Raw genomic sequence first — 243,793 nt, 5'->3', positions numbered from 1 at the left:
CCTGTATCCATGCTTCTCTATGCATAGTGTGTGTCATTGGGCAGAGCTAGTGCAGCTGGGTAATGCTGGCAGATTTGTAGGATCTCCACCAGTTTTCTCACTACCTAGATTAGCCTGGGAGAGGAGATAAAAGAAGCACCTGAGCAGACTGGTTGGAATAGAGCCCCAGGAGGGCCATCATCCGCTTTTGGCACAGAAGTAGCACTACTAGGGGTATGGCTACACTGGCGAGTTGCAGTGCTGGAAAGCCTCCACCAGCGCTGCAATTAGTAAGTGGCCACACCTGCAGGGCACTTCCAGCGCTGCAACTCCCTGGCTGCAGCGCTGGCTGTACACCTCACTCAGCATGGGGAATAAGGATTCCAGCGCTGGTGCTGCAGCGCTGGTCATCAAGTGTGGCCACACACCAGCACTGTGATTGGCCTCCAGGGTATAAGGATGTATCCCAGAATGCTTTTATAAATTACTCTTTGTTTTGTTATGCAGCCTCTCTTTGTTTTGTTATGAACGAGCTCCGCGCGGAGCTCCGTTGCCGCTGCTGCTTATCTAAAAAACAAACAGAGCTCCTGTTTGCTGTGATCATCTGTACCTGGCTGTAAACAATCAAATGAGAGGCAGGCAGGGAGCGAATGAAACAGCGGGGAGTTGTGTTGGCTGCAGGCTGTTTGCAATTAAGAGTTAAGACTAAGGGGTCAGAAACATGTTCTGATTTTTCAATGCAGGAAGCTAAACACACAGTGTTGGCTCCAAAAATCCCCTCTCTCTCTCCCCCCGCTCCCTGTCACACTAGACCCCATTCCACCCCCATCTTTTGAAAAGCACGTTGCGGCCACTTGAACACTGGGATAGCTGCCCATAATGCATCACTCCCAACAGCGCTGCAAATGCTGCCACACACCAGCGCTGGTAGCTGTGAGTGTGGCCACACACCAGCGCTAGCCCTGCACAGCTGGATGACCAGTGCTGCAAACCGTAAGTGTAGCCATACCCTAGATCAGAATTCTCTCTTGCAGCATCTAACTTCTTCCAGGAAGGAGGAACCAAGTATAGCACTTGATAGCAAGATTGGGTGTCTTTCCAAAAGATATGCTGTAATTCAACTACAAGCTGTTGAACTAGATTCTGGAGCTACTGGGTGAGATTTGTGGCTTGTGTTGTGCAGAAGCTCAGACCAGACAATTATAATGGTCCCTTGCGAGCCTTAATCTGTGAATTTGTGAACACAGAACTCCTCTCTACCATGTGAAGCAAGATAATTAGACTTAATCTATGGTGGCTTTATAGGGCAAGAATAAAGAAAACTTGTGTTTAAGCCCTAGAAAGGAATATATTGCCTTATTATTTTGCTAGACTACATGATGTTTTTAAAAAGTAAAATGTGAAGAAATACCATCCCAGCAGTCAGAGTTTAAGATTTTGCAGAGTAGCTGTCGTGTTAACATAGCTTTGCTTTTTGTGTTACTCTGCTGTTATAAATGTTTGGTTCAATTAACTAAATTCCTTCAAAGCAATTACCAGAATGACAACATTCACTCATTAAAGCATATTAAGATCTGTAGTGCCTATTTTTGCAGCTGGTAAATTTTGGCTCTTCAAAAGTTGATGCTGGACTTGCTCACGACGGGCACCAGAATGCATTGCTTAGATGGGGCAAGCAGGATGATTTTCATCTGGTTTTATCTACAGAGAAACAAGGAAGACAATATGATACAATCTTTCAAAAGACAGACTCGCTATTTTGCCATTTGTCTCCCAAAGTGGTAATAACAGAGGGAGAGCACTAAGAACTGGAAAGAATGATTACAGCTCCCTTGCTCTGTTGCAGCTTTAGCCTTTGTTGCTCTCTGTTACAAGAGCTCACTCCCTTATGACAGAGGAAAACAAATAACATGCTGTTCATTGTTGCTCTGGATGAAGCTTCACACTGCTGGAGACGTTCACAGTATCACAGAAATAAAAGATAGAAAAGATAAGTTCATAATTCTGCCATTGCAGGTTTGTTCCCAGCAGTATATTGATTCATTAGTGCCTTCTATAGCTGCATTTTACGTGAGGCAAGTAATGGCGCTTGTTTACTGTCCCTATGGGATACTGTTCCACAGGCTAGCAGACCTCACTATTAGCAAATTTCTCCCCCAATGTTCAGCCTACGTTTTCCTTTGCTTACTTTCATCTGATGACTCCTACGTGCCTGGCCCATCTTCAATTATTCCCCTGCCACGGGGCATACACCTTTCACACACAGGGGCGGCTCTACGTATTTTGCCGTCCCAAGCATGGCAGGCAGGCTGCCTTTGGCGGCTTGCCTGCAGGAGGTCCCCGGTCCCGTGGATTCGGCGGCTTGCCTGCAGGAGGTCTGCCGAAGCCGCGGGACCAGCGGACCCTCTGCAGGCATGCCACCGAAGGCACCCTGCCTGCCGCCCTCGCGGCGACCGGCAGGGCGCCCCCTACGGCTTGCCGCCCCAGGCACACGCTTGGCGTGCTGGTGCCTGGAGCCACCCCTGTTCACACACTTGTTGTTTGTGGTCATTTTGCCCCCTCGTTACTGTTTAGTGAAACTATAACTTTTAAAAAAATTCTTTCTGAGTCGATCCCTTCTGCTTCTTAAACACTTAATGGTATTTTTCTGTAGGAAAGAAAATATGTGACCAATACTCTTTTAGTGGAGCCCATCTTCCTTGAGGAAAAGGTGCTGAAGTAGGGCTGTAATAGTCACCACCAAAAAAAAAGGACATTTACCAACAGTTGCCACAAGCAGTATCTGAAATAAACCTGCATTGCTCTGTTTAGAATAGGGAATAACAAAAAGAACTGTAACTTAGATACTAAGGTGTGGTAACTTGTTTAATGCAACTCACTTTACTAATGCACATTGTACAACTGTTTCCACTTAGCATGCTTACTAAAGAGTATGAAATGTATATCATCATCATCATACTTGGCAATTACACAGTGTCTTTACTCACCAAAGCATTTTATACACAAACATACCTATTAGATAGGTAGGGCCTTCTTATGCCTTTTGAATATATGGGGAAACTGAGACAGACAAGTTAAATGACTTGCACTAAGTCACACAGTGAGTAAGAAACAGAACTGGGGCTAGAGAAGATTCCTGCTCTGTCATTGGGGCTGCACTGCCTTATTATCATACAGTCAGTCAGCTGATATTAACTCCTTTCTTCTGTCTTCTATCTTCTGACATGGAGCTCATCTGTCTCTTCCTGACAGATGTTTATGTGCTTGCCAGAAATATTATAGCCCTTGGCAAGCAGGGCTGGTTCTAGTGTTTTTGCCGCCCCAAGCAGCAAAAAAAAAAAAGCCACAATCAGCAGAACTTTGGCAGCAGCTCTACCGCCGCCGCTTCGTTTTCCAGTGGCAATTCGGCGGTAGGTCCTTCCCTGGGGACTGAGGGACCCGCTGCCAAAGAGCTGGATGTGCTGCCCCTCTCCGTTGGCCGTCCCAAGCACCTGCTTGCTGCGCTGGTGCCTGGAGCCGGCCCTGTTGGCGAGTGTATTGATTATGAAACAGGGCGGGGGACTGGTAACATTCTTTTTTTTTTAAGCTAATTTCACTAAAAAACATCAAGTTATTTCAAAATTTTCTGTAAAATTCTGTGTTGGATTTTGAGCCATTCTGTGTTCAGATTTTGTTACTGCTCCTTTTGCTCTCTCAGACCTTTTCTATGCTACTGTAGAATGATGACACTAAACTTGGAGGAGTGGTAGATATGCTGGAGGGTAGGGATAGGATACAGAGGGACTTAGACAAATTAGAGGACTGGCCCAAAAGAAACCTGATGAGGTTCAACAAGGACAAGTGCAGAGTCCTGCACTTAGGATGGAAGAATTCCATTCACTGTTACAGACTAGGGACCAAATGGCTAGGCAGCAGTTCTGCAGAAAAAGACCTAGGGGTTACAGTGGACGAGAAGCTGGATATGAGTCAACAGTGTGCCCTTGTTGCCAAGAAGGCAAACGGGATTTTGGGCTATATAAGTAGGGGCATTGCCAGCAGATCGAGGGATGTGATCATTCCCCTCTATTCGACATTGGTGAGGCCTCATCTGGAGTACTGTGTCCAGTTCTGGGCCCCACACTACAAGGAGGATGTGGATAAATTGGAAAGAGTCCAGCGGAGGAAACAAAAATGATTAGGGGGCTGGAGCACATGACTTATGAGGAGAGGCTGAGGGCACTGAGATTGTTTAGTCTGCAGAAGAGAAGAATGAGGGGGGATTTGATAGCTGCTTTCAACTACCTGAAAGGGGGTTCCAAAGAGGATGGATCTAGACTGTTTTCAGTGGTACCCGATGACAGAACAAGGAGTAATGGTCTCAAGTTGCAGTGGGGGAGGTTTAGGTTTGATATTAGGAAAAACTTTTTCACTCAGAGAGTGGTGAAGCACTGGAATGGGTTACCTAGGGAGGTGGTGGAATTTCCTTCCTTAGAGGTTTTTAAGGTCAGGCTTGACAAAGCCCTGGCTGGGATGATTTAGTTGGGGATTGGTCCTGCTTTGAGCAGGGGATTGGACTAGATGACCTCCTGAGGTCCCTTCCCACCCTGATATTGTATGATTCTAGGATTCTACTGGGGTAAGTCAACCTAAGTTATGCTACTCCAGCTACATGAATAACGTAGCTGGAATTGACGTACTCTAGGTTAATTTACTGCAGTGCCTACACCGCGCTGCATCAATGGGAGACGCTCTCATTCTGGTGGAGTACCGGAGTTGACCGGAGAGCGCTCTGCGGAGACCCACTAAATCGACTCCACTGCATCCATTGCAGCAGCGTCAATCCCCGTTAAGTGTAGCCAGGGCCTCAGATATAGCTCCCTTAAAAAGGGGTGTGTTATCTCAGCAATGGACTTTGCTCAACTTTTTCCTTGTTCCTCAGATTCAAGTTTCATTCAAGCACTGAATTCATCCAGGCTCCAGCTCAGTTATCCCATAGGATTTCCTCTGTTTGGAGCTTTCATCAGCAAGAGCTCTCCCAAGCATGGGCTATAGAACCTGCCATATGTTTTCATCACTCTCCAGGAGTGTTCAGCCCACACAAACCTGTCACATACAAGAGGGGTTGCAATATTTGTTCTGCATATTTTCAGAAAGGGAAGTAGGAAAGAGTTACCTGGGAGAGACACGCTTTAGGGATACGTCTATTTTCCTCCCCTGCTGGACTGGACTGAGCCCACTTCTCCATATGGTGCTCGCTCAACAGGGACAGGCTGGCAAACCTATAAGAGAACAGTTCAGCTCTTTCTTATTTGTTTCCCTCTGCATTTGCAAATTGCACACAACCGAAATAGAAGCCTGTTATTTCCTAGCTCCCAACCTACAGTATTTCAAAGTGCCCAAGAGAGTCTGACACTCAGCTCCTATCAACCTTTAATTGGGGTAGGTTGGCTTATTCCCTTAAGTGCTGTTGAAGCCATTTTTAGGAACAGTTGGCCTTCTCCCATCTCATTTTACTGTCACTCCTCTACCATTCCCAGCCCATAATCTAAACAGGACCTAGAGTGTTGGGGACTCTCTCAGTAACCAGTCAATGTTGTTCTGACTACAGGCAAGACAAGTGGGTGCAAGATGTCCCCTGCCCTGTAGATCTGCACACCACCCCTCCAGCATTTCTAGCTCTTGTCAGAAAGAGATCAGGTTTGGTTGAAGTAGCTTGTAAAGACATTTGCTCTTCATGTTTTGTTTAGGGAAAATTCTCCCTAGTTCTTTCTGATGGGAAATGTAAACTGGCAGTTACTGTAGTCTCAGAAATCCTGTGACTGCCAAGTCTGTCCTTAGCTCAATTGTGAATTTGCCTCTGAAAAGATACATACAGTCCAGTTTTGTTCTTTTGTTTTTCCAGTGCCACAACTAATCTCAATCCCATCTATGGGTGGCTGGTTTAGCCATAATACCAGAACCTGGATGTAATGGTGTTCTGACACCAAGTCTCAGCACTGCTGTGGAGACCCGCTAAATGAGCCTCTCATTATGTATTAAATAAATCATGGACCTGTCCCAGACGTGTAGATGAACATCCTGTGTATTTGCTGGTGTAATATGGCTCCAGAAAAGGTTTCAGTAGTAAACTACCATTAGCATTAAGTGTCATTTATTTTGCATTAGAAACCCACAGTGCCAAAGATAAACAATGAAGACCGAGTACTAGTAATAAAGTGCCCTGGCTTGCAAAGTGCTGAATGCTTCTAGCTTCCAATGAAATCAGTGGAATTCAGGGCACACAGCACCTAGCAGGTGATGCTCAGCACCTCACAGGATTGGGCCAAAGGTAACAGTTGTTAAGCAGAGCTGTGGAAAAAGCTTGACTACTTTAGGAATGGTTGAGAAAGTACAATATAGAGATGCATTATGTAAAGCAGGGGTTCCCAAACACAAAATTCTTATAAACATTGAAAGGGGAACATAATTAATAAAAGAACTTAGGGAGAAGTTTAAATGATTTCAGGGCAAATATCATGCAAAGAATCAAGAATACTCTGGGTCAGATCCTCATTTGGTGTACATCGGGATAGCTCCATTTTACCCAATTTACACCAATCTATACCATCTATATAAGAACTGTATATGATCCAGGCCTTCTTTTTCATTTGTGAAGCTAAATAAACCGTAATCTTCTTTTAATTCTCCGCAAAAAGAATATATGTTTTTAGGAGGTTGGCAGAGAGAAAAAAGCATTTTGTAACCCTATTTGTATTATGTATGTTAATTAGCAGGCAGGCTACCAATTCCTACAGGAAATGTGTTTACAGAGAGGAAGTCAGTTGGGAGAGAGAGAGAGAGACACCCACTTAACCTTTGGCACATATATTTCATCAGGCCAGCAAGAGGGAAGTACTGGAGCAAACAATATGCCCAATTAATTGGTTTGGAAACATTTCAAACAGCAAAAAGCTCACACAGATGTTGATCTGTTTCAGTGCTAAGAAAGTGTTGTGAATATTATTGATTCAGGGCAGGATTTTCAAAAGCACCTAAGTGCTTTAGAAGCACACTTCACTTAGGTGTTTTTGAAATCTCCCCTTCCTCCCCCTGAGTCAGCAGTGCTAAAGCAGCAAAAATATTTCTCATGACCAGTACATGACCAGTGAACAGGCATAAAATAGTCAATCTAAGTATTTCACAGATTTCCTCCTTTAGTAATTTAGACACTGAGAACTTGATGATGGAAAATGCTGAGCATCAGTTTGATCCAGCAAAGCATTAAGCACATGCTTAACTTTAAACATATGTGTAGTCCTACTACTGGAACTGCATTGCTGGATCATAGAATCATAGATATGTAGAACTTCTAGGGACCTCGATAGGTCATCTAGTCCAGTCCCTTGCACCGAGGCAGGACTAAGGATTATCTAGACTGTCCCTGACAAGCATTTGTCTAATCTGTTCTTAAAAATCTCCAATGAGAGTCCACAATGTCCCTAGGTAATTTGTCCCATTGCTTAATCTGGTCCTACAACATGCTTGCAACCCCTCCCAGCTTGGTATTGTCTGCAAACTTTGAGTGTACTCTCTAAGCCATTATCCAAATAATTTATGAATATATGGAATAGAACCAGACCCAGGACAGCTCCCTGCGAGACCTCATTTGATATGCCCTTCCTGCTTGATTGTGAACCATTGATAAATGGTGTAAGTAAACTTTTCCAACCAGATGTGCACTCACCTTATAGTAAATTTATCTAGACTATATTTCCCTAATTTGTTTATGAGAAGGTTATGTGAGACAGAATCAAAAGCCTTACTAAAGTTGAGCTATATCACATCTACTGCTTTCCCCTTAGCCACAAGGTTGTTACCCTGTCAAAGAAGGATTTTAAGTTGGTTTGCCATGATTTGTTCTTGATAAATACATGTTGAGTGTTTCTTATTTTCTTCTACATGCCTACAAATTGATTATTTGCTCCATTATCTTTCCAGATACCAAAGTTAAGCTGACTGGTCTATAATTCCCTGAGTTGTCCTTATTCCCCTTTTTATAGGCAGGTGCTATATTTGCCCCTTTCCAGTCCTCCATAAATTCTCAAAAAGATAATCACAATGACTCAGAGATCTCTTCAGCCAGTTCCTTAAGTATTGTGGGAGGTATTTCATCAGGCCCTGCCAACCTGAAGACATCTCACTTGTTTAAGTTAAGATTGTTCTTTACCTATTTGAGCCTCAAATCCTACAGTCTTCAGCACCTTGCAGGATTGATCCCTGACTATCTAACTATGAAAGAGCTAGAAAATTGCTGATCTTTTTTTCACAATTTAGGATCTCATTCTGTGAGGTGCTGAACATCTATAACTTCTGTTAGGTCAATGGCGATTACAGGTGCTCAGAGCTTTTCATGATTAGATCAGTGTGACCACCTGTACAATAAATGGGACCAAGATTTCAAAGGCACATGATCCCAACCTCCAACTTACACTGATATACCTGAGAACTGGAGTTAGCCCCAGGTGTTTGTGTGTGAAAAGAGGAAGAGCAATAAAACTCCAACCTACGGGTTCACTTTCTTCAGTCTGGGCACATTTTGTTCACAAAGGCAAGTGAAATAACCACAAAAAACGAAACTTCTCCCCCCACACCCCGCCAAAAAAGCTACTTTTCCTCATATTGCACAAAGATTGCAAGTGCTACAGCAATGTATTGTTTTAACTAACCTCATCCTGCTGCTTGATTCTTTTGTAGACATATTCAGGGAATGGTTTACGTGTAATGTATTTTCCGTCTCCTGCTGTGACATTGAAAACTCCATCTTTGTACACCACTTTGCCTCTTGAAATTGTCACAACTGGGAGCCCATGGCAGATCATTCCTTCAAATATATTGAAATTGTTGGCATGGTGATGTGTCTTTGCAGATATAGTCCTGTGTTTTCAAAACAAACAGAAACCCAAACAAATTACTATTATCCTTACATTCTACTCCAACATGAAGCACCAAGAAATGGAGGGGGAAAGAATTTAGCAGTATTATTAAACTGCAGCTTTGCACTATAGATCATGGAAGCAGCTGTAAAAATAGAATACAGCATTAACATTTTATTGAAAAGTAATTGCATTTCAAAAGAATAAAAAGGGGTTTCAAATGAAAGGGACTTTGCAGCCTTCAATGCAGAATTTTCCACTGCAAAGAAGTTAGTGTAAAAAAAAATCAGATCTTTATTTTTGGACTTCTCATAATTTAACAAATAAGTCTACGTTCAAAATCACAGCCTGGAAAAAATGTGTCTTTTCAACCAAAGTGAGCTCGCAACCCCTGGTTTGAAAAGTTTGGCTCTAGCAAGTGAGAGATTGAGAAGTATTAACAAGACAAGACCTTGGAGAATCAGAATATGGTAACGAATATTGGTCACTGCTAGACTGGCCTGGATTTGAACTGATGACCTAGAGCTCAACACCACATCCCTACGCTATGTTACTTTACTGGGGCTATGATAATACTACTTTGCACTTTTGTAGTATCATTCCTCCAAGGATATAAAGCAATTTATGTTAATTAAACATCACAATACTTCTTTGAGGTAGATGAGCATTATTATCTTCAGTTTATAGATGGGTAGACTAAGAGACAGAACTAAGGGTACAGCCAGTGATGAGTTGCCAAAATCTTAACAGCCGGTTCCCTATAAAAAGTTCTGATTTAAGGGATGTGCCACAGTATGTATTTTTTGTACCAATAGGGTTGCCATACATACGTAACATTTTTAAATTTTAAAAATTCCTCCTGGACAACGATTTAAGAACCAAAAAGCCTGATATGTCCAGGAAAATACGGACGTATGTTAACCCCACCTAAAGTTCTTTTTTTAAAAAGATGGGCCTCAACTAGAAATGAGCTCCGGTTCACATGTGTGGGTCCCTGCCACTCCCTGAGGGTGTGCTAGGGTGACCAGATGTTCCGATTTTATAGGGAAAGTCCCGATTTTGGGGTCTTTTTCTTATATAGGCTCCTATTACCCCCCCACCCCCTGTCCCGATTTTTCACACTTGCTGTCTGGCTGCAGACAGGGGCATGGGGCAGGGCTAGCTGGAGGCAGGAGGTGCGGGACTGGCTGCAGGCAGGGCAGGGGGTGTGGAGCTGGCTGGAGACAGGAGGCTGCGGGGGTGGCTGGAGGCGGAGGGTTGTGGGGCTGGCTGGAGGCAGGGCAGGGGCTGGCTGGAGGTGGGGCTGGCTGCATGCAGGGCAGGAGGGAACGGGGCTGGCTGGAGATGGGGGGTGGGGCTGGCTGGCTTCGGGCAGGGGGTGCAGCAGGGGCTGGCTGGCTTCGGGCAGGGGGTGTGGCAGGGGCTGGCTACAGGCAGGGGGTGCAAGGCTGGCTTCAGGCAAAACTGGGGGTGCAGGGCTGGCTGTGGGCAGGGCAGGGGGTGCAAGGCTGGCTGGCTTTGGGCAGGGCCACAGGGCGGGGTGCGGCAGGGGTTGGCTGGAGACAGGGCAGGGGGTGCAGCGGGGGCTGACTGCGGGCAGGAGGTGCGGGGCTGGCTGGAGACAGAGGATTGAAGGGCTGGCTGGCTTCGGGCAGAGGTGTGTGGCAGGGGTTGGCTGCAGGCAGGGCAGGGGGTGCGGCAGGGTCTGTCTGCAGGCAGCGGGTGCGGGGCTGGCTGCAGGCAGGGCAGGGGGTGCGGCAGGGGCTGGCTGCAGGCAGGGCAGGGGGTGCGACAGGGGCTGGCTGCAGGCAGGGCAGGGGGTGCGGCAGGGGCTGGCTGCGGGCAGAGTGGTGGGTACTCACGGGGAGAGACGCTCGGAGCAGCAGGACGCGGCCCAGGCCCAGCAGAGCAGCTGGGGACCCACCAGGCAGCAGCGAGAGCCCCAGGGCCAGGGGTTGGGGGAGCAGCAGCAACAGGGCCCGTGCCCAGGGCCAGGCAGCAGGCCACATGGCTCCTGCAGCGCAGTGCCTCCGGTGGCCAGAGAAGGAATTACATCACTTCCCGGCCAGAGCCCATCAAAGCCACAGCGCCCCCTCACAGGAAAGTGGGTTAACAACCAGTTCTAAAACGGCTTCAAAATTTAACAACCAGTTCACGTGAACCGGTTTGAACCATCTCCAGCTCACCACTGGGTACATCTACCCAGTGAGTGGTTGCAAATCTCAGAGGCCAGACCAACAGACTTGCGCTCACGCTATGGCACTAAAAATAGCTGCGTAACTGTTTGGGCTGGAGCTTGGGGTCTGAAGCTTAAGGAAGGGGAGGGGCTTCAAAGCCCAAACTCCAGCCCAAGCCACAATGCCTACAGAACTATTTTTAGTGCCATAGCCCAAGCCCAAGTCTGTCAATCAGGCCTGTGACACTTGCTGTATAGATGAACCCTAACACGGGGTCCCCAACACAGTGCCTGCAGGTGACATGGCGCCCACCAGGGCATCTAACTGTGCCCACGTACTGGCCGGCAGACAAGCATTCGCCGAAATGCCACCAACAAGCTGCATCATCCAGAGGCGTAGCTGCTGAAATGCGGCATTTTGAGGGCGATGCCTATTCATGTTGCTGCATTTCGGTGGATGCTCGTCCGCCGCCACAGTCCTCCATGGCGCGTCGTCTGGCACCTGCCAGATGAAAAAGTTTGGGGACCACTGCCCTAAGAGATGAAAGGATTATCTAAATGAGGAAATGGACCAGAATAACTCTTCTGTAATAGCTCCCTGTGTGGACATTCTATTCTGAAATAAAAATCACCATCTTCTGGAATAATTAGCATGATTTATGTATAGCTTATTCTGCAATAGCTATTTCCGTACTGACAAGCCCTAAGTGGCTACAGAGTCAGCAGAAGAGCTGAGATTAGAACTCAAATATCCTGGCTCTTTTCCCCTGGGCCTAACACATGGCCTCCCATTAAGTATAGGATTGGGAGTGTGATTTTTATTTAGTTATTTTCCATTTCCCCTCTGAGTTTTAGTTTTACTTGGGCATTTTGCCTTTTTATTTTTTACATTTACACTTACTGAACATGGTTTGGAAGTAGACAGAGATTTTCAGCCTTGGCCACTCATGTTGTACAAAAAAGTATTATGTATGTGAAAACACAGCCCTGAACATTATTTCAGAGGGCTTACTTTGTGAAAGAGAGTTTTCAAAGACAAAGCTAAGATGGTATTCCCTATGTTCATCAGTTTCCAGAAAGAGCAATACTAAAAAACTTAATACCTGACTGACTTTGAATAAGTGTTTTCTTGAGGGTTTACCATTTTCAATAGTGTTCATGCATCAAGTACTTTAAAGGATTAATTAGGCAAACAGATGCAGGAAAATCTTACTGATTGCACTACCACACTTTTCCGATTTTTTTGGAAGAACATGTAGTTGTCCTTTCATATTGATCTGTAAATCATGAAGACTTAGTGGACGTGATTGCTTTTAAGTGTTGTAGCAAATCTGTGGCAGCTGACTTTTCATTAGATACCTCACATGCGCTGTATTCTCAATGGCTGCTTTGCCCAAGGGAAAAGATGCTCCTTATTTAGCATGCTTTAAGTAGAAAACAGACACATACACATGCTTCAGTGTCAAGATCATCTTCTTGGTTATACGCATCTCCGAGATGGAAGAGATGGAAGGAAAAGCTCAAGAACATTCTCTCAATATTGATCAATCCCACCAAAAACGTTGAACCAGTTCACCCACCGGCGTTAGCAATAACTATAGACAGAGTGCGTCCCTGTAAGCAGCCTTCTGCGGTACCTTTATGGGTACAGCCGCCACAGTGGTGAGTAACAGTGCCCATGATGGAATTATCCTTAAGGATCATATCCTATCATACATTAGCCACTAAACTCTGGAAAGGTGTCAGAAAGATGTGGAAGCTAGCTAAAATCCTTAGCCTCCCTGATGAGTGTACTTCAGCATACTATAGCAGAGGCACACTAGGTGGGCATGTCACCAAACAAAAAGAGACACGCGAAATTCATAGGAGATGGCACAAGTAAGAAAGAAATCCAATGGCAGCGATAAAAATTTACTAGATAACATAATGGATTTTCTGGAGGCTGCCTTCCACAAAGCTCCTTTACAGCAGTGTAATACGAGTATTAATCTTCAGAAAGTACAGCACGATCTAAGTACAATCTCCTTAATAGCCCTTGATAAAATAAATTGATTGATTTAAAAAAAAACCCTCCACAGTTACGTATGACCTTTTGGAATCCCTGGTAATAGCCACAACAGTTGAAGTGTCCCAGGACATGCAAAAGTAGAAAGAATGACCGAACACCTGATTAAACAGAAGCATTGATTGACCCGGAGAGCGTGACAATACAATTTTGCATCAAAGTGTTTGTTGTTATCATTGACAAGATCATCACTGAGCAGCATTACCAGGAAGCTTCTGAAAGTTCCTGTATTTGCTTTGAATGATATTGACTGCTCAGCTAATGGCACTTGCATTTGAACTGTTCCTGCCAATTTTCAGTCTAAGTGCCCAAATCTGCCATCTTTACTGGGGCTGAAAATGGTACCGTTTTGAGCAATGGGATTTCTGGTGGATTAAGAAATTACAAAATGTAAGGAAGGTATAATCTGACTGAAAGCATCCAAGACCTGAACAAGTGAGTACATTGATGAATTTAAGTACTCCAACTTTGGTTACTAATTACATAGGTTCTTGGTCCAGGCTAGACACTATCAAATGCAGACTGAGATCAACCATAGTGGGACAGAATGAACACTGCCATTTGGTTTAGTAGGATTATTAAAGTCATCAGGCCTGGTTCTTCTCTTGCTCACATCACTGGAACTATACTGACTTCAGTAAAGCTACTTTGGATTTTGAGTGAGTGAGTGTGCATATATAGAGAAGAATAAGATATTCTGACAATATCATTGCACATGTGTTACACACACACAATTGTATGTGTCCTAGTTTTTTAAAGACACCTTTCACCATGGTATCTAATTGCTGGTATTTAATGTATGAAATGTTCAAAATTATGCTCACACTTCAAAGGGGTTAAGAACACCATGACATCACAAGTTGCTCTGCTAACACGTGTTTCTCTTTCTTATGTATAATAACAAACAGTCTCTTGGCAAAAAGTTGTTACCTTGTGTGGCTTTCCCCCATGTACAGCTGGGGCTGAAGATTGACAAAAAACGTGACAGATACAGGCTGCAGATTTTTTTTTAAATGAGTGCAGATTTGTCCACCAACATTAGATAAATGCATAGGCATTTAGTGCCCGATCCCGATCCCATTGAAGTCAACATAAAGGCTCCAATTGATTTCAGTGAGCTTTAGATTAAGCCCGGTAAAGCCTGACCCTGCAAGAAGCTCTGCTCCCATTGTCTTTGCAGGGCCAAATCACTACTTGTCCATGTTTCTTGGGCACTAAAAGGTGTCAGCGAAACAACAGCTGACAGTATGTGTGTTCGTATGCGCACATTGCTGTGCGCTCCCCACTGACCCTCCCATTTGGAATGTAACACTTAATTGCTTTTGTTTCACTGGGGTTTGGGTTGTCAAAATACACACACACAATACAACAGCCAATGAGAGCAATCAGGAGTGAGGGGGGAGTTTCAATCAACATGTATTGCACGTTCATGGGCAAAGCCTGAATTAAAAATAATAAAGGTCAGTGAGTACAACACTGCACATCTGCTACCCACACACATTTTCCCTAAGACTCTTCATTCAACTCTTAAGTACAGGAGGTACTAGGGTGCTGTGTGTGTTGGGGTCTGTAAGACGATGCCATGTAGCATAAATACCATAATATAACAGTTCTTTTCCTACTCAAGTGCTGTTTAATCAATACTTAAGTATAGGAGCTTAAAATAATACTAAATTGGTAGAAAATAAGTTACTGCTGCCTTGGGCTTCCAAGTAATTTTTATTACATCTTTTCCAGTATTTTTAATTGGTTTGTCCATTTGACACGTCTCTGCTCAGACTGCTTGCTGCTATGCAGAAAGCATTACAACTAGGAGACTCAGGTTTTTAAATACATACACAACTGAGAATTATGCACCACACTTTTTCTGCAAAAATAACTAGTGAATCCTGCAGAAATAGGCCAAAGATTTCAATGTGAAATGGACCCTTAAAATGAAAGTCTTGGCCAGACTGGTGGAGTGTTGGAAATGGAACCTGTGTCAAGTGCAATAGCTACTGGCTCACTGAGCTGTCACTCTGAATCCACTAGATTCTTATAACCTGAGGAAGAAAAGCAAAGCAAAGCAAAACACTCAGCATGCACCAAAACCACCCAACTTGCTGTTACTGTGCAATGACACAGAAGGGCTAATGCAGCTGATTTTCTAGGTTTTTTTAACTGCCTCACATCACCATTGGTAATCTTTCAGAGAGATGTCAGAATCTCCCCTGCGGGCCTTCTCCGCCAGGCTCCACTCCCAATTCTCCATAGTTATGAATCAGCACTTGTCCAGTTCTTTCCACTAGTAACATCCAGTGCTTTAAAACTGCAGCCCCGTTGCTTCCTACCAGGGGGACTGGACTGAGGCATGTTAGTGACACTAATGATTTTGTTTCAAATGGGCCAGCATCTAACATTTATTAATAAATAAGAATGCAGCTATTATGAAATTTCAAATCATTGCCAAAATGCAACAAAGCTCATGAGGCTGCCTGTGCATAATATTTCAAATGGTTGAAGGCTGTCAGCTAGCTTCATTTTTCCAGTAGGCTGTGTGTGCCCTCTTCAGGACTTTTGGTGAAACATGTAAAGATGCTACTAGTGAGAATTAGCATCACCTGTATACTTAGGTGATGCCTACACTACAGACCTTACAGCAGAACAGCTATACCTCTACAGCTGCTCCACTATAAGGTGTCCCATGTAGCCACTCTATACCAGGGGGAGAGAGCATAATTACACCACCCATCAATGAGCAGCAGTAGCCATGTTGGTGGGAGAACGGCTCCTGCTGACGTAGCACTGTCCACACCGGCGTGTCTGTCAGTGAAACTTATGTCAGTCATGGGATGGTGGGGGGAGTCTATTTCACATTCCTGACTGACAGATGTTTTACCGACAAAAGTGCTAGTGTAGACATAGCTTTAGTAATGTATTCGTCTCACAAACCACTTTATGGGTTCAATCCTGCTCCTGTTACACTCAAAGGCAAATCTCCCAATCCCATGCAACAGGTCAGGATCAGATCTTAAACAAAAAATGAATTTTCTGAACGTAAAATTCATCTGTCCAAAGAAGGAAGCAGAGCCTTCCAGACTGAAAAGATACCCACAGAAAAATGGCACCTTTGTAGTTGGAGGTGAAAGCTGTTGTGGCAAAGAACTTATAACATACACTCACCAGTGGGTTACACTAACTTAACTGGTTGGGGCAGGGGCAGGGGCAGAATGAGGCCTGGGCTCCACCCTCTTTGGACTAGGCACTAGCCTAGAGCAGCCCTCGCACTTTCCTTGAGTTCAAGGACTAGGATTGTGCTAGGGTCCTTCGCAGGGAAGCCAGGGATGCTGGTTTCCTGTTCCTGCCTTCTTGCACTGGTGGGAGGCTGAACTTAGCTAGCATGGATCATAGTTACACAGAGGTCTCAGTGTGGTTAGTGTCATGTACTACTTGTATAGAGTTGGTTGCCTGGCTGCTACTAGCAGGTCAGGCTCCTGTATCAGATATACATGGATTACAAAGCTTCCTTCTCAGAGATACACTCCAGATGTGTTCACTATAAGGTCTTTTAATGCTCTGCCGGGTATGGCTAAGGTTAGCTTAAATACGGCATTTGACACCCAGCGCCACCTTGTGATTGAACTGTATAATAGAGCTTAGCACTCCATTAGTTAGTTTTACTCTTCAGACACAGGGGTATTTAGTATAATGTACAAACCTTGCTGTTTTTCTATCAGGTCAGCAGTCCAGAAAAACATTTATAGTCTGTCTAGACATCAAAGACGTCTGATTAGATACAGTACTGTAAGTGCCAAATAACCTGTGAATAATTTATGTGCAGACAGTGCTGTTAAAATAAGACCTACCCTCACCCCACCCTGGGGACTTATTGCAATACAAAATGCTTTCACATTTCTTTTCCCACATAAAAGGCTGGATGAACAGGATTTAATTACTCAGACCATACCTTGTAGCTTTTGGGTCCCAAATAATGATGTCAGCATCAGAACCCACAGCAATTCTTCCCTTCCTCGGGTAAAGGTTAAAGATTTTAGCTGCATTTGTGCTGGTAACAGCTACAAATCTGTTTTCATCCATTTTACCGCAGTGCTGCAAAACAGTACATGGAAGCAAACACACTCATTTTGTCTGGAAGGAATTAAATAAATTCCTGTAATCAAAAACACATGGCTGAGTGGTGTAGCGGTCTCAGCTAACACCACACCAATCTTTTCAATAACTATCTGTGCTGTGTTGATGAGTTTAAATGAAACATGAATATAATACCACTGACACACACATTGTAATGTTCATTAGCTGAGTTTGATACAATAATTTTCTTTTAACTTTCCAAAAGTGGTACTTCAAAGAGTAGCTGCCTATGGATCTGATCCCAAAGCCACCAAGGGCAAGTCATGCCTGACTAATCTAATTGCCTTCTATGATGAGATAACCGGCTCTGTGGATGAGGGGAAAGCAGTGGATGTGCTATTTCTGGACTTTAGCAAAGCTTTTGATACAGTCTCCCACAGTATTCTTGCCAGCAAGTTAAAGAAGTATGGGCTGGATGAATGGACGGTAAGGTGGATAGAAAACTGGCTAGATGGTCGGGCTCAACGGGTAGTGATCAATGGTTCCATGTCTAGTTGGCAGCCGGTATCAAGTGGGGTGCCCCAAGGGTCGGTGCTGGGGCCGGTTTTATTCAATATCTTAATTAACGATCTGGAGGATGGTGTGGACTGCACCCTTAGCAAGTTTGCAGATGACACTAAACTGGGAGGAGTGGTTGATACGCTGGAGGGTAGGGATAGGATACAGAGGGACCTAGACAAATTAGAGGATTGGGCCAAAAGAAATATGATGAGGTTCAACAAGGACAAGTGCAGAGTCCTGCACTTAGGACGGAAGAATCCCATGCACTGCTACAGACTAGGGACCGAATGGTTGGGCAGCAGTACTGCAGAAAAGGACCTAGGGGTTACGGTGGACGAAAAGCTGAATATGAGTCAACAGTGTGCCCTTGTTGCCAAGAAGGCTAATGGCATTTTGGATTGTATAAGTAGGGGCATTCCAGCAGATCGAGGGATGTGATCATTCCCCTCTATTCAGCACTGGTGAGGCCTCATCTGGAGTACTGTGTCCAGTTTTGGGCCCCACACTACAAGAAGGATGTGGATAAATTGGAGAGAGTCCAGCGAAGGGCAACAAAAATGATTAGGGGGCTGGAACACATGACTTATGAGGAGAGGCTGAGGGAACTGGGATTGTTTAGCCTGCAGAAGAGAAGAATGAGGGGGGATTTGCTAGCTGCTTTCAACTACCTGAAAGGGGGTTCCAAAGAGGATGGATCTAGACTGTTCTCAGTGGTAGAAGATGACAGAACAAGGAGTAATGGTCTCAAGTTGCAGAGGGGGAGGTTTAGGTTGGATATTAGGAAAAACTTTTTCACTAGTAGGGTGGTGAAGAACTGGAATGGGTTACCTAGGGAGGTGGTGGAATCTCCTTCCTTAGAGGTTTTTAAGGTCAGGCTTGACAAAGCCCTGGCTGGGATGATTTAGTTGGGGATTGGTCCTGCTTTGAGCAGGGGGTTGGACTAGATGACCTCCTGAGGTCCCTTCCAACCCTGAGATTCTATGATTCTATGAAATCAATGGAAAGACCCCATTGACATCAGGTGATTTTAGATTAGGCTCTATAATCCTTCTAAATTTCACCAGTAGCTGCCACATGCTCCAGATAGCTCTGGTAAGTATTAAGATGCAAGAGAATAATCATTATAACAAGGTGGACATTAAGATGGTCTGTGAATAGGTAACAAGGAGGCAAGGCAATACTGAATTGTGCAACACAGAAAGGTGGTCTGCAAATCTCTTCCCTACTGGTATTACTCAGTAAACATTTTGGATTAAATGGTATAGAACAGTGGTGGGCAAACTACAGCCTGCGGGCCGGATCCAGCCCACCAGCCATTTTAATCCGGCCCTCGAGCTCCCGCTGGGGAGTGAGGTCTGGAGCTTGCCCCGCTTTGGCACTTGAGCAGGGTCAGGGGCCACTCCTAGCGGGTCCTAGAAGCAGCTGCATGTCCCCCCTCTGGCTCTGTCCCCCGCACAGCTCCCATTGGCTGGGAACCACAGGGTGGTTCAGGGGTGGTGCCTGTGGATGCCGCCTGGCCGCACCTGCATGTAGAAGCCAGAGCAGGGACATGCCACTGCTTCCAGGAGCTGCTCGAGTTAAGCGCCACCCAGAGCCTACACCCTGAACACCTCCCTGTGTGCCCCAACCCCCTTCCCCAGCCCTGAGCCCCTTCCCACCCTCCAAATCTCTCAGTCCCTGCCTGGAGCGCCCTACTACACCCCAAACCCCTCATCCCCAGCCCCACCCCAGAGCCTGCACCCCCAGCCGGAGCCCTCACCTCGCCCCCCCGCCACCTTCTCTGCCCCAGCCCGGAGCTCCCTCCCACACCCCGAACTCCTCATTTATAGGCCCACCACGGAATCCACAGCCCCCACCCCCTCCCGCACCCCAACCCCAATTTTGTGAGCATTCACGGCCCGCCATACAATTTCTATACCCAGATATGGCCCTCGGGCCAAAAAGTTTGCTCACCCCTGGTCTACAATAAAGATTTATGGTGGGGAGAGAAATGAAAGGAAAGAAATTGTGATAGCCTTAATTGCACTGGTGCTCTGGAAGGAGAAAGTTTTAACTATAAAAAAAATCACCATACAATTCTACAAGTATGAAAAGAGAGAGATTTAATGACTAAGTCCCATTTGGTGATCTTTCCTGAAAAGTTACTTTGACCAAGGTGTTTCACTTTCAAAAGCAGCAAATGGTATGTGTGTTTAATGACTCACTTGCATAGGAAATCTGGAGGCAAATTCTGTCCTGATTTACACCCTTGGGAATTCCCCTGACATTACACAGACTGTAAATCAGGACAGAATACCACCCAGTGTGTAACATGCATATTTGCTTTGCATCCCAAGTACAGGTTTATAAAATAGATCACAATCAATAGAGAGAGATGGGTGGGCACTTCTTAAGTGATAAATTAATATATTTTGAATGTACATTACCAGCAAGAAATTCAGATTCACCAGGTAAAAGGAGTTCAATTCAAAATTCAATTAAACCAATGTTCTCTAGAGCCTTTAATAGTACTGAATTGGTCAGAGTGTTCTACATTCCAGTGCCAACTCACCCAGCACGTGGTAGATAATCAACACTTCTGAAAACCAGGTCACTTATTTAGATTTCTAGCTTTAGTCATAAAAGTTTGAAAAATGTGACTGCTAGCTTTCAGCTTTTGTTTATAGTCCAAAGGGCCTGATCCTGAGAGGTGCAGAGCACCTCCTTTGAGGCACTGGATTCTGGAGTCAATAGGAATTGAAAATGTGTTACCAAAAATTGCATTTGGGTCCTTGCCGCTTCATCTAACCAGGTGCCGTAATAGCTACTCTAAGGGATCTGGAAAGCTAGTATTTTTAAGAAGTTACATTAGCTTTTGTTGGGGGTATAGGTGAATTTTTCTGCTCCAACATCAGCTTAATCATGAGAAAAAATACTCACCACTCCTTTTTCCCATATGACAGACATCCTGTCCTCTACACCATTCACTCCATTAGGGATCTTAGTGAAATCATCCTTCCCCAGAGCTTTCTGGCAGATGTCAAAGGTGCAGTTGTCAGTCCCTGTCACAGTTAGGTCATCACTATAAAGAAACAAGATATGCCATGAAGTGAAATATGCCACCACACTCTTATGGACATGAGAGCTTGTGGGAAGACTGACTGACCATGCCCAGCTATCCATCCTGAAAGAACAGCTAGCCCTGCAAATCTGAGTTCAGTTCCTGCCCCCATGAAGAGTAACTGCTTCCAAATAGAGACATCCAGTCCTCCTCTGCAATGAAGTTCTCTCCTACCACACCCCAGGGGAGACATCCAACTTTTCTATGCTTTGTTTTAGAAATTTCAAAGGCCTTCCGTGTGCAGGTAGCATCCCCACTTTGCCTCAACCAAAGGGACCGGATCTGCCCTCATGCTAATTTTACACCGGTGTTATTGGAGTTCAACGGTGTTATTCCTAATAAGCACCAGTGTCAATGAGAAGAGAATCAGGCCCCACATCTTGGACAGATGACTAGGGAGGAGTATAAAAATATTGCTCCTTCATGCAGAAGCATAATCAGGAAGGCCAAAGCACAACTGGAGTTGCAGCTAGTAAAGGATATGAAGGGCAACAAGAAGGGTTTCTACAGGTATGTTAGCAACAAGAAGGTGGTCAGGGAAAGTATGGGACCTTTACTGAATGGGGGAGGAAACTGAGCAACAGATGATGTGGAAAAAGCTGAAACACTCAATGCTTTTTTTGCCTCGGTCTTCACAGACAAGGTCAGCTCCCAGACTGCTGCATTGGGCAGCACAGTATCGGGAGGAGATGAGCAGCCCTCAATAGTGAAAGAACAGGTTAAGGACTATTTAGAAAAGCTGGACATGCACAAGTCCATGGGGCCAGATGCAATGCATCCGAGGGTGCTGAGGGAGTTGGCTGATGTGATTGCAGAGCCATTGGCCATTATCTTTGAAAACTCATGGCAGTCAGGGGAGGTCCTGGATGGTTGTAAAAAGGCAAATATAGTGCCCATATTTAAAAAGAGGAAGGAGAATCCAGGAAACTACAGACCAGTCAGCCTCACCTCAGTCCCTGGAAAAATCATGCAGCAGGTCCTCAAGGAATCCATTTTGAAGCACTTGTTGGAGAGCAAGGTGATCAGGAACAGTCAACATGGAGTCACCAAGGGGAAGTCAGGCCTGACCAACCTGATTGCCTCCTGAGATAACTGGGTCTGTGGATATGGGTAAAGCAGGGGAAGTGATATACCTTGACTTTAGCAAAACTTTTGATATGTTCTCCCACAGTATTCTTGCCATCAAGTTAAAGAAGTACGGATTGGATGAATGGACTATAAGGTGGATAGAAAACTGGCTAGATCATCAGGCTCAACGGGTAGTGATCAACTTCTCGATGTCTAGTTGGCAGCCAGTATCAAGTGGGGTGCCCCAAGAGTCGGTCCTGGGGCCGGGTTTGTTCAACATCTTCATTAATGATCTGGATGATGGGATGGTTTGCACCCTCAACAAGTTCACAGATGACACTAAGCTGGGGGGAGAGGTAGATAAGCTGAAGGGTAGGGATGGGGTCCAGAGTGACCTAGGCAAATTAGAGGATTGGGCCAAAAGAAATCCGATGAAGTTCAACAAGGACAAGTACAGTGTTCTGCACTTAGGATGGAAGAATCCCATGCACTGCTACAGGCTGGGGACTGACTGGCTAAGCAACAGTTCTGCAGAAAAGGACCTGGGCATTACAGTAGATGAAAAGCTGGATATGAGTCAACAGTGTGCCCTTGTTGCCAAGAAGGCTAATGGCATATTGGGCTGCATTAGCAGGACTGTTGCCAGCAGATTGAGGAAAGTAATTATTCCCCTCACCACTGATGAGGCCACATCTGGAGTACTGTGTCCAGTTTTGTGCTCCCCACTACAGAAATGATATGGACAAATTGGAGACAGGGCAATGAAAATGATTAGGGGTCTGGGACACATGACTTACAAGGAGAGGCTGCGGGAACTGGGGTTATTTACTCTGCAGAAGAGAAGAATGAGGGCGATTTTGATAGCAGCCTTCAACTACCTGAAGAGGGGTTCCAAAGAGGATGGAGCTCAGCTGTTTTCAGTGGTGGCAGATGATAGAACAAGGAGCAGTGGTTTCAAGTTGCAGTGAGGGAAGTCTAGGTTGGATATTAGGAAAAACTATTTCACTAGGAAGGTGGTGAAATGGGCTACCTAGAGAGGTGGTGGAATCTCCATCCTTAGAGGTTTTTAAGGCCCAGCTGACAAAGCCCTGGCTAGGATGATTTAGTTGGGGTTGGACTAGATGACCTCCTGAGGTCTCGTCCAATCCTAATCTTCTATGACCTGCAGATGCTGCAGAATGACAAATGTATCCCTTTCTTTAGATTTGACTTATTTTGTTGTTTCAGGTTTCAGAGTGGTAGCTCTGTTAGTCTGTATCAGCAAAAACAACAAGGAGTCCTTGTGACACCATAGAGACTAACAAATTTATTTGAGCATAAGCTTTCAGGGGCTAAAATTTGTTAGTCTCTAAGGTGCCACAAGGACTCCTCATTGTTTTTGTTGTTTCAGTCACCAATAAAGTCTCAGCTTAAGATTTCTCCTCATGGTTGGTTTCCTAAGGGTTCCTGCAGGACCCCCCAGTCTCTGCCCCTACTTCCTTCTGAGTAGATGGTCATGCTGCTGGAGTGAACTAGCCCTAACTGGCACCATGAGTCAGCAGAATTTACTCAGCAGTTTGATGCAGGGTTCAAACTCCTGCTAATCAAAAGGGTCAGCCAAGGAGCCGGGCATCCCAAAGTGTGGTTACAGATCCTGCCATCTGATTACACCTTTTCTGCCAACGTGCAGCCTTGCTGCCCCATCACTCATTTGCTAGCAACTTTATTTATTTATTTGAATACAGAAAGTGCTGTAGCTGTGACCCATTAATAAATCATCTAATGGGTCTCATACACAATACAGCAGGACTTGTCAACTGCTTTTTTGTCTGCTTACTTGACCAGTAAGTTCATGAGGAAATCAGGTGTTGAAGGGTCTGGCCTCAGTGGCGGTCCCATGACATATCCTGCGGCGTGATGCCATTCTTTATGCCAGTAGTGAGTGCCATCTGTACCAAGACTAGCAGCAATAGGCTCCCCATATACTACCTTCCCTGAAAAACAAACATCGGAATTAATATCATCAGTAAAAAGTATTTAAGGCAACAAATACTGTAAAATGCTGGTTTTGTAGTTTCTTTTCCCTGCTCTTCCTAAAGATGGTGGATTTAAGTTTGAAAAAAACATTTGTAGTCTCTGTCATCTTAAACTAGACACTAATGTACAGTAGACTACAACATGTAAACTGTAATACAGCATCTCCATTATGAATAAGTTATTGATCATCCTCTGATATGTTTTCTTATGTTGCTTGGGAAAGCTTTTTCAATTATATTTCTGTCAGACATACCATTATTGATTTTTTATATTGTTTGCTTAGTGTGTAGAAGACATTTCAAAAGGAACATAATCCCGGGTTACATTAAATTATATCTGAGGTCTGGAAGTTTCTTCATAGTGGGATAAATATATTTGGAATGATTGTTCTTCTTGGCATTACAAAATGTGTCAATTATGTAGTGGTATAGGGATAGAGAGAGAGAGACCTTCCAAGTTTACATTTTTAACTGTCTGAACTACAATTGTGTAACAGGTAATCAAGAGAACAAAACTAACTTGGAGTCATTTTGGAGAGATGTTGAGCTAAAAGAGCTAATAAAATTTCTGGTCAACCACAGGGACATTTTTAATCACTGTAACTTTATAAGCCTTTTAAAACAAACAAACAAAAAAAAAACCCCCAAGCCTCACAGGAAAATTCTACCCAGATGCATCATATGAAATTTCAGGGGGAATGTCTGTGGGAAGGTGGTAGTGTTGGAGTTTGAAAATAAAATGATTACTAAAAGCTGCTAGCATCAACCTTAATTACAGAGTGGCTAGATCATCACACAATCAATGGAAAAATAAAATTATAACAAGCATTATCAAAAACATAGATGATGATAGATAATTTTAAATCACTTTCACTGGTATTATCACTGCACATTCACTGATAAGGCCCTCGTTCTGGTGACCCTCTATAACAGAATATTGAAATCAAAGATGCAGTATATCTGGAGTCTGTAACATTACAGCCGGTTCACTGAAATCGGGCTGCCCAAAATATCATAATGGTTCCAGGTGTGACTGGCTAGTTTCCCTGGTGGGTGAGAATTTTATTCTGTTCTGCAGCAGCCTTACAGCCTGTTTAAAGGAATAAACAGTAATCTTTTTATGTATCTATATACAGCCTTTACAAGCATAAACTAATTAACCCTCTCCATACCCTTCTGAAGGAGATAAATATATTTTACTATCCCTATTTTATAAATGGGGTAAAGCAGACAAAAATGGCTAAGCAACTCTCCCAAGACCACTGAAGTTTTCAGCATCAGTGCCAGGATTGAACTCAATAGTTGCTGGCACAATACTATACTTGCCCTTTTCGTGGGGTGACTGGTGTCCCGCTACTGTGGAATTAATGAACCTTCATGGGTGCACCTACAAAGCTTGATGGAAACTTGATGAACTATAAATGTTTCTGTGGTGGAGAGCTATCTGCAAGCTTTCATATGAGCCATAGTAAAACATGGCTGCAAGGTTTGAACATGTGAGGTTCATAAACACTGGTCCTCTGTTTGGTTCAATGTTTTCTTTGTACATGGGAATGGCACAACACATCTACAGCCAGACTGAAGGATGTAGGATTTGTTTATTAGCAGGCTTGTGTGCCTCGATTCCCATCTGCAAAATGGGGATAATAGCACTGTCCTGTCTCAGAAAGGGAGTGGGGGGAGAAATACAATAAAGGTTTTGAGGTGCTCAGATACTGCCTACCATAAGGAGAGCTGGTCAGGAATTATTTGGATGTAATAATTTTTACACACACACACACACACACACGGAAAATCACTATGTATCAAAGCCAAAACTCTTGTGGGGAAAGGTTTTTCAGGTCCAGGATGGAAATTCTGTTCAAAGCCACAGAGATACAAAGCCGAGGGGTTTGGGACAGACCTGGGATTTGGGGGACTCGGGCTCAGAACAGGGAACTTGAACTCCAGACTACCATGTCCCACGTGAGTGTCCTACCCACCAGCCTATGGTTTTCTTTTCTCTCTTCCCACCTCTCCTCCCGCCATGATGCAGAATGGGGAAAAAATGGTGGGACAGAAAAGCCCAGCTCTAATCATAAACACGTGTACTATATAAGTATACATAAGTATGATAGATACATAGATTCATGCTGTGATGACTGTCAAAGAGCTTAGACCCATATTGATGAAGCTACACCACAGAGTAAATTGATACATTACTACAAACAGGTTACAGTATCCATACAGACAATTGCATGGCTCAGTTTCTATCATTTTTCTCTGGGCCACAAGATTGTTGGGAAAGTTCCCACCTCACGGGTGTGAGTTGTTATCCAGTGCTCACAGCACTACGCAGTATGAGGGAAGGATGTTGCACTGTGACAAGTGCTACCTCAATTTAAGGTCTCCTCTGGAGGGCAACTTCTGTTTGTGGCTCTCCCAGTGGAAATTAACTGTCCCCTCACACCTTCTGAAAGGGATAAGGCATGGCCTCACCAACAAGCTAGATCTCAATAAACCAGATTTGGATGTCTGTGTGACTGTTTTATTTGCACACAGACAGTCACTGCATTACCAGTAATTCATGTAATTCATTTATTTGTGAATGTCTGTGAGATGACACAAAAAAATCTCATTCATTCAATGTCAAAATAATCTAGTGCCACCAGTTCACAGGGGCTGAAGTTTTCAGATGTGCAAGCAGTGCCTTTCTTTGGTGCTTGGCATTCTTTTTAAGTTATATTCTCAGCAGGTGTTGTGCCATTCCTCAATTGCTTTGTGAAGATTAGGTATACAAAAATGCTGTATGACCATTTTTAAGTTTCGATCAATCCCGATATGCCTGCAGCTATTGGTGTAGGGCTTCTAGTTTTGTTCTCCAGCTACATTAGTTACCAGATGGTTTCAGCATCTTTGAGGACACAAATATTAGTCATCTTCTCCCATTGTCTCAGTTTGCTTTGCTTTGTCACATACTGGTGAATGTTATTTTTCTCATTATTACTTGGTCTTTAACTTGCAGAGTTTTAAGCTTCCAATCCCATTTATCTAATTGTATTATGGAGTTAGGCAAAGAGAGGAGGAGAAAGATACAAAGAAAAGAAGATGGGAACCCCAGGACTCTCTTCCAAGATCTAAGCAGTAGATCCTTTGTATTATACCCATTTATTTTCAAACTTTAAAGGATGGGATTCTGCACTGCCTTCTAAGAGGCACAGCACAAAATTCACAGCCATGGTTCGGGGGATTTGAGTTTAGGCCACATGTGTGCTCTCCCTATTCTGGGCCGCCACATGTATTTTGCCGCCCCAAGCACGGCAGTCAGGCGCCTTTTGGCAGTGCGCTTGCGGGAGGTCCGCCGGTAACGCAGATTCGGTGGCATACCTGCGGGAGGTCCGCCAGTCCCGCGCCTTCGGCGTACCTGCCGCCAAATTGCCACCGAAGCCGCGGGACCGGCGGACCTCCCGCAGGCATGCCGCCAAAGGCAGCCTGACTGCCACCCTCACGGCAATCGGCACACCGCCCCCGCGGCATGGTGCCCCAGGCACGCACTTGCTGCTCTGGTGCCTGGAGCTGACCCTGGCCGCAGGGGCCCAACAGACCTCCGATGGAACAGACATTTTTGAGAGTTTGCTGAGGTTACAACAGCCTGTCTTCAGCTACCTGTAGGGGCAGCTCCACCTACACTTTCAACCTGCAACACTCCTCTCCCACACTCACCATGCCTCCTACCCTGGGTCTTGTGGTGGCAATGCTTACGCAAAGCCTGTGCCAGGAGGAATCTCCCCTGCTGGAGCTGGCGCAGCAGCAGAGGAGAGAATTCCTTCCAAAGTGAACTTCACTGTGAATTACCATGAAAAAAGCCTGAAAAAATGACACTGTGGGGTTCTATGAGTGTCTGCCAATAGTTCCATATCTCGTTTACAAGTGCATAGATGTTTTCAATTCTCAGCCCAGCACACTCTGGGATGCATGAGTCAAGCTGGTTCTTTCTGGCTCATGTATCATCACTCATGATGAAGTTTCTGCAATCAGAACATAACCCGAGGTGCTCCCATGAGTGGGAAGCAGCATAAACCTGCAGATTCATTTCAGTAATGGCCTTGAGTCTAGCGTGTTGCAGCTTCACCAGGTTAAATTTGGACATTTTTGCTGATTTTACTACCGGTATTTCTTGCATTTCATTCTGACCACGACTCACTGAATTTAGTGGTAAAATAATATTAGAACCTGCCTTAAACCAACAAGCAAGAACATTCTGAGGGAAGGCTCTATTAGCTCAACCTGCTTGTGCCTATAGACACTATCCTGGGGTAGTGCAGTGACAGATCAGACCCATAATACCTTTGCATTTGTCACATTTTCTTGTATTTAATGAAAAATACTAAGCAGGAATCAAGCCCCTTCCGGTCTTTTTGACTGCTTTTGCTGTACTTTAAAGTCTGTTCTGTTTGAAAATAGCTGTGGTTCTTAGTTGTCTCTTCATTAAACATTTAGCTGGGCTGGCACTGGCTGCTTCCACATGAATTGGTCCATCACTAAGCGCACTGTCTGCTTCAGATTTATTGTCAAACTCTCTGCAGATCAAGGAGAGGTATAATCTTGAGACCCATCAACTGAAATCATGTCACACTGGAAGATTTTATCCTTGCATGTTGTTTATTGGGATACAATTTTCAGAAGCATGTAAGTGACTTAGGACCCTAAATCCCATTTTCAGAAATGAGATTTACCCATCTGCAATTCAGAGGCTAATCTGACCTGTCAATGGAACCTTAGCTGGAATGGTCTTCAAGGGCTTTATTCTGTATGTTGAAGACCATTCCAGCAATCCTCTTACTCTACAGTGACATTCTGTTTATAATTTGGTCAATTTTGGTATGTTGTTTTTGGATCAATCTTTTAAAAATCCAGGGGGCTGGATTTTTTAATTGGTTAAAATCCACTCTCAGGCCCTATCTACGCTAGAAAGTTTTGTGCTTTAGCTATAGTGGTACTCCTCCCGCCCCCATAAAACATGGACACAGTTATACCAGAAACAAAGTGCTTACTGAATATTGGTATAGCTATTCTGTAGGGGAAGCAGAACAAGCTATACAAATAACCTTTATACCAGTACCCATGCTGGGGCTTTTACTGGTATAAACTATTTCAGTCAAAAAACCCACACACCCAACTGAAGTAAAAGTTTTTCCGGTAAAACTTTTAAGTGTAGGCCAGACTTCATTTCTCTCCTGTAAACCTGGAGCAACTCAATGAAGTAATTCCAGATTTCTCCAGGACAGCAGGAAGCAGAATGCGATCAATTTGTTCTTTGTGCCTAGTCACCAGTAATCCTACATGGACTCCAGGACATACAAGATCTCCTTCATGTTATATGTAAGTGTTACAGGTTCTGCCAGCATTACAGAATTCTGTATTGACACAGCATAGTGCAAAACACCTTTTTCCCCATCATCAGGCCTTTACATTTGCTTGTCAAAATTTCTGCTTTCACCTGGATATTATGACTGATTTTGCAGTTTCTTGTATTTGATTCTGACACCACTTCACTGAATGAATTTACAAAGGCATACAGCAAGCTGGATTCCACATTACTACCAAGAGTGTCACCTAGTGGACAAATCTAGTTTAGCACAGTATTGATAATCTTTGCTGCTAAATAAGATACAGGTAAAAGTTTCTTTTACATATTTGAATCAATAAGACAGAATCTTATTAGAATACCATAATACATTGGCTATCTCTAGTATGTCTATACTTCAAAACAGGATGTGGGTAAACATTACTTTAATCCTAAATGTAACAATATTACTGTGCACTTCTATGGAACCTTCCATCTATTATCTCAAAACACTTTAAAGAATTTAATCAAGCCTAAAAGGTAGACCAGTATCCAAAATGTATAGACAGGGAAACTGAGGCATACATGGATCAAGTTGGATCAAGAGGGAAGCCAAGTGGGATCTGAAAAGGCTGGTAATCCATAAGGATTTGGGCCCCTTCCATTGAGGTTAGAGCTGTGTGAATAGCTGATTTTTCAGTTTCCTGGCAGGTCAGAAACTATGGAAAAATAATTTCATTCAGGTGAAACAAAAACCAAAATCCTTCAACATTTTTGGTGAATCCAAAAGGTTGGAAAAGTTTCACATCCTGTTGACTGACATGTTTTGGTTTGTTTTGGTTTGAGGCATTTTTTGAACGTTGTTTAAATGTGAAGAAAATGTGAAGAAAATGACAGGGGAGACAGAAAAGACGGTTACTCACCGTAGTAACTGTTGTTCTTCAAGATGTGTACCTTAAGGAACAAGGACTCACGGTCTCCTCCTTGAAGGTGCACCTGGCAGCCGTGTCCGCCTTTCGTCCATCCATAGAAGGTCGATCCATCTTCTCGAACCAGATGGTTTCCCGCTTCCTTAAGGGCCTGGACCGGTTGTACCCGCCGATACGACGTCCTACCCCGGCCTGGGATTTGAACCTGGTTCTGGCCAGGCTTATGGGAGCCCCCTTTGAGCCCTTGGCCACGTGCTCCCTGCTCTACCTCTCGTGGAAGACGGCTTTCCTTGTCGCTATAACGTCGGCAAGACGGGTGTTCGAGCTCCGTGCCCTCACGGTTGGTCCGCCGTATACTGTCTTCCACGCAGACAAGGTGCAGCTTCGACCACACCCGGCCTTCCTCCCTAAGGTGGTGTCGGCCTTCCACCTCAACCAGGAGATCTTCCTTCCGGTCTTCTTCCCGAAGCCGCACGCCTCCCCTCGGGAGCAACAGCTTCATACCCTGGACGTCCGCAGGGCTCTCGCTTTTTATATCGAGCGGACGAAGCCCTTCCGGCGTTCGACCCAGCTGTTCGTAGCGGTTGCCGATCGCATGAAAGGCGAGCCGGTCTCCTCTCAAAGGATTTCCTCCTGGGTGACGGCATGTATCCGGACATGCTACGAGCTTGCTCGCGTGCCTGCATGCCGCCTCACTGCTCACTCGACGAGAGCGCAGGCCTCGTCTGCCGCCTTCCTGGCCCATACTCCTATCCAGGACATCTGTAGAGCGGCCACCTGGTCTTCTGTACACACCTTCGCTTCCCACTACGCGTTGGTGCAGCAATCTAGAGACGATGCAGCCTTCGGATCAGCAGTCCTACACTCTGCCACGTCTCACTCCGACCCCACCGCCTAGGTAAGGCTTGGGAATCACCTAACTGGAATGCATAGGAGCAATCACTCGAAGAAGAAAAGACGGTTACTCACCGTAGTAACTGTTGTTCTTCGAGATGTGTTGCTCCTATCCATTCCAGACCCGCCCTCCTTCCCCACTGTCGGAGTAGCCGGCAAGAAGGAACTGAGGAGCGGACGGGCCAGCTGGGGTATATATCCAGCGCCATGGCGGCGCCACTCCAGGGGGCGCCCAGCCGGCCCGCCGGAGTTGCTAGGGTAAAAATGTTCCGAAGAGCCGTGCACGCGCGGCGCACACACCTAACTGGAATGCATAGGAGCAATCACTCGAAGAAGAACCCCCCTTTATCCCAGTGGGGAGAGCGCTCACCTGGGATGTGGTGCCTCAAGTTGGGCATCCAAAATTAGTGGGCACTTTATCAAATACTGGCGTTATCCAGCCTGTTTGTGACATCCCTCGACTTGATTAAAAACCAAGTGCACTAATAATTCAGAACATCAGTGCAAGGGCCAGACTAAAGCTTTTGTACACAAGGGCAGCATGGAGTTAATGTCCAGGCTACCCTCAAATGCTCCTGTTTCCTGCTATTGGAATTCCTCATATACCAAATAGATAGTGAAAATTAAAGAGATATTTTCCTCTTGCAATTAAACAAACTTTTATTTTTATTAAAGCAGCAGCTGACTCAGAATTTCACTGTAGTTTTATATCTCTGTGCTATGACATAGTGACCAACTGTGTATGTCTAACACACAGAGGACAAGTACACCCAACCTCTATATACTGCTCAGAACTATTGTATTTCTCTCCCCTCCAGCAGCAGCTTACAATGCCCCTATCCACCTCCCAACTATCATCCCCACCCTCAGCCCCCTGACAGGAACCCCAACTGAGGAGCCAGCTAAGACACCTTCCTGCAACCATCCTTCAACAAGCATAACCATTACTCTCATGCCCTGGACCAAGCATGAATATGCAGGAGGGCAGTTACCTTCTCTTCGTGCATTAGCTATCACCTTCGCTGCAGATTTGCTCATTACATGAACGACATAAAGAGGGCAGTTCACTGCGTTTGCTATGGTGATTGCTCTCATTGTGGCTTCTGCTTCCACCTCTTCGGGACGACTCAGTTCATGTCCCTCAGGGCCAGTTATCCCCAGTGCTAACATCTTCTTTGCACCCTACAGACCACACAAGAATACATATATGTTAGCATTGCTTTAATTAGCAGTGTCAATTATATAAGTGCAGCAGTGGTTTAGCCAACTTAGCTGTCAGCTGATCTGGGTTCTAATCCAGACGCTGCAACCGATTTGCTGTGTGACACTGAATAATTCACTTAGGATGGGATTTTCAAGAGCACTCAGCACTGCCCTACTTCTGCTCCCATTGAAGTCAAAGGTCAGACTCCAATATTTAGGGGTGTGATTTCAAAAATGCCTAAGTGACTTAGAAGCACAAGTGCCACTGGCTTTCAAAGATGCTTAGGTGCTTTTGAAAAGCCCACCCTGAACATCTATGTGCCCGAGTGGACCAATCAGTAGCACAGATACTTACCCACATTATAAAGATATTTAACCACCTGTGTAAAGTACTTTGAGGTCTAGGGATGAAAAGGGGCTAGATGAGCATATAGTATTATAATTTGCATTGTATTACAAGAGTTTAAACACTCACTGGCTTGTAGTTTAGTGACAAATGCATTCCTTATTGAGGGACTCTGGAGACTATTCAACTATTCTAGTCAAAGATACTTCAAGAAACTCTGAAAACACTAACCAGCATGGGCAGGAATCTAAGTCATAGCGTGGTGCTTAAGTGAAGACACTGAAGTTACACACCAGCACTAGAGTAAGCCGAAGCTACATATAGATACAGGGATCTTGAGACTTGTGCTCACCCAGTGCAGATCCCTCTGTGTGCCTACCTCCATTACTCATAAATGAACTGGGTAAAACACGCATGGGGAATGGCCATGTCTGAGGAGACCCGGAGTTAAGTACTATCCTCATCATGCCACTGAGGCACTTAGCCAAGTGTTCCTCCCACTGACCTCACTCCTGCTCTTCTGTACTCACTCTTCTTGGCAGCTGTGCGGTAATGCTCTCATTATAGAAGGATCATTTCCCGCCCACCACATACTCCTGGGCCTACTCAGCGCTTTTCACTTTATGCAAATAAGCACAACCCACTAACTACTTAAGGGAGCTAAACTACGTATACAATAAATAAACACAACATTAGCCTTCATGTTCATGCACATTATTTGACATGCCTACAAGAAATTCAGAAACATTAAGGGCCTCATTTAAAGCTCACCAAAGTCAACAGAAGGACTCTGATTTCAAAGGTGTCTGAGTCAGACCCTAAAAAGAATTTGATTTACTGTGCACTGGAGTAGGCTACTTGGCATCATCCAGCACCTATCTGTTAAGGGTAGTTAGCATGAGCGACTCCATTTTGTAAGTTCCCCTATTTTGTATCCATCATTAACTAAAAGTGAGCACATCACATACATGGCTCCCAAGGGCAGCATTAAAGAAAGATAAAGTCAGAAACAGAAAGAGGATAGGAACACAGCTGCAACAACATAATTAAGGAAAAATTCTAGTATGCAAGGTAACAGCTGGACTGTGCACTAGCCAGCATGAGGACAGTGATTAACTGTAATAGGCTAAAGATAAGAAAATGGCTTGTTTATTGGTTAAGGCTTCCGATTCACAAGGGTAGCATGCACTCCTAAAAGGTATATAACTTCTATGTAATCTGCAGCCTGGGTCTCTCCCTGACTAGCAGGGGGACACCACGTTCGAATGTTGTTTGAACCTTGCGCAATAAAACTTTGTTATTTGGACACTCTGTAAATCTTTGGGTTTTGTGCCTCAGCCTAGAAACGAACAGTGTGTGGCCTACAGGTATCATTCGCAACACTATCCAAAACCAATTGGACCCAATGGTTAGGACACTAGCTTAGCATTCAGGACACCTGGATTTAATTCCCTGCTCCAGCACAGAGACTTTGGGCAAGTCACTTATCCCCATTTTACTTATGGGGAATTGAGGTTAACAGCACTTCCTTACATTACAGTAAAGATAGGAAGGCAGCCTGGTAGTGTGGGAATGGGAGACACATCAGTACCTTTGACTTCCAAATTTTAAATCATTGCATCCAACACCTACCTCTGCAATCAAATCCCCGTTCTCTGCATGGACCTGAGCAATTGCTCCAATTTGCTTACACTGGGAAAAAGCTGCATATAGTTCACTATTTCCAATCATATACAGATCTTTATAGGCCATAAACATCTTGAAGGAGTTGACCCCTTTGTCTTCAGCAAGAATTCTCATTTCTTCCTTGACCTGAAAGAAAAACAAATGTCAACAATTCCCACAATGCAGCTGTGAAAAATAGAATAGTTATCTTTTCCACTTCTATCAGCCTTGCTAAACTGCCATGAGGAGATGAGGATAATGAACAACCCAATGATATTTTATTTGCCCATCAAGAAAAAATTTACTCAGTCCAAGCAAGCATGGAAAGTAAAATGTTTATATAGCTCCTTTAATATCAAAGTGCTTCACAAACTACACACACACAGATGTCCAAGACACAAAGGATTTTCAAAGACTGGACATTTTTACCAAAGAAATTGGTGCAAAAAGCCTGGAATTTGTGGAAAGAGTCCCGCACCATATGCTGATTAATATTCAATTTCTCTTTCTCAAAAGGTTAGAGAGTGGAGTAGGTCTGGGCAAGTTTTGATCCAGGAGTTTAGATCCTTCAGACCAGATGCTAAACCAGCTGGGTCCCTTTCTGGGAATTAACCTCTGGCATACTCAAAGAGTAAGGAAAATCTGGAATGACTGATAAGGAAAAGGTTTCTGCTGTTTAGGGCTGTGACCTGGGGGCTACGTAATATTCAGTCATTTGCTTTTACAAAGTTGTGACCAATGCATGAAGTGCTCAGTGCACAGACTCCCATGCCTGGGTGTTACAGGACTACTGTCTTAGTGTGTAATTTGGGGAGTTAAAATGGGAACTAGAAAGAACCATATTCTGGTATTTAATATTAGTATCATTAATAGAGCACCTCACATTCTATATGAGCCCAAAGAACGGGTCTCGTTCTGAGAAATGCAAAATTCCTGAAGTCCCATTGAAATCAGTGGAAATTTTAGGTGATCATCAGGGTCTTAGTACTTCTCTTGGTCAGGCCCAGTATGGGCAAGAATGAATGAGGTTTTCCTGGATCTCTCAGTCAAATTGACAGCCCCAATTGTGTTCAGTTTGTGAGATCTAACAAAATCACAACACTACAGGGCAATACTACTGCAGGCCTTTGCAAATACAGGTAAGTATTAATACATTTTACTTATGTTAGCATGTTACACTTTACATCTGAAATCTAGTCATGAATAATTCAACTTAACAAATCAATATAGCGTCAACACACTATTGTATCTACCTTGCTGCTCCACCATGTAACTGCCACATGCAGTGCGTAATCACAGCAGACTTTAGGATCTGCCCAGCTCCTCCACGTGTCATAGGCTTCAACAAGGGAACAGCCTTTCTGAGGTATTGCAAAGTCAATGATCATAGTGGTGCCTCCTGCTAGAGCAGCCTGAAATCACAGGAGTTGCAGTTATTTAGCCATCGGTGATGAAAGGTTCCTCTCACTTCTCCTCCTTCTCCATGATGTTGCTACATCTTGTATATCTTCAAAATCAATTTTTCCTCTCTATGCCCACCTTTGTCCATGCATTGAAAATCTATATGCAATTTAAGACTCATCTTGTATGAAATCTGAGTATAGAGTGCGATGGTGTAGAGACCTACCTGATTTCCATCAAGTAGGACATTAACTTTCTGCTTAGGTGTGTCACAGATGTAAAGGGCCAAGTAACGAAGCAGGGCTGACGACTGAGGTCAGAAGGAACACAGGAAACTAAGACTAAGCAAATTAGATAGTTACACAGGCCCCAAACTGCACTAAAGATTTGAGTCTGCAGCATTCGTGCATCATTGAATGTCTCTAACCAGCTGGTACATGAAACAGGGAGAAGAGTGCCAGAACCACTGTAGGCACATAAATCAAAGTGGATATGCTTTTCCAGGGTCCAGTGAGTTGGCAAAATAAATCCAAATATCAGAACAATGGAGGCAGAAAGGATGCCTTTGAATTATGGTACCTCCAATACAGAACAGCATCAGTTTAAAAACTTGAGCCTTGTGGGACACCAAAATTACTTTTAAAGTATTTTTAAAATGTATTTATCAATTGAAAAGGGGGATAACCAAGGGAAGTAGCAAAACTCACAGATGATGCAAAGTTAGCTAGGTAAGTCATGACTAGAGAGGACTGTGAGGGACCTCAGAAAGACTTAATAAAAGGTAGGTGATGGGCTTCACAATGGCAAATTAAATTCAGTATTGAGGAATGTAGAATAATGCAGACTGGAAGACACACATTGCTGGGTTCTTCCTTAACTGTAACCACTCAGTAAAAGCCTTCAATGGAATTCAATGGAAACCTCTGTTCAAAACAGCAATTATAATGCTTTTTATATAAATCAGCAGTACAGTCCCACCTGGAATACTAGGTTCAGTTTTGGTCACCCTATCTAAAAAAGACAGCAGAAATAGAAGGGATTCAGAGAGCGGCAACAAAAATAATTAGGAAAGGCTCCTGTATATAAAATGATTGAAAAGACTGGGACCATTTATTTTAGATAGGGAAAGACTAAGACGGACATGAAGTGCAGGGGAAACAAATCAAGTGCGCTTATTTATCCTCTCGTACATAGTGCACAAATAAGGAAACATTCACTCAACAAATTTAGGATTGATACAGGAAACATTTTTAAACAGTCCACATTTAACCTCTGGAACTCATTGCCACAAGATATCAACTGCAAAAGCATGGCTGTATTCCAGAAAGGATTAGATGATATTTCAATAAAACATCTTTTTACATGAAAAAAACCCACCTTTTTTTTGGTGGGGACACAAAAACTCACACTTCAAATATAAATCAATCACTATCTGCATGGCGTTAGGAAGGAACTTGCCTTCTAAGGAGGATTATTCATTAATTGTCCACTGTGGGGTTTCTTGCACTTTTCTTTGAAGCATCTTGTAGTAGGTCACTGTGAGAAATAGGATACTGGACTAAATAAAGCACCAATCTGCTCCAGCCTGTCAATGCTCTTATTATTTAAGCTTGATCAGCCAGAAGCTCTCCTTCCCTGTATAGTATCCCTTTGCACAGCTGTTAAGCCCAGGTCAGATCAAAATTCACTGAGGTTCACATTAACATTGCAATACTCTTTTCCTATTTCCATCTCACTCAGCCTATTACTGCGTCTTCGCCTTTCCTAAACCTGTTTGCTGAAGCCACCAGAATTTACCATAGATCTATTTCTTCTTTCAACTTCACAGTCCCTTCTTTGTTTTCCAAAACAATTTAATATTCTACCTACCACTATCTGGATGCCAGAATTGGAGAAATTTTTGCCACAACAGCTTTTCTGTTTCCCTTTGTGTATTTTAAAGCAATGCTCTTAAGAGAGCAGTCAGGAGACTTTTGAACGTTCCATCGGTTTGGATTTTGCAAATCACTGTTGTCAATGTCAGTGCAACTTTTCACACACATTTGCATTCACTTTATTGTGAGATTTTATTTTGAAATAAAAACAGCTCCTCTCTCATAATACAAAATACAATCAAACCTTGTTGGTAAGCACTTTAAAAAAAATAGGTATTTCCACCTCCTTACCCTGTCTGCCAATCTTTTTTTCCTTGACATCTGCAACTACAGATATGCAGTGCTTTTATTTGTTAAACTGGAAGGACAAAATTCAATCCCCTAGCTAATCATTTACACTACATTTCACAATGATTCTGATATAAATGTGGCCCTGTGATCCTTCTTGCTAAAGTATGTGTTTAATGATGCCTTAGGGCAGCAGTTTTTTATATTTTCCATACTGGAATCCCATGTTACAACAGAAGCAACAAAAAAAAAGTCCATCTTGCCAAGTGTCCTGTCTCCAACAGTGTCCCATACCAGAGCTTTGGGTGAGTGTACAGAACAGGGCAATTATGGAATGATCCACCTATCTTCCACTCCCAGTTTATGACAGTCAGAGGTTTACGGTCACCCCAAGCATAGGGGTCCATCCCTGAGCATCTTGGTGTAGCCCTGGCAAATTAAGACACTGTATATTTCACACTGCTATACTGTTTATTGACGATCCCTCTTATATTTTATCCATTAAAACAGGTTCTTCCCCAAATTGGGCTACACAGAAGTTTCTCTGTCTCTTTCTCTATTGGACCTACATTACATATTTCTTAATTCCTATGTGTAAATATGATCTAACTGCCTGGTTACCTCTATCATACATGTGGGATCTTTCCATTTCATCTAAACATAAAGAAAGGGAAGATGATCAAGGACTATAGCTGTGCAAGTAACAGATTTTTCAGTTTCCTGACAGTTCCAAAAAATCTAAAATAAATTGGATTGACCAGGACCAAAGTCACAATTGTTTGAAATTTTCAGTTTCAAAAAAGTTGGAAAAAATTCATTTTGGGTAAACAAAAACATTTTGTTCGACCTGAAATGTTTTGTTTAATTTTTGAGCAAAGGAAATGAAGGGCTAGATTCCAAAAGAATCCCCTTATGACCTTTAGCAGTGGTTAGGGAACTCACCTGTGATGTGCGAGACATGAATTCAAATCCCTTCTCTGGAAGAGGGACTTAAACCCAAGTCTGCGCACTCCTAGGTGAATGCCCTAACCACCAGTCAATAGCATATTCTAGGGTGTGTTGCTCAGTCTCTCCTGTTGGAGTTATTGCACTTTGAATAAAATACTCTGGGGAAGAGAGAAAGAAAATGACTCTATAGCCTGGGTGGTTACTGCTGGGCTAAAAATGTTATGTAGGGTGGCACCACCAGTGTCAATCGAACCACTCTACCCCACAATTATTTAAAACGAACAATTGCAATTTAGCCTTATATAATGCTGAACAATTTCCTGCAATATTTAAATGTTGTTGTACAATCAAGCATTTATTCTTGCTGTATTTGATCCTGGAGTGAAGCAGTGGTTCAGGGTCAAGAAACTTGGTTCCATTTCCATCTCTGCTACATACTTACTGTGTGGGGATGATTGGCAAGTCACTCTGTCTCTGTGCCCCAGTTTTCCTGTCTGTAAAATGAGGATAGTAATACTTCTCTAGCTTGCTGGGAGGCTAGGAAAATTAATATTTAAGTGCTGTTGAGAGCCTCTTATAAAAAGCCATGCAAAATAAGATATGTAAAATGATATATTCTATTCAAAACCAATGTCAAAAGTATCACATGGTTGCAATGTGAGGCATTCAGGAAATGCCAAAATTGTTGCATGTGCATTCTCCACTCTGCCTGCTTGTGCATATGCTTTAAACATGGCCTGCAATTCCATGATCACATGGGTACTTCTGCAGGATCCTGCCTCGTTCTAGGTTTTGAAGCCTATCTACGCATATTATCTTATTCTTGCAATTCAATATCTTTTACACATTTCACTAAAAGAAAAGTCATGAATCCTTAAAAAACAGATGTAAAGGAATAGTATCTCTCACTATATCACAAAAGTACCACTGACAGCTAGTGAAAAAACGTGTATGTAAGTTGCATGGGGCAGGGACAATCTTTTTGTTGTGTGTTTTTACAGCACCTACCATATTAATTATTGTTATTATGTGGCTTTCAGAGCATTACTGTATATTTCACAGCTGTTAGATTAGCCTTATGAAATACAACATATTACAGTAGAGGATAATTTTATTAGAACAAATAGAAATGTGGCATGCAAATGACAAAGCAAGTTGGATGATGGCTGAGTTACTGCTGATGTCATAGTCTTATGTCCTGATCAGGTAACACTTACAATTAGGTATTGAGATTACTCAAAGAGGAGAGCATTTTGTCCAGTACTATGTGATTGTGCCCCTAGTACCTAACAAAGCTTTCCATATTGGTTTTGAAATCAAGCCAAGTTTAAAACCCCTAAAACATGGTGTGTGGGGATGGGTGTGCGGGTGTAGCAAACAGAAATGCACAATAGAAGATGTAGGTGAAGACAGGGCTGGCTCTAGGTTTTTTGCCGCCCCAAGAAAAAAAAATGTGGCTGCCCACCTCTCAGCCCTGGGCTCCCCCTCGCACTCTCCCTGCTGCCCCAGCCCTCGGCTTACCCCCCACACACACACCCCCTGCCGCCCCAGCACTGAGCTTCCCCCTTCTCCCCCCCACCAGTGCCCTCCCCCCACCCCTCTGCCGCCCCAGCCCTGGGCTCTCCGCTTCCCCCCCCAACCAGTGCCCCCCACACACACCTCCTGCTGCCCCAGCCCATGGCTCTCCCCCACCCACCTGCACCGTCCTTCTGCCACAGCCCTGGGTCACTGGTAACTTGCTCCCAGGGCGGGTTATTCAGCAGGAATTTTGGATGTGCACAGAACACAGACAGGATTGGGTCCCATATGGTTACAGAGCTGCAGTAAAGTGGAACAATGTTCAGCTTGTGTGATTGGAGGATATCTGGATGTATATTATAAGACTGTCTACATAAATGAGGAAAAGTTGAGGTGCCTTTATTATTCTTTTGTTCCACTCTTTCTTTCTATGGGGAATTTGCCAATGCAATATCACTGTCTTCCTTTTAAACAAACAAATAAAATAAAGGCAATGGCTGTTGAAAATAGCAATTCCAGTCCTAATAACCACTGAGAAGCATTTCTTGCTCAATTTTATCCTACTTTTTCTACAGCAAGTTACAGTGGATCAGTATATTTGATTTGGGAGAAATGAAGTAACAGCTGCCCAAACTGAGCTTGAGCACTCCTGAATTTTGAGGTGTTCAAATCTGGAAGGCAGGTGCTGAGTGTGTTTGTGTGGGGGTGGGGGGCTGTGGGCTACGCGGGGGAGCACAGCAGCATGTATGCAGCAGCGTGTCTGGCGCTGCGCAGAGCCAGACAAGCTGGTCTGAGTGGCACGGTAAGGGGGCTGGGGGGTTGGAGAAAGGGTAGAAGGTTCCGGGGGGCAGTCAAGGGGACAGGGAGTGGGGGGTTGGATGGGTCAGGGGTTCAGGGGGGCAGTCAGGGGACAGGCAGCGGTTGGATAGGCATGGGAGTCCCAGGGGTTTGTCAGAGACAGGTGGGGTGTGGGGTCCTAGGGGGGGGTCTCAGGAGGGGGCAGTTGGGGACAAGGAGAAGAGAGGCTTAGATAGGGGCTGGGGTCCCAAGGGGCAGTTAGGGGCAGGGGTCCCAGGAGGGAGCAATCAGGGGACAAGGAGCAGCGGCGCTTAGCTAGGGGGTGGGGTCCCAGGAGGGGGTGATCAGGGGACAGGGAGCAGGTGGGGTTGGATGGGTTGAGGTTTCTGTGGGGGGCAGTCGGAGGGAGTGGATGGTGGCAGGGTGAGGTTACCATCCCTCCCCATGGAGTGTCCTGTTTTCTGAATGTTAAAATATGGTATCCCTACCATTCATAGCACTCACAGCACGCTGCCGCATGAAGTCCCCCCTCCTTCCTTTCCAGTTGGTAGTGGCCAAGGGAATGCTGGGAAATGTAGTTCTTTCCCTGCTCCAGGGCTGGCTCTATAGGCAGGGCGCTAACCAAGGAACTACAGCTCCCAGAGCCCCCTGTTGGTTCTCAGCTTCCCTGCCGCCCCTGCAAATGGGCTGCCCCAAGCAGGTGCTTGCTTTGCTGGTGCCTAGAGCCGCCCCTGGGTGAAGAAGCCTATCTGTGCCACACTAATAACACAAAACAGCCTTAAAGCCTACATTGGTGGCCACTGGAAGGTCATCTCAGTGAAAGTGAATCTTCCAATGGCGCAGGACCTCCTACACTGGAATATCTTCCCGTGGTCAGTAGAGGGGGCATGGCAGAACAAGAGGTACGGCCACAGCGTCCCACACCCTAGCTGCTATCAGCACTCTTGAGCTCCTAAGAGCTGGCATAAGTTACAGCAGACTTTGATCTGTTCTAATTTAGGTTAGGGAACTGTCATGGTACACAGCTGTGCCTGGACTGTGGAGAGAGCAAAGCTGTCTCAAAGCCACTTTTGCACTCTCCCTCCCAAGTTGTGTTGTGCTTACCTTAATCACAGCCAAGGATCTGACCCAGAGAAGATAGGACAACATACTATATACAATTTTAACAAACAAAAATCATGTTAAAATCTTAGAGAGACAAGGTGTGTGAGGTAATATCCTGGGACCTACATGGCTAGAACTATACTGCATTCAATGTACGTTAAAACCTTGATATTCATCAGAACTTCAACCAAGCCTGTACAGGTTAAAAGATGCACAATTCAGTGATTCCAAGGACATCACAAAACACTTGCACTCTGTTCTTAATTTAGAACCTCTTGATATATATGTGTTTATAGCCTCACAATCAGAGTTAACTGTGTAGCACCTTTTATATGTCTATGTCCAGAGAAGTTGCTAGACTTTATGCATCTGGAGAGTTTTCATGTTTCTTAGCAACACAGGTTTGTTCTACTGGAATAATGTCTTGTGCCTATTGTAGTACATTTAAATAGACATTTAGAGCCAAATTTTATTTTTCATTTTTATGTGAAATATTTATATTTACAAAATAAATAATTTGTTTGGATTATTCCAGAGACAGCATCTTTTACTATTGATTCTAATCTGAATAAATACCATTGCATGAATCAATTATAGACATGAAGTAGCTACATACAGGGCCCATTCTTTCAACACTTGAATAAGAGGAAAGTTCAGGCCCAAAGTAAACTTCCTAGAAAAGTTAGGTAACATGCATTAACCTTTCCAAGTTACCTAGCACAAACAGTGCAATACCACTCCCACTGCCAAAGTTTCCATAATGATCAATTATAACAGGTTCATAACAGAGCTTCCCAATTTAACTCACTCAGGAAATCATGATTTCTCTGATTTAAGATTTAGGTTTAAGATTAAAATTTAGGAATTCAAGGCTGCTCTGTCAGTTGATAAACTGGAGAAACTATAGAGTGATATGCGCTAAATGGCTAGCACTGAACCTACACTGAATTAGATGAGTATAAAGTCTAATCCAGAAAGGTAAATCCGATGTTCCTAATGCAACAAAGGCAGAAGTAAACAGGATCACCATTATAAAGATTTCTGTGTCCACATTAAAAGGAGGATCTCTTAAGAACATGAGGGCTCTTCTTGACTACTCTCTGGTCACAGATAATCATGTCAGAAAGACAGACAAAGGTTCAACCCTTTTCTGGGTAGTCAACCAAGCAGTTCTGTCTCCTGCACTAATACAGATCCATGGGTTCCTCCATCCCATTTCTAAAAGTAGCCTATTCCAGATGCTTAAAAGGAAGTAAAACCAAATGAAATCTATTATGCAGCTGGCAAACTGCGCATATTCTGCCATAGGGGGAAGTTTTTCTTGATCCAGCTGGTGATCAGCTTATGCTAAGACACAAGGATTGACGGTTCTTTTTATCCAATCTACTGTGTATGGGCATAAGCAACTAACACAAGAATTTTAATGTGCTTCCCAGCTGCTTCCAGGTCCTCTCAGAGCTCCTGATCTCTCTCTTTCTCTCAGCTGTCTGCTTGTCTGGCCTTTATAGCCTCAAATGTGATTCAGCCCTCTTGGCTGCCTGAGCCTGTGCACTTCATCTGTTCACCTGCTGTCAGTATTTCATCACTATGTGACTATATGTCTTGGATGTGTGACTAAACATGCCATTTGTATCACCAGTGGAGCACTTGTGTGGTGTATTCTTGTTATCATCACTACCCAATATCAAAAAATTGCATGTTAAACGGATTAAGAACTAACTGACAGATCTCAAAAAGTAATGGTTTATGGGGAATCATCATCGAATGGGGGTATTGCTAATGGGTTCTTCAGGGACTGACTTTAGGCACAATGCTAGTCAATATTTTTGGCAATGATCTAGAGGTAAATATAAAATCAGGGCTGATAAAGTTTGGGAGAGTTGTGAATAATGATGATGACAGGACAGTTATATAGAACAATCTGGCTCTCTTGGTAAGCTGGGCTCATTCAGAAAAAAGTCATGGAACAAAGAATGCAGGCCATGACTGCAGAGTAGGGGACTATCTCCTGGAAAACACTTACTCTGGAAAGGATTTAGGGGACATATTGGACAAAAAATGGAACCAGGAGCTCTTACTGCGATGTTCTGGCAAAAAGGGGCTAATGCAATGCTAGGATGTATAAAGAGGGGAATAGTGAGTAGGAGGAAAGAGGTGATTTTACCTCTGCATAGGGCAGAGACTGATACTAGAATGCTGCATAGAGTTCTGGTGTCCACATTTTAAAAAGGATGTTGAAAAACTGGAGGGTGTGCAGTGAAAATGACTCTGAGGCTGGAGAGAATGTCTGACAGCAAGAGACTTAAGGGGCTCAATCTATTTAATTTATCAAAAGGATCAAGATATGATTTGATTACAGTGCATAAACACAGGCAGGGGCGGCTCTAGCCATTTTGCCACCCCAAGCACGGCAGCACGCTGCGGGGGGCGCTCTGGCCAGTCACCGGTCCTGCAGCTCCAGTGGACCTCCCGCAGACGTGCCTGCGGATGCTCCACCAAAGCCGCGGGACCCTCCACAGGCATGTCTGCTGGAGGTTCACTGGAGCCACCTCTGAAGGTTGCTCCAGTCCTTATTCAGGCAAAAAAACTTCCCTTTACTTCAGTGGGAGCCTTGTCAGGGTAAGATCTGAAGGATAAAACTCCATTGTCTGTTTTCCTCCACATTGTGGCAGTCAAGTTGTGGCAGAGCGCCCCCCGCAGCATGCCGCCCCAAGCACGCGCTTGGCGTGCTGGGGCCTGGAGCCGCCCCTGAACACAGGGAAAAAATACCAGGTACTAAAGGGCTCTTTAATCTAATGGAAAAACACATAAGAAGATTCACTGACTTGGAAGTTAAACCTGGACAAATTCATATGAGAAATAAGGCACAAAATTTATTTATTTTAACGGTGAGGGTGATTAACAATTGGAACAAACTTGCAAGGCAAGTGGTGGATTGTCCATCCATTGAAGTCTTAAAATAAAGATTTTTTGGAAGGGAGTCAAATGCAGGTTTATTGGGGTCAATAAAGGGATAATGGGATGAAGTTATATGCTATTCAGGAGCTCAGACTAGATGATTTCATGGTCCCTTCTGGACTTAAAACCTAGAAATTTATGGCATGCTTCATTAGCAAGTGAACAGCTGCATAACATAACCATTGAACTTCAAGGGCAGCCTCAGTATAGCCCTCTACTCTGGAGGGAAAGAAGAGCATAAATCCCCATAACCTGATCCTCATAACCCCGCATAAATCCCCACAACCTGATCCTCATTTGACAGGAAAAGGCATAATCACTTAGCCATCCATAGATTGGTAAAGGTGTTTTTGGTTCTAGTTGTTATCCATAAGTTGAGCTGAATCTACCAGGTACCAAAGTTTGGGTGACTCATTGATGAATAAAAGACAGATGCCCTCAACTGGAACAAGGTCATAGTCTTTGCTACCTCTTCAAAGTGTTTCCTTCTGCCAGCCAGAATGATCTAGGTTTCCCACAGATGAAGCCTGAACCACAACCCTGAGCTTTTCATTCACACCTAAAAATTCACCCATTCAAAGTATATTGTGGTGAACAAGTTTATAGACAGGAACATTTGTGGTAACAGCAAGCCATAAGTTTTGGAGAATATTCACAGATAGCGAATGTTGTATATATTAACATGAATATTTAGAGCATAAACCTGATTCAAAGAGTTTTGCTTTTCCAATCAGGAAACAGAAACATGCCATGAGATTCATGCGTCCCAGGGAAACTAACAACTTGAATTTTCAATTTCTAATATCCAGTACACACAAAAAGCTGCTCATTGAACAATTTACAAACCAAGAGTTATTTTTGGCAATTATTTGTATAATGACGGTTTTGAGAAAAATGTAATCAGCTCCTAGACAGCTTACAGATATAAAGTATTAAATTCATATAATAGATTCACTGCTAATTATTCTCTCAGATCTACCAGCTACCCATCACAGAGCTTGGATTTTGCAAAACTCCTATGATTAAGTTTAAAATGCTCTTTCAGTTGTCAACTTTAATAAATATTCATGAATATAGAGATCAAATATTTTAGTGTCTTTTAAAACTATGTTTTAAATCTACCTTAAAACAGGAAACATGACATGTTTGACATACAAGTTACTTTACTATGCTAGAAAATCGCTTTGCAGTAAATTTAAAATCCATCTATTTTAACAATTGACAATGGCCTAGGTGCATGTTAAGAAAAAGCACTCTAATAATGATGAAAAATGCAATGTAAGAATCCCTATACAATATGTTGTACTCTCAATATTAACTCCAGTGTATATTGGTAACTTAAGAGTAACACTCATTACAAGACTGTTGTAATTATCCCAAAAAACAAACGTTACAAACTCTGAAATTCAGAGTTAAGGTTAAACATAAAAGAAATCCAAATAAGTTAAAGTATGGAAATGCATAGTTGAGACACCCAACGAACTTTAACTCTGCTCTGTGGTGAAAACACAGGGTCGGTAGGAAATGAAAATCTGATCTATGTTTAAAAATCAGGTAAATCTAATCTGTGTTCATGGATACTAAAATGCCTTAAATCATAATGGTATGGTTATTGCATGACATCACTACATAGCAGAACTAAAGTTTAATTTAACTTATTTCAATTACTGGATATATTTTACAATGTAACATACATGAAATATGAATTTAACCTAGACTTAATTTAACTCAGTCCTCCTTATGAGGGTACACTATTGTGTTCTCTTTTCTACAAATAGCAATTCTGCCTTTCGAGGACTGGATAGTTCAGGGGATTGGTAATGGGATACAGACTCAGTTCTGGGACATCAGTTTGACTCCAGTGGAGGCTGCTGATGGGCCAAATTTATTGGCAGGGCAGAGTGAGGAATGGTGAGCAGCTGCAGTGCTGTAGCTGCTCTGGGGACAGAGAACTTCAGTCTCCAGGGCACGATATCAGCAAGTTACATAAGGAATTAAATTGATTCACTAATTTCAATAAATTCTAACATGTACAAATACTTCACTACACTAGAGCTGCTCATGTAATTCACCTGGCTTGCAAAGGTGAAGCAAACAGAACCCAAGCACAAAACTAAGGAAAATGAGGACATCACTATAGCTATAAACTGGAGGACAGCTATAAACTGGTAGCTATAAACTGGATCCAGACTGGACCTTCCTCGGTAGAGAGAGACAGAGGTAGTAAAACATGGAAGAGAAAACCCTCCTCCTTCCTGTGCTAACCCTCTAAAAAGGGAGACAAGGTGTTCAGGAGATGACTTCTCTCCTAGAGCAAGAGAGTTGAATAGGTGGTAATGAATTTTCCTCCTGGTAAAGACAAGACAGACAGATTGATTTACCTTTGTTCCCTGGTAGAAGTCATCTTTGGACTGGGTGCCCATGAAGGGGAACTGCATATGTGTGTGGGTATCAATCCCCCCAGGCAGCACCAGTCTGTTGCAAGCATCTATAACTTGGAGCCCAGCAGGTGCCTCAAGCTGCAGGTGTGGTCCCACTGCCCGCACTATTCCATCCTCCACATACACATCAGCCAGCTGCGAGCAGTCATCATTCACCACTGTCCCCCCTTTGATCAAAATCCTCTGAAGTAGGGGAGCCATGGCTTTTGCTGCAGGCTCCTTGCAAATGTGCCCAGCAGTGGAGCCTGAGTTCTGAAGACAGCAGGAGAAGCTGTGGCACTATTAGGCATCAGGCTCAGGCTTCTCTTCTGCAGGAATACAGCCCTAGCAGGAATACAGACTGGGAGAACAAGAACACTCTGCATGCATTCCTTTGGAATGAAGCAGACAGATTCCTGGTGGTTCCTCTAAAACTGATCCCAGCAGTTCCTCCTGAAAGGTGCTTTGCTGCCCACTCTCCCTCACCAGTCCACTTCTCTCAGCATGTCAAGTTATTTACATGTGGCTCCCAAACATAAGTGACATACTGGTATTTATATCTCTATCAGAGGACTCTCCTCCTGCACTACTAACTCCTCCCACTGCCCCCAGTTTAGCATCTAACATCTGCTGATCACTGCTCTGACCCTGTCAGAGAAGGCAGGGGGTTCACCAATTTCTTTTAAAATATTTAAATAGTAACTGTGGGGCCACATTTTCAGAATAGCTCAGCTCCTGTTTAGGCAACTAATGGGCCACATTTTCAAGAGTGCTGAGCCTTGAAGCTTCATCTATGATGCTTATAGCCAGATTTTCAGAAGTGAGCAGTGGACAACATGGTGAACTATTTTGCAAACCTGGCCACTTATTTTGCTGTCTAAACGGGAGCTGAGCTCTTTAAAAAGCTAGTGTTTAGTGCTGGGGTGATGGCTCTGGAGTCTGTCTTTACTCAGATCAGGGACAGCACAAGCAGCAGCAGTGCAGGCTTCACTTCCACCCACATGGTAGGCTTCAGCTAGATTAAGGCAAACCTGGGCCCCAGGCAAAGTAACAATTAGGGTCACCTCACCACTGCACAGGGCTCCCTTCCAAACCTAACTTGCTCTGGCTGCTCCTCTTTAAGAAGGGACCTCCTCATTCCCTATAGGGTCGTGAGGGACTGGCATTCCCACAGAGCCCATTTCTTGGTGAGTGTGGGGGAAGGCCTTCAACCTCACAAATCCCTATGCTCTGGGAAAACTCTTTCACCCCCATGCAAGGACTACTGCTTACATGGTGGAGTAGCTATCTAAAGTTTTTCTGTTTGACTGTGGAAAGCCCTCACAGAACTGTCTGGATGGTGGAGGGCCCCTCTCCTCATATTGCCTGAAGGAGGCCTGCTTCCCCACCTCCCCACCCCAAACCCATCCTTCTTGTCCCACAAAAAGATCAGGTGGTGGCAAAGTGGTACCAAGCTGCCTCCTTGCCATTCTTCCCCCAAGGTACTTGCCATGTGTGGGAGACTTTTACTGGGAGCAGGGCAGTCAGGATTCCTCCTCTTCTCCCCTTTTGGAATGGCAGCTTCCAGTGGAGGGACTTCACTTAAACGGAAGGAGTTCCATTCTCCTGGATTCAAAATGTGAAAGGCTTGTTAGGAAGGCATAAAACTAGGGAGGAAAGGGAAAGTTACAGCTTCATGCTGGAGGTGGAGGATAGTTAACACCTCACAGAATCAGGTCCTAAAGGAAGAAGGGGAATGATTTACAAATAACGCAGACATTTTTCAATATCTGTCCAACAAGAAAAATAAAGGGAGTTCGGCCAGTGAGGAAGCAAAGACAACCTTGTAAAATAGCTGTTTATAAAGCACACATTAGAACACTTGGATCATTTTAACACAACACAAATACCCTCTCCTGCTAATATGTTTCCTAGGGTGTCAAGGTAACTAGCTAAGAACTTAAACCACTGAGAATTATTTTTCAGTTATCAATGAGAAGTGCAGAGGTGACTTGACAAATAGAATAATGCACCTTGAACCAACAACCCACATTTATATCTAACTCCCCACAATAATAAGGAACTAGCTACAAGCTGAGTCCTGACAAAGAGTGGGAGTACTGCAGATGGGGTGAGTCCTTCATGCCAGTTCCACCGGGCCCAGACAATCTGTCTGCCAGTTAGAAAGGGATTTGATCTCCCTCAAACATAGAGGACTGTAGCATGGTACCTGCAGGATAAGGCACTGGCTTTCAATGATGCACACTTCTAAGTGCCTAAGTCACTTAGGTGCTTTTGAAAGTTTTACCCTTGGAGCTAAATATATTGCTGGCATATATCGAAGCTCTGTCCATTTATTTAGTTCACATAGACAAACAAGAAAATCTTGTACCAGCAACATTTACGTAAACTTGGTAAATGTTTGATATGGTCAGAGTGCAAAAGCACCTTGTTGGATTGGCCTGAATTACCCCCACAGGATAGAAATACCTCCCACTGGAGCCCCTGGGAAGAGAAATCATCATCATCTCCTGTTCCTGATGTCTTTCTCCTAGGGTGGGATTTTTATTAAGCATCTTTGCCTTCCAGTGGGATCTTGTTCTCCTACGTCCTTTGAAAATCCTACCCCAAAAGATTTTTCCAAACTTCCCTTCACTCAATTTAAAAATTGTCTTTATTATATAATCAGTACCTGACCCTTTACTGCATAAAAGAGTTTTTTGTTGAGCAATGTTTGCTCATACACTCTTACATAATTCAGTGATTTGAGAGACGGTGTCAAAATAATTTGTGCCCTAGCATTTTTACTTCTCTGGAGCCACAGAAATATTGACAAGGTAGACACAATGGAAGGAAAGATTTAAAAGCCTAACTTGAAACATACTAATGGTTTCGTGGTCAGGAACAAAGTAAGTATTCTCAGGAAACTAACTAGATTCTCTTGCCTGACAAATACAGAGAAATGTTAATAGGCAGAGAGATTATGCATTTTAGAGACCATCTTAATTGCATGATCTCAAAAGCAAAGGCAAACCCAACCTAGATCTATTTCTTACCAACATGGAGTCAGTTGCTGTACAACATTCAAGGTAGTCTGAGGAATGAGTTTATATTCATGCAACATTCTACATAGTCTAAGGAATGGGTTACCTAGGGAGGTGGTGGAATCTTAGAGGTTTTTAAGGCCCAGCTTGACAAAGCCCGGGCTGGGATGATTTAGTTGGGGTTGGTCCTGCTTTGAGCAGAGGGTTGGACTAGATGACCTCCTGAGATCTCTTCCAACCCTAATCTTCTATGAGATGTGAGTGTGAGACTGCAAGAATGTAGTTTTGTAGGATTTAATAAATCTAGTGAACATAGAACAGCCTCAAAGCCACCTTAAATTAAGGTGCAACATATTTCAATTCCTCTGAAAGAGATATATGCTCTCAGAATCCACTGATTTGCTCCATCACAGCTTATCTTTCAGATCTTGCTCTTATTTAAAATTTGGTGGCAGATTATACTCTCCAGGCAAGAGGGTTTCTGAGCCAACACCCAGGAATTAGTCAGTGGCTAACCATACTTCATCGATATAAGGGCTAGGGAGGTGCACTATAGGGATCCCATGGTGCCAACTGGCAGAGGATTTTACAGGGATCTGCTGGGTTGGATATCTGCATAATATTTCACTGAAGGGTGGCATGCAATGTCTTTCCAGGAGCCGATAGCCCACTGTTCATCCTAATCATTGCAGTGGATAATAATTAAGTTTTGTGTCTATACTAAAAGATATATGTTCTTAACGGCTTGCCGTCAAAGCAAGTCACCAGAAAGTGACATGCCTCAGCAATGTTCCTTTTAGGCAGGAGGTAACAGATCGTTATCTCTGGTCATTTGTGTACTGTACAAATATTTGCATATGAGTTACAGGTGAAATAAAAGATTTTGAAATCTACAGGCAGAAAAACAGCAGGGGGTTGTTGTTTATTCAGAAAGGCAAAAAAGGCAAGGAAACTCAGGATCCTTCACCTAGGCACAGACAAAGCCTTCTCAGGCTAAGGGCAGGGAGTAAGGAGGTGCTCACAAGCTTGAGTACCCCTGAGAAGCATCATATTAAGTCTTCACCACACATTTCAACCTGATAATGGCCAGCCTCCCCACTACCCCATTAATCACCTTTGTCTACTTCCATTATTATGCCTATTTCCATAATGCCCCCTATTCATGGAAAACCCTCCCACACTCCCAGTGCATCATGCTCCTCTCATTCTCATCATCCAACTCAAGTAGATCCTGGAATTTGGGGAGGAGCGGGCAGCTGCACTTTCTTGCACATGCAAGGAGGTAGGCAAAAGGATTCCGTCTGACCTGAGGTCTGAAGAGCTGGGATTTAGAGAAAACATATAGAAAGGAGTGAAGGTGAGAAGAGATGTGATACACGCTATAAATCTATTTTAATTGTTAAAAACTAGGGCTGTCGATTAATTGCAGTTAATTCATGCGATTAACAAAAAAAATCGCAATTAATTGTAGTTTTAATAGCACTGTTAAACAATATCAATTGAAATTTATTAAATATTTTTGGATTTTTTCTACATTTTCAAATATTTGATTTCAATTTACAGACAAAAATACAAAATGTACAGTGCTCACTTTAGAGCCTACAAGTCCACTCAGTCCTACTTCTTGTCCAGCCAAACAGGTGACATTGTAAACAAGAAGCAGGCAGCATTATCTCCTGCAAATGTAAACAAACTTGTTTGTCTGAGTGATTGGCTGAACAAGAGGTAGGACTGAGTGGACTTGTAGGCTCTAAAGTTTTACATTGTTTTGTTTTGAGTGCAGTTACAAATATAGAATTATGTACAAAAAAGTAAGTTCAACTTCCATGATAAAGAGATTGTACCATAGTACTTGAATTAGATAAAAAATTGTATTTTTCAATTCGTTTATATTTTTATTACAAATATTTGCACTGTAAAAAAGAAAGTGAGCACTGTACATTTTGTATTGTGTTGTAATTGAAATCAATATATTTGAAACTGTAGAAAACATCCAAAAATATTTAAATAAATAGAATTCTATTAACAGAGTAATTAATCATGCCATTAATTGTGGTTCATTTTTTTAATCATGCGATTAATTGCGATTAATTTTTCTAATTGCTTGACAGACCTCTTAAAAACCATCGTTATAGTAAGTCAGGTACTGATTTCTGTTCTTGCAAATTTAGTCTTTTCCTCCCTTAGTCATAACTATGCTAGTCATTAGGAACTGCATTGGAATAAAATGAGGGCAGAATCTGACCCAGGAAATCTACAGTCAAAATCTATCCCAGTAAATAAATAAATAAATAAAAAGCTAAGAGTAGCAGAACTAACATGGCTAATAAGGGAAGCAAGAAGCAGAGTCAGAAAGATATAGAATCAAATTGGGACACTGGAAATATAAAAACAAAACAAGCATAAAAAAGGGAAAAAACTAATTTCACAAATCGAAGGAACTGGTCTCATCAGTAATAGATACAATAAAAGCTCATTCACTCTGAGCACCTGCTGTGGGCTATTTGTGTGTCTTCTAGATTTGCTGTGAATTTGGTCCTCAGACAAAGTATTTGTGCATAGTATTTCTCCAGGTGCACAGAAAGATCACCTTGGTTACATATGTACATAGGCAGTGTGATAGAGCATTGCGGAGAAAAATAACTTTTGACTATATTACATATCTATGACAGCCATTTCTTACCTGTATCATTCTCTTTAGCTTTCACCTTTCAGTCTTAAATACATTTTCTCGTTATTTCAGTGCATGTGCACTATAAAAATATTAGTGCTCATGAAAAGGTGCCACACTATTTTATTTGAATCAGCAGCCAAAGGTGAAATCTCTGTTCTAATACTAATACTAATTCTAATTCTAATTCTAATTCTAATTCTAATACTAATACTCTGTTCTAATACTATTCCTTTTAAAAATTATATCTTCTTTCTTCCTTTTGATCTCTGAAACTACTCAGGAAAACAAAAGTCTCTCACTTGTTTGGTGAGAGGATAAAATTTAACTTTTTTTTAAAATTGGATTTTTAACTAAAGTTTGCTGAGCAGCCAGTAGCAGCCATATCATGGGTGCTTCCTTGGAGAATAAGCCACAATTGGTGAGGGCGGGGGGAATCACAGAGATTATCTGCACTGGAATTTTTTTCTTGTTGCTTACAGGCTCAGTCCTGCTCCTGTTTAAGTCAATGGGAATTTGGCCATATATTTCCATGGGATTGGACTTTATTATGGAACAACTTGTATGATCTACTAAGACAACTCCTATATTTCTAAATTTAAAACTGATAACAGAAGATACATTTTTACACAATGATCTTTTGGAACCTAGTACCACAGGATGTTCTTCTGGCAAAGACCTTATTAGGATTTTTTTTTAAAAAGATTGGATGAACAAGAATATCTAGTTATACGAAGTAGGATAAAAACTTAAGGGATGTCAACTCATTAACTAATGTTATTGTCTTTTTATAACTGCCCATTATAGAAGTTTTTACCCCTTCTCAAACATCTGGCAGTGGCTGTTGGTGGAGGCAAGATACTGGTGTCTGTCTATATTATATAAACAGTATACATATATAAACACACACACACACACACACACACACGATATAGTAAACATTTAAAACCTGACCTCTACAACCCCTTTCCAACCTGAAAAGGCACTCCATTGGTTTACTATAACAACATGGAAGAAAAGATAAGCAAACTTGCCAAATCCTTTCCATTATATCACATTTTCTGACCCTTAATCTCTAGGGTTGCTATCCCCACCTCACCTGCCTCTTGGGGAAAGGCAGATAACCAGAGCTGCTGCATGTACTGAAGGACAACCTGGTTCCTCAGTACAGTGAGTAAACTCTGCTTCTCCTTTCATTGGATTGAGTGCTTTGGTTTGTAGCGAGCTGGTTGAGGAGCAACTGATCCTACACCCTATTCCTAGTGCTTGGAGTGTAGGGGATTGAGCGTACTAGTGCTGCAACAAGCAAGGAAGAAAGGTACCAAGAGCCTGATAGGATCCACTGCATGAAAAACAAACAATGAGAAGATATTATGCTCTTTTGGTCATCCACTATTTAGTGGCAAGGAATTCCTCCCACCAAGAACAAGAAAACAGTTTAACTCAAGAGTCAAAATTCTGGGCTCCCAGCTGTTATGGAAAAGCAAGACTTGCCAGATCTGCAGGCTGTTTCTTGAAGGGCAGTCAGAGAAAGTGGACACATTTTTAGAGTATTCCTGGAAATGGGATGTGTGCGCGTGCAGGGGGTTCATGCACTAAATTATCACCATGAAAATACAGTGACTAAACTCAGTCTTGATTGAAAATAGAGTATATGGGACTAAACCGTCAATTAGACAAAGGTCATCTAGCATCACTCTTTATAGGAGGGCTTGATCTCAAAACCGTGACCTTTTCCCTAGATCCATCCATTGACAGAAGGAATATAAGAACGGCCATACTGGGTCAGACCAAAGGTCTATCTAGCCAGTATCCTGTCTTCTGGCATTGGCCACTGCCAGGTGCCCCCAAGGGAATGAACAGAACAGGTAATCATCAAGTGATCCAGCCCCTGTTGCCCCTACCCAACTTCTGGCAAAACCGAGGCTAGGGACACCATTCCTTCTCTAGTCTCCTTCTCTGGCCTGCCACAGGACCATGTTGGAGAAGATGCTATTAGAAGGTAAGTATTCCATTTGCAGAGAGTTGCACATTTGGCTCTTCCTCCCCATTATTGTTTATACCACGGTAGTATTAGAATCCAATCCATTTCCTTGGATGGAACTAGATACGTTCATGGGGGATAGGTCCATCAATGGCTATTAGCCATGATGGGCAGGGATGGTGTCGCTAGCCAACAACTCAGGCTCAACCTGGCTAAAAACAGAGCTCTTACTTGTCCCCACAAGACTTTCCCATGACCTCCTTTCTTGATCACTGCCACTCAGGCTTGTAACCTGGGTGTTATCGTCTATTACGACTTATTTAGGTCTTCACATCCAGGCTATGTCTAAGTTTTGCAGACTTTTTCTGCACAACAGCTCTAAGATACAGCCTTTCCTATCCATCAACAGAGCTAGAATTCTTGTCCAGGTTCTTCTCATAATCTCACATGTTGGCTACTGCAACATCTTTCTCGCTGACCTTGACAAATGCAATCTTGTTCCACTGATAGCCATTCAGAATGCTGCTGCAAAGATATTTTTCCTAGTCCATCACTTTGACCATGTCACCCCCTCTCTTTGCATCCCTTCACTGACTCCCTCTTCTCTATCACTTCAAACATAAGCTACTCTTGTTCTTTCAAGGCCCTATTCCCAGTCTGTCTATTCTCTCAGTCACAGTATTGAAAAGTTGACCCTACTTCCGATCAGCCCACGTCAGCCTCCATCGCCCATTTGTTCAATTCTCCAGCACGCATCTCTGTGCTTTCTCCCATGCAGCTCCTCACATTTACAAGAAGTTCTCCACAACATACACAAAACAAATTCCTCCTGAAAAAACTCTACTTTGCTGTGAGACCTACAAAAAAAAAAACCAACCTTGAGAGGCTGAGACCATTGCCTCTTATGTTGACCAATACGGTCTGTTTCCTTGTACTCTATCTGTCTGCATCCACCTGTTAGCTCTTGGTTTATATTTAGACTGTAAGCTCTTCGGGGCAGGACCTGACTTGCCCCTCCGTGTTTTTACAGTACCTAGACACAATTGGATCCTGGTCCATAACAGGGACTCCTAGGTGGCACCATCACCAGTAGTCCTTCCCCTTACCCCATCTTCTGAAGTTGGGTCAAGCATCTGCCATCTTAATCTGCCCAAAAGCAGCAGTAAGGTCCACCTGCTTACCATCTTCTTTGATGCTATCAATCCATTGCTTCCTCCGCTTTACTCAGGATCTCTCTTTCCTACCATCCTCTCCTGCCATGCTCCATGTGTGTTCAACTCAGCCAAGTTAACAGGACAATACTGATCAGGGAAGAAATCAATATATGGGAAAGGAAATTGGTATATGATGAATTTGTGGTAAATGCTACTAGTAACACAATTCTTAGAATTAGGAAAGGTTCCATAGTTGATTAAGTATACACATATTTTAAACTGATACTGTCCGAACTGAATTTAAAGACATGCAGGAGAGAGATCCAAATGTCAGACTAAGTGTCAAAAGTGTTTGGTGTAATTAGAAACCTAGGATCTGTGACACTACCTCCTACTCATGACATGTTATTTAAGCAAAACATGCAGCATCTCAAAATCCTTATGTTTCATTTCCACTGTCATTACCCATGTTTGACCCAGATAAGCATGTATTTGATCAAACAGCTGCTGTCCACGCCACATGTCACCTAGAAGACATTTACGAGGAATGACTGAAAGTACCTCTGCTGATGGTGTATCAAGACACCCAAACATGGAAAGTCATGCAAATTGCCTGTTGTTCTCAGAGAGGGTATCAGTGGATCTGTAAGTGTACTGTGTTTGAGGTAACAACCCTACTATGTGGCCTGGTGGAAGGGTACCAACAGAACCTAGTGAAAGTCAACACGACATCCAGTGCAACTAACCAAATTGAAATCTCCTATGGTGCTGGTGACCTACAATGGAGAGGCACAATATTGTGTAGTAACTAATCACAAAGATTTTTATTATTCTCAAATTAAGTGTGTGGTCACAACTCCAAACTTGTTTTAAGCCCAAAGTACATATGATTATTGGGACATACGACAATCTCTCCTATATCTGGATTTCAAAACAAGACTTACTACTGATTCAGATTCTCAAGATCTACTCAGAAAAGTACCCCAATCCTTCATGCAGATACACCATCATTAGATTTACAGCTTAAACAGAAAGGGGAAAAAAAATCACATTTAATTGAAATTAGTAATACCACAGATCAAACAGAATAAACGCTGAATAAGTTATTTGATGGAACAGATGAAGTATTGACCATGCTTGTAGGGATGGAAATTGGTTAGAAGGGGTGGATTGTTGTCCACACTATCCTCACTAGGGCATTATTTATGCCTTATGTTACATGGGAGGAAAGATTAGGACATTAAGTCAAGAAATGCCTAGGAACAAGCCACATTCAGTCCAACCTATTTCCATTCCCCTTCTAGCCAGTTAGTTCACCAGCAGCATCCACAGCCACTGTAGAGTATTTATGAAGAAATGCATTACATAAACTCACATCAAGTACCAGAACCTCCATATGCTTTGTATGTCATTAACAGCCCATAGAAACAGTATGTCAAACGCCCAAGCTTCAGTACAAAGAAGCAGCCAGCCCCTAATAAGTATAGGACACTTACGTATAACAAGTAAGTTTTAAGTTATGTTTGTACTGAATTATAGTGTTTGCTGTGTATTAATGTGTGAGATGGGGTTATTTTTCCATAATATTCACCCCATCAAAGGTGTGTGTGGGGGGACTTGAAGACAATTATTTCACTTAATAATTTGAGAGGATTTATTGTTGTGATTAATCACATTGATTATACTCAATGTGTTAGCTATATAAGCAAAGTAAGGATATAATGCAAGGCATACAGGCTGAGGGCTGTAATATTTCAGCTTACCCATACTAGGCCTAAGCACTAGACACACAAGTAGGTGACCCAGGAATAATCCTGTACCAGTCAAGTTACAAGATTACTTTAAAGAATGTGCAAATGGGTAATTCTGAGATCCAGAAAGGACACGCTAGAAAAAACTAGGTTAGACCAGAAAAGGAGAGTGAGACTGGTCATGGAAGAATAGGGTTATTGGAGAGAGAAATAAAGATTGTCAACATTACTTAATTATTGGATCAGAAACGATTGACTGAGCAGAAAAAATTATTAGTAACCTATTTTGTAACTGTTGTTCTTCAAGATGTGTTGCATATGGTCATTCCACTTCTGGGGTAAGAGCTCCCAGTGCACTAGCTTTGGAGATTTTTTCCCTTAGCAGTACCTGTTGGGGTAGTGTATATGTCCTCTGATGCCTCGTACTGCTGAACAAACTGATATAAAGGAGAAGGAAAGTGGGGCATGAATGGGCACATATAGAAGAATAACAGTTACAGAACAGATCAGTAACTGTTTTTAATTTGAGTGATTGCACATGCCAATTTAATTTCAGGTGACTCATAAGTAGTTCAATTAGGAAGTAGAATTGGAGTCTCCCTGAATAATGATACAGGCCAAATCTGGAATGGTCTGTATTCTGTTGAAAGATGGTATGAGGAGATGCAAAAGTATGTATTGATGGCCAAGTTGCAGATCTACAAATGTCCTCCATAGGTACTTGAGCTAAAAAAGCTGTAGAAGCTGCTTGTGATGTTATTGAGTCTGCTTGGTGGAGATACATTGGTTATGTTGTAGCACAAATGCATGAAGGAGGAACTCCATGACAAGATTCTTTAAGGTGACACTGGAAGACCCTTCATCCTGTCTGCGACTGCAATGAACAGTTGAGAGGATGACCTAAATGGCTTAGTCCAGTCCAAATAAAAAGCTAACACTTTCTTGACATCCAGCATATGGAGTTTCTTCTCATTCTTATGAGCATGAAGTTTAGGAAAGAAAGCTGGTAAGTATATGGCCTGATTGATATGGAAAAGAAAAACCATTTTGGTGAGAAATTTTGGATGAGAGCATATCTTGTCTTGTAAATGACTTCATATGGGGGAGGTTGGAGGGGTATGGGGTGTCCTGATACCAGGGATCTCAATTTTCTTATTATCTTTGCAGAGGTAATTGCCACCAGCAAAGCTACCTTCATTGAAAGATGAAGCAAGAAGCAGGTAGCCAGTGGTTCATATTAGCCAATTAGCTTTGTTAAGGCCGGGTTTAAGTCCCAAGGGGATATAATCAGCTTAGACCCTTCAAGAACCTGAATGACACGGGACTGGAGAAAAGTGAATGATTATCAATCAGAGGGTGAAAAGTGGACATAGCTGCTAGGTGAACCCTGCTGGAACTAACAGAAAGATCATGTTCTTTTGGCTACAACAAATAGTCCAGAACATGCTGTATAAAAGCTAAGAGGCGAAACACCTTTTTGCTGAGTTCGTAAAGAGAATTGTTTCCATTTCAACAGGTAAATGCATCTAGTAGAAGGTTTTCTGCTATTCATGAGGATGCTTTGCATATCCTCTGAACAGACCTCCTCCTGAGACATTAACCATGGAACATCCAGGCTGGAAGATGAACAACTGGGTTGAGAGGAAGAAGGTGACCATGGTCCTCTGAAATCAGGTCTGGTTTTGGTAATGTCAATAGAGATCTAGTTGAGAGGCTCAGCAGAGTGGAAAACCAATGCTGACAAGGTCATGCTGGTGCTAGGAGGATCATGCAAGCGTGATGCTGCTTGACTTTTAACACCGATCTGGGAATGAGTGGAACCAGAGGGTAAGCATACATGAGTTTGTGTCTCCAGGGCAACAGGAAAGCATCCATTAAGACCCTGGACTGTGACCTGCTCTTGAACAAAATTGCTGACACCTTCAGTTGTGAAAAGTAACAAACAGTTCTGTGTACGGATGGGGAACTCCCTACCAGCACCAGACTTAAAAAATGAGTCTCTATGTGGCTGGAGAGACTACTCATGATGACTGGTGAAAAATCTGCTCAAGTAGTTTGTAAGACTATTCTGGACCCCCAGAAGGTGGGAGGCTGAGATGAGTCACATTGGGGATGCAAAACTCCCAAAGCAGCATCTTGGCACAGACGACCTGATCTGGCCCCTCTGTCTGTTGCTGCCACGTTGTCCAAAGGAACTAGTAAATTCTCTCCCTTGATACGGGGGAGGAAAGCATGACAAGCTAGATGAATGGCTCTCAACTGTTTCACATTTATTGGGAGAGCTAAATCTTAGCCAGTCCAGAGACCTTGAGTCTGTAGATTCTCCAGGTGGGCTAATGAACCAAGGACGGAAGTGTCTGTAATCCGAGTCAATGAGGGTTGTGGGGGAACGAAGGGAACTCCCACACATGTTAGTTGGTCCATCCACCAGTTCAAAGAGGCTAAGACTCCTGTGATCACTGGAACCAATATGTCCATTGGTTCGCAAATCTAGGAATAAATACACTGAGCTTAATGAACTCTGCAACTTCTTCAGATGAAGCTTGGCATGCTGAACCACATATGTACATGAGGCCATGTACTCCAAAAGTCTGTCAGTTCTTTACAGATGTGGTTGGATGAGCCTTTAGGTGAGATGGCCAACAGCCTGGAATCTGGTCTATGGAAAGGAAAGCCCTGGCCACTGTAGAACCCATGACAGTTCCTATAAACCATTTTTTGAAAAAGGGAGAACATTGCTGATCAATGGGGAAAAGTCAATCCCAATTGTATGAAGATGGACTGACTTCTGGGCCACACTGAATTCTGCCTGGTACCCAGACCAACCTCTCACCAACCAGTTGTCAAGGTATGGAAACGCTTGTACTCCTGTTTTCCTTAGGAATGCAGCCACCACTGCCAGAATCAGGAAGTAATGTGAATAAAATCCTTTTTCCCAGTGGAGAGGATCCTCCTCTATAGCTCCCAAATGTAGAAGAGACTGGACCTCCAGGAGGAGGGCAGCCTCATGAGAGTGGTCCCTGGAAAGGGAGAAGGGAGGAACTGAAATAAACTGAAGGGTGCATTCCAGTTCCAAACTGCTTAGACTACACGGATCAGTGAAAATATGGCCCCAAGCGTATCAGTGGAATGAACAGTCGAAAAAAACATGCATACTGGTAAAACAGCCCTCAACATGGCAATCAAACCAACTGGCATTTCTGGTCTGCCTAGAAACACTGACAGATGAAAATTAAGAAGGGGTAGGTCTCCTCCTATGAAGGCCTTCACCTTCCTCATAGACTGATCAGGCTGCCTGGGTGTAAAGGAGTGATACCACTGATATGTCTGAGGGCACAATGGTTTATTTTTAGGGAGAGAAGTACAAATCCCTAATAACTTCAATTAGAGTCTTAACGAATTAGATTCTAGTCAGTCTATTGAGAAGAGGGACAGACCTTCAAAAGATCCTTAACAGTCTGTTGGAGCTCAAGCAGCAGACCCAATGATTGAAACCACGAACACCAATGCATCATAATGGCAAACACCATGGCTGTGGCTGCTGAATCCACCCTATCCAATGCTGCTTGGAGAGAGATTCTAGCAGCCAGCTTACCTTCCTCCAAAAGAGCTTGAAACTTCTGCCTCACCTCCTCTAGCAGTTTGTCCATGACATTATTCCACAGGGAGAAATCGTACTTTGACAGCAAAGTGCTTGCTGGTTCAAGATATGAAAATGCAGGCCAGCACTAGACTAAACCTTTCTACTGAAAAGGTCAAGACTTTTTGCTTTTTTTGATTTGGGGTTGATGCGGGCTGACCCAAGCTTCCCCTCTTTTTCACTGTCAACAAAACCAACAAGCCAGGGGAGGAAGAGTATAAAAATGCTCATGACATGAGAAGGAATGTGGTACCTCCGTTTGGCTCCGTTGGCAGCAGAGATGAAGGGTCTGCCATAGTACATTTGTGGGCTTCAGTGTGGCCTTATTTACAGACAAATGGGAAGGTACGGCCTATGCCAGTTTGTCCACCTATCTATAGGAGGAATCTTGTACTAAGTTCACTTGACAGTCCAAAGAGGAAGCCAGGTCCTGGTATGTCCTGTAGTCATCTTGCAAAGGAGAGGGCACCCTAGACGTCAACACCTCATATGGTGATGAGGTGGAGGCTTCCACTGGTAGTTGAGGAGGAGTCTTGAACTCCTTTCACAGGAGGCTTTGGCAATCAAGTTTGGCCTTGCTCAGTATCGAAATTGGTAATGGGAGCAACTTTTTGAGTCTCTTCTCAAGAGCTATGGCAATGTCTGCTTGGGGATCTGAAGGGAGGAAGAACCAATGAGGACCTGAGATGGGAGGAAACCCCCAGCAGTTCCAATAATGCCACTAGTAGGCCATGGGGCCCCAACTCCTACCAACTCATTATTCTGAGTCTCCGGACCAGTGTGAACCCTCTGATTCTTACCATAAGTCCTCAATAAAAGTGAATGATTCCTTCTATCCAATAATGAGGGGCACAGGAACCTACTTCTGACTCCAAGAAAGAGCCCAAGTCTCCTGAAAACAGAAGCACCCACTTGGTAGTGAGGTCTGGCACTGAGTCTCCAGAGACTTAGGCACCGTGAAGAGCATGCCTGGCTTGCCTCTTGACAGTGGCAGGCAAAACATTGGGTTGACTGAAGCAGGCCATGGTACCAGTGGATGCAGCACACTTGCAGGCTGCATATCCACTGGCCCCGAGTGACTCCTGCATCGCTGGGGAATCTGGAACTAAAAGGCACAAGAAATCTTGCATCACAGTGTAAGCCTCCAGTATTCTTGGCATGAAGAGGGTCCCCTGGTGCTGCTTTTGTTGCATCAGAAGGGTTGGTACCAAGGGTCGTGGCAGTGGTTGGCCTCAATGACACCAACCTTGGAGCAGGAGTCCATGACCCTGCCTGTGGTTATTGGCACCAGGAAGTGCCTCCTCTCTGAGGAGACACACTTCCCTGTCTGCTTAGTGGAGACCTCAACCTTTTGGAGGATGAGTCCTCTTCAAAACACCCTGATGATGTTTCTTTCTTGGCACGTAGGAAGGAAAGAGGCTCCAGGATTCAGTAATGTCTGGAGGAACACTCCTTACTCAAATCGACGTGCTTAGTATTGACACCAAACAGGAATGCTCTGAAGTTGGACGAAGGGCAGCCTCCATGAGAAAGTGATGAAGCCTTGTCTCTATCTTTCTTGATTCAGGGCTTAAAGTTCCTGGAGATCTGACACCTGTCCCAGATGTAACCACACTGAGGCACTTTAAACATGAGAATGGCTGTCACTTACCAGCATGGATTTCCTGCAGCTGGTGCAAGCAATGCTTAAAGCCCAGAGACTGAGGCATTTCCCCAGTAGTGGGCATCACGAGTGGAAACACACATCTATTAACTATACTATGAAAACTAGAACATACTACAAAAATGAGTACCAACTATATACAAAAAACAATTTTCCTGAGGGGGGGGCGGTGGGGGAAAATTGCAGAAGCTAAAATGCTCCGACTACCAACCACTGCCGGTAAGAAGGGACTGAGGGAGGTAGGGGAGTGGCTCCACCCCTTATACCATTGCAGAGCAGCTTGAGGCAGCAAAGGGGGCGTGTGCTGCCCTAATGGGTACCACTAAGGGAAAAATCTCTCACACTGGTGCAGTGGGTGTGCACACACCTGAAGTGAAGTGAAATGAAATGGACTTGTGCAATCACTCAAAGAGCCTGTGGATTAAGTCCCAGTTGCAATAAGGATTTAACACTCATTGATGAAAATAATCAATATGAATTTCCCAGAATTAGCACTAAGATTAGCAGTTTGAACAAGCATAAACTTTGCCTGGGAGTTCTGATTTGGTTAGCACAGTAGTAAACAAAACACAATAATAATTACAACTCTAAGGAAGTTGTTTTATTTTCAGGGTGCTCTACCGGAATTAATTTTGGAGCAGGCATGGGTCAAAAATATTCACTTGCATTCATGCAAATGGTGGACTTGTAACTGGAAACTAGATAAGTGAAATAGTTGTGCTACAGAGAGACTCAAGCAATCAACCTTATATTTAGGTCTGCGTGATAGATGATGAAAGAGAAAATGTGGTATGTGAAAGGAACAAATTACATCTACATGTGAACTCTTTCTACATTTAGAAACTTTGTCATGCATAGAAAATAGAAACCTCTTATAAAAATTGTGCAGTCTTCAGAGCTGGTAGATGAACGTGATGTCATATTTAAAAGAAAATTAAATATAAGTAAAAGGTTTATTTGACAGCAACTATTCATCTTTAGCATTTCCTTCAGATGTCTCAATATTCCAGAAAAGACAAATAAAAAACCACTTAATTATATATTTCCAGCCGTTCAGACAGATGTGTAGAGGTACAGTTGTCTGCTCAGAGTGCTAATGATACTGTTTGTATTCCCAGTAACAGTGAGCTAGATAGCTACCCTTAAATTATGTTGCATTAAAAGCATTGTAACAGATTGTAAATAAAATCTATATTTTCAATGGCCAATGTCCCAATTCCCAATCAAATCCTACTCCCACGTTTTCTGTCTAATTGTTCTCCTTGAGAACAACTGACCATTGTACTTCACACTCCTCCCCTAACGAATCTCTATATGCAAACCTATAGACTTTAATAGACTCAATACTGTTCATTTCTTGTTTGTATGTGTAGGTCTGACATGTTTTGTACTAATGCTTGATAGGAAGACTGTACCTCAGTTATTCAAACAATTTCAGAACCACTTTCCAATGTCATTGATACAGTCAGGGTTTTTTAAAACAAATATTAAAATACTAATTTACATCAGAACATGGAGCGAAGATTTTACTTGGTTCATATGTATTTTAGGGCCAGTTTTTGCTGCACCTTATTCATGCTGCATAGTAACTTGCTCCTCAAGTAGTCTCGCTAAAATCAACAGCATATGGATTGGTCAATGAGAATAAGGGCTGCAAAATCTGGAGCTAATGATTTGTACCCTAGTACCTTTGGCACAACTGCATTTAATACTTGCACTTGGGAACTGAAGAATGACTAATTTCAAAATGAGTTTTCAACACCTGTACTGCACACAGGTTCCCCAAAGCTCAAATCTGCAGGATCATACCCAAAGCTGGATATATATCTGTTACCTCTTGAGAATAAAGTCAATGTATAGGTTGTAAAATTTTGCTTCATTTTCTCAGGTTGCTGTCTGTGAATGAAGCGAGCGAGTGAGAGATGTCTACTTTGCAATCAATTCAATTTTTCTCATTTAGATGTGTTTGTACTCCATAGATGAGGGTTTTTAAAAAAATAAACAAAAAATAAAAACAAGTAGATCTTTGGTTTATCTTTAAAAAGTACCTCAAAACATAACAAAAATTCATTTTAATTTTGATACATATTAAAACATCTTAGTCAGTTCTGCCTGACAGCATAACATGACAGAAATGCACAAGACTTTAAACATGCTTTAAAATGACATTCAGCAAAGTATTTAAAATTTAATAAATAGCATACAGTCACACACAAATACATTTTTCATACTGAATCATTAAGCCTACTCAAAACAGACTGGCAAAGAATAAATAAGACAGTAGTTGACAATTTTTTTTTTGTTTTTGTTTTTAAAAGATGTAGATTCCTGCTATCACACTAGTTGCCACACTTACTTGCTTATCACAAAATTGGTAATTATAAACAATTTTTTTCACTGATCTGTTTTGCTCCAACTTGTAATATTACCAAAAAAAAAAAATTAAATGGATATACCGAAGGGGATTTTTTTTTTTTGAACAACCAGTCTGAAACCAAGTAAACCAATTTTTTTTTTTTAAATACAATGAATAAATAGGGATTTAGTAAAGGAAATTCAATTGTAACAAAATGCAACTCCCCAAGAAAAGAGCCATGGAAATATATAGCAATTTCAGTATTAGAGAATAAAGTGATAGTGCTTGTGCACTAAGCTCATTAGAGACCTCAATATGATTTTAGTGCAAATCCCTTGAATCCAAATAAGTTTTATACCTATATTACTAGGGAAAAGATCTATTACCAGTTGGAACATATCCTGTTTAGTATTTGTACCTATAGCAGACATTTTTAAGAATGCATATTGTAACATCTTCAGCTATTTGGTTTTTTGTCCTCAAACTGAGATAACGAATGACCTGGGATTTTATAGCCTACTTAGTTGTACCATATTGGATTGCAATTTATTAAATGTTGGATTCCAATGTTATAAAGACTATAAAAGGGCTTTTGCCATCAGTTTATCTAATTATACCTAAATTTCATACATCACTGCATTTTGAACTTTTGAAAGACAAGTGTTATGGTGAAAGTCTCTCCCTTTGAAAAAGTTCACATGATGTAATTCAAGAATATTTAGACAAAATGTTATATAAACCTCAAAAGGAAAAATACACATTTTTACATTAACAATCCTTACCAGCATTTAGTATATTAAGTTACAAGTATGTTGGCAATAATACAGTGGATTCAATTTCCAAAGGAAAAATTCTGTACAAATTAACCTGTTAATATGGGGTAAACAAACAGGCAGTCAATAAGTCTTGAGTAGCCATGTTTCTACTGTGAACTACAGTACCAGGAAAAACTTATTTGAAACTAACTGGATGAGCACTGGTTACTTAAAGAGTAATTCATTTATACTGGATAGATTTATTCTGAGTCATTAAAACGTTCACTTTAGTAGTCCAGAGTTACCCAGTATAAGAAATGTTTATTCAACCACACAGGCAAAAACATGTTACTCACATGATTTTGCCCTGGACTTTTTAAAACTAGAATCTAGTTTTCTTAACTACAAAGTACAAAACAATGACTGATATTGCTCCAACTTGCATACAATTTCCCCTATTCAATCCGTACCTAACAAAGTAACAATGCCTCATCATCACTAGTTTCATTTTTCAGTGCTGCTTCTAAGCAAGTGTCGGGTATCTGGGCAGTGTGTACAATACCGCAGCGCTCACATGGGCCATCTCGTTTACATGACCTTACTCCGTGATGCATTGCACTGTAAGGCTGCCTAAGCTCTTGTCCTTGATCTGAGGAGAGATCAAGCAGGGGTCTTGAACAGTCATTAATATCAAAGTCTGATGCTACATCAGAAACTGGAATTAACATTTCAACATCGTCATCTTCATCTCTTCCACTAACACTATTATCAAGCTGTCTCAAAGGACTTTGGTTCTGATTTACTGAGCTTGATCTCCCTAAAGTAAAGCGTACCCAACGTAATCCTTGAGTCATACGACTTAGTGCACTAGTGAGCTGGTGGCGTGCTGGACTTGCACTTGGGGGTTCTACACTTGTCATTTCTCTTCCATTATCTGTATTACTGCCACTGGTATTCTGAGCTGAGGAACTTCCACATGCTCCTACTGTTGCTTCTATTGCTGTTGCAGGTGGAATTTTTTGAGGCAAAGTGGCAGCAACACCACCCACTGCTCCTGCTGTGTCTCTTCTTTCATTTTCTGTGTCTGTGTCATCAGATTCGACTGAAAATAGACTTCTGTGAGTATTATTTCTTTCAGCTTCTCTACTAGTACTCTGACTGGCAACAACATCATCTCCATCAGCTGAGACTACTGCCAGTGATCCAGAATGACGGGACCTTGCAAAATTAAAAATTCGATTCCAAATGTTACTTGACCTGCCAGCAATCGGAAGTCTGATTGAGGTAAATCCAAGCTGAGATCGCACCGCTAGTCTCAGGTTTTCCAAAACTGAAGCCTGAAAAAAAAGACACACAAATTAGTCACTGAGAGCTGATAGTGTGCCAGAAAAGGAGGATGATACAGCTCCTGCCCAAAAGGAGCACACAACATAAATGAGAGATGTTAGCATACAGGCTCGTTTGTCAGCCTGAGATAGAATTTTGGGTTTGACTTTTTGGTACTTTTATATCTTATACTAATATGTATGAAGAACAATGAACAAAGACACTACGTGTTGCATTTCCCACAACCAGGTGGGGCTTTTCGTACAGTGGATAGAATTAAGGGATAGAGCAGCTAAAATGTTATTGGGCATGGTGGGAATGCAATATATGAGCACACACTTGACAACTGCCTCAACTCCTTATCTCAAAGGCAACCAGTCAGGAGGGGGTTAAACACTAAAAGACTAGAGAAATACCTGCCCCTGACCAGAGCACAACCTCACTCCTTACACCTCCCATGGGGTACAAAAGGGGTGGGATGAAGAACACCACTCACAACCCTCCAGAACAGAACATGACCATAAGTTATAAGGGGTGTGACTAGGGGCATGCATTGCAGGTACAGTAACTCCTCACTTAAAGTTGGATAACTGCTCTTTACACCAACCCAACAGCAGGTGTGCGAGTTAATGGGGTAAAATTATGTAGCGGGACTACACGGGGATGTCCATTGTCTCCTTTACTTTTTGCACCAGCCATGGAGCTTTTTGCAGATGATAAAGAACAATAAATCTATCACAGGAATAAAACTTGAATGAATACAGCAGAAAATAGCTTTATAGGCAGATTATGTATTCTACCAAAAACAAATATTTCCCTAAAATTAATATCTAAAGAAGTCCAGGACTTTGGGAAAGTCTGGATTTAAAAGTAAATTATGCCAAATCTGAAATGCTAGCTATACGTTTGCCAGACTCTGAAAAGTCATTCCTCCAGAAAGCATTTGGGTACAAATGGGCAACAAACTCTATAAGATGCCTAGGAATCCAAATATCAAACTATCTAGAAGAGCTCTATGATTTAAATGTCAAAGCACTACTTCAGCATATCAAAAATGATCTGGAGTACCAGGGATAGTACACAATTTCTTGACTGGCAAGAATAGCCACAGTTAAAATGAACATTTTGCCAAGGATATCTTTCTTGTTTCAAAATCTTCCTGCCCGGCTAATCGTGAGTGAACAGGTACCCATACCCTTTGAATGGCACAAAATATTTCCTCTCCATCTCTTTAACTGTGGGTGGTAGAGAGACGGGTGCTTGCCACAATGCTTTAGTAGCATTGTGGATGGCCTTAATGAGGTGCCAAGTCACCCTCAAGGGATCTTTAAACACCAAAATGTCGACCCAGGGTTCGGACTCCTTCAACACCTCCTTTACCTGCATGCCCAAATTTTCAGCCACTCTTCTGATTAACTCCTGGTGGGCTCTCTTGTCCATGACCGGCAACATGGTAGATATGCCCGCCACCGGGGAGGATGAGGAAGATCCCCATGGGGGCTCTGGGCTTTCCTGACCCTCTGGCTCGCAGGGATCCCTTTGCGCTGAAACACCCTGCATGGCGCTGCGGTCTCGGTGCCTGCCTGCGTGCCAATCTCCTATCCCCAGAGAGGTTCCCGGGCTACAGATGTTGAAGATGGAGGGGCCAGCGCCTCTAAAAGCACTGACAAGGATCTGACCCTGGCCCCAGTGGTAGGCCCACTGGGTCCAGAAGGGCCACTGAGCCACTGCCTGACACTGTGGTGGCCATGGCTGCCCCTCCTCTTGTCTGGAGCAGTGCCAGCTTCACCTAGAGGCGAATGACTCCACCTCTGAGTCCCATGAGGACTCCATCTGGAGCGGTGCTGAAGTGAGGGTGAGCAGTGCCGCATCATTGCTGGCTTGCCCCTGGAGGGCACGGTACCTCTTTGCAATGCTGATGCTGGTGGTGGCGCCAGACAGGGGATTGTGCCGCCATTGCTATGAGGTCCCTAGCCGCCTCAAAAGGTGTCCGGTGTGGAGAGAAGATCAAAGTCCTTCTCCTGAGGCACCTGCACTGAGAAGTCCACTAGAACCAGACTCGACAGACTTCCCAGTGAGGCCAGAGTCGATGGTGTCAGCTGAGTCGGAGCTGAACGAGGGTGTCCTGGCATGTGATGCACCCCTCTGGTGCTTCCTCATTTCACTGCTATAGTAGGAGAGCAACCTCTGTTGGTCTTCTTCCTTTTGTGCGGCACCAGTGAATGGGGGCACTCGCACTGGAGGTCATCTTCGGTGCCAGGGAGTGGCAATGCTGTGGATCCCTGGAGTCAGAGTCCTTGGTGCCATGGCTTCTCTTACCAAGGCCAGTGTACTCGTCATTGAAGTGCTAGACACATGGTCAGATGCCACCTGTGGTGCCTAGGGATGAAGGGCTGACTCCATGTGGAGCAATTTTAGCCTAAAGTCCCTCTCCTTTTTAGTTCTTTGGTGGAAGCCTCTACAGATCTTGCACTTCTCAGTCTGACTGGCTTCCCGCTAACACTTTAAACAGGTGTCCTGTGGGTCCTCCCTTTGGCATAGGCTTCAGACAGGACCCACATGGCTTGAACCCTTGGGGCTGTGGTTGAAACCCCCAACTGAAACTTAACTAACAAAGAACTACCTCAAATTAACTACGTTTTTAACTATTTACAGAAACACTAGAAAGAGTCTCCACTAGGGGAATCGCTTGCCATAGCAAGAGTTGATCCACCGACCGTCACTGGTGGTAAGAAAGAACTGAAGAGATGGTGGGTCAGCAGGGACCTATATACATTGCCATGAAGGCGTGACTCCTGAGGGCTTCACAGCCGATCTGACGGGTACCACTAGGGAAAAAACCTTTCGACGACTGTGCACGCGGCACGGGCACACCTATTTGGACTCGACATGAGCAAGCACTCAAAAACCATCATAATTCTGACTTTTCCCAATCTCTGAGTGATTGACTTTTCAACCTTAATGTTCTTTGTATGGAATATATATACACAACATCCACCACTGCACCTACCAGTTGTAACTTTTACTATTGCAAGATATTGGCATTCCTTTAAAAAAAATTCCTTTAAAAAAAATCAACTTCTTTGCAAAATGATTCAGTTGTGCGTCGTCACCATCTCTTATGATGGAGAGTTGTCCAATATTTAAAAGTAATTGTGGTACAAAAATATTAATGTGGCTGAAGAAAGTGATAAACCTCAAAACCCTTAACATGGTAGTTAGAAAGCAAAGTTTGTAAAAATTTAAATTGGATGGCCTGCTACTTGGGGATAATCAGAAACACCTTACCTGGTTTGGTGAACAAACAGGAAAATCTTCAACTGGTGGAATTAAGCCTTGAGCAATTAACTGTCCATAAGATGGAGGAGCTTCTCTTCTTAACAACTCGGCCTCAACCCTTGACAACTGTGTTTCAAATGATCTTTCAAGAAGAATAAAAAGTTATATAGTACATAAACAGATAGCATGTGTTCATAGATAGGGGTTAGACCAAGGGTGGGCAAACTTTTTTGGCCTGAGGGCCACATCTGGATGGGGAAACTGCATGCAGGGCCATGAATGTAGGGCTGGGGTAGGGGATTGGGGTGCGGGAGGGAATGTGGCGTGTGGGAGTGGCAGGGCTGGCTCCAGGGTTTTTGCCGCCCCAAGCGGCCGGGGGGGAGGGGGGGGGAGAAGGGGGGGAGAGAGGCCACGATCGCGATCAGTTGCAGCTCCACCGTGACACTTTCTTCTTCGGCGGCAATTCGGCAGCAGGTCCTTCCCTCCGAGAGGGACCCGCTGCCAAATTGCCACCAAAGACCCCGACGTGCCACCCCTTCCCCTTGGCTGCCCCAAGCACCTGCTTATTGAGCTGGTGCCTGTAGCCGGCCCTGGGGAGAGGCTCAGACGGCAGGGGGTTGGGGTGCAGGAGACGTTCGGGGTGCAGGCTCCAGCCCGGCGCCGCTTACCTGGAGCTGTGCTGGAGTGACAGTGGCGCGCAGCGGGGCTAAGATGGGCTCCCTTGGGGGGCGGGGGAGGAGAGGAGGGGAAAGGGGCAGAAGACTCTGCACGCTGCCCTCCTCTGTAGGTACCTCCCCCGAAGCTCCCATTAACTGCGGTTTTCCATTCCTGGCCAATGGGAGCTGTGGAGGGCAATGCCTGGAGGCGAGGGCAGCGCGTGGAGCCCTCTTCCCCGCTTCCCCCAGGGGCCACAAGGATGTGGTGCTGGCCACTTCCAGAAGCGTCACGGGCTGGATCCAAAGCCCCGAGGGGCCGGATCCAGCCCGTGGGCTGTAGTTTGCCCACCCCTGGGTTAGACCATATCAAGATTCATGTTATTTATGGTAGCAGAATTTTAAATTCAGTTTCATTACATGATTACACAATTCCAGTGCTACTCTCAGTATAGGACCGGTGACAAAAGCAGCATTCTAATTCATATTAAAATAAAGACAATTAAACACACTAGTCAGTGAGAGGCAGACACACTAAGAAAAAGAAGAGTGAGAAACCCTGGCACACGACAGTCCAAAACAGAACAAGCCGAACACACAGAAATGCTGCCAGTCAATCATGGCAACAATATTTAATTTTAATTTCCTTCAGAATGAGACCAGAGCCTGAAAATTAGCACCTTTTCATTTTTTTCTATTGGGCAACTAAATCAGATGTTTTAGCTGCCCACAAGCAATTGATCAAAATTATTCTTACCCATCATCCCCACCATCACTGCCAATAAGAACTTCAAAAATATAGGAGGGAAGAACACCTTTAGAAGTTACACAATACTAATAAGACCATTCTTATTGATATATGCTTATGTTAAATTGTTTACTGTATAAATTATATAATTACAATACTTTATCTTAACTTTGGGAGCATGTGCTACTTACCTTCGTTCAAACATCCTCAGTGAGTACAGCTTACAAGTACAGCCCAGTGCAATGACAAGCAGCAATCCACAGATAAGGCTCCCAATGACAGCTGCTGTTATTACTCTGGTGGGTACAATGACCGGGCAATTCTCTTCATCACTACCATCACCACAGTCATCTTGAGAATCACATACCCAGCTCTCAAATACACAGCGATTATTTTTACAGTGAAAATTTCCAGGTTGGCAAAAAAAGCAATTCTTCTCATCTGAGCCATTAGGGCAATGATTCTGATAGTTGCAGCGATCTGAACGAGGATAGCAAACACCATTTCGAGAGCAGGGAAACTCTTCTTTTTGGCACATGCTACAATTGGTTTCATCCCTTCCATTTGGGCAATGCCAATAGCCATCACAGCGCTGTTGCTCTGTGTAGCAACCCCAGTTCCCACCACATGGAATTTCCCATGGCAAACAGAAGCCATCCACTTGATATGTAGCATTAAATCCTCTTGCGGCATTTACTTTGTCAGCACAAAAATGCACTCTTATCTGCCCGGAAGAAGAAACAACTGTAAGGGGTGCATGAGAGTCAAATGCAGTTAACACACGCAAAAGCTTGCGTGGATTTTCCTCTAATCCATCATATATTTTGACATAGTCTCCATAACCAGCACCATCAAGTTTAAAGTCAGTGAAGCGCAAAATTACTTTGCGATGATCACCAGTGTCTATTAGCCAGGTGCAGTTGCTTCCAGGAGGATAAAAGTCTGGGTAATTGGGAGAATTGAAAGTACCATAAAAATATTTTAACCACTGCCCGCATGTTGGCACATCACAGTCTACTTCATCTCCTAAGTCAAGACAATCAATGTTTCCATCACATTTTAAAGATTCTGGAAGGCAAGTGTAAACTTTGGTGAAGCGAGAAAGACATTGAAACTGGTTGTAAGCACAAGGTTGAAAGGAAGAAGCTGTTGGAAGATTAGCTATGGCACAGATTTCTTCATCAGAGTTGTCTCCACATTCATCCATGTTATTACATTTCCAAGTTTCTGGAATGCATTTTCCATTAGCACAATGAAACTGGTTACAATCACATCTTGGTTCATCAGATTTTCCTGAAAACACACATTTAACAATTTGTAAATATAGGTAACTTCTATTAGACTCCAGTATTTTCCGGTCATCATTGCATATTAATTATAAATACCATGTGGTTACAGAGTACCGTACAACTATTTAGGTCTCTGTAAATCATTGCAACCCCAAATACATCCAAATATAATACAGTATTTTAAACAGCAAATTCTGCCAATATGACAGCTTGAGCTGGATTCTCAGCTTCTGTAAATCAATGGAGCTCCACTGAAGTCAACAGAGCCATGACAATTTACAACAGTAGAAAATCTGTCCCCCCTTGTCTGCACAAAGATGCACAAAATGATTAGATAACAAGGGTTAGATAAAAATCAATTCCCCCTCCCACCCAAACCATAAGATTGTCATGCCCTAGTAACTCTTAGGGAACAGGCTCTTTTTCACTAGAGCAGCAGGCTTCACTCCCCTTCACAGCATGTTGCATGCTTCCCAGCTCCTGCTCTGCAACCAGGAATCCACAGGACGGAGGAGGAGCTGGGAGCCATTATACCCCTCATCAACCCCTTCACAGGACCAAGAGGAAGACCACTCTCTTTGGCTGCTCCTACTCTTCTCCTGCCCACCCTCAAACAGATAGGAAGGCAGAGCCCAGCAGCAGGCAGGCAGAAAAGAAAACAAAAATATATAGCCAGGAAGCTGGAGATAGCAGGGGGTGGGCCTGATACCTGACAGGTATGCCTAGATCTTGATAGCCTCAGGAGGTACTAAAACCAGCATCAAGGTATTTAATACTGTATTCAGTATTAAGACCTATCCTGCGAGCCACACACTGTACTGGCCACTACTGTCTTCCAGAGCCATCTTTAGTTGCAATAACATTTCTCATCAAGGATTAATTTATTAAGAATCCACCTATACTCTGCTGTAAAGCATGGTTTGAGAACACTTATAATCTGGTTCTGTAATCAGGTTGGGACAAAAACATTAGAACCATGTTTAAATAAATGTGAACAGGTTTTTTAAAAAAAAGTTTTTGCCAAACCATGTTATAAGCTACGTTAGTTGGATCTGAAAGAATTCAAATGTGAAATCGCGGAACTATTAACTATGGTTTGTAACCTGTCCTTTAAATCAGCTTCTGTACCCAATGATTGGAAGATAGTTAATGTAACGTCAATATTTAAAAAGGGCTGAAGAGGTGATCCCGGCAATTACAGACCAGTAAGTCTAACATCAGTACCAGATCAACCACCAAATTAGTTGACACGATAGTAAAGAATAAAATGGTCAGACACATAGAACAATATAAATTGTTGGGCAAAAGTCAACTTGGTTTCTGTAAAGCGAAATCATGTCTTACTAATCCATTAGAGTTCTTTGAAGGGATCAACAAACATATGGACAAGGGGGATCCAGTGGATATAGTGTACTTAGATTTCCAGAAAGCCTTTGACAAGGTGTGATGTTATGAGTGTAATATAATATTTCATTGAAAGGTGACAGGGCCAGAAAGAGTTAATTAACTCACGGACTGACCTGACCCATGGGTGAACCTTAGGAACTGGCTAGGAAGATATGTAAATGAATAGAGCTTTGAAATGCAAGTCTGCATTGTTAGAGGTAGAAGGGTATATGTTTGCTCAGGTCTTGTGATGTAAGCAAACATGTCTTGTCTATTGCTATAGTTTTAATTCAAAGTCAAAAAAGGAATATTAACGTTTAGGAAGATACTTGAGTGAAATAGTATTATTATCTATTATTGTCTATGTGTCTCTTTGAAGATTGTGGTAACCTGTATCTGAACAGTTTAATGGGTAAATTACTCTGTGCTAATTACCAGGATGTTTGGGAGAAGGAGTTAAGCCTATTGTTTTCTTGGGCCGAAAGGCTGCTGGAAATGTATAAGAACCCCGGGATATGATCCTACTTCATCTCAGATCTGCTTTGGGTTTCAAGAGGGGGTACCCTTAAGCCACAAGGATTGAGATCCCCAGTCATTGGCTGGACTCACCCTGAATATGGACATTGGACTGTAACCTATGGACTATTTCTAAAAGGACTTTTGGCAACTACAAGCTCACCTTTGCTATGTATCTGAACCTCAAGAATTGAATTCAAGTCTGTCTGTATATTAATCTTTTAACCAACACTCACTCTCTTTTCTTTTTAAATAAAGTTTAGCTTAGTTAATAAGAATTGACTATAGCGTGTATTTTGGGTAAGATCTAAGTTGTAATTGAACCTGGGTATGTGGCTGATCCTTTGGGATTGGAAGAACCTTTTCTTTTATATGATGAGATAAGATTTTCAGGAATCTTCATCATATCTGACAGGTGTGTCTGAATGGAGGCCTGAGGCTGGGTACTTTAAGGGAACTGCGTTGTTTGGAATTCTGAGTAACCAGTGAGGTACTACAGAAGCTGTTTTGTGCTCATTGGTAAATCTAAGTATTGGAATAAACACCAGCGTATGGGGTTTGTCTGCCCTGTTTGGTTTGCAGTTCACCTTGATTGAGTGACCTCAGCTGGCTCCCACGGGCAGTACCGTCACACAAGGTCCCTCACCAAAATCTCTTATATAAATTATGTTGTCATGGAAAGATCCTTTCATGGACCGAGAACTGGTTAAAAGACATAGAACGAAGGGTAGGAATAAATGGTACATTTTCAGAATGGGGAGGGGTAACTAGTGGTGTTCCCCAAAGGTCAGTCCTAGGACCAATCCTATTCAACTTATTCATAAATGATGTGGAGAAAGGGGTAAAAAGTGAGGTGGCAAAGCTTGCAGATGATACTAAACTGCTCAAGATAGTTAAGACCAAAGCAGACTGTGAGACCTCCAAAAAGATTTCACAAAACTAAGTGATTGGGCAACAAAAAGGCAAATGAAATTTCATGTGGATAAATGTAATGCACATTGGTAAAAATAACCCCAACTATACATACAATATGATGGGGGATAATTTAGGTACAATGAATCAGGAAAGATCTTGGAGTCATCGTGGATAGTTCTCTGAAGACGTACACACAGTGTGCAGCGGCAGTCAAAAAAGCAAATAGGATGTTAAGAATCATTTAAAAAGGGATAGAGAATAAGATGGAGAATATCTTATTGCCCTTGTATAAATCCATGGTACGCCCATATCTTGAATATTGTGTACAGATGTGGTGGTCTCATCTCAAAAAAAGATATGCCGGCATTAGAAAATGTTCAGAGAAGGGCAACTAAAATGATTAGGGGTTTGGAACGGGAGAGATTTAAGAGGCTAGGACTTTTCAGCTTGGAAAAGAGGAGACTAAGAGGGGATATGATAGAGGTATATAAAATCATGAGTGGTGTGGAGAAAGTGAATAAGGAAAAGTTATTTACTTGTACCTATAATATAAGAACTAGGGGCGACCAAATGAAATTAATGAGCAGCCGGTTTAAAACAAAAGGAAGTTCTTCTTCACGCAACCTGTGGAACTCCTTGCCTGAGGATGTTGTGAAGGCTAGGACTATAACAGGGTTTAAAAGAGAACTACATAAATTCATGGAGGTTAAGTCCATTCATGGCTATTAGCCAGGATGGGTTAGGAATGTTGTCCCTAGCCTCTGTTTGTCAGAGGATGGAGATGGATGGCAGGAGAGAGATCACTTAATCATTACCTGTTAGGTTCCCTCCCTCTGGGGCACGTGACATTGGCCACTGTCGGTAGACAGGATACTGGGCTGGATGGACCTTTGGTCTGACCCAGCATGGCCGTTCTTATGACCCATATTTATAAAGCTCCCAGGTACTGTTTAAAAGTTGTATGACGGATGGACTCTGTACAGCACATCCTCAGGAACTTAGCTTGATGAACACAGCTTTAAACAGTATTAGTAGACACAAGGTATTTAAAAGAAAGAAATAGAGAGGCTGTATTCTCCAATGGTTAGGGCACAGGACTATGACTCAGGAGATGTAGGTTGTATTTCCAGCTCCACTAATGATCTGCTGAGTGACTGTGGGCCAAGTCACTTCTCTGTTCCTCTCCTTCAACCTAAACATCTAATACTATCCTGCAAAAGATCAATTAAATATGAAGTTTATCATCTAAGCAATTAAAAAGGAAAGGAACAGAGTTAAAGGATGACACAGCACCTCTGGCATTTTAAAATCTAAAGGCTTTTTAAAAAAAAATACACAGAAAAATAAAAAGCAAACAAGTCATAAACCCAGTGAGCACTGCCAAAGAGTGCTTAACTGACAAACAGATAGGCATGTAGTGAGAGCAGGGCACAGAAGGGATATGAAATCAGACAGTGATTGCTCTTTAGAAAATGCTGATCTTGTTAGGGCAGCAACTAAAGGAAAATTAGATTTGTTATTAGTGACACTGCCTTGTTTCACTGATAAAATACCGTTTATTAGCACATCAAAATATTTAACTAAATGAACAGATTGACTTTTTTTTTTAAAAAGCCTTTTCACTGGCAATAAATATAAACAACTGCAAATTAGCAGCTTGTTGTCTCTGTACAACCCCAACCATTACAGCACAACTACAGTTTGGAGTTACCAAGGTGTGTGTGTTTGAGAATTTGAGATAAATTCCCAAAGAACCTAATGAAGGCCATGTGACCTAGATAGATAGATAGATAGCCAGCCAGCCAGCCAGCCAGCCCTGGTCCTGCAATTGGATCGATGTGGATGAACTGTTGGGCCTGCACTGATCATATTGCAAGATTGCAAACAGTTTCCTTTAGTAATAACTAAAGAAAGTTTTTTTTAAATCCTCAGTATTCTGAATACATAAATGGAAAACGGTTAGTTGAGCAACAAGACAGAATACAGTTTCTGAGAGTTACTGGCGCTGAAAGAGGCAAGAATTAAAAGTACTACCATAATAATGAAGGCAGAAGTGATTTATATCTAAGCTTCGACTTTCACATGCTTTTAAACTTTTTGGAAAAAGTTACCCATTTGGATGAAAAAGTTTTTCTGCTATTCCTTAAAAGAACAACAATTCTAATTACACAAAGCATTATGGCTAAGGACAGTTATAACTGTTGTGCCTTTAAATCAAGCTCCTCAGGACACAGACCTTGTTACTGGTTTGGCATGTTTACCTAACATACAGCACCACATTCACTATTGGATAACTTTAAATACAAGAGCATTTAATCCTTTTAAAATTTATTTGTATTAACATAGCACCTAGAGATGGACCAGGACCCACCGTCCTAGGTGCTGTATAAACAGAACAAAAAGACAGTCCCAGCCCCAAAGAGCTTACAATCTAAATACAACATAAGAGACAACAGATGGATACAAACAAGGGAGTACAAGGGAACAATGAGACAATATTAGGCAGCATGACAGACAGTGGCATCAGTGCATCCACGGCCAAACATTTCTCTAAGTTTTTCGTAGGCATGGAATCATAGAAACGTAGAGCTAGAAGGAACCCTAAGATGTCATCTAATGTCCATGCCTCTGCACTGAGACAGGATTAAATAAACCAAGACCATCACCAACATGTGTTTGTCTAACCTATTCTTAAAAACCTTCAGTGAATGGATTTCCACAATCTCCCTAGTTAACCCGTTCCTAGGGAAGTAGTGGAATCACAGCAAAGGAGAGTTTTAAGGATGGATCTGAAGGACAATAAGGTAGATTTGTGGATGTTTACCAGAAGCATTTCCCAAATGTGAAGGGCAGCATGGGAAAATGAATGAAGATGCCAGTTTGGAAATTTAACAAGTGGGCAACAGAAACTTGTATCGTGGGCCAACCATAGGCCAGAGACAACATCTCAATATGATGAAACAAGATAGGTAGGGTGGGAGTCAGGCAGTGAATGGCGTTGACAGTGAAGACAAGCAGCTTGTATTTGATAATTTTTAGTTATTGAGGCTGCCAGCCAAGTAAAATGCTCACTGGCGATTCATGTTTTATACTATTGTGTGTTTTAATGCTACTGGAAGCTGTAATGAAAACAGATGTTTGAGTGAGCTTAGAAAGGGTTTGGGTGGTGCGGAGTCAAGTATAACAGCCAGAACTAGAGCAGACAAACCAGAATGAGTGAACAGAAGAACAGCAGAGATCCCAGGGGATTCAAAGCATCTAGTAAGCCATATATGGATTAACTAGGAACAAATCATGCCAAACCAGCTTGATTTCCTTCTTTGACAAGGTAAGTAGTTTGGTGGATAGGGGAAACATGGTGGACATAATATACCTGAACTTTAGCAAAGCTTCTGAAAGTCCCACACGACATTTTCATAAGTAAGTTGGAGATATGCGGGCTTGGTAGAACTACCATTAAGCGGATACATAATTGGTTAAACTATCGCAAACAAAGAGTTAGCTATTAATGGAATGATGTCAGATTGGAGGGATGTCTCAAGTGGGGTTTCACAGGGATATGTTCTGGGTCCGGTGTTACTTAACTTCTTTATTACCTGGAGGTAGGAAGAGAGAACATACTGATCACATTTGCAGACAAGACAAAGCTGGGGCAGGGGGGAGGATGCCAACACTTTGGAGAATAGAGATAAAATTAAAAAGGGTCTTGACAAATTGGAGAACTGGACTATAGACGACAAAATTAAATTAAAAGACAAATGTAAGGCGCTACACTCAGGGAAGAAAAACCAAATGCACAAACACAGAATGGGGGAAAACTGGCTTGTCAGCAGTACTGCTGAGAAGGATCTGGGAGTTGTGATGGATCACAACCTCAACACGAGTCTACGATGCAATGCTGTCGCAAAAAACCAAATGCAATTTGGGTTTCATTAACAGCGGCATAGCATGCAAGTCATGGGAGATGATAGTACTTCTGTATTTGGCACTGGTTAGGCCTCAGCTGGAGTACGGTGTCCAATGCTGGACACCAATGTACAGAAAGGATGTAGAGAAACTGGAAAGGATCCAGAGGTGAGCGATAAAGATGATCAAAGGGATGGAATGCAAGCCATATGAGCCAACTGGGTAGGTTTAGTTTGGAAGTGAGGCAATTAAGGGGCAGACATGATAGTGATCTTGAAATACTTGAAAGACTGCCATAAAAAAGATGGAGAAAAATTCTCTCTTGCCACAGAGGGCACGACAAGAGACAATGGGTCAAACTACAGCATAGCAGATTTAGATTAAATTTTAGGAAAAAACTTCCTAACAGTAAGAACAGTAGGACAATGGAACAAACTGTCTAGGGAGGTCATGGAATCTCCTTCACTGGAGGTTGGATAGCCATCTGTCTTGGATGGTCCAGACAATAAATCCTGCATCTTGGTCAGGGGCTACATTAGATGACCCTTACAGCCCCTTCTAGCCCTATGGGTTTATGATTCTATGATACACAGACAGAACTGAGAGGGGAGTAGCAGACATGAACCAAGGAATATAAGAGATGGGGGCTATGACAGTGCTCTTTGGTCTAGCCGACAAATGTATAAGAAACCGTTAGCCACCTTTCTATAACTGTTGTTCTTAGAGATGTGTTGCACACATCCATTCCACTCTAGGTGTGCAAGTGCTTTGTGCACAGATGTCAGAATGTTTTTTCCCCTCAGTGGTACCTGTAGGGACAGCTTGAGAGCCCTGTGTTGCCACGTGCCACTGCATGCTGGTATAAGAGGGCGGATCCACCTGCCAACACTCCCTTTGTACTGGACATACTCTGATAGAGAGGGGAAGGCTGGCGAGTCATGGAATGGATATGTGCAACGTATCTTAATGAACTATAGTTATGGTAAGATAGGTAACCATTTCTTTTTTGAGTGATGGCACATGTCAGTTCCACTGTAGGCGACTCAACTATACAGCTACAGAGGGGGGTTTGGAGTCCATCTGAACAGTGATTGTAAAACCACCTGTCTGAAGCTGGCAACGTCTTTGAACTGCCAGGTAATAGTGTAATGAGAAGTGAAGGTGTTGGCTGAAGACCAATTTGCTGTTTTACAAATGTCTGCAATTGGTACTCAAACCAGGAAAGCTGCAGAAGCTGCTGGTGCTCTAGTGGAATGCACCAGTATTTTAGCTGCTGGGGTCGTGTTAGTTAGTTGGTAGCATAAATGAATGCAGGAAGAGATCCAGAACATTCTCTAGAAAGAAACTGTATTGCCCTTAACTCTGTCCACAACTGTGACAAACACCTGCGTAGAAGTCTGGAATTATTTAGTACACTCTAGGTAGAAAGTTAATGCTCTTTTCACATTGAATGAGTGAAGCCTTTCTTCATGCATATGTGATGGGGTTTGGGAAAAAATGTGGGCAAACAGATGAGATTACTTCTGTAAGGATTTTTGGGTGCAGCCTGAGATAAACCTTATCCTTATAAAAAAAATTGTAGGTGTGGGTAAAGAAGAGCAAGTCACAAGGGCTTCAAAGGAGGGTCCCACTAGACTTGCCAGGACTTAGCTGAGATCCATAGGAGGGATGGGGTCCCACACTTGAGGTTATAATCTGGCCAGGCCCTTCAGGAATTGAGTAAAATGTGGTTGGAGAAAAGGGGCTCATTAGCCACCCATATACAGAAAGCTGAGATAGCAGTCAAATGCACCCTTACAGAACTAACTGATTCTGTTTTAGTCCAGCACAACAGGAAGGGATGCTTGCTGAGAAGATACACCTTTCTCATGAGACCAAATGGAGAAGCACTTATATTTAGCCAGGTAAGTGATCCTAGTTGAGAGTTTTCCACTATTTAGAAGTACCTCTTTGACATTCTGTGAGCAAAACCTTTCAAAGGCCATCAGTCAAAGGATCCATACTGTGAGATGAAGAGCATGGAGGCTAGAGTGCAGAATGTGGCTGTCGTCTTGGGAAATTATGTCTGGATCCAACGGGAGGGATAGGAGGTGGCTCTATCAACAGTGTCAGTAGGGGTGGGTACCAATATTGACAGGGCCACACTGGTGCTATAAAGATGAGATGAGCATGATTCTTCTTTTTTTATGGATTCTACTCTGAGGAGCAAAGGAATTGGAGGGAAGGTATATAGAAGGCAATTCTCCCAAGACAGGATAAAGGCATCTACTAGGGAGCCTGGGCTGAGACTACCACTTTGGGAATCCACCCCAAGTTGGAAGATGGCCCATGCTATGTCTGGGCATAATGATCATTTGTGTTGATCAGTGAAGGATCAGCTTAGTTGATCTGCCATTGTATTCTGTTTCCCCAGAAGGTAAGTATCATAGAATCTCAGGGTTGGAAGGGACCTCAGGAGGTCATCTAGTCCAACCCCCTGCTCAAAGCAGGACAAAACCCAACTAAATCATCCCAGCCAGGGCTTTGTCAAGCCTGACCTTAAAAACCTCTAAGGAAGGAGATTCCACCACCTCCCTAGGTAACCCATTCCAGTGCTTCACCACCCTACTAGTGAAAAAGTTTTTCCTAATGTCCAACCTAAACCTCCCCCTCTGCAACTTGAGACCATTACTCCTTGTTCTGTCATCTTCTACTATTGAGAACAGTCTAGATCCATCCTCTTTGGAACCTCCTTTCAGGTAGTTGAAAGCAGCTATCAAATCCTCCCTCATTCTTCTCTTCTGCAGGCTAAACAATCTCAGTTCCCTCAGCCTCTCCTCATAAGTCATGTGCTCCAGCCCCCTAATCATTTTTGTTGCCCTCCGCTGGACTCTCTCCAATTTATCCACATCCTTCTTGTAGTGTGGGGCCCAAAACTGGACACAGTACTCCAAATGAGGCCTCACCAGTGCTGAATAGAGGGGAATGATCACGTCCCTCGATCTGCTGGAAATGCCCCTACTTATACAACCCAAAATGCCATTAGCCTTCTTGGCAACAAGGGCACACTGTTGACTCATATTCAGCTTTTCATCCACCGTAACCCCTAGGTCCCTTTCTGCAGAACTGCTGCCCAGCCATTCGGTCCCTAGTCTGTAGCAGTGCATGGGATTCTTCCGTCCTAAGTGCAGGACTCTGCACTTGTCCTTGTTGAACCTCATCATGTTTCTTTTGGCCCAATCCTCTAATTTGTCTAGGTCCCTCTGTATCCTATCCCTACCCTCCAGCGTATCAACCACTCCTCCCAGTTTAGTGTCGTCTGCAAACTTGCTAAGGGTGCAGTCCACACCATCCTCCAGATCGTTAATGAAGATATTGAACAAAACTGGCCCCAGCACCGACCCTTGGGGCACTCCACTTGATACCGGCTGCCAATTAGACATGGAACCATTGATCACTACCCGTTGAGCCCGACCATTTAGTCAGTTTTCTATCCACCTTACCGTCCATTCATCCAGCCCATACTTCTTTAACTTGCTGGCAAGAATACTGTGGGAGACTGTATCAAAAGCTTTGCTAAAGTCCAGAAATAGCACATCTACTGCTTTCCCCTCATCCACAGAGCCGGTTATCTCATCATAGAAGACAATTAGGTTAGTCAGGCATGACTTGCCCTTGGTGAATCCATGCTGACTGTTCCTGATCACTTTCCCCTCCTTTAAGTGGTTCACAATTGATTCCTTGAGGACCTGCTCCATGATTTTTCCAGGGACTGAGGTGAGACTGACTGGCCTGTAGTTCCCTGGATCTTCCTTCTTCCCTTTTTTAAAGATGGGCACTACATTAGCTTTTTTCCAGTCATCCGGGACCTCCCCCGATCGCCATGATTTTTCAAAGATAATGGCCAATGGCTCTGCAATCTCATCGGCCAACTCCTTTAGCACCCTCGGATGCAGTGCATCCGGCCCCATGGACTTGTTCTCGTCCAGCTTTTCTAAATAGTCCCGAACTATTTCTTTCTCCACAGAGAGCTGGTCACCTCCTCCCCATACCGTGCTGCAGAGTGCAGCTGTTTGGGAGCTGACCTTGTCTGTGAAGACAGAGGTAAAAAAAAACCATTGAGTACAATAGCTTTTTCCACATCCTCTGTCACTAGGTTCCCTCCCTCATTCAGTAAGGGGCCCACACTTTCCTTGACTTTCTTCTTGTTGCTAACATACCTGAAGAAACCCTTCTTGTTACTCCTAACATCTCCGGCTAGCTGCAACTCCAAGTGTGATTTGGCCTTCCTAATTTCACTCCTGCATGCCTGAGCAATACTTTTATACTCCTCCCTGGTTATTTGTCCAATCTTCCACTTCTTGTAAGCTTTTTTTTGTGTGTTTAAGACGAGCAAGGATTTCACTGTTAAGCCAAGCTGGTCGCCTGCCATATTTACTTTTCTTCCTACACATCGGGATGGTTTGTTCCTGCAACCTCAATAAGGATTCTTTAAAATACAGCCAGCTTTCCTCGACTCCTTTCCCCGTCATGTTATTCTCTCAGGGGACCTTGCCCATCAGTTCCCTGAGGGAGTCGAAGTCTGCTTTTCTGAAGTCCAGAGTCTCTACCTCAATATAACGCGACCTGATATAACAGGAATTTGGATATAACACGGTAAAGCAGTGCTCTGGTGGGGCAGGGCTGTGCACTCCGGCGGATCAAAGTTCAATATAACGCGGTTTCACCTATAACACAGTAAGATTTTTTGGCTCCCGAGGACAGCGTTATATCGGGGTAGAGATGTAGCTTTAAGGTGAATTGAGTGGGCTACAGAAGAGTCCTGACAGAGTTAGTTTGATTGCGCTCCTCTTTGCCTGTTTAGGTAAAACATGGTCGCTGAGTTGTCTATCAGAATCAATAGATCTTTTCCCCACTATGTGGGGGAGGAAGATTGAGTAGTGTAACCCTAAGGATTAATCTGCTGGCCTGTATAAATATATCTTTCTTATAAATTTGACTATTTGATGTAACAGGCTTATAGATTTATATTAAAAATAAGTTTGGCTGTAATGCAAGAGACCTACCTACAGACCAAAACCCTGTATGTTAAGCTAATGCGAAGTTAACACATTTTGCGACTCTTATCCAGAAGAGTAAAATTAGACAAAACACCCACGCAGATGTCTAGAGACTTTTGCCTGAACCAATAACAATGGAGGGTGGAAAAAAGGGGATTTTTGCCCACAAATCTAACAAGTACACCACAAATGCGTACATACCTGACATCCATACGCACATACATACTTGCCTATGGGGTAAGCGTACCCTAACATTTCTGTGGGGGGGAAGGATGAAATGTGGGCATAAGAGGAAGGATTTCCGACCAATGCCCTATAAAAAGGCGAGGCAGCTCGCCATTAAAAGGCAATCTACTCCTGTCTACTCTTCATTGCCTCCACCTTCAACTACGTATCGATGCTACCCATCTATGACGACTATTAACTATTAATAGGCCTGTCAAACAGATAGTAAGGGTTAAGAAGTTCACCTAGCCTAGCTGACACTTGACCAGGGGAACCAATGGGGGGGACAGGATGTTTCAAAAGGAAGGAGGGAAGTTCCCTTTGTCTTGGTCAGTTTCAGTTTTGGCCGGAGTGGAAAAGATCAAGGAACTAGCCTCTTATCAGAGTAGTGAGTATTAGAAACGAATAAATAGGTTTATATTTATTTTCTTTGGTGACTTTGTCTTTATGCAATTAGAGGAATAATCAAATTGGGGATTCTTTTGTGTACTAAGTTTTTGCCCGGGGAACATCCTCTGTGTTTTGAATCTGTTGTCTGTGAGAGTAGCTGGTATGCTAATCTCTCCCAAAGGATTTAAAAAGTAGTACCTTTTTTTTTTTTTTTTTAAGTACATCAGAAGCAGGAAGCCTGCTAAACAACCAGTGGGGCAATGGACGATCGAGATGCTAAAGGAGAACTTAAGGACAATAATGCCAGTGTGGAGAAACTAAATGAGTTCTTTGCATCAGTCATTCACGGTTGAAGATGTGAGAGAGATTCCCAAATATGAGCCATTCTTTTTAGGTGACAAATCTGAGGAACTGTCCCAGATTAGGGTGTCATTACAGGTGTTTTGGAACAAACTGATAAATTAAACAGTAATAAATCACCAGGACTAGATGGTATTCACCCAAGAGTTCTGAAGGAACTCAAATGTGAAATTGCAGAAATACTACAACTGTGGTTTGGTAACCCATAATTTATATCAGCTTCTGTACCAAATGACTGGAGGATAGCTAACGTGATGTGATTTTTTAAAAAAGGGCTTCAGAGGAGACTCTGGCAATTACAGGCCGGTAAACCTGACTTCAGAACCAGGAAAAATGGTTGAAACTATAATAAAGAACAAAATTGTCAGACACATAGATAAACATAATTTGTTGGGGGAATAGTCAACATGGTTTCTGTAAAGGGAAATCATGCCTCGCCCAATCTATAAAATTCTTTGAGAGGGTCAACAAGCATGTGGACAAGGGAGATCCAGTGGATAGAGTGTATTTAGATTTTGAGAAAGCCTTTGACAAAGTCCCTCACCTAATGCTCGTAAGCAAAGTAAGCAGTCATGGGATAAGAGGGAGGGTTCTCTCATGGACTGATAACTGGTTAAAAGATAGGAAACAAAAGGTAGGAATAAATGGTCACTTTTCAGAATGGAGAGAGGTAAATAGTGGTGTCCCCCTGGGGTCTGTACTGGGACCAGTCCTATTCAACATATTCATAAATTATCTGGAAAAAGGGGTAAACAGTGAGGTGACAAAATCTGCAGATAATACAAAACTACTCAAGATAGTAAAGTCCCAGGTAGACTGCAAAGAGCTACAAAAGGATCTCTCAAAACTGGGTGACTGGGCAACAAGATGGCAGATGAAATTTAATGTTGATAAATGCAAAGTAATGCACATTGAAAAACATAACCCTAACTCTATATATAAAATGATGGGGTCTAAATTAGCTGTTACCACTCAAGAAAGATCTTGGGAGTCATTGTGGATAGTTCTCTGAAAACATCCACTCAATGTGCAGCAGCAGTCAAAAAAGCTAACAGAATGCCGAGCATCATTAAGAAATAGATAGATAAGACAGAAAATATATTGACTCTATATAAATCCATGGTACACCCACATCTTGAATACTGCGTGCAGATATGGTTGCCCCATCTCAAAAAAGATGAGAATTAGAAAAGGTTCAGAAAAGGACAACAAAAATAATTAGGGGTATGGAACGGCTGCTGTATGAGGAGAGATTAATAAGACTGGACTTTTCAGCTTGGAAAAGAGATGATTAAGGGCAGATATGATAAAGGTCTATAAAATCATGAATGGTGTGGCGAAAGTAAATAAGGAAGTGTTATTTACTTCTCATAACACAAGAACCAGAGGCCACCAAATGAAATTAATAGGCAGCAGGTTTAAAACAAACATAACGAGATTTTTTCACACACTCACAGTCAACCTGTGGAACTCCTTCCCAAAGGATGTTGTGAAGCGCAAGACTAACAGGGTTCAAAAAAGAACTAGGTAAGTCCATGGATGATAGGTCCATCAATGGCTATTAGCCAGGATGGGCAGGAATGATGTCCCTAGCCTGTTTGCCAGAAGCTGGGATGGGCGACAGGGGATGGATCACTTGATGATTACCTGTTCTGTTCATTCCCTCTGGGTTAACCTGTCATTGGCCACTTTCAGAAGAAAGGATACTGGGCTAGATGGACCTTTGGTCTGACCCAGTATGGCCGTTCTTATGTTCTTAATAAAGTTTGCAACCAAACAAGTCTAGCCTTTTTGAGTCCTTGATTTTAGGGGTGGAGGCTTGTCATCTGTCTTTCCCACTTGTTGGCAGCCGCCATCATAAAGGAATCCGGGAGAGGATTAGTTTAAAAATACTCATACCTGTTAGAGAGGATGAAGTATCTCCTCTCAGCTTGTTTTGCTGTGGGAGTCAGTGTCTGCCAAAGAATCTTGACTGGGTCCACAACTTCCTTGTTGATTGGCAGAGGTGGCCGACACTAGGATGTCTACCAACTTGTGAGAACTCACATACCTCTTCTGTCTGGGTGCCAAGAACTGAGGCCACTCATTGGGAGGTCTTGGTGGTCCTTGTGGTCTTCTGGAGGAGGTGACTCTCCCACTCAGTCAATAGCTTCATCTGGTGAAGAAGAGGATGCAACCAGCATCTGAGGTGGCAGCAACTTCATAATCTGTGATGGAGAATCTACTCGACAAGGGGCTGATTGGCCGGGGTCTGTCACACTACTGGCCACTGGAGAGTGATGTTCTTAGTACCTGGTCCCTATATCAACATCAGGTACTAGGGAATGACGTTTCTGGTGCCATCACATCTGATGCGCTCCCCATGAGTGTCAAGATGAGGTCCTGGCTGCAGGACAGACATCCCATGGAGCCCAGAGTGGCCACCAGTATGGACCTGAGACCCATCCCTGTCTGGGCCATTGCCCCTTCAGAAAAGGCCACTGTTGGTGTTGCAGCATTGTTCATGATCCTGATGATCTTAAAGGAGAGTAAGCGCTGTGTCCCAGCCTTGGATGAGGAATCAGAGGCTTCTGATGATGGAGGCTCTGATGCAAGTGGTACCAGAGAAAGGTATCCTAAACCTGGAAATGGTGGTACTGGAGAAACCATGGGAGGTATCCCTTTTGATAAAATTGGTTTGAGAAGAGATCTAAGTAGCAGTACTGTGGGTTCTCTGTGAGGTGAGGAGGAACCAGTTGGACAGTTTCAAATGCGAACTGATACTAAGAGGCTAAGCAAGACTCTTGCAGATATATATGTATAACACCCCAGACTGCTGGCCCCTCAAATGTTTCTCGGGGACTGGCACAGGCTCCAAAGGCAGCAAACCCCTCTTAGGAGGTGAGGCTTCTGGAGAAGTTGTGAGCCTCACCCTGAGTAGAGTCCTCACCTCTGTCTTAAATCAGTACAGAGGTAGATGAATGAGACGCTGAGCCAGAGGAAGTTCTGGGTCTCTTCTTTCGTACTGGAGAACTATGAGCCTGGTGGAGCATGCCATACCAATGCTGAAGTACTTGAAGCACTCTCTCAATGTGATGACTTGGCTGGGGGGAGCGTCAAAGTGCTGCTTCCGTAGGCAAGCACTTAAGCCTCACTGCTCTATCCTTTTTTGAATGGGGTTTGACACCCTTGCCAATGTAACACTTGTCACTAACGTGGCCCACACCCAAGCACTTCTAAGTGAATGAGGACTACTGACTGGCACAGGCTTTGAACGTGTCCCACAGGACTTAAATCCTAGGGAGCGAGGCATCATTCCAGTACTGAGCCTGGTACCAAAAGGAAAGAATTGGTCCCAAAAAACACAAACAAAAACCTGGCATTAACTTACTTGAAAAACTAACTAACAAACAATAATTAATTTCAACTATTTACAATGAGTGAGGGATGTACCTGAGTAAACAAGTCTGAGACTGCTCCAACAATTGTTACTGGAGATATCAAGGCACTGAGGAGGGTTAGGAGCAGCTCCACCCTCTTATACCAGCGCGCAGTGTTGTGCAGCGACAGGGGTGACACGTGAGTCACCCCGACAGGCACTACTGAAGGAAGAAAATCTCCAACATCTGTGCATAAGGCGCGCACACACCTACAGTGGAACTGACATGTGCCATCACTCAAAGAGGAACATGTTGAAGCTGGACATGTTTAGATTAGAAATAATGTGTAAGTTTTTAACATTGAGGGTAATTAATCACAGAAAAATCTTAAGGGCTGTTGTGGAGTCTCCATCACTGGAAATTCTTAACTCAAGGCTGGATGTTACTCTAAAAAATATGCTCTAGTTTGAACAGGAATTAAGTCACACAAGTCCTATGATTTGTGTTATACAAGAGGTTAAGACTTGATGATCACAAGGGCCCCTTCTGGGCTTATGATCTATGAATTACCAAACTCGCCAAGAAGGGTGCTCATTAACACTGGTTTTAATGGTGGCCTAAATACATTTCCTCATCAGCTGATTTTGTGATATAGACACTCCAACTCCATTCCTATACAGATTAATGATCAGATACTGTTATTGAACTAGCTAACTGACCCAAATCAAGTAGACTCCTCATTCCCTGCTGCAATATCTAATTCTAGCATGCACTAATTTAGTTTATATCTGGGTACCTGAAGTATTGTACTGAGGTGTACTTTTCCCTTTTGTAAGTCAGGGCTTGTCTACATTACCTGCTGGATCGACGGGCAGCGATCAATCAAATGGGGGTCGATTTATCACATCTAGTCTAGATGTGATCAATCGACCGCCAAGTGCTCTCCTGTCGACTCCAGTATTCCACCAGGGCGAGAGGCACAGGCAGAGTCGACGGGAGAGCGTCAGCCATTGACTTACCGCAATGAAGACTCCACTGTAAGTAGATCTAAGTACGCTGACTTTAGCTACGTCATTCAGGTAGCTGAAGTTCCGTAACTTAGATCGATCCCCCCTCCTAGTGTAGACTAGGCCTAAGTAAGCCACCACAGGTCCTATAGGTCTGTTGACATGACAAGATACCATTACTACTTATTTTCAGACTGTTTGATTTTTTATTTTGTCATCATTTCTCTACTCATGATTAGGTATCATACTACATGGCACACAACTAATAATTTTTAGTCATGATTATGCACTATACACTTCTATTAATAAGAGATTTCATATTAAGAAACATACATGGGTACTTTTAGTGCTGCACACAATTATCAGATGTCAGTTATCTAGATGAAGTTTGTATTCTTTAGCCACTGCAGAAGTACAAACTAAGGGCCTAATGTTGCAACCTTTACTCATGGCAAATATATCCATTTAAGTTAATCACATCTTATACTGTGTTTTCTACCGATCATCTGGAAAGAAACAACATATTGACCGTTGTCTCAGCTATACCGTAGACTTGATTCAGTGAAGTGACAGCTCTGATTCCCTCTGCAATAGCTACTTAAATGTACACAACGGCTGGTATGTTTGAATGCTCAGAGGAAACTGTGTTTGTGTTTCAAGATCTCCCTGTACAAACAGCAGGGTTCACACAGAGACAAGATCTGTGCGCGTCTCCCAGTCCTTCCTTCTGCAGGGGACACTTGAGGACTGCTTTAGTCAACTGAAGCAGCTACCGTACTAAATTTAAAGTTGAACATCTTCAAAACAATGCCACAAGTTGAAAGGAAACTAATAGCTCAGGACCAAAATTTAGATTTATGTAAAGACTGGGTCTAACAACATAAATTAGTACAAATATTTTAAATTAAAAAATGCCTGAAAACAGTTTTAGCTTTAAGCATTCCTTGAAGTGTTTGCAACTCAAACACTACAGCAATGCACTGGTGCAAAAACAATTTAAAATCAAGGTAAACTAAGTACAACTGGATTATTTGTATTGTCTAAAGTGAGTAAAATGCATTAAGTTAAAAAGCAGCATAAATCATGAGAGGTTAGGTCTGTATATCCATCCATGCAATACAGGATTGTTTTATTTCCTCAGGAGTAAAATCAAGGGTGTGCAGGACACAAGGCATGATAGTCTGAAGTACTTATTTTCCTGTTAAGTTTGCTGTATCCTTCTCATTGCTTAGAGTTAATTCTATTTTGCTTCAGCTTCTCTGAAAGAATTACTCTAACACCATGTCATCATACAAAATGTACATCAGATGATAGCCTCTCTTGCCCTTCTTTTAAAGGCAGAGAGCAACCTGGCAATCTACTCTCTGTCCTGCTACCAGCTTCTCTTTCTCTCCAATGGAAAAAGTGGCAGCTCAAGAATTGCCCTCCAGACTGGGCAAGGAGTCCTGTCTATTACCTACACACTCTGTCTATTACCTACTGATGTAGGAGCAGGATTTTATAATGTCCCATAAGAATTAATGTATGATTTGATTTCATCCTGTCAGCCATCCTTTCTGAATAGCAGAAAGGAATGACAGACCAGAACAATCCTTACGACTGATTATGGTCACCTTTTTGTTTTAGGATAAGTTATAACGTCTACTATGGTTTCCTGTATGTATTACAAACTAGGCACTCTAGTTAAAGATACATTTCTTTGTTTTAAGGCTTTAGTAAGTAAGAGACAGGACCTTGTATTGTATCTATGTTAAGGAGATTAGAGGAATGTTGAGGGCCTGAAGCCCCAATGTGAATTGTTTTAGTTATAAGATTTAGCAAGGCTTGATTTACAATGTATTCTGCTAAATATACAATACTGCGGTCTGTATACCTTTGAAGGTTTCTGTAAGAGATTGTTTGTGTGAATGATGAATGCATGCATCAGGAAAAGATAAGGTGTGAAAGCCATCACAAATGTCCAGATGGTCAAGAAAAAGTGAGAGACTTGGAAAGACCAGGAGACAATCAGAAAATATCCATTGTATCTAATGCTAAACATGTTAGCAGCATTGACGACCTCAGAGGTGAGGCAGGCACCCCAGAAGGCGAGACAACAAATAGAGGATAACGATGGGAAGCCTAACAATAACCATCAAATGATAACACCACTTAAGGACTAATGATTACAGGATGACATTGCAAAATGCATGGACTCAAATAGGAATTTACAACTATAAAGCTGGGGTGTTTCGCCATGGAACTCTGGGTTCAGCCTTGGAGCATCGGATTGCGACTGAGAAGAGCCCAGCTCCACACTCGTGCTCAATCTAACTGGCCATTAGATTGACTCGAGCCACAACAGACTGGTAACTATAAATATCACTGCAGGTGTAGGGTGTGGGTGTGTGTGGATGTGTGTGTGTAGCATATACTAACGGTTGTATTTTCAATAAATGCTGCGTATTTGCCTTCCTCTATAAAGATCCTGTGTGCTTTGTATGAGCGTAACACTAAGGATTATCTAATAGGTCATATGCACAGAGAATAATTTATCAGAAAGAGATTAAATGTGTGCATTTTCGCATGCACAACTGTTAACCTAGTACCAAGTTTGGAGGTGGACTAAGTACTCAATTATACCAAGTCTGAAATTCATATTTACAGCCATTTGAGATACAAAATAAAAACATTTAAAACTAGGTATCTAACAAAGTACTTCCTTCCTCTTCGCACAGACACTTAAGCAACACAAACAAGTGAAACAATTTACTTAAAAACTACTAAAAGTACTCAATTTTGAGTTTGAGAATTTCATTTTTTATTTTTTTTAAATGATGGGTAGCTAAACAGGCTGTTTTATAATGGAGCTCTTTTCAACCTCATTCACTTTGTTCATTACCATAAACTCTAGGTCTGCAGTTATATTTTAAAGTTCCCCAGCATACTCAAATACTTCAGGCAACGTATATTTCTCTTCCATCACAATGCACCATTACTTGAGCGTATAAGATACCATACTTTTTATGCTGCTGAAAGGAACTGTGCAGGTCTTAAAACCTAGACTAGAAGAAACTTTAATGTAATGAGTAGGGCTGTCAAACAATTAAAAAAACTAATCGCTATTAATTGCACTGTTAAACAATAAAAGAATACCATTTATTTAAATATTTTTAATGTTTTCTACATTTTCAAATATACTGATTTCAATTACAACAGAGAATACAAAGTGTATAGCGCTCACTTTATTTTTTATTACAAATATTTGCACTGTAAAAAAAGAAATAGTATTTTTCAATTCACCTACTACAAGTACTGCAGTGCAAACTCTATCATGAAAGTTGAACTTACAAATGTAGAATTATGTACAAAAAACCCTGCATTCAAAAATAAAACAATGTAAAACTTTACAGCCTACAAGTCCAATCAGTCCGACTTCTTGTTCAGTCAACTGCTCGGACAAGCAAGTTGGTTTACATTTGAAGAAAATAATGCTGCCTGCTTCTTGTTTACAAGGTCACCTGAAATGTGAACAGGCATTTGCATGGCACTGTTGTAGCCAGTGTCGCAAGATACTTAAGTGCCAGATGCGCTAAAGATTGATACTTCAACCATCATTCCAGAGGACATACGTTCATGCCAATGACAGGTTCTGCTCAATAATGATCCAAAGCAGTGTGGACCGATGCATATTCATTTTAATCATTTGAGTTAGATGCAAGCAGCAGGCTGATTTTCTTTTTGGATGGTCTGGGTTCTGTAGTTTCCACATCAGAGTGTTACTCTTTTTAGACTTCTGAAAGCATTCTCCACACTGTGTCATTCAGATTTTGGAAGGCACTTCAGATTCTTAAATCTTGGGTCAAGTGCTGTCGCTATCTCACATTGATATCTTTGCATTTTGTCAAATTTGCAGTGAAAGTGTTCTTAAAATGAACAACATGTACTGGGTCATTATCTGAGACTGCTACAACAGGAAATATATGACAGAATGTGGGTAAAACATAACAAGAGACATACAATTCTCCCCCAAGGAGTTCAGTCACAAATTTAATTAATGCATTTTTTTTTTAAATGAGCATCATCAGCATGGAAGCATTTCCTCTAAAATGATGGACGAAGCATGAAGAGGCATATTAATCTTTAGCGCATTTGGCACATAAATATCTTGTGACGCCAGCTACAACAGTGCCATGCGAACGCCTGTTCTCACTTTCAGGTGACACTGCTAATTAAGAAGTGGACAGAATTATGTCCCATAAATGTAAACAAACGTGTTTCTCTTAGTGATTGGCTGAACAAGAAGTAGGACTGAGTGGACTTGGCAGCTCTAAAGTTTTACACTGTTTTGTTTTTGGGTGCAGTTTAACAAAAAACCTACATTTGTAAGTTGCACTTTCATGATAAAGAGATCGCACTACAGTACTTGTATGAGGTGAATTGAAAATACTATTTCTTTTATCATTTTTACAGTGCAAATCAAAAATATAAAGTGAGCATTTGACACCTTGTAATCTGTGTTTTAACTGAAATCAATATATTTAAAAAGGTAGAAAAACATCCAAAAATATGTAATAAATTTCAATTGGTGCTCTGTTGTTTAACAGTGTGATTAATCGCAATTAATTTTTTAAAGTTAATCACGTGAGTTAACTGTGATTAATCGACAGTCTTAGTAATAAGAAAACATATCAATGGTCCTTATTTGAAACATACCAGCAAAGTAGGCCAATCTGAAGCCTTTCCTAGAGATAGTGTCATCCGAATGAAATCTGATCCAAACATGGTCTTGTGAAGAGATGTATGGTGATGGAATGGAGGAGCCACATGCTCTATAACCTTCCACATTCTTGTAGGTTCCTATTGTTAACCAATCCGAACTGCATCGTCGTGATCCCTGAACATCAAAATCTTGAAAACTGCAAAAGATACAAAGAGTCAAACTTTGCTAATGAAGTGGCCATTTTACAAGTTATTTGAGAAATTATTGCTGTTTACTGGTCTGAAGTTGAAAAAAGTAAAAAAAATGGTCAGTAAGGTCTTATTGCCTTTCTGCAGACAGAATTTTACTTTGTAATGATGTAACAGAGATGGTCTTTCCCTCACCAGGATCCTAGAAATTCACATGCTTGTAATTCCCCATCCATTCCAAGCTGTTAGGCTATTGCCCCTGAGACTTAGCAACTTCTGTTTGAGACAGAATTTTAGTTTTCATTTTAAAAAAGGTTTTAACTCTTCTGGTTGCAAAGATACTTTTTATAGGACTAATCTCTAATGATTTTGAAATCATATCAAGAGATTTTACTTAAACCAAGTCTCAACATTGTTTCAGTTAAAGCAACTTCCTATGGTTGGGCTTACTATTGTAGATGGAGCCAAACTGTATGAGAATTATGATTTAAACATGATTTGGCCCGGTCCACACTAGCTGACTGAACTGTGCTAGATCCTAACTACACAAAAATATAGGTGAGTCACGAGACTCGATTATCATGGAGTGGCATGGCTCCCATCCATACATATCTTTGTGCCTGGGTAAAAGTAGGCCAGTGCAGAGAACGAAGCACTAGACCGGAAATGGCATGGCTAATAAAACGCAGTACATTGATAGAAGAAAACTAGCACTGATGTCTAACAAATCTTATAAACCTAGCTTAGAATAAAGATTTTAGGAAACATTTTTGTGGTTGAACAGTTGCATCCACTGTACCCTGCAATTTCATGGCATGCCACTGTAAAAAAAGATTTGGGTAGAAATAAAAGCTCTGAACTGAAACAATTTTTAAAAAAGACTACATTCTTAGCCAAGTGTTTATTTTGATAGAACCCTCCTTTCTTCCTGGGTCAGCAAGTCTGCACTGGGAACAAACAAAATCTGCAGCTAAAGCAGTTTCATAATCAGCACTGTGGACTGTATACAGTCCCAGTTCTAACTTGTAACTTGACGTTAAAACAAATTTTGATTTCCCTGGAAATTATGGAGGGGTGGGGAGGGTGTGAACTGAGAAGTACCTGAATATATGGTATAGAAGACAGGACATTATTTCCTCTATAAACGTACAAGATATATGAAATAGATACCAAAAAAATAAAAGTAAACCTTGACAATTTGTAATGGTTGCCTGTGATTATTTTAGATTTCTATAAGATGAAATCTATCAACATTGCAGCATTCTGGAATTTCCCATGTACCTTTAAAAAAACCTTGACAAAACAGATGGAGTGTAGTGCTACAGAGAAATTAAAAGCAAATTGAAGTAGTAAGAAATCATGACCACTATTATGAACTTTGGTTTAAAAAGACTAAGCCAAAAGAAATTTTTAATGGAAAAGCTGCAGCAACTCTGTCTCTTCAGCACCAGTGACTACATTAAAACGATCAAGTTTTCCATTATAACTTACCACTGAATGCAGGCATTCTATTTGACATTTATAAAATTAGCATTCTGTTTATTCCTTCTTTTGAGCACTTACATATAGAGCCCTGCGCGGATACAAAATTTGTATTTGCATCTGATCTGCAATCCGCGAAAATGATCCGTGGATATCCGCATCTGGATACCTGAGGATATAAAGTGGCTATTTGTGGATTTGCAGGGCTCTACTTACATAAACCCTGAATAACTGTTACTTGTACATCCAAAACTCCTACCCACTTTCTATGAGAATTTTTCATCAGACTTTCTGAAGTGCCAAGACCCAGACCTTGAGCCATGTTTCAGGTCTTCAGAAGCACTAAGATCCCATTCATGTATCTAAATTAAGTGACCAAATTTTTAAAAACAACTCAGCATTCAGTAGTCCCTGCTTTCAAAGGTAGCTGCTAGGTACTGCACTCTTGAAAATCTGGGCCTTTGAGAACATTGAGATTGCAGAATTGGGCCAAGGTGACAAATGCTACAAGCCAAAGTAGAAGTAAAATAGCTGTAGAAAAATATAAAGACAGATCTTGGGGTTAACAGTACAAGTATCAAATTTTGAATAGAGGAGGCTGAGAAATATGTAATCCATAGTTAGCAATATGCAATTAATGACTATTCAATACACCAGGGTGGTACAATAGCAAAATTACCTTATAGTGATGATTTCCCCTGGGTTTGCATGGATATACCAGCTACAGTTGATTTTGGCAGGATATTCAAAAGGCCAGCCTGGACTCGTGATTACCCCACTTGGTGCTCTAATTTGTTCTGGACTATCTCCACAAGCTGAAAGATATTGAAAGCAATCTGACTAACTACACATTTCAAAAACTGGCAAAACAAAATCAATCAAGGTTTACCAGAAAATAAAATAAAAAAATTCTACTGTCAGATTAAAATCATTGTATCAGTAGAAAGCAATGACATTAAGCCTGGATAACAACAACAACCAGTATGGCCCATGAAGGGCATAGGTCAGAATACTTATTCAGAAAGAGGAGTTTCCTGGCATTAAGCATTTTTGACTTCCAGTGCATGCTCAACTATTAATCCCAACATTGGCAAACTTCCTCCATGCCCTTGGTCTTGCTACAAGCAACATATGCCTGCATTTCCCCATCTGTAAAATGGGGATATCACTATCTAGCTGGTAACGGTTGTTACTTGGATTACCCCCATAGGGGACTTTGGTGCAGAGTATGCCATTTTCTCAAATTCGCACTAAAAGATTGGAAAGAGTCTACCTCAACCCTTTTAAAAGGGCACCACCACACTCCTCCCTCCTTTGCTCAGAGTTTCTCTTCAATATGAGAACTAGAACATCCCCGAAAATCTGTCTCCTGATGTGCATGGGGTATGCTTTAAGAAAGCAATACTGGCTAAAATGAGGTATACAGTAATTTGGTATTGCATTCTTTCAGTAAAATTAAACTATGGTACTCAGACACATGCTGATAGGTGTATTAGGAAAGAGTGCAATAATGAAAAAAAATTAATAAATAGCTGAAATTCACCTTTGTGTGGAGAGCCAGCACAAAGCCTGTCCACCAATTAAACCATATTTTGAGGAGTAAGTTGAATTTAAGTAGTCTGCACAGCAGTGAATTTTCCTCATGATAGCAAGTGCTTTGAAAGCAAAGTACTGATTGTGCTCAATATTAGAGTCAGCGTTTAAGGTTGGAAGGGTTTACCAGATCATCCAGTCTGACAGCCTATATATCACATATCAGTAACACACATGAAACCCAACAAATGAAATTAGGCCAAAATATTACAGCCCATAGGAGATAAGACTATTAAGTGCCATAGACAGAGAATAGAGGGGACTGAAGTGCACCAATGCTTGAGGCCACTGTGATGGCAGAGAAATGATTAAGTTTGATAATTCTGGTGAGCAATCTGACCCACAAACTGCAGAGGAAGGTTTGGGGGGGGGGGGGGAGAGAGAACACACACACAAGAACACTGCCAACCAGACCTGGGAGGAAATTCCTTCCCAAATCCACATATTGTGATCAGTTAGACCCTGAGCATGTGAGCAAGAACCAGCCAGACAACCACCTGAGAGAGAGAATGCTCAGTGCCACCTCAGAGTCCTGACCCACCCTGCCCAATGTCCCATCTCCAGCAGCGGTCATCTCTCATTCTCTGATGCTCCAGAAAAAGGAGACCAGCCTCCCCTTGACCGCTCCAAAGGCCTTTTGGGGGGATCCATTCCTGACCTCTGCAGGTGGTCACTTGTCAAAAGCTTCCTGTTTAATTGCATTTACTTCTGGGACTCATTCCACCTCTGGACTGCAGTGACTACATAAAACATTTCAGCTTTGCTCTCATGATCCAGGTAGCCACTATACATAATTATACCCCATAATTTAGTCGTGTTTTTCTCTATACCAATTTTGCTAACTTTTGCAATGTTATTGCAAATCTTGCTACACTGTTTTTTCTTTAAGCCCTAGACAAAGCCATTTGAGCATTTCAGAACCTCGGCTTTCGTTTTCAACGGTTCATTATTCTCCTGGATGCAAAGCTGGTTCAAAAAGCAGAAGGCACATGGAGAATTTATTACTCTTAAAATCTCTCAATTTTTCAGACAATTTTTTGTTTTTTGAACGTTTGGGATTGGCAATATTACTATAATTTCACCCCATACATTCCCACACACTAGAGGTTTATAATTAAATAGATGAGTTATATAGAGGTGCCATACTTATGGTACACATTGTAAGATTGGTGAAAAAAGCAAATATCAAAATAAAGAAATGTCTTTTTATTCATTATTCAATAAATTGTTCACTTAGTAAAAGTTAATTGGTTTAGTTTCCAGTAAACCCCATAGGTGGTGCTCTTACCCCATTATACTTTAGAAATGCAGTTAACATTCCATTTGCTAACACTGAAATACACACAGTTTGTGTTCGATACTCATGTTACTGACAAGAATCAGACTCAATGAATAGCAAGACAAATTTTTAAAAGTTTACTATTTTCCTTGAATATCCTATTAACACGAACAAAAAACCACAGAGTAAGAGATAAAAAAATGCATCTAAAGCATTTTAAATGAAACGTTATTCTTGACAAGTACTTCATTGTTGACAAAATACAGATCATAACTAAAAGTAGTATATTTCAAGCGAAATACACACAATTAGAAAATCCATCTGGTTTTGCATGTTTCCAACCTGACATATAAAACTTTGCTATATAATGCATTTCAAGAAACATTTAAATTTGCTTACATATATAATATCAGGGCAAGTGAAACACTATTAGAACCTCAAAATAGCCACCAAAACATCTGTCATCAAATTTATGAAGCTGAACTTTCTAAAACCCTACATTCATTACAAGATGTACTAAGACATTCATTAAGAAAAGGTTGTCCCAAAAAACAGGCAATAGCTGTAGATCTAAGAAACTAAGTCTTACAACCTCTTCCCATTTGCGATACAATGTTCCCCCGTACCAAACTCCCCAACCACCCACAATCAACCTCTCCCAGCCATTTGCTAAAGAAATTAAATTGTAACAGTAAGTCATCTGTGCAAATGATGGCACCAAAAACAATTTTCACTTGTTATGCAAGCTTAAAAAAAACAAAAAACACATCTACATGAAAATTCTGTTAGTTTAGTATGATCAGTAAGAAAGTTGTAGTATTTATTAGCTATATAACCAACAAATTCCACAGACCAGTATTAGTATAAGGCCTTGTAACATGGCAAAATATTGTTTCAATGCCTTAAAAGCATGTACATTGAAGCATGTTATGACTACTGTGCATGAGTAGGGCCCTACCAAATTCACGGCCATGGAAAACACGTCACGGACCATGAAATCTGGTTTTATGTGCTCTTCCCTATACAACACAGATTTCATGGGAAAGACCTGTGTTTCTCAAATTGAGGGTCCTGACCCAAGAGAGGTGCAAAGGGGGGGGGGGTCGTAAGGTTATTTTAAGGGGGCCACTGTATTGCCACCCTTACTTCTGTGCTGTCTTCAGAGCTGAGCAACCGGAAAGCAGCAGCCGTTGGCCGGGTGCCCAGCTCTGAAGGCAGCACCCCATTAGCAGCAGTGTAGAAGTAAGGGTGACAATACCATACCATGCCACGCTTACTTCTGTGTTGCTGCTTTCAGAGCTGGGCGGTTGGAGAGTGGCGGCTCCCAGCCAGCAGCCGCTACTTTCCAACTACCCAGCCCTTAAGGCAGTGCCGTCGCCAGCAGCAGTGCAAAAGTAAGGGTAACAGAACTGTAAACACCCCCCCCACACATAGTAACCTTGCGACCCCCCTCCCCCACACACAGAGCTCCTTTTTGGATCACGAGCCCTACAATTACAACACCATGAAATTTCAGATTTAAATAGATGAAATAATGAAATTTATGATTTTTAAAATCCTATGAACGTGAAATTGACCAAAATGGACTGTGAATTTGACAGGGATTAATGCGATCTTGGATGCATAAAGAGGGGAATCTCAATTAAAACATACGAATGGCCATACTAGGTCAAGAGCAACGGTCCACCTAGTCCAGCATCCTGTCTTCTGACAGTGGCCAATGCCAAATTAATCAGAGCGAATGAACAGAACAGAGCAATAATCGAGTGATCCATCCTATGTCGCCCAGTCCCAGCATCTGGCAGTCAAAGGCTTAGGGTATATGTCTACATTGCAATTAAAAACCCACGGCTCATGCTAAAGGGCTGTTTAACAACAGTTTAGATGTTTGGGCTTGAGGCTGGGCTCCAGGACCCTGAGAGGTGGGAGGGTCCTAGAGCCAAGGCTCCAGCCCAAGCCTGAATGTTTACACTGGAATTAAACCATCCCTCAGCCAAAGTCAGCTGGCACAGACCAGCTGCGGGAGTCTAACTGCAGTGTAGACATATCCTTAAGGATATCAGAGTATGCAGCTGTGTCCCTGACCATCTTGGCTAATAACCATTGATAGACATATCCTCCATGAACTTATCTAATTATTTTTTAAAACCCACTTAAACTTTTGACCTTCGACAAGTTCCACAGGTTGACTGTGTTGTGTGAAGTACTTCCTTTTGTTTGTTTTAAACCTGCTTTCTATTAATTTAATTGGCTGACCTTCTGTTTATTGTGTTATGTGAGGGGGTAAAAACTTCCTTATTTACTTTCTCCACACCATTCATGAGATGTTTATAAAATCATATCTCCCCTTAGTCCTCTCTTTTCCAAGATGAACAGTCCCAGTCTTTTACCCTCTCCTCATATGGAAACTGTTCCATACCCTTAATTATTTTTGTTCCCATTTTCTGTACCTTTTCCCATTTTAAGTGGGGTTTTTTTCAGATGCAGTATTGAAGGAGTGAGCGTACCATGGCTTTATATAATAGCATTATATTATCTATCCTTTTCCTAATGGTTCCTAACATTCTCTTCGTTTTCTTGACTGCCACTGAACATTGAGCAGATGTTTTTGGAGAACAAGCCATAATGATCCTATGCTTTCTTTCTTGAGTGGTTACAGTTAATTTAGAGCCCATCATTTTGTATATATAGTTGGGCTTATGTATTACTTTGCATTTATCAATACAGAATTTCATCTGCTAATTTGTTGCCTAGTCACCCAATTTGGTGAGATCCCTTTGTAATTCTTCATAGTTTGCTTTGGACTTAACTATCTTGAGTAATTTTGTCTGCAAAACTTCGCCACCTCACTGTTCACCTTTTTCCAGATCATTTATGAATGTACCTTGAACAGCAATGGCGCTGGTACAGATCCTTGGGGAACACAGCTAGTTACCCCTCTCCACTGTGAAAACTATCATTTATTCCTACCCTCTGTTTCTTTGCTTTTACCCAGTTACCGATCCATGAGAGAATCTTCCCTCTTATCCCAGGACTGCTTACTTTGCTTAAGAATCTTTGGGTGGGATCTTGTCAACTGATTTATGAAAGTCCAGGTACACTATACCCCTTGTCCACATTTGTTGACCCCTCAAAGAATTCGAATAGATTGGTGAAGCATACTTTCCTTTTACAAAAGTCATGTTGACTCTTTCCCCAACAAATCATGTTCAGCTGGGTGTATGATGATTCTGTTCTTTACTAATGTTCTCTACATTTTGCACTGATGAGACTGCTGCTAGAATACTGTGTCCAGTTCTGGTATCCACAATTCAAGAAGGATATTGATAAAATGGAGCGGATTCAGATTAAAAAAACTATTAGAATAATTTAAGAATTGGAAAACATACCTTATAGCGGTAGACTTAAAGAGCTCAATCTATATGAGGGACAAATGCTGGATATCGGGACCTTCAATAAAGGTTTAACAAGATCCAATGGCTGAAGCTAGACAAATTTAGACTAGAAATACAGCTTACATTTTTAACAGGGTAATTAACCATTGGAACAATTGACCAAGGGTTGTGGTGGATTCCACATCACAGGCAATTTTAAAACCAAATTCGATGTTTTTCCTAAAACATATGCTCTAGGAATGATTTTGGGGGAGTTCTAGGGAGCCTGCATTATACAGAAGATCAGATGAGATTATCACAATGGTCCCCCCTTCCAGCTTCGGAATCTCTGAATAGATCTATGAATCTATTCTCAAGAACAAATGTAAACAAAACTTTCAAAGCAGCAGAGAGGGCTGTGAAGTCAGGATTATTAACTGTACAATGGGTGTGCTTCAAAAAAAAAAAAAAAACCTACCATTCTGAAAGGGAATAAAGATTATAAAAATCTCTTCTTACAATGGAGAATTTCACTAGGGAAAAAATAATTTTTCAAAGTGATACACAATTTTAAGGGCAGCTACTGTACCAAAGATAGATATTAAATGGCAGGAACATCAAAGACGCGCTCTTTTTTTTAAACACAAATAACTAAATTCTAAATATTATACTTTTGGGTAGAAAAAAAGGCATATTAAATTCTCTTAAAGAAAATATTTTAATAAATACTTTACTGCGGCCTTGGTGATGACAATAAGGGTCTTTACAAGAGCTCCTATAACAGACAGACTGGATCTTTCCTGCTCCTCAGCCCCTTTTCTGTGAGCATCTATGACTGCTGCTAATGGTAGTTACCCCAGAGCAGGATCTGTGGAAGAGCATTACTTCATTTATCCACACTTCAAAGTTAATTTGGATTAAGGCAGAGTGTGAATTTAAAAAGCAACAGCTGTTACTGAATAACTCCAGATATAGACGAGCCCTGAACACCTCTTTATGTGGCTATGAACATGTGAATGAGAGTGAAGTAAAGAAGTGTAACTGAATTAACAAAACAGTTACATTTAGTACACACAGTGCAGAAAATAAATTGGTAAGAGGGAATATTTTTTTCCCATAACAGCTTTTCAGTTTTAGATGACTTTAGATGTTATTTGTAACTACACTGGACACAAAGTTTTCGTACAAATGCAATTTTCAGGTTGACACTGCCCCCCCCTTTAAGTAAGTGACTGTGTGGCTTAAAGGATGGTAAAAAAAACAAGGGTTTAGGATTATAGGAAAAGGAACCAGCTTTCTGGGCATTTGTGTGAATTAAGAAAAAAACTGCAGGAGGGAATGAGCTGAGCAAGATACGGGACAAGAAAAGGAGAGATACTGGCAACTGTATTAGGTCATGGTTACAGGGGGCAATATATTATAAAATATATGTAAGCGCATGAGGTTACACTTGTCCCATATAGCTGTCGATACATTGCCATAGAAGTTGGATAGCTTTTTTCAGGTTCCCTTATCCCAGTGGTTCCCAACATTTGTGTGTAGTTTCCCTTCCTTATAACCCATTAGTAGATGGCTGTCCTCCACCCCACCACCCCTAGCACCTTTACTACCACCTTTCATTTTTCCTGTCATTTATCTCCTGCTGTTCCTCCCCCGCCCTTCTTGTAAATATAAGGCTACCTTCTGCTTAGGTTGAAGGTGCCCCACGGGCCACAATGTGCTCTGATGACTGAAGTAATTTGCCGTAAGACAAGCTGGATAGGATAGGCTGCTGCCATAGTCTGCATCCCTGCACATATGGACTACTGCTATGGCTAGCTTTAAGAACACATAATAGGGTCAAGCAGCTTTCCCCATTTCCACAACCAGCATCCTCTGCTCCATGCCTCCCCCACACCCCCAATCCATAGAAGTCTACCATCTCCCCAGGTCAGGAAACATCACTTTAAACCATTAGTAGAGTGCCTGGGGTGAACGAAGAAGAGAAGCAAAGAAAGAGTTCCTGGAAACATCATGATACATTAGCTTTCCAAGAACCAATATCAAAATAGTAAAGAAAAACAAAGCTAAACTTACCTAGCAAGAACTAGAGAAGTAAACTTACCTGATGTAACAATGAGCAACATTTCAGGGAAAACAGATATCACAAGAGCAAGGGATAGCAGATTATGGATTTATCTTTATAATAATAGAAGGAGTTTAGTTAAAAAGATAAAAGTATTAGCTACAAGTGTGAACCAGGAGAAGATCAAATACGTTTGTATTATACTAGACACAGTAAGGCTATGGATGCAGCTGAGTAAGAAATGTGAAGGGATTTAAAGTGTTTTATAGCAAAAACAGAACAAAGGACCAAGACTGTGGTAGAGTTCAAGTAAAAAATTGGGAGGATGTCAGTGCCCACCCCCCCGTTTTTTTTTGGGGGGGGGGGGGAAGAATCATCAGAAATTGTTGACTCAGATTTAATAGGATTGTTAAAGGGGGAAAGGAGCCAGAAAAGTGTCTTTAGGAAGATATTTACCAGCCTCTAGAACAGGCTGAAAAAACTTCAGCTGAAATGCTGGAGGAGACAGCTAAAACACTGGCCACCATCTGCACTGCAAAACTGACAATGTTCTCAAACAATGTTTATAAACAAGGCACATTGAGAGTGATTTAAAAAAAAACACTTTTTTTTAAAAAACACCAATACAGAGAGGTGTTAAAACTGTACAAGTTGAGATTTGGGTTTTGTAAAAACGATAAAGTAAATTCAATTTCACAATAAAGATGGGTCCTGTTATGTAAAGCCTTCGCTCAATCCTGTAGAATGAGATAGTAAAATTTGTAACTTTTCAATCATCACTAGTATGATCATTAAGTTCTGTAACCTTTTGCAAACTTTGTAACTTTAGTTATTGTTAGCATAGCCTTTTAAATTTTGTAACTTTTGCAAGCTTTGTAACCTTTTCAGTTACCACTTGTATAAACCTCCAAGCTTTGCAATATTCCATCAGGCAATCAGAGAGAGTGTGAACAATGGAGTGTGTGGGACTGGGTGGAGAGGAACAGCAAGGAGAAAAGAGCCTGGAGCCAGGTGTGTCTGATGTAATCTGCCCTGAGAAGGCAATCATGGGGTACTGTAAAGAAAAGAAGAACCTGGTATGCATGAAAGGAACGAGGCCTGGGAATGCTTCTCAGTGACAGACACAGAAGAGAAACTCGGTGTACGTGACAGAAGCCGCCCAGTTCCAATAAAAGGAAGAAGGCATGCACACAAGCCCCCAGCTTCTTGACCTGCTCGCTAGCTCAGAGTCGTGATTGCAGACGGACACACCAGATCTACTATGCTTCGGCTTCTCAGCTTCCTCTGCTGTCTCCGGTAACTCTCCGCCTGTGTGAGTGTGTGGGAGCATGAGGGTATGAATGCAATGAATGTGTGCGTGCATGAATAAGTTCCATCCCTTTTCTGTTTAATCTGATAGCGGCATTTAATAAAACCAATACAAGTGTAACCGTGGGTTGGTTTCTGGGGAAATTGAGGTATCAGGTCTGTAAAGGGTCACCATTATCAGCTTGCATCACATGCATTTGACTAAGTGAGTATTCACCCACGAAAGCTCCAATACGTTTGTTAGTCTATAAGGTGTCACAGAACTCTTTGCTGCTTTTACAGATCCAGACTAACATGGCTACCCCTCTGATAATTATCAGCTTGCAATCTAGACAATTTAAAAAAAAAATTGTACGGAATTTTGTAGGGACTACATCTACCCCTTTCCTATTTGTGTGCTTCTATAATGACATTTATAATTTAAAAAAATATATTTCTCTCACATGTTGCCATGTGAACGACTCACACAAATGTGGTGAGGGGGGAACTGAGTCATCACTCAGGAAATAAGATAGCAATATTAACTATATTGTACAAAATAAATTTTCAAAGGCAGCATATGAACAAGTTGAAATACTGAAAAAAAATACTCCCCAGTCTTTCAGTAAGTACTTATTTACCAAAGGTGTTATTTACTGAAGAAATGCCCCTTGAAGAATTCCAGACTGGCACGTCTCTCCCCCACCTGGATATTTTTGAAGGTCCAAACACTGGTTACACTAATGGCTGCTGACACGCAAAAAAAATGCTCATACAAGAACACAATATGATTCTTTTAATACTATGCTGAAAAAGCTATGCTCATTTATATTAAGGAGCAAGTGCTAGTCTGACATACATAACCTGTTATAACAAAAACACCAGGGATCATGGTATTTTATGCTATTAAAGCATGGCTTAGTAACAGTTTTAGAATACCAGCATCAGAAGTCTACAGATAAGTCAAGACAGCCATTTCATTCTAAACCCCTCTTCAATCATAACTTTCTGAAAAAAAGTTTCATACTTGTTTTTTTTCAATGTCAAGTTTAAAGTTGAATTTGAAAAGATCAAAGGGCAAAAGCCTTTGTCCACTGGTTGCAAGTGTTTTTAAACAAGTTTTCTGGCTCTAAGGAAGCTGCTTTGTCTTTTTCAAATTTCCTAATAAAATTACTTTGTTTTGACTCACTGGAACAATAGATTTGGGGGGAGAAGTTTTGAAAATACAATCGTAGTTGTTTGAAAGGCAGATATTGTACATGTGCAGTATGTCCTTATCCTCACTGATTTAAGTGCATACTTCAAGCATCTGCAGTATAAGGCACGGACCATTTAAAAACAGGGTACAGATGGATCAATTGGCAGTTTTCGTCTCTTCAGAACTTATTCTTTAACGCACCTCCACCCTTTTCCTTTTAATCATTACATTATATTGCAAAACAATCTGAGATTAATGTGCAGAAAGCATGTCAATGGCAAGGAAACTAAAAAAAGAATCGCAATGAAAAATCTCCATCATGCACATTTAGGAGAAAGAAGGTAATAGGTAAAGTAAACTATTTATTTATTGTTTCCAGCTGGGAATACACATATTTGGAAACTGACATTTACAAAAATTAAGAACCATATTGCTCTCTTACTCCTCAGGGGCTGGCGGCCCCTTAGGGCAGGGGCGGGCAAACTTTTTGGCCTGAGGGCTGCATCGGGTTTTGTAAATTGTATGGAGGGCCGGTTAAGGGAGGGGGGTCGTGGGCCGGCCCCACCTCCTATATGCCCCCCTCCCCGGGACTCCTGCCCCATCCAACCCCCTCGTTCCCTGAACAGCCCCTCTGGGACCCCTGCCCCATCCCCCCCCTCCGCTTCCTGTCCTCTGACCACCCTTGGACCTCCACCGTCCCATCCAACCCCTCCTCTCATTCCTGACAGCCCCCCTGGCACTCCTACCCCATCTAACCACCCCATATCCCTGTCCCCTGACTGCCCCTGGAACCCCTGCCTCTGACTATCCCATCCAAACCCCCCTTCCTGTCTGTCCCCCCCGGGACCCCTACCCCCATTCAACCCCTGTTCCCTCCCCCCCAACCACCCCGAACCCTATCCACACCCCCACCCCCAACCACCACCCTGAATTCCCCTTCCCTTTATCCAACCCCTCCTGCTCCATGCCCCCTTACCACACTGCCTGGAGCACCAGTAGCTGGCAGCACTACAGCCGCGCCGCCCAGCTGAAGCCGGGTCACGCCGCCGCCGCTGCCGCCACCACCACAGCCCAAGTAGCTCACAGCCCTGCCACCCAGAGCATTGTGCCGGTGGCGGAGCAAGTGAGCTGAGACTGTGGGGGAGGGAGGACAGCGGGGGAGGGAGGACAGTGGGGGCTAGCCGTAGTTTGCTCACCTCTGCCTTAGGGTATGTCTATACTGCAATTAAACATCCATGGCTGGCCCATGCAGCTGACTTGGGCTGTCTAATTGTGGGGTAGATGTTTGGGCTCAGCATGCAGCCCAAGCACTGGGATCCTCCCATCTCACAGAGTCCGATAGCCCATGCTCCAACCCTAGCCCCAAACATCTACCCCACAATTAGACAGCCCCTTAACCCAAGCCCAAGTCAGCTGGCACATGAGGGTTTTTAATTGCAGTGTAGACGTACCCTTACAGTCTGCACTAACACCACGGAGACAGTTGTGTTATTCCCTTTTCCTAGCACAGCTCAGATCACCCTCTGCATTGGCTCAGCTGTGCTGGTCAGATTGTTAGGGGACTGACCCAAGACTCCACCACTTTCTACCCATCCACACATGAAAATGGGTAGCAGCAGGTGCTTTCTCCCCCTGAATTGTGACACATGATGCAGGTTGTCACAAGAAGAAAAGGGATGAGGTCCTGGATTTCTTCTCCTGGAAGTTAACAAAAAATTGTGGCATGAGAATTCACATTTTGTGAGGCTGGGTCCACTCCATTTTCAACAATGACTATACACAAGAGCTGTAAACATCTGTGCTATTTATTATTAATACAAATGCCGTAAACATGCATGGCACTTTCCTACTTTGCACACCAATTCTGAGGAAATTGATGATGATGCAGCAGCACTAGGACAGACAGCAAAAGTCTACTATAATTTGAACTTGACAAGTCATCACCTGACAAGCAATAGAAATAAAATAAGTAGTATGATGGAGAGGGTCAACTGATCAGAAACTTACCTAAAGAAAAGTGTATTTTCATATAAAATTAGAAGTTTAATCACATGACACTATACCGCAATTAAAAAAAACAACAACCAAAAACCCACCAAGGAATAGTGTTTTCAAATTTTGTAAACTCTTTCACTTAGCAAAACCTGAGTTTACATCCTGGCCTCCATTCTCAAAAGACAATTTGGAAAAGGTGCTGGTTCCCAGGAACATATGGGAGTTTCCCCATGAGATTATAGGAGCTAGATCTCTTCACCCTCAATTTTACTAGGCTCTGAGAATGCTTTTTGAAGTCTCCCATAAGCCACTTGTGATGGGGTGTGCATACCCCACACTAGACAAGAAAGGTTTAATCCTGTACTATGGGCAGAGGAAGTCCCGTCCCTCAGACCCTGCTAGGCATGCTCCAACTAATGTGTTAGTATAAAGGAGAGCAGTTTACCTCAGTCTGGACTGGCCACTGATGAGAAAGCGTGCTCAGTGGACACTCCAGGCCAGGAGTAGCTACAGCCCCTGACAGTGGGAACCAAAGAACTCAGGTACCAGACCGGAGACCTGCTACCTATAGTTGACTAGTGGGAATTCGACTTTCAGGGATCTACCCGGAGACTGGACGATAGCTTCTAGAACCACAGTAGGAAGTGGCCCAGGGAGGCAGAGTGAATGGTATCTCCCACCCATATAAAGTCAGTTGTGTTGTGGTTGGAACTTGGCTGACTGGGTGATGAATGTACTTGCCCCAGAGAGCTGATGGCAGCCCCTGACTCTGGCCACTTCCCTGTGCAGCCCTGCACCCAAGGGCTGCTATATTGACTCTGGCAACTAGGCTGCGTAGCCCTGAACCCCAGGGCAGCCACTTTGACTCTTACCATTGAGCCGCACTGTTTTGAGTCCCAGGACAGTCTGGTAGACTGTAACTATGGTGCCACCACAACCCCACTCTACGTCAAAGGGGGATGGGGTATGCATACACTGCACCACCACTGCTTTGGGCAGATGTGCCAGAAAGTGTGGGATAGATACCAAGAAGGCACTGTAATGGAAACTGTGCAGTACTGCGAAGAGATGGTTGCAAGGTAAAACTGCACCCCGAACAGCCAATTTGCACTACTGGTCCTTACATAGCTGTTATCTTATCTGTATGTTTACCAGTGGCTTAATTCTCTAGAGTACAAATATCTTAAATATACTTATAAGCCATGCAAAACTCTGCCCACAGCCCACCTGACAGCTTTTCAATCTATTAGCCTTTTATGAAGATTGAATGAAGATTACTTGAGAGTCACCTAGTCCTTTGTGGACATTTGTCCACACCACAAACACACAATTCAGCATGAATGGTAGTTACTCCTCAGGAAAGACCCAAGAACTATAATAATTAGATGGCTGCAGGCAGGATTGTGGTATAGTATATTGGCAAAGGAGTGTAGCAACCCTTTAGCACTGCTTGTCCACACTATGGTCTGTATTATACCAGCATCTATCAGTTCCTCAATTTCATGAGCTGCAAATTTTTCTTTTTTTTATTTTTTTATTAAAGAAACTGTGCAGTCAAGTGAACAGTAGTTTCAGGTACTGTGTCAATCTAATCAAGCAAAATGTATAACTTCTGGATTTGTTATTCTTTGATAGCAAGAGTGTCCAAAATTACATTTCAATAAATTTCATTTCACAAAACTTTGCTATGGAAAGAAAATATCAATTCAACTTAAACCAACTTTACTCTTAGTTCAATGTTTGTATGGAAAAATAATTAAGCAGTCCACTTAGAAAAGCATAATCTGTTCATGAGCATGCAGGTATCAATTTTATCTTATGAGAATTTTTCCATGTTCCAGTTGCTTCATTCCTTATTACATGCTGCAAAAGGCAGTAATAATTTTTATAGCCAAATATCTCTTCTTAAGATACCAGGTGGCTTTCAATATTTACCATTTAAGTCATGCATGAAATTTAAACATTACAAAAAATGACTTACCAGTTGACACTCCTGAAATATGCACATTTTCAGAATGTTCTGCAAGAGCACCATTTCCTAAAATTAAACATAATGAATAAACTAATTTCCAAGATAAAATTTGTAAAAATTCTTCAGATACCCTTCTATAGAAAAGAGAAAGAACAAAACTGAGCTGCTTTGATTAATATTCAATATTTGAGATCCTAGGCTTCTTCTACAACACCACCTTTGAGAGAGATTAGAAAAACACAACTATTGTACAATTATGAGGAAAACAAAGCACTTTTATCAGTCTGTATGGAGTGGTTGAATAAACTAGAAAATTAGGGAGGGAGAACTCGGTAAGTTTTTGGGTTTTGAGAACTTCCAGTACATTAAAAAAAGGATTTGGATTTCCTACAACACTTTTACTTTATTTCAATCGTTTTGTTTTTTCAGGGGAAGTTAGTTTAATGAGCCTTTTTTTTTTTTTAAACAGAGAAACAAAAAGGAAAGCAATTGCTATGCAAACAAAGACATCCATGAGAGATAACGTTGCTAATGAATGCTGCCTGCTCATCTATCCAAGAAGATAAATTTCGATCTAACCAGTGACTAGACACCAATGTGCACTGCAAATTAAATGTGCCATGCAAAGACTGTATGAAAAAATTGTATTAAAAACTAAGGGACAAGAAAAAAGGATATTTTTATTGCCAGCCACTGCTCTGCTACATTATGTTACAAATTTAAGTTAATGTTTCTCTGACAGAATTTGTTCCTCTCCATGTTGGGTTTTTTTGCATTTGTTCATTTCATCCCATTTTATGTACATATTTTTTTTTTTGTTTCTACTCCTCTGTTTCTTCGTGCATTTCTCCCCGTGGCACATCAACTTTCACTCTCCCTTTCTTTCCGCTACAATTTTTGTTAACCTTTACAACTGTTTTTGGAGCCTTCTAATAATCAAACATGCCTATGAAGCAGCCCATTTACCGTATGTGAAGTTGCAGATCATGCAAGACAGCTGTTCTGATGAATGGTGTGCACTGATCAGATAAAGGAACCTATAGCTTGAACCAAACCAGTAAAAAAGTTTTGCAGCCACGACCAGGACTCAACACCAAAAAGATCTGGCTGAGTTCTTAATTCAGAACCTATGTTGGGGGGAGGAGTGGAAGGGGAGGGGAAGAGATGGGCAGACGGGTTCTTCTAGTCATCTACTGGAAAATATATAATAAAGTAACAAGACAAAGTATGAGGAGAAAGTATGTGTTTCTGAAGATTCTAACACAAATTGGAAAGCCTATGGCCAAGAACACATCTCAGTGCTCAACAGCTGTGTTTAGGAGTTACAAAAAAAATGCTTCCTGTGTGATAGCAAAGGAACACCAAAGATGGAGACTATTCTTTCACTCACTTCCCAAGAAAACTGTACAATCATGTATTAATAACTAGAGCTGGGATGAAAAAAAAAACACTGAAAAAAAGACAATTTCTAAGTTGTTTCCATTTCTCAGTATTTGAAAAGGATTCATTTTCCATTTTTTTCCCTAAGGTTTGTGAATTCTATTGAAAAGGATACTGAAATTTCAATATGATTTTTATATATTAATAACATTTGTAATATTTTTCAAGGAACACTAGCAAAATCCAAAGATCTCTAAACTGAGTGTGTTTGGATTTTTTTTAAAGAAACCACATTCCAACAAATTTTTTTTCGAAATTTTCAAAAACTTCATTAATGATGAATAGTTTCAGTCCAGTTAAACAAATAGGATTTCCAAAATTGGAAGGAATACCTATACCCAGTGATGAGCTGCCAAAATCATAACAACCGGTTCCCCCCTCACCCCAGGAAGGATCATCCCCCCCCCCCCAACTCCTGCCCCAACCAACCCCCCGCGTGCCTTGATGCCCCATCCACCCCCGGGACCCCTGCCCCATCCACCCCCCCTTCCCTGTACCCTGAGTACTCTCCGCCGCCCCATCCAACCCCTCCTCTCATTCCTGATGGCCCCCCAGGACCCCTGCCCCATCCAACCACCCCTTCTGTCTGTCCCCTGACTGCCCCTGGAACCCTTGCCCCTGACTGCCTCCCACCGCCCCGTCCAACCCCTGATCCTTTCTGACTGCCCCACCAGGACCCTTGCCCCTATTCAATCCCCCTGTTCCCTGCCCTCTGACCCCCCACCCCCAAACTCCCCTACCCTCTCTCCAACACGCCCTCCCTGCCCCCTTACCGCGCTGCCTGGCAGCTACAGTCCGCCTGCTGCTGGAGCCGGGAGCCCAAGGACGCGGGGCCGAGACAGGAGTCGCACGGCTGGAGCCGGAGGATGTGGCGGGAGCCCGGCGGCCAGAGCCAGGCGGCTGGCAGGGCGGAGCCAGGGAGGGCCGCGGCCAGAGCTGGAGCCGGGCAGCCGGGGCCGCCGCCAAGCCCAGACCTGCGCTGCCAGAGCAGCAAAACAGCAGGGACGGCTGGAGCCACGGGGCCAGGCCGGGCCGGAGCTGGGGGGCCATGTCCAGAGCCGGGCATCCGGATAGGTGGGGGCACGGCAGGGCCGGGGGGGATGCGGCCGGGGGGGGATGCGCCCGGGAACGCGGGGCCGGGGCCGGTGAGGGTCGGGGCCGGGCGGGGAGGCCGCGGCCGGAGAGGGTAAGGGACGCGGGCCCGGGGAGGGTCGGGCGGGGATCCGCGGCCGGGTGGCCGGGCAGGGTCGCAGCCGGGGACGCGGGGCCGGAGGACGCAGGGCCAGGTGGCGCGGCCGGTGCCGGTGCCCGGGGAGGGCCGGGAACACGGGGCCGGGCAGGGTCGCGGCCGGGAACACGAGGCCGGGGCCGGGGGGTGCCACGGGGCCGGGGGGGGGGGTGCCGCGGCCGGGGAGGGTCGCGGCCGGGAACGCAGGGCTGGGGACGGGGGGGGGAGGGGGGACGCGGGGTCGGGGGGGGTCGCGGGACGGGCCGCGGCTGGAGACTGGCCGGGGCACACGGCCCCCCCTAGTTTCCTACCTCAGCGTTGTCTTCCTGGGGCGGGGAAGCCTGCTTGCTTCTCAGCCCTCCCAGGCTTCCCGCGCGAACAGCTGATTCGCGGGAAGCAGGGTGGGAGGAGAAGCAAGGAGGAGCATTCATGGCAGGAGGTGGCGGCAGAATCATAGATTATTAGGGTTGGAAGGGACCTCAAGAGATCATCTAGTCCAACCCCCTGCTCAAAGCAGGACCAATCCCCAAATGGCCCCCTCAAGGATTGAACTCACAACCCTGGGTTTAGCAGGCCAATGCTCAAACCACTGTGCTATCCCCCACCCTGAGGTGAGCTGGGGCCGGGCTGCAGGGAGCGCTTGTTAAATTTAAATGCCCTTTTAGAACCAGTTTGTCCCACGGGGAACAACCGGTTCTAAAAGGGCTTCTAAATTTAACAACTGGTTCGCGGGAACCGGTGCGAACCGGCTGCAGCTCACCACTGCCTATACCCATTATCCAAAAATTAAACCCACAATTAATTCTCTCAATTGTGTCAAGTATCAGAGGAGTAGCCGTGTTAGTCTGGATCTTTAAAAGCGGCAAAGAGTATTCACCCACGAAAGCTCATGCTCCGATACATTTGTTAATCTATAAGGTGCCACAGAACTCTTTGCCGCAATTAATTCTTTATTGACCACGCTACAAGAAAGTTTAAAAAATAGCCTTATATGACCTATCAAATTTAAAGCTGCCTCCATTTTACATAGAGGGAAATCTAGATATTCACATTAAAATAAATGAGGCGCAAGAATTTCTTGTAAAGTTTTCAATAACAGTTGGCTTTTCTGAGCCTGTACTGTAAGCAGCACTCTTGCTTTAAAGTAATGTTACACCTCTACCCCGATATAACACGAATTCGGATATAACGTGGTAAAGCAGTGGGCAGCCGTGGGCCCTTTAAAGTGCCGCCCAAGCCCTGCTGCTTTACCGCGTTATATCCAAATTCGTGTGAAGCCCTGGGCCTTTTAAATCCCTGCTCAAGCCCCGCTGCCGGAGATCCGGCAGTGATTTAAAGGGCCCGGGGCTCCCCGCAGTGGCTGGGGCTCCAGGCACTTTAAATCACCGCCGGGGAAGCCGGTTCAGTCCAGCACAGCGTACCAGCTCTTGCCAGTACGCCGTACCAGACCGGACCCAATAGAATGGTCTCATCTATAAGGCGGTGAGATTTTTTGGTTCCCAAGGACTGCGTTATATCAGAGTAGAGGTGTATTTGTGACATGGTGGTATGGTGGCCCCAAGGGAGCACAAACCAACTTTGTCCTCTTCTTCTACTGGTTTAACAATCATTAGAAAAGCATTATTATTAAATAATTAAACCTTTTGTTTTCAATTACAGTGAATTGCAGTAGGGATTATTCAATGTTTTCATTAGTGTTTTTAAGTAGAGGTAACAAGCATTCTAAATTAAATTCGTAAATGTTATTAAATTTGGAGGCAAAGTGAACAGTTGAACAGATGAAAAGGAATGAATTTATAGAGGTTAGAAATATGGACAGAAAAACTGAAAGGTATTTGTCTGAACTGAAACAAGCCCATACATCCAAAACTCATATTCAGCGGACAGGAAAGACTTCAGACGCAGCAATATCCAGAAGATCTAGACAATAAATGAGCTTGTTTTTCCAATGAGATTGAAAAAGGAAGAAAACCAAAGTAATATACAGGAACATGATATTACAGACTAAGAAGGTAATAGTTCTGATGAAACCACATCTACAATATCAAAAGCTATTGAAAAGCTGGAAGGAATTTAGAGAACAACAGAATTCTAAAAAAATGTAGTGAGAATGATTTAAGATTAAGAAAGCTATTTATTGCTTACTTAGACTGTAAGCAATAAATAGCTTACAGAAGTGGAAATGTATAATCCTTAAAATAGCTGTGCACACCAAGAATGGATAGGATTTGTTAGGACCACACAATAGGGCATAAATTGGAAGTAATGAGGTTAGACCAGGGTTCTCAACCTATATGCGGTCCACAGTATGTTATGTGGGCCGCTTCCAATACTACCTGTATGGCCGTGAGGATGTCACATGGGGCACAGCTGTGCGCTGATTGGGCCACAAGTCGCCCATGGGCTGCAGGCTGAGAACCACTGGTTCAAGAGAAAACACCATAAACTAAAATAATATCCAAAACAGGGCCGCCTTTCTAACATCTTCCACTCTAAATGAGTCCTTCAGCCCACCAGTCTAACATCTGATATTAACAGAGATCACATTTATCTAACAGGCCACCCTCCAAACACCAACACAGGGAAGATCAGGATCTCATTTGGAAGTGGGGGAAAATGTAGTTGTCCAGTGGGTCTGAGTAATGGACTCAAAAGGTAGGTATTTTGCTATTATTTTCCTCGCCATATTCCCGTTTACACATTATATGAAATACCAATCTTGTGGACCTGACCAGGATACTAGACACTTCCTTTTTATTCGGAACTAAGTAAAATGTGTACACTTACACCAGATGCCATTTAGGGTTCGTTACTCCCAAAAGCTTAATTAAATCTTTTCAGCAGAGTTCCTTATATGACCTTAACTACGATGTCAGAATGGCTCTGCCATAAAGTTAATCCACTGCAAAAATCAAGATATTTGATAATAAAATGGTAATTTTCACTAAAAATTAGAATACTAAACATCTTTTTAGATTCCTGAAATTCTAGACATTAATTAAAATGGAATTTGAGTAAAAGGGCAGTTATTTGATCAATGAGGTTTCTCATGTTTAGCATTTTTTATTTTTCAGTTTTAAAGAAATACACTCAAAGTTCTCTCCCTTTTAAATCCAATAAAATATTAATTAAAAGTATCACCATCTAAAAATAGATGCGTTTCAGATTAAACAAATCTAGAGGTAAAATTTGCCTGAACCAGTTATACGGAGTTGGATATTTTAGATTTTTGATTAATAGTGTTTCTTTCTGATGTGCTAAAGAAAGTTTTGGTGTATGTGTTTTACGCGTTTACCTTACATGCCACAGAGTAGAGTTTGTTTTCAAGAAAATTCACATCTTAGAAGAATACCTGTGTCGTCAGATGTTGGCTGCGTGTGTGTTCTCTCTGTGCGCTGCACTGGCTCTGGCCAGATAGCCTGTACAGCAGGTTCCAATCGAACTACCCAGTAACCACAGACCCGTTCAGTAGCGAAAGCACCTGGCCAGGTTTATTGTTAACGAAGCACAGGTCCTAGTATCCCGTAGACTCTACGAGACCACATGTATACCCATCACAATGGACCAACTAAGTGGGACTTTCCACTGCCCCTTAGACCAGCCAAAGACATTCCTCTGAGACTCCATTTTATACACCGATACAAACAAGTTACGTATTTCCCCTCTGACGTGGTTAGCTGCCACCCTCTAACATGGTAAGCTACTTCCCTCTACCTTGTACATGTTGGTTTGATCAAAACATATCTGTCCATCACACTGTCATCCTGACCTTATCTTTCAGAGGTCAATGTGTTCCTCTTATCTTTGGGGAATGTGTTATCTGGGTGTTCTGGTACCATCCTTCAGGAACATGTTTGCATGAGTGTCCTGTGCAAAGCACTTCTCAAGAATGTGTGTGGTTCTGCAATACCAGCCCTATTTTTGCCAAATTCTGTGAGCATGCATGCAGGCAGAGCCTGACTTCTGCTCACAGCCCGTCTCTTGCTAATTGTGCTTTATATTAGGAAGGCGTGACCACTACTTTAGTTCAGGCCTCAGGCCTCACACTGGGCCTCTGATACAAGGGCTGACGTCTCAGGCTCCCTTTCTACTACAACTTGTTTGAGGAGCTTACTAAAATTGAAAGAACTGTTTGGATGACAGACCAGGAATACACGGCATCTCTGGTGTACGTGGTTCATAATACATTTTACACATGGGTCAGACCTTTGTAATTCCATTAAAGTAATATAAAAGCAGCTGTTTAAGAGGAAATAAAACTAAAACGAGCCTTGGCCAAACATGTAGTTGAAGGACAAGTGCAGATCCAGACAGCAACCAAACTTTTTTTTAAAAAAATCTCAAGCTAGAATAAGCCTGCATTGAAAAAATTTGTTAACTTTAGATTAAAATCCTTTGTAGTAATGATGTGTAAACTTAAGTTTTGAATCCATTTCTAAGTAAGTTTTTCACTTCAAGAATGGGGGAAGGGGAGAATTAATGTCTATTACACTCGTTTCTCAACAAATGTAGTGATTCATCAGCTGCGATGAAAACCGCCAGTTAGTCGGAAAAATGAGTAAGTTCTACACAGAGTCTGCACCAGGACAATCTCCACTAGAATATATTCTGTTTTAGAACAACTACTTCAAAGTATTTTCCAAGGTTCAAAACACAGTTGTGATCACTTTTACTAGGTCACCAATTTTGGCTGACCAATTAAGATTAATTTCCTGCTACTTTGAAACCCCAAAATGATGATTTTTTATTTTCTAATTTGGTTTCTATGTCCCTTAGCATCTCAGCTCAGAGAGAGAGAGAGAAAATTATATAAAACTCTTCCTACCAGCAGACAGAAAATTGGGGGGGGGGGAGGAGGGAGGCAAGAAAGTATGCAGTGTCACTTCATAACAGCCTAGTCAAAGAAACAAAAAAGCCCATATGCTCCCCACCCCCAAGTGTTGGAAGGGAACAAATATATGGGGAAAAAGCCATGTAGAATAGGGAGTAGTTACTACTTGGGATATTTTCCTCACCCAATTCCAAAAGGCATGGAACCATGTAGGAAAAAAAGGTCAGGATAAGAGATGGGGGTAAAGTTGGGAGGAGTCACAGTAAATAGAATGGCTCCACCTACCAGACTGTAGATATACCAGTCTGTGGAAAGTTTATGATGCTTGATGTTTAATTCATTAATGCTTGTAAAGCACCTCAAAATCCTTTGATGAAAGGATATAAAATGCAAGTACTTTACTCCTACGGGAATTCTGCGTCACTGCACATGCACAGAATTTATGTCCCCCAGAGATTTGTTTGCTTCCCCGCAGAAAAATGACTTTCTAACAGGGAAGCAATGGGAAGCCACAAGAGCGGTCATTTGACCCTCCCTAGCAATACGTTTCAGGTCCCCAGAGCTGCCAGCAGAGAGGTAAATCACTGTGGGGCAAGAGGTGGGACTGTGGAAGACCCAGCTGGTGGCTCCAACTTTGAGCCAGGCTCAGCTGCTAGTCACAGCTGGGCTGGGGAGGATGGGACTTCCTCTTCCCCTGCACAGCATCAGGGGCCATGTCAGACCCACCCCCAGATTTCTCCCCCAGCTGCAGGAAGCTCTGCAAACTCCCTGCCCCGCCCCCTTCGCCCAACCTTCCTGCCTGCTTCCTGCGCCCCTCCCCTCCCCTCTTCCTGTGCCCATCACTCCTCAGCTGCAGGGGGAGGGATCCTTGTACAGGGATCCCCCATCTGCCCAACCCCCATGCATCCAGACCCCCTCATACCCAGGTCCTCTTGCCAAGCCTCACGCCCCTGCACTCTGAACACCCCCCCTCCTTGCACCTGGACCACCCTGATGAGCCACAAGTACCCGGATCTGAGCCCCAACCAGCTGCACCTGGATCCCCATCCCACTGAGCCCCACTCCTGCAGCATCTGGACCTCCCCACTGAGCCCCCCACACCTAGACCCCCCCGCTGAGACCCAACCACGTTCACCTCAACCCCCGCTGCACAGTCCTATTACTGTTGCACCCAGAACCCCCAAAACGACCCTGTGACTCCAGACCCCTCCCCACACCTGTATCCCCCACTAAGCTGCCCACACCCAGATTGTCCCACACAGAATCTTCTCAACCCACACCTGCATCCCCCCACATTAAGCCCCTCCACACTTGGATCCTGCCTTGCTGAGTCTGTCTGCCCACATAGAGGGGCAGGGCCCTGGGGTATTTCTGGGGCAGGCCAGGTCCTGGTGCTGTGTGAGGGTTGGGTGCAGCCTCACTGCTGAGTCTGTGTTTAGTATGGGGGAAGGGGGAAGCTGCACAGTGATCTCCCACCTCTGAGCACCCAGTGGCCTCTGCTCCCCAATACTATGCTGGAGCCTCCACATTTATTTGACAAATAAAATGTGCAGAATTTTAAAATATTGTGTGCAGAATTTTTAATTTTTTGGCACAGAATGCCCTCAGTAGCAATACTTGGACACACACTTACAGAGTGCAGAGATGAGGCACACTGAGGTCACCTTGGAGGCAGACAGAGTTGTGACCCATGCTTTTAATTTCACAGTTTTTAGTTCTGACCAACATCCTGTCTAACTGGATAGTGAATGTGGCTTACTCCTGAGATGGGAAGAAAGAATGCCTCGCCCAAATGATTAGCCAATAGTGATTCTTAGAAAGTACTAAACTCTGAACATGTAGTGCTGAAATGGTCTGCTCCTCTGATTTTTGCCCAAATTAGTCAGTTGTCCAAATAGGATGGACATACACTTTTCTGGGAAGAAAGAAATGCCACGGCACAGGTTAAAAGTACAGGAAGCTAGAGATTATCTAAAGTGGTCTGATGTAGGCAAAGTTCAGTGCAGACTAAAAACAAGAGAAATTTCTGATGAACAAGGTGAACAAAGATACAAAAATAAGCATCTTGAAGACTGATTGCATACAATTTTTCTTTGACTAATTCTGCCTTCATTTTCTATCAGAAGCTAGTCTTGCATAGACCAGTATTTCTATCATTATCAATCTGGGGCTAACAACAGTTGCAGTTTGGAATTTTAAGATTAACAACCACCAATTGTGCCTCAGTGTTGAAGAGTGAAATGCCAAACATCACCTTAATTGCAACCTCCTATTGTATTCAGTCAGATTGGACATTATCATATTGCATTTATGTAAATCCTAATTTTAAAGTGTTCAATATTTTACGGTGCACACAAACTAAAACACGTTCGTAATATATACATACACTGCCTGGGAATACTTTACTGATTCAATTAAATTAAATTTAGGGAAAATGTGTAAAAGCGCACACACACACACACACACACACATGGATGGACTGAAGAAATGCAAAGCCTGTTTTAAAGAGGAATCATCTGATTGCTGAAATTAAAAAGGTCTTTATCCAAGTACAAAATATGAAGATTTAACTGTGCTATATTTTTGCAATCAGACCCAGTAATTATTCCCCTCCTCAAAATTTTTGCAGACATGTTTTCTCACAAGCAGAAGCCTTCCATGTCAAAATTAAGTCTGGGCCATTATTTTTAATAGCCAGATAATGAAACCTAAAATAGAGGTTTATAAATTGAAGACCTGCCATGGAAAAACTGCTGTAAAAATGATAACTATAGCTAATTTAGCAAAAGCTAAAATGTAATATGCTAGCATTATGCCATAGCACCAGACTGGATGGAAGCACTTCTGTTGAACACACAACTATCAGGGATAAGGTGTCAAATGAACAGCTCTTATATAACAAACATTTCCAAATATGCTTTACCACACTATGTGCACTTCAATTTGCTGTAATTTTCAGCACAATACATTGTATGAGCCATTCTGGTTGGTTTCCTTCAGCTGCTTTCCAACCCTTGTCTATCTTTGTAACCTGACAAACATTGACTCAGCAAGAAGTGTGTGGCCACCCCTTTTGCAGGTCTGCTCAGCCATAATGCAGATACACATTCACTTGTTTATTATCAGAAAAGTCTTACCAAAGCCAACACACAAAATTTAACCAGACTGCATCTTGAAAAAAAAAATAGGTTATTTAAGAACCTAAATTGTACATGTATTCTTTTGTTACTTTATGGTTAAACAAAATACTTCTCCCACATATTTTTGCCATTATAACAACTGTTTGCAATCTTTATTTAAACTATAACTCCTAAGCAGAGAGGATAGAAAGTGAATCTGACATAGGAGACAGGCATTAAATTAAACATGTACCTACTGGTAGAGATTCACTTTGATTTAGAAGAATCGCAATAGTTTGAAAAAAATCTTACTTCCAAACGTGGTAAATTAAAATAAGTTTTGTTTTGGTTTTTTTTTAAAATGATCTTCAAATGGTCTAAGTATCACTGTTCATATATGCATGGCAACGTTATAGGCATTCTTTATCAGATTCAAATCTGGAAGACTGTCTTAATATGTAAAAAATCATCATTTAATATTATACTTCAAGGTGCGTACAAGCCATGATCTTGCTGACTACACACTTGCCTACCCGTACACTGAATGAGGCAGGGGCACAATCATCAACCCTGAATACTGAAGGCCTAAATCTGCTCTCCATTACACCAATGTACAGTCAGAGTAAATGCATTTGCTTAGAGAAACTAACACTGCAGTAACTGCAAAATAAGGTTTAAATCATCAAGTGATCCATTCCCTGTCACTCTGACCTGAAGTGAGATGTTCAGCCTCTGTACCCATCTAATGGTTGACTTGTCAGATAAGAGCAGAGATAATGGTGCAAATAAGTGCCAGTTGTAGTGGTGTAAACTGGACAGGACTAAACAGCTTATTACACATTTACTATAAAAAAAACTGTCAGAAGGGTAACCATTTTCACTCAACTCCCAACTCGGATCAGATTTATAATGAGACCTAAAGAGATTCCAAATCCCATTATTATCCAATACCCTATTCTGGAGAGTGTTGTAAGGATTCAAAAAGGTTCATGTCAAATAAATATTCTTAACAAACCAGGCAAAGAAACTAAAGTCTTTGCCTGACCTGAATAGGGGCAATTTACGTTAAAGATCTGTTGCTCATTTTAAAACTATTCCTGTACACAAAAGACAGCAGTCAAATTATGGAGATCTGATCTGAGACTTAGTAGCAAAACATAACTAAACCTACAGGATAAACAGTTTTGTTCACAACCGACTATCCAACCTTAATGTGGTGGGGTTCAGCAGAAGTAAGATTATAATTAGAGCCCTACCAAATACAAAGCCATGAAAAACATGTCACAGAAGAATCATAGAAGATTAAGGTTGGAAGAGACCCCCGTAGGTCATCTAGTCCAACCCCCTGCTCAAAGCAGGACCAATCCCAAAAAAATCATCCCAGCCAGGGCTGTGTCAAGTCAGGCCGTAAAAACCTCTAAGGATGGTGATTCTACCACCCCCTTACGTAACCCATTCCAGTGCTTCACCACCTGCCTAGTGAAATAGTTTTTCCTAATATCCAACCTAGACCTCCCCCACTGAAACTTGAGACCATTGCTACTTGTTCTGTCATCTGCCACCACTGAGAACGGCCCCGTGGACTTGTGCATGTCCAGCTTTTCTAAATCATACAACTGAAAGGGACCTCGAGAGGTCATCTAGTCCAGTCCCCTGCACTCGTGGCAGGATTAATTATCTAGACCATTCCTGACAGGTGTTTGTACAACCTGCTCTTAAAAGTCTCTAATGATGAAGACTCCACAACCTAGGCAATTTATTCCAGTGCTTAACCACCCTGACAGTTAGGAAGTTTTTCCTAATGTCCACTTTAAACCTCCTTTGCTGCAATTTAAGCCCATTGCTTCTTGTCCTATCCTCAGAGGTTAAGAACAATTTTTCTTCCTCCTCCTTGTAACAACCTTTTACATACCTGAAAACTGTTATGTCCCCTCTCAGTCTTCTCTTTTCCAGACTAAACAAACCCATTTTTTTCCAATCTTCCCTTAAAGATAATGTTCTCTAGACCTTTAATCATTTTTGGAGAGAGTCCAGAGAAGAGCAACAATTTGTCCACATCCTTCCTGAAATGTCGCACCCAGAACTGGACACAATATTCCAGTTGAGGCCTACTCAGAGCGAAAGAATTACTTCTTGTGTCTTGCTTACAACGCTCCTGCTAACATATCCCAGAATGACATTCGCTTTTTTTTTGCAACAGCATTATACTGTTGACTCATATTTAATTTGTGGTCCACTATGACCCCCAGATCCCTTTCCACAGTACTCTTTCCTAGGCAGCCATTTCCCATTTTGTATGTGTAAAACTGATAGTTCCTTCCTAAATGGAGTACTTCGCATTTGTCCTTATTGAATTTCATCCTATTTACTTCAAACTATTTCTCTATTTTGTCCAGATCCCAACTCTGCAGGCAGCAGCACAGAAGTAAGGGTGGCAATACCACACCACACCATCCTTACTTCTGTGCTGCTGGTGGCTCTGCCTTCGGAGGTGGGCTCCTGGCCAGCAGCTGCCACTCTCCAGCTGTCCAGCTCTGTAGACAGCACCGCCACGAGCAGCAGTGCAGAAGTAAGCGTAGCAGTATCGCAACCACCCTCTATAATAACCACCTTTTACTTACACACACACACACACACACACACACACACACACACACACACACACACACACACTCACTCTCTCTCTCCACAACTCCTTTTTGGGTCAGGACCTCTACAATTAAATCTGAAAATTCATGGTGTTGTAAATAGCTGAAATCATGAACTTTACTATTTTAAAAATCCTATGACCAAGAAATTGACCAAAATGGACCATGAATTTGGTAGGGCCCTAATTATGATTCATGAAATGAACTCTGTACTGTAGTTCATACACATAAAGCAGAACGAAGGTGACCAGAAGAGGGGAAAATTGGGCTTGTGTTCATATTTTGCTTCATTATGATGTGTCCAGAAGTCTTTAAATATTTCTCCTGCCTAAACATTTTTAATTGGAAATTCAGGTCCTTCCTTACCTGAAGATATCATAGCAATTGAACCACCAGTGAGATGGCATCACTGGAGAGTCAAGAGACTGAATGCTGAGCAATTGAAAGGAAAGGATGTTTTGTTAGAGCAAATAAAATGTTCTTTCAGTATCCATTTAACTTAATTGACAAATGAACATTTTGAAGAAAGGGCATTTGTGTTACAGATTCAATTTCTCATCCTTTCAGTTAAGGTGTGAGAGCTCACATTACACTTCCAGGAAGTGCTCCAGCAAAACCAGACTTGACATTCCAGATATATCAAAGTCAGCAACAAGCAAAAACAGTCAAACCAGCATGCACAAATCCATATTTTATGTACACACACACACACACTATATATATATATATATATATATATATATATATATATATATATATATATATATATAAATAAATAAAGCTTTGCAGTTCACAATTTTCTTTGGTATTCTTTGACTTGTGTGTGCTTAATTTTGAAGCCTCCCAGTCTTTTAATATTTTCATATTCACACACACACACAGTATATGGAGATATCCCTCCACACCTCCAGTCCATATCCGTGAGATAAACTGCAAGAATTGTGAAATAAAAAAATTATTCTGACTAGTGAGTGCCTGTTCTGAACTTGATGCACAAATTTTTTCCCCAAGATTTATTCTAACATCCCAAAACCCTGACCAACTAAATAAAGCTGCCTTACATTTAAACAATGTCCAACACACCCCAGAAATGTCTCCTCCTGCCACAGACCCAGAACAGATAAGATTAACCCTGTATCAGCAGTATGCTTAATACATAAATATCACTATTATTAAGTCTGATATCTTAAAGCCCTGCAGAGATAGAATAAGGGACTTTAAGCCACTGAGAAAGGAAGATTCTCAGTTCACTAATGGGTCCAACACTTGCATATAACCCTGGAGAGACCCTAAGTATCAAGTTATTTTAGTTCTAGAAAAGTTGTTTGGGGTAATTCATAGGCTTTTAAGGCTCTCTCTGTATCCTGTATATTGTCACCACTAATAACCAAGGCATTTCAAACAGAGATAAGAGGCAGTTCCAATAATTTTGTTTTTATATCTCAAAAACTCTCCTAAAATAGGTATTCTGTGGTATATACAAAATACATGATGGTGTAGTGTGAAAGTTTTAACGGCACTCATTTGAGGTGACCTATGTAATCACTTACCTAGTATGAGTAGAACTGGAAGAAAAGGATCAGGTTTCAGGAGGGACTTAGCTCAGTGTGCCACTAGGGTCTTAGAAAAGCAAATCTGGGAATTAAATAATTTCTGGCTTCCTCACTCATGCACAGTATGTGCATCACAAACTTTACCATCTGTGTGCTTCAGTTCTCCCATGCTTTGACTGTTGTCCTCTTAGATTGTACATAGGACTGAACAAACGTTTTTGGCTGAAACTATTTGACAAAGTAACATTTTTCGCAAAAGGTGCCTGCTTTCCACAACAATCTTTTTTTTTTTTTTTGGGGGGGGGGGGGGGGGGAAGCGGGAAAGGGGATTGAAAAATAGACTGTTGGGGGGAGAAGATGGGGCCAAATTGGGGACTATTTTCTGACTAGCTCTACTTGTAAGCATGCATGTGCTGGGTCCATCTCTATGTGACTGTACGCTGCCTATGTCAATGGGGGCCTCTCTCTCTCGGTTGAAGCCTCTAGTCACTACAGAAATAACAATGAACCACACTCATGTATTTCCTAAATACTTATACATAACTATATTCACACAATTTATTTAGTAATACATGTGAGAAACTTCAGATTCTCTACTTATTTTACCATCAAAGCTGAATTATCCTATCTTCCAAAATGCATGCAGCCCAAGCCCAGAAGTCTACACAGCAATTAAACAATCCTGCAGCCCAAGCCCTGCAAGCCCAAGTCAGCTGGAATGTGCCATCTGCAGGTTTTTCTTTCCTCTGTAGACATAACCTCCATCCCCTGTGCATGTGCAAGAAAGGGTATCACACTTTCCATAAAAGTGTTCACTTATTTTGTAATGATTGTTATATGTCAATAGGCAATTTTAAAAAAAAGATATTGTGGATGGGGTGCAACTGGCTTTTAGGCATTATCTGTTTTGATCTATAATTTCCAGTTTGGCTGAAGAACATATGACAGGATCGTTGGTTAAATAAAATATGTAAATCTTGTCAGCTGCATGTTCTCTATTATCTTTCTTTAAAATTAAGAATTGGATTCACAGAACTTTCAATTGAACATATGTCAAATGTTAACACTGTAAGCTGTTCAATAATATGTTTGTTGCCACTGCAGGTAGAGAAAGGAAGAGGTAACCATTTGTTTTGATAATAAAAAATTAGACACTCAATGGGAGCACAAATGCTCAGATAATTGAATTATACTGCCTTGGTGCTATGCAGATATCAACCAAAGTTTCCTGCCTAACCAGGGTGAGTATAAAAACCATCAAGATTTCTATAGCCGAGGAATCTCTGCTGCAAAGATACTGTAAATATTATAGCTACAAATTTAGTGATAGTGAAGTGTTTCATGGGAAAATGTATGTTTCAACAGTATTACAGGTTGAACCTTTCTAATCTGGCATTCCCTGGCCCAGCAACATCTGTGGTCTGGCATAGGTGATGACTCCTTGGGTGCTCTGGGGCTGGAGCACCCACAGGGAAAAATTAGTGGGTGTGGAGCATTCACCAGTGCCAAGCTCCGCCCTCTGCCCTTTTCCCCCCCCTCACGCGCCAGCGGCCCCACGCTTACCAACTCCTCCTCCTCCCTCCCAGCGCTTCCAGAGCACCGCAAACAGCTGATTCGTGGCGTTCAAGCTCTGGGAGGGAGGGGGGAGACCTGGGGCCAGCCTCGGAGCCCCTAGGCTGGGAGCCAGCGGCCATGACCCCAGGTGGCAGCGGGGCCCCCAAGCAGGGGGCCACACTGGGCGCAAACTCTGGGGGTGCTGCCACACCCCCTGCACCCTTACTTCCTGCGCCTATGGAGACCCGTTGGCACTCTGCATTGACCTCCCATGGTTTGGTAAATTCTCTGGTTTGGTACCGGTCAGGTCCCGAGGGTGCCAGATTAGAGAGCTCAAACTGTATAATAATGCAATTAATCCCCTTTGATAATTTCTCTTTACTATTTAACTGAAAGGAGGACACATGGATGAGGATATACTGAAATTATGGCTTACTTAAACACTCTTGTTTAAGATACGCATGCATGAGATGCGTGCACAAACATTCACTGTCAGAGCATTGAATAAAGTAAACTGTGTGTGGGTGTATACATTACTTGGTGCAGTTATATTAAGGTTAAAAGTGTAACCTTAGTGTTATTATTTTAAATGCAATTGTGGTGTAATTTTTATTTTAAAAAATAAGAAAACAATTAGAAAAATCAATTCCACCATTAGAGTCATAATGCACAATCTTGACAATGCCCTCTTAATAACTACCTTATGACATGAAAAATGTTGCTTAAATATAAAGAAGACTGCACAATGCTGCTGAAAGTCTTCATTGTTGCGAAAGAACAAACCTGTGCAATTAAGATCTGATTTTCACAGTGTCCGAGCACTTGCATTTCCTACTGACTTCAAATGAGGTTGCAGTTGCTCAGCACTTTAAAAAAAAAAAAAAAAAAAAAAAAAAAAAAAAATCAGACTTTAAATCATTATTCATCTTTATCTCCTGTCTGCTTAGTAATAGTGACTGGCCTAGAATCCGACTCTGATGAAAAACTTCTAACACTATGTTTCTACCATATAGCTTAGCATGAAGAATATAAAACATATGTATTAAAAGAGATGTGTAAACTAATTTTCTCTGCAAAACAGCATGTTTTTAAAGCGCAGTTTTAATCTGAAATATGCTACGTATGACAATTTGTAAAATCTTCTCCTTGTGTGTATCCTGAGTAATATTTACTGACTTCTGTGACAACAAAAGTTTTTAAATACTTTTTACTCCTGCTAGCACTGCAAAGCTAACAGCACAAGGATACTAAACTGGGTTCTTCTCTACTCACTATAGTCTCAGTTCTGTTGGCAAACTTCCAGTTGCAGAACCTTTAAGTATTTTAATTTGGATGTAAAATTGATTATGTTGTTCATTTTAATATTTCGTTAAATAAAGATGGCAGCATTCAAAAGCAATGTAAAAAATTGAAAGCACAGTTCAGTTTACTACAGAATTTAGTACAATATCTCATTATCCCAGGGAAAAACCAGAGGATTTGGCACCTTGGGGAGGGACTGTAGTGGGCAATTTGGAGGGTGAAGCAGGTACCTTTGGCAGCTGAGAGAAAAAGGAACAAGAGTTGTGGTAATTCAGAAGGCGGGGGCGACGTACACCTCTTAGGTTCTCTCATTAGTGGGTGTTGGGTTCCTGGCAGCTTTCCCTCTTCTTCACCATCTCTATTCCACTTGGCAAGAGAAGCAGCAAGTCCTCATCACTGCCAGTTGCATTTATTAAAGCAGAGAACATCTCTGGAATCGGTACTCAGCTGCTTCGGACTGAACACTAGTCCGTGCATTTGCTCTGCTTGCTGGAGAGCAACTTACAATGGAGGAGACAGCAGGGAAAGCTTTCTACAGAGACCCAAGCACTCCACAACTGAAGGGGAAAAAAAAAAATCAAGGTCCACAAATACAAGGGACCCCAATTATACTGGGGCATAAAAAAATACCACAATGTACATGGTCACTTCAACAATATTATATAACAGGAGGAAACTTGTGGTTAATGTCCCATGTATTTTTCAGTTTTCCTGTAGCTACTGGTAGAATAAATACCAGTATTAAGACTGGCCAAACCTTTCAATTTCCAAGTATAATATTCTCAAAATTCTACTTCTTCGGTATACTTGGTCTCAGTCAGGGAGCATTTTTTCCTGAGAGTTTCACCAAAAACAGTTTAGACTTTTTCCAGACATGACCCGGGGGGGGGGCCGGGGGGAAGAGATGAGACAGCCACTTTGTGTGTTCACTCAAAATTTCTGCAATCTTTTTATGAATCCCTCTTTTGTTTTTAGCAGTAGATGATGGGAACTGGAATTTAGCGGGGACATTAGCTTGCATTTAGCAAGATGCCTAACATTAGGCATGCAAGTAGACCATTGATACCAACTCCTGTACAAGTCGGGCATGTGCTGAAATATTTCCTGAAATTAGGCCTTTGTCTCTAGGTTGTAGATATTCCATTCTAGGGGTCTGGTGAAAATATGTTTAGGCTGTATTTATTTTACCAAGCTAGAGGGTATAAAAAAAGGAACCTAAGACTGAAAACACTGACATTACCAACATATTTATATCTAATATTTAAAGTATTCTACTGCCTCTTTTGAAGATCATGCATTAAAGTAAACAATTCATTGTCCCTTATATCTGCTTAAAAATTAAAAAAAAAAAAACATATCAAGGAAATCAGTCACAAGGAAGCTAGCTAGGAAAAAAAAAATGAACAGTTTTTCCACCCACACATTTCTTAAAATATCTCCTGCATAAGGTTTACACACCTGGTCTTAAAGTAGTTACATCCTATTACGGATAAAGCAAATTGTTAGACAGGTGTTCTTTGAAAGCACTCCCATACCAAATATGAATATATCATATTACAAAGAGAAAATTCTGAAATTTATTAGGTATCTTAAAGTTACAATAAAATTGCTACTTGTGTTAAAAAAAAAGAAAACACAAAAAAACCAAACATCCACTGTTTGGACCTATAGTACAATTTTAAAAACAGTAATTCTAGTAATCTGAATCCACAGTTGCAGAGAGAAAGTAGTAGCTTATACGTGAGAAAATGAAATGTTAGAGCAGAGGCAAGTTTTGACATGTAAGCTCTCGAGTCTTTACAGACTGAGGAACTACGCTGCAACTGCTTCAGGACTATGCTTTTTCTTGCCACCACGCTGCCTATCTACTGCATGCTTGTCCCATCTACTTATTTTAAACTACCTTGGGAGCAAAATATTTCACTTCTGCTCTATACAGCATCAGACTAACCTCACCATTAATGCCTCACAACAGGCAGAGGAAGTGATAGTAGGCAATTGTCCACTCAGGCCTGGGCTACAGTACGCGTTTAAACCGAATTTAGCAGCGTTAAACCGATTTAACCCTGCACCCGTCCACACAACGAGGTCCTTTATATCGATATAAAGGGCTCTTTAAACCGATTTCTGTACTCCTCCCCGACGAGAGGAGTAGCGCTGAAATCGGTATTGCCATGTCAGATTAGGGTTAGTGTGGCCGCAAATCGACGGTATTGTCCTCCGGGTGGTATCCCACAGTGCACCATTGTGACCACTCTGGAAAGCAATCTGAACTCGGATGCACTGGCCAGGTAGACAGGAAAAGCCCCGCGAACTTTTGAATTTCATTTCCTGTTTGCCCAGCATGGAGCTCTGATCAGCACGGGTGGTGATGCAGTCCCAAATCCAAAAAGAGCTCCAGCATGGACCGTACAGGAGATACTGGATCTGATCGCTGTATGGGGAGACAAATCTGTTCTATCAGAGCTCCGTTACAGAAGACGAAATGACAAAGCATTTGAAAAAATCTCCAGGCTACGATAGACAGAGGCCACAGCAGGGACTCAGCACAGTGCTGCGTGAGAAGCGTAACGGAAAGCCAAAGAATCAAATGGATGCTCATGGAGGGAGGGAGGGGGTACTGAGGACTCCAGCTATCCCACACTCCCCGCAGTCTCCGAAAAGCATTTGCATTCTTGGCTGAGCTCCAAATGCCTGAAGGGTCAAAAACATTTTCCCGGGTGTTTCAGGGTGTATGTCGTCAATTTACACCCTCCCCCCCCCCGAAAGAAAAGGGAAAAAATCGTTTCTCGCCTTTTTTCAATGTCACCCTATGTCTACTGCATGCTGCTGGTAGACGGGGTGCTGCAGCGCTGAACACCAGCATCCCCTTCCCGGTGGCAGACGGTGCAAAATGACTGGTATCCATCAGCAGCCCGTGAGTGCTCCTGGCTGGCCTTGGTGAGGTCGGCCGGGGGCGCCTGGGTAAAAATGGGAATGACTCCCGGTCATTCCCGGCAGATGGTACAAAAGGCTTGGTAACCGTCCTCATCATAGCAGCTGGAGGCTGAGCTCCATCAGCCCCCCCTTTCATGTCTAAAGAAAAGATTCTGTACTGCCTGGACTATCATAGCAGCTGGAGGCTGCCTCTCCCTCATTTTATCTCACTAAAAGTCAGTGTTTCTTATTCCTGCATTCTTTATTACTTCATCACACAAATGGGGGGACACTGCCTCGGTAGCACAGAAGGGTTGGGGGAGGAGGGAAGCAACGGGTGGGGTTGTTGCAGGGGCACCCTCTAGAATGGCATGCAGCTCATCATTTCTGCGGGATCTCTGGGGCTCTGGCACGGAGCGGCTGTGCTCTCTGGTTCTCTAGTACACTTGCCCCATATTCTAGGCAGGACTGACTCTATTTTTAGACAAAACAAAGAAGGGAATGACCCAGGGAGTCATTCCCATTTTTGTCCATGTGCCCCCGGCCGACCTCAGCGAGGCCAGCCAGGCGCACCCATGACAGCAGCAGACGGTACAAAAGGATTGATAACCGTCATCGCCAATTTCAAAATGCAAACGGTGCAAAATGACTGATAACCATCATCTCATCGCCAATTTACAATGGCAGACGGTGCAATAGGGATGGTAATCGTCTCTGCTACCATGCAAAGGCAAATGAATGCTGCTGTGTAGCACTGCAGTACCGCCTCTGTCAGCAGCATCCAGTACACATCCCACGGTGACAGTGACAAAAGGCAAAACAGGCTCCATGGTTGCCATGCTATGGCATCTGCCAGGGCAATCCAGGTGAAAAAGGGCATGAAATGATTGTCTGCTGTTGCTTTCACGGAGGAAGGATTGAGTGACGACATTTACCCAGAATCACCCGCGACACTGTTTTTGCCCCATCATGCATTGGGATCTCAACCCAGAATTCTAATGGGTGGGGGAGACTGCGGGAACTATGGGATAGCTACCCACAGTGCAACGCTCCGGAAATCGACGCTAGCCTCGGTACATGGACGCACACCGCCGAATTAATGTGCTTAGTGTGGCCGCGTGCACTCGACTTTATACAATCTGTTTTAAAAAACCGGTTTCTGTAAAATCAGAATAATCCCGTAGTGTAGACATACCCTCAGTTGCAACATTGTAAACAGGAGTGAAAACACCTATTAGTGATCAGAGTACCACGGCAGGCCTGCCATCAGGAATCAGGATAACAAATTAGTATTTTACAAAAGTGTTATTCACTAGATATGCTCACAAGATTTGAAACTGTGTTAGCCTGGTTTCATCAATGCCTGGACATGCTTCTCCCTGAAAGGAAATTCAGATAAACTAAATGAAACCATATTATTCATAAACTTGCATAACAACAACTACAAAGCTACCTCATGTATTTCAGAGGTTGGATCCTTCACCCTACTAGCCCATGAAGAAGCTACTAAATCCTACTGGGAGCATAATGAACACCTAAAGTTTCACATCCTCTTCAATAATAAATGATTGCATGACTCACAGGGCTTCATAGTTATTTTCTAAATAGGACACTTAACGAGGAAAAGAGTACCCGACAGGGATGAAAAACTAAAGACTTTACGAAGAAAGCAAACACAGCTCCAATTAACACTTTGTAATTGTATTACAGGGCCTAGATATTACCTGAGCATTGGCTCAAACAAATGGCCATATAACGTACAATGAGACACAAAGATGACACTAAGGCCATGTCTACACAAGGAAGCTTACAGCGGCACAGCCATTATGCCGATAGGAGTCAGCACTCCCGTTGACATAATAAAACCAGCTTAATGAGTGTAAGTATGTTGATGAGAGAGCATCTTCCGCTGACATAGCACTGTGGACTCAAGCGCTTATGCTGGCAAAACTTATGTTGCTTGAGGAGGTGTCCTCCCCGCCCATGCACCTGAGCAACAAAAAGTTTTGCCAATATAAGTGCTAGTGTAGGCATGGCCTGGCAGGAAAGCACTGTATCTGCCTTTCTGCCTTTATGAACACATGATCATTTGAATGGGCACACAGTATCTCAACTTGTGGCTCAATAAAACCAATTACTAAAACCTAGCTCTTTAGCCAATTGAAGCCAGAAACGGCATAGGAAAGAAATTGTATGTTCTTGATGTGATCAATAGTTGTTGGGCAATTCAAAAAACAAAAAATAAAAGTTTACAGCAAGTCAGAATATGCAAATATGCTTCTTGCACCACAATCATTTGACCAGACTGCCTATACCTAGCAATAAAACTGGCCGTAAAATTGCACCCAATGATTCCTGCACCCAGTGACTCCTGGAGGGAATTATTTGGACAATTCTGTAAGGAGGCTTGGGTAACTTCAGAAACGTCCAATCCCCTGCATGCACACTGCAAATACAGTAGAACCTCAGAGTTATGAACTGACCAGTCAACCACACAACTCATTTGGTACCAGAAGTACTCAATAAGGCAGCAGCAGAGAAAAAAAAGCAAATATAGTACAGTACTGTGTTAAACTACTAAAAAATAAAATAAAAGGAAAGGAGCATTTTTCTTCTGCATAGTAAAGTTTAAAAGCTGTATTAAGTCAACGTTCAGTTGTAAACTTTTGAGAGAACCACCGTAATGTTTTATTCAGAGTTACGAATAACCTCCATTCCCAACGTGTTTGTAACACTGAGGTTCTACTGGACTTCTCTCAATCTCATCTTTTTATTATTCTCCTCATTCTTGCCTCTGTGCCTTTGTCATACCACCTGTTACCACTGAACTCCCTACCGTGCCTTCTGCTCCAGCTAAACTCCCTCTTTATTCAAATCCTTCCTGAAATATCACATCTTCACAAAGGACAACTTTGAGGGGGAAGGGGGGAGACAATCAAAGGTCTTGTCTCCTCGACCCTCTGACATCAAACATACAGCCTTAACAATACTCTGGCATACAGACATGCATTGAAAAGTTCGTAATCCACAACTATACACATGGAAACTCAACTTGTGTGTCACCAGTCAATTTTGCTAATATTGTCCGATTGTTTCCTTGTACTCCCCTTCTCCCCCGATTTATCTGTCAGTACTCATCTGTTGTCTTGTGGCTTATACTTAGATTGTAAAAAGTATTTGGGGCTGGCATCGTCTCTTTGTTCTGTGTTGTACATCACCCAGCAAAATGGAATCCTGGTCTATGACTAGGGCTCCTAGACACTATAGTCATACAAATTATAAATAGCATCAAGAGCAAAATCTTTGTGGCAGAATCAACACATCTATTTACATCTTTGGCTCAATAAACTAAATAGACTTACTCTCAATATTTTTTCTTGGTGTCTGATTTGTGTGTGCATAATCTACAAGAATAATCTCAGACTGAGCTCCAGATAAAGTGAGATTTCAAAGAAAAATAATTTTCCAACTAGTTCAAACTTCCCCCTCCCGATCTGATGGGTCCAAGTAATTCGCTCAGATCAAACGTTTCTACGCAAAGAAGTCACATACTGGTTTGAGTGATTAACCAGCACCTGAAGCATTGACAATACCTGAGCTCAAGATTCTTCAAGATTGGATCTTTCAGCCATTTAAAAAAAAAAAAAGCCATACACACACAAAAATAAAGTGTTTGCTATTGTGAAGCAAATAAGGTCTCTCAGTGTTACATAATGTTGCTGTACACAGGTACCACAGCTATTGCTCTATGTAAAGGTGAGTATATAAACAAATGCATACAGGTTCATGTCCAAAAACTGCAGCCAGCAGGCTCAGCAGCTTTAGACAGCAGCAATAACTTGAATAGCAGATTTTGGTTTTTGTGATCACATGCTCAAATTAGGATTAGACATCCATAAGGGTCAGGAACAGAAGACCAATAACGTGAGTAAGGTTTCAGAGTAGCAGCCACAGAAGAGAAGTGTAAACTGACTTGTCGTCTTGGGCTCTTAACACTGATCAATTCTGTCAGACCCTCTCAAATTCCAGGCTCACACAAAGGGAAAAGGGCCAACCAAGTCATAAAAGAGCCTACCAAAGAATTTGTTATCCAACTTTAGCAACAAAAAAGCACAGAAACCTTTGTGGATCCATACACCAATGAATTATTAGTGACTTCAGTTTTTCTCTGCTTGAAGTGTATCTGAAAATATTTGAACCATTGAAACCACAGGATAAGACACTGAATCCAGCCATGGGATATCACCAGGCAGTTAATATTGTTACGCAACATTTTCTTAAGTCTTTAAGAACAATGTCTAATGAGTAATAATATTTGTCAAATGCAACATCTTAAGTCACCATAAAACAGCTAGCTTACAATAAATTTAGACTTTAACAAGTGGCCTTAGAATGGTAAATACTGTGTTTTTCATGCTATGTAGTTTTACTTTAGACTGACAAAAAACTGGATTCTCTTCAGGGCTGAGAGGGTGGGTCAGGCCAAAGTCCCTTTAGTACTGTTGCTCTTAGGCCTGCCCATTCTTCCCCAGCTGAAAAGACCCTTCTAATCAGCAGCAGGGGAAACAAAACCAAATTCTACAGCAGTGGGTTTCAACCTTTTTCTTTCTGAAGCCCCCCCGAACATACTATAAAAACCTCCAGGGCCCACAGGGGGCTCCAGGGTTCTGCCCTGCAGGGTGCCAGCCAGTAGGTGGGGGCCCTCAGGTATAGGCCTAGTTTGACATCTATTGGGGACAAAGCAGGGCCCGTTGGGGCTCGGGCCGGCTCCACACAGAGGGGCTCAGGGAGGGAGTGCCACCTCCGCCTCCTGACTCACCTTAGCAAGCCACCCAGCCTGTCTGGACTGGAGTGGAGGTGGGACACAATGAAAAATTATCAAAGAGGGGGGAAGAGGTCAGCTCAAAAATCTTGAGAACGGCTCAGAGTGCAGGTAGGGGTTTGCTAGGAGCTGTGCACAGTGAGGGATGTAGCTCAGGGTGCAGGAAGAGGGACAGCTAAGGGCTGTGTGTAATAAGGGGTGTAGATCGGGGGCAGGGAAAGAGGGGCTGTGTGCAGGGAGAGGCCTTCCTCGCAGTCACTGCTCCCTGATGGCTCTGCTGGCCCCAAAGCCGGGTCCCCCCCGACCGCTCTTACCAGCTGTGCAAGCAAAGGGGCTGGGAGCTAAGGAGCAGCCACAGCCCCGGGCACCAGCAGCGAGACACAAGCCAGAGCAGCAGCCGCCCTGCATTGCCTGGCTCTGGCTCCCCACCTCTGACCAGGCCAGGGGCTGGGGTAATTTGGGGGGTGGGGGTGCAATACCTCCCCATGATCCCCTGCAACTGTCCCCATGAGCTCAGAGCTTCTTTCTGTCCCACAAAACACTGAGGATCACAAACCCCTCTGAAACTGGCTTGCGGCCCCCTACCTACATTCAGTGTCTCATCCCTCCCACAAGTCCTGCTTTATACTAGCTGCTGATTCCCCCAGCACTGAGAGAGGTAGAGACAAGTACTCAGGAACTGATCTTTCCAGCTAATTACAATGTTTTAAGTGTTATAAGTAGGTAACATTAAGATTCTCCTCTCTCCCTGCCCCCATCTTTCCTGCCGCTACAGAATTTCAGGTCCACTGTGGCACAGAAAAAAAAACCTCTCTACTCCCTTCTACAAGAAGTGCTGAATGAAAGTGAATGAAATATGAATATTTAAAGCTATATAAAATTAATTACGTATTCAGTTACTGTCTACAAAAGAAAAGAAAATATATAGGGACATTCAACAAAAGCATGGTGGGATTGGTATTCAGTCCTTAGGAAAGCAAATTTAATTTTTCTATGCATGTATTGCTGCACTAGTTAAATGGTTAACTTGTTTATTGTTCTCTGTTCACCAATACCCAATGACTAAACTGTTCAGGTAAGTATGATATTTAACTGCTGCAGCAGCACGGGGGAACACTCACATACTATTATGTGTGTGATCAGAACAATAGCACATTTCTCTCATATGGAACATGAGGCTAATGGACTGATTTCTGGAAATACTGAGCACTCACAGCTTCCAAGAAAGTCAACTGGAGAGGCTCAGCATATCTGAAAGTCAGCCTAACAAACACTCCCTCAATGAATGCAAACACTGGGACTCTACAGCAACTTCACCATACATATTAATAACAGGTAAATTTTGAAAAAGTTTAATCATCAAAACAAAGCAGCAAAGAGTCTTGTGGCACCTTATAGACTAACAGACGTTTTGGAGCATGAGCTTTCGTGGGTGAATACCCACTTCGTCGGATGCATCCAACGAAGTGGGTATTCATCCACGAAAGCTCATGCTCCAAAACGTCTGTTAGTCTATAAGGAGCCACAAGACTCTTTGCTGCTTTTACAGATCCAGACTAACACAGCTACCCCTCTGATATAAAAACAAAGTTACCTTCACTAAGCTGATCAATGGAAGTTCAAGTGAGAGGATGCAAAGAGCTATCATTAGGAAAACTATGCAACTCTGAGATACTGCTTCTACCAGCTGACATAGGAGGAAGGTATGTATAAAAGGTGCATGTAAAATGATGAAGCTGATAATGTTTCACAATCAGCAGAGGACTGGATGATGTCAGAATTTCAGCAAGACCCTCCAAGCCATCTCTGTTCCCACCAGATAAGGATTTATTCTAATAGACAGCTTTCAGTAGTGGCAGCAGTTCTCAACAATGGGCTCACATCAAGCAACTTGCAGAAGGTGCTTCTTTTAAAGAAGAAAACAATGGCCACTGTCTTCAAATGACTGCCTTTTCCAGTAAGGAGTAGTAGAGGCTGGGAAGCTGCCTGGGAATTTGAGGGGGGTGGGGGGAAATTGAAGAGCTACTTCTTACATATGATATAAAGTTGAAAGGGGGGTGAATCTGAAACACAGGAGAATTTCTACCTTTTTGCTTTCCCTCTGGATAACTGTGTGTTCAATTCCAATGAGAGGTTTTGTATTCCTGGGAGGTGGGGAGGTGAGGGGAGGCTGTCTTCCCTCACTATTTAGATGTTTTAGAATATCGTCTTTCCCCACATCACCATTTCTCTGCTTCCCCACACATTTTATAGATACGCCATTCTTCAGGATGTTTGTCAGGCACCACATGCATATCTTGCATGTGCTCAGCACTCCATGTCAAGTTCTCCCACAGTATGCGCACACAGACTGGGAATTAGGAGATCTGCTCTATTCCTGGTTCCACATTCCTGTGTGACTTTGGAGAAGCCACTTAATTTCTCCATACCTCAGTTTCCCTATCTATAAAATGGAAATACTGCTTTACAGGAGTGGTGAGAGATTTCATTAATATTTGTGTATTTCTTAGATACTCGTGTAACCAACTGACACTATCCTGTAAAATCCTGCACAAATTTTAGGTAATTAAGATAGTTCAATAAGGTTTAATTTAAACCTTACTGAATTAGAATTAATACCTATTATTCCTGGGGGAATTCTGCACCAAAAAATTAAAAATTTGTGCACAATATTTTATAATTCTACAAAATTCTGCATATTTTATTTGCCAAAATAACACTATATAATACGCTTGTTTCAATTATTTTTTAATTATTTCAAAATACCTATCAGCAATTATGCCTGTAACAACAGACAAAAAAATTCCTTCAGGAGTAGAGAGTTAAGGAAACCCCTATGACAAATCAGTTCCCATTTCTCTGCCCCCTCTCCCCAGAGCCCAGCAGGGCGTCCACATACCCCTTCCCCAGAGCCCAGCTGTGCCCCTCCCAGCCCAGACACTCTCACTCCCTCTCCACCAGAGCCCAGCCCCAGAGCCCGAGCCCAACCCCAACCCAGACACTCGCACCCTCTCCCTCATGAACCCCAGGATTCAGAGGAAGAAACAGCTTGATGCTGGGTCCTGGGCTTGTACTGAGTTTCCTGTATGCCAGCGGTTCTCAAACTGTAGGCCAGGACACCAAAGTGAGTTGCAACACCATTTTAAAGGGTTCGCCAGGGCTGGTGTTAGATTTGCTGGGGCCCGGGGCCAAAGCCCAAGGGCTTCAGCCCTGGGTGGGGGGCTCAGGTTACAGGACCCCCACCTTGGGCTGAAACCCTTGGGTTTTGGCCTCACTGCCCAGGCAGGCTCAGGCTTTACTACACTACCCAGGAAAGGGAACTAATTTTTTTTTTTTTTTTGGTCAGGAGGAAGTCACAGAGCAATGAAGTTTGAGAACCCCTGCTGTATGCCCACACATGCCCTGAAGGAAGGGGGTGAACTGCAGCTGTCAGGAACCCTCCAGCTCCCGCTCCCTCTCCCTAGCAATGTCTATTTGCCAGCTGGGCTGTGCCAGGTCCAATGATCCCTAGCAGCAGCCAGAAGCTTTGCAGCCCATTTCAAGGGGGGGGGGGGGATTCTGTGCAAAAAAATCATGAACTTCTGCACAAATTCTGCATTGTGCAGTGGCACAGAATTCCCCCACAAGTAACCTCTTGGTAACATATTAAAAATGAAACTGTATGTACTGGCATAGCACTGGATGTACCTTCTATAGTAGGGAGGAGGAATGCTAATCAACTTCCTCCATTATCAGCCTTTGAAATCTCCCTGTAGAGATATTCATAAACTAGTTCAAACCAGATTCTCCAGAGATCAGCAAAGAAAAGATTTTGGGATAAAAAGCCTGAGTTTAGGCTGCCTCAGGGCCTTCTTCCCGATCCTGCAATTGGATAGACGCCATGGTCCCCAGAGACCCCAATCCTTATAGGAAGGATTGAAATGACTTGCTACTGAAGCCTCATAAGACTGTGTGCTTGGGGGGGGGGAGAGGAGGGAAATTTGAAGGACTTATCCTGCTAGAATCCATGTTAGAGCTGGGATGAACTCTGGTAAGCTTATTAGCATGCATGTAGGTTCTTTTAGTATGTTTTCTCTGTAATTTTTTTACCCTGCTTGGAAAACTGTGTGGTAACTTATATTTAGGGCTGTCGATTAATCACAATTAAGTCACGCAATTAACTCAAAAAAATTAATTGTGATTAATTTCAGTTTTAATCACACTATTAAATAGAATACCAATTTAAATTTATTACCTATTTTGGATATTTTTCTACATTTTCAAATATATTGATTTCAATTACAACGTAGAATACAAAATGTACAGTGCTCACTTTATATCTATTTGATTACAAATATTTGCACTGTAAAAGTGATAAAAGAAATAGTATTTTTCAATTCACCTCATACAAATACTGTAGTGCAATATCTATTGTGAAAGTGCAAGTTACAAATGTAGTATTTTTGTGTTACATAACTGCACTCAAAAACAAAACAATGTAAAACTTTAGCGCCTACAAGTCCACTCAGTTCTACTTCTTGTTCAGCCAATTGCTAAGACAAACAAGTTTGTTTACATTTGCAGGAGATAATGCTGCCTGCTTCTTATTTTCAATGTCACCCAAAAGTGAGAACAGATGTTCGCACAGAACTTCTGTAGCTGGCATTATAAGGTATTTACGTGCCAGATATGCTAAACATTCGTATGCCCCTTCATGCTTCGGCCACCATTACAGAGGACATACTTCCATGCTGAAAACACTCATTAAAAAAATAATGCATTAATTAAATTTGTGACTGAATTCCTTAGGGGAGAATTGTCTGTATCCTGCTCTATGTGCGCCCGCCTACTAACAAGGGAGACTGACGACTAGCCACCGAAATGCCGCCAAGGAGCATGGCCGCCGGACAAGCAGCCACCGAAATGCTGTTGCTTCTTGGACGCCTCTTGATGACGCTGCTTCTCGGCGGCATTTCGGTGGTTGCTTGTCCGGTGGCCGCGCTCCTCAGCGGCATTTCCGCAGCTACTCATCAGGTGCCCGCCACACTGAAAGGTTGGGGACCACTGTCTCATGTTATAGCAGTCTCAGATGATGACCCAGTATATATTGTTCGTTTTAAAAACACTTTCACTGTAGATGTGACAAAACGCAAAGAAGATACCCAAGGATAGCTACAGCACTCGATCCAAGGTTTAAGAATCTGAAGTGCCTTCCAAAATCTGAGAGAGAAGAGGTGTCAAGCATGCTTTCAGAAGTCTTAAAAGAGCAACACTCTGATGTGGAAATTACAGACCCGAAACCACCAAAAAGGAAAATCAATCTTCTGTTGGTGGCATCTAACTCAGATGATGAAAATTAACATGCGTCAGTCCACTCTGCTTTAGAACATTATTGAGCAGAATCCGTCATCAGCATGGACATGTGTCCTCTGGAATGGTGGTTGAAGCATGAAGGGACATATGAATCTTTAACATATGTGGCACATAAATATCTTGCGACGTCAGCTACAACAGAGCCATGCGAACGCCTGTTCTCACTATCAGGTGACATTGTAAACAAGAAGCGGGCAGCATTATCTCCTGCAAATGTAAACAAACTTGTTTGTCTGAGCGATTGACTGAACAAGAAGTAGGACTGAGTGGACTTGTAGGCTCTAAAGTTTTGCATTGTTTTGTTTTTGAGTGCAGGGTTTGTTTCTTTTTTTTTTACATAATTCTACATTTGTAAGTAGAACTTTATCATGAAAGAGATTGCACTACAGTATTTGTATTAGATTAATTGAAAAATACTATTTCTTTTTTTCACAGTGCAAATATTTGTAACAAATATAAAGTGAGCACTGTACACTTTGTATTTTGTGTTGTAACTGAAATCAATATATTTTAAGAGGTAGAAAACATCAAAAATAATTGAATAAATGGTATTCTATTACTGTTTAACAGCATGATTAATTACACAATTAATTTTTCTAAATCGCTTGACATCCCTATTAGTAGTAGCAATATTTTATCAGTCTCTGAAGAGAAAGCAAGCAGGTCTGTTTAAGGAAAATGTCTTTACTGGGAAATACACAGTGAAGGAGGAGAAATGTTCCAGTCAAAAAGGGGGAGAGACTTGTGTCTCCACCCAAGAAAGGCAACAGCTAGGAAGCTGTAAGCCTGAGAGTGGGTGACCCTGTTAGACCACTGAGGGGAAATATAGGTATAATTGCCCTGAACTGACACACTCAGAACTTAGAAAATACAGAAGTCTAGAGTTACTATACAAAACTGCATGTTACATACAAATCCCCAACCTTTGGGAGTATTTTTATTAGCAGATTATATTTGTGAAACACAGTGAATTTTGAAGGTAATTAGGTTGACTGTTCTTTCAGTGTAAAATCATTTTGAAGAAGCTCAGCACCTAAGATCATTGGTTTATGAAAGAAAGTTCTTTCACAAGAAATCCCAAACGTACAAAAGGTAGCAAAAAAAACAAAAAAAAAACCCCACAGAAACAAGGTCATTTGTTGCAAAACTCTCAATATTCAGACGGCATCTGAATCAAAGTAATTGATGTGACAAGTTCTAAAATTTTAAATCCAGTGACCATAACTAAAAATATATATTGAGAAGGAGTTGTATTCTTTAGGGTATGTTTGTTTTAAATTTGCATGAAAAATACTGTTACATTTGTAAGGGATGTAATCTATTTTCATTAATGCATAATTCCTTATTGACAACTTTGCTTATAATCAATAGTAATAAGCCATGGTTTAAAATCACTAATTTCCTGCTGAGGTTGCTATTAAAGAAGAGGATGACAGCACTATGAGATCTATAGTTCTGAGAAGTATTAAGAGGAAGTTCAAAACATTTCATGGTACCTAATTTTCCATTTAAAAAAAATCCTTCTCTTATTTACAGTATTTAAATGCTACTGAATAAAACTAAGTAGATACATACAGGGCCGGTGCAAGGAAGTTTTGCGCCCTAGGCGAAACTTCCACCTTGCGCCACCCTTCCAGCTAGCCCCCCCCCCATCCCCCCGCGGCAGCTAACCCCGCTCGGGGAGACTCCTCCCTCCCATCCCCCCGCGGCAGCTAACCCCGCCCAGGGAGACTCCCCCCATCCCCCCACGGCAGCTAACCCTGCCTGGGGAGACTCCCCCCCCGTGTGGCAGCTAACCCTGCCTGGGGAGCCCGCCCAAGCTCACCTCGGCTCCATCTCCTCCGCTGAGCACGCTGGCGCGCTCTAATTCTCCTCCCCTCCCAGGCTTGCAGCGCCGATTGGAGGAGACTTAGAGCGGGGACTGTGTGCTCAGCCAAGGAGGCAGCCCAATCCACAAAATATTTTTTGATAACATGGAAGTTCTCAGCTTGTTCTTCACAAAAACATTAATCTTAGCAGACAAGGAATACTGCTGTTCCAAAATGTAGCATTTTATATAATTATTTAAAAGGCTGACAGATGCCATAAAATAAGCTAGTGCAGTCATTAGTACTCTATGCTGTCACAGAAAATGAAATCAAGCTCAGAAAATTTCCTTTCTGCTCCGATGAGGGGGGAAAAAACAAAAATGGGTGAAGATTTCCACTTGAAGGAATACACCTGGGAGGGTGAAAATTATTGAGTTAGGCTTCAATACACTAAGTTTTAAAGAACAAGTAATAATAAAAACATGTTCTACTCAAATTAAGAGCTTCTTTGCTAGCAAAATTCACAATTTGTTCATAACGCCTCTCTATGGAATGTCACCATAAAAACACCACCACTCTTACAGTGGAGCTCCTGATGAGCTAATTTCAGGTAGATTGACTGGATCCTCTAATTTCTATTTAACTCTTTAAATTGCATTACCTTGCACAAAAGAATGGATTGCTTAAAATTCTATGATTACAGTATACATTTTAAACAGGTTATTAACAGCAGATTTCCAGATACACTAGTAAATTTAAAACTGCAAAAGACTGATCACCACCCTCAAATAAATGTTGTTAACCTCAAGCATTGCTAAAACATGTCCCTAAATTTCCAAGATTTCACCACTGAAAAGCACTTAGACCTTTTCAAGGAAGTGCTACTTGCTGATGTTGTATTTAAGTATATAAATTCCTTTGTATGTGCATACATGCAAGTAATTTTGTTATATTTATCTACACCAGTGGTCCCCAAACTTTCCAGGGTTGCGCCCTCCCTTACCCCTGTCTGCACCCCCACACCAAGCCAGGGCTGGGAGCAGGGCCGCTGCTCAGGGAGGGTGGGGGCATGTACAGGATCAGGGGCAGAGGCTGGGGCTGCAGCTGAGGGCAGGTCTAGGGCTGGGAATGGAGCCAGTGCCAGGGACTGAGGCTGAGGGCAGGGCCCAGAACAGAGCCATGACCAGGGGCTGAGGCTGGGGGCGGGGCCTGCGGCTGGGGCCAGAGCAGTGCTAGAAGCAGAGGGGGGCTGGATGGTGCTCCCTCCCCACCACCTCTTGTGGGGGCTGGCCTGGACCCACCACACCCCCCATAACATTCCTCCATGCCCCCCTACAGGGGTGCACACCACAGTTTGGGGACCTCTGATCTGCAAACATGGCCTGTATATGAAGGCAAGAATTCAGCATTTTGTAGTTTCTAAAGCTATTCCAATCCACTTTCTTCTCAGACCAAATTATAATCCTTGAGAAAATTATTGTTTGAAGAGAACACAATTTAAATAATACACATAAGACTTTGGAACTGTTGAAGTTTGTTTCAAATTTTAGATATGTTTAGTAGTTTATTGCCAACCATGCTGCACACTTTATTTACAATTTGTCTAGACAGTGTTCTGCAATACCATAAGAAGTTGTCAAGGAATAGTCTTTGTGTAGATTTAGACTAGAGGTCCAAGCAGAACCTAAATCTAATAATTTTATTTCCTCTGTATTCACTAAGGCTGTTCATGGTTCTCAAATGCTATTGCATTTTATAACAGATTTAGTTGAGTCCCCAAGCTCCACATTGTTAGCTGTCAAGTTCCAGAACTACCAGCTTTTTAGGTTCCTAAGGCCAGGGACAAAGAGTTCAACAACAACAACAGAGGGTTACCAGCAAACCTATTCAATTGGTACTCACCTATGTAATCAAGCTACCCAACTCATGCTTTTAATTATAACTGTGAGAGGGAGGGCACACATAGGAGTGACAGCCGGGGAAAGAAGAGGCTGGGCCTGGAGTTAGGGAGTATACATACTACAGCAATCAGGTAACAGCTAAGGGACACAAACTTCAGCCAACCCAGCAGCAACATTCAGGCCTAATTAGTTGGGTCCCCGGAGGAGGGAATATACTCAATGGGTAAGGCAGCTACAAAGGGCCTGATCCCCAAACATTTTTTCTGCACTCATGTCTCAGCAAGCAAATAGGAGCCCCTGAGCAGCTCCAGCACACCCAGTAATAGTCTGGGGATTGGATCACCTGACTATTCACAAGTCACAGCTTGCTCATTCACTCAATCAGGACGAACAGTAAAGAACAGGGATTCAAAATTTCCATGACACCTCACTGCCTGAGGACTAAGCATAATTGTACTTGGGTATGCACAAGTTGCTTAGCATCCTTCTGCTTCTGTTCCTTACCTTCCCTTCCTACTCTTGAAGCAGTGACTCAAATGCTGACTTGATCCTCACTCCCTCTCCCCACCCCCAACTGCCACCAGTGAAAACAGAAGTGGATCCCTTACTTTCTTCTCTCTCCACCCATTTAATTAAAAAATTAAAACGATTAAAAACAGAAAAGAAAACCAAGCAGAGTCTGGGCCATATTGTTCCTTCTCTTTCCTATTAAACAGAACTTATTAAAGAGAACTTACTCCCTTTCCTCTCCCTCCGCAACATAGAAGGCATGACTGTCTTTTTGTGAAGGTCCTTCCCAACTTAGGATCCTCTGTCACCACAGCTTTTGCAGGCTTTGTGAACTGCTCTGCCCAGGGCTATTAATTAAACCTTGGCCATGGAATCAGTTGCTTTTTCAGTACCTTCTGACATGAAGCATGTTAGAGAAATGGAAAGATGTGGTCTCCACAACAGAGACGCCTTCACTAATTAAACCCACCATACAATTCAGCCCTAGGATATGGCATCCTGCTGCACAGCGCTGCAATTCAAAGACATGAAATGATGATTTTACATTTCCTTTTCCCAACTGATATGCTGTGAAACACCCCTTGCAGACATTCAGCTTTAGCCTGCCTTACTTTACCATGTCAATATAAGAAATTTTAAAATGTTATGTTTCCAAGCTAGTAGTAAATAACTGTTCTGTTGGAAACAATTTGAGATGATAGTTGTACATATCCTGTTAAAGATATTTTCATTTACTTTAAGAAGGGAAGCATGCTACAGTAGTTTCTTCCCTAAACCCCTGCAGCACATATACAAAGAAGGATAAGTGGAAAACAAAATGTGCTGATTTGTATGGGAAGCAGACCACCCATCCCTGGTGTTCATAATACTGCCACATCTTGTGAATTAAGCCTCTGAGGTCATTATGCCTTTGAAAACAACTTCCTTTAACTCTACCTAAGGGGGGAAAAGGTAGAACTACTGTTTGATGACAGAGTTTTGTTATACAAAGGATAATTTGCATGCATTTATTATAACCCTGATTATGGAAAACTTCAATTATTTAATACAAGCTTCAGTTTCTCAAAAGAATTCATTTGAGCCCGAGGCTCTCTTTGGCAGTACTAAGAGCTTGTGTACACTTAAAATGCTACAGCAGCACAACTGTAACGCTTCAGCATAAACATTGCCTATGCCTACAGGAGGGATTCTCCCATCAGGGTAGGTAATCCATCTCCCGTGCGGATGGGACTGGGGTCAGCGCCTGTGGCCAGTGCGTGGAGGGAGCCCGGGACTGGAACTGGGGGCCAGCGCCTGCTGCTCTGAAGCTGGAAGCAGGGGCCAGAGGCTGAAGCTCCGCAGCTGGAAGCCAGGGCTGCGTGGCCATAGCCAGAGGGGGGCAATACCTGCTGCCCCACGGTCAGAGCCTGGGGCCGCACAGCCAGGTTCCTGAAGTTCTGCTGCTGGAGCCTGCTGCCCAAACCGCCTCCCCAGTGTGGGTCAAAAACTTATCTTGCTCCTGCAGCATTGTGTCCCACCTCTCTCCAGAGACGGTGCAGGGTAGCACATCCAGGAGCAACAAGGAGGAGTGCAAAGGGCTGATGCTTTGCCTCCCACCATCACCACCCAGGAGGATGCCGTGGCCACATGAAAAGCCTCTGGTGGCTGCATGCGGCCACAGTGGCCATGCTTGAGAACGTTGCTCTAGTGGCTGCTGCTCTTCCATTTACTAGAGGTTCTCTGAGTCTGTAGACATCACTGCATCAGTTGTGCACAGGCCATATTTTCGAGCATTTTGCAACCATGTGGTCTACAAACTTTTAAAATGAAAGCTAGGATTTAGGTTTCATAGTACGACCTTGCAGTTGGCGCCAAAGGCAAGGGTCTATTGTAAGTATACCTAACCTGGCCCCAATCCCAAAGGGCACCTAAAGCACAATTGTGAAGAGCAAGTTAGATTTATGCCCCCTTGCACAGAAGATGGTGAAAGATTTTATTCAGACAAATTCTAGGACTCTTTGTAATAACAGGCACTAAAGTATATTTATGGGTTTGTACTATCTGATTCAAGTAGGCTGATAAATTTATTATTTTTATTTTCAAGGAATACAAAACCATTCTAACATGCTGGTTTTAATAGTTGTGTTAAAAGTAATTCCAACAAACAATGACTGCTTATCGAAATACCTTGTCCAGTAAATTGTAAAAGTAATATTACTAAAAAGAATCTGAATTTAGCGTATGGCAATTTGTTAAGCTAAACGATCTTGTTGGGAGAACGTGTTTTGGCTCTCAAATCAACCTACAAGAATTATCATTTCTTTAGGAAATTAACTAAACTATCCTAGCAAAGTTCTTCTCACCCACTTGCCTGAGTCAAGCAATTGTTTTTAAATGGATGAGTAAATTATTATTCCTCCCTCTCTCATCATTATAGACTGGTAGGAGAGTAAAATTTGTACCGGAATGGTACGTTTTCATGGCAATTCTGCAAGCTGAACTAAAAAAGAAAAACTGATTTACAATACGGTTATTGTAAATCAAATCACCTCATCTCTCTCTAAAACCTGGACTTGTACTGGTCCACGACCACATACCTCAAGTCTCAGAACACTAATATTTTTTCCTACAGCAATTTATTTTCCTGGTCAGCAAATAAGTCAGACATCTGTTGGCCAATGACTGATATAAAAGATGAGTCCTTCAAGAAAGGTTAGAGACGGCACCCTGGTAGAAGTCTCAACACCCTTTTTCTCCTTGGCAATAAACATAACAGAGGAGATTGAGCTGCTCAGCAAGGCATTGCCCAAGGAAATCATTTGTGGAGCTCCCAGACTCAGTTCTCCTCTTATCTTTGACTAGTAGGTCCTTGGTAAAAACCTTGTCAAACCTGACCAAAGCTCCATGATGTGATCAAGGAAGATTTTTTTTCCAAATATATAGATATGTTAGACATCTTATTACAAAGTACACATATGATTTTATAATACTGTACAAATACTGTAAATGACATCAGGAATCACTATTATAAACATGATTTCCTTTTTGTTTGGTTTAGTCAAAAAGCCTCAGAGCAATTAAAAAAATTAACTCATAGTGGCTGAGTGCCATGCAAACTGCATGGACGGACATACACACAGTTTCCTAAAAAATGAAATCCTGTCTGCTTTACATGGAAATTAAAGATCACGGAGTACATTCCATAGCATTCCCAGTGTCTTGGGCCAAGATTTCCCTACCACTTCCTGCTGTACTACAGGTCAGTTTTCTTCCAACTGTGGCTTTATTTCATTTGCGCTGATGCCATATTGGTGCATACTCCAAACCTTGACCAATTTACTTACAAGTTATACTCCTTATCCCTATCTATCTATTCTTCCTAATTCTGGTAATTTCAATGTTGACAGCACATTGCAAAATTTTGGGCTCTGGTATCTTTGCCTCTTCAGTCCTGCATGGTATGTTTTTTTTAAAAAAGAAACTGAAGGAGATATTACTTCTGTCAAAGATGCCAAAATAGCTGTGTATTCCTGTGTATATTCCTGTGTATATCATTTGATGGCATGATAATTGAAACTAAGGGCACTGATAAAAAATGCTGAAGAACTTAGGAATTTCTGCAAGGGAGAAGAAAATCTAATGGATGAATGTGATACAAGATCAGGCCTCATTCTACACACAAGTATTCTCATGATTTCAATAGGATTACTCACATGTGTAAATTTAAACACATGTAAGGGCTTGTCCATGTTATAGATTTATGCGCCACGGCAGTTGCAGTTAATATAGCAGTAGCTACATCAACACAGATCTCCAGGATAGATGTGCTGCTCCAGTGTAAAATGGGGCTTGCATCCATTCAATTTACCCATTTCCAACTTGCAGTAGTGCATTGCATCTACCTTGGAGGGTTACAGTGCTATCAGCAACGTAACTATGTTAGCGTAGCTACACTGGTGCAAAAATCTCGGGATCAGGAACCTGTAAGGTTGTGTCTACAATGCAGCTGTTATGCCTCCCAGGCTGGGTACACAGCATTGCACTAGCTCTGCTCCCCCATGCAAGCTAGAAATGGACATTGGGGCTCAGACTCTCAAGCCCTCCCAACCCGCTTGGTCCGAGCTCATGTGGCTAGCTTGAGTATCTGCCAGAGCTTCAATGTCCACATTGCTATTTTCTGTGTGCTACCTCCAGCAAAGCTAGCATGAGTCTTTCAATGCAGCCAGAAGACTTGTTCCCAGCTGCAATGTAGATATACCCTAAGTGTTTGCAGGATCAGGGCCTTACACCTGTTCTGTTAATTAGCACAACAAACCCTGAAGCCTCAAATTTAACAATATACTTAAGCACATACTTAAGGTTTGGCAAGGGCCTAAGTAGCTTGCTGAATCAGCACTGCAATTTGTAAGCTCTTCACAGCATAAAACATTCTTTACCTTAGGAAAACACTTTTAACACACTGTGGGACATAATGAAAACAAATAACACCAGAACCCAGTAATGAAATTCTGTCCTCAGGCAGAACTCACAAAGAAGCCAACAGGAATTTTCCACAGTAAAATCTGAGTAACAACTGCTGGATTTGGCCTATTGTCTGTAAGTCACTCTGAAATACTTTGTGAGGAGAAATTCTGCAAGAGATAGAAATGATAAGTATTTCTTTACACTAGGCTGAGATTTAGGAAAGAAATATGGGTGTTTATGTTAATATAATAAACACAGTGTTATTACAAAGGCTGAACAAAAACAAAAAAAGCCAAAACAAAAGCTCAAGGCCTTTCTGTGTGTGAGGAACTCATCACATAATATTAGCATTATCATGTTATCATCCAACATAGTCCGGGGACCACATCCAGTGATGACCAGGCCTCATCTGTCTCAAACTGGCCAGGCTGGAGCACTTTGCAGGGATTTATTAATTCGGTGATTTTTACAGTCACACACCGGCTCTGGAGTTTGCAGATGCGCATAGGGGGAAGGAGGTATCTGGGCCAAGTCCCAGGCTGAGTTTAAGGGAGCCCCTGGGGAAGAGTCCACCACCACCATCGGCTGAAACAACAACAGGGAGATACGGCTGAAGAGAGGGCCTGGGGGAGGGGGTTAAATCGAGATCAGGCGCGGGGAAGGGGCTTGGGGGAGACAGGGTTGGGGTAATGAAACCGGGGCGGGGTAGGGAACCACGGGAACCTCTCCCTAGCAGTGGGGCTGCGATGCCCGCCCCTCACACACGGAGGAGGAAGGAGACAAAGCAGCCTTCATCCGCCAACCCTCCTCCGCAGGCGGCCCCCCTGCCCGGGGGCGGCGGGGCCCCTCAGACACGGGTACCTACCGCAACAGGAGAAGACGAGGAACAGGAGCTGCGCCGACCGCCAGCCTGGGGACGCTTTTGTGCTCCAACAAGGGGCCATAACACCGCCACGGGGGGAAGAGCTGTAGCCGCCGAGCCCCGCGCTAGAGCCGCCGCCGCGGGAGGGGCCGGGCGCCCCCTCAGACCTGAGCCCAGCGGAGCTGCCTGCCTCGGGGGGAGCTAGCGGCCCTCGCCTCATCCGTCGGCTCGGGGATCCATGAGACGCCGCCGGCCCCGGCCTCCTTCTCGCGCGCTCCGGCGGGGCTCAGTGCAGCTGCGCAGCGGATGGCCGAGCGCATGGATTTGCGCTCCACGGGCCCCGGACGGGAAGGGGAACCGGCGGCGGGGAGAGGAGCAGCAGCCCGAGCTCCACCCCCACTGCTGGCCGAGGAGGGGGCGGGGCTTGACGAGGTGGCGGCGCCGCGGCCCGCCCCCGCCTCGGTGTCCTCTTGCTCCCCGCTGGCCTCGGGGAGGGCAGGGCTCATTCTGGCGGGAGCCTCCTAAAATGTGCCCCGGCCCACAGGAGGGGGCCCAGCTGACGGCCCGGAGCTCCCCGAGAAACGCAGCCCCTGCCGCATCTTCCCGCCTGCAGGTGTCAGTCAGCCCCAGGCCACAGCCTCTTGCACTAGTGACGACTGCCCAGCTGAGAGAGGCGGGAAAGGCTCCAGCCTCTTGGCCCTTGCAGACGCTGGCCAGGCCATCATGCGGCTTATGGCTTGCTTGTCTACACCTAAATTGCTGCAGCGGCGCCTCAGTGTGGGCACTACCTGTGCCAAAAGGAGGGATGTGCCCATCAGCGTAGATAATCCGCCTCCTGAGGCAGTAGCTAGGCCAACAGGAGAATTAGCCTGTCAACCTAGGGCTGGTTACAATGGGGGTGAGGTGGGTTTAACTGTCCCTCGGGGTGTGGGTTTTTCACAGTCCCGAGCAATGTACAGTAAAAGCTGTATCTGGCACTTTTGCCAGCCGGAAAGCTCTATAAACTGGCATTTCAGATCTTCATTGAAAGTCCGGTTTATATCCGAATGGTGTGGAGCAGGCTCCCTATCTGGCTCCGCGTGGGTCACCGCTATGTCCCTGTTGCTTCTATGCGGAGATGTGGCCAGGCACCTCTGCGCACTGACCCCACCCAACCTGCCTGCTTCGCAGCTCCCATTGGCCAGGAACCATGGCCAACAGGAGCTGTGGGGATGGTGACTGCGGGCGGAGGCAGCACACCTAGCCGCACCTCTGCCTGCGAGCAGCAGGGAAATGTCGCCACTTGCGGAAAGCCAACCAAGGTGAATGTTGCCTGGATCTGGCACAGCACACCCCCTCCCGTGCCCCAGCTCTGAGCCCCCTCCTGCACCCAAACTCCCTCCTTCTTAGTAACCAGAATTTTTAACTTACCCGGCACCCCCCATTCCTCCAACATGCTGGATAACAAAGCTTTTACTATAGTTATATTAACCTAATTTCTTAGTGCAGACCAGGCCTTAATCAACAAATGCACAGCCAATATACATGTTAGGCATAGGTGACCATGCACAGGAAAAGCTAGGGCCATTTTACAGAACAAAGTGTTTAAAATACCTAAGGGTGTATTTTTAACTTTTAATGCTCATCTCAATAGATTTCTTTTAAGGTCAGGAAAGCAAGATTCAGGAAGATGTTATTCAAAATGCATATGAGTCCAGTGCCCTCTCTGCTACCGCCTACCTCAGTCACTGTAGACAACACCACAATCCTGCTTGTCACTCAACCCTGCAAACTTGGGCATCATCTTCAAATCAAACTCCTTTCTAAGTGTTCGTATCCAAGCTACATCAAAATTTTACAGATTCTTTCTGCAGAGTATAACATAAGAACAGCCATAGTAGGTCAGACCAAAGGTCCATCTGGCCCAGTGTCCTGTCTTCCAGCAGTGGCCAATGCCAGATGCTTCAGAGGGAATGACCAGAATAGGCAATCAAGTGATCTGTCTCCTGTTGTCCACTCCCAGCTTCTGGCAAACAGAGGCTAGGGACACTAAGAGCGTGGTGTTGTATCCCTGACTATCTTGGCTAACAGCCATTGATAGACCTCTCAGTGATATGGCATCATCTCAACATTTCTAAGATACAGCCTTTCCTATCTACCCACACAGAAAACACTCTCATCCAGCCTCTTGTGTCTTGTGTCTCAATTATTGCCAGAACTTTCTCTCCGGCTTTGACAAACGCGTATTCATTCAGAATGCTGCTGCAAAGATGATTTTCCTAACCTGTTGTGTTCACCATGTCACCACTTTCTCTGCTTATGTCCCCCTTCTCTGTCACATCAAACACAAGCTACTTGTCTTTACTTTCAGGGTCCTTCACACCCTATCACCCCCTATCTGTCATCTTTCATTCACTATCATGCTGTTGACTTGCATGATAATCTAATCACTCCATGCACCTCTAAGCCTCCATTACCCAGTTATTAAATGTTTAAGCAAGCACCCTCCATTCACACTCCCCCATATATATCAATAAAACTAACACATTATCCTCCTGCAAAACTCTCCTTAACACTATTTTTCCACAATGCCTACAAAAAAAACTTAACAATTAGGTCCATTGGGGTGCTGGGACCACAGCCTATCATGCTAACCAATATTGTCTCATTGTACTCTCCCATCAAGCTCTCTATCTATCTGTTGTGTCTTGTCTTATGCTCTTTGGGGCAGAGACTGTCTTTTTGTTCTGTTTATGCAGCACCTAGCACAATGAGATCCTAGTCCTTGACTGGGTCTCCTAGGTGCTATGGTAATATAAATAGTAAATAATAAAACAATTATTTTAAAAAAACCACATTGATTTTGAGCTTCTAAATCATCTTCTGGGCCAGTTGAACTGATTAGGTCACTTTCTTCTCTGCATGCCTCTACTGGCTCCTCATGTTCTATTGCATCAGATTACTTCCATCAAGGTTTTGGATAAATCTGCCTCTTCCCTTGATGAGCTTCATGTGAACCCTATGCCCCCTTGGCTTCATCAATCACCATTTATTAATCGCAGTAGTGCCCATGAGCCCCAGTCATGAACCAAGACCACATTCAGCTAGGTGCACAATACAAAAAAACAATCCATGCCCCAAAGATCTTCTCTAAAACAAGAGACAACAGGTAGATACAAAGAGACAGATGGGGAAGTACAAGGAAACATTGAAATAATATTGGCCAGTAAAACAAGTAGTGATCTTAGCACACCAGCTGCCTAAACATTGCCAAGTTTTTTGTAGGCATCATGACAAAGGAGTCATGGGATGATCAGAAGTGGGAGTCAACATCTCAGTAGAGAATAGCAGATGATATATAGGGTAGAATAGGCCCTGAAGGGCCCTGAAACTGAAAATAAGAATTTCATCTTTGATGTGATGGAGAAAGGGGAGCCAGTGGAGGAAGGCAAAGAGTGGAGTGGCATGAGCAAAGCAACAAGCTAGGGAAATGATCTTTGAAGCAGTATTTTGAATAGATGTGAGCTGGGCAAGATTGAATTTGTAAAGACCATGAGAAGAGGATGTTATGGGAATTAAGATGGCAAGATAATGAGATGATGATGGCATTTGTCAGACTGTCAGATAACTGCCTCCATCCCTTCTTCCATGTGGCTCCTTATACACACCAGATACACGGATGCTAGAAAAAAATTGTATAGTGGGGGTGCTGAGAGCCATTGAACCAAACTGTAAACCGTATATATAATGGATACCAGGAGGTGCAGCAGCACCCCCAACATCCCTATTTCCAGTACCTATGACCATATGTGTTAGTCATAAGATCCTTTAATGCTCTGCCAGCTATGGCTGAGTTTAGCCTAAATGAGGTATTTTATACACACTGTCACCTAGTGGCTGAATAGTATAATACAGTTTAGCATTCATTACTCTTGAATGGAGAAAAGGGATGGACAACTGTAGCTGTGATAAAAAAAACATTAAATGCCCAGATCACACGTGATTGAGACTGACAGTGGGAGTTCAGCAGAAACCACTGACAGCTAGTTTTTTCCCTCAGAGAGAAAAATCAACAGAGCAAACTCTACAGATGGTCGATGCAGAACAAGAAGAAAACTCAAGGATTCTGGACTGATAACAGTTAGTTATTGCAACTAATTGACAGCCAGATGCAGGGCCGGCTCCAGGCACCTGCTGAGCAAGCTCATACTTGGGGCGGCAGATTCTACGGGGCGGCATTCCGCTCAAACCTAGGGCGGTACAGCCGTATTTGTTGTTGTTGTTATTCGCTGCTCTGGCTGCCCTGTAGGGGGCGGAGGCGGGGAGCACCCTGCAGCAAACTCAGCAGGGCAGCCCACGTCCTTCCCTCCCCGCCGACCGCAGGGCCGCCCAAAGGGGGGCAAAGGGGGCAATTTGCCCTGGGCCCCGGGCTCTGCAGGGGCCCCCAAGAGAACAGCGGAGGCTCCCACCTCCGCCCCTCTCCTGGAGCTTCAGCGCATCAAGCGCCGAGTCTCCGCCGGGGCCCCTGAGCCCCGCCCCGCTCAGAGCCGCGTGGTGAGGGGGCGGGGCTGGGAGCTCCGGGCTGAGCTCAGCTCCCTCCGCTCAGCCCGGAGCTCCCAGCCCTGCCCCCTCACCACGCGGCTCTGAGCGGGACGGAGCTCAGGCCCCGCCGGCCACACGCTGCAGCTGTTCCGGCGAGGCGCTGAGACTCCGGGTGAGGAGGGAGCCGGGGGTAAGAGGCTGGGGCCGGGGCGGGGGGGAAGCGGGACCCGCCGCCGAAGCGCAGCCCGGTATTCGGCGGCGGGGGGCCCCTTCCGTTCCGGGACCCGCCGCCGAAGTGCCCCACAGACCCGCGGCGGGGGCCCCCCCCCTGCCGAATTACCGCCGAAGACCGGGCTGCACTTCAGCGGCGGGTCCCACTTCGGCGGTAATTCGGTGGCGGGGGTCCCCGCCGCGGGTCTGTGGGGCACTTCGGCGGCGGGTCCCGGAACGGAAGGGCCCCCCGCCGCCGAAGACCCCGGGCCCCCGGAATCCTCTGGGGCATCCGTGCATCCGTGTATCTGGGCCCGGAGCAGCGCGGAGCCCTCCTGGCAGGCGGTGCGGTGGTCGGGGCCATGTGGCGAGCGCCACACTGAAGCCCTGGCTGCCCCCCTTCTCTATCTCCCTCCCCCTCCCTCTCCCCCCCATTAGACCGGGCGCGCACTCTGCAGCACAGGGAGTCCCCCTGCACCCTGGCTCCGGCTGCCCGGTAGGGTTTTTTTTTCCCCTGCTTTGCCAGCCGTGCCCTTGTTCCCTCCCGCCCCCCCGCTTTGCCGCTCCAGCCATGCCATGCCCCCCCCCGGCTTTGCCGCTCCAGCCGCACCGTTTTTGTTTTGTCTCCCCCCCGCTTTGCCGCTCCAGTCGCGCCATGTCCGTCCCCCCCCCCCCTTGCCGCTCCAAACGTGCCGTTTTTGTTTTGTTCCCCCCGACCCCGCTTTGCTGCTCCGGCCGCGCTGCAGGGTTTTTGTTTTTTTGGTTTTTTTCCCCTGCTTTGCTGCTCCGGCCGCACCGTATTTTGGGTTTTTTTCCCCTGCTTTGCCACTCCGGTGCCCCTCCCCGCTTTTTTTGCTTCTGATGCAGCTTAGTAGTACCTGCATAGTTAGGAAAAACAAAAACAAAATGTCATCCCCAGGAGCATAGAAGAGAAGCTATCCCCTGCCACCCTCCTAAAGTACAATTTACAATTTGTTGCAAGCCAGAAAAGTTTCACAGACCTGCAATTTCAAGCTCCTTTTTTCCTCCCATCTTTTTTTTCTGTAAAAGATCCACACAAATGTTAATACTGTAGAACACTGAATTTGCATTTTAGAGCTCTCAGAAGTCATGAAATTCTACAGCTGTAAATGCATGTGCAACCTGAATTCTGCTCCCTTGTCTGTTTGCATTATGACAATCATTAAATAGTATCCCTCAAATAATACAATATGACTTATTCTCATTGAGATTTTTCTAGACAAGGAGTAGACAATATTCCCAGAGCCAAGTGTTTTTAGAACTGGTTGCTGATCTGTCCAAAAGAGTTTGTTTGGAAGCTATATGTCTGAGCTAGGAGAGCTGCTGAGAGATCCTGGTGATTAAGTAATGAAGACCATGTCAAAACATCTGGTGATAAATAGCAGGTAAGGGAATATATGGAGAAATAGAGTATATACAGATGAGCAGGTCTGGATGATATGCATCCCAAGTTTTAAGTGAATTAGCTAATAAAATTACTGAATAATGAGTAATTATATTTCATAAGTTATGGAGAGCCAGAGACATACCTGTCGAGTTGAGAAAGTAAATAAGGTATTGATTTTTTTTATAAAGAAAAAAACTACTATCTGGAGACTATAACTTGAATCCCTAGTAAACCGAGTTAATGTAATAAATACAAAAATGCAGAAAGATTAAAGAATGTAACCACAAGTCTATCTTCATTATTTCTAGGGCATCTGGTCACCTTGATATTTAAATGCAGATTTTGCAGAACGGATTGTAGGATGTGACTATAAAAACTCATGGGTCTGCAATCCTCGCTAGAAACTGTGAATGTTAATTAGTGGGAATAAAAGCACTGAAGTATAAAAGAATCCTACAATGCCATAATCAGCCAAATATTGTTAGAAACAAGACACCATTAGTGAACAGCAAATTGCAAAGTAAAATAATTACTAGATAATCTAATTGATTTACTATAACAATTCTTTAACAAATTTGCTACCTCTCCTCACAGATGGAAAATAAGAAACAACATTTAAATAATCAAATCATAAAAAGATGGAAGAGTCAGTTTCTTTATTAAGTCCAATATAGACTAAGGTGAATGAAACAGCTAAATTGTATCTCTTTGTAATGAGCATTCATTTAAATTAATCCTTAGAGACCATTCTGCTAGTTCTCTAGAGCCCCAAAACGAGAGATTAGTCATCTTGTGTTTTGTAAGTTTGAATGCGCTGATAATGGATCTTATGTATCCTTCCTTCAAATGGTCTTTTTCATTGATCTGAATAAAAACAGAGCAGATGTGGGGTTTTTTAATCGCCGCCTCCCCTCCAACACACTAGATAACATCATACAAAGGAATTCAATAGAACAAACAATCAACAAGGTTAGTTCTTAATGCAAGGAAATTGTTGTGTCACGCGTTTTGGTTGTTAGAACTACTACAAAATTCTCTCCCTGAATGAAGAACAAGTTCTGTATTATTTAAGTGCCAAGATCATTCTTGGCACTTTTCAAAATCCAGAGGAAGACATGGTCCCTGTCCAGCGAGTTTTCAATCTAAAAGGAGAAACAAGGCAGTTGGCAGGATTTTTTGTTCTTTTAAACACAATTAAAACAATCACTATTAAAACGTCAACATTTTCAGTACAGGGAGGTATCTGAGGGTATGTCTATACAGCAATAAAACACCCACAGCTGGCTTGTATCAACTGAATTGGGCTCATGGGGGTCAGCCTATGGGGCTATATAATTGCAGTGTAGACTCTGGGCTCAGGCTGGAGCCAAGGATTTGGGACCCGTGAGGGGGACAGGGTCCCTGAGGCCAGGCCTGGACATTTACACTGCAATTAAATTCACAGCCTGAGCCCTACAAGTCCAAGTCAGCTGACACAGCTCAGCTGCAGGTGTTTTTTTACAATGTAAACATACCCTCAGTTTTTCCTCCTACATTAAAATAAGAAATAACTGTAGTATCCCAGGTATGACTCACACTGTGGTAACTATTGTTAAATGTTGACATTTTAGTGATGACCCAAGAGATGTCTGTCTGTCATTGGACCTCTGTCCAACCTCTGTCTGTCATTGGACCTCTGTCCAACCTCTGTCTGTCATTGGACCTCTACGTTTTGATACATGCACTAGATGACTCTGGGCTCTGAAGTAAACATCTTGAGTTATTACCTCATTTATCTCTCCAAAAGTAAAATTACACATTCCTGTTATAAATAGTAGTAGATTAAATTCTCTCAAAATTATGTTCAAGCACAGAAACATCTATTTACCTTTTCCTTCTGAATCAAATTTACTTTTATTTCCCCATTTTTCTATGAAATCATGTCTCTTCACATCTCTAAATGGTCTCCATACTTCATACTCCATATTTTTAAAAGGTTGAGTCCATTGTGCTTTCTTATCTGGACACACAAACTTCTATCATAAAAATAATTAGCTCATGCTGCCTTTAACATGTGCTGGAATTGACTTCTTGAAATATGTAACTTACTAGAGATGGGTCCAAGATAAATTTCCAGGTCTGGACAAACTCAGACTTGGGAAAGTCCAGATTCAGTTCCCAACATTGTGATTCAGGCTCTTTCTTATTTATAAATTCACATTTGAGCTTCCTTCATGTTTGGAGAGGTTATAGTTGTTTGAGTAGACGTTTCATAGAATATCAGGGTTGGAAGGGACCTTGGGAGGTCATCTAGTCCAACACCCTGCTCAAAGGGGGGGGGACCAATCCCCACATTTTTGCCCCAGATCCATAAATGGCCCCCCTCAAGGATTGAGCTCATAACCCTGGGTTTAGCAGGCCAATGCTCAAACCCCTGAACTATTCCTCCCCCCTGAGTAATGTGAACACAAGACAAATACTGTCCACCAGTATTCATACTCTACTACAAATGCATCAGGTAATATTAAAATTGGACAGAAGGTCATGACCCATCATATGCAGTATTTCTGGTTTTCCTGATTTTTCAAGTTGCGTACTTGGCAGATAATGTAAAACTTCTAAACTGAAGTGTGAAAAAGATGAGGATATATAGTTGAAATAGTGGTTTAGGAGAATGATCCTTCTTCTGGCTGTTGTGTCAGAAGGTGTTAATGGCATCCATCAATCACAGACCTGGGTAAAGTCAACAGGTGTACTAAGCACACTTCATTCAGGCTAAATAAAAAAGCAATTAAAATCCCCTTTGTGTAGTGATAGCTGAAACAACAGAAAGCTACAGCCCAAGGCACTGGCCAGCATAGCAAAGTCTGATGGATACTAAATCTGGGGACTGATTGCAAACTCAGAGGCTGGAGCATCAATTAGTTTCAGCTATGTGTGTTTTTGTGTGTCAGAACCAGAAAGCTAGCAGACAGCTAGAGAAGCAGTTGTGAGAGTAGCCCTCAAAGGGAACAATGCTAGAATTCTGGATACACAACTCACTGGAAAGGCAGACTTGGAAATCGTGAGCAACAAAGCTGCCTGCTGTGTTCCTACTGTCTAGAGAAACAACCTGGCAAAGCCCCAAATATTGGCTAATAACTTGGGCGTAGCGTCTCCAAGATAAATTGTGATACTGGTAGGAAAATAACTACAATAAACATTTTCTTCAAGCCACTCCTGGCATTCTAAAGATTCTCTCTCTCTCTCTCTCTCTCTCTCTTACATACATACACACACACACACACTTTGCCTTCCACCATTTTCAAAGTTCCCACATCATGAAGTACATGAAAGGTGTAATCACCAAAGAAGGAGATGGCCCAGAGACAGGGACCATGACCCACATAATAGATGAAAAATTGAGCACAAGTGAGGGAAAGAGAGGGAGAAAAGAGGGAAAGCACCTACCTTCTAACTAATGTTATGTATATTTGTTTTATGTTTAAAAAGAAGACTGGGATTTGGAGAGACCCAGGAAAGAGAGTTGAGTTAGGGTTGGTCTACACTACGGGGGGAAATCGATCTAAGATACACAACTTCAGCTATGTGAATAACGTAGCTGAAGTCGAAGTATCTTAGATCGAATTACCTACCGTCCTCATGGCGCGGGATCGACGTCCGCGGCTCCCCATGTCGACTCCGCTACCGCCGTTCGGGTTGGTGGAGTTCCGGAGTCGACAGGAGCTCATTCGGGGATCGATATATTGCGTCTAGATGAGACGCGATATATCGATCCCCGAGAAATCGATTGCTACCCGCCAATACGGCAGGTAGTGTAGACGTACCCTTACATGGAATAGAATTAATTCTTTACTTACTGGGAGAGACGAGGTGGGTGAGGTAATAATTTTTATTGGACCAACTTCTTTTGATGAAAGAAGCTTTCAAGCTTTCAAGCTCCACAGATCTGGGACTAACATGGCTGCAACAACGCTTACTTACTTACTTATTATTAGCTTACTTTTGTGAGATCACAGCATATCTAACTTTTTCCCCCACACTTCTTTTGCTTATGTAGCAGCAAGCAGATTTTCTATTCTGGGCTGATGCACAACTAGCATGTATAACCCTGAACATGGTATATATTTTCTTTTGGATAGAGCTCCATATTCAGACCTAGTTGCTAAAGAAATATTAGGGTGCAATATGTCCATATTTCTTTGTGCATTATTTTGGGACTGAAGATTATATCATTCAACAGCCAAAAGCTTCATTATCTTCATTATCAAGACAGAGAAGAATCTGTTTTGTTTTGTTTTGTTTTGTACTGAAGTTAGCTGATTTATTACATGAAATATTAATTTTATTACTGAGTGATTTTCTTTCTAAGCATTATGTATTTTTTAGGTTTTCAGTATTGTGTAAATTATAGATGGTATATGAACTAAACTAAAAATAGTGTTTGAGCTTTGATTCATTTTATTTTCATTCTTGTTGGAAACAATTTTTTTTTTTGCATAAATCTTTTTCCGAAATGCTCTGCTAGCTTTAATAAGTACAGCACAGTAACCAATGCTGGTTTTCAGTCACTGTAGCTGAATGTTAAGCAGCATTGGAAAATGTTAAGTTGTGAGATAACTGACTAGTTTTCTTAAGGCTCTTTAGGGACACTGAGAATTAACAATGCTTCTCACCTCCCTCTTCACACTCCAATAGAAAAATGCTAATTTACTATTAACCTAGTCACAGCTGCCTCATATTCCATTTTCTCCATTTCACAATTCATACAGGAACGTATGCACTAGTACTGTGCATCTCTGATGGAAAAACAGCTGGAATTCCCTTTGGTAAGGATTCTGTTCACAAAACCTTTAAGCAGCTTTCTTGCTAGGAAGATAGGAAACTTATGATATTTGCAGAGTATAAAACATATTTAGAAATTAAGATGCATTTTCATGCTACTCTGTTCATAACTTCCTAATGCTCTCTGTTCAAGTTCCCTATCATCATTTGTACGCACCTTCTGAAAAATAAATAAGGAACTCAATTCCCTTAACACTTGCTACAACCATATTCATGCTAGTGGGAAGCGCTCTCTACAATGTATACAATATGGGCCATATGTACAATATAGGACAAATCTTGAAGGTTTTTGCCAGATTTTCTGCAGAAGTCAATGAATGTTTTATTGGAGTAAGGACCAAGTAAAAATATAGAGTAAGGCCTCCAGGTTTTGGAAAAATGTAAAAATACACAATTTCAATCTCCTCTGTTGCCTGCAGAGTTAACAGGAATACACATTGCACATTTTAACAGAAGCTAACAGCCTGGCATGTAAGGTTACAATAAAGATACAAGTACTTTTACTGGGGTTGGGTGAAATAAAGTGTGGATGACATGAAAGAAAAAAATTAATTAATTACTTACGTGCATCTTAAAGGTTGAGTTTTTAATTGTTGCTTCAATTCATCTTGAGAAAGCATAAAATGACAAAACACACCAAGGGTTTAAATTTTAAAGCTTTATTAATAAAATAATAAAATAACAGCGGAGAGTGATGGGTGCTCCTCATGCCACTCAGAGGAAGAAAGCAAGCGTTAGTGCCCCAAGCCCTAACCCACTTTCATACTCACACACACTCTACCCATGGCTGGCCAAGCCTGGGTGTAATGTAAGAAGAAGAGGTGGAAAGGTGGACGGGAGTTCTGTCCTGGGCCCAGGCTATCTGAGGTCTGCTGTTGATCTCTGCCTTGCTTGGGCTCTTGGGAGGATTTTAGGTCGTGGGTTCCTTTGGGGGTGTCCCATTCAAGGCCCTCTGTGCTTGGTGCTCTTTGTACCAGTTCCAATCAGCTTGCTGTGGCCTTCTCGGCTGCCCAAAACACACCAGCTCCAGAGACTTTGTTTTCCCTCCTGTTGGCCTTCACAGTCACCGCCTTATTCGCTCTCACTGTTCTCACTGCTATCTCTGCAGCTCTGCTCAACTTAGTTCTCCTCTTCTCACGGCTGGGAAACTGTAGATTTCTCATCTAGCCCATGAACTTGGGCCGGGGCCAGCATCTTATCTCCACACGGAGCTAGCTGAAGAGCCGAGTTAACCCATTCTCTGCTCTCTTCCTTCTTTCCCCCTCTTGGCCTCTTGCACCCTGCAAGGAATCTTCCATTCCACATTCACACCTTTGGCCCTCCCCCGAAATGCCTTGTGAAGCTTGCCACCGCATTAGCAACATACAATGCTGATTTGCGTCCCCACGGGACCCCCTGAGGGAGGGAGACCTTGGGCCTGTGACACCCTTACTATAAAAATGGTTCCAGCACCCCTGCTCAGTCAGGGACACAGGCTGATCAATGTATAGTGGGGAGGAGACCGAGACAGGGCCTCAGAGAAAATGTCTGTGAGAAGGCCGCAAGTATGGAGGCTACAGTTAAAAATGGACTTTGCAGTTATGGCAGTACCATGTAGCGTTACCATGTAGCAATCACTGTGGTACTGGGGGAGTGTGAGGATGTGAAATTCCTACTCTCTTTATCAGACTGATATCAGCATGAAGTACAGTGACCAGGTGTCGGGTTTTCAACTGGAACACCCAGTTGCAAAGGGATCCTGGCGCCGCCTGTCAGCATCCCTGATGGTCCATTGACTGTCTGGTTGGCAGGGGCTGGCAGGCTCCCTGTTAGCCTCTGTACTGCGCAACTTCTGGAAGCAGCGGTATGTCCTCTCTCCGGCTCCTATGGGTAGGGGCTGCCAGGGGGCTCTGCGTGCTGCCCCTGCCTCAAGTGCAGCCCCCACAGCTCACATTGTTCAGGAACTGCAGCCAATGGGAGCTGCAGGGGCAGCATCTGAGGACAGGACGGTGCGCAGAGCTGCCTGGCCGCACCTCTGTGTAGGAGCTGAAGATGGGACATGCCGCTGCTTCCGTGAGCTGCTTGAGGTAAACGGTGCTCAGAGCCTGCACCCCTGACCCCTCCCAGGCCCTGCCCCCCTGGCCCAGCCCTGATCCCCCTCTGAAACCCTCGGTCCCAGCCCGGCACACCCTTTTGCAGCCCAAACCCCTCATTCCCAGCCCCACCCGAGTCTGCACCCCCAGCCAGATCCTCACACACCCCTGCAACCCAACCCCCTGCCCCAGCCCTGATCCCCCTCCCACCCTCTGAACCCCTCGATCCCAGCACTCTACTGCACCCCAAATCCCTCATCTCTGGCCCCATCCCAGAGCCCGCCCCCCCCAGCCAGAGCCTCCCCCCCAGCCCTGATCCCCCTCCTGCCCTCAAAACCCCCAGTCCAAGCAGAAAGGGATCTTGGGGTCATAGTGGATCACAAGCTAAATATGAGTCAACAATGTTACGCTGTTGCAAAAAAAGCAAACATCATTCTGGGATGTATTAGCAGGAGTATTGTAAGCAAAACACAAGAAGTAATTCTTCTGCTCTACTCTACACTGATTAGGCCTCAACTGGAGTATTGTGTCCAGTTCTGCGTACCACATTTCAGGAAAGATGTGGACAAATTGGAGAAAGTCCAGAGAAGAGCAACAAAAATGATTAAAGATCTAGAAAACATGACCTATGAGGGAAGATTGAAAAAATTGGGTTTGTTTAGTCTGGAGAAGAGAAGACTGAGAGGGGACATGATAACAATTTTAAAGTACACAAAAGGTTGTTAAAAGGAGGAGGGAGAAAAAATGTTCTTCTTAACCTCTGAGGATAGGACAAGAAGCAATGGGCTTAAATTGCAGCAAGGGCGGTTTAGGTTGGACATTAGGAAAGACTTCCAAACTGTCAGGGTGGTTAAGCACTGGAATAAATTGTCTAGGGAGGTTGTGGAATCTCCATCACTGGGGATTATTAAGAGCAGGTTGGACGAACACCTGTCAGGGATGGTCTAGATAATACTTAGTCCTGCCTTGAATGCAGAGGACTGGACTAGATGACCTCTTGAGGTCCCTTCCAGTTCTATGATTCTATGATTCTGTGATCTGGAAAAAGGGGTAAACAGTGAGGTAGCAAAATTTGCAAATGATACAAAACTACTCAATATAGTTAAGTCCAAAGCAGACTGCGAAGAGCTACAAAGGGATCTCACAAAACTGGGTGACTGAGCAACAAAATGGCAGATGAAATTCAATGTTGATAAATGCAAAATAATGCACATTGGAAAACATAATCCCAACTATACATATAAAATGATGGGATCTAAATTAGCTGTTACCACTCAAGAAAGAGAGTCATTGTGGATAGTTCTCTGAAAACATCAGTTCAATGTGCAGCAGCAGTCAAAAAAGCAAACACAATTTTGGGAATCATTAAGAAAGGGATAGATAATAAGACTGAAAATATTATATTGCCTCTATATATATCCAGGGTACGCCCACATCTTGAATACTGCACGTAGATGTGGTCGCCCCATCTAAAAATATATATATTGGAATTGAAAAAGGTTCAGAAAAGGTCAACAAAAATGATTAGGGGTATGGAACAGTTTCCATATGAGGAGAGATTAATAAGATTTGGACTTTTCAGCTTGGAAAAGAGACGAGTAAGGGGGATATGATAGAGGTCTATAAAATCATGACTGGTGTGGAGAAAGTAAATAAGGAAGTGTTATGTACTGCTTCTCATAACACAAGAACCGGGGGTCACCAAATGAAATGAATAGGTTTAAAACAAACAAAAGAAAGTATTTCATCACACAACACACAGTCAATGTTTGGAACTCTTTGCCGGAGGATGTTGTGAAGGCCAAGACTATAACAGGGTTCATAAAAGAACTAGATAAACTCATGGAAGATAGGTCCATCAATGGCTATTAACTAGAAGCTGTCAATGGGCCACAGGGGATGGATCACTTGATGATTGCCTGTTCTGTTCATTCCCTCTGGGGCACCTGGCATTGGCCACTGTTGGAAGACAGGATACTGGGTTAGATGGACCTTTGGTCTGACCCAGTATGGCCATTCTAATGTTCTTAGTCCAATAAATACACAAAGACTGATGATATGAGTTTATCAAAACTAGTCCATGTCAAATTTAAAAGTCTGGATAGCAAATCAAGGCCGCAGACACATCCAATAGTGCTACATAGCAGCAGCATCTAATATTTTAACAATAAGTTCATCTTCTACTTTTCAGGGTCATTATATTCATCTGTTCTTTTAACAAGGATGGCGCATAATTATTTAGACAATGGGTTTTAGTAGTTTGATACATTCATAAGGCAGGTAAATCTTTGTCCTTCCTGATGGTGTTTTATTCCAGAAATATATCCTGGAACAACAGAAATCTTGTTTGAGGGCAAAAATGCATATTATCCATCAACTTATTTTTGCCCCTGTGATGCTGGCAGGCCAGAGGACAGCTCTTGACAAGGACGCAGGCATTAGCTAAGAACTGACAAACTCATAGTTGGAGACCAGATCAGTCCACTTGTGTTAGTGTTGCTCAGAAAAAGTATTAATCTTATAAAAATGTAGGTAGTGTGTAGAATGTTTGTAAGTTGCTGCATGTAAGGTTTGTATTCCAGGCTACGAGGATGTATGTCAGTTTTTTGCTTTATTGCTTTGAAAATGTTTGCTCTGAACCTGTAAACCCAGGCACAGGAATTGTCCCTCCTCCCACCCATCCAGGAGAATGATCAAAATGTAAGTGAGCCATTATAAGACACAAGTTTTGTTAATTGCCCTATCTACCCATGGGGAAGTAAGTTCAGAAGGCCTCATCCCATTGCTTTGAATGCTGGAATGGGGAAATAAAAATAGGTGATGTTGAGATTTTTTCATCTCTTTACTCTTTGAACTCTCACAGGGCCAGAGACACCAAACTAAAGCCCTAGATACCCAGGGGCTGCTTCCTGGGTCTGTCCTGAAAGACGCTTTGAATAGACAGATCACTACAACTCTGCCATTCTTAAGATTTAGGTTGCAGCTGCATATATTTGCTTGCTTTAACCTGTAAATAACTCATTTTTTCCCTACTTAATAAACCTTTAGATAGTTTTATTACAGGATTGGCTACAGGCGCAGTCTTTGATCTAAGATCTAGGGTACCAATTGATCTGGGGGAAGTAACTGGTCTCTTGAGACTAGAAGTAACCTGAATATTGTGTGATTGTTTTGGTGTAAGTGACCATTTATCGCTAAGTACAGTTTGCCTGGGTGGCAAGATAAACTGGAGAGTCCAAGGGGACTGTCTGTGACTGCACAGTAAGACTGTTAAAGTGATCCAAGAGTGAACATTTGTTACCAACTTGGTAAAACCTAATTATAGAACATACCACCAGTTCAGGGCATCTGCCTTGTTTTTGACAGTCTGCCCTGAGGTAGGCACTCATGGTTGTGAGCCACTCCAGATAGCGGGACAGCCCCACTGAAAGCATTTCACATTGGCCCCAGACATGACAAACCCATGGGAAAAAAATGCAGAAATTGGGTTTCTTTTTTGGCTTAATTGGCTTGTGAGTTGCTTGTTGCTTGTTTGGCTTGTAGCTTCTTCTTTTTTTTATCTGCTCCCAGCAAGCAAGGGCAAAGTGGGGCAAGCAGGGGCAAGGTGGGGGGAGAAAGTCGGGTGCACAGTGGGACCAGCACAGTCGCAGACTGCACACCAGGGGGATCTAGTCACATAGAATGTTGGGGTTCTTAGGGATTGGCTTGGTTTGGCCTTGTTTCAAAATGGGATTAGTTTGTTTTTTGGCTTCTTGTGAAAGTCAGGGTGCTTATTTATCACATGAAAGTTGGCTACTGTGGTTGGCACCTGTTGATGTTTGCCTTGTCAGCTGACACTTCCCGTGCACAGATACATATAGCTTCATTCTTTTCTCAACACAGAACAAGAAAAAATAGGAGTTTGATTTCAATATTTTTTAAACTTCTTTTTAAAGTTTGGAAATGAAATCTTCTTGGAACAGGAACAGCCTGGGAAGAAACAGTACAAACTTCCCCACACTGCTCTGTCACTGTGTCTCAGTCATGAAAGTAAATGTAGTGCTGGTCAAGGACTCGTGAATAACACCAAGTTCATTTCATAACTCACCAAACAGCCATCAGATGGTAAGTGATTCAGATGCCTATTGCTATTTTCAAGAACCATTGCATAGCCCAGTTACTGTTTTGCAGTTACAAGTCTGCTGCTCTTATAAGAAATTACATTCACAGGCTTTGCAAGGTACCCCATACAAAACTGCATTCACATACAGAATATGTATAAAAAGATCTAATCTGTTAATAAGGTATAGGATTAAGGAATCCTAGCAGTAAGGTATAAATCTAGGGTTAATTGTGTAAAGATAGTGCTTAATGATGAGCTAGTTACGACACTGTACACCTCTCTATCACCTACGCAGGCTGCATATTCAAAACAGATTAATATGTTAATTAAATGGTCTATCAAGCTGCAGTGGGTGAAATCAATGGCCACTGACAGCAGTGTAATAGAGATAGATCTGAGATAGCACTAACTATGTGAGTACAAGTTTAAATCAAGTTACCTATAGACAGAAGCCACAGCATTTGGACCCTGATCCAAAAGAAAAGAGTATGAGGTGTTCATCTCTGGGAGTTGAATTCACTGTACAGATGGGACCAGCCCCGAAGTTAATAGAGACCTGGCTGAGTCCCGCTAGTGGACAATCACAAGTCTGTTGTAATTGCACCCAACCTTTGGCTCTTCCAAGCCTCCAGCATCTGGGCAGCATCCAGCCGCTGCATCTAGCTCTGTGCCCCTAAAAGAATGGTTCTCAACCGTTTTTTATTTTACCCCAGGGACAGCTAAACTTAACTAGACAAGCCAGCGGACCCGGAACCAGAGCAACACGGGGCGGGGGGAGGGTTTGCACATGGAGTCCGTTGCTCTCCCCCAGATTTCTGCCTTCCATTTGGCCCTGTTTGTTGAAGTGCTGATGTAGCAGAGCAGAGCAGTGGTGTGTCTCCTTGGCTAGCTGCTGCCTGATTGTGGAGTCAATGGCTGTGAGGGAATACCTTCTGATGGCAGGGGAGATCTCTCTTCTACAGTGATGCTGCAATTTTTGGTTGCACTTCCTCTCCATCAACCCAGACAGGCTGCATGGCCCTGAGGCAGAGGCGATGCATGGGCCGGGGGGGGGTGTCAACTGTGCCCCCCTAGATTTTTGCCTTCCATTTAGCCCAGAGGTTTTCAAACTGTCACCTACTGCCAGGAGCTGGCAGACCAGAAGCTGGTGGGAGCTGCCTGGCCCATTCGAGTGTCTCCCTCTCTGTAGGACCTGGGACACTGGCTAGCTGCCCAGCAGCCTTCCCTGCCCTGCTTCCCAAGTCAGGCCGCTTCCACGCGGACGGATGCTCCCCAGACAGCACGGGCAGCACAGCTCCAAGCTGTGCCCCTGACCTGACACGTTATTGCCTCTCCCCCGAGGAGCCTGGCTGTCATGAGATGCTCCCTTAGGTGCTCGCTCACCACTGCCCTGGAGATCCCAGCTCTGCTGCTGCAGTTCCTCAGCATAGAGACATTTCAAAGCATGGGGCAATCACATGCCTCTCCCCAAACCTTTAAATGGTGACCCCCCCACCATAAGAGTGATGTGCCATCTCTGCTTGGTGGTGAGTCACGGGGCTGGGGGGGAAGGTTGCACTCGTTCCCCAACCCCCCCCTGCCCGGGGCCAAAGCCTGGTTCTTGGTGGACCCCCCTATAACCTCCTTGCAGACCCCAAGGGGGCTGCAGACCCCTGGTTGAGAACCAGTGCTCTAAACCACAATCCTGAATGCAGACATTAGTCCAGATCCACAAAGGTACTTAGGCGTCTATGTCTGGGTTTAGGCACTTCAGCCCCTGTTTTGGCTGTACTGCAATCTGCAAAACTTCTGATGAGATCTGTAGGTGCCTAAACTCATTTTCAAAGTAAAAATTCACTAGGCACCTATATTTCTGCCTTTGGGCATGTACAAGACTGCCTCCCTCTAGGTGGCCAGATGTCTATCTCTTACCTAAGCCCCAGAGTAATTCTCCAACTGGGAAAGACAGGTGATCGGAAGCCTAAGGTGCTTGTGGGGTCTGATCCAGTAAGTGTGCTTAGAGGCTGCCTACCAGATCAGGTCCCAAATTTAGGCGGGGAAAGAGATAGTGGTGGTGCCCACCTTAACTTTTAGCCCAGTGGTAAGCGTATTCATCTGGGACATGGGAGATCCAGGTTCAATTCCCCTATCTGCTTGTGGGGGAGAAAGGATTTGAAGAGAGGTCTCCTGTTGGGGGAGGGATAGCTCAGTGGTTTGAGCATTGGCCTGCTAAACCCAAGATTGAGTTCAATCCTTGAAGGGGCCACTTAGGGATTTGGGGCAAAAATTGGTCCTGCTAGTGAAGGCAGGGGGCTGGACTCAATGACTTTTCAAGGTCCCTTCCAGTTCTAGGAGATTGGTATATCTCCAATTATTACCATCCCTCAGAGTGCCCTAAACACTGAACTAGTCTGATGTGGGCTCCCCACATCTCTCCTTTGGAAACTGTTCCACTCTGGATACATAATGAAAGAGTTATTGGAGCAGGGGGACTGGAGAGATTGGTGCTCTAACTACTGGACTACAGAGTCACTCTCTTTCTGTCACAATGACTGTTTCACCATGGATTAAAAATTTGCTCCACTCACTCTTGCATTATTTATTCACAGTGAAACAGATTCAAGAGGAGAGAGAGAGAAACAATCCCACATCAGAATACCTCTGCCCTATTTCATTCTCTGGTCTGGTTCAAGCTCTCACCAGGAGACATCAGCAAGCTCACCTTTCCATCATTCCTGGCCTTCAGCCTTATCTAGCCCTCAGGCCCTCTCTGGCAAGTATCTTATTCTGCAGCTCTCAGCCCTCTCCAATCCTCTCTGGTTTGGAGAAGTTTGTAGGTGACACACTCCGCACCTCCGCCCACCTCTCCACACCCCGACTGTCTTCCTGCAGGCACCTTTCACCAGCCTGATCTGGCTCCACTGCTCACTAGGGAACTCTTACTGCTCTCCCCTTCAGAGGCAACCCCTCCCTGAAATGCTCAAACCAGCTCAGCTCTTCTTCTGAGCAATCTCTTTGGACTCTAGGTTCTCCCTCGCCTTTGGACTATCTTTCACTTACAATTCCCAGAAGCAGCCCCTCCTTCTTCATTATACAAAGCCAGTGCACACCTGGACTGGCACAGGAGAGCTGGGCCCAATTTCATTTAAGGCTTTGCTCAGGAGTTTTGAAAACCACAGTAATGTTTACTTGCAAAACATACAAGAGTTACAAATCTTCAGGCAAAAGAACAAAAACCTGTACACTCTCTGCCCTCAGCCTATGCTCTCTGCTTCTTGTGAGTCCTTAGGCCTGTGGTCAGATGTTTGGCTGCATGTGTGTGTTTTCCTTGTGTGCTGTCCCAGCTCTGCGCAGATAGTTGGCACCTCAAGCAAACTGCCCAATGACAACAAGAACCATTAAGGTACGAAGGCACCCAGCCAGGTTTATTGTTGATGAAGCACCGTAATAGCACCTGGCAGAGTTTACAAGTCCTCAGATCATGATTTACACCTAAGACATGTATGCCTGTGACAGTGGATGCAGCTCAGTCAGTGGTGGGACTTTACATTGCCCCCTAGGCTGGCCAAAGATAATCCCTCTGAGATACGTCCTTATACCCCAATATAAACAAGTTATGTCAGTGTGCCCCTGTTATCCTTGGGGAATGTTTTTGTACCATCTTTCATATCGGGATGTTCTGATACCACTTGATATCGAGACGTGTTTGCGTGAGTACTTTGTACTTAGCACTTCTTAATAATGTGTATTTCTGCAATATCAGCCCTGTTCTTTCCAGATTCTGTGAGAAGGTCCTGTCTCATACCAGGCCTCTAATACAAGGGCTAATGTCTCAGGCTCTCTTCCTACTACATTGCTATCTATGTGTCAGGCAGGTATGCCCTCCTGCAGTCCTTCTCTTGGTTGGCAATGGTTGGCCATTGAATGAGAGGACAAGGCTGGAGCAGATCTAGCCTTTAAATAAGGTTTCTCTTCCCTGTCATGTGACCAATTAATCAGATTCAGAATTCTGTTAGGTGATTATCTGAGCAGTACCAGCCCTCTTGTAGTCCCAATGGGTAAAACCAGTTTCCTTCAGCCTGGCTACTCTCTGCAGCAAAACCTTTGTTCTAAGGGTGGACCCCTTTGATTGGAAGACAGTCCCCACTGATGGGTCTTGTTTTAGCATTTCAGGGAGTGTGAAGCATCACAATAAACTCCTCTTGATCTCTAGGCAGTTACAGTTACGTAGTCAAAATGTAGGTCACATTCTTCAAAATAGTGGTTATAATGCCAATTGATGGTCACAGTTTAACACAGACTGTACAGACATATACCCTTCCGTCACACTAGTATCCAGGCATTTCCAAAATCCAGGAGGGCTTGGTTCAGGCCCATGGCTAAATAAAATGCATCACCATTCACAAAGGTAAAATTTGTAAGAGTTGACAGTGGATCCCTAACCCTGACTCTTCTGATTTTCAGATCATGGTAAGATAGCCATTTCTTTTGATGAAAAATAAACCAAATGTATGAACAGAATGTGATTGTGTTGTCAATATTAGTCAGCAGTAGGGATGGAGGAACACATACTGCTTTCAGTTAGTTATTCCTGATTCACACAAGTGTAACACAACTAAATGTGGCCCTTAGTGTTTCACCACCTTAGTAATAGTCACACACTGAAACAGGCACCACATTCTGCTGTCTAACAGAGGATGGTTTGCAAGACCTGATTCTGCAGCATTGAAATCAAATGTAGCTGTGTCAGGCCTTGGCACAGTGCAGGGGCTGATCACTCCTCTTCTCCCCTCAATAGCAGGATGCCAAAATGGGGGGAGGGAGAGGGAGTTCTTCCATTACACCAGCTCCTCCCCACTCTGAAACAGAACCACCCCCCATATCGTACTGTGGCAGAAATGCTACAGCCCTAGGCCCTGGCGTATTGATACCACATATCCTGAGATCTAAGTAATAAAGTGTAGAGCCATGCGATTAAAATCTATGGATCATGGACTGTTAACTGCTTTACCTTCACTTCTCCCACTAATTCATGCCCACAAGGACTACCACAACTTTCCTAGAAGCCTCAAACAGCTGTCAGAAAACATAACACACCCTGCCAGAGATAATTGCTCCTTTCTCCTCCTCATCCTTTCTCTAATACAGAATTTGCCTCTGGATGAGTGACCTGTGCTGGACCATCAGGCCCTTAATAAGATGGAGAATGAGACACACAAAAATAGAACACTGTCCCTTTAAGACATTGGCGTCTCAGCATAGAGTCATCCTGAACTGGCCAGTTTGGAGAATCTCAGCTTCATCTCATAGACGGGTCCACTGAGCAACCCCAGCTGTCTCTCTTCAGCTCACTAACACACTTAGCTGACCGTCTCAGATCAACAATATAGTTTTCCATCAGAGTCATCAGGGTAGGAGGCAGGGAGATACAACTGGATGAAGAAAGGGATTTAATATTAGTACATTATAGACAGCAGGACAACATAAGACAACTTGAGCCATTTCGTATGACCAGCTGCATTATAGAAGATGTAGTTGTTCAACCCAGGAGCCCAGCCCATAGGAGAGAATGGAGGCATGAAACATTCACATGAGAGCTCCCATGAGGCACTGCAGCACTACAGAAGGATGCTGTTTAATGCTGAACTGTCTCAAAACATTCAGGTTGAACCTATCCAAAACAAAATACTTTGTTTCAGTTTTCCTGATGGGAAATTGAAACAGTTCCACAAAATCAAAATTTTCCTGGGGAAATTTCTTATTTTGCAGAAACTGCATTTTCCTTTAATGTCCACTTGACACAGCTGTTTGGGAATTCTGCACTTAGCTTCAAGCCATTCCTCCTTGGCCTACTGTCTTCTGAGACTTGTGACTATAATATTGTTACCTTACAGCTTATTCCATATCTACCAGTTTTCAATAAGAAATAGTAATTAGTGGCTATAGAGGACCAGCAGCAATTGAGACTATTTAATGTTAAACTGAGCCCGTACAAAGCAATATTGAAGAATAATATTTAGGAGAGAATGAAATACTGTAACTTTTATATCTCTGCAACTGGAAAATAAGTCTCAAAGACTCATAGATTTTAAGGCCAGAAGGGACCATCATGATCATCTTGTCTGATCTCCTGCACATTGCAGACCACAGAACCTCAACCACCCACTCCTGTAATAGACCCCTAACCTCTGGTTGAATTACTGAAGTCCATGATTTACATGAGTTTATACTTGATCATCAGTTTACACTAGTTAAAACCTGCAAGTGCCCATACCCCATGCTGCACAGGAAGATGAACAACACCAGTCTCTGCCAATCTGACCTGGGGAAAATTCCTTCCCAACCCCAAATATGGCAATTTAGACCCTGAGCATGTGGGGACACAGCCAGACACCTGGGAAAAAATTCTCTGTAGTAACTCAAAGCCCTCCCCATCTAGTGTTCCATCACCAACTGTTGGGAGATGTTTGCTGCTAGCAGTCACAGATCAGCTACGTGCCATTGGCAGTCTCATCATACCTCCCCTCCAAAAACTTGTCAAGCTCAGTCTTGAAACAAGTTAGGTTTTTGGGCCCCCACTGCTCCCCTTGGAAGGTTGTTTCAGAACTTCAATCCTCTGATGATTAGAAATCTTCATCTAATTGCAAGCCTAAACTTGCTGATGGCCAGTTTGTATCTATTTGTTCTTGTGTCCACACTGGCACATAACTTAAATAATTCCTCTCTCACTAGTATTCATCCCTCTGATGTATTTATAGAGAGCAATCATATCTCCCCTCAGCTTTCTTTTGGTTAGGCTAAATAAGCCAAACTCTTTGAGTCTCCTCTCATAAGGTAGGATCCTTGGATCATCAAGGGAGACCAGAATTGCACACAGGATTCCAGATGACGGCTTATCAGTACCTTGTATAATGATACTAGGATTTCCCTATCTCTACTGGAAATACCTCACCTGATGTCCCTTAGGACTGCATTAGCCTTTTTCGTGGTCACATCACATTAGCAGCTAATAGTCATCCTGTGATCAACCAAAACACCCAGGTCTTTATCCTCCTCCGTCATTTCTAATTGATAAATCCCCAGCTTATAGAAAAATTCTTGTTAGTCCCTAACTGCATGACCTTGCACTTTGCACTATTACGTTTCATCCCATTTCTATTACTCCAGTATTCAAGGTCATCCAGATCTTCTTGTACGATATTCTGATCCTCCTCCATATTGCCAATACCTCCGAACTTTGTGTCATCTGCAAATTTTATTAGCACACTTCAACTTTTTGTGCAAGGTCATTATTAAAAATCTTAAATAAGAGTGGTCCCCCACATCACATTTTTTTAAAAAAAGCGTGAACATAGCCAGCAGCTTCCTTACCTGAATCATCAAACTTGCCAGAAGACTAAAGTATAATCACAAACTAAGGTTCAAATCCTGCACTCCTCCTACTTAGGCAAAACTTCCAGTGACTTGAACAAAATTTATGTCTGAGCAAAGATAGAATAAAGTTTGCAGGGCTGAACCTGTTTTTTTCTCTAGTTCTAGAAGGAAGCTATTTCTCAGCCCTTCCCTCACAAAATACTAAATTAATGATCCTTTGGATTCCTAGGAATAACAATGAGATATAATCCTCAGGATATGAAGCTGAAATGCGATCACCTATGGAATACTAAATTGCTGGGCAAGTGTAATCTTGCCCACTGAAGAAACTGATCTTTTACTGAACCTCCGCAACACACAGGCTGTTTCTCATGCTTACAGATGACTCTCATTTTGTTTTGCTGCCAAAACATAGTATTGCTAGAAATCCAAATGTTAATCACAGTACTTTAAAAGAATGACTGTGTTGTACTGATTGCACAGTGCTATGGAAAATCTGTAATTATCAAGCAGCTTCTATATTAAATTGTTTAATATTACTTTAATTATCAAAATATTATTGACATCAGGAAGTTTAATGAAATAGCTGCTTATTAAATTGGCATTTTTAAAAATGCTATAACAGAGTCTATGGCAAATTTCTAAAATTCCTGTTTTCTTTTGTGACTGTTACAATTCTTCTATTGGCTCCTACAAATAGAGACTTACATATAAATTGGAGGGTAACTAAATTTCTGTTAGAATCAGACTGAGCTTGATAACGGTACTGAAATTTCATTTCCTTTCAGTTAGGAAAGGGACTTCTCCTGGTGCCTGGAATACTAACTACTTTTTCAGAATAATAATATTTAACATTTATAGAGCACTTTTACACATAAATCTGAAGGTACTTTACAAAAGTGGATTTTATTGTCTTCATTTTGTTTTGGTGAAACGGAGGCACAAAGAAGTTAAAGCCAAAGTTAGCAATAACCTTGGCTGAAACTCAGCATTTCTATTCTGACATTTAAAATTTTACCTTTGTCCTAAATCAGAATGAAAAGTGGAAATTTCCCATGAAACAACATTTCCCCAAAATTTTGTTTCACAAATATTGAAATAATTTTATTGAAGATCTTTCTTGGAACTTTGTTTTGACTATTATAATATAAAATTTGAAAGGAAGCCCTTCAGCCTTATTAAAATGAAATGTTTTGAGAATTTTTCATCAAATTTTCAATTGAATCAATACATTCTACAAAATCTTTTTATTAAACTTTTTCAATTTTTTTATAATGAACCAAACAAATTCTAGGTGCCAACATATCAAACTAATAAAAGTACTATACCTCAGGAAAAAAAACCAAGATATTTACACAAGGCTTGGATTCCCATGTATTAATTTAATATTCCCAGAACATGGATTTTTATGGCACATATCAAAACAAAAACAAAACCCAAAAACTTAAGGAAATCAAAGGGAAGCGGGTCAGGGAAGGGAGACAAGGAGAGGGAGTGTGGATTTAATTCCCACTTCTCACCCAAGCCTCCTGTAGTCGATCAGTACCAGGAAACTTTCCAGATGGATTGAAATTTGTCTGGGCTTTGCAGCCAGGTCCTGCAGTTCATTATACCAGCCCATGTGCCTTGGGGAGGATTTACTTTTCCAATGTAGCAAAATTTGCTGGCTTCCAACTAGTAAAGCTCTATGTAGCCATCACCTTTGATATGGTGATACTTGCATACTAGGTCCCAAACCCAGTACATGGAGGCTATCTGCTCTCAGTTCAAGTGAATTCTCTGGATCATGTTAATTCTGGTTTTAATACCATCCCAGAAGTTTGTAACAATAGGACATGCCCAAAATATATGTGCAAGCAGAGCTCCTCACTCCCATACTTCCAGCATTGATCACTGCAGTAGCTTTAATTTTGCAAAGTGGGGTGCATTTGGGGTGACCAATGCACTCTAAAGATTTTTTTTAATGAGATGTCATTGGAGTTAAAATCTTGTATTGCTCTATTCCAATGTGGAGGTGAGATATTCATAGACAATTCTTTACTCCATTTTTTTTGTCATTACATCTATATTAATTCATTGGTGGGGCATTAGGAACTCCTACAGTGTAGCTGCCAGTCTGGGGAAATAGTATACCTCTCTCTAAAATGTGAGGAATTCTGGTGCTTTGGCCATTGCAAATGCTTCCAAGCTGAATTCTGAGGGAGGAGGTGACAAATTTGAATATGTTGCCAGAAGGCTGTATCATAGTTGGAGAGAAGTAAAAGCAGCTATTAATTGGGATATATACATGCAGCATTCTGCATTTCATCCAGTTTTCAACTTCATTCCCTCCAGTTTTTTCCATGGGATTCCCTCTGATTGGGGCCGCTACATGGAACGAAGGGTGGAGTTTGTGTTGGCATGCTAAACTGGCGCATATCTGACAGGCCACATGGATTGTGGGGATTTGATCTATTTTTTTTTTTAAATCTACAGTATACCGAGAATAGGATAGCCGTGGGGACAGCTCCTTCTTGATACTCACCCATGCAGGTATCTTATTTGTGATAGCATATGTCCATTGCACAGCCTTGTTTATTATAAAAGTGTAATGATTTGGAAAATCTAACCCCTCTAGTATAACTAGAAGTTTCTTAAGGGAGATGAGTGGACAGTTCCCCGTTCTCCATACATTTTTTTGTAAGGATATCATTGCTTTTTTAAAAGAGTGTTGGGGTATTTCGAGTGGGAGTCTGCTTAGTACATATATTAATCTAGATACTGCATTCATTTTTATCAGGTTTATTTTTCTCCAAAGGTCGAGGAGAAAAGCTTCCCATTGAATCATCTCACATGATTTGTGTGATAATCAGGTCTAAATTGATTTTAGCTATTTGCTTTAACGCTCTGGGGATTAGAAGTCCTAGATACTTTAATGCCATTGGAAATCCCACTGACTAAGCAAGACCAGATAAGTATATTTGGTTAGTTTTAAAGTCTCAGACTTGTCCAGTTAATCTTATATGTGGACAAGCACCTGGACCTTTCAATGAGTTTCAATTGGGGAATCAACCTTTGTGAGTTAGAGAGTAGAATTAGCCCACTGTCTGAATACAGCATATATTTTTTTCTTTCCACAGAGCCCCAGATTATGCATGCCAGCAGGTCCAGAACTATGCTGAAGAACAGCAAGGGTCAGTGGGCAGTCCTGCCTTGTTCCCCTCTGTAATGAGAATGGTTCTGAAATACTCTTGGGTGATCACCCAAGACGGGGGTCAGGATAGAGCAGTTTAATCCAATTGATAAAGTGGTCACTGAATCCCATTCTCTCATGGACTATAAAAACATAATTCCAAGCAACTCAATCAAAGGCTTTTTCAGAGTCTAGTGATGCTACTAAAGGTTCCTGTGAGTGCTGTGAGGTTGCAATCATATCAATGAGCTGCCAATGAGTTTTACACAGTCATTCTTCTCTCAAAGATGTGAAGATTCAGGTGTCAGCCTTTAGGAACTCTTGAAACGATAATACTACATGCAGAAAAAAATCCGTTATCTTACACACACGAAAAAAAAGCCTCAGAAGGATTATGAAATATCAGTGTTTTTGTCTGTAAGTACCTAATTCATTCAATTTAGGTTCTGCTAATCTTTTTTCTTTTTTTTTAAACTGACCTGATGTGTTACAAATTTGTGTACATTTCAATAGAAACCAGTTCTGTAGTCATTAAAAAAAGGAAAAGATTAGTTATATGTAGTAGAGTCCTCAAGAGTTGCAAACCAGTTTTAAATCCTACAAAGCAATAGTCTGTAACTATGTTAAGTGTTTTTTTCACAACATTACTGATGAGAACATTTGAATTCTTCCTACATTAAAAGAGTTCATCAGGTACCAAATAGGAAACTTTTAAGTTCATCTGATGCCATCAGAACAACAGTGCAGATATCAGAAAGTTTGGATTATGTATACATTTTCAAAGGACAAAAATCACATTAAAATAATACATACTCAAAAACAAAGATCCTGCCCCCTCCTGTACCCCAAAACCTTCATCCCCAGCCCCACCCCAGAGCCCACACCCCCAGCTGGAGCCCTAACCCCCCACACCACAACCTCCTGCCCCAGCCCGAAGCCCCCTCTCACACCCTGAACCCCTCATTTCTGGCCTCACCCCAGAGTCCGCACCCCCAGCTGGAGCCCTCCCCCGTCCCCCATCCAACTGCCTGCCACAGCCCAGTAAAAGTAAGTGAAGGTAGGGGAGAGTGAGCGATGGAGGAAGGGGGGATGGAGTGAGTGTGGGGGGGCCTCGGAGAAGGGGAGGGGTAGGGGTGAGGCCTCGGGGCAAGGGTGTTCAGTTTTGGGCAATTAGAAAGTTGGCAACCCTAGCCTGTAGTATTAGTTTAGGACAAAAATATATGTCTTACATTTTGTTTTTTGTGAAAACTGTGAGCCAAATATGACCTGATAATGTCTTTTTAATTGCTTGATAATGGCTTCTGCAGCAGATTGGAGAGGAAGGATTGTCTAGTGGTTAGAGTGATAACTGGGACTCAGAAGATTCCCCCCGGGGGGGTCATGATCTGACCAAAAGTGGAGTTATAGGAATATAAACTAAAGCTCCGGGCCTAAAAATTTATGTTTATGCTTTACACACATGAGTAGTCTCAAAGACTAAATCTTTGCAGGATTGCAGTATCATACCCATACAGTATGATAGCAACAGAAAAAGTGAAATTCTTACAGGTAATTTAAAGTTTGGATGATATATAAATAAGCAATGGAAAATGACAGGATAGTACTAATCATAGGTAAGGATTTTTTTTCAATTTAAGATGACGGGGCCAACAGCCCAGCCACACAACCCTCATGGAAAAAACAGACAGACAAACCAAACAAGCCTCGTACCAAGACCCTCTAGTTCCAGCCACGTGATCTATAGCTATGCTCTCTGAAACCTCCATTTGTCACTTCTGTTTGTCTGCTTTAACTTAAAGCAGATGTCATTCTATTTGTTGTATACTGTACCTTTAAGTGTGCAGACTTCTCCTTGTCTGCAGCAGGGACAGATGCCATTTTGTGTGTTAGTTTCCTTGTAGAATGCCAGAGGGAGTCACTCTCAGAGATACAGGGACAGTGAAGGCAGTATCAAAGAAGCTCATTTTATTTGTTCTTGATTTGTGTAGAATTGGAAATCAATACAGAAAGGATATACTGGACTACAGAAAACCTGAGAAGAATGGGTGGTAGTGATCAGACAGCCCAGGCTAGACTGGAGCCAAATGGAAACATTTTGTTAGGTAATTACACTACTCTGGTGGAGTTTACACCCTATATAATTTACAGCATTCCAGCATGCTTCTCCTCTATCTTACAAATCCCAAATATGCTCCCAAATAATACTTACAAGAATTATAAATTCAAAACACATTTAAAATAAACAGAAAAATATTTACATTTATCATAGAAAATAACCACAATATATTAAAACAATCTATTAGTATGTCTATATTCTGTCAATTTCAATCAAATTTTCATGTGACTGGCTATTTAGCTAAGGTAATTATCTGCCAAATACACATAATTGAGGTCAAATGTCTATTCTTCTCTAAACTGCAAAGTCATAACGAGATTAGATGTAACATTGATGGTAGCTAGCTAGGAGATAGTAAGGCTAAATACATTTTAACATTGTTATATTTATATAGCACTTTCCTCTAGATGTCCTGTGGCACCTGTGATGGGGCAAGGCCAGATGGCTATAGAAAATTAGTCCTTTTGAGTACCGGGACGTGGGCGAGCACTAGCTCACCCACTGCTAAAAGCCCCTCCTCCAGCCTAGGGAGGGGCCATGAAACCCGGAACCCAACTGAGTTCGGGGGATAACAAAGGCAACAACAGGAACAGGCGTGGGGGGTCAAAGGGCTATAGAAAATTAGTGGGAGATAGATATATTAGCCCCAGGTTAAACAAATCCCTGGAACCAGGATAAGTAAATGGCAGCTGCTCCAGGTCAGTTTAGACACCTGGGGCCAATTAAGATCTTTCCAGAAGGCAGTGGAGATTGCTAGGTTGATTGGGACACCTGAAGCCAATCAGGGGCTGGCTGAAACTAGTTAAAAAGCCTCCCAGTTAGTCAGGTGGGTGCGCATGTCAGGAGCTGTGAGAAGTTGTGCTGTTGGAGAGACTGAGCTGTATACACCAGATCAGGCTCAAGGAAGGAGGCCCTGAGGTAAGGGTGAAGTGGAGCTTGAGGAAGTGGGGGCTGCTGTGGGGAAGTAGCCCAGGGAATTGTACGTGTCCTATTCCTAAAAGGTCAGCTACCATAGCTGATACTATTAGGGTCCCTGGGCTGGAGCCCGGAGTAAAGGGTGGGCCTGGGCTCCCTCCCACTTTTCCCCCTGATTAATCACTGAGACTGGGAGACAACGGAGACTGTGCATGGGAGGATAGCTTCTCCTCACCTTCCTCGCTGGCTTATGATGAAAATGGCTCAGTAGACTGTGACCCTTGTCTCTAGAGAGAGAAGGGCTAAGGGGAGGGTCACAGTGAGCCTCTGAGGCTAGCAAAATCCGTCAGGAAATGCAGGACCCACGGAGACAAGGACAGAGCTTTGTCACACACCTTATAGACTAACAGATGTACTGGAGCATAAGCTTTCGTCATGCGTCCGATGAAGTGGGTATTCACCCATGAAAGCTTATGCGCCAATACATCTGTTAGTCTATAAGGTGCCACAGGACTCTTTGTTGCTTTTTACAGATCCAAACTAACATGGCTACCCCTCTGATACTTTCCTCTAGATGAATCCTAAATGTTTGATATAATTTACTAACTGATTATTAGAACCGGTCAAAAATCAGGCAGGCTAAGACAATTAATGCCCCTATTCTTGTCATGGAATCTTTAACCACCACAAGTGGTTAGGACCTCAGTTTTATGTCTCATCTGAAAGACAGCAGCACCAGCAATGCATCATTTCATTAGTGACTCAGAGGAAAGCATGCCACCAACTGACAGCATCTCCAGCAGCACCATGGCTTTCCCCAAAGATCTCCCATCCAAGCACTCAAGACAGCCTACTTACAATGGATGAAATCTTGGCCTCATGGAAGTCAATGGGAGTTTTGCCATTAACTTAAACGTGACCAGGATTTCACCATCTGTCTTCGAGACCTGTCCAGACAACAGCTAGAGGTGGTATAGCTAAATGATCCTCTTTGGGCATGGTATCATGATAGGTGGGAAGGTGAATTGCTAAATATGCCCTCTAAAAAGTTAAACTTTCAAATTATCCTCTGGAAATAGACAAATAGCTCTTCATTGTGTGACATAAGTAGGGCCCCATAAAGTGGTTATTTTAGTATAATTTAAAAATACAACTATTTGCAAGTGGAATATACACCAGAAATTTACACACCTCCCCTAACAATGAGAAGAGGGCCTAAACCAAAACTGTGATGTGGATAACCCTGAACTTGGAGAAGGTTCAGCTTTGGATCTAAATCTAGAGTTTCCATTTTGTCTTGGGACCATCTCTGCTAACAGTGGGTCAAATCCTGCAGTCAGTAGCCCCCATGAAGCAAAACAGTAGCTAGCCATGTTTCCTCCTTGGCAACCTCAACAGGTGAATAACACCCTTTAATTGGTTGCATGCACAAATTAGCAGCCTTTGACAGGACTATGAAATGAACAAATGCATCACACTATGCTAACTATGTCAAATTAGACAAAATATAAAGTAATGCACATTGGAAAACATAATCCCAACTATACATACAAAACGATGGGATCTAAATTAGCTGTTACCACTCAAGAAAGGGATCTTGGAGTCATTGTGGATAGTTCTCTGGAAAAATCCTCTCAATATGCAGTGCCAGTCAAAGAAGCTAACAGACTGTTAGGAACCATTAGGAAAGGGACAGATTATAAAACAGACAATATCATAATGCCATTATATAAATCCACGGTATACCACCTGTTGAATACTGCATGAAATTCTGGTTGCCTCATCTCAATATTAGAATTGGAAAAGGTACAGAAAAGGGCAACAAAAATGATTAAGGGTTTAGAACAAGTTTATGAGGAGAGATTAAAACAGTGGTTTCTCAAACTTTTGAACTGGTGACCCCTTTCACATAGCAAGCCTCTGCGTGCAATTTCCCCCCCTTACAAATTCAAAACACTTTTTTATATATTTAATACCATTATAAATGCTGGATTCAAAGCAGGGTTTAGGGTGGAGTCTGACAGCTTGCGACCCTCCATGTAATAACCTCATGACCCCCTGAGGGGTCCCGACCCCCAGTTTGAGAACCCCTGGATTAAAAGACTAGGACTTTTCAGCTTGGAAAAGAGACTACTGTTAACCATGCCTCAGTGGGTCACAACTGAGAATATCAAATTTAGGACAAACTGCTAAGAAATGGGGAAGATACAGCCCAAAACTGGTGGTTATTCCCCAATAAGATATACCAAACCAGCAACAAAAGTAAACTTCTCTTTTACCACACTGGCTAACAAGAAGTCATAAAAGCAGTTTCCTTAGACATTCCAGTCTCTGTATTACCACAGAAAACACTTCTTCAACAAAGCAGTCAATCTGTGGAACTCGTTGCCAGGGAATTTTGTGAAGGCCAAAACTACAACTGGGTTAAAAAAGAATTAGATAAGTTCCTGGAGGATAAGCCTGTCAATGGCTATTATCCAAGTTGGTCAAGGACACAACCTCGTATGCTGGGTGTCCCTAAACCTTTGACTTACAGAAGCTGAGGCTTGATGCAGGGCATGGATCACTTGATAAATTGCCCTATTCTATTCATTCCCTCTGAAGCACCTGGCATTGGCCACTGTTGGAAGACAGGATACCGGGCTAGATGGACCACTGGTCTGACTCAGTATGGCCATTCTTATGTTACTTATTACCAAAATATTATAGTCAGCTGTTTGCTAACAGCTGATTTTCTGAACACCTCTGTAGCGAGGAGGCATGGCCTCCCTCAGAGACTGACAGAGAGACCACAACATGCTCCCAGTGGGTTAAACCAGGAGAGCCACATCCCCCTCACCGGAAGTGGAAGGGCAGGACAGGAAGGGGAAGTACAAAAGGTGGAGCCACCACAGGAGATGGCCGCATCCCACCTGCTGCTGGACCCTAAAGAGGAGCTGCCAGGGCTGCCTCCTGAGGACTGGCCAAAGCTCTTAGTACTGCTGGCCAACCAAGTTGTTGAGGAGTTGCTGGGGCTGCTGCCTGAGGACTGGCTGGATCTACTCTGGCTGCTGGCTGACTGAGATGTCGAGGAGCTGCTGGGGCTGCCACCTACGGACTGGCCAGAGCTCCCTGACGCGACAGACACAGGTGCAACCGAGGGGGAGAGTAGGAAACAGCCCAGGGAAACCAGGCAACAGTCTGGTTTGGAGATGGCCTGATACAAGGTCAGCGTGTTGTAGGCGGATCCCCGCTGACTCAGTGGCAGAACACTCTGCCACTGTTAGGGCCCTGGGCTGGGATGCGGTGGAGCTGGGCAGGTGCATGTCCCCCTGTCACCCTACCTTTGGGGTGGCAGTACTCCCCCTCCTTAGGCCATGAGGACTGCGCTCCTCAGGCAATCCTACCTGAGCACCATAGACTCTCTTGGTGCTCAACCCTACCCGTGCCCATAGACTGTTATTGGTGCTCAACCCTGCCTGAGCCCCTAGACTCTCTTGGTGCTCACTCTTACTTGAGTCTCTAGACTTTATAATGCTTACCCCTACTGGGACTCATAGACTGCATAGCCATGTTGTACTGATAGCAGGCCAGAACCCACTCAGAACATTGCTGCCCCACCCTGACTGGGCCTGGGGCTCATAGACTGCCGTACTGTTCTGCCTGGCAGAAGGAGCTAATTCCCTCCTTTGAGCAGGTATGCAACAGCAAGGAGGCATGGCCTCCTTCAGATAGTGACAGAGAGGGACGTCCACACTGCCTACAAGCCCTTTTGTTTATTTACTACCAGCTACATGTTATATTTTATGATACATCCTCAATTAGTCAGTTGTTATTGTACATGAACTTTAAAATGATTTTATTTACAATTAGCATTGGCCCAGAAACATCCACTATTTTGGCCTAATCATCCTTTTCATCTCCTAAGAAAAGGGGATGATGACCTTTAGGTTAGGGGTAAAGTATTGGGTTTGGTGCCAAATCTATTGGATGCACTATAAATAGGCAGATGGATTTTTTTAAAATACATTATAAGTACTGTATGAAGTGACTTTTTTGAAAGTGGCTTTTATATTACCAGTTAATTATCAACTGAATCTGTCAGAAGAGAAAAAAGCTCATCCTTTTAAAATATGAAAAATATAGAAAACTGTGAAGTGTGATACACTCTACTTCTACGTCCGCAGCTAACATCAAATGAAAATATTGAACAGGAGGTTAAAATTATTATCTCCAAGAGATTATATAAATAGGAAAGATGCAATTCTGTAAAGTGGTTGGCAATCCCTAAAATGCTAAGTTTCAAACCATGTAGGAAAGCAAAACACACTGTGAGGTCATATTAAGGGAAGGTAAAGGATGAAGCACTAAATGGGAACAGGAAAAATCAAAGTGGTTTTGTACTGCATTACCTGGGTGTCAAAAACCTTAACTCTAGTGGATAAAATACTCTTGATATAATCTGTACCCTATACTATGTTTGCATATATGTGTATATGCTGGCAGCTATTTCATATATAAGCACAAATAGAAAAAAGTACAAACATACACACATAATATGAAGCCCTGCTTCCTGTATTCACATACCAAGTATACCTGTTTAGAATATTAGGGGCATATTCTCAGCTGGTATAAATTGCCATAAACTGTCATAATTCCTTTGAAGTCAATGAAGCTATGACAATTTATACTAGCTGAGGATCTGCCCCTTAGTTTTCAGACAAATTCCTTGTACTTGGACACTGCTGCTATTATTAATTATATTATTATTATTATTATTATTATTTTATTATTATTAAATGTGTATTGCAGTAGCACCTAGAGGCCTCGGTAAATTGGAAGCTGCATTGTGCCAGACAATCTGCAGATATATACTAAATTACAGTCACTGCCCAAAAGAGTTTACAGTTTAGAAGAAAAGACATGACAGATGAGTGAGACAAACAAGCAAGCTGTGAGGTAGGAGGATGAAGTAACAACAGGATGATTTAATACAGGCTAGCTGTGTACATATAAGAAGTCAGTGGGAGTAGCGATCACAGGAAACACAGTATGTTCACTACAGCCAGTGAACTATTCACAGTTAAGAGGGCAAATTTAGTATATTTTCTTGTTCTCTTACTACTGGAAACAAAGTGGATTTTTGTAAATGTTTGTTCATTACTGTGTTCCTGTTTCAGATGTTCACAATATTTTATAATCCCTTCCCACAAAAGGCTGATTTTCTGTTTGCAAAAATGTTCACAGATTCTGTAAATCTCAAGGATACTTATGGGAATACATGTTTGTGTGCAGTTTGGCAACCGAAGTGTTTGACCAGATATTGTCTACACATCTTGAAAATGTATTTGCATAAAAGTGAACACAACTTATGCAGCTATATTTATATTTATTTCTTTTCATTTCTTACATTTCATTTCTACACTTCTCCTTTATAAAAGTTCCAGCAATCCTGTAAGTGGAAGCAATACCTTGTGACTTACCTAGTGAAGCACATAACATGAGTAATGAAGAACAAATAACAAATAGAGATATAGCTAAAGTGCCTGATAGGGAAACAATTCAAAGGTCTTCAAACAATCATATTTAAAAATTAGGGCTGTCAAATGATTAAAAAATTAATTTTGATGAATCATGCGATTAAATAAATGAATCATGATTAATTGCACGATTAATCGCGCTGTTAAACAATAACAGAATATCATTTATTTAAATATTTTTGGATATTTTCCACATTTTCAAATATATTGATTTCAATTACAACACAGAATACAAAGTGTACAGTGCTCACTTTATATTTATATTTATAATTATAATACAAGTACTGTAGTGCAATTTCTTTATCGTGAAAGTTGAACTTACAAATGTAGTGTTATGTACAAAAAATAACTGCATTAAAAAATAAAACAATGTAAAACTTTAGAGCAGGGATCAGCAACCTTTGGCACACGGCCTGCCAGGGTAAGCACCCTGGCGGACCAGGCCGGTTTGTTTACCTGCCTCGTCCACAGGTTCAGCCGATCATGGCTCCCATTGGCCGCGGTTTGCCGTCTCAAGCCAATGGGGTGGCGGGAAATGGCGCAGGCCGAGGGATGTACTCGCTGCCACTTCCCGCCACCCCCTTTGGCCTGGAGTGATGAACTGCGGCCAGTGGGAGCCGCGATCAGTCGAACCTGTGAATGTGGCAGGTAAACAAACCGGCCCAGCCCCCTAGAGTGCTTACCCTGGCGGCCTGCATGCCAAAGGTAGGCTCTAAAGCAGGGATTGGCAACAAGTCCACTCAGTCCTCCTTCTTGTTCAGCCAATCGCTCAGACAAACAAGTTTGTTGACATTTGCAGGAGATAATGCTGCCTACTTCTTGTTTATGTTGTCACCTGAAAGTGAGAACAAGCGTTCACATGTTACTGTTGTAGCTGGCATTGTAAGATATTTACGTGCCAGATGCGCTAAAGATTCATATGTCCCTTCATGCTTCAACCACCATTCTAGAGGACATGCATCCATGGCGAAAATGGGTTCTGCTAGATAACAATCCAAAGCAGTGCAGACCAATGCATGTTCATTTTCATCATCTGAGTCAGATGCCACCAGCAGAAGGTTGATTTTCTTGTTTGGTGGTTTGGGTTCTGTAGTTTTACATCGGAGTGTTGCTCTTTTAAGACTTCTAAAACATGCTCCACACCCTGTCCCTCTCAGATTTAGGAAGGCACATTCACAGGGCTGGCCTTACCCTGAGGTGAACTGAGGCGGCCGCCTCAGGTGCCAGACTGTGGGGGGCAGGGGGGAGTGGGATGCCACTAGGACCCAGAGTGTAGAAAATTGTGTCTGATGCTGATGCATATGTATTCTCTCTGCTCTAGATGCACAGAGATGGTTGAGTGCTGTGCTGGGGGAAGGAGGGCACAAGAGATATAACTGGCAGGCAGGAGAAAAGGTGAGAGGAAATAACAGAAAGCAGCAGGAGCTGCAGGGAGAGAGAGGAGGAGGAGCCTCTTATGTTCCTCTCTAGCACCCCCAGGAGCCTGGACTGATTAACCCCAGCATCTCAGGGAGCTTCCTGTTTCCTGCTGCTTCCCTGAACCCACTTGAGGAGAACAGGCAGTCAACTGAAGTAGTAGAAGCCAGTTAGGTCCTTAAGACGCCGATATCTTCCCTCACTCAGGCCCTGCTACCAGCCTGCTTATTTGTCCACTTCAACTGAGTGTTGAGAGCCACTATAGCTGGCACAGAACAGCAGTCATGAGTGAAAGCAGAAAACGCCCCTCTGAGGCAGCATTCAGAAAAAGAAAATGCAAGGGAAGCTTTTCTAGCTAAGCAGGAAGGAGCTCTCCTGAGATACATAGACACAAATGTTCACGGTGAGCCTTCCGGCCCCAGTGAGGATGTGAGTGGTGAGGAGCTGCCTGATCTTCCAGTTAGTCAGAGTGCAGGTGACCTGGCAGCTAGTGCAGCATCCATATCTCCATCTCAAACTTTCTTCCTGAAGAAAAGTGTAGATCAGAGAAGAGTGTGGTGGAGGTGCAAGAAACAGCTGCTGCTGAGTATAGTTGCTTACATCTAGATGATCCAGGACTGTGGACCCACTTGAGCAGTAGCCTGAGGGACTTCCTTGTACTGCATGGGACACAGCAAATGAAAAATGTCATGTTCCCCAAAAGCAGCAAAGAATCCTGTGGCACCTTATAGACTAACAGACGTTTTGCAGCATGAGCTTTCGTGGGTGAAAGACCACATAGGTGGGCATTCACCCACGAAAAGGTGCCACAGGATTCTTTGCTGCTTTTACAGAACCAGACTAACACGGCTACCTCTCTGATACATGTTCCCCAAGACAATGAAAACAGAAGTTTCCATCCAACACATTACTGGCGTGAAATCCCCAATGGTGACAAAGTGGAGAGGCCATGGCTTATGTACTAAAAAAATCCAGAGTGCTGCATACTGTTTTTGTTGAAAACTCTTTCAGTCTAATGTTCCAGTCACATTGGGTTTAATCAGGGACAAAGGACTGGAAAAATCTGGCTAGAAATCTAGCATGCCATGAGAAGGCAGCAAATCACCAGAGAGCATTCCATAGGTGGAAAGAGCTTGAGATGAGGCTAAGGTTAAAGGCCCCTATAGCTGATCAGCGTCAAGAGAAGATTGCATCAGAGTCTCTTTACTGGCAAAATGTTCTGAAAAGGCTCATTTCCATTGTGAGAATGCTTGCTACCCAAAACCTAGCACTGCGTTGCACTTCAGATCAGCTCTATGTGCCAAACAATGGAAACTTCCTTAAAATTGTGGAGCTGATGGCTGAGTTTGATGCTGTACTCCAGGAGCATCTAAGAAGAGTCACTACACAAGAAATGTACACACACCACTACCTTGGAAAAACAACTCAATATGAGATCATACAATTACTGGCGACAAAAGTCAAACAGAAGATTGTGGCAGATCTGAAGTCAGCAAGATATTACTCTGTTATTTTGGACTGCACACCTGACATCAGCCATATGGAACAAATTACTTTAATAGTGAGTTTTGTAACAACAACAGAACCTAGTGAAAATGTCCCTGCAATGGTGACTGTCCGAGAGCATTTTCTAGAATGTATTGACATTAAGAACATTGATGATACTACAGGAGCTGGTATGACAAATGTGCTTCTTAAAAAGCTGGAAGATATGGGAATTGCGATAGCTGACATGAGATGTCAGGGCTACGATAATGGTGCCAACATAAGAGGAAAGAACAGAGGAGGGCGGACACGGATCCGAGAGTTAAACCCTCGAGGTTTTTTTTTGTCCCATGCAGTTCTCATTCATTGAACTTGGTGGTCAGTGATGCAGCATCAGCTTCTAGTGAGGCTGCTGAATTTTTTAATGTAATTCAAATTTTTAGATTTGTTTAGACTACTCCTCTGATACATATTCAGGAACTACTGAAAATAAAACACAAACTATTATGACTAGTAAGTTACACAAACATTTAAAATAAAATCCAGATTTCAATGTGTATTGCCTCCATTCAAAACAAGAGAAGAATTGTACTTGATTGGTCACCTAAATTACATGATATTGCTTCTACGCTGTCTAAACTCATACTTTTCACACAAATCTTTGTGCAAACACATATTCACATGAGCATTCCCAAGATGATCATTTTACGTATTTGAAGAATATGTTGTCCTTGATAATTCCTACACTAGTTTGATGAAAGGGAATACACAACAGCAACATTAGTTTCATAAAAGCAAACAAATGGGGAAAGTAAATAAAGATTGTATAGCCTGGTAAGGCTTATTTCCTCTTTAGTGCTCCATTTCTCCATCGTCCCATGCAATCCTTTCTTGAATGACCCCAGTACATTTATTTTAGAAACCTCTCCTAATACAGCTATTGCACGCATTACTGATTCTCCACTTGAAAATGTTATGTAGCCTGTGAACATCTTAACCAGTTTACTGTAGGTCTAGCTATCTGTATCATTTATATAGATTAGAAACAGTAGTGGTCTGAGTACAAAGCTCTGTGGGACTCCAAATAACTTCCTGCCATTTGGATTGTAGTTCTTTTATTTCTTATTGTTAACCAGTTCTTAGACTAATCCTGTGCTTTTATCCTGGATGTTGGTGGTACACTTTGTAAGCCAAGATGAAGAATCCTATGATTCATAGTTTATGCTATCTGAAAACACAAATGCATTAGATCATAAAGCCTGCTGTTACCACTTTCTCAGTAGTGTCCTTAACATAAAGTTACAAAAAGTCAGTGTAGTCTCTTGCCTGGTTCATGCTGATTATTACCTAATAAATATAGTCTTCTTCTTAGCGTATGTGCAACGAGCCTCAGGTGGCATGTGAGCAGGATTCATCACCAGATTTGGTCCGCTGGTTGCGGCATTATGGCAGAGGCAAAGTTTGTGAAAGATTTGAAAGAAAGTGTGGATTCCAACAGGGACTTTTCCTGTGTATAAGGGGCAGTGTGGGAGAAAGCATGAAAGTACTGCAGAACATTAGCGAATGACAAAGACTGGTGTAGCTGATGGAGAAAACAAGGTGGTGGGGAGGAGGGGTCAATGTCATGATAAAAATATTAGATTTGATAGGGTGCAGCTAAAAGATTAAAAGCCTTAAAGATGAACACAGGAAGCTTGTGACTGAATGTGGAAAATTGGGAGCCAGTGCTTTAACTGTTTGAAAAGCCTTGTGTAGTGTAGGCTTTAATATGAAAACAACAAGCAGATCTAATGGCTCCTAACTTCCTATTTGAACACAAAGTTGTAAAATAAGCAGAACAGTGGGTGCTGGTGTCCATATCTGGCTTATATACACTTTTGAAAATCCTGCAAAAACAATCTTAGATCATACCTTGCAACAGAAGATAATTACATTATTTTTTTCCCTAAGAACCATTTTAGGGTACATCCTTGTTCTGTCTTTTACAGAATATTACTGTTAGGACTGATCAGGTTGTTGTTTCTCTTATTTAGACTTCAATATCACATTGTGGCATTGTGTGTTCAAGGTCAATAGTCATGCTATGCTGTAATCCGTAGACTCCATAGTAAAAGAGGTACTAGCAGTGCCCTGCAGAGCTGTTAAGCAAGGTCAGTTTGTGCAAAATAAAGGTCTGTTATATCCAGCAGTATCTTTTAACACTTGGTGGGAGCGCTTGTCCAAAATGTTTCCTGCCGGCTGAAACTCAATATAAAAGGTCTCTGATCAAATTGTTCCACATGTTTTAGAAAGGAAGAAATAACAAATATCAGGCTGCTAAATGATCATGTAGGAATAAAATATATTAATGAGAATTGTATATGTTTCATCCCTCGATAGCCCATCATCTTAGTTAACTGTAGTCCTAATGATGAGGAAAGCTCACTTAATTTAAACACACACACACACACAAGCAGCCTGAAAAGACTTACAAAGGAATAAAATTCTGTACGGAGTACCCTAAATAAAATAAAAATGAGTCACTGCATTTCATCTTTTATTTCTTCTTTTAATATTTAGATAGGAACTTCTGTATTAAGACCTTAGCTTAGAATTTCACACTTGGTAAAACACCACTTACCTCCTTGGCACTGGCTAAGGGGCTAGTATAGTTTTGATCCTGGGATAAAAGTACTAATATTCATAGAATTATAGGGTTAAAAGGGATTGCAAGGGTCATCTGGTCTAACTCCCTGCCAAGATGCAGGATTTGTTGTGTCTAAACCATCCAGGACGGATGGCTATCCAGCCTCCTATTGCATCTTCCAAATCTGGTGTATTCATATTGCAAAGTTTTAAATTAAACTACTTCCAGGTCCAGCATGTCTCTCCAGACCCAGGCCTCTCACCGGCTATGGAGTCATTGTGGAAACTACTTCAGCATCCCACAGCAGACATGGGCTGGCGTTTTCATTGTGTGAGACTGATTTGCTGAGAGTTCATAACTCTTTTCTCTCTTTTTGAACTGCCTGCCTCCATAACCAGAGGGGTTATCAGTTCAAGCATTTTGTCTGCAGAGTTTTAGAGATGGCTAGTTTTAGGATAATTAAAAGTCTTGTAACTTTCCCCTTCATTTCTTCCACATCTAAGAACACATCTTCTTACTTGTCTGATTCTAGAGTAAGGGTTGCAGTGATATAGATCTTGGCAGACTTATACTGATTGGCTGACTAGCCACATCTCAGTGAAGCATCAAGATTTCTCCAAAAATCACATCATAACTACCTTCTACAACCATTGTTGTCGACTCTTATGATTTTGTTATGAGTTTCACAATATTTGGTGATTTTCTTAAAGCCTCCTGAGGAAAAGTAATTACTTAGGAGTTGCAGCTTGGTAGTTCATAATTTACCCTTGACTTTCAATGGGAGATAGACTCCTAAATGTCCTTTGTGCTTTTAAAAACTTCTCCCTAAATATAAAAACATTAAGGATTTGTTTGATTAAGGGCTTTTGAGCTACACAGAACTCATCTTCAGGACACATCTCCTCTGAGTTAAATAGGGCAAAAAGCAGAGGTGTAGTTGTAGAGGCATAATGTTTCTTAGTCATTCTGCCAGAGCACGCTGGGATGACTCAGTGTTGCTCAGAGACAGTACACTCAGCAGTGCTTTTTGATCTTTGTTGCTAAAATAGTTTTATGATCCTCTTTCTGTCTGTTGGCTTTATAACCAGAATCCAGATACAATTGTTTTGACATTAAAGATGAAAGAAACACATTCAGAAAAATAAACTTAGGTTTTGTAATATTAGATATTACAGAAAACTGAATTTCTACAATTGGCATATACTCTATTCTGGCTTTGAAGATGTTAAGGAATCTGAGAGACTTCCTGTTTTGTAATCCTTGTTTCTCTCCATCCAATCAATTAAAAAAAGTCTTTTTGGATTAAAGGAGAGAATTAACCCCTGTGTGACATGCTTAGATTGCCATTATTTACATTTCATAGCCACATGAATCAAGCAAACATTTCTCCTTGAGGAGGAGAAAAGAGAAAGAAGGCAAGAACCACAAATGATGGACGCGAGGCATGTTTCTTAATGTTCTGCTGGGAGGCACTCAGATACTACGGTGATGGTGCAGTATAAGATCCTGAATAGACAAGGATGGAGGAAAGAGCAATTGAAAGTTCATGTCAGGAAGTCTTATTTGTTCAAGATATTCTTGTAATTTCTGGCACTTGGATGTGTTTGTGTGGCAGTTCAGGAGGTGGCAGGCTTGTGAGGTTTCTTTGGTTTTGATCACTACCTAAAATGGGATTTATCACAGAAATTTTTTTTCACCATCCCAAATGTGTGTCTGTCTGTTAAAATGGCCTGTTTTCAAACAGGTATAATTGGTGACCAAAATATGTCATTATTTATATAATGAGGCACATACCCTGAAAATGGTCTTTAAGGTGCTCGGGAAAGAAAATTCAGTCTGACAAAGAAATCTGGAAATCAAAGAAATCTGAGAAACAACAACCGCACAATAATTCACAGGTGAGATGTTTTCATCTGTAGAGAATTCATTTGTATCCAGCAGCTCTTGAAACAATTTTAGAAACTGGGGTTAAATCCATGCAGAACAAGGCACACAGTCTCGTGTGAATGCACACACTGCCTGTGCACAAATTCTGAGGATGGTCTTGAAAGAAGCACAGCTAGCTCTACGAGGTGTGTGCCGTCCGGGGAGAGGAAGGGGGAGGGGGAGTGGCAGGGGGACGGGTGAGTTCTGCTTTAGTGTTCTTCTTGGTGGTAATCTGGAGCTACTCAGTGGGCCAGTGAGATCATGCACATGAACTCCATTTTCCATTCCCCTCCCCACCTATCCTATGTGTAGCTTTGTCTCGTCTCTCTCCAGAGCAACCCCTTGAGCATGGGTAGAGAGGGGCCACAATTGATATCCCTAAGTCACATGGAGGGGTTCTCTCTCCTTCGTTCCGAGCTGTCACAGGGGCAAGGTGTTTCTTTGGCTGAGTGGGCCCTTTCTCAGCTCCCTGGATGCAATTAATATCAGAGATAATGAGCCCGTTTGTGGTATTGGTTCATTTCATTTTCTTTGTTTCTTAAACTATGCTATAAGAGCATATTTTCTGTCTGCATGAAGCTCTTGGAGTCAGAATACATTAGGGGAGGAAGAAAGAAAAATAAAGTTATATGATACAATGGGAAAATACCTTGGCAACAACTGGAACAATGGAAAGGGATGGAAAAGACTGAGGTCCTCATCAGTTTGAATAAATGCAAGACAAAACATATGTAAAATTCTGTGTATGCTACTTAACTCCCCCAAGAGCTGATATATATAGTCCTTGAGAAGGATGTGATTTGTGTTGAAGAGGATGTGAATGGCGTAAGTGTGTAGCTGAAGAGCTCAAATATCAGACTGTGTATGGCTGACCTACAAACATCTCTTTGTGGTGTCTTAATGAAGAAGATATATAAGAATAGAAAAATAAATAGGTAATGTAGATGTTTCTAATAGTTTAGTGCAACTTAACTTCAATACGGAAACAGGGAAATGCAAATAAAGACACAGGTGAAACTGTAGCAGGAAGCCAGCTCTGAGGCCAGATGCAATTCTTAGTCATTATTACATGGCAGCTTGACCACTGAAAAGAATGGTATGGTCAGTAAAACAGAAAATTAACACCTATAGTACTATAATACCAGATAAGTACTATTTTTATAGTACTGGCTACTCTGCTAGCAATATGCCCAGGATTCTTGACCTCCATTTTTGTTTATTGAAACAGTTTATGGTTTCTGCAAAAATGCAAAAATGCAAAAATGCACAGTGAACAATATAGATTATAAACTTTTCTGGTATTCAACCAAATACACAAAAGATCTTCATATGGAATAAATAAAAAGCAACAATTCAATTTTGAAACCAGGCCTCCATGGGTGAAGGTATATTTATGCTTTTGCCTACCAATTCATTGCAGGTGCAAAAAAATCTTCCAGAAACTGTGATGCTAGGAGAATTTTGATTTGGTATGAGTTGAAAATCAGTCCTTAAATGTTGGGTTTATTTTGACTCATGCTGATTATCCAGCCTTGCTTCTCTGATGTTCACAGGAAAAAAAAAGAAAAATTCTTGCATAAAAATGCTGCAGACACATGGATATGCCTGGTTTATGTGCACAAGTTGCTGCTCAGCTGTATGCATGTGCACATGACCAGTGCAAAACATGCCTGATCAGCACACACCTGTGTGTGATATTTGCATGCTTAATATAGGTGTGTGCAAATATATACACTCAGTTCTATGTGCTGAGTTATGAATCTCTAGGCCACGGTTTATGTATTATGCTGTGGAAAACTTACTGATGAAAAACCAACCAGGATTAGAAAAGAAATAAATTAGTACCTGAATATCTGTGTTCCCTCTATCAGTTATGTCATAGAGAATCCAGTAGTTGAATAAAATACGGAATAGGTTAGACAACTTCACTTGCTCAATACATTTAAACTACACTATCATTCTTCCCTGTAATGAGCCAAATCTTAGTTTAAAAATTAAAGGGACTGAATTCTGTTCTTTGAATTTGTGGACAAATTCAAAATGTGTAACTGCTCTCAATATGTTTTAACTGAGGCCTGCAATAGAAAAGACAATCTGAGTAGACGTGGCATGGCGGTGAAAAGAGAAGTACAATGCAGCAGAAAAAAGACAAGCTATTTTTAAAAAAGTGGTTTTAAAAAAGCACTTTCACCTTGGCTCTCCAGATATATAGAGCAGCAGGCATACAGAGTTTTTCAATGCTTACTAAACAGCAGCCTCTAGTGGAAAGCCAATAAAGTATACTAGATGTCTTGCATAACTTCAGTTGTCCAATATTTGCTTCAGAGGTACTGTGGGCATACATTTGATGGACAAAGGAAAGAAACCCAATTAATATGCACCTTTTAAAATCCTTTTAAAAACTAATACAATATTCAAAACTGCTGATGATCAATTAAAGCATGATCACAAAAAGAGTAAAACACATCAAAATATTATTAGTGATTGTTTCATTATTTATGACATATTTTAAAAGGAATCTGAAACAGGGAGATAACCAAACTACATATCAGACAATTCACCCATCTGAATTAAGAAACCTACCTAAATAAATCCTAAATGAATTAAGAAACTCATCTAAATCAATCCTAAATATGAAAGCTTAATCATTTTGGTTCTGATTTAGAAGTCCATTCTTACTTAACAAAGCAGTTAAGTATGTGCTTAACATTATTATTAATTATTATTTGTATTACAGTAACACCTAGAATCCCCAACCAAGATTGGGGCCCCATTGTGCCAGGCTCTGTACAAATGATGAGAGGGTCATTACTGACACCTATTCCCTTTGCATCTTGGAGTTGGAATCCATTGTTAAAGACTGGGGAAGCCCTCCTAGGGATAGCTGCAATAGGTTTACTCAGTGGACGTTGAAGGGAATGACTTTGAAGGAAATGAATTGGATAACTATGCAAGATTGGGACATGGTATTGCAGAGATCCCTGGGGAGTAGGTGTCCATGGATTATAGGACATTCCCTTGAAGACTCAGCTTCAGGGGCACAGTTGGCAAGGGTGCTGTATAATTTGAGATCACTTCAAGATGAGGTGTTTAGCAAGAAACTCCTCCCAGAGTAGGGTCCAAGCCAACTAGCAAAGCATTTCCTTCAGGGGTGGAATCTGCAAGAACAAAATGAGCATAAAAATTAATAAGAAGAGACTGAGCACATATTGAAACATTGTTAGTTGTGCTGCCCTGAGAATGCAAAGAGTACATAGAATCATAGGACTGGAAGGGACTTCTTCTAGTCCAGTCCCCTGCACTCAAGGCAGGACTAAGTATTATCTAGACCATCCCTGACAGGTGTTTGTCCAACCTGCTCTTAAAAATCCCCAATGATGGAGATTCCACATCCTCCCTAGGCAATTCATTCCAGTGCATAACTACCCTGGCAGTTAGGAAGTTTTTCCTAATGTCCAACCTAAACCACCCTTTCTGCAATTTAAGCCCACTGATTCATGTCCTATCCTCAGAGGTTAAGGGGAACAGTTTTTCTCCCTCTTCCTTGTAACAACTCTTTATGAACTTGAAAACTGTTATCAAGTCTCCTCTCAGTCTTCTCTTCTCCAGACTAAACAAGCCCAATTTTTTTTCAATCTTCCCTCATAGGTCATGTTTTCTAGATATTTAATCATTTTTGTTGCTCTTCTCTGGACTTTCTCCAATTTGTCCATATCTTTCCTGAAATGTGGCACCCAGAACTGGACACGATACTCCAGCTGAGGCCTAATCAGTGCAGAGTAGAGCAGAAGAATTACTTCTCATTTCTTGCTTACAACACTTTAAGTGCTTACAGTCTAAGTAAACAAGATGCAGAGGTGAAGCAACTTGTTCAAGGTCACACAGCAGATCAGTAACCAACCTGGGAATAGAACCCAGGGTCTCCTGAGTCCTTGTGTAGGGTCCCCTTCATTAGATCACACTGTAAAAATTCAGATCTTTGAGTGAACCCGGTTAATATAGCAGCAAATACAGTAGAAATCTGTTTATCCAAAATCCCCTATGATACAAAACTATGCTTAGTTCCCCCCATCTGCATTACTTCACTGAATAAATCCCACACCCTGTCATTCTATTTGGACAAATTTAGTTCTGTATCTTCTAGCATTAAAAGTATGTTTAACATTTTATTTTCTTCAATTGCAGCCTATTGAACTATTATGATAAATCATTTCAAGAAGTGTCTTATTTGCTTGAAGTACAGGAAGGTTCTTTACAAGTGCTGATTTGGGAACTACTATTTCAAAGTGCTGAGTGAATCCTTCCAGGCATCAACACCTTCAGTCCCCACTGAAATCTATATGAATTGATCCTATATATTTGTAAATTTGTATATTTGATTTGACATTTTTATTTGTCATGTCCAGAGTCATGCCTGTAAGGATCATGCTCCATTGTGCCAGGCACTCTAGAGCACACAGGTAGGCATGAATCCCTGCTTCAAAGGGCTCAGTCTAACTGGAAACTAGATGCAACTGGTGAGTGTGACTTACAATGGGAGGCAGGGTAGGAACAAGGATGAAGGTAACAGTAATCATATCTTATAGTTCCATAGGTTAGCTATTGGACAGCTAGATGGTTCCAACACAGTGACAGCAGATGTTTTCATTTGTCCATCACAGGCTGGCTGATCAGTAGACTGTTCCCTCCCTCTCCCCCACCATTGTTTTGCAAATCATTCATATTATTATTTTGTATGGGGCTATAGATTGAATCCCATATGTTTATCTGTGATGTGGTAAGCCAAGTACAGTACATGATTAAAAAAGTTACTCCAATATTTAAAACTAAAGTTGTCTGTCCCCCTGGAATCCGAAACTGCCACGTTTCACACTGCTTAAGGACAAGGGGGAGCATCACCATCTGATGGAAGAATAAAAGCTTTGTTCCCATAGGCTCTTTCCTGCTACAGACATGTCCATCTTTCAAACTGAGCTCCTGGGTGCCCATTACTTTGAATAGTTAGAACATTTTCCAATTTACTTCACAATAAAGGCTGAATTTTCTGAAAATTCTTTACCACTTAAACTTACTCAAAGTTCATGTTTCCTATGGTTGCAGAACTTCAGCATAACTTGCAGAAATGTATTTAGGAAGTCTGAGCATTTCTTTTGTCAGATTAAGATCATTGGTGACTTTTTCCTTGTGGCCTTCATTTTCTCCCTAGACTTTTAAATTTGACATTGACTGGTTTTAATAATCTCAGCTCTTCAGTCTTGGTGTATTTATTGGACCATACAAAATAATAGCTCACCAAGTGGTTTTGGTTAAGGTCTCATACTCTAATCTTGACCTTGTTTTTCAACATTCTATTTGCTGACACAATGGCCTGGTTGAACAGCCTCATCTCAGTCAGAAATCCAAACACAGGACTACTCTAAATGGATATCATTTCTCTGATGCTCCTATTATTCTTTTGCCCCACTTTGCTTCTATGATCCAGTCTCTTTCTCCTACTGGATCTTTTAAACTTCACTTTTTCCTGACAGCTCCTCTGCCTTTCTTGCATCTGTACCCATTGCCAACACCACATCTTCACAATGTCTCTTCCTATCCTCCTAGGAGCTAGGACCCCAAATTATGGGGGAAGTCTTGCACACACATTCTCTGGTGTGAATTGGAAATCTCTGTTCGCTGCCTGCATAAAGCCTGTGGCTTGTTTCTCAGCTGTGATTGCACCTGTTTCTCTTTGGCTTTGCATGTTTTATCCCCTCTAGCAATACAACTAACCTGAGCCAGTATCGTTAGCAGTAAGGAGGCAAGAGGTAGAACCCTGAAGAATTAGATGGGTATATAGCTGCTGGCTCCATAAAGAGCCACCAGACATTGTAAGATTAATATCACAAACCTCACAGTGCTGTAGCAGGATCATTAATTTAGAGAGTAATGGACAGAAGGATAAAAATCCTTAGTGCCAACACGGCCCGGTGCTTTAAACCCTGATTATTAAAGAGGCACATCTGGGTTAGATCAGATAATTCCCTATAAAGGGCAGAAGATGGCTATAGTGAAGGGGGAAAACTCAGGAAGCAAAGGAAGACTCTGATACTAGGGCTAGAAACCTGAGGTTCTAGACAGGTAGGGCCTGGGAGTGTCAGCCACAACAGGGAAAGGCCTCTGGCAGGAAGGCCTGAGAGTAGGGTGAACTGGAGATGGCTGGGAGTGAGCAGGCTCCAGCAGAAAACCTGGGATGATGTGGGGTTTCTCTACTGGGACTACAGGTAGGAACAGGCTGGGAGTGACCTGACAAGATAGTAAAACTGATGGACTGTGGTTTTGGACTTTGTGTTTTATTTTTGGGGCTTTATTTATGTGAATTAATTTGGACCAGCAAGAAGGGATGGTGAATGGACAAGAAAAGCCTCTGAGCCATTTGATTAAGAAGCCTGTGATGAAAATTGTTAGCAGGGCACAGTAAATACACCCTTAGTCACAAGAGGTCACATGGCAAGCGTCTAACCAGTTACAAAGCTATAAGCCTTTGTACAAAGCAGCTGGGAATTCCTGCAACAGAGGAGCATCCTCATCAGTGTTAACACTGATGAAACCTAGAAAAATGATCCCATCTCTCCCTCTAACTTACAGCCAAGGTTCTTTGATCACTGCCTCTCACTGCCCCGGGGAGAGCAGGGGTTGGATAAGCACTGCCTTCCTCTTCCCAGCTGGTCTCTGTGGCTGTTTGCAGGGAGACCAGCAGTAGCATGTGCTCCCCAGCCTGGGGCCCAGGAAGACTCAGTAGAGCACCTACCCCACTCTTCTTGTATTGTCCCTGGGCTGCTCCTTGCCCATCAGAGAAGCCGCCAAAGCAGGCTATCACCTTCTCTTAGGGTTTTCGCCTGCCCTAGGTGTTGTGACACAATGCCAAAATTCAGGAGATTGACCCACCTCCCTCAGCTGCAGTACTGCCAAAATCCTGATCCCACAAAATACCTTGGAGCCTAAGTAATGGTGCATTGAACTGGGAGCTAGGAGACTATTAGTTCAAGGCTCACATCTTCTACTCACTGCTATTAACATTCCTGTGCATTTCCATAACTGTTATAATTGAGCAAGTCTCCAGATTGCCCCCTCCCCTCACGAAGCCGGCTAGTATCACTTCCCCTTTTTTACATATAATATAACTTCTGGCAGAGCTGGGAATAGAACACAAATCTGTGACCCAAGTCCCAGCCATATTGCCTTTCAGAAGGTATCCTCTAAATCTGTTTGCTTGGCTGTGTTCTAGGTAACTACTAGATCGTACTCTTCTCCAGGAAAAAAGGAACAGAACTCAAGAATCCTATTTCCAAACATTTTACTGTTTAGCAAATAGTTGTGTGACCCCCTAGCCATGTTGTGTGTCGAACCTCTCCTTTAGTGATTAGTCCACAGGGAAGATATAAGCTTTATTTTCATGTAGAACTCCCAGTTTCCAACTGAGATCAGAGGCCAGTTGTGCTAGGTTCTCTTGCACAGGCATAGTAAGAGACAGCCCCTCCTCCAGAGAATTAAAGCTAAGATTTTTAAAGGTATTTAGGTATTGCAATGCTCAGGACTTTAATCCTGACTCATAAAGATGCCTCTAGGGAGCAAATCTTCTGCATTGGAATGAACCAGATTGCATTAAATGGCACTTATTTTCCAATAAGTGTTGTGTGCATTCCCCTCTCTTCCCACACATCCCTTTTGGAAAACTACTCATTCACTTCAACCATGAAGGGGAAGGGACGAATGAGGATAGAACAGTGCCATCACTTGCTGAGATGTTGAATACTAATACAGACCTTGGAAGTGCCTAACAGGTGGCATATGGCCCTGGGCGAAAAGTCAGTGAATACCACTGCTCTATGCTGACATGTCAAATAATCAGATTGGTTGACTGGATCAATGGATCATGCACACAAAAGCTGGGGGAAAAACTCCTTTGCATTCAGACTAATTATAAAGATCAGTTATTATGTGCCATGTAGTCTATAAAAGGTACACTGAAATACTCAGAAAAACAAGCCATAATATAAACTAGACCACAATATGCAAGAATCTGTGTAGCTTCTGCTGGAACTGACAGCAAAGAGCTAATGGATTTCCTAGGAAAATGACACTGTGCTGTTCTGGAGTTATCAGAGGATGAGGATGCTTCCTGTATTGATTGAAGCTAAAGAATACTCACCCCAAACCAACCCAAGGGTACTCCTTCCAAGAACATAATGCTTGTGACTTTAGTGGAAATGAGAGATAAGGAGAGGATCCTTCAGGCAACCTGGAAAAAAGAGGCATTGAATTCCAAGGGCAAATGATAACGATTTCTCCAGACTTCAGCCAAAAGATACAAGAAAGAAGGAAGTGGCAGAACTTTAAAAAGCCTTTGTAGATTTTAAAAGTCAAGCTTGTCTTATATCTTTGGAAAATGGGAGTTCTACATGAAAATAAAGCTTACATCTTCTGGGATTCAGATTCAGATCTTAACAGATATTACCCCTGCTTTTGCTCCAGGACATTCAGACAGTGGGCTTGATTAATTCCTTGTGTTTTGCTGGCAATCCTAGGTGATGGGACCCCGGCAATGGAAATTATGTGTGGAGGGAGTTGGTGAGAATTATAAGTAGTCTTCAAACTCCCCATCAAAGGGTCAGAAACTAAGTGGTGCAGCTAACACAGTCAGTGGGGCAGGGCATCGGGGAAATAAGCTGATTCAAGGTCTTGGGATCCCCTGAGACCCTCTTCCACTCACTTCCCAAAAACTCAGTTCAACTCTAGAATTCAACACTCATATACCTTTATTTGGCATACAGCATCACTATATCTAAGCTGGCCAGGCGCAAATGCAGGGGGTGGATGCAGAGTACATCACTAAATCAAATTTACACATCAAAACTTTTCCCTATATATATCTTTACTAACACCTGCATTCCTGATTGTACAGTGCATGACATGCTTCATGATTGGCTTGGTTACTTTTCAGGAACCAATTCCTGTACAGCATGCTCCGTTCATGTATAACATGACTGTATGGGTTTACCTTGTCATTTGTCCCTAGTGCAAGGTTGATCTTGCTTGTCTTAGCTAAACTGACTCCAGCCTAATGCTTGTTATGCCCTTATTTATAACTTAATCTTCCATTCATCTTTCCAATCACGCTCACTAAGAAATGAGGTCTTACTTATGTCAAGTTAGGCCTACATTTCACTTCTTTTGTTTGTCTTGTCTTTTCTGTTAGTATTCATTTCATTTGCAACCCAGGACAAACAGCTACAAAGGGGTGTGTGTGTGTGTGGGGGGGGTAGTAATTAGTCCCAGAGGGTTAAAAGGCCTCTCCCTATCCACTGAGGAGAGATAACCATGGGGAAATAAGGTTGTGCTCGAAAAGGGGTTACCAGGGAACTACTTAGGTTCAGCTGGCTCCAACTGCTTGTGACCTTTTTAAACCCTCCCCTGCATGGAAGGAGGGTGTGTGAGAGAAGCTGGGAAGCTGCCAGTGGGCTGGGTTCAGCAAGACACTGAACCCTTCCAGGAAGGAAGGCTGCACTCCCTCCCCAGAAGGGAAGAAAAACAAGTACAAGGGACTGACTGAGGAAAGGAATAGCTGGACCCTGTGCTACTGATAAGGATTTGCCTTGCCCATGCCTGTGTATCAAAGGCTAAAAAGGACTGAGCCTGCTGAGGAAAAGAAGGTACTTTGCCACACACCATATTCCATTTTTTCTGTGCTTGCTTTTTCAAGTTTACTAACCAGTAATACATCCCCAAGACCACAGTATTTGTACTTATTTGAACCACCATTAATACTAGGCTTAAAGTATGAACTGGGGGTGCAAGTGTAACCTACATGCCTAATAGGGAGACAGCTATTTAAGAGATTTAGAGAGGAAAAGGAGGGAGGAATGAGTTGTCTGGGTCATTATTGCTAGGTAGATGCACAATTAGCATTCCACATCCAGAACTTTTGGGAAGCGGATGTGGCAGTTTTGGGAATGCTCAACAGGCTCCCTGAAACTGAACTAGCAGACTCCACTGAGGGCAAATAGTCAGGGCAGCTGCTTTACAAAAGGACATGTGACCTGTGTGGGTTGGCAGAAGTTTAGCCATAGGTGTAGAATTCAGGTGGTTTTCCTGTATCTCTGAAGCATTTTGCAGCAGGTAGGTAATGTTGTTGTTAACTTTCCAACAGGAAAGTTTTGGCAGTTTTAGTTACAGAAAGGAGAAATTGGGAAGTAAAACAAAATAATTGTACTCTTTAAATTTGATTGTAGCTATATTGTTTTCGTCAAATTGTCTCACCCAGTATGGTTTACCAACTCCTATCTTATTTAAATGTGATGGTAGAGAAAGAGTCATCTATATTTTTTGTTACTGTTTTGTATTTTTTATAAAAGGGTTATAACTATATACTTAATACTGATTGGTTACTTAGTCAGCTGACTAGCTGAGCAAGTTCACAGTCCAGCAGAGGAGGAGAAAGAGTCTTCATGTGTTCCAGTTAGAGATTTCTACTAGCAGGAGGTGGGAAGATATTATTATTGCAGCATTTTTGACTCAGCAGACTGTATAAAGTTGATGAACAAAGACTGAGATTCAGATGAACTCAACCTAAGCTTCTGGAACTCTGGGTGACTTCTCATTGTGTTTCTGTGGGGACTAACCTATTTAGATTTATTTTTTCTTTTGTTTATATTTGTGTAACTGTGAAGATAATGTATGTGGATTATGGATTAGCCTTGTTTAGTAGAAATTAAGATATGGTGTTTATTGTTGGTACTTTAGAATTAAAGTTATTCCTCTTGTTCTTTTTCGACTCTATTGTGGGGAGGTTGAACCTGTGAAATCCTTGCTGAAAATCCTCAAATGACTGAATTCTGGCTCTATGGCCTTTTCTATAGGAAATGTTGAAGCACTAGGAGGGGTGGGGGTGGTAAATTAAACTCTAGCCCACCCAAAGGTTACACAAGCTCACTTTCTCTGGTATAAACCACCATGGTGGTTCCACTGCCTGTACAGTATTGTTTCTTGTTGCTTGGCTATTAGTTAGGCAGTAGGCACCAACTGCTCTATTTTTCTTTGTCTGACATCAGTGGTGTTAATAAAAAAGGGCTATATGGGTACAAAGAGACTGGTCACCAGTGATTCCCATATGGTATTGTCTTTCATGTCCTCTGTCATGGTTTTTCTTAATCTGCACACTTGGCTCTAGGACATCGGTCCCAATCTTAGACAGGGAGGTGAGGTTCTGACAAAATCAATCCAGACTGACCTGACATGGTGTTGTCCCAACCAAAAACCTGTGGTACTCAAAAGCACATACTATGTCTCTCCTTAATGACTAGTCATGCCCAATTTCCCTCCCAATGGTCCAGTTCATTTGGGCTGAGCACTCACATAACTATCGGTGCTCTATTCTTTTACAGAAGGCTGTGTTTATTTTGTCTCCTCCTTGTTTTGCCACTTTCACAGTGGAATAATGCTACTTATAAGTCCCATTTTCTATTGTACCCATACTGTTAACATATACCAGTTCTTTAGTATTCCCTCTCCATCTAGGAATAGCTATTATAATTGACACAGTCAAATTAATAATTTCATGTGTTGCCCAAGGTCCAGGAACTTCTAGAAAATTGCAAATTTTCTTCCCCAGTATTATAAATTCCCTTGTCCACTAGAGTGGTCCAGATCAGTGTAGTGTTTAACAATCTTGACCATTCCTTCTGCCTTATTTCTTCTGTTCCCTGACTTAAATGCATAACAAGTTTAGTACCATACATGCTAGAAGCAATTTCTTGAGAAACATTATTTTTAGTCAGTAAATCAACAATAGTATTTGCAGAATTATTAATTCATTTTAAAGTTTGCACAATGGAGTGTATATTGCTCATAGTCATTGCCTGCTGTTGCAAGGTAAAAGTCCTACTTCCTCCTCCTCTCTTGATGGCTTGTCCAAATCCAACAGTTAAGAACTTAATTTTAAAGTTCAGTCCCTCTGCAGAATTCCATAGTGAGACTGTGACACTTGTCCACCCATTATGGTTGCCAATGTATCCCTCACTTTCCTAGGGTTCCTAGGTCCTTGAAATAAGCCTCCCACCTACTACTGCCATAATCAAATATTGTTTGTGTACCATTTTTTAGTGGGGGCTGGAAGATCCAAGGCAAACTCTATTTTGTAAAATTTAAAATAAATGGGAGGTGTAGTCATCCTATATCTTCCACCTCTGTCTAATGACTAGGGTGTATACAAATGTTTTTCTGGCCATGGAGTGGTTACCAGACAAAATAAAGGGAAGGGTGCTGACCTCTATGGAGAGAGGACAGCATAGATGTGTGTAAGTCCTTGAGGGGCTGTGGGCTCGCTGCATCAAACCACCCTCCACCAAAGCCACCAAGAAGAATTGATAATAATACCAACTATCCATCTGGGTCCAATGTCAATACAGCCATTCTATATGAGCACACACATAGCACTGAAATTCCAGAGCATGCCATACTCCCTTAAGTTCACATTGACCACCTGGACTTCAGTAGCCACCTTGACGTTCCAAACCCACACCGACTGGAGTTGTAAAACCCTTGTAGCTGCAGGTCATTGCGTGCCACAGAACACTGTGGACCATATTCGTACTCCTTGTACGTAGCCAAACAGCAGGTCCCCAACACTCATACGTGGTGCTGTATGAGTGAAGATGACCATTCATATCATTGTTGCTACCATTGTTACAAAGTTTGCAGTATATCTTGTACAAAGTAGGTCATGTAAGGTATCTGTAAAAGTTACAATCTATTCAGTATGATTATCCTGGTTAAATCCATGTATCATCACTGTATCTGAAGTTATGAATATTGGCTACATAGTTGTATCTTAAACATGTGTTGTATTCATTGGTGACATCCCCGAGACAGATTTATATCAGAACCAGTCAACTGTGTGTTGATGGCTCTTTAAGGATGCTTAACTCTCTCAATGGACCACAGAAGAAACTCACCCATCCAGTAAGCCTTTCCTTGGATACCTCAGACAGCATGGAGCCAATGGCTACCCTTGAGAGTCAGCAAAGCATGTGAGGACATGTGTTAAGGACCTTTCAGCCAAGACTCCATCTTGGGCCAGTAACTTTCCATATACCTGGGCTGAAGATATATAAGTGGAAGCTAGGACATCACTGCTTTGACTTCATTTCTGGCTTCATTTCTCTGGACTAGATTTTTAACAAGGAAGCTTTGAACAAGGACTAATGACCCCAATCTGTTTGGGTGAATCCAGAGACTTTTTACAAGCTAGCAGACTATTTCACCACTGCTACAAACCTGAGCCAAGGACTTTGCAATCATTTTTATGTATAGGACTTTTAATCATTTATAGCTTTATTCTTTTATTAATAAATTGTTAGTTTACTAATGATTGGCTGACAGCATGATATGTGGGTAAGATCTGAAATACATATTGACCTGAGGTAAGTGTCTGATCCTTTGGGATTGGTCGAACCTCACATATGGTGAATTGGGTTTTTAGTAACCTCTCATTATATTAGAGCAGTTTGTCTGCTGGGAACCAAGGGCTGGAATCCCTAAGGGGGACTGTGTTTGGCCTCTGGCTAACCAGTGTGGTGCTACAGAAGCTCTGTTACTGGTTTGGTAAATCTAATTATAGAATGAACCAGTTTTTGGGATGTGCCTGCCCTGTTTCTTGCAGTCTGTCCTGAGTGTGGTATTCTCAGTATGGTCCATTCTAGGCACCAGTGACACCATGCATGGCATGATAGATCACCTCATGCTTCTATGACCCCAAGCACAGTGCCATAGGGGTTTGCCTCAAGACCAGGTGAACACCCATCATCTGTCTCAGCAGCACACCAAAGTCTTTCCGCTTTTGAGGGGATAGGAAGGGCAATCTGAATAGCTGCACAGATTCTCCACAGGTCTAGCAATGCACCAAACTACAAGAGTGCCCCCAATGTTGGAAACCACCCCACTACATAGATGCAGCTCTGCAAGACAAAAAGGGAAGAAACCATCTCTCTCTCTCTCTCAAAAAACAAAACAAAACAACAAACTACTTTAGTTCACGTTAAACTGGCTATCATGGATTCAGCTTTATCCTTTGTTTCCCAGATCCAGCAAGCATATGGAGGGCTCAAGTCAATCCAACACTAGTAAGGACTGTACCACCTCATCTTTGGGAAAGATGGCATGAGAGTCTGATCTTGAATTCCACTTGATGCTTGGCTAGGTCTCCTTTAGCACTGAACCACACCTTTGTTTTCTGTACTTCTGCCACCATCCGCCTCTTTTGCACCTGTAATATTTGACCCAGGCCTCTGAAAAGGCTACAGTAGCCAAATAGCCTGGAATAGGGTTAATCACATCTTCCTATAACGTCATTAGACTCCCCATCAAGGCCTTGAATGGGGAAAAGCTCATGGATCCAGATTCTCTAGCTCTGATGTGCATTAGTATTAGTGGTTATACTTCATCCCAATTGCCACCTGTTGCATTGACCCCTTTTCTTAGTTTAGATTTGATGGTCCTTTTCATTTGCTCTATTTGCCCTTCTCCTGCTGGATGCTAAGAGATGTGGATTTTCTGATCAGTATCCATCAATGTGCCCACTTCTTTGACAAATGCCTCCACAAATTCACTAATAATTACATTTTTCACTAGCACTCCAATCCCCAGGAACTCTTCTTGTGAATTCACTCCATATCATACTGTCATCTCCACAGCCAAATCACATTTGGTTCCTTTTCCCTCATCTGAACCGTGCAAGTTACTCCAATAACACCCTGTATTTTTCCCCTTGCTTTGTCCCCTGTAACAAGCACTCTGTCATGATTATTGCTGCCCCATTATATACAGTAGAACCCCAAAGATATGAACACGAGTGTTATGGACTGACCAACTGGACACCATGTGAAACTAGAAGTAACCAATCAGGTGGCAGCAGAGACCAAAAAACCCAAACAAAAGCAAATACTGTATTGTACCTGCAAAAAGAACAGGAGTGTTAGACTAACATTCCACACAAAGATGGACTACAAGCCATCAGGAACAGTATCCCCGATAATATCACGGCTAACCTGGTGGCTGAACTTTGTGACTTTGTCCTCACCCACAACTATTTCACATTTGGGGACAATATATATCTTCAAGTCAGTGGCACTGCTATGGGTACCCGCATGGCCCCTCAGTATGCCAACATCTTTATGGCTGACTTAGAACAACGCTTCCTTAGCTCTTGTTCCCTAACGCCCCTACTCTACTTGCGCTACATTGATGACATCTTCATCATCTGGACTCATGGAAAAGAAACCCTCGAGGAATTCCACCGTGATTTTAACAATTTCCATCCCACCATCAACCTCAGCCTAGACCAATCCACACAAGCGGTCCATTTCCTAGACACTACTGTGCTAATAAACGATGGTCACATAAATACCACCCTATACCGGAAACCCACTGACCGCTATACTTACTTACATGCCTCTAGCTTCCATCCCGGTCACACCACACGATCCATTGTCTACAGCCAAGCTCTAAGATACAACGGTATTTGCTCCAATCCCTCAGACAGAGATAAACATCTACAAGACCTCTATCAAGCATTCTTAAAACTACAATACCCACCTGCTGAAGTGAAAAAACAGATTGACAGAGCCAGAAGAGTACCCAGAAGCCACCTACTACAGGACAGGCCTAAAAAAGAAAATAACAGAACGCCACTAGCCATCACCTACAGCCCCCAACTAAAACCTCTCCAGCGCATCATCAAGGATTTACAACCTATCCTTAAAGATGATCCCTCACTCTCACAGATCTTGGGAGACAGGCCAGTCCTCGCTTATAGACAGCCTCCCAACCTGAAGCAAATACTCACCAGCAACCGCACACCATACAACATAAACACTAACCCAGGAACCTATCCTTGCAACAAAGCCCGATGCCAGCTCTGTCCACATATCCATTCCAGTGACACCATCATAGGACCTAATCACATCAGGCACGCCATCAGGGGCTCGTACACCTGCACATCTACCAACGTGATATATGCCATCATGTGCCAGCAATGCCCCTCTGCCATGTACATTGGCCAAACTGGACAGTCTCTACGCAAAAGAATAAATGGACACAAATCTGACATCAGGAATCATAACATTCAAAAACCAGTGGGAGAACACTTCAACCTCTCTAACCACTCAGTGACAGACTTGAAGGTGGCAATTTTGCAACAAAAAAACTTCAAAAACAGACTCCAAAGAGAAACTGCTGAACTCGAATTAATATGCAAACTAGACACAATTACCTGTGGTCTAAACAAAGACTGGGAATGGTTGGGTCATTACATTAATTGAATCTATTTCCCTATGCTAAGTTCTCCTCACACCTTCTATGGGCCATCTTAATTATCACTTCAAACAGTTTTTTTCCTCCTGCTGACGATAGCTCATCTCAATTGATTAGACTCTTCCTGTTGGTATGCATACTTCCACCATTTCATGATCTCTGTATGTATAAATATCTCCTGTCTGTGTGTTCCATTCTATGCATCCGAAGAAGTGAGCTGTAGCTCACGAAAGCTCATGCTTCAATAAATTTGTTAGTCTTTAAGGTGCCACAAGTACTCCTAGTCTGTATCCGCAAAAAGAACAACACGGCTGCTACTCTGAAACCTGTATTGTACCTGTACTCCATCTCAAAGGTAGGCACATCTGGGCTGCCTGTCCCCACCCCACTCCCTACCTCCCATGGTGCAGGGCAGCAACTTACAGGTAGGAGGTAGTGAACGCTGTTTTTCCCCTCTCCCTCTCTCCTGGTTGGGAGGGGGATAAGCTTGCAAGCTCAGAGCCCTAGGAAAGAAACTTTCTGAGCTGCTACTGAAACCTGGCTTGGAGTGTAAGCTGCTGAAGCCAGAGCCCAAGCTCCTGCCTGCATGCTGTGCTCTGGAGGGCCACAGCCTGCACCATGAGCCCACTGATACTGTGGTACCCCAGGGTGCCTCACTCATCACCCTTGCAGCCAGGGGGCTAGAACCAGCTGCCTGTCCCCACCCTTACTCACTCAGCAGAGCTGTGAGCTCCCATTCTGAGCAGTCCACCCTGAGGAGCATCCCATAATGGCTTGCTCAGAGTTACAAACATTTCACAGTTAAACAACCTCCACTCCCAAGGTGTCGTAACTTTGAGGTTCTAATGTAGGAACATGTCCTGTTCCATCCCGCTATTGTGGTTTTTTTTATTGTGAGCCATCTCCCTCTGACTTGAGAAAGGAGCACTAAGAAGGACAGCTGCTTTGGGTCCAGTTCTGGGTGCCACATTTCAGGAAAGATGTAGACAAATTGGAGAAAGTCTAGAGAAGAGCAACAAAAATGATTAAAGGTCTAGAAAACGTGACCTATAAGGGAAGATTGGGAAAAAAATTGGGTTTGTTTAGTCTGGAGAAGAGAAGACTGAGAGGGTACATACCTTTTAAAATACATAAAAGGTTGTTACAAAGAGGAGGGAGGAAAAATTGTTCTTCTTACCCTCTTGAGGATAGAACAAGAAGCAGTGGGCTTAAATTGCAGCAAGGCTGGTTTAGGTTGGACATTAGGAAAAACTTCCTAACTGTCAGGGTGGTTAAGCACTGGAATAAATTGCCTACGGAGGTTGTGGAATCTCCATCATTGGGGATTTTTAAGAGCAGGTTAGACAAACACCTGTCTAGATAATACTTAATCCTGCCTTAAGTGCAGGGGACTGGACTATAAGAAGTCCCTTCCAGTCCTATGATTCTATATACTCTTTGCATTCTCAGGGCAGCACAACTAACAATGTTTCAATATGTGCTCAGTCTCTTCTCATTAATTTGAAGTGCTCTGCTAGTTGGCTTGGATCCTACTCTGGGAGGAGTTTCATGCTAAACACATATGAGGTGGGACAGGTAGAATCCTCATATCCTAACCATTAGGTGACACCTCAATCGCCCATCACACTTTCCCTTTTGACATTTTCTATCCTGCACTATCTGTTGGAATACCTTTTTCCATCTGGGCTCAGTCTCATCCTAATATTTCTTTGGGGAGTGGGGACCTCCTCTAGATTTAACCCACTCCTCTAGTGGAAACATCCTCAAATTTGAACCCTTCCAGTGCCATTGCAAAGCAGCTCAGTTGTGATCTTTGACAGCAAAGCTCTACATATAATAAATGATATGTTACCTGTTCCAAATTAATGGAACCAGAGTCACAGCACCACTATGTTGGGCTCCCCTGAGACCCTCTCCCATTGAGTTCCTAAAAACTCAGTTGGACTCTGGAATTTGTCTCAGGTCCTTTATGGCATACAGCAACACTATGCCCAAGCTGGCCAGGCACAAATGCAGGAGGCTGATGCAGGGTACATCACTAATCCAAAGTTACACAGCAAAACTTTTCCTTGTATAAATCTTTATTAGCACCTGCATTCCTAACTATACTGTGCATCAGACACTTCATGATTGGCTTGTTGTTTTTCAAGGACTAATCCCTCTACAGCATGTTCTGTCCAGCTATAACTTGATCTCTACAGTCCAGGTTCATCATGTCCATTGTCCCTAGTGTGAGAGTGTTCTTTCTTATCTTAGCTATATTGACTCTGGCCTAATGCTTGTTATGTCTTTATTTACAATTTAATCTTCCATTCACCTTCTCAGTCATGTCCACTGAGAAATGAAGTCTTACTTATGTAAAGTGACAGCAGAATAAAGACAACAGACTTCAGAAAGGCAGACTTTAACAAACTCAGAGAATTGGTAGGTAAGATCCTGTGGAAAGTAAATCTAAATGAAAAAAGAATTCAGGAGAGTTGGCAGCTTTTTTGAAAGCAATGTTATTAAGGATACAAGAGCAAACTATGCCAATGCATAGAGAGGTATGTGTCCCTCTGATACTTTTTTATTTCAGTTTTCTCTAAAAAGGTTAGCAATTATTCGATGACTAACATAGTGAGCAGTGTAAATGGGTAGGATCTGAGACTTAAATAGGGAAAGAACAAGTTGTCTTCAAGATGGCAGGACCTGACCAAATACATCCTAGAATACTTAAGTAACTAGCTGAAGAGATCTCTGAGTCATTAGTGACTATCTGTGAGAACTCATGGAGTAGGACAAAGAGATCCCAGATGCCTGAAAAAGGGAAAATATAACACCTATCTATAAAAAAGGGGAATAAGGACAACCTAGGGAATTATGCACCACTCAGTTTAACTTCAGAACTGAAAAGGCAGTGGAGGAAATAATCAATCAATTTGTAAAGCACCAAGAAGAAAATAAGGTAATAAATAATAGTCAACATGGATTTGTCGAACAAATCAGGTTGAACCTGTGACCTGAAATTGGGCCAGCTAGTAAACTTAGGGAGGACTAATGACCCACCAGAGTTTGGAAGAAAGCAGCATGTTTATTATACTGGTAGCTAAGTTCAAAAGAAGGGTGGGGGTGTCACACTCACACTCGCATACTTATGCTCCCAGGACAGGCCTGGCACTGGAGATGTCAGGATCCTTCAAGGTGCAATTAAGGTAAGTCTTCCCAAGGCACAATGAAATGCAATGCAGTGAACCCCTAGCCAGGCAGTCTAGGAGAAGGGCCTTCATGGGAGGTACAATCTTGTGAGTGCCCTGCCAAGTACATGGCCCCTTTTAAGGACCTGCTCCTCATGGCCTGCAACTAGACATGACTTTGCCATGTCTGGCTGGTCACACTTCACCTCAGCCAGTGTCTATGCATTGGGCATGTGATCGCTGCCTAATCAGAGTCCCAAACACCTTGTCTACCTGGGCGATCTTCTGATCTTGCAGCTGTTCAAGCAGCCCATTCATTCCAAAAGCATTCCAGGCGTGAGGAGGAGGGGAAAAGCCACTTCACAGGTATTCAAAGAGGGAGAGGAGACAAAAGTCAGGGGAAAGTGTAAAAGACCTTTTGAGCATACAGCTTATACCTGTAACCCTTCTGCCAGGCCGAGTTGATAGCAGCAAGGGCTGGGTTCAGTACATAGGGGTCCCCTCCCAACAATGTAATGCAAAACCAGCTTGAGCCCCCACCCAGTGACCTGGGAAAAATCTTATACACATCCCTGGGTGCCTTGAAGAGGCAATATTTCTCTGCTCACAAGCACAGAGTCTCGGTGTAGCAGAAAATGTTTAATAACAGGAGATAAACGACATCAGCATTAAATTGGGAAAACACCACAACTACAGTTCATAGACCAAACCAGGAGCAAAGACCCACCCCAGCAAATTGGGCCATGTCCTTTCCCTTTGGTTTTTGAGTCCAGCAACCCAGAAATCACCCAAAGACCCAAAAGTCTCACAACCCAAAAGTCTCTGTCCCAGGTCAATGCAGCCCCAGAGCTCAAAAGTTTATCTGCAGGGTTATACCCCCCGTGGAAAGGGGGGGCGGGGTGTTAAGGGGCACCTACCGTGGTCCGAGGCCAACTGCCCTGCCTCTCTGTGGGGTTCAGCTTCCGCCTTCACCATGAACTGCTCCACTCTACCAGCCACTCTGCTCTGCTCGTCCAGCCATCCCCCCCAAACTGCTCAGCTCCGCTCCGCTCACTGTTCCGTGGGCCTCTCCAACCATCCCACAAACTGCTCCGCTCTGCCACCCGTCCCATGAGCCACTCCATCTGTCCCCGCAAACTGCTTCACTCCACTAGCCGCTTAGCAATATAGCTTCAGGCTCCCCCACTAGTTAACAGAGCACTCAGCAATCTCAGCTCTTAGTAACTTTAACTCTTTAGTGATTTCAGCTCATAGTAGGGGAGCCCCAGTGCTAGTGTACCATTGGCCCAAAGTGAATTCAGCTCAGCACCCTGTAACTAGATTCCTAATGGAATCAAAATGAGCTCTGACATTCAACAGAGGAAGGGAGAGAGAGAGGCAGCAGCATAGTTGGCATTTCAGGCTCACAAAAGGGCCCACACCACCAGGTACAAATATCTGCCCCCAGCCTCTCTCAGTTCACTGAGTTTTGGAACCCATGTCCCTTGTCTAGCGAGTGCTACTTAGTTGATGGTGAGACCCTCTGTCATACAACAGTTTCATTGTCCTTGTTTCACATAATCAGGGTAACAACACTTATTCCTCCTTCCCCAATAACAGAGAAACTGGGGATCCCACAGCTGCCAAAGTGACCATTTCAGGCTGCTGCGGGCTCATACTAGGTGGGGTGGGTGTGGCTATGCAAACAAGATCAGCCCCTGAAGTTCTTTTCCACACTCACCACAATTCACCACCAGATGTCAGGGTAGAGCTCATCCTGACCCTGCTTACATCCTTCCCACACCCCCCCAGCCGAGAATTTGTCTCCCCAACAACTCACACTCCCTATTATACCAACTCACTGGTTCCCTCCAAAGGGCCTCAGATAGCCCACTTCCACAAGCCTGTGTGCTAAATGTATTGACTCCTCACTAGTCACCCCAGGTGCATCATAAGTCAACCATTTTACTGGTCTTATTACCCTGTCTTGTCTATTGAGAATCTCTGTTGCCATGGTAGGGGGGACATCCTCTTGAGCGACGGATGGAGAGGTTTCCTTTGAGGGCCCTCGGCTACTGGCATAGGCCCCTGCATTTCTAGTTCTAACAGTGGAGGGTCCAAGGTAGCCAGGACATCCTCCACCTGTATGTCTCCACTCTCTAATAACCTGTGTGTGTCATCACACAGGGGTCCAACCAGAGACTCAGGGGTGTCAGAAATGGGCCTTAATACTTCTGCCATGGGGTTTAGGGTGGAAGAGGGGGAGCTCTCTTTTGGTTCAGCTGATCGAGACTGAAATCTTGTCTCCATTCCAGGATACACCATGGTTGTGTCTTCCTCCTCAGATTCACTCTCTGATGTGCTGCATAGGGGTAGTTTAGCTGCAGGGGGCTGGCTGTCCACGTTGGAGAGCAGCTTTGGTCCAACACCTTCATTCTGCCCGGTTGCCCTGTTGTGGCCCATCTCATAAGGAGTGCCTACCAATTCCCCCACAGGGAGCAAAAGGTTTCTGTGCACTTTGTCTGCCCTGGACCCTCTTCAGGTTTGATCTTGTAGACCGGCAGGTCTCCTAGCTTTTCCATCACCAAGTAAGGTATTGCCTTCCATCTGTCAGCTATCTTGTGTTTGCCAGCAATACCCAAATTTCACAGCAGGACTCTGTTTCCCGGCTGGAGCTCTTGCAAATGTACTCTAGCATCATATCGATGTTTGTTGTGATCTGTGTTCTTCCAAGCCACAGATGTAGCTAAGTGATACGCATCCCACAGATTTTCTCTTAGTCGGAATACATATTGCTGATGAGTTTCATAGCTAACTCCATCCTCTGATGCACCAAAGCACAGGTCTATGGGTAATCTTGGTTCTCGACCAAACATCAAGAGATATGGAGTGACTCCCATAGCATCATTCTTTGTGGCGTTGTAGGCATGCACCAGAAATGCAGCATGTTGGCTCCAGGTTGCCTTCTGCTCTGGTTGTAAAGCCCCCAACATATCTAATAGGCTTCGGTTGAACCTCTTGGGTTGAAGATCACCTTGTGGGTGATAAGGCGTTGTCCTAGACTTTTTAATTCCCGTTATCCTCAGCACCTCCTTCAGAAGGTGACTCTCAAAGTCCTGTCCCTGATCCGAGTGTATCCAGGATGGGAATCATAAACTGAGAAATATTTTTCCCACAGTACTCGAGCGACAGTGGTGGCCCTCTGATCACGTGTGGGATATTCCTGCGCATACCACATAAAATGGTCAGTCACTACTAGAATGTTCCCAACATTCCTCTTGTCTACTTCTAAAGACAAGAAATCAATGCATACCAGTTCCAAAGGTTTGTTGCTGGTGATGTTCTTGAGATATGCAGCCCTCGTGGGCAGAGTTTTCCTTTGAACACATCGAGCGCAAGTCTCACATTTCCTCTGACTCTGCTTACATATAGAGCATACAGATCACTGCTGATCCTACAACAGAACCAACCTAATATCCTTCTTTGACAGAGTAACAAGTCTTGTGGATGGCAGGAAGTAGTAGATGCAAGATAACTCTACTTCAGCAAGGCTTTTGATACTTTCTTACATGACCCTCTCATAAGCAAACTATAGGAAATATAGCCTAGGAAAATCTATTTTAAGATGGGTGCACAACTGGTTGGAAAACTGTATGCAGAAAGTAGTTCTCAACTGTTCAGTCAAGCTAGAAGGGCGTATCAAGTGGGGTCCCAGAGGGATGTGTACTGGGTCTGGTTCTGTTCAATATCTTCATAAAATTATTTGGATAATGGCATAGAGAGTACACTTATAAAGTTTGCGTATGATACGAAGATGGGAGGGGATGCAAGCACTTTGGATGCAAGGATTAGAATTCAAAATGATCTTAACAAACCAGTAAAAGGGTCTGAAATAAATAGAATGAAATTCAATATGGATAAATGCGAAGTACTACATTTAGGAAAGAATAAACCAATTGCACAAATACAAAATGGGAAATGACTGCCTAGGCAGGAGTACTGCAGAGAAGGATCTGGGGATTACAATGAATCACAAACTAAATACAGGTCAACAATGTAATACTGTTGCACCGAAAAAAAAAATGAACATCATTCTGGGACGTAGTAGCAGGAGTGTTGTAAGCAAGACATGCGCAGTAATTCTTCCACTCTACACTGACAAAGCCTCAACTTGAGTATTGTGTCCAGTTCTGGGCACCACACTTAAGTGCAGAGGTGGACAAAATGGAGAAAGTTCAGAAAAGAGCAACAAAAATTATTAAAGGTCTAGAAAACATGACCTACAAGGAAAGATTGAAAAAACTGGGTTTGTGTAGTCTGGAGAAGAGAAGACTGATGAGGGACATGACAACAGTCTTCAAGTACGTAAAAGGTTGTTATAAAGAGGAGCGTGATAAATTGTTCTCCTTAACAGCTAAGGACAGGACAAGAAGTAATGGGCTTAAATTTCGGCAAGGGAGATTTTGGTTAGATATTAGGAAGACCTTCCTAACTGTAAGGTAATTAAGCCCTGGAAAAAATTACCTAGGAATATTGTGGAATCCCCATCATGGGAGGATTTTAAGAACCGGTTAGACAAATACCTGTCAGGGATATTCTAGATAATACTTAGTTTGGCCTCAATGCAGGAAATTGGACTAAATGACCTATCAACGTCCCTTCCAGTCCTACATTTCTATGATTCTTTGTCAAGTTAGCAGTAAACAAGGCAGCTCTCAGGCAATGTCCACCAGCAGGGCTAACACAGGCAGGATTGAAAGTTGCTTTCCTCCTGGACTTCCTTGGGAGAGCAGAGATAGTACTGCCACAGCCTCTTCTTGGAAGCACGTGAGAGAGATGTTTTAGAAAGCAGCCTCTTTTCTAGGCAACCTCACAGGTAGTGGGGAGAGAGGCATAACCATCAAAGGTTACCGCTACCATTATTTCACAAAGATGTTTAGACTCTTCAAGGAAGGCTCTGCACTGTCCTTACAATGATGATAACAGAGCTGCTTTTTATTTTGTTTGTTAGCTTTGTCAGTATCTTCTCCTCTTTCCTGGATAAACAGTCTCTGGTTTAAATTTAATGAAAATTCTAAGATTCTAATTGTCCACAGCAGGAGATGAGATAAGTTCTGCCCTGGGAGACAAAAAGCAAACAGGAAGAGTTCATCAGTTCAGTGGTGCCAAGGTCACGAAAAGGTGGTTGGGAGGGATGGCACTCTATACCATAGGCTGAGGATTTGCAAAAAAATATTGCACTGGGACTCCAGAAGTGGCAATCCAAATGATGGCCTATCAACCTGCTATTCAATACTGCTAGAATGCCCATGAAAGAGTGAACTATATATCATGGAGATATACCAGTCATCAAAGCCGCTCACTAATCCACTTTCAGTGGGAGATGAGTTCCCAGTTCCACAGATAGCTTTGTCATTAGATTGTAAAGAACTTCAGTGAAAACACGCCAGATACGGTTTGCATGAAAGCTTAATGTAGACAGCATGCTTGGTGGCCAAATATAGACAGATATTGAAGAATACATTCATAATTATTAACCTTGTCAGTTTCCACAACCAAAAGCTTGCCCCTCAACAACAGATCCCTATATTTGACCATCACACTCATGGAAGTGAGCTCATATTGATTTTGCCAGCCCTTTCTTGTTTAAAACGTTCTAATAGTGGTAGATGAACAATCAAAATGACCAGAATTTATTTCTATGTCCTTCATTAATACAGCCAGAACCATTAAAGATCACGCTTCACTTTTGTGATTCATGGTTTACCTGATGAATTTATATCTGATATAATGGGCCCCAGTTTACATCACAAGAACTGAAGAACTTCTTCAGGTTGATAATATATGACATGTTTTATCTGTGCTCTACCATCTGAGTTCTAATGGGAAACCAAATGTTTTTAGAACTTTTAAAACTGCCATGGAAACTGTCAAGAGAGATACACTATCTTTAAATCAGAAAATAGCTTCTTTCCTGCTATCTTATCAAACAACACCACCTAGTTCTACAAAATGTATGCCTGTTGAACTACTAATGGGAAGATGTTTATGTACTGGACTGGAAGCTATAAGTCCTGACTTGGGTAACCATATGAGAAACGAAAAAACAACACAAGTTACATCTCCTTGGAACAAAACAAAGTGTGTAGAAGCAGGAATTCCTGGACTAGTTTGAAGTGAAAAGGAATTTGGATAAAAGGCCTAAAAACATTAGAAGCAATATTATTATTATTATTATTATGACTAGAGCGGGAAAAGGCACACTGAACAGGTGAGAGGTTGATCTTATAACTAGAATTTAACAGAAAATGAAGAATGTGAAGACTCTGTTAACTCTCCTGTTCTTCATCAAGGTGCCATTATCCCACCAGTTATGTTTAATACGAAAATAATATGTACCACCAGCTGATGCAAATGTAGTCAAAGAAATCTAAGGATTGCTAATTTCAAGGGAGTGCAGTGCATTGAATTTACCCTGGGACAGCACAAGTGGGCCTGCTTTTATTTTGTTTTTAAAATATTAAATGTTGCTTCATAAAAGGTTATTTTGGAGACCTTTATAGAATACTCTGTATTATGGGTTTTTTAAATTTTCAGTTTAACCTTTAAAAGAAAAGGTTATTTTTGTTTTGCGGGAGGATTAGTGTTGTTAATATGTTAGGCCAAAACTAGTCTTTACAACCGTAGTGTTTTTGTCTTCTTGAGATGGCATACTGCAGAGAAGGCTCCCGTCCACTTACTTAAAATGCATTGGCCACATTCAGTAAGGAAGTAAGCTTAAGCTTTAGTTGATATACAATAAATGTAGACACGTTTCTAGTAAAAAAGAGAGGCTTTTACAATCACAACACCCTCTTTTTGCATCCTTCCACTGGTTCTCCCTTCTCCAACACATCAAACATAAGGTGCTCATCTTTACTTTCAAGGTTATTCACTGCCTATCCCCACCCTACCTGTCATCTGTCATTCACTACTGAGATGTCAACTCCCAACTCCGGTCAACCCCATGATGCCAGTCTCCATCACCCAATTGTTAAATTTTCAAATAAGCGAATAGCTGAGCTCAGCATGGCTGTAAAATGCTTGGTTGCAATATGTATGCTTAAAGTTGATTCATTTATAGAAATATTAGGAGTTTAGTACTGTTCCCCATTTTAAGTATAGAAAATATTGCAGGGATATCAGAAATATCACTGAAACCGAAATCAACTTTGTAAGTGAACTGACCATTTATCCCTATTTGTGTTAAGGGTTGGAGCAGAAATTGTAATGGAAAAGCTTCAAAATATGAAATTTGTGTTCTCCAAACTGCTTTAGTCTAGAAATTGGGAAGAAAATCTCAGAAGAGCAGACCTGTAGGAAATATTATCAAAATAGCTCCCTCAATGGATTTTGTTATTTGTGGGTAGGATTTTTTAAGACCACTCAGTATTGAACTAAGTTTGCTCCTATTGCATTGACTAGAAAATCTCAACCTCAACTTTCAGCTAATATCAGGAACTACAGAAGGGTGCGCTCACACACACAAAAGGCAAGCAAACTTTTTAGAACCACTAAAGGTTTGGTTTGAATTGGGAGTGAATGCTTGGCTCGGTGTTTTTTGGCTCTGTGTGTGGGCCCGGGGGGTGAGGGGGGGGGAGTTAAATTCTATGGTGCCCCACCACTACATGTGAGAACATTCCTCACCCGTGGATCCTGGAATAAGATGGCTACTTCAGGTGCAGTGGTTTTGTTCTTCCCTTCCAGCTGCAGAGAGAATACAGCAACAGTAAAGACGGGAGATAAGGATCATAGAGGAGGAAAACTGCCAGTGCCCAGGAGGTAAATTTTGCTCATGTTTAGATGACAGAAAAGTGAGGAGATCCCAAAAGCGGGGTAGCGAGGGGGGATTTATAAGAAAGGTTAGTTTTGAAAAGAATCTGATAATCCTCACATAGCCACTAGATGGGGATCTTGAGTCAGCCATGCAGGAGAATTTTCTTTATCATGCTTTTTCTTTATTTTAATCCATTTTATCATGGACAGAGTACATGCAATGCAAGTTTACTCTTCAGACATTTATGTTTCTACTAAAGCATTTGGGGTTTTTTGTGGGGGTAATTTAGAGTAGATAATGTTTAGTTTTAAATATACAAGCTTCATTAAGGTTGCATTACATATTACATAGAGGAGGAAGTGACATTTAGAATTGCAATGGTACATGCTATCCTTGATATTAATCATTTATTTAATTCTGGTGAAATATTAAAACCATTTTTTCACTTTTTGGCATAGGATGTAGTTAGGGTGACCAGATAGCAAGTGTGAAAAATCAGAACTGGGGGGAGGGGATAATAGGCACCTCTATAAGGAAAAGCCACAAATATCGGGACTGTCCCCATAAAATTGGGACATCTAGTCACCCTAGGTGCGGTTTACTATGGCAATTGTCCCAATACCACATAATACAGATTATGAGGGGAAGGAAGAGACAGGAAGAGTCACTCACTTGCAGTGCCACTAATGACCTAAGCATTGTTATTTCCATAAATGGGATCTTTATGCATTAGCTAAACTTGAGCAATGAAACTGTGAAAGCTGCTTCTTTCAATCTACCCCAAATCTCTGTATGACTTGTACTCATCATAAATTAATCTATTTTGTTAGTGTAATTGGTGTTTGTTTTAAATAAGCACCTTTTTCTTCCAGGATACACAAAACGCAGCCATAAAATGTGAATCAAATTCTCAGTCATTGTTTTAAGAAGTTACTTTCTTTATGAATCCTTTTTTTTTTTTTTCAGTAAACTAGCTCTTGTCAGGCACTTTACAATATAGCACAAAATGTATTGACCTCAAGTCTCTGGACAGTGTTACAGTTTGGCCTGAACTGCTAACTAAAATGAGTTTGAATGTCTCAGCTCATTTCATAAGGGACACAAGCCCACATCATAAAACATGCAATTTGCCAGTCCCTGCCCAGAAGATACCCAGAAGTGAATTAGTTAAAGGACTGAATGAATTACTTTTCCTTCCATCTATAGACATTTGGTAGCTCCAAGCTGAGATGGGATCATTCCTGGGGCAGTAAAAAGGAGAGAGAGAGAGAGAAAGGGAAATGCAGTGGACCTGTTTTTCTTGGTTTCTGATACCACTAATGTTGGAATACTTTTATGCTAAAATATTCCAGTGGGAGAATAATAAAAACTGCTGGGAAATAAGACAACTGTCAGGCAATAATCAGTTATTCTGAAACAATCTATTTTGAAAAAGTATTATAAATAAACAGTTGTTTCCCAATATGGGGAATGATTTTATATGATGGAGCACAGTGCTTCCTCTCCACAGCAGATTGATCTGTCGGAGTAAAGGGAAAAATAGTATATTAAAGATATGAGATGCATGAAAAATGCCATTAAATAAGTCTTTACTAGCCTTGAAATGGTGATGGTTTGCGTAATTGATTAATCATAAGGGAACATTTTTGGTCACAGAAATTATCATTAGTACAGCTCTAAAGTTAAATAATCTTTATACTAATAAAAAAATGCCATTTCACCCTCAGATCCTCCCAAGATCTCATCATTCTTTTAGGCTCTGTGGCTTTACAGCCTTTAATAATTGAACGATATTTAATAGTGAGGATGGATGATGAAAACACTGCCAGCAAATTTGTCCATAAATTCTGTAAGGTCTAGAACACACTATCACGTAGGGTCCGGTCTTGCAAACTAATCCATGTGGAGTTCACTGGGGCTCAACCCAAGCATCCCTATGTGCAGGAGTGCTGGTGCAATTTTTATAGTGGGGGGTGCTGAGGGAAACCATGGAATCCACGTATTTGGTGTTTATTACTACTTTGAGCCAGGGGGTGTGGCAGCACCCCCAGGGTCCCTAGTTCCAGCACCACTGCCAGGAATTTCATTTCTCTCTATAACAGAAACTGCATTAGGTATATAGTTCCATTGGGGCTGCAATGACAGGGAGTTTCTTCAAGTCATTTTATTTAAGACTATTTTATTTGCTGAAAAGAGATTGATGCAGAAATGGGTTAATCGGGGTAGTCACACTTCATTTTGTTCATGAAAAATAGATGGAGGTAAGGGTCCTAACCTCCTACAGCAGAATGAAGTGGTCATCTTCCCTACTTCTCCTTTACTGTACATCCTCACAGAGAAATGAATAGTCAATAATCAAGTCCATGAGAACAACAGCAGTGCAGACTTTTGTCCTAATATAAAAGCCTTTCCATGTGCTGCTTTGCTATGGCCAGTTTAATTTGGTTTATTTAACCAGGAAATGACCCTTGAATTAAGATATGCAGTACATGTGTCTTCTTATCACAAATGTCCTTCTCATGAAGGCTTTAATCAAATGTTACAGTACATACTGCAAACAGGAAGAGCTGGTCAGAGGCTCATTTATTACTCCAATTTTATAAAGCAAAAAATAGAAGAATATTCTTGTCTTAAAAGCATAATGTAACTAATTCCAAGCATGAGCAATTTGGCATATAATTAACCTGAGTCTATACAAATCCATGATTTGGGATATAAAGATGAGTAAAAATATATATGAATATGCACACACAGACACAAACATGTTTTGTATAGGAAAAACTAAATGGTTTGCAAATATTTAAATGGCAATGGGGTAGAAACCTATGTAGGAGATAATTTTGTTGCACTAACATTATTCTTTACACAGATTCAGGTTCCTTTGATGGGTAACAGAGTATATTCATTTAAAAGGGCTTGATGGTTTTAAGAACTGTTTTCTTAGGTGTGATGCCAAGGAAGTACATTCTTATAGGTGGCCAAATTCGGAGGTGAGTCTAAGGGGTATTAAGTGAGCCAAATACTCCACTCATTTACTTCACCAGTTGGCTTCTATGGGGATGAACTGGTATACGTGAGAGAAGATTAGATTCACTGGGCCAAATTTTTGACATCTCTTGGCTCAACAGCATGTACATTACACCAACTTAGATGCCTTTACACCCAATTACTTCTCTGTAACTTAAAGCTCCTTATACTTCTCCTCTGAAAATATCAATATTTAAACTAGTTTAATTTTTCATTTATATATATATATATATATATATTGATGTATTGAAAATGTATTCCTTTATCTGGTAGGTATTTAAAAGGAATATGCTATATTTCTGTACATGCTTTAAAAGGTCATTTCCATAAGCAGGGGGTGGTTCCTCTGTGGATCCATTTTTCTTTTCGTGGCCATAATAATAGTTGGATGGAGATTCATATGATTCTATTGCATTTTTAAAATATGAGTGTTCTTAATATTTCTGTCATGCAGAAGAGCATATAAATAATTATCAGTTGGACAATATATTATTTATAAGAGTCTGTCAAAAACAATGTATACAAATGTTGGTATATCAGTACACTATCTTCTCTTTATCACATCAGCTTGAGTCAGCCATAGGCTATTGCCAAACGCATTTCCTTTTTCTTCTTTGCTAGGGCTAATTTGATGATATCATATATGAGCTAGATTATAATGGAGTTTAAAATTATAACCCTATGTATATATTGTTAATGTCCATCTTCAAATTACTGATATAAAAATATTGGGACAACTTATGCACTACATACCTGCCAAGATGACCAAGTTGGCTGTCATCTACCTAGATTGAAAAAGGCCCCACCCCTCAAATACATTTTTTAAGAATTCATATGCTTGTTTTTATCTGAATCACAGAGCAGGGACACACTACCAGGCTCCACACTTCACCAATGGGGCATAACCTTATTTTACTGTGACCACCTCTGCAGCTTAGTTTAGCTTTCATGATCATTTAGTCCCAAATCCTGTAATTGGTTTTGCTAGTACAGATCTGATGGCAGGATTGGGGCCCAGATCTTTAGCCTGTCTGCTGAAACTTCCAGCTAGAATGCTAATACAGCTGGTTCAGTAATAATCACACAATAGTTCATCACATTTTGTGATTTTTTTTTTCTTCAAATGAATTATTCAGCAAATATTTCCTTTCATTTTCTCCCTTAGCTTATCAAACCCAGTTCAGGAAAGCAGCCTTATTCAGGAAAACACTTGTGTTAACTTTGATATGCTTTAAGTGCTTTCCTGAATCAGGTCCATAGGGGATGAGTAATAATAGCAATAATGTACACACTGTTTTAACACTTTAAAAATCAAAATATTCCCAATATATGCCATTATTAGCCAAGCTCTAGTGCCAACTATAGCTATCTTTGTTGATAACTATCAGAGGGGTAGCCATGTTAGTCTGGATCTGTAAAAGCAGCAAAGAGTCCTGTGGCACCTTATAGACTAACAGACATTTTGGAGCATGAGCTTTCGTGGGTGAATACCCACTTCGTCGGATGCATGTGATAACGTAATTTGTTGATAACGTGACTACTTGTCTTAAAAATGGAGGGAAACCATCTGCTCAGCCCACATAGGATAGTAAATGGCAATCACTTTCAGTCACTAAAAACTAGACTGCCTTCACCCCCATGACTATATGGGAAAGGTTCTGTACTACATTATCATTCTCCTAAACTACCCAGTCATGCATGCCTCTTTATCACCTTTCATTTCCCAGTGTGTTAAACTACTGCAAAGTAATATGGCACACGATGATATAGCCTAGCACACTGTACCTGTATTTATTGTGCATCTATAGAAGGGTGCCTAGCCAAAGCTTTAGATGCTTCTATCACAAATTACATGAACAAAAATGAAATTAAATAGCAAGTTCCCCCCACAGCCAGTATAACTCAGCTCCCCAATAAAATTCAAAATTCTCCCTCCACAGATGGATTTCACATTAGTCACAAATAGATAGGAAATTAGTCATCTGGAACTCATGTTAATACCTAACATGTATTAACAAATTCATTGATTAGTCAATTAATTAAATCAACTATTAATGCAAATACCCAATTACATTAACCAAAGCAGGTAACGACTGTCTGAGTATGCAAACCCTGGTGTTGTCTATAACCTAGTGGGTTAACCTATTTATTGACATCTCACATTATTTCTGACATAATTCTGTTCAATACAGAAACAGATTTTCCATGAAAAGTATCTAGTATTGTGCACATGCCACTATCCCCCTCTTGTCATAGTTGAATGCCGACATAAATCTTTTTCTAATAAAATGAACTATTTAAATTATTTCTTTACTGAATTATGCCTGAAACAGATGTATTTTAATCTGCTTGGCATAGCAAATGAAATTTACATGTCACTGAGGTCTTTCTAGTTAATAAACGTTGTAAAAAAGAGAAAGCAGGAAGTGAAATAAATGTAAAACTACACTATACATAGTTTACATAGTTTTTTTTAGAATGTTTCATATCCTTTTGCTAATGCTAAAGAATTTCTTACTTATGAGATGAAGATTATACATATTTTGTGCTATCAAATATAAGTCCTGTAGGAATATCATGTCAAATACTGGCAAGGACATAGCCATAATTTCCTAAGGATATTTTTTTTTCCCATGGAAACTGCATCTGCGGAAATCACTGTTTATTACCTAAATGTGTATAGGTTTTGGTCATCATGTTCTGTTATTGCATAGAGATTGCTCTGATGTTAGTACTTTAATGCATCTTATTTAGTCTTAAAGGGCCTGATCCAAAGCCCATGGCAAGGCTCCCATTAACTTTGGATCAGGCTATAAGTTAGTTACTAAAATGTAAGGTTGTTATTAATATCACACCTAAGTTTCAAAAAGGATCATTGATAGTATTAAAAGTACAGTTAAATATTACCAGATTTTCTGTCCATTGTCACTCCAGTATTATTTGCTTTGCAGTAAAAATGGGGAAAACAACATACCCATTTAAAAAAAGCTTAAGTAAGACTAATTTTACTTTTCCATGTTGCTTTGCACTGTTGCCAAATTCGATAAAAGGTACAGGCTGTCTAAACACTACAATCACACAGTTATATTTCCCCCAACCAGTTCATCCTACCACCTTAGTCTGCACTGAATCCTCCCTGGACTCAGCCCTTGAAAATGAAACAGTAGCTCTAGTGACTGGAACTGTACCTCAAACACTACAGTGCTTTGAGAGATACTCTTATCGTCATACCCAATGGGCTAAAAGTACTGGGATTTTGTTCTGAACACACTTTTTTGTGGTTAAAAATTGAAGTTAAACACCACAGTCAAAATCATTCTAGAAGTGTTTCAATGAAGAGCTCAGTTGTTATCTTATCCTGACTAAAAATATACTGAGTCTGTATAAGTTTTTAGCCAGAGAAACTAAAAAATGATGTACAGATTCATTTTAAAAGACAATTGGCTACCGTTAGTTATAGAATTATAGATTACAGCACAGTATTTGTGTCACCAGTTGATAGGGTGGTTGTGCAATTGTAAGGCATTATTGTATTGTTAGTAGTCAGAGGACATCTACATCTTTTCAAACTTTGGTTGAGTGGGTAATTCCAGGACCTGAATTGCAAGTGCAATTTGAATTACTTTATGAAGAGAACTTACTTCACTTAAGTGCTTTTTTTTTTTTTACTGACATGAATTCCAGCTATTTTGACATTCCTGAAATATTGAAATCTTTTTGATATCTTTCTTATGTCCAAGTAAAGATGGGGATAACAGCCTGTATTTACCTACACTGTGACTCCAGTTAACTAAGAATTTCTTTGATTGGATTTTTTTTAAATGTGACAAGTACACACACACAAAAAATCACCTTCTTGACTAAAGTAATGATTTATGGACTTCTAATGAAATAGGAGAGAGCTAAAAAGAACAACCACTACAACTGCTATGTATCACTACATAATACAGCACATTTTCTTTGAGGGTTTTAAAGCATCAGAAACACATTAACTAATCAAGCCTCAAATATTCTTGAGGAGTTAAGTGAGTTTGGACAAAACAGGGGCCATGCATGGACCCCTATTTTGCAGATAGATAAAGTGGGACACAAGATTGTGGCCCTGGGCAAAATGTACAGAGTCAGCAGCAGAGCTGTGAATAAAGACCCAGTTTCCAGTCCACTGTATTAACTACTAGGCTTTATTTCTACCTAATAATGAAATGCAAAAAAGGTTCTGCTATGAAGTTTATTGTAAAATCAATTATTTCATCAACAGGCAGAGTTGCTGGAAGAAACCTTTATCTGGTGATTATTTAAGAACACACAATTTTTTCTGTAATAAAAGGGCTAAGATCAAGCTGTTCAAGCATGAGACTATAGTTTTTTCAGGCTACAGATGAATTTATTTTACATTCTTCAACATAGGAAGAATGATTGAATAATTGTTGCAAGGAAGACAAGAAAATACAGATTAATATTGGTAGTTCAAAAGCTCAACAATTTTTTAAAGAGAAGCAGCTAAATCGGGCTGAGGCACTGCAGCAATTTATAGGAATCAAGGACTTTCAATAGACAAGTTCTGTATCCTGTGTCTCATATGAGTGGAAATAAGTAATCAGGCTGGAAAATTGTGTACCTAGTGTTCAGGTTTTCAGCTTGGTTTCTCCGTATATCCATCGTCTCTAATGCAGCAGCATGATTTTTTTTTAAATTTGATCTATAGAAAGGAATACTGTATGCTGTGCTGCCTGGTTCCCTGCCTCTGATTTTAATAAAAATAGAAAGAATTGAAGACAGAAAAGAACTCTTAATTATTCCCTGAAGTACATTCCTGTTTTCTTCAGTCCAGTCTTAAAATGACTCAAATGATGGAACTTCCTCCCATTCCCCAGAGAGATTCTTGCACGTTATAATAGTTCTCAGTGTTTGAAAACTTTTCATATTATTCAAATTCACCTTTATATGATTTCTGTAATTTTGATTTATGACCCCTTGGATTACTTTAAACAGTCCTTCACCCTGCTTAGTTTATACCCTACTAATACTTGCACTCAATTATCCTATCCTCCCTTCGTTGTTGTTCAGCAAAGGCATATATAGGGTATTTTTCAGCTGAGCTGAACTCTAGTTTCCTTTTTGGATCAGTGGTGCTGGTAAAATTTATGTCGGTAAAATAAATTGTAGGTGCAAATATCTGAGTAGAGTGGCTGCACCAGTTGCAAATGATTCTAAGACTTGGCCTGCAGTTGAATTATGGGTGCAAAAATTATGAATGCAATTTTTTAGGTCCTAGATCGTCTGGTATTGGGTATATTTTGGGTTCCAAGATTTTCACTTAATAAATTCTTGGATATTCTGGGGCATAGAAGCAGCTGCACACATAAGTAAAGTTAAAAACCAATTTACAAAGCTAAATGCACATTGTTCCTTCATCCATAAAACCCCCTAACACACTCACTGTGCTCTTCGTATGCATGTTCACGTGCAACCCAGTTAACATCCTGTTATGCTGCACACCTACAGTGGCTTAAATCTCAGTCCACTGCACTACAACCACCAGCCTCCTATAAACTCTGAAGAATTAATTTTGGACTCTACCTATGATTGTGGTGATTTGAAGATATTATTTAAAATCTCAGTGAGACTATTGCCCTTTTGTTTGTTATTTATATTATCCATTATAACTGCTTGAATCCATTATATCAAGAAAGTGCTTTGAGATCTAAGGATTAAAAGTGCTACATGAGTGAAGCATTATTAATAATAAATAATAATCATAGTAGTCCTGGAGATGATCTTTGGACACTGAGATTTTTTCTTCAGAACAAATTAAGTTTCTTAGAAGTGGTTTCAAATTCTCTTTTCCTTACTGATGACCAAAATCTGGGGTTTTTCACTCAGCTTTTACTCAGGCAAATTCTCATCAAAGCCAATTATTATTATTTTTTTCTTTATTATCAAGGCACACATCACTGGAGTATCTGTGTACACTTTACTTGGTGTAGATTACTAGCAAACCATTTCCCAATACAGAGCACAAATATCCCTACTTTCCCCCATCTATATTCTCTAAAGTGGGAATGCTGGGGGGAACCTTGACAACAGGATGAGTTAGAGGAACCACAGCCAACAATCAGACACATTGTTTTGTCCAAGTTTGAATGTTGTGAAATTCAGGCTTAGATGTAAGGTTCTGTGAGAACAAATTCCAGAGGCAAAGCACTGCTACCAAAAACATCCTTTTGCCAGCTGCACCATACCAGTGGATATAGGATTGGTGGTTTGGAGGCAGGGGATAGTCTCTGAATTAGCTGGCACTGGGTTATTTAGGGCTTTGCATTTGGTAACCAGCATGTTGACAGTCAATTTCTGTATGAAATTCAGACAGAGAAGCGTGTTGCATACAAGTGTAATATGCTCTCCCCAGTCCACCTCACTAGAGGGCAGGCATACGTGACCATTACCTTACAATTCTGAGTGGTTTTCATGGCAAGTCATAGGTATAGCATGATGAGAAAAGCATGGATGAGTATGATAATGTCTGCTTCTTGTAGGGCAGTACCTTCTGCACAATTGAGGATGGAAAAGGCATTTATGGATACTTACTATTGAGGAATGCAGAAGCAGAAATAGAAAGACCCTAAGATTACAAACAATTTTGTCAATGTATAGATAGATGCTTTATTTAAATGAGGTGATCATGGATTTCATCATTTCCTTAATATGATTCCCTTTGCCAATCAACATCCCTTCCATTATATTTGATTTGAGTTTAATACAACTCAAGCTCTGGTATATATTGGAAGAATGTGGAGACCACTTCATCTGGGTCCAGGGAAAAGGACTGAATGTCATCAGCATGATAGCAGAAATGTATCCCATACCACTCACAGTCTCCCACAATAGCTGCATATAAACGCTGAAGAAAAGGGTTGATGCTGGCAAGACTGAATCCTATGGCACTTCCCTGCTGACATCCCTCAGGAAAGAAGAGCGGGGTCTGATCACCACCCCTGGGATACTCTCCAACAGGATGAAGTAGACAAGTTAAAACAATTCCTTCAACTCTTGCCAGGTTCCAGAGTCATATAAACAGCACCTAATAGTCTATGGCATCAAAGCCACAAAGATCTAGGAATATTAGCAAGGATACTTGACATCTTCCCATTGCTCTGAGGAGATTGTTAGGCATGGAGACTGATGCCCTTCACATGCCATCTCAAGGTTTGAAGACTGGCTGATATCTAAAAATTAGGAAGGTGTCAGATGCTGTTAGAAACATCTTACTATTAATCATCTTTTCCATGCTCTTTCCCACCCAGTAGCAGTCATATCATAGTTGGCAAGAAAATCAATGTCACAGGAGGATTTCTTGAGTAAGGACCAGATCAATCCATGCTTCAAGGCTGCTGGTAGGGAGGCACTACAAATTCCACCAATAATAGACATTACTTATTACTAGTTTTTACCAGTCGTATGAGACATGGATTTAATTCAGAGGCTGAATAAATTTCCATCAGAGTATCTAGAACCTCCTGATGGGACAAAATGAAACTGAATTGAATAAAATGGTTCATTTATTCCCTCCTGCCTGGAGAGTACTGCCATAGCCCCAGAGTGACAATTCCAGGTCTAGTCTATTTATCTGTAATGTATATTGAGAGCTCTTAGCAGCTAGAAATAGCAGGCTCTAAAAACAGTTGAAGGCAATCAGGTTGGATCACAGACCAACATCCAGAATGGTTTCACTAGGTTGTTATTATTGCTGGTTATTTGTATTGTGGTAGCATCCAAAGGCTCCAGTCAGGGTTGGGATACCATAGGCACTGCCCAAACACTGGAAGACAAGGTCCCTGCCCTCGAAAATCTGTGATTCAATTTAAAACAGCTGTAACACACTCTAGGAGGATGTGGGAGATAAGCTGAGGGTGACAGACATAAGATCATGTAGTTACATATATTGGCTTGATGCACAACTTGATGGTGTCAGAGTTTCAGGGTAGCTGCACTCATATTCCCCCTCCATAATCCTTTGTGGGCACTCACCTAAGGTTTCCAGCTTCCAGCCATCACCTGTCTCAGACAGAGACCCACATCTCTCCCTCCTAACCGAGATTTGAATGCTAAACAGATCTATGCCTTACACTGTGATATTCCCAGCAAGGCAGCATGCCTAAAGGCCTGCCTGTGATTTGCTTTCTCCCTCTGAAGGCTATCAGCTGTGTATTGCCAGCAGTTCCAAGTTACCACACAGCTCTATCTAAGCAAACACCTCTATTCTTAAGGTAAAAGCATCCCAGAGAAAACAGATATAGATAGATATAGATAAAGATAGCAGTTCCTATATTCATGCTGAACGCTTATCTGAGGTCATGCTTCAGTCTTATGAGGAGCTAGTATGTTTAAATCTTTCCAACCCTCTAGCAAGGGCTGGGGCACTTAAATAGACGGTCCTGTCTGTTTGATGGATCAGAAGGAAGGCCCTGAGTCAGTTTTATATTAAAACCCTTTATTCATCTGTTGGTTTCTGGAAAAAACAGTTTGAACTAGTACATGCAAACCTCCCCAGGGGCTAGTATGTCTCTGAAGGGGTTTTATAGCTTAAGTGATTCACCTTAATCATCGCCCACTGATTTTAGTTTCTGGCAGAGCTGCAGCAACCCTTCCTCGTGGGAGTTGCATACAATTCCTGGCCCACAGTGTTACATAAACCTTTTGAAGCAGCAAAGAATCCTGTGGCACTTTGCTGCTTCTACAGAACCAGACTAACACGGCTACCCCTCTGATACTATAAACCTTTTGTACACTTAACACAAAATGGTCCCCACAGATATTGCACTGGGTTGCAGTATCTGTTGTAGCTGGTTCCGAATCATTTAAAAGTTTTGTTTAGATTTCTGATCAGACTGTAGTGATAGAAGCGAGAAGATACATAAGAATGGGATAGGCTGGAGGAAGAAAATTGAAATGAGTAAAAGTCAGGGCAAGGTAGTATAAGAACCTTAATAGACAGAATAGGGACAGAGATAAGCAAGTGGAAAGAGAAAGGAAATGGGAGATACTAGGATCAGGAGAAGGAAGGGAGGTGGCATAGTGAGATCGTACTGATAAAAACCAGTTAAAGCTAGTATATGGGACTATGCAGATGTTAGACTGTGGGTGGAAGGGAGAAAAAGGACTCCTTAGTTTTCACCAAAAGCTATGGCCCAGGCTCTTATATGGATTCATCTCTGGACCTCTGCTGTTGGCTATTAGGTGTGTTACAGGTACATAACCTGAACTTAGCAAGGAGAGAATATGAGTTAGAGATGGGTCTAAATACAAAGTCCAGATCTAGAGCCACTTTTGAGACAGCAATATGCGAACTTTCCATGGTTCATCAGCATTCAGGGTTGGGGTCTTGGTTCATCCCATTGTACAGATGAGGACACTAGTCACTAAGTTTTTATATTGATCCAGACATAAACTTTCCCCAAATCTGGAGGTGACTGCATCCCTGACTGTAATTCAGACCCATCTCTAGTACAAATATAATCTAAACTGAACTGATTTAAGGGAGCTGTGTTGTGGGGAGAGTAGGGTTTAAAATTAACTCAAGTTTGTATATGTGAATTATTGCAAAAGATACCAACATTAACTGCATGTGTGGTTCTGTACTTGTTTTTCCTCCCCCTTAGAGGATTTCCTTCTGCTGCTCCATATTAGGATCTGAACTTTTTCTTCCCTCATCTAAATAAACTGGGGGTGGGTAAAAATGCCAATAACACGAGTCTTTTTCAACAAATGAAGCTTTATTCAGAACATAAATAATTGAGCTCAAAAATGGAGGCTGTGCTATTTTCACTTCTACCTACTTTCACACATTTACTATTTCTTAAGTATCTGTTTCTCTCTTGAACATCAAGCCTGACCTAGTACTTGAACAATAAAATCTGTAGTCATCAACCCATTTCCATGGAGGCACATGAGGCACTTCATAGTCTTACTTGCAAGTATCCTCTCCCTGTTTATCAATAGACAATAACTCTTCTTGATATTATTTGATTTCTCTTTTCTTTGACACTAGGGAGATGGGGCCAGTACTATAGAGGGTGGGAATTAGGGTTGCATAACATCAAAGGAGGAAGCCATGAGTTTACAGAATTACAGCTTGAAAGACCACATATTATGTGGTTATCTGGGCTTGGGTGGAATGGGAGAAAAATCAGACTTTCACTGCCCAAGCCTGGGTATCAGAAATAGAACAGAGGATTTCATCACTGCACAGGTAACATTCAGCCTCTGGGGAAGGGAAGAAAAAATGGAATTTGCTAACTTAATATTTTGGCAGGTGTTTCCCCTAAAGTACCTCTTCAGTAGTTCAAGGTTGAGGATCACTGCTTTACAGAATGCCTCTAAAACAAAAATATGTTTAAATTGCATTTGCTATAATACATGATTTATTTGCTTCAGCTTCCAGGGACACTACTTAATGTTAAAATGGTTCATTTCATCAACAGGTCAAGGTTGAGGATCAATGGGTTAGATTCAAGGATTATTTTCCACAATAAAAGAGAAATGCATCTCAACCTCCTTAAAATTGGCTCAGCTGCCATGTTAGACTTTCTGATGTTTTAACCAAGTACACAATCTCTTACCACCAGGATGCATACATTAAAAAAATAAGGCAAGAGTTACAAATTGCCACTATTGGGATTCCCAAAGACGGAGAGCCTGATACTTCTTTCACTTTCACTAATTTTACACCAGTGTAACTTGTTGATTTCTTTCTTCACATAAGTGGAAGGCCCTGATCCAAAGCCCACTGAAGTCAGTCTTTTCATTGACTTCAGTAGGGTTTAGATCAGGCCATAAGTAAGAGTAGTAGAATGAGGTTTTGGATCAGGTTACTTATTCTTTCATTATTTTTACTATTAAAGCTATGGCCTTGACCATGCTGCTTATGACAGGGGACCAGATCCTCAAAGGTATTTAGGTGCTTAAGTCCCACTGAAATCAACGGGACATAAGCACCTAAATACCTTTGAGGAGCTGGGCTTAGAAGACTACCAGGAAGGACTCACCTCTAGATCTTCACTTATTACTTGAAAGTCAAATAATATTAGGAATATTTTTAAAATATCAAACCAGGAATGCCTTAGATCCACTAAATCATTTGTGTTTACAGGGATGGAGGTCTAGGATTTTCCCTGATGATATTCTTGGCCTGCCGAAACTTGAGAGCTTTTGCTGACATTACAATGAAATTATGGAAGATCAGATCAACTCACTCTGTATTATATCCTACATTTGGATTTCAAAGTAGATATTTGCTTTTACAAGGCACCTAGGGGAACAGAGGTATTTTTCCACTCATAGAATGTATCTGCATCTGAAAACATTAAACTGTATGTATAAGAAGAATCAAATTCAGCTTGACTTTGGAGGAGAATACTGTACTATTTGTCTGTAAGATCACCACCCTATTCTATTTCTGATATCTGGACATGTAGCCACCATTATAAAATAATTTAGGATAGCATAGGATTAAAGTTGTAAATCTTTATGGAATTCTTGGGTTATGACATTAATTGTCAGACATAGTGGAGTTCCGAGAGACAGAGCAAGCTTACTGCATTCCTTAAATGCAGTTGCATATTTTGTTTAATTTGTTTATAAGAAATCTTAAGTGACATGATAACATCATAAACATACATTATTAATTGTATTAACAGATAAAATTTAAATAATATAAGTAAAAAAATTCACAGAACTGAATGGAGGTGTGGATGGAATGGACATAAATTAGTGATTGATAATAGATCTATTTCTGCATGGTAAGAGAAGAGTAATCAAAACATATTCATCAGGACATAATCCAATCACTAAAAGGGATAGGAATGATCCCTGCCCCCCTCATTGGTGATCATTGCATGACTGGCTAAATATATTATCGGGTGATTTCATTTCTGAAGTATCACTTATCTGCCATTGCCCAAAGCAGGATACTTGTCTAGATGGACCAGGGATCCATATTTCAACGAACTTTTAGAAAAGTCGTGTTAAGCCTCTTTAAATACAGCCAAATGCAAAGCCATACAATTAGTTCCAGTGACATCACTAGGACAAACTTGAGATGAGCAGGATTTAACCTTTTGTATACTATTTTCCCCCACAACACGGCTCATCTTTTAGGCATATATGCTTTTTTGACATAAAGCTGGAAATAAAGAACCAATAATTTTTGTTTTCAGACACTCAAGTTTTTGTAGAAAAACCCAAAGGCTTAACATTAACATATTAATTTATCTCATATAATGAATATTGCAAAATGTGATAAATTATCCCTTTATTGGAACAGACTATGCAAGGTCCTTTTTTTCATCTTGAGAATTAGCATGCAAACCTCACAAAATGGTGATAGCCATGCTAGAGGGGCTATGTCTGCAAATCAGTAACATCAAGTGCAAGTCTTCTGCAAGTTGGATCACATTGAGGAGCTGGAAGTCTGAAGCATTTCCTGCATATCTAGACTATTTGGACAAGATGTTAAACATCATATTCATGGAAAAATTAACACTATCTGGGAACGAGGACTGAAAAAATATACCAAGAGTTTATGGCTGTTTCTCTGGGTACGTCTACACTGCAATTAAAAACCCACACCTGGCCTGTGTCTGCTGGCTCAGGCTAAGAGGCAATTTAATTACAGTGTAGACTTTTGGGCTCAGGCTGGAACTGAGCTCTAGGACCATACCCCTTGTGGGGTCCCAGAGCCTGGGCTCCAGCTTGAGCCCTAACGTCTACACCACAATTAAACAGCCATGTATCCCACATCAGCTGACATGGGCTAGCCATGGGTTTTTAATTGCAGGGTAGATTTACCCTCTGAGTCCTTCTGGTGTCTGCTCTGTAACTTATCTTGTATGAGTGACAATGATACAGCATTCTGAAGAGGCCCTTATAAAGTTTAAAATTCTGAATATTACAGTGTATGTAGACTCTAAAAATGTTTTGCTTCTTATGTCTGTTGAATCATAGGATTGGAAGGGACCTTGAGAGGTCATCTAGTCCAGTCCCCCTGCCTCATGGCAGGACTAAGTATTATCTAGACCATTCCTGACAGGTGTTTGTCTAACCTGCTCTTAAAAATCTCCAATGATGGAGATTCCACAACCTCCCTAGGCAATTTATTCCAGTGCCTAACCACCCTGGCAGTTAGGAAGTTTGTCCTAATGTCCAACCTAAACTTCCCTTGTATTTTTAAGAAGAAAGGCACAGTAAAAAGTAAAGGCACAGTAATTACAAAAAAGAAAAGAAATCTAAGGAAATTTTTGCAATCCATTACAGGCAGCTTAATAATAGTGTTTTAGAATATTGTGACCCATCAACAACAGAATAGAATGTAAGTATGGGTGATTATCTCAGATTGTTCCATAAGCCTGCTCTACCATACAGCTGTACTTCAATGGTAATTAATAAATATTTTAACTTCACTGTGTGGTCTTTAAGGAGAGCCCTTGTTCCCCAAAAAAACGTTTCCTAAAATTCCCATTGAAACATCACACAGTTCCTTAATTCCTTAAGCAATAAAGAGGTCTGCCTTTAGGAATTCAATCTTCCTTGGTGGCTGATGTTTAGCCCATGTGAATTACCATAAAGGTTTCTGAGGTGCTAACATACAAACTGTTAGATAGAAGTGATAAGTAAACTAATTTGAGAAAAGCAACAGCCACATTTGACAAAATGTCAGCCACTATATGGGGGAGAAGGTGAAGCTATGCAATTGAAAGAAGTTCTAAAACAAGCAAGTAAAGAAAACTATGTTCTAGCATATTTGTGTTGCTGTGCAGATGTTTTGCAAGTATGTGAAGGCTTGCACTCCAGTTTTGTTAGCCTGTTGGAAGAAATCTCATTTAACTGGCATTTTTACATCTACATTAATTCTTTTAAAACACTGGAGTGCGTGTTCTACAGCTATGTAAAGAAATGCATTATCAAAGCATTAAGATATGATTAAACTGACATTTTCTTAAGAAAACGAAAGGAGCAGGAAAAAGCCATTCTAAAAGGACTGAGTGCTACATACTCCAGATATTATCTTCAGTGCTTACTCAGGGATCTTTAAAGAAGCTTATTACCAAGTACCCTAAGAAGACAAGTGTGGATGTGTACAGATCAGAGGAATGCAAGTTAATGCACCTGCCAGATTTTACTATCGTACAAAGCATGTCAATCAGCACTCAGACCTTGCGTTTAAAAATGTGTTCCCTCAGATTTTTTTCAGTACTATGTCTCACATAACTAGATTTTCCTAGTCGCTAGCTATCCAGTGTTGCAAATGTCAGAAATTGTTACTGAATATACATCACTGAAATTAATGTGAATATTCCTTCTTTAGCTTCAATACAGTCTGATACAAATACTAATAGATCTAATTATAAGGTTAGATATATTTAAAAAGTCAGATTCTTAATAGACAGAAGAGCAGCATATTCACGGTGCAAAATAAAACCAGGTTAAAACACCTCTCTTTAAAAGGAGTGAAAGAAAAAGCGCAATGAGTTACAGTTTGGTTGGTTTATATCACTTGAAAGTAACGTTGTTTGAAGCCAAAAGTTAACTTTCTATAGGTCAAATCCTGAAGACCTTACTCAATTTGAACTTGCATATACAACTTTCACTGACTTCAGTATTTTCCCCAATTACTTAATTTTGGTTAAGTAATAACTCAAATACTGAATGAGGTTCTCAGGATTTGGCACGAAAAGTCCTGTAACCCCAAATCACCTTATATAAAAGATAGATTTTAAGTAAATTTATTGCAAGAATTCAAATGTCACCGTAGCGCTGAAAATATAGCCATTTAAATAAGTGGGCTTTATCCATCTGCTGGTACCTCCAGCAATGTCAACATTTGCATTCTGCTCTCCTACCTCTGTCAAACTTCAGTTATATTAAAATAATGAATTCTCATACAGATATTTTCCTCTTAGCATGATGCATTTAGAACTTGCTGACACATTTTCAGGGCAAATGTTGGAGGTCTGTTAAAATGCACAGATTTATACAAGAGAAACCTGTACAGATGTCCTGGGATAGAGATTTGTTTTTTATCAGCTCTCATAAAACACATGTCCATATGCATGGTGTTTTCCAATTGGAAAATAAAGCACAAATCCTATTGGGATCACCAGCAGGGCCTAACATCCAACAGCAGATCTTTTATTTAAATAATCTCACACTGCTCGGTGGGAAATACCATTTCCATTGTGTTTACAAACATGTTAGCATTCATTAAAATGCTTTTGCACTGGCTGAAAGATAAATATTTTGAAAGGGATATTTGTGAACAGCTTTAGAAAGGCAGAAGTTTATAACCCTGATCATTTGAGATATGTATTATTTCATGTGGAAGCTTTCATTAGAAAGAAATAGCAGCCAGGTGTTTGGAATAGTTTTACCATCTGACAATGGCAGGATCTCAACATGCTTTGAAGTTACTGTCACTTTGTAATTATAGTAGCTACCTTTGAGGTAGATGAGATCATGTCTGTCCATTACATGAGATATGGCATAATTTAAGCCAATGCAAGGTGGAATAGAATTTTAAAAATGCTTTCACTACCACCCCTCCTGTTTGATACTTGTTATCATTTTCTTTTGTTGATCCCTGCATACATGACTTTAAATTAAAAGTTAGCTATCAGATAGATAGTTTTGATATTTGTACAATGCCTAGTAAATCCTTATATAAACCTCAGGTATGTGTCACCTCCAGAACTGGTCATTCTTCTAGAGTTTTCTAAGGAGTGGGTAACTACTTTGTCAAGGAAGAGGAATAATTTGTGGTTGCCAAAAGAAATGATAAATCCACAGTCTTGAGTTGAGCCAGTCCCATCCTACCCCACTTTCTGCCTACTAGGAACATCTCTGCTTCCCTTAGCCTGCCCTCTTGATATGAGCTAGCTCTCCCTGCTGTGGGTTCCAAGTACCTCCCTTAAGCTGAGAGAAGTTGGAGAGGAGTCAGGCCATGTAAAGAGATCAGTCAGGGATGGAGAAGAACCAGAATGGATGTGACAGTGTATGAGTGGTGGGGAGAGATGGGAGATCCTGTTGAAGGTGAAGAAAGAAAGCAACTGGTCATAAGTTTATTTACCCACAGTCCCTCAGTAAACAGCACTAATTATTATTTGTACTGTGGTGGTGCTTACAACGGGTTGGATCACAGAAAACCCCTTGGGTATTGCCAACTGATGTGCTCAGACTACCTCTGAGCTGTTTCCCCTGCCAGCTTGGGACTTCAGAACGCTGCCTGGTTTGAGCCAGACACGCTTGCCTGCTACAAACCCAGCCTCAGGTCTGAACAATGTCCCACAAAAGTTGCAGGCTAAACTGAAAACAGCTTAAGACGTGTTCCTGTCTCTACCACTCAGATGCCCAGCTCCCAATGGGGTCCAAACCCCAAATAAATCTGTTTTACCCTGTATAAAGCTTATACAGGATAAACTCAAACTGTTCGCCCTCTATAACACTGATGGAGAGATGTGCACAACTGTTTCCCCCCCATCTATTAATACATACTCTGAGTTAATTAATAAGTAAAAAGTAATTTTATTAAATACAAAAAGTAGGATTTAAGTGGTTCCAAGTAACAACAAACAGAACAAAGTAAATTACCAAACAAAATAAAACACGCAAGTCTAAACCTAATACAGTAAGAAAGTGATTACAGATGAAATCTCACCCTCAGAGATGTTCTAGTAAGCTTCTTTTACAGACTAGCCTCCTTCTAGTCTGGGTTCAGCAATCACTCACACCCCTGTGGTTACTATCCTTTGTTCCAGTTTCTTTCAGGTATCCTTTGGGGGTGAAGAGGCTCTCTCTTGAGCTAGCTGAAGACAAAATTGAGGGGTCTCCCGGGGCTTAAATAGACTTTCTCTTGTGGTCGAGACCCCCTCCCATCTCTCCTATGCAAAATCCAGCTCCAAGATGGAGTTTTGGAGTCACATGGGCAAGTCACATGTCCGTGCATGACTCAGTTTTTACAGGCAGCAGCCATTGCCCACATGCTATCTTGAATGTCTCCAGGAAGACTTCTTATATAGATTGGAGTCTTCCAAGATCCATTTTTGTTAAGTGTTTCTTGATTGGGCACTTAACTTGCCAATTCCTTTCTAAAGAAGCTGACCAAATGCTTTACTAAGGCTACTTAAAATCAAACAAGTACACAATCAATATTCATAACTTTGAATACAAAAATGATACATGCATACAAATAGGATGAATATATTCAGTAGATCATAACATTTGCAGAGATATGTTACATGGCATATGTAGCATAAAACATATTCCAGTCATGTCATATTTACATTCATAAGCATATTTCCATAAAGCATTATGGGGTGCAA

General features: G+C 42.3%; 2 protein-coding genes and 1 long non-coding RNA gene across 7 annotated transcripts; 1 reads left to right on the top strand and 2 right to left on the bottom strand.

Annotated features, from left to right (window-relative positions):
* Nucleotides 1–1,456: 1,456 nt before the first annotated feature.
* DPYS (dihydropyrimidinase) lies at nucleotides 1,457–49,828 on the bottom strand. 4 transcript variants are annotated; one of them, XM_045004947.1, is made up of 11 exons: nucleotides 49,808–49,828; nucleotides 49,088–49,203; nucleotides 35,543–35,701; nucleotides 34,257–34,436; nucleotides 32,068–32,257; nucleotides 23,728–23,884; nucleotides 20,663–20,804; nucleotides 17,058–17,200; nucleotides 8,664–8,871; nucleotides 5,132–5,237; nucleotides 1,457–1,680 (listed from the first exon to the last, which is right to left on the bottom strand). In XM_045004947.1, the coding sequence occupies exons 2-10, from the start codon at nucleotides 49,088–49,090 to the stop codon at nucleotides 5,160–5,162; spliced, it is 1,260 nt and encodes a 419-aa protein (XP_044860882.1). In that variant the 5' UTR covers nucleotides 49,091–49,203; nucleotides 49,808–49,828; the 3' UTR covers nucleotides 1,457–1,680; nucleotides 5,132–5,159. The 4 variants fall into 4 exon arrangements, with proteins under 4 accessions (XP_044860882.1, XP_044860881.1, XP_044860879.1 ...); XM_045004946.1 differs by lacking the exon at nucleotides 49,808–49,828 and adding an exon at nucleotides 49,611–49,768; XM_045004944.1 differs by lacking the exons at nucleotides 49,088–49,203; nucleotides 49,808–49,828 and adding an exon at nucleotides 47,560–48,115.
* Nucleotides 43,534–54,114, top strand: LOC123363680. Its single transcript, XR_006576857.1, has 3 exons — nucleotides 43,534–44,899; nucleotides 50,294–50,299; nucleotides 54,103–54,114. It is a non-coding gene; the product is annotated as an uncharacterized LOC123363680 (long non-coding RNA).
* An 11,384-nt stretch (nucleotides 54,115–65,498) lies between these two features.
* Nucleotides 65,499–152,771, bottom strand: LRP12 (LDL receptor related protein 12). Of its 2 annotated transcripts, XM_045007368.1 has the most exons (7): nucleotides 152,421–152,771; nucleotides 112,138–112,194; nucleotides 98,045–98,180; nucleotides 95,689–95,891; nucleotides 72,793–73,894; nucleotides 71,210–71,342; nucleotides 65,499–67,932 (listed from the first exon to the last, which is right to left on the bottom strand). In XM_045007368.1, the coding sequence occupies exons 1-7, from the start codon at nucleotides 152,635–152,637 to the stop codon at nucleotides 67,066–67,068; spliced, it is 2,715 nt and encodes a 904-aa protein (XP_044863303.1). In that variant the 5' UTR covers nucleotides 152,638–152,771; the 3' UTR covers nucleotides 65,499–67,065. The 2 variants fall into 2 exon arrangements, with proteins under 2 accessions (XP_044863303.1, XP_044863304.1); XM_045007369.1 differs by lacking the exon at nucleotides 112,138–112,194 and having other exon boundaries at nucleotides 152,421–152,769.
* Nucleotides 152,772–243,793: the final 91,022 nt, after the last annotated feature.

The sequence above is a fragment of the Mauremys mutica genome, chromosome 2, assembly GCF_020497125.1.
Source record: "Mauremys mutica isolate MM-2020 ecotype Southern chromosome 2, ASM2049712v1, whole genome shotgun sequence".
In the NCBI taxonomy this organism is placed as follows: Eukaryota; Metazoa; Chordata; order Testudines; family Geoemydidae; genus Mauremys; species Mauremys mutica.
Note: the sequence above shows the minus strand (reverse complement) of the source record. Positions and strands in the feature narration are given on the sequence as shown.

Bases quoted from the DNA above. Each gene is read 5' to 3' on its own strand.
- DPYS (XM_045004944.1), bottom strand. From the start codon at position 47,820: ATGGCTCCCCTACTTCAGAGGATTTTGATCAAAGGGGGGACAGTGGTG. The intron at 35,702-47,559 runs GTAAATCAATCT...CTGTGATTTCAG, and splicing joins ACTTCTACCAGGGAACAAAG to GCTGCTCTAGCAGGAGGCAC. The intron at 23,885-32,067 runs GTAACTGCCCTC...TTTGTTTTTCAG, and splicing joins AGCTAATGCACGAAGAGAAG to GGAAGGTAGTATATGGGGAG.
- LRP12 (XM_045007368.1), bottom strand. From the start codon at position 152,637: ATGAGGCGAGGGCCGCTAGCTCCCCCCGAGGCAGGCAGCTCCGCTGGG. The intron at 112,195-152,420 runs GTAGGTACCCGT...GTTTAATTTTAG, and splicing joins CCTCGTCTTCTCCTGTTGCG to GAAATGGTGCTCTTGCAGAA. The intron at 71,343-72,792 runs GTAAGTAGCACA...TCTTCTTGAAAG, and splicing joins CTGAGGATGTTTGAACGAAG to ATCATTTGAAACACAGTTGT.